At 33.6% G+C, this 288,358-nt stretch overlaps 7 protein-coding genes across 36 annotated transcripts in view; 2 read left to right on the top strand and 5 right to left on the bottom strand.

Annotated features, from left to right (window-relative positions):
- The window catches only part of LOC111053554 (GRIP and coiled-coil domain-containing protein 2), a 33,096-nt gene extending 12,788 nt beyond the window's left edge, over positions 1-20,308 (bottom strand). The window contains exons 1-5 of the mRNA XM_039437562.1: positions 19,796-20,308; positions 9,497-9,721; positions 6,630-6,767; positions 3,175-3,333; positions 1,582-1,782 (exon numbers count right to left, since the gene is read on the bottom strand). Coding sequence (XP_039293496.1) covers positions 1,582-1,782; positions 3,175-3,333; positions 6,630-6,767; positions 9,497-9,721; positions 19,796-20,065 — 993 coding nt within the window. The 5' untranslated portion in view covers positions 20,066-20,308. The remainder of the gene's footprint in view (positions 1-1,581; positions 1,783-3,174; positions 3,334-6,629; positions 6,768-9,496; positions 9,722-19,795) is intronic.
- LOC111055565 (Golgi-associated PDZ and coiled-coil motif-containing protein) overlaps positions 1-49,367 on the top strand; it is an 88,962-nt gene extending 39,595 nt beyond the window's left edge. The window contains exons 3-9 of the mRNA XM_039437563.1: positions 32,733-32,946; positions 35,318-35,474; positions 38,209-38,441; positions 40,451-40,703; positions 44,094-44,228; positions 46,096-46,344; positions 47,913-49,367. Of these exons, the coding sequence (XP_039293497.1) occupies positions 32,733-32,946; positions 35,318-35,474; positions 38,209-38,441; positions 40,451-40,703; positions 44,094-44,228; positions 46,096-46,344; positions 47,913-48,294 (1,623 nt within the window). The 3' untranslated portion in view covers positions 48,295-49,367. The remainder of the gene's footprint in view (positions 1-32,732; positions 32,947-35,317; positions 35,475-38,208; positions 38,442-40,450; positions 40,704-44,093; positions 44,229-46,095; positions 46,345-47,912) is intronic.
- A 1,226-nt stretch (positions 49,368-50,593) lies between these two features.
- LOC120353641 lies at positions 50,594-53,080 on the bottom strand. Its single transcript, XM_039438194.1, has one exon. The coding sequence runs from the start codon at positions 53,078-53,080 to the stop codon at positions 50,594-50,596; it is 2,487 nt and encodes an 828-aa protein (XP_039294128.1).
- Positions 53,081-81,547: 28,467 nt separating this feature from the next.
- LOC111053579 (PDZ and LIM domain protein Zasp-like) lies at positions 81,548-171,403 on the bottom strand. 20 transcript variants are annotated; one of them, XR_005572455.1, is made up of 10 exons: positions 161,085-161,216; positions 151,393-151,528; positions 136,102-136,250; positions 134,980-135,220; positions 96,718-96,873; positions 94,758-94,811; positions 91,507-91,595; positions 88,109-89,692; positions 85,912-85,947; positions 81,548-83,239 (listed from the first exon to the last, which is right to left on the bottom strand). XR_005572455.1 is itself a non-coding variant. In XM_039437542.1 (10 exons), exons 2-10 carry the CDS (start codon positions 151,510-151,512, stop codon positions 83,153-83,155), a joined length of 1,098 nt encoding a protein of 365 aa, XP_039293476.1. In that variant the 5' UTR covers positions 151,513-151,528; positions 161,085-161,216; the 3' UTR covers positions 81,548-83,152. The 20 variants fall into 20 exon arrangements, 18 of the variants coding, with proteins under 18 accessions (XP_039293476.1, XP_039293478.1, XP_039293477.1 ...); XM_039437542.1 differs by lacking the exon at positions 85,912-85,947 and adding an exon at positions 87,184-87,234 and having other exon boundaries at positions 88,109-88,259; XM_039437544.1 differs by having other exon boundaries at positions 88,109-88,259.
- A 6,211-nt stretch (positions 171,404-177,614) lies between these two features.
- Positions 177,615-198,853, bottom strand: LOC111060963 (cytochrome P450 302a1, mitochondrial). Its single transcript, XM_039437541.1, has 9 exons — positions 198,660-198,853; positions 194,359-194,592; positions 190,549-190,786; positions 189,010-189,188; positions 187,126-187,336; positions 183,399-183,573; positions 182,550-182,798; positions 180,518-180,751; positions 177,615-178,107 (listed from the first exon to the last, which is right to left on the bottom strand). Exons 1-9 carry the CDS (start codon positions 198,679-198,681, stop codon positions 177,958-177,960), a joined length of 1,692 nt encoding a protein of 563 aa, XP_039293475.1. The 5' UTR covers positions 198,682-198,853; the 3' UTR covers positions 177,615-177,957.
- A 5,673-nt stretch (positions 198,854-204,526) lies between these two features.
- Positions 204,527-275,823, top strand: LOC111047759 (calcium uptake protein 1 homolog, mitochondrial). 10 transcript variants are annotated; one of them, XM_039437532.1, is made up of 16 exons: positions 204,530-204,687; positions 205,314-205,472; positions 205,595-205,746; positions 206,893-207,031; positions 212,291-212,465; positions 215,418-215,455; positions 222,062-222,073; positions 224,511-224,625; positions 250,030-250,190; positions 259,210-259,326; positions 261,361-261,485; positions 264,405-264,532; positions 265,783-265,872; positions 268,528-268,660; positions 271,072-271,144; positions 274,051-275,823. In XM_039437532.1, exons 2-15 carry the CDS (start codon positions 205,353-205,355, stop codon positions 271,100-271,102), a joined length of 1,536 nt encoding a protein of 511 aa, XP_039293466.1. In that variant the 5' UTR covers positions 204,530-204,687; positions 205,314-205,352; the 3' UTR covers positions 271,103-271,144; positions 274,051-275,823. The 10 variants fall into 10 exon arrangements, 7 of the variants coding, with proteins under 7 accessions (XP_039293471.1, XP_039293466.1, XP_039293470.1 ...); XR_005572452.1 differs by lacking the exon at positions 271,072-271,144 and having other exon boundaries at positions 268,528-270,490; XM_039437536.1 differs by lacking the exon at positions 222,062-222,073.
- On the bottom strand, positions 226,154-241,470 carry LOC111047763 (carbohydrate sulfotransferase 10). 2 transcript variants are annotated; one of them, XM_039437539.1, is made up of 6 exons: positions 240,900-241,470; positions 235,972-236,227; positions 235,218-235,437; positions 231,445-231,659; positions 229,505-229,672; positions 226,154-228,280 (listed from the first exon to the last, which is right to left on the bottom strand). In XM_039437539.1, exons 2-6 carry the CDS (start codon positions 236,146-236,148, stop codon positions 228,035-228,037), a joined length of 1,026 nt encoding a protein of 341 aa, XP_039293473.1. In that variant the 5' UTR covers positions 236,149-236,227; positions 240,900-241,470; the 3' UTR covers positions 226,154-228,034. The 2 variants fall into 2 exon arrangements, with proteins under 2 accessions (XP_039293473.1, XP_039293474.1); XM_039437540.1 differs by lacking the exon at positions 235,218-235,437 and adding an exon at positions 233,967-234,186.
- Positions 275,824-288,358: the final 12,535 nt, after the last annotated feature.

Genomic DNA, 288,358 nt, shown 5'->3' with positions numbered 1-288,358 from the left:
GATTTCAAATTTGTCTCTGAAGGTAGGAGGATAGATGCTTCACATACTAGAACCGGAGAAAGTACTTTAAGGATACCCAATCATCGAACTACTATTTTCACAAAATCCTTCTTAGTCAGTGCCTGTCGTGCATGGAATGCACTTCCTGTTTCTATCAGGTCCATAGAGAGCCGAGCGAGCTTCATCCTGGCTTTAAAAAAAACATCTTCTGGAACAAATGACTGAAACTGTCCGGCCCTAGAACGATCACATGACAACCATCCCCCACCCATCCAACAAATACAAACCTTTAAACCTGTTATAGAATGAATTGTGTATATATATATTATATAAACTCATGTTTTTTAATTATCCACTGCATACTGCTGTATATTACTGAATGTTGATTACCCTTACTACTTTCAGCCTACTTCATTTTATTAATCAATAATTTGATCTTATCTACCTATATAATTATTTTAATCTATCAATTTTCTGTTTTTTTCTCTTAAATATTTATATTATATTAATTAAAACTTTTACAAAATTCCCATTAATAAATAAATCCTTAGCTTAATTAATTAAATTAACGTTTTGGTAGAGAGTTAGTGGGGAGGATATTTTTAATATTCTTTCCGAAGAATGGACATTGATATGTCCAAAGCTCCGCCAATTTATGTAGATGCATAACAATATAATTATCCATAGTTATTATATTACAAATTACTTTTTCATATAATATTTTTCAGTAATTATTTTCTTAGTCTATATTATGTAAATTCATCTATAATTTTGCTGTATTGTAAGCTATTGTATATAAGTGTATAAGCCAGTATATATTGTAATCTACATAAATAAAGTACTCAATCAATCAATCAATCTCTCTCTCTCTCCCCATCTCTCTTTATGTAGAGTGTTAATGGGAAGAATATTCTAGAGTATCATTTTCCAAGTGTGAACTCATTACCTGTACAGAGTGACCTATAAAGTTCTATTAATTCACATAATAATTATAATTACAAGTTGCGGATTTCAAAAACAGTACAATAGTTGATGAGCGAGTTCTTCAGCCTGAGCGTTTTAATTGCAGTATTTGATTAACATTGGTGTTGCTACCATGTCTAACATTCGACATAGCAGATAGCGCTATCCTTTTCTAGCCCTGCAACGTTGCCAGATCATGTGGCTAATTATTCAACAAATTTTAGGTAACTCTGTATCAAAAGTAAATTCGTATGGCTTTTGTTGGTGGGGAGTCCCTGCGGGCAGTCTCACCGCCTGAATGTATAATTTAAGCCGTCAATGGGCCTTACGACTGTCATCATAGCCACCTCTAATACAAGGCCCCGGCCTACGATATTGCAACGTCGCAGTGTAGGCCTAGAATCTAATACACGATTGGTGAAAAAGTTTTAAAAAAATACCAGCTGATCTTTTTCACCAATAATGTATTAGATTCTAGGCCTACGCTGCGACGTTGCAATATCGTAGGCCGGGGCCTTGTATTATAGGTGGCTATGCTGTCATACTTCAGCCGGGACCGACAATTAACGTTACTCTGTTACTCAGTTTAACGTAATGGATGATCAATAGTTAGACTACCTTATCCTCGATCCTCCTGCTCTCGAAGTTGATCTGCTGTCGTAAGTCTCGGTCGGTGTCTGCAGACAGTATGCGGACGTTTTCGTCGTCGCGGACCATCGCCGTCTGCGCAGTGTCGTTGAGTCTGCTGCCGATGTCCTTCACCGAGCTGGACAGCTCTTCCAACTGTTGGCGGCTGCCAGCTGACTCTGATTTTATTGCCTGCAAAACAAACAACAAATTGAATTATTTTTATTTATCCATTCATTGTACAAAACACTATAATCATAATATAGTTATGACATTGGAGGAAAAACTAGGCTGAGCCTGTTCTATTTCTCTAGAATTAGAACATGGTTGAGATTTTTCCAAGGGGGAAGAAAATTCATCAATAAATAAAGTGAAATTGATAACAGTGGGACGTCCAAAGTATTCGTATGAGGGTCGAGTTGAGGGGATAGGACGGAGAAAAGGAAAGACTGTTCCAGAGATGAAGAGAATGGCGATGTATGGGGAATTATGGAAGATAATAATATCTTGAGAATGTACTGAGGAAAGACAAAGAAGAAGGAGAAGAACAAGAAGAGGGTGAGGAAGAAGAAGAAGAAGATGAAGAAGAAGAAGAACAAGAAGAGGGTGAGGAAGAAGAAGAAGAAGAAGAACAAGAAGAGGGTGAGGAAGAGGAAGAAGAAGAAGAACAAGAAGAAGAAGAAGAAGAAGAAGAAGAAGAAGGTGAAGAAGAAGGAGAAGAACAAGAAGAGGGTGAGGAAGAAGAAGAAAAAGAAAAATAAGAAGAGGAAGAAGAAGAAGAAAAAAGAAAAATAAGAAAAATAAGAAAAATAAGAAGATGAAGAAGAAGAAAAAGAAAAATAAGAAGAAGAAGAAGAAGAAAAAGAAAAAGAGGAAAAGTAGAATAAGAAGAGGAAGAGGTGGAAGAAGAAGAAGATAGAAGAAAAGAAGGAAGACAAAGAAAGAAAAAATGGAAAGGAGGATGAGGAAATAGAAAGAGAAGAGGGAGCAGAGGATGAAGAAATAGAAGAAGAAAATAAATATAATAAATGAGTGAATTTGATAAAATATTACTAAAATGATACACCAGCTCTTGTTCTCGAGAGTTGTAATCTTTATGGTCAGGTTGGAAACTTTTCAAACTGCCTAGTGTGATACCACTAGGTTGATTATTATAATCTGTGCAAATTTACTTCAGACTTGGAGGAATATGCAGCGCAGAGAAATGGATGGAGATCAGCCAATTACATTGATTAATTGAGTAATAGGTGGAAGCGCAGTTGCCAATTTGTCAGTCGTCTGACCGCTCCCAGACAGGTAACTTCGCATGTGTAGCATGAGCACATGATCAGTCACTAGAAGTTGGAGATCGCTGGCCGCTTCAAAACGGCAACATCGCGCCTCTGTATCCCTCCCGGTGTGTGCTTTCTCTGCTGCGCATGTCCATCCCAAGTCTGAAGTAAATTTGCACGAACTATCTCATACTGAAGGGTGTAGCGCGTGGCTAACCTGGTAATTTAGAAAACTGTACAGGGTATGTCTAGTTGAAACGTTTGTTTGTTTTCAATTTTTTTAATTGAATAATGTTTTACTTAGTATTTCTACCTGCAACTGTTCCTTCATAGATCGTTGTGTGTTGTTATGCTTGTCATCTATGATGGTTGACAGTGACTTTATGTCGTCCAATGTATTGGACATATCACTTATGTCATTGTCTATGTCAGTCAGGCGAGACTCCACGCGAGTGATTGACGTTTCATAAACCTGCAACAAACAAAGTTCAAAAGCTGAATTATATTTTGTTATAATTCTCAAGTGCTCATTTTTAAATAGTCATTGTAAAAATATGCATGGTTGTCGTTATGTCAGTTATCCATTTTTTCAAATAGCAATCGTTGAAAAATACTGATTAGTATTCGTAGCCATGCCTGTGAACCGTACCATTCTGACTGATACTGTTATATTATTAGAATAATTCAAAGCAATTACAAAAACAAGTACTGTGCAAAACTTAATTCAATTTTATATTGGAGTTGATTTGCATCTTTTAGGGCCTGTTTCCGAGCTCGGGATTTGGCTAAGTTGTAGACTTTAAACAGCTGGAGTAAGAAAATTGGCTTTCCGAAACGGGGCGTAGTCGCAGTCATTGACAAAGTCACGTTTGCATAAAATTTCAAAAAATAGAAAATTAAACACAAAATAAAGAGAAAATAGTGTAAAGTTTCAGCTATTTTGAATTATTGACCGAGCGAAGTGAGGTCTAAGATTCAAGTCGACGGTTTGGCATTTCTCTTAATGTTTAAATGTTTATGTGTTTATATGTTTTTATGTTGCGCATTTACGGCGAAACGCGGTAATAGATTTTCATGAAATTTGACAGGTATGTTCCTTTATAAATTGCGCGTCGACGTATATACAAGGTTTTTGGAAATTTTGCATTTCAAGGATAATATAAAAGAAAAAAGGAGCCTCCTTCATACGCCAATATTACCGTAAAAATCAGACTATAGAATTATTAATCATAAATCAGCTGTCTAGTGGACTATAATACTACCCGTTCAAAAACATCGAACATCTTGAAAATTGTATCTTTCCATCAACGTTGTAGACAGTTGCAGCCAGACCTGATAACAGCGCTCACACTCACATTCCGGGACGACATTCACGGTACGATATAGGACAGAAAGATCTATGTTTATTTAGGATTTTTTCTAGACATTTTCAATTGATAAATTATTTATTAATTTTTGAGAAAACATAACAACAGGTCAATGTAACTCACTGAGCGCGAGGTCTACTGTTCACAGAACTACTAGTTTGGAAATGTTTAATTTCGTCAAGAAAAAACGTTTCCAATTATAGAAATGAGAAAATAAAAACTGCGATTACTGTTATAAAAACTGCGACTACGCCCCGTTTTGGAAAGCTAATTTTCTGATTCCAGCTGTTTAAAGTCTAGAACTTAGCTAAATCCCGAGCTCGGAAACCGGCCCTTTATTATTTTATTCGCATCAAGTAGTCTTCTATTACTCGGCTAACCACAATCAAACTCCATTTTAATCCGTCTTGTAAATTTTAGGTCAGTTAGGTAAATTCGGTTTCAGTCAACTAATATTAATTTATATTACAAAAATCTATATGTACATCTACAAGTGATATCAACAGCAATCATAACTTGAATCTTGAATTCGATATTTTTAATTATGAGGTTTCATTAATGTAACTATGGAAATCATAGACAGGAGGAGCATTAACTAGATTTTGTCCTATTTTGCTAGTTGTGTAGAATTTTCCTGCTGAGGGTTATGCCCACATGAGGTCCGTGCTTGTGTGTTATTAAAGGGACAGTTTTGGGCAATTGGGACAGATTTAGATGAACTAATCTAAAACACTTGAACATGTTCGTCAAGTTTTAAAGTCTAATCTTAGTCGTTGTGACAACATCTTGTATGTCTTCAAACAAACTTCACAACTTCCTGTACTGTTTGGTTTTATATTTATGTATTCAATATCGGGGAACCGAGCTTTGCTCTGGAATGTAAAATCATATAAAATTTGCAACGAAAGATTGAATTTATAGTTTATATTTATTTTTTTTCAGTCGTACAATATTATTTTTACAGTTATATGAGGAGGCAAAACAGGCTTATGTCCAAAACTGTCCCTTTTTCAAATTTATACTACAGTCCAAATCAAAATCTAGGTTAAGCTACTATCACTCATCAAAATAACAAAAAGTTATTCACACTTCAAAAAACAAACACATCATCAATTACAAATAGATATACTATGAATTCGATTTAGAATGATATACCATAGAGAAACAATAGCATAAGTAGATATCCCATGGCTTAGGGCGTTTATGTTGCAACTTTTACTGTTATCTCAAGCCGATAGTCCAGGTAGTTATTTCCCGTGAAGCTTTATGACACTGGTAGTCTCTCATATTGTGCCTTTCATACACTCTCACCCCAACAAAACAGTAAAATTCGACAATAATCGGCTTGAGATAACAGTAAAAGTTGCGACATAAACGCCCTATACCATGGGATATCTACTTACGCTATTGTTTCTCTATGGATATACTATGTACTATTCTACACTAACAGCATTCAGTTACTTTTTTGGAATTTCTGAAGTAAACAATCATGTTTTCTAAAAAAAAGAGAAATAAACAAAAATAAGTTTTTCTTGCTGGATTATTCTTCTCGTGAGATCAGCTGAGGAATAACCCACACATGCACTCGCTCACTCACTTCCATTACGGTATCGACAGACGACAAAATTTTCAGCTGTTTTTCCAAGGACGTATTTATCTTTTTAATGTCCTTCAGCGAGTTATCCCAGGGTTGAGACCCAGTGCAAACGAATTTTCAAATCATGAACCTACTTTGTTTTAAATTTTGTGAGAATCGTTAGAGCCGTTTTCTAGATCTGCTCACATACAGAAATATAAACATCTAAACATATAAACTGAAATTGCTCGTTTTATAGTATAAGATTTCTTATTTGACTGCAGCTTTTGATTTAATTTATAGAGAACTCAGCTTAGAACTGATTAAATATGTCTGGAATGTCTCAACTCGAATATTATTGAACAGCTTCAATTAATCATTGCCTTTAATGCACATAGCAACTCTTATCTCCTACTCCTAATAGTGCTCATTGGAATCTTTATCATGGCTTTAATTATTGATGTTTTGAACGTTTTATTGACTCAATATGGTATTAATTATTCATAATCTCCTACTGCTTTGTAGGGTATCATAATTATTATTAATTTTGAACTTCTTTATTGACTTAGGCCCGGTTGCACAACAGCCGGTTAAATTTTAACCGTGATTAATTTCACGAGAACCAATCAGAGAAGGCGTTTCTGAAAAGACTGCTTCTCTGATTGGTTCTCGTGGAATTAATCACGGTTAAAATTTAACCGGCTGTTGTGCAATCGGCACTATGAAGATTGTTTCAAATTAGTGTGCTAATCTTAACCTCTATGGATATTCCCAAAAATTAGAATTTTAGAAGGTAGAAAAAGTGTTTTATACTGACTTAACAACCTGCATTTTGCTGTTGATTGTGTCGAGCCGCTTCTCTGCAAATATCAATTTCTGTTTTATTCTCTCGTGATTCTCGTCCACTTTTTGAACAAGTCCATCCATGGCCAGCTCCTGTCTGATCCCTTTTGTATGGATTGTCTGGAAAAAATACAAAATTGAACTATTTCCTTCAAATAAGAGTTGCTGTGATGACTTTGCAGCATTGTCTTTATAGTGTAGTCACTTATCATACAAAATATTATAATTCATAGTGCCGGTTGTACAAAAGCCGGTTAAATTTTACCGTGGTTAATTCCACGAGAACCAATCAGTTGGTAGAGAGTTAGTGGGAAGGATACTTCGAATATTCTTTCCGAAGAATGGACATTGATTTGGACATGTCCAAAGCTCCGCCAATTTATGTAGATGCATAACAATATTATCTATTTTATCCATAGTTATCACAAATTGCTTTTTTCATATAATATACAGCTCAATAATTATTTTCTTAATTCATATTTTGTAAATTCATCTATAATATTGCTGTATTGTAAGCTATTGTATATAAGTGTATAAGCCAGTATATATTGTAATCTACATAAATAAAGTACTCAATCAGTCAGAGAAGCCGTCCTATCAAAATGGCCTTCTCTGATTGATTCTCGTGGAATTAATCACGGTTAAAATTTAACAGGCTTTTGTGCAACCGGGTCATAATCATTATTCTGTCAACATGTTTGGTGACATTCACTCTATCAAGATCTCAGTTGGTCAAGAATCAGACCGGGTTGGCAACTTAACTACGACCTTACGCCTTCAATTTGTCAAGTTGCTTTCAGTTTCTGTTGCTTTCAGAAAGTCCAGTGAATACAGTATCATTTTATTTTTATTTTATAATTTCTAATATTGTCAAATTAATAAAAACAATATGAAAAATTGAAGTTTTTCCTCCAATGTCATGATATTGTATTATGATTATAGTATTTATACAATAATGAAATAAATAAATGAAAAATTAAGTACTTTTATTATTAAAAACTTCAAAATAATAAAGGGTACTTCAAGTTTTCATATTGTTTTTATCAATTTGTACAAAAATAGCCTATATAAGTGAAGAGTTTTCAGCATATTGTCATTTAAAAGCAAAAACCCAACCTCCAACCCTGGGAACATTTGTCTCAACACTTTCATTGAAATGCGCCCTGTGTGGGCTGTGAGCTCCATCCTGCTAAAACAATATTTCTCCAAAGTCATGTTCCTCAGCAAGTTCTTTCAATTTGGGGCGCAGAAACGTTTCTAACATTGCCACATAACGTTGGGAGGTGACATTGACAGTGCTATTCTCAAAGAACTATCGCCAGGACGCCCATTTAAGCATATGCGATCTTTTTCTATCGGGTTACCTCAAAAATAAAGTTTTCAAAGATCGCCCACACACCTTGGAAGAACTAAAGGAGCGAATCACAGAAGAGATCCAGGCCTTACAAATCGCAGTTGTTTTAAAACTTCATGAATACGCTACATCAGTGTATTGCTGCCGCCATTTAACTGATATAATTTTCAAAAATTAACAATAAAAACTACATTTCAAACTGAATGAACCATTGAATAATTTTTCGCCCCACTTGGATGTAATGAGCTGGTTTGCGTGCGTCATATGGAGGCCGAAAGTGATTGTTTTCTTACCAGGACGGTAAAATTTTTACGGCCCTAGGGCTGTAAAATAACCTTGAAGTCAGCTGATTCTGATTTGATGTGAACGTGTTTACAAAATAGTTTATGAAACAGAATCAGTTTATGCTTCTAGAATTGAATAAAGTATTCTACAATAAGATACTACCATTTTAATTGGATGAATGAAATACAGATAAGATATATTATAAACTATTAAAATTCTATTTTCAGAGTAGGATAGAACTTCTAACCTAAACTTCCGCAGTTGACGACAACAAGCATTGTTGACGTTGACATTCAGATTGGTAAAATTTCAAGTGTGCTATAACAGCTGATCAATAAACTTCATTATTTGTGTTTCTTATTCAAGAATCAAAACATCTATGATAATATCATCTTATTGTCTTTTGAAAGAATAAAAGCGTATAAACTCAACCTCCCACATTAGAACATAATCTTTTAGGTGATTTAGACAAATCAGAATAAAAAATAAAAATACTTGGACAATTTCCTGATATTCAGATTACCTCAGATTTGCTAGAGCTATGACCTTCCAGTTTTGCTTACGGAAGTGCCTAATAAACAATTATTCTCATATATATTATATATATATATCGTTTTATTCTTCTGTGTGGCGAAAAATAGCGTTCGCACTACGGGCGAAAATGTGTTTCCGGCTCTCAATCATATCAGCTAGTCCTCGGCCTACGGCCTCGGATTTGAAAACCGATTTCGAGCCGGAAAAGTCTCATTTTCGGCCCTAGGTGCGAAATATACAATTTCTTCAAGTTGAACCAAATACCTTAAAGAGATATAGACCCACAATGCCTATGCCTTCCCAATGATTGAAATTGAAGGCCGCCATTGGGGTATTTTAGCACGAGATATTTTATATTATTTATTTGAAATACTATAGATCACAAAAGCATTGGTGGCATTGGTATGTAATAATCTTATGGGTTGCCCCCTCAATGGCGGATTTCAATTCCAAGTAAGACACTAGCGCTGCATGTGAGTCTATGCATCTTTGAGGTCTTTGAGTTGAACGGTTCATGACTTATAACCCTTCCAAACTCGTCAATCAGCTCTGCCCCACTCTGTACAATTGGAAAAATCGTAACTCTTCTGACGGACTCTGGTCCTTAACTTTGACACTTCTTCCTATAATTAAATTATTGAAAATCTCGAATAATATTGTAGGTTTCGGTACTCACCTTGGATAATTCTTCCAATCGATGCACATTGGATGCTTCAAGTCGGTTAACTTTGATATCGAGTGAGTCGATTTTGCGCACCACACTTTCAATGCCACTGTAATCGCAGCTGTGACGCGACATCTTCATGTCGATTGTGTCCACCTTTCGCATCAGCTGATTGATGTTCTCCTCGTAGGCGAACTTCAGGCTTCTGATCTGCTCGTAGACGTGACGCATCATTATCTGTGCAGAAATCAGAACAAAATATGCCATATTACCATAGAGAAACAATTGCGTAAGTAGATATCCCATGGTATAGGGAATTTATGTCGCAACTTTTACTGTTTTCTCAAGCCGATTAATGTCGATTATTGTCAATTTTTACTGTTTTGTTGTGGTGATAGTATATGAACGGCACAATTTGAGAGACTACCAGCGTCACACAGCTGCATAGGAAAGAACTATGTGAACTATCGGCTTGGGATAACAGTAAAAGTTACGACATAAACGCCCTATACCATGGGATATCTACTTATGCTATCGTTTCTCTATGATATATTACAAATATGATACAGATAGGAGTTTGAACTTGAGCGAGGTGAAGCGAACGAAGAAGAAGAAAAAGAGGAAGAGAAGAGGAGAAGAGTAATAATTGGAGGAAGTAGAAGTAGAAGAAGAGGAGGAGGAGGAAAAAGAAGGAGGAGAAGAAGAAAAATTAGTAGAAGAAAATTATGATGATGAAGAGAAGAGGACGTAGAAAGACGAAGAAGAATAAGAGAAATAAGAAAAGAAAGAGGTAGAAGAAGAAGAATCTGAGGATTTGAAGGTGTAATGATGGGAGATGAAGAAGTGATAGAATAAGGGGGGAAATGAATGAAGAGGGCGAGAAAGATCGGAGAAGGAGGAGCAGGAGATGAAGAACAAGATATCGATTGAGAAAGAAAGAAGTAGACAAAGAAGAAGAGAAAAATATTTTTGAAGGTACAATAGATGGGGATGAAGAACTGGCGAATAAGAGGGAAGGGGAAAAACAAAGGAGAAGGCGAGAAAGAACCGAGTTGGAGGAGCAGGAGAAGCTAAACATACATTAAAAAAGAAAGAAGTATACAAAGAAGAAGAAGGTGAGGAAAAAGAAGAAGGATGCGTGGAGTTGGTGTGAGGAGCAGGAGGAAAAGAATAAAAACAAGAAGTTGAAGAAAAAAATTGAATGAAGGATAAAAGTTTTCTTATATAGTAGGCTTCTGTATTGTAGTATGATCTGTGAAATATGAATAACTAGCCGTCAGGCTCGCTTCGCTTGCCATATCCGTCTAGCCAGGGGGCTCCGCCCCCTGGACCCCCGACTGGATCGTCCAAGAGTGAGATCGGCATTTCATTTGAGCATTTTTATCATATGTTAGGACAATCCAGTCGGGGAACCAGACTAAACGTCTGGCTAACGGATATGGCTAGCGAAGCGAGCCTGATGGCTAGTAATATAATATTCCCAGGATTGCAGTGCCCAATCAATTTTCCGCGATAAATGCATTTGAATCTTCAACTTCGTGCCAACCTAACAAAGTCAACTCAACTTAATGGCAAACTGACAAATTTATTAATTTAGTTGCCAGTTACAACTGTTCGAAGAGGTACTCTATCTAGATTATAGTTCTATAGTAAAATTGATATGGAAATTTCAATATAATTAAGGGATTGGTAGAAGAAGAATATACATGCTAAAAGACGAACTTTAAACCCTTAAAAACAACCCTTAGAGTTAAAATATTGCAAAAGATTTCTTAGTGCGCCTCTAAAGGGCCAACTGAACATACCTACCAAATTGAACGTTTTGGTTCGGTAGATTTTTAGTTCTGCGAGTGAGTGAGTGAGTGAGTGAGTGAGTCAGTCAGTCAGTCAGTCAGTCAGTGAGTGAGTGCCATTTCGCTTTTATATAATATAGATTATAATATAAAATAATGAAATGATCTGTGCATTTTTATTGATGAATATGTGTTATGTATGTACAGAACTTGCAACACTATACAGTACCCCAATACAATATGTTGATTATTGATATGCCTCTCCTCTAAACTAAAAGCAATTGAGTTGCATTCCTCCGATTTGCATTCCATTTGAATATAATATCATTGACTATCTCCAACTATACTTGATTTAAATTTATTGTCAACTCATCTCTCTGTCTCAACTTGAAATTGATTCGTAATTTAGCAAGAACTTACATGATGCATTTCATCCTACGTCATCAATAACATTCTTTGATTGGTCACTACCAGACTAAACAATCCCAAACTGCATATATTGACAATCATATACCAAACTGCATATATATTGCAGTTCAATTGAATACAATCATATTCGGACGGCTATCAACGTTGCTACAAATCAAACTCTGAAACGTTCAACCGATCTCTGACGCGTTGAACGAAATTTATTGCTACCATAAAATATTAAAAACTATTGACCCTTCTTATTGACTGACAATAATCACGCTTCGATAGCGTGTCAGCATTTGTTGAATGGAATCGTTGGTGTAGCTTATGAGGGATGCTGACAGTTTTAAGTGAAACTCACTGCTTTTGATGTAGACCGCATTGATGATACAACTTTTTCTATTTGTGAATGTGGTCATCAGACCAAGTCTTTTTTAAACTCCTGTATAGTGTTTTCATGGGTTTTTCATGTGTTTCATCTCACTTTTACTGTTTATGCATGTTTTCTCAAGTTGAGCTATCATCACAGATTTAACCACAGCTTATTATTTAGTCTATGCTATCATTAAAATTTTTCTTGTTGTGTATATTCATTTGAAATGCTTATTCAACTCTTCGTTTATCTTTGAGTCATCAGTATGTTATTTCAGCACTATCAATACATGCATTTTTCTCAAATATTTCATCTAACTTCTCTATTTATATATTTTTTATTATTTCATGAATATATTCAGGTTTAGCCACAGCTTATTCAGTTTATGCTATCATTAAACTTCTCTATTAATATTTATTTTTATTTATTTTCATGAATATTCAGGTTTAGCCACAGCTTATTTAGTTATGCTATCATTAAACTTCTCTATTAATATTTATTTTTATTTATTTTCATGAATATATTCAGGTTTAGCCGCAGCTTATTAGTTATGCTATCATTAAACTTCTCTATTAATATTTATTTTATTATTTTCATGAATATATTCAGGTTTAGCCACAGCTTATTTAGTTTATGCTATCATTAAACTTCTCTATAATATTATTTTATTTATTTTCATGAATATATTCGGTTTAGCCACAGCTTATTTAGTTTATGCTATCATTAAACTTCTCTATTAATATTTATTTTTATTTATTTTCATGAATATATTCAGGTTTAGCCACAGCTTATTTAGTTTATGCTATCATTAAACTTTTTACTTTCCTTGCCCTATTACCATAGGTAAGGAAAGTATTGCTTTCCGAAAAAAATTAAGGTACCACAATTTCTAAATTTCTATACGTTTCAAGGTCCCCTGAGTCCAAAAAAGTGATTTTTGGGTATTGGTCTGTATGTGTGTGTGTGTATGAGTGTATGTGCGTCTGTGTACACGATATCTCATCTCCCAATTAACGGAATGACTTGAAATTTGGAACTTAAGGACCTTACACTATAAGGATCCGACACGAACAATTTCGATCAAATGCAATTCAAGATGACGGCTAAAATGGCAAAAATGTTGTCAAAAACAGGGCTTTTCGCGATTTTCTCGAAAACGGCTCCAACGATTTTCATCAAATTCATACCTAGAAAAGTCATTGATAAGCTCAATCAACTGCATCAAGTCTCATATCTGTAAAAATTTCAGGAGCACTGCACCATCTATGCAAAGTTTGATTTAGATTCCCAATTATCAGGCTTCAGATACAATTTAAACAAAAAATTTCGAGTGGAAAAGATTGAGCATGAGAATCTTTACAATTAATGTTCAGTAACATTTTCACCTAAAATTAAAAATAAGCTCGAAATTCGAGAAAATGTTATTATTTCAATTGCAAACTGTTGGCAACTGTTGATTCTATTAAATCATTCACTATGAAGAGATAGCCTAGCAGACCTCGTGTGTTTCCAGCGTTATTGCCCTGTCACCAGCTGACTCAAATCTTTGAATAGTAGACTTGAGATGCGCGGGAACACTAGCGTCAGGTGATAAATTCTCATAACGGCAAGGAAAGTTGTGTGAGTGCGCCACACCAGATTTTTCTCAAATATTTCATCTAACCTTCTCCATTTATACAGGGTGTGATTCTCAATTATGGTAAAATAATTTAATACGTGATATAGTAGAGGTAAAAATAAGAAAAAAAGTTCTTATAAACATATAATTTATATCCTTAAACGCTTCATTAGCGAGCTATACAGGTTGAAAGATTTCGCCCGGAATTCAGTCCCTCTGGTGAAATACACCGATGCTGAATTGTTTGGGGACTAGTTTTTGAAAAACTTATGCTGAATTCATGTGGAAAATATCTGAAAAGTTGGATAAAACTAGTCTGGAAGCTGTAGTGTGAGTAGTTTTTGAGAAAAAAGTTGAAATATACAAAAAATCTAAGTAGAAAAACGCAGACTTCCACGTTTGATGTCCAATAACTTTCTTTAATGACCAGTAAACAAATAATTTTTCGCAATATAAATTGTAGGAAATTGATTCTGAAAAGAATTATGTAAGCTGTGTAAACTGAGACTAGTTTTATTCAATTTTTTAGATACTTTTCCATATGAATCCACCATAAGTTTTTCAAAAACTAGTCCCAAAACAATGGTGTATTTCACCAGAGGAACTGAATTCAGGACGAAATCTTTCACCCTGTATAGCTCGCTAATGAAGCGTTTTATGGTTATTGTTATAAGAACTTTTTTCTTATTTTTACCTCTATTATCACGTATTAAATTATTTTACCATAATCAAGAATCATTGTATTTTCATGAATATATAATCAGGTTTAACCACAGATTTATTTAGTCTATGCTGTCATCAAACTTTTTCTTGTTGTGTATTAATTTAAAACGCTTATTCAATACTTCTGTTTATCTATTGAGTCATAAGGCTATTTAAAGCACTATCAATAAATGCATTTTTTCTCAAATATATCATCTAACCTTCTCCATTTATAAATCTATTTTCATGAATATGTTCAGGTTTAATCAAACATTATTTTTCTTGTTGTGTATTCATTTAAAATGCTTATTCAACACATCTATTTATCTATTGAGTCATCATATTATGTTATTTAAAGCACTATCAATAAATGCATTTTTTCTCAAATATATCATCTAACCTTCTCTATTAATATTTATTTCATGAATATCTTTAATTGCATTATCAATGAATGCATTCTTTTCAAATGCATCATTTGCGACCTTTCTAATCACGTACTAATATTGCTAAACAGCTAATCAGCTCATAGTAAGATGTGGAATGTGGTAATTGGATCTGATTTATAATTATATAAGATTCATGCTGAGGGCGAGGTCCACTTGAGTCCCAGACTTGTACTTGTGTAAGTTGGAATAATAACGTGTGACTTATTTTTCAATACTAGATGAGCTAATTTAAATAAATAAATGTTAATTCCCCCCCCCACAAAAAAAAAAACTAAAACTACTAGATCAATTACAGAAAACATTAGATAAATATTACAATTACATACAATAGTTGGTTGAGAAAAAATTCTTATATAATGTGTCCTCTACATGTTTAGTTTTTTCTGTGTGGAAATTGACCTACTCCACTATGGCGTACCATGTTCCAGAGTAGGTTAGTAACACCTACTTTAACACCCTTTATTGTAGTTTATTAGTACCCTGTATTGATTGATTTTGTTATAGTGAGAATTCAATCTTCAAATTCAAACTTTCACTTTTAAACCTGTAAGAATTTAAGCTCTATTCCTGACTAGTGCTCTGCAAGGGCCTATTTAAAGCGCTCTACAAGCTGAAAACTTGACGTACTGATATCTTGAAGAACTGAAAATAGACCTATATCCACCTTCGGTTAATTAAGAATCTATTATGCAAAATTTCAAGTTAATCAGTCCAGTAGTTCAGACGTGATGATGCGTCAAACATAATTTTCCTATCTCGTGCATGGACCAATTCTCTCATTTATTATACTGTATTAGAGACTAGCCGGTAACCCGTGCTCCGCAAGGGTCCATATTAAAACTTTACAAACTGAAAACTTGAAGGGTTTAAAATCAGGCATATAACCATCCTTGGTAAATTATGAATCTATAAGTTTGATTCCAAGTTAATCAGTTCAGTAGTTCAGACGTGATGATGCATCAAACATAATTTTCCTATCCCGTACGTGTATAAGCCAGTTCTTTCCTTTATTATGTATAAAAAAAAATACTATAATCATAATACAATTATGACATTGGAGGAAAAACTAGGCTGAGCCTGTACTATCTCTCTCCAAAATTTTGATAAAATGTTAATATTGTCCAAAAGATAAGGTTATGTAATCTCACACTGCTTCGTCACTTGATTTTCGGTCCAGGAATGATGATTTAAAATTCTGAATTTTGAAGGTTTATACTCTGAATGAATCACAATAAATTAAAAACTTTAGAAATATTGCACTTATTTAAAAAATTTTATCATAGATTATAGATTAGCTGATTGACACTCTTTAGTGATCCTGTTATAGGGAGATTTCAAACTTTTAGAATATTCCTGATAAACAATATCTACACTTTCAATTCTTCATTCTACCAATGTTGATAGTCTAATTCGACTGAGTCATTGTCAATATTGTAGAACCGTTCCGTAATTGAATAAAAACACAGATATGTTGTCAAATTCTACACAGTTTTATTCAGTACACGACCATTGTTTCGTGACCACACCGGTCACATTTCCAATTTGATTCAGTCGAATCCATGGTTGTGTACTGAATAAAACTGTGTAGAATTTGACAACATATTTGTGTTTTCATTCAATTGATAGTCTAAATTTAATCTCACTGTAGTGCAGCACATAACTTAGAATACACATGATAATGTTTTTCTTATAAATGCATCTTACTGTAGCACTGTAGCACATAACTTCAAATGCACACCATTATGTTCCTTATAAATGAAAGTATGACTCTTTGAGATAGGAACGACACTTTACGATTATGCATGCAGCAATGGAATTTATTATTGTCATAACCAGGTTGGAGATAACGTTTGTTTGTAAACATCGTACTCCTGAATTATTTATTTTCTTGAAGGTTGACTGATAAGGATTTCTCATCTTATATTCATGTTGGTTAGGATCCACGCTGGTATAAACAGATTCAATCCAGGTTGACTGATAAGGGATTTCTCATATTATTTTAATGTTAGGATCCACGCTGGTAGGCCTACAATCCATCTGTCATCAGATAAAATATTTATGGTGAACAATATTGTTAGATTTACTTTTTTCTGTATGTTCTGTTAGGAAGCACTGGGTGTTACTTTAGGATGCTAACAGTTGAAAATTAATCTCCACTATCTAATTTGAATTAGTGTATTAGCCAGTATATAGTGTCACACACAAGTGACCCCAGGTATCGAACTTGACACAAGTCCCATATCTGTAAAAATTCCAGGAGCTTTGCCCCATCTATGCAAAGTTTGATTCAAGATTCCCAATTATCAAGCTTCAAATACAATTTAAACAAACAATTCCAAGTGGAAAAGATTGAGCATGAAAATCTCTACAATTAATGAATGTTCAGTAACATTTTCACCTAAAATTTAAAGTACATAAGCTCGAAATTCGAGAAAATGTTATTATTTCAATTGCAAACTGTTGATTCTATTGAATCATTCACTGTGAAGAGATAGAAGACTTCATGTGTCTCCAGTGTTATTGTCCTGTCACTAGCTGGATTGGATCTTTGAATAATAGACTTGACATGCGCGTGAACACTAGCGTCAGGTGGTAAATTTTCATAACGGCAAGGAAAGTTGTGTGAGTGCGCCACACCAGATTTTTTCTATACACTTTATTTATTTATTCAATCATTCAGGACAGAATCACCCAACTTGTAGAAAGGTACCACAGGCTAAAGCCCGGTTCCAATTATTACAATTCATAGAACAGTGAAATGTAGCTAGGTTATTTTACTAACTTGGTTATTCAATATTCCCTCCCCAACAAAGTTAATGAACTGAATAAACATGTTGGCCAAAGTTAATGTTTTCTTTACCTTCAATTGAGTCAATGTACTGAAAATATTGATATCATGCGATTTGGAATAGTCAATATTTTTCCATTACACAGTACTACATTTCAATGTGAATTTGAAGTATTATTGTTTGAACAAACTGTGGTTGGATGAATGAGATTGGATCAATGATATCAGGGGAGAGAATAGGTGATTATTTTTACATTAGTTAGGCTCACTGTATTATATTTTTCATATTTGTGGAAGGAAGTAGTGATTACATTTCAGTGGAAATGATTGTTGATTAAGAAGATAACCTGATTTAACGGTACTGATCATTGTAGTGAATATCAGTAACTACATTTTAGCGCTAGTTTTGTAATCAATTTTACATCACCATCTCAAACAAGTCTAGTACCTCGAGATGCAAATACTCAATTGGCATTGCATTTTATTTTGTAATAGTATTTCCCCATGCTGTGAAATTTGTATTGCTTTCATCATGTATTTATTTCTAAGATGTAATTTTATATTTCTGCCAATAAAAAATTTTCATTTCTTCATATTATCAGACAGTGAATGACATTATAAAAGTAAGGTTTTTAGAATTATTTCTCGATGATTGTAGTTTACAAATGTTTAATAAGATATTCAGAATTCTAGATGATTAATTATTGAATCATTCATGATGTACGATTTCTTGTATAGAGTGACCAGGTATCGAACTTGACAACGTATCTTGCAGTTTGCATCTTGTTAGATTATCAAAGAAGGAAATTCTCCGAAGGATAAAAAATGTAATTTTCCTCAAATTTCACAACTATATCACATAACCACAAATTGCTGATAGTATAAACTAGTTTCCCCATATTTTTTAGAGGATTCTACTTTCCCAATATTCTTCTCGCAAGCAGTCACCGTTTCAACGGGAGTTATTTCTGTAGAGAACATTGATAACTTCCTTAGAAAGGTTTCTTCCCTTCAAATACATCTTGAATATTTACTGATTATTGATTCTGAAAGCCAGTCCAGAAATATTATGATTATATTCACTGTTCTATTCTATTATATTTATTTACTGTTCTATTTCATTATATTATATTTACTGTTACTTGTCTCTGAAAGCCAGACCCTCAAACTTATCGTCCGATTTCAATCTTTCACCTAAATCTAAATAACGTGAAAATGACGGTAAATTAGTGATATTGTGATTCCAGATTCAAATTCTGGTTTCCAAGTTCCTGAATTCAAATCTGGAATAACAATCATGATAAATTATTCTTTTTATCTTTAAGAAGATTCAAGTCCTGGTTATAGTTCAAAATCCGACAGTAAAAACTAATGTTCTTCTTCTTCTTCAATGGCCCTACTGCCTAAATCGAGCCCTGACCCCCTCAATCCTGCCTCTCCAACCATCTCAATCCCTTGCCTCCGCCCTCCAATTTCTCACATGACGTTTGAAAACTAATGTAATTACTTGAAAATATATTTAGTTAGTAAATATCAGAGATTGACAACAATTATTTCATGTAGTTACAATAGTATGCATCCAATATACATATATCTACTATCCAATATTATACATATTTACCACAAATCAACCTTCACTACCATCCTATTATATTAAGCGAGCAATTTTGTATATCTGTTTATATTTTTATATCTGGTTATCTGGCTATTTATGTTCAACGGATCTCGAAAACGGCTCTAACGATTTTCACGTAATTTGTAACATAGTAGGTTTATGATATAAAAATTCGATTGCGCTAGGTCTCATCCTTGGGAAACTCGCTGAACGACATTAAAAGGATAATTCATCCTTGGCTGAAACAGCTGAGACTTTCGTCGTCTGTGGATAGTAAAAAGTGAGCGAGTGATTCTGTAGAAAATCAAAATATCGCATCCCCGAAATTCATAAGTTGACGTATATCCAGCTGTAAAATTATAAACACGATAATTTTAGAGAATTGTGTTCTGTTTATCAATAAATGAAAATATCGAGAAAAGCTCGGTGCCCCGATATCTACATATTATACTGTATACAAAAAATCGAACGATAAGTTTGAGCGTCTGGATCAGCCTCAATACAAATTTCTGAAAACTCTAAAACAAAATTTAGTTTCAAATGCAGATTACTGTAAATAACTAACCTGCTCAGTCAGTGACGTTCCCGTCCGTGTGGTCCAGGCGGGAGGATGTCCTCCGGATGATCCGGACGTCGCTCCGGATACTCCGGACAATGGATCCGCATTAACCGGACAATTACTCACGTGACAACTCACAAGAACAATAACCAAACCCCAATAATTAACCACCGCCCTTCCTTTGAAGTCTGTTGATGGGACCACTCCTACAATCTTCTTCCTGTCTGCGGTGCTATTTTCTTTCATCCTGGGTGTCCTTGTTTCGAATCCCTTCATGTGTTTGTCTTTTTGAAGTCATTCTCCACGATGTTTGAAAACTGTCCCTTCATCTTTGCCCTCCTCTAAACAGGACAAAGGCAAACACTGTGTGTGGATTTCGGCGCGGTTTTGAGAAAAACGATCAACATGTCTTGAGGGTGCGGTGACTGGATTCCTACTGAAGCGACCGGCTTATCAACTGTTTTTGAACTCTGTGCTATTTGCCGCTGAGCAGCTCTGTGGGCAGGAGCACGTGTGGATGTGTGTTGGGAGGAAGGTCTTGTGATACGGTGATACGGATGGGGGATGTTTGATACGCGAGGGGGAATTGGAGTTTGAAACTTTCTGAAGTTTTGAAACTTCAGATTTGAAGTTTGATACGATACTCAAGAGTTAGTGCCGGTTGCACAAAAGCCGGTTAAATTTTAATCGGGATTAATTCCAAGAGAACTAATCAGAGAAGACCTCTTATCAAAAATGCCATCTCAGATTGGCTCGTGTTGGATTAATCACGGTTAAAATTTAACCGGCTCTTGTGCAACCGGGCCTAAGAGTATCGTTTATTTTTGATATCTAAGTGGAAGTTTTCAGTACAGTCCGCCATTTTGTTCCACATTTTGTATCCGCCATTTCGTGTACATGCCAACGACAGCCAATCAGGTGTTGGGAATTCAGACCAATCACAGTTTGTTATACCTATGGCCAATCCCCCATAAAGAAACAAATCTCCTACAACTATCACAAACTTTATCATGAATACATACAACATGAACTCAACTCAATTCCTGTAATACATTTTTGTTAGAAATGTTATCTGACAAGCAAAAATATCACATTTTAAACTGATCTTGTTTTGCTGGCAGCGCCAAACATGTTATTTTGTTTTGACAAAGTTGTTTTTCGTGTATATTTGAATATTGATCAATATGTTTTTCAACTTTGTATTGAGGATTATTATTTTTGTTGTGGCAAAATAAAATTTTATTTGATTTGATTTGATCTAGACATGATTTCAAATCTCTTCGAATTCAGCTAATCATATTTCTGTTTTTTTTCATTTGAAGAAATTCCATAACTTCAAGCTCAATCAGAAAATAAATAAAAAAGATTGTACAGAATTTCGGATAATCAAGACAAGTTATTTGATCGGAAAATATACAAAGGAATTTGGTCAAATCTTACAGAATGTGAATCAATAGAAAAAGTTATCTTAATTACTTCCTGTTGAGTAAGTAGAATTTCTGCTAAAATGTCTTGAATTTCAAGTACAGTAAATCAAACAGTGTATTTTCCTTCAAAACTACAATACAAATAAATGTTATTTCCATTAATTTATAATTAAACAATCAATAAAATGTACATAATATTCAAAAATAAAATATATGTAATTTACTACAAATATAAATAAATAAATAGCATTTTTTCGGAAATTATCCTATTCAACTATGGGAAACCCATGTTCTAGAGCAGGTGTAGTAGTAATACAATCAAATTTCAGTTTCAGTTAAAATAAATCAGTATCATTAAAATAAAATGAACAAAATGAAAATTTAACTATACAAAAACAGAAACAAAATTATAAATTATACTAAATACTTAGGTACAAATACAAAATTATAAATTATACTAAATACTTAGGTACAAATTTAGAGTAGGGGTGCAAATACATTGGGTGAGTGAGCTCACATATTGTTCGAAATTATGTTTTCTATATTATGTCTTCCAGTTGTTGTGATCCAGTTTTTAACGGCGCATTTAAATTTTCTTGAGTTTCTATTATCTTGAAGTGTACAGGAAGTGAATTGTGGAGTTTTGGTGCTAGGTGGTTGAAGTGTCGTTGATATATTGCCTTCCTAGCCACGTTCGTGATAAGAAGGTTTCTGTTTCTTGTGTTATGTCTGTTTCTTGTGTTATGCCTGTTTCTTGTGTTATGTCTGTTTCTTGTGTTATGTCTGTTTCTTGTGTTATGTCTGTTTCTTGTGTTATGTCTGTTTCTTGTGTTATGTCTGTTTCTTGTGTTATGTCTGTTCTTGTGTATGACTTGTCCTATGTTGAAAGCTTTCCGGGTTTTTGTGTAGTCTGCAAATTATTTCCAAGGAGAGCTTTCTTATGTAAAATATAACTCAAACTAATGAAAAACTTATGAAAATAGATTCTGGGAGTTGAACTCATAGGAATAAATATGGCTCGATTTCTTGAATTCTCCATCAAAATACTTATAGAAATAGAGTTGGGAAAATACATATATACGAGATAAACTTATAGAAATGATTAAGGCTCAATTTCTTGAATTTCAAATAAACAGTATCGTTTTTGTCAAATCTCATCTAGAAATCACTCACCATCAGTTCCACATCCTGACTTAATAATAAATCTATCATTTCATCAGAAACACTTAGTCGAGTGCGTATTTCCGACAAGCAATGATTTATTTATCTCAGCAGCATTCCTTGCCGTCAAAAAGCCCGTCTCAGTGTGTGTGAGTGTGTGAGTGTGCGGGTTTGCCGATATGTGTTACAAAAACCTAAGACCTACCGACAGGAAGCCGAAGAAAAATGAAATAAGAAGAAAAAGAGAAGTGGAAAAAGAAGATGTATAGCAAGAAGACGAAGAAGAAGGGATAGAGAAAGAGAAGAGAAAGAAGTAGAGGATGATGAAGAAGAATAAGAAGAAGGAAAATGAGAAGAGGAAGAAGAAGAACAACCAAGAAAGAAAAAGGAGAATGAGAAGAGGGAGAAGAAGAACAACCAAGAGAGAAGAAGAAGAAGAGAATGAAGAAGATGGAGAAGTAGAAGTCGAAGAAGAATTAGAAGAAGAAGAATACAAAGAGGAAGAACGGAGAGCAAGAAGAAGAAGAAGAGGAGGAAGATGATGAAGAAGAAGTAAAATAAGAACAGGAAGTAGAAGAACCAAGAAAAAAAGAAGAGAATGAAGAAGAAGAAGAAGAAGAAGAAGAAAATGGAGAAGTACAAGAAGTAGAAGTCGAAGAAAAAGAAAAAGAAGAGGAAGATGAAGAAGAAGTAAGATAAGAACAGGAAGAAGAAGAACCAAGAAAAAAGGAGAGAATGAAGAAGATGGAGAAGTACAAGAAGTAGAAGTCGAAGAAAAAGATGAAGAAGAAGGTGGAGAAGTACAAGAAGTAGAAGTCGAAGAGGAAGAAGTAAAAGAAGAAGATGGAGAAGAGCAAGAAGTAGAAGAAGAAAATGGAGAAGAAGTAGATGAAGAAGAAGATGATGGTGAAGATGAAGAAAAAGAGAAAGAAGATGAAAAGGAAAAAGAAGATGAAAAAGAGAAAGAAGATGAAAAAGAGGAAGAGGTGGAAAAAGAAAATGAAGAAGAAGTAGTTTGAGAAGGAGAAGAAGAACAAGATGAGGAAGAAGAAGAAGAAGAAGAAGGAGAAGTAGAATTAGAAGAAGTAGAAGTCGAAGAAGGAGAAGTAGAATTAGAAGAAGTAGAAGTCGAAGAAGGAGAAGAAGTAGATGGAGGAGAGGAAGAGGAAGAAGAAGTAGTTGGCGAAGAAGAAGATGGAAAAGGAGAAGAAGAACAAGATGAGGAAGAAGAAGAAGAAGAGAAGAAGAAGAAGAAGAAGATGGAGAAGTAGAATAAGAAGAAGAAGTAGAAGTCGAAGAAATTTCATTACTACAATCTCAATCAGAAAAGAAATAAAAAAGATTGTACAGAATTTCGGATGATCAAAACAAACTACTTAATCGGAAAATATACAAAGGAATTTGGTCAAATCTTACAGAATGTGAATCAATAGAAAAAGTTATCTTAATTACTTCCTGTTGAGTAAGTAGAATTTCTGCTAAAATGTCTTGAATTTCAAGTACAGTAAATCAAACAGTGTATTTTCCTTCAAAACTCAAACTAATGAAATACTTATGAAAATAAATTTGGGAGTTGAACTTATAGAAATCAGTATGGCTCGATTTCTTGAATTTCCATCAACCTCGAACTAAAAAACTTATAGAATAGAGTTTGGGAAAATTCATATTATAAACCATTTATCGTATTTCTTTAGGGCTACTTTTAATATAAATAAAAATATAAAAGTGAAAATCACTTGAAAATGGCTTTAATGTCCGAAACATGTTGTGACAAAATAATTTAAAAGGGTGGGTACGGTCACTGAGATTTATATTTTTATTTATATAGAATACTACTTATAGAAATAATTATGGCTAATTTCTTGAATTTCAAATGAATCAAACAGTATCGTTTTTGACAAATCTCATCTAGGAATCACTCACCATCAGTTCCACATCCTGACTTAATAATAAATCCTATCATTTCATCAGAAACACTTAGCCGAGTGCGTATTTCCGACAAGCAATGATTTATTTATCTCAGCAGCATGCCTTGCCGTCAAAAAGCCGTCTCAGTGTGTGTGAGTGGTGGAGTGTGCGGGTTTGCCGAATGTGTTACAAAAACCTAAGACCTGCCGACAGGAAGCCGAAGAAAAATAAAAGAAGAAGAAAAAGAGGAGTGGAAGAAAAGATGTATGAGCAAGAAGACGAAAAGAAGAATAGAGAAAGAGAAGAGAAAGAAGTAGAGGATGATGAAGAAGAATAAGAAGAAGGAAAATGAGAATAGAAGAAGAAGAAAACCAAAAAGAAAAGGAGGATAAGAAGAGGGAGAAGAAGAACAACCAGAGAGAGAAGAAGAGAATGGAAGATGTAGAAGAAGAACAAGATGAGGAAGAAGAAGAAGAAAAAAAAGATTAAGAAACAGAGGAAAAAGTAGAAAAAGAAGAGAACGAGAAGCAGAAGAGGAAGAAGATGGAAAAGAGGAAGAGTTGGAAAAAGAAGATGAAGAAGAAGAAAAGGAGGAGTTGGAAGAGAGAAAGAAGATGGAGAACAGTTGAAAAAAGTGCTGTAGTATAAACAGGGTGGCCCAAAAATAAATATTTACACACGTCTATGTGTCTACTCATATGCAGGATGACTCAAGATATGGCTTATTATGATTACTATCATTATAGTTAATATTCAAGATGATTCAGCCACGCTCTCGATCATTCTGGAAATAGACTGACTGACATTCCACGTCTGCGCATGCGCGTCAGAGAGGGTTTGTCGAAATTAATGGTTGGATTTATCCTAATCTCAGATCAATCACTGCCAACCCTTGCCACCTACTCAGTGTGATAATCCTCTATGTTTTATAGTGCTATGGAGTATTTTATTGTAAGATTCACTTGAAAATGTCAGGATTAGTTGAATGCGAAACATTATTCATGTTAGACTAACAGGTAACCCGTACTTTTTATAAACTTGACAAGCTGAAAACTGGACCTACTGAAATCTTGGAGAGCTTAAAATAGGCCTATAAAGTTTTACTTTACATTTTTGAGAAAATTGTGAAAAACATGGTTTTTTAGTAAATATCCGCCATTTTTCTAAAGAATATTACGGAGCTCCTGAAATTTTCCCAGAAATGAGACTCATGTCAGTTGATAGGGCTTATGAATAGCTATCCATGGTATGAATTTGAAGAGAATCGTTAAAGCCATTTTCCAAAAAACCGTGAAAAACATGGGTTTTCAGTCATTATCCGCCATTTTTCTCAAGAATATTACGGAGCTCCTGCAATTTTCCCAGAAATGAGACTCATGTCAGTTGATAGGGGTAATAAATAGCTATACATGGTATAAATTTGAAGAAAATCGTTAGAGCCGTTTTCGAGAAAACCGTGAAAAACATGTTTTTCAGTAATTATCCGCCATCTTGAATTGAATTTTATTGAATTTCTTATTGTCGGATCCTCATGGTATAAGGACCTTAAGTTTAAAATTTCAAGTCAATTGGTTAATTAGGAATGGAGTTATTGTGTTCACAGACATACACACATATACACACACACATACACACACATAGACCAACACCAAAAATCATGATTTTGGGCTCAGGGGACCTTGAAACGTATAGAAAACTTGAAATTAGGGTACCTTAATTCCTCGAAAAGCAATACTTTCCTTACTATGGTAATAGGGCAAGGAAAGTAAAAACTACTTTAATCTACTATGACTTCAAAAATCTGGTCCGCTATCTTGGATCCGCCATTTTGAATGCGACTTTACTTTTTTAAATAGGAAGGTGGTCATACGATACATGATTTCGATACGGAATTTCAAGAATAAATGAATGGCAGAAACCGCATATCGATATATCTAACCGTTTTGATGATATTCACATTATTAATCAATACGATGAAAATGAGAAATGAAATACATGAGTGGTATTGATTAATAATTTATTCATTTATTGAAAACAAGAATATGTGGAAGCAACAGATCAATGATCCATTTTGCTTCCATTACATTAATCGTTTGAAAAACAAAGAAAATTTGAAGTACAACTAAACAAATTAATATTGGAAATAAGAAATTAAATGTAGAAACATTTATGATGATGATTATAAATATAATACATTAATATAAAATGCAATTACATGAAGTGATTATACAATCTTAAGTTCTGCACCAAATACTAAAATGAAAAATGAGTGAAATGAAATAATACTTGGAAATAAGATTAATTCTCCCAGACTCTATGGATGAACGACAGTTCAACTCTTCCATCCAGTAGGGCCTCTCTAACTTCACGACGAAACCTACTCCCAGAAAGGTGAAATAAGTCAATTCTGTCCGCAACCGTATTGAACAGCCTGGGCAGCCGATTCATTGGAGCAAAAAAACCACTCAATGATCTGCTATAATTTACTCTGAATGAGAATGTAGATCTCCGTGCTATTGGAGATACATAGATATTGATCTGGGCCAACAGTTCGGGTGTATCAACTGAACCATTCAACAACTTGTGCAAGAACACCAGATCAATCACAGAACGTCTTACACAGAGAGGATCAATATTGAAGATTCTGTATAGCTCTCTGCTAGGAAAAACAATAGGACACGGGACACTAAATCTCTTATAGAACAAGTGTCTCAAAAATCTCTTCTGTACCCTCTCCAAGTCCTGAATTAGACCCCCAGAGTATGGATTCCAAATAGGAGCTCCATACTCCAGCACACTTCTGACAAGTGACTTATACAGGCACAAAAGAGTCTCTTCACCTCTAAAGTCCCTGCAGGTTCTTAATAATATGAATATCTTCTAAACGGTTTGAGATATCGATGTGCGGTTTTTGCCATCCATTTTTTCTTGAAATTCCGTATTGAATTCATGTATAATTTGACCACCTTCCTATTTAAAAAAGTAAAGTCGCATTAAAAATGGCGGATCCAAGATGGCGGACCAGATTTTTGAAGTCATTTTTTTTAATTTGAGTAGGATCCCCAATCACACCCACTGTCAAATTACCTTTGTGTATGAGATATTAAGCCGTTCTCGGACTTTTCACCCATCCTGTATTATAAGCCAATTCCTCCTTTACTATAGATTATGTTCTATGAAGTAAATATGACTGTAAACACCGCAAGGGTCTAATTAAAAACTTGAAAAACTGAAAACTGGACCTACTGAAATCTTGGAGAGTTTAAAATAGACCTTTAACCATCCTCGGTAAATGAGGAACTTATATATGCTGTATGCAAAATTCAAGATAATCAGTTGAGTAGTTCAGAGGAGATGATGCGTCATTCGTGAACTTCCTATTTCGTACGTGTAAAAGCCGATTCTTTCCTTAATTTTATTATAGATTTGATCATTCCCCATGGCTGACCTCCAAATTTTCCCCTGTTTCCTGCTATTTCCTGTCTATAATATGTGGTAACATGTTGTGAAAATTCTTGGGAAAAATAACAAACTCAATCAATCTATGGATGAATGGTATTGTGAGATTGATTTTAAATTGTCAGCATTCCTTATGCTTACCAACAATGCATCCCCTTTGAATAATGCTGACAGCTTTTAGAATTAAGTTTGTTTTTTGGTCCTTCAATTTCTTTAATATGTGAATATTTCCTATTTTAGTAATAATAATGTAAAATATATATCTTTTATGTTTGGTTTTGAAGCATCTAAATTAAAAAATCTACTTTGTAAAAATAATTAAGGACTGAAAATTTTGTGAAGTGAACAAATACAAGACTTAACCTATTTGGTGGGACTATGTGTAATCTTTTATAAATTTGGGAGGGGAATAGCACAAGGTTACCTTATTTTTTCTCTCCCTATCATTTGGATGATGGTTTTATTGTATGAATCAATCAATCAATAAAGCTTGTCGAGACTCTCAACACATTAACATGTAGGATGAGTGAAAACGTTGTGGCAAAAAACTAGATTAGATCATCCTCTACAATATCTACATTTATGGTATTGCTGTTGTAGGTTTATTTATGGTTCCGTTTATGGCAATTTGTGTGTAGTGTAGCCACACGCACGCGTATTCTCACACAGGGGAGTTCACAGGTCACTCTGTATCTTTTAGCGGCTTGGTTTGCGTTATCTCATTTAGAGTTGAATTCACTTGAAACAGTCATAATTCCTTGTGCCAGTTGCAACATCGCTTCCCATTTGACATATGCTGACAGGTTTTTGTGAGAAACCTCGTTATAGCATCGAAAATAGATCAGACCGACTCTATGAATAATGAATATAATTGCGCATCTGACACTCGTTGTGGGGGGGGGGGTGTAGTGATGATGGTGAAGAAGACAGGGGGAGGGGGATTAGGCCTAGCTTGGTCATCTCTGAGACTGACTGACGTCCAGCTGTCTAGCTGGTGAACGATTTTGATGAGGATGATGCTCTCAAAATGCCTGGATTTGTGCCAGCTATTTTTGGACTACGGTAGTTGTGAATTTGTGATAAAGAGTACCACAACGTTCAAGGAATGTTCTGTGCCACAAATCATGATAGTCATAATTAAAAAAAAAACTGTTCTGTTTTTAGTTTATCAGAGATTGACAATGGTGTAATAACCGAAACCGGTAAATCTAAGTATCAATGGTTTTTTGACAATTTCTTAGTCTCTTTCATTTAATATGAATAATTACCACAATATCAACTTCTCAACTACACTTAAAAAATAAAAAAATGGGGAATCTAACTTTGCAGAACATTTGGTAACAAATAATCACAAGTTCACAGTATTGTTGAGGAGAATGTTGAGTTTCTATATGTTAATAACAAAGGCAGAACTTTGAATATTCTAGAGGCTTTAGAAATAACAAGAGTAATTAAGGAAAATTCTCAGTATAGTTTGAATGACCAGATTCATATAGAATATTCTATATCCTTTAGAATATTCTAGAGACTTTAGAAATAACAAGAGCAATTAAGGAAAATTCCCTTTTTTATGTAATTAAGGAAGATTCATTTCAACCAATACAACACTACGAATTTAGTTTTATCATAACATTGTAAGCATACATTAGTCAATAGTTTTTCCATTCACATATTTGTTTTATTATCTTTCACTTGTTTTCTTGGTTCTTATGTTGTACTGAAAGTAAATTTTGTTATCATGGCGAGTCTGTTGCTTAAGCCGCCATTTTGTGACACCTTTGAGTGGGAGGAGACTGTCTAGCTGGGCCGATGGCAGGCGTTCATGCTCTTGACCAATAGCAGTACTAGCCTACTAGTATAAATTCTGCTGCTCTTGTATTTAGTTTCAGTTTATCAGAGATTGACAATGGTGTAACAACCGAAACCGGTTAGTCTTTTTCATTCAATAATCTATCAATCTTGATTTATAAAAATTCTGGGTGGGATCATTTCTGGGTCAAGCCTGGTGGTTCTTAAAAAAAAGAATAAATGCCAAGTGACCTGGCTGGTTAAGGTCTGGTGTGAGAAGTTTCAGGTCGCGTCTGATCAATTTCAGGGCATCTGTCATGACTTAAATTCACCAATCATTTATAAATGATTGAATGTGTAATGTATCAATGTATGGATTACGCTAGTATGTTTGAATGCCATTATTGCAACATAACTGATATCAAAGTATAAAAAAATCTGTAGAATGCGAGTTAGAGAATTGATTGCATTTGTTGACGCGTTTGCTTGGTTTCAGAAGTGATCTCACTTTTTGGGAGTGTGCCGACTTCTGTCTCTCTCCTCTCTATAGCTCGAAACATTTATTTTCTTCGTCTTTCCATTGCTCATCCTATTATTTATGCATTTTTATTTTAATCTTCTTGATTCTTCTCTACTTCAAATAATGTTCTCACTTTGTCCATCTCTCATGACTGTCCCTCTTACTTCCTGTGTCTTTTACTGCTACTTTCTCTCTCTCTCTCTCTCTTTCTCTTCTTCCTGTCTCTTATACTCTCTAATACTCTCTGCTGCGCTCATCTCTCTCACTGTATCTCTTTTCTCTTCCGCTTGCATTCTTGTCATTCTCCGATCGGTCACTTCTTTTTTTCTCCGATCTTTGACATTTCCATTTTGCATTAGTGTGTGGTGTGTGGTACAAATCACAGATTGACGGATTGACGACCTGGCAGCGTATGGCAAAGTGGAGAGTATTCATGAACTAAATGAAGTATAAGAAGTAGTAGGAGAAATAGTAGAAGCAAAAGAAGAAGAAGAAGAATAACAACAACAAAACAATATGCAAATGAACACAGAAAGAAGTAGAATCGAGAAAGAATAATAAGGAGATCAAAGAAAGAAGAAAAAAGGAGAAAGGGAAAGAATAAAAAGATGAAGAAGACGTAGAAGATGATGAAGAAAACGACAAAGCAGAAAAAATAAGAAAAAGGTGGAAAAGAACCAATTATTTAGAAGAATAAGGAAAAGTTAAGAAGAAAAGATGAAAGAGAACCGATAAAGAAGTACGAGAAAGAAGAAGCAGAAGAGGAAGAAGAACAAAAATATGAAAATGAACACAGAAAGAAGTAGAATCAACAAAGAATAATAAGTAGAATCTAGAAAGAAAAAGAAGAAGAAGAAGAGAAGAAGAAGAAGAAGAAGAAGAAGAGTAGAAGTAGAAGAAGAGGAAGAAGAAGACGTAGCAGATGATGAAGAAAACGACAAAGCAGAAAAAATAAGAAAAAGGTGGAAAAGAACCAATAATTAGGAAGAGTAAGGAAAAGTTGAGAAGAAAAGAGGAAAAAGAACCGATAAAGAAGTACGAGAACAAGAAGAAGAAACATCCAAGACAGCAAGCAGAACTAGAAGAAGAAGAAGAAGAAGAAGAAGAAGAAGAAGAAGAAGAAGAAGAAGAAGAAGAAGAAGAAGAAGAAGAGTAGAAGTTGAAGAAGAAAAAGAAGGAAAATAAGAGGAGGAAGAAAATGAAAAGAAGATGAAGAACAAGAACAAAAAATAAGATGAAGAAAAACCTAGGTAAAGAAAGAAGAAGAACCAAGAAAGAGAATATAAAGAACCGAGAAAGAGAAGGAAGAAGAAGAACCAAGAAAGAGATCAAAGTAGAGAAAGGAGAACGAGGTGGAGAATAAGATTTAGAAGGCTGTGGCGGAGAAGAAGCTATGCTACAGTATGTTAGGAGTCAGTAGAAGAATATTTAGAAGGCTGTGCCGGAGAAGAAGCTATACCACAGTATGTTAGGAGTCAGTAGAAGAAGATCTAGATGGCTGTGGCGGAGGAGAAGCTATACCACAGTATGTTAGGAGTCAGTAGAAGAAGAAGAAGAATAAGAAGAAGAAGAAGAAGAAGAAGAAGGAAGAATCTAGAAGACTAGAAGAACCTAGAAAGAGAAAGAAGAAGAAAAAGGCGAACGAGGAGGATGAGGAGGATGGAGGAGAATGTGGTGGAGAAGAAGCAATACTAGGCCAGTAGCAGAAGCGAAGTAAGAGTATGATGAGTGAAAAGAAGATACGTAGGAGAAGGAGAAGAAAACGAAAAGTATGAGAAGTGAGAAGACTAGGAAGTTGTAAGAAAACAGAAAACAGTAGTTGAAGAAGATGCTGAAGTATAAAAACAACATGCCAGCGATTTGTTTAACGCCGACACGGGTCATTATTTTTCAGGGAGGTCGCTTTTGAAGTGTTGGTTACGCCCTGTCACATGGATATGGGGACCACTAGCCCCTCCACACACGTATCATAGAATTTAGAATATGTGTCGCAGGCCTATATGTTTATGTTACATTTCTGTGAAGCGCGCTCTCTCTCACTCTCATATGCATATGAAACTCTCAGTTTCATTCAAAATTTAGACTTTTTGAATAATTATTTAGTTACTGTTCTAGATTTTTTAATTCAGACTCTAATAGTATCTATTTGATTCAAAATTGCTCGTTTATCTGAGTATTGAAGAGCGTAAATTGTATTTTGAAAAGTGAAAGTGACATAACCAACATTTGATTTGGACAGTATAGTATAAATTGGAAATGGGACAGTTTTGGGCATGAACCTGTTCATCTACCATTATATACTTTACATATAATGATATTTACTACATCTATATACTAATATACTCACATAGTATATACTGCGGTTATATACTGAGACCCAGCTTGGCAAAACAGATGTTTACAAGCTTTAGTAGGCCTATTGGGTCAGCGAGTTTTCCCAGGGATGAGACCTAGTGCAATCGAATTTTTATATTATAAACCTACTATGTTCTGAATTTCGTGAGAATCGTTAGAGCCGTTTTCGAGATCCGGTGAAATACAAACATTTGAACATTTAAACATCTAAACATCTAAACTTATAAACATATGAACATATAAACAGAAATTGCTTGTTTTATTGTATAGGATATTTCGATTATTATTTCACCATTTTTCTAACAGAGTTGTGTTTTGTTTTCAGGCAGAATTGGTGCACATGCGCACAGAGGCGGTGGAGACAAAGACGCGCAGCCAGGCAGTGGAAGAGGAGCTGCATGCAGTGTTGGTATCGTTGCACACCACTCAGCTGCAGCAGCTGCCAGGTCATCACAATGCAAACGTCAATGCTAACATACAGGCCAAGCTGCAACAGGGATTGGTCGAGAGGTCGCCCACACACAAGGCTGTCATTTCAGGTAGAATATTCTCATAGATCAGTATTAGTATCAGATAAAGTCAAGATATTATTTCCACCTTCAGAGACTTATATCGGGGCACCGAGCTTCGCTCGTTATTTTTATTTATTGATAAACAGAACACATTCTCTAAAATGATCGTGTTTATATTCCACAGCTGGCTATACGTCAGCTTATGAATTTCGGGGATGCGGTATTTTGATTTTCCACAGAATCACTCGCTCAATTTTTACTATCCACAGAAGACGAAAGTCTCAGCTGTTTCAGCCAAGGATGAATTATCCTTTTAATGTCGTTCAGCGAGTTTTCCCAAGGATGAGACCTAGTGCAATCGAATTTTTATATCATAAACCTACTATGTTCCAAATTTCGTGAAAATCGTTACAGTAGTTTTCGAGATCCGTTGATCATAAATAACCAGATATAAAAATAACCAGATAACCAGATATAAAAATATAAACAGATATACAGAAATTACTCGCTTAATATAATACTATACAAGATGTCAAGATCAACATACAGGGTTAGCTGCAACAGGGACTAATAGAGAGGTCGCCCACTCGCAAGGTGGATCAAGTTTTCAGTTCGTCTAATTATCAGTTAATCAAGTTTTCAGTACGTTAAGTTTTCAGTTTATAACGTTTTCAGTAGGTGAAGTTTCAAGTTTGTCAAGGTTCCAGTGCGTAGTGTTTCTAGTATGTCATGTTTTCATTTTGTAAAGTTCTCAATCTGACAAGATTTCAGAAAGACGAAGGGGAAGCAGAAAAAGAAGTAGTAGTAGTAAAAGAAGAAGAAGTACGTTATAATGGTAGTATTCGATTAACATTGTTGTTGCTATCCTTGTCTATCATTCGACAAAACAGATAGAACTATTCTTTTCTAGCTCCGCATCGTCACCAATGATTACATAGAAGAATTCTTGAAGTTTTTATTGAAAATTTACAGATGTTCAATGTGTGCACCATTTGCAACACGACAGATATCAACACGGTAGTCAAATTCTGACCTCACACGACTAAGCATCTCACGGTTAACTGTAGCAAGAGCATTTGTGATTCGTTGTTTAAGATCATCGATATCAACAGGAAGCGGTGGTACGAAAACTCTGTCTTTTACATAGCCCCACAAGAAAAAGTCGCAGGGCGTTAGGTCCGGACTACGAGGTGGCCACGGCTGAAACACAACATTTTCCTCACTTGCACGGCCGATCCATCGTCTAGGAGATGTTCATCCAGATACCCTCTGACGTCTGAGTACCAGTGAGGCGGAGCTCCATCTTGTACAAAAATGAAGTTACAACTATCTTCATGGAGTTGAGGCATTAACCATTCGGTTAACATGTCCAGATAAATTCTTCCGGTTACTGATGGTTCTTGGAAGAAGAAAGGCCCGTAAACCTTTTCACAAGATAAAGCGCAAAACACGTTCACTTTAGGAGAATCGCGTATATGCTGTACAGTCTCCCTTGGGTTTTCTGTTCCCCATACTCGTACATTATGTCTGTTAACTTTTCCACTAATGTGAAAAGTGCATTCATCACTGAAAATTAGGCGATTAAACAATGTGTCGTCATTTTCAAGACAATGTTGCATCTCTTGAAAAAATGTTTACGTACAACTTTATCATTGTCATTTAAACTTTGTACTAACTGCAATTTATAAGGTGTCATTTTCAAACGTTTCCGCAGAATTTTCCACACAGTAGGTTGAGGAATTTGCAATTCTAAACTCGCTGATCTAGTCGATTTTTCTGGACTTCGTACAAAAACATCACGAGCACTATCAATTTTTTCTTCTGTAACAGAAGGTCTTCCAGTACTCTTCTTCTTACACACACATCCACTGCTTTCAAAACGTTCATACCAGTCATAAATTGATTGCCTTGTTGGTGGTGGTTTACCGTATTTTGTTCTGAAATGACGTTGCACAACAGTAACAGAGTTTGTTTTGGCTAATTCAAGAACACAATAAGCTTTCTCCACTTGAGTAGCGGCCATATTGCTAAACTAAACTGGCTGTTGTAACACGGAGCAGCCAACAATAGCCAGCAACAGTTCTACCAACATAAACTTTAAGAAATTCCCTACAAACCTATATCACTTACTATGTTGAAATACACCTGTTTAATTTTGTACAGGCTATTGAAGTTGTCTATTTCATTTGTAATCAGTTGTATTTGTCAAGTCATCTATTTTCCTAACTAACATTACTTAAAATAATTTTCCTCAATCTTATTGCAGGTGTAAACATGAACAATCAAGTAATGTCACTGGAATTCTCATAGTAATAATGTCTGATAATTGTCAAGTCATCATGTACTTTTCTCACTTTTAACATTACTTGAAATAATTTTTCTCATTATCTGATTGCAGGTGTGAACATGGATAACCTAGTGATGTCGCTGGAAAACTGGAAAGCTCAGCTGGAACTGGAGAATGAGTCTCTGAGGAACACAGTGGTCGGACTCCAGGCTGAAGTGTGCGGAGCAAGACTGGCTGCTAGGTACCTGGACAAGGAGTTGGCTGGAAGGTAATCACCTATTTTCTATTAACTAATATATATTTCCAGAAGGTTGACCAGCTATTATTATTCAATCAATGATTTCAGGGTTGATCGGTGAATGCACCCCATTCAATCAATAGACATTGTAATAGGGTAATTAATATTGGTAATTGGGGTTATATTAGGTATGGTATTGAGCTGGTATTATAGGGTTGTGAGAACAACACTAGACATTATGGTAACAATTTATAATGGGGGAATCGCTTGGCTTGCGAGAGGTTAAATTGATCTAACTCTATAACTCATGAGAAAGGAACTATATTTTAAAAGAATAACCAAAACAGATTATATTTTGGAGAACTAAGTAATCGATTTTTATTAAAATGAAACTCGAAAATTAAATAAAATAATATTAAGAAAACTTTTTAAACAAACAATAGAATAATAATTACGGGATTTGCCTTCAATAAAAAAATATGAATAATATATAATAATAAAAGAGACTAATATCGGGGCACTGAGCTTCGCTCGTTATTTTTATTCATTGATAAACAGAACGCATTCTCTAAAATGATCGTGTTTATATTTTACAGCTGGCTATACGTCAGCTTATGAATTTCGGGGATACGATATTTTGATTTTTCACATATTCACTCTCTCACTTTTTACTATCCACAGACGACGAAAGTCTCAGCTGTTTCAGCCAAGGATGAATTATCCTTTGATTTGCTTTCAATAAAAAGAGATGAATAATATATAATAATGAAATTGATAATATTGGTAACTCACTGAACCAGGAAAATGATGTCTCGAACAGAGGGGTAGAGCCGGGCCCTATTATCTGCTGTAGATAGTTCCAGGTCCCGTCCTCGTAACCGACTGCCAAGAAGCATACATTTTTCAGTCCAATTTTACTTGTCATGAATTTTCACCGTCGTCGACACTTTTAATTTTTAAACAATGGACGCTCTCGGATTGTGAAAATTCATGTCAAATAATCGGCCACATTACAACATGAACGACTATGTTGTATCAACTTAATCTATAGCGAGAGTGAGATTAAGGTTATCAAGTCAGAATCTAACTAACATGGACACTGGTTTGCATGGTTTGGTTTGGTTCATTTTTTTGTTTGGTTCTGGTTTGGTTCACATGGACACTGACTATCACAGACATTGGTTTGCTATCAGTGTCTGTCATAAGCCAAAAAAGATAGCTCTACCCTTATCTACCTCCGTACTGCTGCCAAATCGTTTCTTGACAATGAAGAAACATAATGTACTACCAAAGTACATTTATATTGTTTCTCAATTATGAGAATATATTGTCAGACCGAAATCAAGAGAAAATATATTTCCTTTGTGAATAAGAAATTGAATGTAAGAAAGTATGCAAATGTCCACTAGTCTATTTTGAAATTCTAGTGCTATTTAAAATATTTGAAGTATCTTGGTTATATTATATTACATTAAGTATATGATTTTTTTTTTATTTGTCTATCTGTATTGTACTGGTCTGGATTATTTTATAAAGAGCTGTATTAATTCTAAAATCATGTTTAAATATAGGTAAGGAATGTTTTGAACTCGTGGCTAGAGCACAAGGTTTCTTTTTCTAGCCACGCCAATTATTTAACTACAAATTATTTATTCATTCTCATGTAAAACTGTTGTTAATTGGTGAATAAAATTTGATTTGGTTTGAATAAAAACACACATATGTTGTCAAATTCTCTACACAGTTACTACAAAAACTGTGTAGGATTTGACAACATATGTGTGTTTTTATTCAATTATGGAACAGTTCTACAATATTGACAATGACTCAGTCGAATTTTCGAATAAGAAATATTTGATCATATTAACAAGAGCAATATTTACAGGAATAGAATTACATCAGATTTACCAGAATAACTCTGATCACATCAATCCTTTGAAGAAGGCGATAGTAAGATAGAATCGGCAAGTGTGTGGTTCGGTTGCACAAAATCTTGTTAAATTTAACCATGATTAATTGTCTTGAACCAATCAGAGAAGGCATCATAGAAGAGAAGTCACCTCTGGCTCTCGTGGTAATTGATCACGGTTAAAATTCAACAGGCTGTTGTGCAACTGGCCCATTCAATAATCAATAATTATTGCATTTGATTAAAATTTCATTGATTCTATCATTCCCACTAACTTTATAATATGATGATAAGATAATCATAATGATAATCACCAAGATCATAATCATCGGGATTTTTATCCACATGACCATAATGGTTGTAATCTTGACCATAATGATAATGAACATCATATCATTGATATGACCGATGTCTAATATTGAGCAGATTCATCAATAGATTCAGCAGATTCAACACTAACAGATAATCATTATGTGAAATTTTATTAATATAAGAAGTAAATGAATGTAATGTAGTCCCAACTCTCCTAGAATTCTACTACTAAAAGTCCTTAGTAATGAATTCTTTGGCCACTAAATAATTTTGAATTCATTTAATTCTATTCTCATAAATCAATGCATTTTAATGCTAAATATGTTATTTATATATTTGTAAACTTTCATTCTTAATCTCCCCTCCAGAATCCAACAACTGCACTGATAGATCGGTCCGATAAGACAGGAGACGCGAGAGACTGACTATGGAGTCAGCTGGAGGCTGAGATCCTTGTTCAGAGACAGAAGACAGTGAATTTTCATACTTGAATTTTCAATTAATTCCCATACTAAATCTTCTATTTATATTTTGTGTGGTCAGAATCCAGCAACTGCAACTACTAGGCCGGTCCGATATGACGGGAGACGCAAGGGATAGGCTGTGGAGTCAGCTGGAGGCTGAGATCCTGGTGCAAAGACAGAAGACAGTGATGCGAGCTGTCAGACAGAGGGAGACGCGCGTACCCCCACCACCTGCCTCGCTCGCCGGAGTCGTGCGTACGGTACGCCTAAACAGGCATCCGCACCAGGGCCTGGGCATATCGATCACTGGAGGTTAGTAGTTCATCTTGACACTATCAATATTGTATAAATGCAGTGATAAAGAACTATTTGATTCGATAGTTGTAGAATTGAGAAAAGATAGCATAAGAAGTAAGAACGGAAGTGAGAAAATTGTAGCAACATGAATAGCTTTGTATATTGTGAAGGTAGTGAAAGCATTGAGGCCCTTCAGGAACTGAAGGAACAATGCAAACAAAATAGTTTATTAAAATGTTGATAAAATAAATTTGAGGTCGGTTTTTTGTTTACTCAAGCCGATTACTGTCGATTACTAAATCTATCAGTGTTTTGTTGGGGTGAGAGTGTAAGAACGGCAAAGTATGAGATACTAACAGCGTCACATAGTTCCACTAAAATTAACTACTCGAACTATCGGCTTAAGTTAACAGTGAAATTTGGAACATAAACGCCCTATGTATCCGATATCTTCTTGTGGTATATTTTCTCTATAATTATAGTACTTGATACTTGATACGTGAGTAACTAATTACTGTAAGTTACTTGATCCTCCAAGGGCCGGTTTCCGAGCTCGGGATTTAGTCAAGTTCTAAACTTTAAACAGCTGGAGTCAGAAAATTGACGTAAAAACGGGAAAAAATTGAAAATTGAATTGGTAAAATTGAAGTAAAAACGGGGCATAGTTGCAGTAAATAGTTGCAGCAAAATAAATCTTTATTTTGTCATTTCTATAATTGGAAACGTTTTTCCTTGACGAAACATTCCTTAATAACTCAAAATAGCTGAAACTTTACACTATTTTCTATTTATTTCATTTTGTGTTCAATTTTTTGTTTTCCGAAATTTAATTTAAACGTGACTTTGACTACGACTACGTTTCGGAAAGTCAATTTTCTGACTCCAGCTGTTTAAAGTCTAGAACTTAGCTAAATCCCGAGCTCGGAAACCGGCCCTATATGATACCAGTAGTTACCGTACTTTTTGTGAGTAGTATTTTGTCCACTTGTAAACTTGTACTATATTTTTACTTTCCTTACCATAGGTAAGGAAAATATTGCTTTCCAAAAAAATTAAGGTACCCCAATTTCTAAATTTCTATACGTTTCAAGGTCCCTTGAGTCCAAAAAGTAGGTATTGGGTTGGGTATTGGTCGGTGTGTGTGTGTATGAGTGTATGTGCGTCTGTGTACACGATATCTCATCTTCCAATTAACGGAATGACTTGAAATTTGGAACTTAAGGTCCTTACAATATAAGGAGGACTCGACACGAACAATTTCGATCAAATGCAATTTAAGATGGCGGCTAAAAAAGAGAAAATGTTGTCAAAAACAGGGTTTTTCGCGATTTTCTCGAAAACGGCTCCAACGATTTTGATTTAATTACCTAGAATAGTCATTGATAAGCTTTATCAACTGTCACCAGTCCCATATCTGTAAAAATTTCAGGAGCTCCGCCCCATCAATGCAAAGTTTGATTTTAGATACCCAATTATCAGGATTCAGATATAATTTAAACAAAAAATTTCGAGTGGAAAAGATTGAGCATGAAAATCTCTACAATTAATATTCAGCAACATTTCCACCTAAAATTGAAAATGAGCTCAAAATTCGAGAAAATGTGTTTATCCAATTGCAAACTGTTGGCAACTGTTGATTCTATTAAATGATTCACTATGAAGAGATAGCAGACCTCGTGTGTCTCCAGCGTTATTGCCCTGTCACCAGCTGGCTCAAATCTTTGAATAGTAGACTTGAGATGCGCGGGACCACTAGCGTCAGATGATCAATTTTCATAACTGCAAGGAAAGTTGTGTGAGTGCGCCACACCAGATTTTTGTGAATATTTTGAGTGAATAAATTTAAATAGAGAATGCATTTATTCAAATGCTAATTAATATATAATTATTATTTAACGAATTTCCATCTAGCTGTTAACCCTGTTGTCAATGTCTGCAGTAGCAGAAGTCCTCGGGGTGATTTGCAGCATTTATTTAGGATTTTCGTTAAATAATAATTATGAATAAATTTGATTTGATTTCAGGTCGCGAACACGGCGTGCCAATCCTGATCTCCGAACTGGAGCCAGGTGGTTGTGGTAGCGAAGGTGGTAACAAGTTGTACGTGGGTGATGCAGTGCTGAGTGTGAACGGGGTCGACCTGAGGGTGGCCAGCCACCAGGAGGCGGTCACACTGCTTAGCAGCCAAGTGGGTGCGGTCACACTGCAGGTCCAGTATCTGGCCACCAATGACGGAGATCTTAGCGAGGACGATGATCACGATTTCAACAATCTCAGGTAGTTTCTATACTCTGTACAAAATTAATTCTTACTTTTGATGGACATGCGCAGCAGAGAAAGCAAGCATACAGCTGGAGGGATACAGAGGCACGATGTTGCCGTTTTGAAGCGGCCAGCGTTCTCCAACTTCTAGTGACTGTTCATGTGCTCATGCTACACATGCGAAGTTTCCTGTCTGAAAGCAGTCAGACGACTGACAAATTGGCAACTGTGCTTCTACCTTTGACTCTATTAATCACTGTAATTGGCTGTTCTCCCTCCATTTCTCTGCGTCGCATATTCCTCGTAATTTTGTACGAGGTAATACATAAGAAGTAATTTTGTACGGACTTAAATCTACTCATAATATGATAGATCATGAAACATATAAAGAAGAGCTATCATCAACATAAATTATATTATTTTATCCAGCTTTCCAGCAACTAACCTTCAGTAACGAATCACAGATAAACATTGAATCCCCCTCCATTTCTCTGCGCTGCATATTCCTCCAAGCCTGAAGTAAATTTGTACGGATTATAATTCAATTCCTTCATCTCAATTGCTTTCAAAAAGAAAGTTTGTTTTTCTTTACCGGTTCTAAGGGCCAGATCATACTAAAGCGTTTTTTAGAAGCCAACTCAATCAGCCAATCGGAGAGCTTCCTGTCATGCCGACTCTAAAAATGCCGTCTGAATTCGCCTGAAAAAGGCTTAATATTAAGTTTGTAGATTGGATACTGATGTTGTGTGTTAGTTTGTTTGTTTGTTCCGAACTTTTCCATAATTGAAGAGACTTGAGATATTTTTAAATAATAATTTTTATTAAAATAAATTTGATTTTTTGTCAATATTTTAAGTTTCTTCAATTAAAGCTTAATATGCTCTGGTCCTAATAGTTCTCAAATAAGTCAATATTGTTTTAGGCATAGCCTAATTGTTTTCTTATTTAAATCATTTGATAATATGGTTTGTACTTGTATGTTTTATTCAAGTGGAATAAATATTTTTCAATTTAGTGTTGATTCAGTTAAATATTTAAATTTGATTATTTGGTAGTTATTAGAAAATATTTGGTATTACATCTAAATTAAAATTTCTGGTAGTATCTTTTGACAGGAAATTAAACGAAAGTGAAGACCCAACCATTAAATTATAAAATTAAAACTATGAAAGTGAAGACGTTTAACATTTTATGTGAATTTGTGAGATAGATAGCTCAAGATTAACCTTTTCTCTTCTCTCTCAATCATTTTGATAATTATCATAAATGAAAGTGATATTAGACAAATTAAGAATGAATGAATATAATTTCAATAAGAAACATTGTAATATATACCGTACATATCAATTTCAACTGCAATTAAATGAAACTATTGAAGGTCTTTGTGGGGAATATTCACAATATTTGTAATCATTCCTGCAGATGTTTTTTTTCATTGTGAATTGAGATTTATTGATTTGATGACGTAATCGCGTTGTAATTTGATTCATTCATAGATTAGGTTGAATTATCCTAGTTGGTTTATATCCTTGTGAAAACGATAAACATGATTTCGATAATTAAAGATTGATTTGTTGTGAACTAGACAATGATTATCAAGATTTATATTATTTGTTTTTACATCCTAGAAGAATTGATAAAATCAGTTCATAATTATTATTTCCTGTGAAAAATGATTTAATCTAGTTTATGAGTTTTTATTATTTCAAGACAAGAAAATGGGAAATTAATTTGAATTCATAAGCCCTGTATAATGTATGAATATTTCTATTCTTTCACACTTCCAGCTCACAAAAATCTCTTTAAATAGCTCTTGAAATTCATTACAAATGCGTTGATGGTCTTGACAACATCATCGAAAAATGTTTAGTAGCCTAAAACAAAATCAACAATTCTATATGGAAATAATAACTCGAGTTATATCGACCACAATTTATCATTGGCATACTCAGAATTTTACTTCTGCATAGGTTTATAAATTTATTGCATACAGTACCGTGCAATATATTACAACAAACTTAGATTGACTGGTGTTACCTTATAAAGCGACCATAATTGGCTCTTATTTAAAATTCTCTCTTATAGTTGTCAATTAGTTACACATTTGTTTCATTCAAGGTGATAACATACCCCCTAATATAAGTTTGTACTGTATTCCTTATGTTGCTATTTTTCAACTGAAAGAAATAAATCAAAATAATTTGTAGGATTTAAAAATATCTATGGAATCATTGAACTGAACTTCATTCTTAAAGTGAATATCACTTCTTGAATGACCTTTTAATGAAATAAATGTAAATAATATTGACGTATAGCTGAAATGATTCCATCAGAATAATATTTTGGAATGTTGGAAATGAGAAAGGGGACGGTTATGATGTTAATAATATAGGGTAGGCCTAATCTTATCTTGAGAGCGTGTGGCAGAATTATTGAGTAGGGTACCATATTGGATTCCCAACCTCGCAAGAACTGGTTTCTTCCACTTACTCATGTATACTTGGGTTGATTTGTATACTGTACATTCGCTTTCTGAGCTGATAGTGGTTATGTTGAAGTGGAAAGGCTGTGCAAAGGCTAAATATAAACTTCCTACAGTTGATATTTTTCAAAGTTTTTTGATTTGTATATCATCAAGCTATCAAGATGAAAAAGTTTTATCAGGAAAACCTTTTTTTCGATCATTAATTTTTGAGATATGAGCGGCTAAAGTTTAAATTTTCGGGACAGAACATTTCAAATTCGGTAAGAGATGAATCCATGAGATTTGAAGGATAAATTCTTCATGGTATTGCTGATCTAGTAAAACAAAAATTTTTTTTAAAATATCAATTTTTGAGAAAGTTATTCAAATGACCAAAAATGACTAAAAATAACTCAACTCAAAGTTATTTTTGGTAAATTGAATAGCTTTCTCAAAAATTGTTATTTTAAGAAAATTTATGTTTTACTAGATCAAAAATACCATGAAGAATCTATCCTCTAAATCTCATGGATTTATCTCTCACCGAATTTGAAATGTTCTGTCCCGAAAATTTAAACTTTAGCCGCTCATATCTCAAAAAGTAATGATCGTAGAAAAAATGTTTTCTTGTGAAAACTTTTTCATTTTGATAGCTTGATGATAAAAAAATCGAAAAACTTTGAAAAATATCACCAGTAGAAAATTTATTTTTAGCCTTTGCACAGCCTTAAGACGACTTGTACACTGTAGTGTACATTGTCTGCTATCGTATAACAACAACTATACAGGTAGCAGTGGCCACAGTTCAGCTGAATAGTTCTTGAAAAGTTGTATTTTGAGAGAGAGGTTAGGACTGGATAGAGTGAAATCCAAATGTACACTATACCGCACACTGGGTCTGAGGAGGGAGGATAATGATTTATCAATTATTAATTTTGCAGGTACGGTTTCTTTGACGATGCAAGCGACGGTGTGGACTTCTATAGAACAAGAAACGGTTACTCGAAAAGTAATAGCAAAGATAGGCCTGCCACACCTACACCCACTGCGCCTAGGACACCGGACTCATTAATTAGGTATTCAAAATTTCAAAAACGTTATTATTAATTATTTATTTGAACAAATAATATCACTTACCATGAGAACTCAATGTCATTTTTGTGTTAATTCAATGTCAATTTCATTGGTTTTCTGTGATTTTCATTGACATTTTAAACTATTCACCCAAAGCCCTGAAGGATAACAGTCAAGAAAAGTTTGCTAGGGAAGTTAGAAAAATGCTCATTGAGGCTTGTCCTTACTCACTTGCTGACTGTTTTGAGGTATTCTGTTGAGCGGGTGTAGGCTGGAGAGTAGGCTCTCGAAACATTGTTTTTTTTAAATGTAAGATTATAAAATTCTGACGTATAACATGCTGTGCGAGCTCTGATCGACTATACAGCTTTATGTGACAAAAGTTAAACTGAACCAAACTAAACTACTGACTACTACTAAACTTCTGATACTGTTTTGGGGTTTAAAGTTAAATTAGTCTGTTTCTTACTGAGTTCAACTTATTTGTAAATTAAAATTAAAGTGCAGTATATTGTGAACCTATATTGTGAATAATTATTGCAAATACATAGTTAATGTGCCGTACCCGATTTTGGTACTTTGTTAAAACTGCACAACCCAGTATATTGTCCACAATAGTTATAGTATTGAAAGTATGTTTCACACTACTGCAGAACCTCTTCGTAGTAAGAATTATGAATGAGATTGATCATTAATCAACGATTATCAATAATTCCACAAATAGATTTTATTTGATGATTGTTGTTGTAGTAGCAACTGAGGACCCCGTTGTTTCATTCTTCCTCCGTATCAAGGCGCAGGAAGCGGGCCACCCCGCATGGGTCGGTCCAGAGGCTGGCGGTTGTTAAATTTGTCGGCTTCGTGGGGCAGCTAAAAAGATGGTCCGTGGTGTGGGATCCATTACCACAGTCGGGACAGATATCGGTCACATCCTCTGCGATTCTGGATGATTTGATCAAATTAATGTAATCTGTATGAATATAATGTGCATCAGACGATTTAGCCACATCGTCTGGACGGACGGTCCAGCACACCAAATAAATAAAAAAGCATACATTTGTAATTTTTGGAATATCAAGATTCACAAAGAGTTCTACCATAGAGATAGTATAAGAAGATATCCCATGGTATAGGTAGTTTATGGTCCAAGTTTCAAGCCGATTTGTTGTCAACTCAAGTCGATTACTGTGTATTATTACTGTTTTATTGAGGTGAGAGTGTAAGAACGGCAAAGTGTGAGAGACTACATAGTTTCAAAAAAAATACTACTTCTATCAGCTTGAGTTAACATGAGTTAAATATCAGCTTGAGTTAGTCAATTGGAACGTAATCGCCCTATATACCATGGGATAACTGATTGTGTTGCTATCAACATAACACAACCCTCTCTATATGTCATAGGTTGTAAAGGTAGGCGCATACAGATCGTCATCGGACGGACGGCACGTATCGAACGATTAGATTTGATGCATTGTTTTCAATCGGAGTACGCATACCTATCCTCATCGTATTGGTATGCGCACTCCAATTGAAAACAATGCATCAAATCTAATCGTCCGATGCCTGCCGTCCGTCCGATGACGATCTATGTGCGCCCACCTTAATAGAGCAATTACAGCATTGTATGATGTGATTTACAGCATTTAATTTGGATTCTCGTCCAATAATAATTATTCATAAATTAGAATAGTTTTATAAATGCAATTTCTCATCAATTTCCATCTGTAATAGAACAGTTTTATTCCGACGCTGCACGTAACTGTATTAATCTCAAGAAATTCCAAATAGAATTGTATTTGTATCTTGTATTGTATCTATTCTGTGTAGAATTGGTTAATGTATGTGACTAATTATGTTTGCCAAAAACAGGGGCGAATCAGAATGCAGTTATCCGACCAGTCCTATAGCAACACAACAGCAGCACAAAGATGTGACCACGGATGAAGTGACAGAGAGGACTACCCTGGAGCAGGATGACCCCACGGAAGCCCCCTCTGCAGAGAGGAGTGTGCACATCACCACAGCTGATCCTCCCTCCCCCGCGCCTACAACCGCCACGCCATCAAGCGTCGTCAGTCCCAAACACTTTGGGGTCACCACCTTGCAGAAGATATTCAGGTTAGCTGATAAATATGCGGTGCGGCTTAATAAATTCACCATCTGATTTCTTGTCCAACTTGAGGTTCAATGTTCCATATGTTGGATTCGAATGTGTGGTTTGTTGATGTTTGATCGAATGTTGCCGGACGAGTTGGACAAGTACCATTCACTATCCGATATCTTGTCCAACTCCAGGTCCAATATTCAATTTTGGATTCTAAGGGCCGTTTTCACAGTGACAATTTAAACTAAATTTCATTTTAAACTGGATTAAATCCGTATCAAGTCTAGTTTGTTAATGTGTTTCATTTTGAGTTTAAGCCACCAGCTGATTAAATCGAGTTTAAGCTTTGACTGTGCAAACGGCCCTAAGTCGGATTGTGAGTGGATTTGTTGATGTTTGGTCGAATGTTGCCATGCGAGTTGGATTGGTAAACTGAAGACCCGACTCGTCCAACTTCCCTATGTCAGCCACCTAGTCAAAGTCGAGTTGGAACGTAAATGGGAATGTTGGACTAACTCGTATACAGCCAAGAGGAGGTGTGAGTGGTGAAAGATAGTTGGAATATATATGTTGTCTCAACATAGTTAGACAATAAATGGATAATGATTGGTCCGCTTTAGAAGGCTACACACAGGGACAGTACTAGCGGCTACTAGCTGCTATGGGAACGCGGAATTGGGAATGACTGGAAGTCAAATGTACATGACATTTCCAGTTCAATGCTCCCGCAACAGATAGTGGACGATGGAATCGTCAAGTATGTGATTCTTGTTTTATCAGGTCTTTATTTTATTGGCCATTCATTAATTATACAAACATGATTCATATATTATTCTGGTACTGGCCAACACATTGATAATTACATTCTTAATAAATTTATAATACCTGGTATTAAAAACGTATTCTTTTTCTTCTTTCTCTAGCCTATTTTTTCTTCTTCCTTTTATATTTCTTCTTCTTTTTCATCTACTTCTACTTCTTTGTATAATACATAACAATTTAGTTATATATTTATTTTCAATATTTGTCAATTTCAGGTTAGTTGCTTGAAGTAGTAGTCCTAGTGAGAACTACCTATCTTATTAATTTAACTCTTTATTATATTATTAAAAATTATTCATTAGTCTTTTTAGAATAGTTTGCAATGTGTTGAAAAAAATCTTCAACTACTTATTCTTCAGCAGTCAGAAGGTCGGTAGTAACTGCCAATACAAAATTCCATCTTACCATTTATTGTAAATCTTTTATTCATGAACATAATGAATTTACAAAATGATACTTGAGAATAATCAAGAATAAAAGATTTTCAATCAATTTGTGACATTCAGATCTTGACAGTGATTCTTTAAAGTTTGAAGATTGATCCTTGCCTTGATAACTCATTAAATAATTTATTGTACTCACTATATTCATGATTATTCTTGTTTAAAATTACAAAATTATTCTGGTCTTGATAATCCATCAAATTTGTTGTACTTTCTTCATACATGATTGATTAATCTTGTTTCAAGTTTCTAATAATTTATAATTCTTCACTGATAAATTGCCCATGTATGAATGAATAAATTTTCTCTTGTGTTAGGTCACTGACCCCATCAGGGGTATGGAGCGACGGAACAGAAGAAGAGTCCAACGATAACAACGAGACGGGGGACGATGAAGACAAACCCCTCACTCCAGCTCCCCCCACCAAAGCGCCCTCACTAAACCGGTTCAAACCGGTTTCCTCGCCATCTGACAATGCTGCCAACATAAACGACAACATCGAGGAGATCATACTGCGACAAGGTGGCACCTCAATAGTCGCCCAGCGCATGGTTCCCAACCGTAAGAACCAAGATGGCGGAATTCCAAGATGGCGTGAGCAGCTGCAGAAAGAGTCGAGTCAGCTGTTTCATCCGGAAACGGAAGCGGTCAGTTTGGTGGATGGTCACGGTGACGCCACTTTTGGCACACCTGTATAAACTGTCAGCTGTAGTTTAGGTACAAATAATTGCAATATTCATAATTCTGAACGTTTTATTTTGTTTAAATAGATAATTATGTACATTTTTGGAATCATATGATCGTCGGTAGAATGAAAATCCAATTGAATTTGAACACAGTGCATAAACGTTCATTGATCAGTTAGGGCCAAGCCAAACGAAGTGTTTTTTCAGACGAGTCGGCAGGGCAGGAAGCTCTCTGATTGGCTGATTCCCGAACGTCAACCCAATCAGCCAATCGGAGATCTTCCTGCCCTGCCGACTCGTCTGAAAAAACACTTCGTTTGGCTTAGCCCTTGAGCTGGATTGAAATTAAATGAACATATTTATTAGGCGGATTTTGGACTTCCCTAGTGGATCCAAAATATCAGTATCAGTGTAATATTATTCTCATCAATAATATTATGATCATCAATTCTAACGGGGCTATTGAAATGTTAATTACCTTGTAAATTACTATTGAAATATTAAACTCGCTCGGGCTATTGAAATGTTATTGACTATATAAATTACTATTGAAATATTAAACTCGCTCGGCCGGGATGAGTGTGAATCCTCCAATTAGAACTAATGGAAATAATATTTTCACTTTACCGGATACATACACTGATTCTGATATGTTGGATTCCAGCTTCACGTTAGTCAACTTTGATTGGATTTTCGTTCAACCAAGTATGTGTAATTGCAATATTAATATCACGCTGACTATTTGATTCTGTCAACTTCAATAATCATGTATTTTTTCGGAATCATAGTGGTCAGAGCTATACGAGAATTCAGTTGAGTTTAACTATCTTACATAACATGATTTTACTGCGATATAATTGATTGTATTCTCATGTAACTGACTGTGAGCATGAGTATTACAATACCATTCATGCTGAATGATTGGTTTCCTTGGAATGATCAATCATAAGGTCAGTTGCACGTAAATGAAATTGAACTTGGCCCTTGTAAAATTAACGTCATAACATTTAGGACCGGTTTCCGAGCTCGTGATTTAGCTAAGTTCTAGACTTTGAACATCTGGAGTCAGAAAATTGGCTTTCCGAAACGGGGCGTAGTCGCAGTCCACGTTTAAATTAAATTTCGAAAAACTAGAACATTGAACACAAAATGAAACTAAGAGAAAATAGTGTAAAGTTTCAGCTATTTTGAATTATTTAGGAATGTCTCATTTCGTCAAGGAAAAACGTTCTCCAATTACGGAAATGAAAAAATAAAGATAATCATGGGAGCTGGGACTATGCCCCGTTTCGGAAAGCCAGTTTTCTGACTCCAGCTGTTGAAAGTCTAGAACGCAGCTAAATCCCGAGCTCGGAAACCGGCCCTCATATTGAATTCGTTGGGTTAGTTAACATCATTCTACGACAATCCAAATTGATTATATTTTCGTGAAACTGGACATAAGTTTAAGTAATTATTGTAATATTCGTGATTCTGAATGTTTCATCTATTTTACAAGAATGATTATTGAAATTTACGGAATCATTGTTGGTCAACGTTGTTTTTATTATCAAATTTACTAGTCAAAACCAGTGTGACTGGTTGAATTGATGCAGTAGGACGTTTAAAATAGGCAAATTAAGAAAAACTTATGGCGAATTACTAATTCAAATTACGTTTTCAAATTTATGACACCCAGATTGTCCTCCGATTGGCTAGCTCTCACCAACAGCTGATTCCAAGTTAATCAATACTATAAATATGTATTTTAAATATTATAAATGGATTGAAATAAATGAATTAAAGACCTTGAAGAGGTATGGACCCACAATGCCTATGCCTTCCCATTGCTAGCTCTAACTACCTCTGGTCTGCGCATGCTCTCTAGCTCATGCAGACCATTTTCATATTATTAATTGTGCTCAGTAGTAAGGGGGTCACTTGGGAGCAACAAACAAATGAAGGTTACCTACTACCATAAAATTCTTACTAATTTAAGGTCAATCACAACCATAAAAAATCAATCTAAATTATTTCAAATTACGGTTACCAGCTACCATAAACTATCCACCTAAATTATGGTCAATCACAACCATATAAAATCAATCTAAATTATTTTGTTACTCTAAATAAATTTTTCGAAACTACGGTTACCTACTACCATAAACTATCTACCTAAATTATGGTCTATTACAACCATATAAAATCAATCTAAATTATTTTGTTACTCTAGATAGATTTTTCGAAACTACGGTTACCTACTACCATAAATAAATCTCTATCATATTTTATGATTAAACTCAACCATAATAAATTGATCGGAATATTTATCTCAGTATCCCCAAGGTAATGTATCTATAACCCCATCTACCTCTCCTAACACTGCTCTCTTGTCATAATCCAGTTTGAAATCTTTTGTTACAAGCTTATTCACTAGCTTCTTTGTCTTCACATCGCGGCATATCTGGTCATAATCTATAGCCACTTTCTTAGTCTCCCCTTCAAGTATCTTCTTCATTGAGTTCATATTCAGCTTCTCTCCATTTTTGTGGTTCAGTGTGAAGCCTTTGATTTTACAGGCCCCTTTACCATTTACAGTCTGATAAGCATAGCTTTTTGGCCCAGTACTTATCCAATCATTTATGTGATCATTTTTGCCCAACTCATCTGTCCATTCACCCAACATGCAACCTGTCTGTACAGTATTCCTCCCATCATCTATATACACCACAGAATCAGTGTCATAATATACAACACTCTGGCCTAGCTGATCCAACATATCATACAATCTCAGTCTTGCATTAGCAGTTGTGTATGCAGCAACAAATACATTGATATTATTTGGGTTCTCCACAAAATGGTCCTTCTTGTTATAAGATATTTGTACTATATTATCATTAATAATACTGATGTTAGTCTTATCTAACCTGTCATCCAATAATATTTTATAGAACTCTTTTGCATCTGTCACATACTTTGTTTGTGTCATATTTGTTCTTTGACCAAATTTACCCCATAAACTATTCAAACATATCTTGGCAACAGCACGCTTTCCAGGGTTATCTTCAATCATTTGTGGGTCCAGCTCTATCCCAACACCATTCTCAACAGCAATGATATATTCCTCAACTGTTTTAAAGTCCTTTTGCCATGGTGAAGTTTCCAATTTGATCTTCATAAAGTCTCTAATGTAACCCTTAAACAAGTTATTTGATTTCTGTTTAAAATGCCAAACCTCATAGACCTTAATCACTCTGTATCCTTTCTCCAGAGCCTTGTTGATCTCGATGGTTGTCCATGTTCCATTAAATTCTCTCTGTTCATCAGTATGTATACAAACCTTGGTCTTCTCCTGAGCACACTTGATACAGAGAGGAAAAAGAAGTTTCCCTGATTTGACAGGCAACACAGGATGATATAAGCCTCTTGGAGCCAAGACCTTACATTTCACAAAACCAAACCATTCAGGATTATACTTCTTTGGATGTTTAAACTTTACTGGATGACCTACAGGATAGTAGTCATGAAACATAACAGTTGGGTACAGACTACATACATCAATGTACCTAAGTATCTTCCTAATCACCTTCAATTTACTAGCATTAGTTCTACCACCAAAAAAGGCATCTCTAGGCTCCAATGGTTCAATAAGTTTTGCTTTGGAGTCTTCATCCATCTTCTTATACTTGTTTACCCATTCACACTCCCACATCTCAACAACTGTATAGCCAGCCTTCTGTAACTGCTCGGTACGATGGCAAGTCTTGATGTACAAGTCTCCCATAGACTCTCTATTAACATTATTGATAGTGTCGGGTCTGTAACACCTTGAACAGCCATGCCAGAAACATCCATGATATTGATATACAGTTTTAGTTTGTTCACAATATCCATCAACTTTACTTCCACAAATCATTGCTTCTCCACAATTAAGGGCATGTCTCACTCCATCAAAGGTCTCCAACCATGTGATTGACTGTTTACTGTACTGGTCCTTTTGGTCTACATTGACAACTGCTATGGTATTTTGTCTCAAGTATTTTGACCTATATATTGCCATACAAACACTAGCTATAGTCAGATAGCAGAAAGGGTCAATATTGGCTATCTCTAGAAATTGCTTTCTCAACTCAAGGCAACCTCTCCTCAGAATATCCACATCTGAATCACAGTACTCTTCCAACTCTCTTCTCATGTCAAAAGTGTAGCCTTCAGCAACACGTTCTGTGTGCCACTTCAAAAATTCTTTTCTTGCATCTGGTTTCATAGTATCAGCTCTATAAAATGAGGTATCAGGCATAGGTCCTACATAGTTTTGATTGTCCTTTGTATTAAAGTAGTGTGGAAAGTAGCCTTTCTTCAACTCCTTGAGCCCAAAAGTCTTTGGAAAAGAAGACAGTGGTGAAGCCACAAAATTCACACTATCAATCACTCTTAGACGTAATGAATGTATTTCCAACATCATAAGTTTTGTGCCAGCATAGATTGTGTAGGGTTTGATTGTATTCTCAACACAGTGTCTAAGTATGAAATGAGAATCATAGGCCTTAGCATAGTGAGCTATGCATGTGTACCCCTTGTGCTCTTTTGTTATCAACCACTTACAAAAACTATCATTATCATTGAAGGTCCAACTATTGCCTTCAAAGTCATGTACCTTAACTAGATTGGCCTCATGTACACCAGTATCTTGCATAGCTTCATAGTCAAAGAACAAGTAGTTTTCAGTGTATGTACAGTCCTTTTCTCTCTTTTCACCCCCTTTACAACTACACTTCACATTTGGACAAAAACCACCTTTTGTCTTAGTCTGTTGCATGTAACACTTATGCTCATTATACTTAACCCATTCTCCACAGTTTCTGCACTTGTAATGAGTACAACTATGCACACCATTTTTATCTTCTTCTGATCGTTTACATACCTTATTACAAGTTGTACACTTGTATACCTCCTTACAAACTTCTTCATGGTTATCCAAACATTCCTGATTGTAACAGTACCTATTGCATTTGTTACAATAAATTTTAGGGAGGGTCTCAGCATGTTGAGCATTCATACACATATTACACACCTTCATACCTTTACACAAGTGCTTCCTATTTTTATTTTTGTATCCAGTATCACATGCTTCACAGTAATAAACACTGCCTAATAGAGCTTTCATACTATTAATAACATCAAAGTGATTTCCATTCTTGTACAAATAAAGAGTAGTTTCAGCTTCTTCACCTTTGTAGATAATAGCATTGAAATTTTCAGCACATACAACCTTAATCTGAACACTAAGTAGTCTCTCCACATTTTGGATATCCTCAAGGGTGAATCCTTCCTCATTATACTCTCCCAGTCGTTGGCACAACTCTACTGCTAGTTCCCTTTGTAACCTCCTCCCTTGTCTTATCAGCTTTTTTTCACTATCAGTTATGGGTTTATCTAGTATGTTATCAGTATGATATGTTAAAGCCGTTACTATCGCACGAGGACAGCACAAGTTATCAGTGTTTTTGATTTGAGTTATGCATCGTTTAGTTCTGGTATCTTTCTTCAAGTTGATCATTTTACTCCTTCCTTGTCCCTGTGGTATATTTATGATTTTTACAGTGAACTTAGTTTGTGTGATATCCATGTGTTCATTAGAAGTTAGAATATTACCAACATGCTCCATAAATGTTCTTGCTTTTACATCTTTTTGTACAATAGTTGATATAGGGTGATTAAACTCTGGGTGATCTGCAATTATTGTCATTTTATCTCCATTCTTATAATTACCTTTTTCCTTGGCCAATCTTATCATAGCATTGATAGCGTTCTCAATTTCCATAATTTTATTAATCTTAATAGTGTACTCAACTTCTGTTACTCCAAATTTTTTAATAAATCGTGACTTTTCCTCAGTTACTTCATAAGGTATTTGTCGTTCTTCTTTTGGTTTAGAAAACAGGTCATCATCAAAGCTAAAATTTTGTGCAGCATTCTTCTTGAATAAATAGTGTTGAGGTTTTAAGAGAGCATTAATTATTCCTGACTTATTTAGTGTGTATGGTGCTTTTATACTGTATTCATTGACTAGTTGTCTGAGCTCCTTAACTTTCAACTTTCTAAGTTTATTCTCATCCATTGACATGTTCTCAACTCTATAAATCTTCTCACTCAGTTCATCTTTTTTTATTCTTGAAATACCCCTTAAATTCATGTCTTTTGCGAGAGATCTGAGTTCTTTCACATTTGCTCCATTGTTTAATGGTTTGTTTTCAATTTCTGATATGTGGTTAGAATGTTTCTTGGTCTTGATGTGATGTGACCATTTTGAATGGGTAATATCAACATCACACTTTTCACAGTGTTTTGTTTTCACAGATATTCCCAAGCTCGTATCTGAGAGCTTCATAATATTATTACTTTTATTCAGAGTCATCTTTATTATATAGAAAATATATATTTTAATTTTCAATTTTTAGAAAATTCCTCAACTGCATGTATACTGTAGAAGCCAATATGCCTACCAGCGCTATCTATCAGAGAACAAGGAAAATTATGAACAAGGAAAACTTGACTACACCAGTTATCATTTAGAATTAAATTTGTTATCATTAATGCTCAAATAGCTCAGTGGTTAGCGTACTTGCTTATCAATCGTTAGACTCTGGTTCGAATCCACTTCCAACCGCTTTTTTTTTGAGGACACAGTAATGTCGTGAATTCACTGAACTGTTAACCATGGGCCCAACGGTTATCTTAAGTAGGTGATACTCACTAAAAGCTGTGTAGGCTCCTAGGGCCGTCCTCACATACTATACGGGAGTTACAAAAAAAAAACCAGTAGCTCTCAGTCATTATCATCATAACCATCATCATCATCAATAATCATCATCATAGTCATCATGAACAATGATGCTAATGTCTTCCCTTCTCCTCCTCTCCTACTCTACCCGATCTGTATGCCAAACTCTGTTTACTATTCTTGGCTTGAATAATGTGGCATGATAATAAATGTGTGTGCGCCTGTAAAAACAGTAATCACGGCTAGAAAAAAAAGCTGAATAAACTACTGTGATCCACGGCTATAGACGCCATGTTTGATCGTGTTGGGTGAATGGAAAAGCTGAAAAGTAACAAAAGTTGGAAAAATAGAATAGTAAACTGTAGACCAATGCATACAGATCAAAGACCGTTCTCACCTTTCCTTTTGTCAATAATGACTTCAATTTTAAAGTGGAAACTATCCTATTTCTCTCACTAATATTTTTAATGGACAATATCCATTAAAAATCGATTATTATTATTATTGAGTTAACTCTATGTCATATTTATATTTTCCACCAGGCAAGTCAATTTTGCCATTATAGACTAGATTTATTTCTGGACAAGCTTTATTTAGTATGCTCAAATCCTCCTCAGAAAATTTACCTTTCCAGCTTTCTGGGAGATAACAGTCAAAATCAGATGTATGAACTAATACAGACTCCCCGACTTTTGTTTTAACAATCTTTATATTTTCAATAGGGTACTTCTGACCAATTGACAAGTCAGAAATCTTTCTATAGGTTGTATTTTTCGTATTAATACGGTTCAATAAATTATTTAGTTCCATCACTTATTTATTATATAGGAAATTGAAAAAAAAAAAAAATACTTAGAACTTTCTACAATCTTGACTTTTGTAGCTCATTTTCATAGAAAGAGCCTTCTATCTCTTCATCTTCCAAGTCCTTTATTCCATAAGTAATTGGTACAGTATTCTTCACCTGTGTAACAACAAATATCTCTCTAGTCCAATTATTCCTGTACTTGTTTTCAAATGTTGTCTTTTTTACAGTTATTCTAACCCTATCACCGACTTTGTACCGTGGTACTTTGTGAGTCTTCTCAAACTGACAATACATTGCTCTCAAATCCTTTTCATGGACTGCCCTTACCTCTTCTGGAGCCATGCCAATTGTTCTATGATACTGGTTATTGTACTCTCTCAATAGACCTTGCAAGATATCTACCCATCTAAATGACTTCCTAAGCTCAAATTGAACCTTCATCGTATTATTTAGAGTCCTATTGAAACGTTCAACTATTGCACTCTTCTCCTCGTTCTCTGTGTGATAGAGCTTGATATCATATTTTTTCAACACCGCAGCAAAGTCCTTGTTCTTGAACTCTAAGCCTTTGTCAGTGTGCAGCAAGTTTGGTGATTTGTGACCTACTGATTGAGCTCTTTTTAAGATCACTTTGAATGCTTTAGCAACATCTGGCCCACTCTTTCTTGTTAATGGTTCTGCCCAAGCATATTTTGAAAATGTATCAATGACATTAAGCATGTACTTGTAGCCATCATTATCCACTGCATACTTATTCATGACAACTAAATCAGCAGCCCAAAGATCATCTATGCTGTGAGTTACAATTTTTCTTTTGGGAAATTTCTTAATTACTGGTCTATGCAGCTCATATGCTTCTATAGCTGACTCCTCGTTTGAAAGCACCTTCTCTTCCTTGACTACTGGAGCCTTGATAAACACACTCTTTGACTGTTTGCAAATGCTACACGTAGCCTTCATTCGCCATCTGTTGTTTGTGGTCTTGACCTCTTCCAAGTTTGTTGAGGATGTTTTCCTCTTACATTTCGAACAATAAATCTCCATTTTTATATACTACATAAAACTTTAATGAGAAAAAATTCCATTAAAGTTCAAAAAATATTTCTAATATTAGATCAATTCAACCAAATTCCTTGTAATATCATATTTCATATGAGCTTCAGACACTATTGTCACATAAGCTGTAGTACCAGTATTCGCGGTTGGTGCATCAATAGAATTTGCAAAGTCAAGTTCAACTATAATATCGCTTTTTGTTCTAATTTTATTTTGTGGGTGGAGTGAAGTATCAATCACAGCTATAGTATAACTGTTGACTAAATCATCATATTCCAAATAAGTTTCTTCGTCACCAAGAAGAGCCCTTCTGAAGTTTTGATACATATCATAGAAAACTCTAAATTTCCCATTTGAAACAGAACAATTCTGGAGTTCTTCTGGATATCTTACACCATCAATTTTCACAATTGCATTTTTAAGGTTGTTGTGATCAAATTTACTAGAATCCTGTTTCTGATTGTTTGATCTGTTTGTTTGCAAACAAATTATAACAAACATAGGGTTATAAATATTCCTAAATAATCCTGTTATATCCCAGCTGAAATTTGTGCCATAAACACCTTTCTTTTCAATACATTGCCACAATAGATAATTATAAATTAACTTTCCACTATCACTCAAAGATTTTAGTTCATCAAGCAGCTGGATTTTGCTTGTCTGTTCATATTCTACTAGTGGAACTCTAAGTACAAACGATTCAATAACAACCTTGCCATCTTCTGGCTCTGTTGCACCAGATCCAGAACCTTTCCAATGGAAAATTGCATCATCACTTTCAGCTCTTGTGAAACTTATTTCAAATCCTCCTTTAAAAATTGGATATCTCAAGTGATTGAAAAAACCAAAACCCAAGTGAGAAAGTGGACCTAAAACTTCAAATTTACCTCCACCAGTAAATTTTGACTCAAAACCTGACGATGTTAGTAAACCTTTCTGAGAGTGCTTGTAGCTTAGAAGACCTTTAACTGTACTAGCTACTCCACCGTGTTCGATTCTTTCAATTAAAACTCCGTTCTTCCTTAGTTCCATCATAGGAAACAAGTATGGCACAAAGTTATTGGTCAGCTTCACATTGGTACCTGCTGGATAATCCTTACCATCACTCTTCTGAACAACTTTGCCAATAATATGGTACTGAATTCTTCCATTATAGAAACAATCTCCATGATCTAGATTGAATAATGTAATATTGTTTGGTTTGTTGAAGTTTTGATCAGTAACAGGATTTACATTCCTGAACTCACTTCTTGTAATACTATGAGCGTATTTACTATATACTTTTTCCATTGCTATTTATTATATACAAAATTTAATGAAAAAATGTTTCATAATTTTTTTTCCTCTTCCTCACAAGACTCAGATAGATAATATTATTTGCATCAGGATTCATGAGTAGATTATTTTCTTGATTTTTGATTGTGATAACAATTTCTTGAATTTTATGTAAGTTCTTTTTCACCGGAATATATAATTTCTCTTCAGGCCTTTCTGATATTTTATCTCCATAATTTACATTTGGATAAAATGAGTACAGAATTTCTTGTTCATCGTGTTTATGCCATTGAGTTTCATGATTTGAAAAGCTACGTTCAATAATATTACAGTGAATTTCAATAATGTCCAAAGGTTTCAAATTTGACATTTTTTCACCTGTGCATCTTTCATTGTAAACCGTGCCTTCTTTAGTGAAACCTAATAATTTTTGTATAGATTTTGTAAATCCAACAAAATAGTAAGGTGATACAAGTACAACTTTATTTCCAATTTTCTCAAATTTTATGTCATACTCAGCTTCATGATGCCGATTGATTTTCTCTTGAATTTTTTCCAAGGTCCAGTAACCTTTTTCTAATGTTTCATAACCATAAACATCTTCAGACAATACGTCATTTCCATTTGTTTCCTCATTCGGTTCCTCTACAAGAATTTCACCATCTTCTGTCAAATTATAAATATTGTTTTCAGAATAAAAACCTACAAGTGCAAGTTCATATTCTGTATTTTCATCAAGCAGAATTGGTCTTTCTAAATGAAGTTTTAAGACACTCCCGTTTCCAGTTAGCTTGAATAATTTCATTATTAATAAATATGGATAATATAACTGTTTATTATAAACAAGAAAATAATAAAAAGCAATTCCCAAAGCCAATGAGAGCTCTTCTAATAGGTGGATCAGGGAGTGGTAAGACTAATTTACTTTTAAATTTAATTTTGAGGAAGGAAGGTCTACAGTTTAAAAACCTTTATATTTATGCAAAGGGTTACTCATTAGAGCAAAGAGAGTACAAAGATTTAAAGAAGCAGTATGAGGCTATAGAAGTAACAACTGGTAAGAAAATTGCCTCGTTCTTCTCAACTTGTGAGGAACTTATATCTGTGGATGAGTGTCAACCTAATAGTCTTGTTGTTTTTGACGATTGTATCACTGCAGAGCAGTCAAAAATTCAGGAGTATTTCATCAGATCTCGCCATAAAAACATTTCCTGTGTGTATTTAAGTCAAAACTATGGTAAAATCGATATGCAGCTCATAAGGGATAATGTCAACTATCTTTGTATATTCAAACAAAACAAGTACTATACACATAGAATTTATGATGATTTTGTAGGCTCTGATATGACATTCAATGAGTTCAAAAATATTTGTAAAAGATGCTGGGATATTGATTATGGCTTCATAACAATCAATATGACCAAAAAATCAAATGATGGACGTTATAAATGCTTATTAACAAAACAGTTGAATGTAAATGATAAACGTGAACGATAAACGTAAACGTTAAACGTTAACGATAAACGTAAACGATAAACATGAACGATAAACATGAACGATAAACGTAAACGTAAACGTAAACGTTAAACGTAAACAAAAACGTTAAACGTAAACGAAAACGTTAAACGTAAACGAAAACGTTAAACGTAAACAACGTTTATTATTGTTTCTTATTGCTTAGAGTTGAATATTTTTCAATTAATTTTAATTAATTAATAAAGAAGATGATGAGTGCTACAGAAGCTAAAAAATTAAGTAAACGTCAAAAAGAGTTGTACTTAAAATTTAGGGAAGCTGAGAAATTAGAAAAAAAGAAACATCTGGATGAAGATGAGCCAGAATGTTCAAATGATACAATTCTAATGAATAACCAACCAAAAGAATTATCTGTCAATGAAGCTAGAAGAATTCAAGATTTAGATAGAAAACTAACTGAAGAATTTTCCAGTTTTCATAGACAAATTATAGATGAAGATAAAGAAAGACAAAAACAGTATGAGCCTATAGTTAAGGCTTTAAAAGAACAGAAACAACCACTTGAGTCTAGTTCTAGTAAAGAAATTGTTCCAATTTTTAGACCTTTATCTGAAAGTACACCAAGAAAGGATCCAAGAATTAGATTTGACCTCAATAGAGAGGATGAGTATGAGGAAGAATCATCTTCATCTTTAGGTTTGCCTACTACTCCTGAGAAAGAATCTTTCCGACAGAATAAATCTCTTAAACAATTGATAGACACAAAAACAATAAATCTTGGAAGTATTGGTGCTAGATATTTTCCCAGAGCAAATGACGATAAGTTTGGCATCTGGTACAATGAAAAAACCGATCGACCTATGATTGGTTCTGAACCAATAACATTCAATTTTGATGATATAATTTTGCTGAATCTTAAGCTCAAGTACAAAGGCACAGAAGGTTTATGGAGACTTTTGACTAAGAACGATTTTTTTGAAAAAGAAGGAATGTATACAGATGAGGATTGGAATAACTATAGAGATATTCTTATAAAATCAAATTCTTTGTATCAAAATAATGATCCGACTAAGAATAGACCAAAATCTAGTCAATCTCGGAAGTGGAAAGGGATGATTAAAAAGATTTGGGTTGAACATTCTCAAAAAAAGACTCTAGAAGAGGAAAAAGAAGAGGAAAAAGAAGAAGAAAAAGTAGAGGATGGAGAAGAAGAGGAAAATATATCCGGTTCTGGTTTAATAGAGTTAAAAGACCAACCAATAGAATACAGATACATTAAAAAACTAAATGAACTAATGAAGAGATTGAACTATATTCACTCTCAAGAAGTTGCTGGAAATAATAGTTTTCACAATGAAAAAATGTCTTTAGTAGGATTTTTTAAAGATAGGTTAACTGAGCTTATTGATTCTCCAAATGGTACAAAATATCTACTGAGGTGTTTTTTGGCTCTTCCAGAAAAAGTTGTTGAGGGCTCTGGTCTTTTAAATGATATTATAAATAATCTTCCAGTCGAATTACACTGGCCAGGTTATCATTTTCTTGGTCCAGGAACAAAATTAGAGAGAAGATTAGCTAGACAAGATTCAGGTATAAACCCTTTAGATGCAGCGGCTAGAGATCATGATATTTGGTACTCAAAACACAAGAATACTGAAGATAGATGGGAAGCTGACAAAGTTCTACAGAAAAAGGCTTGGAATAGGGTTACTTCATCTTTAGATGATGCAGATTTGAACGAAAGAATTGCAGGTTTAGCTACTACAGGTGCTATGTGGGCAAAGAGGAAATTAGGTTGGGGATTAAGTACTTCTGCCTGTATGTATTGAATGATTTTTAGATTTTTTTATTATTTTAATAGTGAGATCACTATTAAAATAATTTCACATGTAATAAAGAACTATGGAGACATATTATGAACATAATATTAGCCTTTCTGAAGGGCAAAAGAAAAATTTAAGAATTGCTGTTAAAAAGCATAGAAATTTGACACTGGGCTTAACTCATGAACAATTATCATCTAATGGAGATGTCACTGTTAAGCTCACAAGTGCACAGAATAAATTATTCAATAAAACATTGAAAAATAGGAAAGGTATGAGGCTGACTTTGAATCATGATCAAGTTGGAAGTGGTCTTGTCAATAATCTTTTGGTGAAAGCTGAGGATAATTTACCTTTTGCTAAGAACATTACACCTCTTATCAGAAAGAATCTTGCGCCTCTATTGAAAGAGAAATTATTGCCTTGGTTGTACAATCTAATTGATGAAGAATTGGATGACGTTATTAAGAATGATACCAAAGGATCGGGACTAAAAAAACAGATAAATAAAAAGATTGATTCAATTATTGCAGAAGTAGTAAAAAAAAAAAAGTCGAGATGAAACCTCTTTCAATGAGTGATCTTGAATACTATGTTAGTCTGTTGGGAATAAAATATTTTAAAGGTGTTTTTATGAGAGATGCACTTCCCCCAGGTAAACCCAGAAAGAAGGAGTGTGGTATTATCAATTTGGATAGCATTTTTTCAACAGGTACCCATTGGACTTGTTACTTGAAAGATGGGGAAAATGTAGTTTATTTCGATAGTTATGGACAAGCACCACCACCTATAGAACTCCAAAACTACCTCAAAGGCTGCAATATCTATTATACTGAAGATAAAATCCAGAACAATAGTGATCCTCCTATTTGTGGTCATTTATGTCTAGATGTAATCAGGTTGTTCTCCAAAGCAGTTGACATGAGGATAATTTCACAAATAATCAAGAATAATAAGTATGGCTTCTGCAAATGGTTTGAAAACTGAATTGTATTCTTGTAATACACATTTTAATTTTTTTTTTTTTTTTAATTTCTATATAATAAATGATGATGAACAAATTAGATATATTATCTATGAAACCAATATACGACAGCGTTGAAGCTCACCTGAATACAGAGGATGTTATAAATTTCTGCATAGCAATTGGAACTTTGGATCACTTGCTGAAGAAAGCTATAAATCAGGAAGATATATTTCTGGTAGAAACAATACTGAATGATCATGCACAGGATCTATCTGCAGATACACTTTTGACACTAACTAAAGAGCAATGGAAGACTATAAGTATGAGTGAAGATATGGATGATAATGGTATTTTAGAAGAGGACTTTATCAGGAAATATTCAGATGAAGTAGACTGGAAAGAAATATCAAGAAATCAAAAACTATCAGAGGACTTTATAAAGGAATTTTGTCATAAAGTTGACTGGGAGAGCATATCATTGTATCAAGATCTATCGGAACCTTTTATAAGTGCATTTAAAGATAAAGTTGATTGGAGCTTGATTTCTGAACATCAAACTATTTCAGAAAGTTTCATACGAGAATTTGTTGACAAAGTTGATTGGTCGAGTGTATCATTTAGACAAAAGTTATCAGAAGAATTTATTAGAGAGTTTGCAGACAAACTTGATTGGGGTGGTCTATCAACTCAAAAAGAGCTGACAGAGGACTTTATGAGAGAGTTTGCAGACAAGTTGGACTGGTGGAGACTATCATACTTACAAAAAATGTCTGAAGAATTTATCACTGAATTTCAAGATAAGGTTGATTGGAGAAGTATATCACAGGCTCAAAAATTGTCAGAGGGATTCATGTGGGTATTTAGGGAAAAGGTTTATTGGAACTCACTCATGTATTCAAAACATCCACCATCCAAAAACTATGTTGGCCATCTACTGAACATGATTCTCCATAAAAGAGAGTAGTAAGAATACTTGTTGTATATTTCACTTTTAATTGGTTTTTTTAACTTATTAAAAGGGAGGTGGTTATTCATCACATCATCGTCTGCTAAAAAATGATTATTTTCTTACAAAAAAAGAAGTAATAAAAGAAATGGAAAACATTGAATTATCAGATTGTGAATACAATGATGCCGAAGGCATCATCTCAAATGTGTTGCTATGCGACACGTGTTACGAGCACATTAAAGACACTTTTTGGAATGGTCTATTTGGAGATTTCAAACTGGTCATAGATAAGGCTACCGGGTACTTTAACGCGACCAAGTTATGTGCTGAGGGTGGTAAGAATTACTTTCATTGGGCAAGATTAGAAAAATCTAAAAATATGGTTAAATACTACCAGAAAAATAGCCCTCCACATGTGGAGGGCAATTTCTTATACGAAATCAAAGATGCTAACAAAGATAAAATTGGAAAACAAATTACCGGTACGTATGTACCTAAAGAACTGATACTTGATATAGCCTCATGGATCTCCATAGAATTTTATGATAAATGTAATAAAATTATTATTGACTACTTTGTTAACGAATTTAAGAAAATGGATGATTCTAAGCTTGTAACAAAAGATTTCAAACTGGATTATGACAAGAGAGCAGTGTTAGGACAAGTTGATTGGTCGAGTGTATCATTTAGACAAAAGTTATCAGAAGAATTTATTAGAGAGTTTGCAGACAAACTTGATTGGGGTGGTCTATCAACTCAAAAAGAGCTGACAGAGGACTTTATGAGAGAGTTTGCAGACAAGTTGGACTGGTGGAGACTATCATACTTACAAAAAATGTCTGAAGAATTTATCACTGAATTTCAAGATAAGGTTGATTGGAGAAGTATATCACAGGCTCAAAAATTGTCAGAGGGATTCATGTGGGTATTTAGGGAAAAGGTTTATTGGAACTCACTCATGTATTCAAAACATCCACCATCCAAAAACTATGTTGGCCATCTACTGAACATGATTCTCCATAAAAGAGAGTAGTAAGAATACTTGTTGTATATTTCACTTTTAATTGGTTTTTTAACTTATTAAAAGGGAGGTGGTTATTCATCACATCATCGTCTGCTAAAAAATGATTATTTTCTTACAAAAAAAGAAGTAATAAAAGAAATGGAAAACATTGAATTATCAGATTGTGAATACAATGATGCCGAAGGCATCATCTCAAATGTGTTGCTATGCGACACGTGTTACGAGCACATTAAAGACACTTTTTGGAATGGTCTATTTGGAGATTTCAAACTGGTCATAGATAAGGCTACCGGGTACTTTAACGCGACCAAGTTATGTGCTGAGGGTGGTAAGAATTACTTTCATTGGGCAAGATTAGAAAAATCTAAAAATATGGTTAAATACTACCAGAAAAATAGCCCTCCACATGTGGAGGGCAATTTCTTATACGAAATCAAAGATGCTAACAAAGATAAAATTGGAAAACAAATTACCGGTACGTATGTACCTAAAGAACTGATACTTGATATAGCCTCATGGATCTCCATAGAATTTTATGATAAATGTAATAAAATTATTATTGACTACTTTGTTAACGAATTTAAGAAAATGGATGATTCTAAGCTTGTAACAAAAGATTTCAAACTGGATTATGACAAGAGAGCAGTGTTAGGAGAGGTAGATGGGGTTATAGATACATTACCTTGGGGATACTGAGATAAATATTTAGATTTATTTTTTATGGTTGTAATAGACCATAATTTAGGTGGATAGTTTATGGTAGTAGGTAACCGTAGTTTCGAAAATCTATCTAGAGTAACAAAATAATTTAGATTGATTTTATATGGTTGTAATAGACCATAATTTAGGTGGATAGTTTATGGTAGTAGGTAACCGTAGTTTCGAAAAATCTATCTAGAGTAACAAAATAATTTAGATTGATTTTATATGGTTGTAATAGACCATAATTTAGGTAGATAGTTTATGGTAGCTGGTAACCGTAGTTTCGAAAAATCTATCTAGAGTAACAAAATAATTTAGATTGATTTTATATGGTTGTAATAGACCATAATTTAGGTAGATAGTTTATGGTAGCTGGTAACCGTAATTTGAAATAATTTAGATTGATTTTTTATGGTTGTGATTGACCTTAAATTAGTAAGAATTTTATGGTAGTAGGTAACCTTCATTTGTTTGTTGCTCCCAAGTGACCCCCTTACTACTGTGCTCATTACCCTAAATATATGTTCTCATCGTTTTCCCTGAAACCTAAGCCACATTAAGATTTATATACTGTACTTAAATTTAAAAATTTTAATCAACACTTTCATTTCACACTTTTTCTATGTATTTTAACACGACATCATCATCAATGAAGAAATCATCACTTTCATTTCATTTTAGACACTTAAAAATTTATTTTTATTTATATACGGTAATTTAGGTTCTAGGATGATGTTGTAACACGATTTTTGTATTACAATGAATGAGCACAGTATGTTTTTTTTGTTAAATTAATTTTTTGAAATAAAGAGACTTTTGTCTGTCTGTCTGTCAACTTAAAATTGAAGACCCCATTGAGGTATTTTATTGCGAGATACAGTATTATATATATTTCTTTGTAATATTATAGATTACAAAGGCATTTGGTATGTATGATCTTCCAGGTTACCCCCTCAATGACCGATTTAATTCCAAATATAACACTAGCGCTGCATGTGAGTCTAGGTTTTTGAAATGAATATTTATTTAGCGTATGGCCCTACGACACAAATCTTTATGTTATCTAACATAAGTCACACATATAAATAATAAAGTCATCTTAGTCACAAGTTTGAAAAAAGGTGGAACACAAATTAAAAAATTAAATTTTAAAAGTTTTAAACATATATCTAGTCGATTTAGATATGCCACTGCATCTGGTGTAGCTACCAGGAAGTCATCCAGCCTGCCCTCATAAGCTGTTCTTGTGCACTCTTCTACAATGTGTCTTATGGTTTGCACAGCGCCACACTCACAAAAAGGTGTTGGAGCCTTTCCCCACTTGTACAATGCATAGGCACATCTTCCATGCTGAGTTCGGATCCTGTTAAGAGCCGACCATAGTTTGCGTGGCAAATCAAAACCTGGTGGCTTTTCGGTGATACATGGGGTAAGATCGATTTGCCTTGCATGCCATTCCTGTTGCCAGGCGTCTGTTGAACTGAAATCACCATCCAGAGCATATAATGCCGTTCTGGTGGGAGGCTTTCGAGACGCCAGGCGGATTTGGTTGGCATGTTCTATATCCCCATGTATTGGCAAGAAATGAATAATATGAAACATATCTGAGGATATCCTGGGTGTCGTGTCGGCGAAAAATCGGTGAATATGAAAACAGCCAATTAGGAATTACGAATTAAAAACTTTGGTTTAGCAACATCAGATGAACAACCTTCTCAAACTCTTTCAATGAAATTTTTCATCAATTCGAGTATAGTAAACATACCGTAGTTAGTGTAGAGATTCGGGGATATGGTTATCCCGATGACTGGATTAGAATCTTGAGGATTAGATAAGAGTCTTAGTTCTTTAGCACATAAAGATCTTGTTATTGGAAAGATATCAGCTTTAAAATCAAATCATGCACCGTACAACATTGTTAGCTAAAAATTATAACATCGGGAAATAATAATAAGTCAATCCCATTCTAAAATACTGTACCTAATACCATAGCCACCTCTAATACAAGACCCTGGCCTACGACATTGCAACGTCGCAGTGTAGGCCTAGAATCTAATACATAATTAATTGGTGAAAAAGATTTAAAAAAATACCAGCTGATCTTTATCACCAATCATGTATTAGATTCTAGGCCTACACTGCGACGTTGCAATATCGTTAGATTAAAAAGATCAACTGGTATTTTTTTAATTTTTTTTTTTCACCAATCAAGTATTAGATTCTAGGCCTACACTGCGACGTTGCAATATTGTTAGATTAAAAAGATCAGCTGGTATTTTTTTAATTTTTTTTCACCAATCAAGTATTAGATTCTAGGCCTACACTGCGACGTTGCAATATCGTAGGCCGGGGCCTTGTATTAGAGGTGGCTCTACTCATACTGTAGGTATAAGTTTATTGATCCTATATCATTCAATAGGCATGATAGACTCATATTTTTCACGTCCTACTGCATTATGAATCTAATATTATTGAAAGATCTGCATATTATTAGAACCTATTGACGGGGTCTGGTTTTCTATTCATATCATAATCAAGTTACCCATATAGTGTTAAGTAACTAACTCTATTATCACCATAAGCAATGTATCGAAAAAGCTTTGAATCATAATTTAGTTCACGAACTAGTGATGTTTGATGCATCTTTAATGAATTATAGTGTATGAATACAAAATATAATACGGACAATTGTGTTTTTTCGTGAAATAGTTTGAAGTTTTTGTTTTCTTATAAAAGGTTTTACTACTTATAAAGTTTTATTTATTTGTGTTGGAGTCAATCCAGTCGAATTCTGCCTTTCAGGTTGTTGATTGATATTTTATTAGATTTATGACGCTTTTGTCTTGTGATTATTTTTCGCCAATTTTTATTTTAACCAAAGAGATTTTGAGTAAAGATACAGATAGTAATTCTATTTAAAATTCTATACAAAGTCATCTTTTTAATGAATAAATGAATAATTCAGTTTTTAATTAACACTAGTGTAGGTTTTAGAAATGAGCATCCTTCATTAAAGTATTCTCTAAAATGATTACTAAAAATTTATTCTATTCCAATTTCTTCTAAAAATAAGAGAAAAATAGAAATCCTATTAAAAATAAGTAATTTCAATGGAAATAATTCTGAAATAACCTTTCAATATTATTTATACCGGAACGAGTAGGTCTAACTCATACGTGTAGGCTAACTGAAGCATGGATGAAGTCTAGGATGGTTATTTATCAACTTTGAAATGTCATTTCAGGTATTTAATTTGTGTTTCTCATACGGTAGTGTCTAAAAATTATTTCATTGTTTCAAAATACATTTTAAATCAATTATACGACTTGTGTACCAAAGTATTTTGATAGAATGAAGAAAAATGGCGGTTGAGAATTGTTTGTTTACTTCTGTACAGTCACTGTCAAAAGTAAAAATAAAATATTCTGGCAAACAGACAACATTTCAAAGCTAGAGAGAGATAGCGCTATCTGTTTTGTTGTATGATAGAAAAAGACAGCAATAGTATTGTCAACCTACACTGCCATTATAACGTGGACTTCACTATAGTGTAGCTTATAGAAATTAGCATCCTTCATTAAAGTATTCTCTAAAATGATTACTATAAATTTGAAGTGAACAAAAACGTTCATCTATCATGTTTGTTTTTCAAAAACTTCAAATTTTTCATAGGCTTTCATATTTGAATGCTATTGACAAATTTATTGGCTATGACTCCTTTAATAGTACGCCTTCTAATTTCAAATTGGCCACTCTTACTCTGCGAAATTGTCTCTTCCACAATCTCTTTAGTTTCAAAAATACCTTGACCTGAAAGTCAGAATTGACCGTGATGTTTTTTCTAGTATTTTCTTAGTTCAAACTATATCAAATTCGTATAGCTTACAATACTGTAAATAAGATTGATTTATAATAGTTTATTATACAGCTATTGCAAAATTAGCTAGTAGTAGCTACCTCGCAGGAGGTTTATAATTCTGGTATTTATTTTTGTATAGATTTTTTAGTCATTCCAATTGATTGTGTGGCCTTGAAAAGGTTAGGATTCGTTTTTCCGATTGTCTTTCTTGAATGAAAATTTACATTCCTGAAGATAATTTTCTACAGATCATCATCCATCCACTTTAGATGTATCATCTTATCTCTTTCTACTGTTAATTTGTATCATTCTCTTAAATATTTCTTCTTTCACTCTAATCTTTATTGACTATTTATTCAAAATCAATTTCATTTACGAATTACTCGAATATCAAAGAATCATTCAAATTTATTTTCCCTTTTCTCAATGTACAAGGCAGAGAATATCCATTTATAATATTTGAATCTTCAGAATACAAATCTAAATAAATTTGTTCCCAAAGTTATGTGGAATCACATGAGTCGTGCTCCAATCTGTTATCACCACTTTAAGTCAATTTTTTTTTAATCCTCAACGAAATTTGAGTTATTTTTTTCTGTAAATACTTTCAACTCATGGAAAATTAATGGACGGATAAGTGTGAATTCTATCATCGTTATTATACCACTACATTTACTTTTTCACATATTTAAAATCCATTGATCATTAATCATCTAAATCGTCATCATTCCCATATGCCATAAAATTAATTAATAATTTATTTTATTTTTCTGTTATCTAGCCTACCTAATAATGAGATTTGAAACGAGTTTGAAATGTGTTGGTCTATTATAAATCAAGACCGTGTGAGAAAATCGACATTATGATTAATTCATAATTAGTTTGAAAAATTCCTTCACGAAGCAATGCACTTCTAGAATATTTTATAAAAATTAGCACAGCTCCTGAACATTGAAGGTAATTTTCACTTTTCGAGAAGAGGTGCTGGATTTTTCGAAGGGAAAATGGTATTTATTTCGTAGTTTGAATAATATAATTGTAGTTTGTTCTCCTGTATTTTGATTTGATTTCTTGTTCTCTATGTAGTAGCTCTTGATTCCAAAAACATGCCATAATACCTTCTTTTAGAAACTTTTATTTGCTTTGTAGTTTTCTTAATTGCTTTTGAGCTGTAGTAGGCTATTTGCTGTATTATGTGATATCTTCATCACTGTATTTTTATTTAGTCAGTAATTCTCTTTGTAGTTTCTTGTATTGTAGTAAATTACACAATATCAGTTGACAATAATATCGTAGTTCGAAATATTTTAGTTTGAATTTCTTCTTTGTCTTTTCATAGATTTTAAACTGTAGTAATGCATCAAACTAGCCTCAAACCCTACAAAATTTCTTTTAGAAAGTAATTTTTGTAGAAAACTGAATCCTCTGTTCAACTTCAACCCATTTTAAGAGGCTATAAAATGGGTTGAAGTTGAACAGAGGATTCAGTTTTCTACAAAATTACTTTCTAAAAGAAATTTTGTAGGTTTGAGGCTAGTTTGATGCATTACTACAGTTTAAAATCTATGAAAAGACAAAGAAGAAATTCAAACTAAAATATTTCGAACTACGATATTATTGTCAACTGATATTGTGTAATTTACTACAATACAAGAAACTACAAAGAGAATTACTGACTAAATAAAATACAGTGATGAAGATATCACATAATACAGCAAATAGCCTACTACAGCTCAAAAACTACAAAGCAAATAAAATTTTCTAAAAATAGGTATAATGGCATGTTTTTAGAATCAAGAGCTACTACATAGAGAACAAGAAATCAAATCAAAATACAGGAGAACAAACTACAATTATATTATTCAAACTAGGGAATAAATACCATTTTCCCTTCGAAAAATCCCAGCACCTCTTCTCGAAAAGTGAAAATTACCTTCAATGTTCAGGAGCTGTGCTAATTTTTATAAAATATTCTATAAGTGCATTGCTTCGTGAAGGAATTTTTCAAACTAATTATGAATTAATCATAATGTCGATTTTCTCACACGGTCTCGATTTATAATAGACCAACACATTTCAAACTCGTTTCAAATCTCATTATTAGGTAGGCTAGATAACAGAAAATAAATAAATTATTAATTAATTATATGGCATATGGGAATGATGACGATTTAGATGATTAATGATCAATGGATTTTAAATATGTGAAAAAGTAAATGTAGTGGTATAATAACGATGATAGAATTCACACTTATCCGTCCATTAATTTTCCATGAGTTGAAAGTATTTACAGAAAAAATAACTCAAATTTCGTTGAGGATTAAAAAAAATTGACTTAAAGTGGTGATAACAGATTTGGAGCACGACTCATGTGATTCCACATAACTTTGGGAACAAATTTATTTAGATTTGTATTCTGAGGATTCAAATATTATAAATGGATATTCTCTGCCTTGTACATTGAGAAAAAGGAAAATAAATTTGAATGGATTCTTTGATATTCGAGTAATTCGTAAATGAAATTGATTTTGAATAAATAGTCAATAAAGATTAGAGTGAAAGAAGAAATATTTAAGAGAATGATACAAATTAACAGTAGAAAGAGATAAGATGATACATCTAAAGTGGATGGATGATGATCTGTAGAAAATTATCTTCAGGAATGTAAATTTTCATTCAAGAAAGACAATCGGAAAACGAATCCTAACCTTTTCAAGGCCACACAATCAATTGGAATGACTAAAAAATCTATACAAAATAATGCTCCCCCAATGACGTTCTTTAGTTTTAAACTTGACAACCCTAAGCAATAAAATATCCCAACAATATAATGACAATAAACCTCATATCCATACGTAACCCTGAAATGTTATAGTTTTATAAATCATTAATTTCGAATTTATATGAGTTTGAAGCAATACCAATTTGAATAATACAGTGAAGTAATATTGTGATAGTTATTTACTTTAAACTGTCTGAATTAATTATAAATAAAATCAATGTCTCTCGTTCAGCTAACGGTTTTAAGTGGATATCACTATGGATATTTGCTTGTCGAAGATTATAATGTAGCCTATTCAATCATAAAATAATTTTAAAAAATTCAAATGATTTTCTCCTCATTTTTCTGTAAGTGATTGTCCTATTCTGCCATATTTTCTATGTAAATATGTTGTTTTTATTTTTTCATAATCGTGTTTTTAAGTGTCAATTTAAATTACTATGCAGCTCGACTAGAATATAATAGATTTCTTGCGATTAAATAAACTGATCTTACTGACAATAATTCAAATCATATCTTGGCTAAAGAGTGAAACTAACAAATAATCATTTTGATAAGAATTTGTTCATTATTACAGTGTACTTTGAATAGTTTGTATACCTCCCTATCTTTATACTTGGTATCCCCAATTTGTTTTTATTTATTTTATTTAATCAGTCAGAATTACAATTACATTATACTCTTCATGTTTGATTCCATTACGAACTGCTTGTTAAATAATCACTTTTGAACAACTAATAACGACATAGCAGTCAGGTATTTATAAATAAAAGCTATTAGCTTCTACTCACATTAGTGGAGTAGCTTCTACTACTATCTTAGATTCTACTCACAGTGACTAGAAGCTAATAGATTTTATTTATAAATACCTGGCTGCTATGTCGTTATTTAGTTGTTCAAAAGTGATTGTTTTTATACTTAGCAATCCCTTTTCCATTTTAATACTTGTCAATAATATTGATCTGAGAGTAATAATGATATACTTTTGTCCTTTTTTGTTAGGGCTACTCTTGAATAGAAATAAGAATAAAAATCTGAGTACCTACCCTTTTTAAAAATTGTTTACAACATGTTGTGAGTTAACAATTTCAAAACGGGGTGCTTCGATTTTTATTTCTGATAGGTATACTTTTATATGATATCCATTTCATTTATTTTTATAATTAACTCATAAAGTCCACTTATAGATTGTCTGCGACACAATCAATACCAGTATTAATTCACAAGTTTAAAAAATATATGATAAACTATAATCCTGGCAGGTTATTTACTCAACTTTTAGATTGGAACTGGACCCTGTTCTCTATTAACTGCATATTATAACTCACCGCTTGTACCCTTGCACACACCATTGTATTCAGTAACGTATTACAGCCTTTTTAAAACTTTAGAAACGTGGCTTGGATCTACCGGTTTCAAAGTTTCTACTTCAAATTAGAATAATCAAAAATGGGTAGCCAGTCATTATTTTCACGTGTCATAAAGAGGATTGTAATAATATATTTGTCAATAAATTACTATGTGTAATGTTTCGAAGATGTTATTCAATTGTGGAATAAGTGGGAGTACCTTTATACAAATTGAACAGTTGTACAACATTGTTAGATACTAAGTAGAATTTCAAAAGTTATTCCAAAGAAAAACTCGCTTTTCCTTTTTTTTTAGTAAATTTTAAAATTCTACTGAAAATATTGTCATTTATTTCTATGCTTATACAGGGTGACACACAATAACGGGATCTTTTAAAAACTTCATAAAAAATTAGTGGAAAGGGCGAAAATTATCTTATTCAAACTAATGTAAAGTTCAAGACTTGCCATTTGAGAATATTATTAATAACATCCATCACTTTTTGGCAATTACTTCTTCAAGATGGCTTCCTCCTGCACGAATACACTCTTGAAATCTGTGTTGAGATTCCTTAACGATTGCTGCAACATTTCAGCTTAAGTTACTGTTCTAGATTTTTTGATTCTAGACTCTAATAGTATCTATTTGATTCAAAACTTGCTCTTTTTATCTGAGTATTGAAGAGCGTAAATTTTATTTTGAAAAGTGAAAGTGACATAATCAACATTTTGATTTGGACAGTATAGTATAAATTGGAAATGGGACAGTTTGGGCATGAGCCTGTTGTGCCTTTCCTCATGTTAAGTATTAAATTTGTTCACAATGTGATAAATAAATAAATATTGTTGATTTCATTTTGAATTGTCTGTTATGATTCAACCACAGTTATTGGTCGAAAGTAAAAACGTTTGATTTGAGATAGCTCCACAAACAGAAAATCGCAGGTGGACAGATCATGGGACCAGGAAACGCAGATGTTGCAGCGATCATTGAGGAATCGTCAACACAGATTTCAAGAGTGTATTCGTTCAGGAGGAAGTCATCTTAAAGAAGTAATTATTGTCAAAAAGTGATAGATGTTATTAATTCTCAAATGGCAAGTCTTGAACTTAACATTATTTTGAATAAAATCATTTTTGTCCTTCCCACTAATGTTTTATAGCGTTTTAAAAAGTTCCCGTTATTCTGTGTCACTCTGTACTTTGTCCTTAATTGTTGTCATTGCATTACGACTAAAATGCATGAAAACTATTAGGTTGGTTTATCAATGATCAATAAAAAATAATTGAATAATTAATGTCCAAAATTTAGATCTAGAATAAAGAATTAACCATATATTTCACTTATTCCACAATTGTAATAAATATTACAGTATATTGTTGTAGCTAGGATGTAAATAAACACAAACTACTATTTTAAGTACAATAATATTTTTTCTGCGCAATTGAAATATCAATACAATAATCTCTGCTTCTTCCAGTACTGTATTATCAATAGATATAAATGTATTCAATCGTATTAACTATTTACTATTGAAAGCTAAGAAGAAATATTCTACATAAGTTGTTGACATATGTATTGTTTTATATACATAAATATTGTGTCAGTAATTTGCATATTGTGATACATATTATTTAATGATATAATAAAAAGGTTATAGATTATAAATAATGTAGTTGTTGATTTCTCCTCAATTCTTAGTGAATTTTCTAATTCTGTTTAATTATTTTGAATTTAAGTTTTTTCTATGTGTTTCAGTGATGACCTTTCAACGGCTCCCAAAGGTCGTAATTCAAGTACGGTATTGAAAAGTGATCATTAACAAGCAGTTCGTAATGGAACGTGAAATTGAAGAGTTTAAATGTTGGTTGTGAAACACTTCCTCTAATTTCATGGATACTATTGAACAAAGATGGTAAATTCATTACTTTTTGAGATATGAGCGCCTGAAGTTTGAATATTTGGGACAGAACATTTCAAATTCGGTAAAATATAAAACCATGAGATTTAGAGGATGGATTCTTCATGGTATTGTTGATCTAGTAAAACAAAAATTTTCTGAAAGTATCAATTTTTGAAAAAGTTACCAAAATCAATTTACCAAAAATAACTCAACTAAAAGTTATTTTTGGTTAATTGAATAACTATCTTAAAAATTGATATTTTTGTTTTACTAGATCAACAATACCATGAATAATCTATCCTCTAAATCTCATGGATTTATCTCTTACCGAATTTGAAGTGTTCTGTCCCAAAAATTTAATCTTTAGGCGCTCATATCTCAAAAAGTAATGATCAGAAAAACAAATTTTCCTGAGAAAACTTTTTCATTTTGATAGCTCGATGATATAATATACAAATCGAAAAACTTTCAAAAATATTACGAGTAGAAAGTTTATTTTTAGCCTTTGCACAGCCTTAACAATATTACTAGTCTAACCAAATAACGAGTCTAACAAAAATGTTTCAACTCTTTAGAAGATTAGTTGAAAGTCGTTTCAGAAGATTTGAAATAGGTAGTTGAAATAACATAATTTAATTAATAAATTACAATTTTTGTAGCCCAAAACTTTATGAAATAGAATATTAAATTCTCACTTGTTTGTCTAGAACTCCAAAACGCTACAATTTCTAGAAACAGTTGAGGCAGATAAAGGTGGATTCGCACACTACATTGACAGGAACAGTGGAAATATATTGCTTACTAGCCGTCAGGCTCGCTTCGCTCGCCATATTCGTCTAGCCAGGGGGCTCTGCCCCCTGGACCCCCGACTGGATCGTCCAAAAATGAGATCAGCGGGCTCGCTTCGCTCGCCTGCATGTAGACCTCAGCGGAACCTCTGTACCGAATTTGAACGTATTATGTCAATTTGATCACGAAAAACACCTGTTACTATATCGGCGTATCTTTGGCGAACAAAACTCTTCCACCGCAGCTGAACCTGTGTACTGAATTTTTTTAAATATATTTCCATCAACTATTGAAAAAGGTTACGCAGAAAAGCTGAGAAAACGCGCTAATTGGATAAATTGGTATTTAGGAGGTCCTGGATAAATGGATTTCAATCTTCAACTTGGTGCCAACCTAACAAAGTCAACTCAACTTAATGCCAACCTGACAAAATTTTTAATTTAGTTACCGTACCAGAACAACTGTTTCGAAGAGGTACTCTCTTTAGATTATAGTTCTATATTAACATATGGTATGAACTTTTCAATTATAATAATTTTAAGATATTGGAATAAGAAGAATATACTTGCCAAAAGAACTTTAAACCCTTAAAAACCACCCTTAGAGTTAAAATATCGCCAAAAGATTTCTTAGTGCGCCTCTAAAGGGCCAACTGAACATACTTACCAAATTTGAACGTTTTTGGTCCGGTAGATTTTTAGTTCTGCGAGTGAGTGAGTGAGTCAGTCAGTCAGTCAGTGAGTGAGTGCCATTTCGCTTTTTTATATATATATATATAATATATATATATATATATATATATAGATAAGCTCTAATGGTATTATTCGTACTCACTCGACCGGGCTGAGCGGGTCTAATTAGAACTCCTGGCAATTATATTTCCACTCTCACTGTTTTGTGTGTGAATCCAACTTAATTCAGTATGAAAATAATAGAATATTCTTGTGTAGTTGAGAAGTTTATATTGTGGTAATTATTCATATTAAATAATAAATTTCTTAGTCTTTTTATTTAATAATAGAATCTAATCAATCAATTTGAAAATATTGCAATAGATTCAGAGGTGCCACAACAGAAACGATGAGGTGACTTATATGAAACACAGAAACAAATTTGACGGCGCAAATAGAAGCGAGGGTTGCTCCAAAGAGCAACTCTTTATAATATGACATATCATTAAAAATATAATTAAATAAACGTAATTGCTCATACATAAAATTGAATAAAATTAAAATAAAAAGTTTTATTAGTAAAAAGAGCGTCAATGAGTGGATTAAGAGGAAATATTTCTTTACCTTAAATATAGCAATTTGATTTTAATTCTTTTATTTTCATATTATAGTCTTTTCTCTGCACAATTTGTTTGATGTGTTATGATTCTGCTGTTATAAAGTTTCTATTGTAATAATTATTAATTGAATTCAACCTCAACTTTCTGCATTATTTCGAAATATTATGTTTTTCTTTTACTGTTTCTTGCAACTCTCACCAGCGGGAAAAGATTTTCTTTTTGCTGGTGATGCCTAGATTTTATATTTTATTTTAATTCTATTCAATTATATGTATGAGTAATGATGTTTATTTAATTATATTTTTAATTATATGTCATATTATTATAAAGAGTTTGTAATATGTTTTGAATATTCTAATTGGCAATAAATGAAAATTGAAAAAATTCATTACAAAAGTCACCTAAGCTACCGTACTATTTTAACCAAACCTCAGTTGTTAATATTTAGCCTCACTCAGGCCTAATGTTGGCGGCATATAATATGTACCTAGTCTACATAGTCCTTCTATATAGATCTACTTTGAATATTTGTCAATTCTCATCCATCTATTAATTAATTGAAATTCCTTTTTATGTAGTTGAGAAATTCATTCATTAGTAGTCTAAGGCTAGGCACACACCAGTTAGTCAAGACAAGACAAGATATGATCAGACACGTTTAGTCACAATACTTCACATAGCTGCTTGTGACGCAACTCACACTGATTAGTCATTTCAATTAGACATGTCTTCATAAGCAACTATGTGAAGTATTGTGACTAAACGTGACTAGTCTTGTCTTGACTAATCGGTGTGTGACCAGCCTAAGGCTAGGCGCACACCATTTAGTCAAGACAAGACATGATCAGACACGTTTAGTCACAATACTTCACATAGCTGCTTGTGACGCAACTCACATTGATTAGTCATTTCAATTAGACATGTCTTCATAAGCAACTATGTGAAGTATTGTGACTGATCGTGTCTGATCATGTCTTGTCTTGCCTTGACTAACTGTGCGCCAATCCTTATGATGAAATTATAGTGAGGTCCACGTTCTAATAGCAGTGGAGAAAGATAGAAGAGCAGCGTTGCTGACTCTCTGTCTTCTATAGAGGATATAACTGATACCGGTATATCAGATATAATAATAACTGGTCATTCTTGTTTAAAATAATCGATTATATTTTATTCTTCAAAAATATATATATTTTTAATTGAACAAATGTTATAATCGAGATTCAATATTTTGTTAATTAATTACATTTCTACATTGATAAAAACGTGGCATCGTTTCGGAGCTAGAAAAGGATAGCGTTATCTGCTTTGTCGAATGATAGACAAGGATAACAACACCAATGTTAATCAAATACTGCCATTATAACGTGGACCCCACTTAAGTAACTTGCCAGGTGATGGAAATAGCAAAATGGATAAAGCATTGTATTATCATAGAGAAACAATAGCTTGAGTAGATATCGATATCCATGGTATAGGGCGTTTATGTCGCAACTTTTACTGTTATCCCAAGTCGATTACTATCGACTATTGTAGATTTTTACTGTTTTGTTTGGGTGAGAGTGTATGAACGGCACAATAAGAGAGAATACTAGCGTCACACAGCTTTTTAGAAAGAAATACGTGGACTATCGGCTTGAGATTACAGTAAAAGTTGCGACATAAACGCCCTATACCATGGGATATCTACTCAAGCTATTGTTTCTGTATGGTATTATCTAACCATCATCATTTATATAAATAGTTTACTAACTTTAAAATTTAATTTACTAATTGCTATTTTCAAATAGTTCTCATTTATGACGTAGACCCTAATATAGTAACTAGCCAGGTGATGATATTACAAAGAGTGTAGCATTGTATTATCTAACCACCATCATAAATAAATAGTGTACTAACTTTCAAATTAATTTTACTAATTGATATTTTCAAATAGTTCTCATTTGGTTCAAATCTTATCTCAACAGAGGAATTTCAAGGGCAAAGCGTGTCAAATTGAGTTATTCCAATCGTCTTCCTGCAGCCTTTTCTACTAATGGTGAGTAGAAATTATTATTATTCCCTTATTATTGTCATCATACTCTTTCCATAGGTATAAGAATGGTCCATTTTGGATTGGTAATTCAGTAAATATGGAAAATTTTAAAATGGTCCCTCATCTAGAATAACCCTACAATAATTTCTAAAGAATGTTTACAACGTTATAGTTTTTATACATTTAGTAACGTTCACAAAATATCATAACACAACAGTATTCATTTATTGACCGAGCGAAGTGAGGTCTAAGATTCAAGTCGACGGTTTTTGCTTTTCTCTTTATGTTTATATGTTCCGCATTTACGGCGAAACACGTAAATATTTAATGAAATAGATTTTCATGAAATTTGACAGGTATGTTCCTTTCTAAATTACGCTTCGACGTATATACAAGGTTTTTGGAAATTTTGCATTTTAAGTATAATATAAAAGGAAAAAGGAGCCTCCTTCATACGCCAATATCAGAGTAAAAATCAGACTATAGAATTATTCATCATAAATAATCAGCTGTCGAGTGGATTATAAATTGCATGCAATGACGCATACAATTCAATTTCTCAATGTAACTTATTGAAAACACAGCTGTTGTGTTGACTATTAATTGCATGCAGCAGTGAGGCATGCAATTGATAACTTGAAGTAGCATATTATTTGCTCCCGACTTTTCTCTGCTTTCAACTCGGTAAGCTTTTGATGATACTGTAGTAGCGAAGTTGTTTACAACAAATTATTAGTATTCAAATGATAATAATCATAACTTATATTTATAATTATTGTCGATACAACATTTGAAACAGCCATTAGTTGTTTACACACCGACATCTCGTCGACACGTCAGGACAGGACATAATTCACTCCGATGGAGGCTGTAGTTTTTCAACTGCGCGAGGTCTACTGTTCACAGAACTACTAGTTTATTGTGGATGCATTGAGGAAATACTTTCTTCATTATTGGGGCAGTATGATTCTGCTACTTTGGAAGACATTGTTTGGATTTTAATCTTAATTGGGGACATAGAGCAGGAGTATCATAGAGTATTCTATTCATGTACTGTACTCTTATGGATTTTTAGTTAATATATTAGGTACTATCCACTATAAAATATATGAGCTACTCTATTACCTTATTTGCAAAAGTCATGTACCAGCAACAGATTGTATATTTTTATATTTAAAAAAATTATTGCTACAGTACAGTCTTGAGTCAGATTTTTTAAATAACATTTTTTTGAATAAGAATTGATATTGCGGAATTTCTCCATAATTGAAAAAACATAGGTTTTTGTCAAATCCCCCTGAATACAAGTCTAATGAATGTGGATCTGACAAAAATAAAATTTGGAAGTTGCATTTGTTCAAATGCTAATTAATGAATAATTATTATTAAACGAAAATCCCAATTAAATGCTGTAAATCACCCCAAATATTTCTGCTACTGCAAATATTGACATCACCCTGTTGTCAGCTAGTTGGAAATTCGATGAGTGCTTAAAAATTATTTGTTAGCCCAGGCTTAATGTATTTAAAATATGTATTGGTAGCCTATTCATAATAGTATGATTTCTTTTCTACAGTGGTATTCTGTGTCAGAGGAAGGCTTGTGCAAAGGCTAAAAATAAACTTTCCACTCGTGATATTTTTCAAAGTTTTTCGATTTGTATATCATCAAGCTATTAAAATGAAAAAGTTTTCTCAGTGAAACATTTTTTTTCCGATCATTACTTTTTGAGATATGAGCGCCTGAAGTTTGAATTTTTTGGGACAGACCATTTCAAATTCGGTAAGATATAATCCATGAGATTTAGAGGATTGATTTTTCATGGTATTGTTGATCTAGTAAAACAAATTGTTTATCAGAGATTGACAATGGTGTAATAACCGAAACCGGTCTTTCCAATTATCAATAAATCAGTGGTTTTTTGACAATTTCCTAGTCTTTTTCATTCAGTAAAACAAAAATTTTCTGAAAATATCAATTTTTGAAAAAGTTATTCAATTTACCAAAAATAACTCAACTAGAAGTTATTTTTAGTAAATTGAATAACTATCTTACAAATTGATATTTTCACAAAATTTTTGTTTTACTAGATCAACAATACCATGAAGAATTTATCCTCCAAATCTCATGGATTTATCTCTTACCGAATTTGAAATGTTCTGTTCCAAAAATGTAAACTTTAGGGGCTCATATCTCAAAAAGTAATGATCAGAAAAAAAAAATTTCTTGCGAATACTTTTTCATTTTAATAGCTTGATGATATACAAATCGAAAAACTTTGAAAAATATCACGAGTGGAAAGTTTATTTTCAGCCTTTGCACAGCCTATAACAACGATTTCCTCTATACAACCAATGGTGACAGTATGAAGTGAATCACAAGTAAATCACAGGCAAATAAATTGAAAACACAGAGATTGACAATAAATACATTAGTTTATTTATTTTCAAAATAGAAAGTACTGATAGATTACACAGTAGAAGCATACATTCTTGTGACTTGGCTTGTTTTGAGTGTAAAAATAATAGAAAAAGTAACAAAACACTCCAGTAAACTTTTTAAACTGAATTTGAGCTGCAAACCTTTTGCTGTGTTCAACCGCCTACGCAAAATACTTGGCTCACAGTTTGGATTTGAGTCATTCGAGAGAAAAAAAACATAATCTTTAAATAACTCGGGCTCGATTCAATTTTGAACTTAGTCTGTGTTAGAGATAACATTCTATCGAGAAATAGTAGAAGGTGTTGGATAAACAACATTTGATGACTCATTCTGATGGGTGATGATCGTTCAAAAGTCGATTTTTGTCACAATGTTTTGAAATATCCATCAAATTTAAATTAATAAGCACGTCTCACATTTAATATTTGTATCTCTTGAGAATCGTAATCCTTGTCATTAATTTCAGTTTATTAATTTAAAAATCATGCCACAAACAAATCTTTAGTTTCAATCAAAACCTTCACCTCTTGAAATTTCCAATGATAACGATGTTCAGTTTCATAATCACCCACCCCAGAAGAAAATTCTTTCATTAGTTATAAATAATTTACAGTACAATACCTATTGACATTATTTCTTCAATAGCTTTAAATAAATGTTTTTTGTTTTGTTCTACTCATCGATACAATAATTCTCAAAAGTCATTTCTATTTATGAATGACTTTGAAACTATTATACATAAATTAGATCCACTCTTCATTTATATTCGACTATTAGAATACTGTCTGATCAATACAATAAATAACATCACATTTATCAGCTAACTCTCTTAAATTAACAGCCTATCATACATCCAATTATCTATTCATGTTTTGTGTGCAGTTTACAAAGCATTTATGAGTAAATTTACATAAATTATGTGTGAATTTAAACACAATAACAACCTACAAGTATATAATAATATATGGTAGTGAATAAATAAATAAATTATGTATAAAGCAGCCCTTCACGAAGATTAATTTCGGTGAAAAGCATTTGACTAGATTTGACTCAGGGGTAACAGATTTCACACTGTACCAAGAAATGAATAAATTAAACAAAACTCGAACAGAAAATACTTTGAATAGCTAGTTATATATGAATAAGAAAAATACGTACAAAATACTCAGCTACAATTGCTAATGCATTTGATTGAGCTAGTATATAATTAATTATATTTTCAGGATAATACTATGTATAATACAAAGTACCGTAGCCTACATTATGATAAAGTATAATTTATTTTACTCAGTTGGTAATATAGTAGATATATATTTCTTTAATTACATTGATTGATGATCAGAGTTCATTCAAAATTGATTATCCATCACGTTAATGAATGAAAACTTTTGGACTAAAAATTTATTTTGTTCATAATTTGGGCTACATATAGGTTTTTGCTTATATTGATCTCATTAAGTACGTAATTAGCCATTCGTTTTTACAAGATTGAATCATTCGTTCCTTATTTATATTACAATACAACCGCCTATCCGTTTCCCCTTCTTACAGTTCGTTTTTCAACCATTTTTAGCACTTTTTATTCGTCATTCATGACCATGAACATCAGACGCTTGAAGCTGTTGCTTTGCTGAATTTCCTCGTTTGAAACACCAAGGGAGTTCAACTGAAAGTAGAGAATAAATCAAAATTGAATTAGTTTTTGTGAGAATAGAATATTATATAACTTAGAAAATATGTCATAGATAACATTTTGGGAGTCTGGTCTCATAAGATGGTTAAATATGTATGAATAAACTGGAAATTTTTAATGAATAAGATTAGTTTTGAGAAAATTAGGGTAGGAAAATGTTGAATGAAAATAATTCCTTCACACTCTAGAATTCATGGTTCAATTATTCGATAATTCGTAGTGCATTATATATTGAACAATCAAAGTTTGATATCCCATGAAATAAAACCTGTTCCTGAAATACATAATTTAATCCATAAACTTAATGGAGCTCAGTTTGGTTCAAGTTCAGGGTTCCAATTATTGGTAAACTGGATGGAATTGTTCAATTATTCAATAATCCGTAGTTCATTATATATTGAACGATCAAAGTTTGATATCCCATGAAATAAAACCTGTTCCTGAAATACATAATTAAATCTATAAACTCAATGGAGCTCAATTTGTTTCAAGTCCAGGGTTCCAATTGGTAAACTGGATGGAATTGCTTGTCCTATCCAATAAATAAATAAATTAAATTTAAAAGTTGCTCGATGTTAATTATTTCAAACTAACTTTGAAGGGTGATAAAATATACAATGATTATCTACCAATTCAAGGATGAATGATTATCAAATTAATTCTGTTATCTTGTTCAATTATAAAATCATATTAGGCCTAGGAGAGAAAATTAGAATTTGAAATGGTTATCAAACTTAGGTGTTGATGTTATAAAGGGGGTTAGAATACAGTACTGTCTAGGGAAGAATATTATTGGAGTAAAGGCGATGATAGGTTTACTCTTCAAAAGTATGTCTCAAATTGCTGAGTCACTACCAGAGATTCTCTAGGCAGTTTTGATCAGGGTAAATCTGTACTGTACTGGTTCCACCCAGTCTTCTCAACACAAGGTTACAAGGTACATAAAATAGTGTACCGTACGTTACTTGGACGTGAATGTATTTTGCAGTGCTCGAATGAAATTCTAGTCTCGGCTAACGCCTCGACTAGAAACATCGATCTCGCCTGCAAAAGGCCCCTTCCCGTCCTTGTGACATAAAATACTAGTTTGTTGTTATCATTTTTACTTTCCTTGCCCTATTACCATAGGTAAGGAAAGTATTGCTTTCCGAAAAAAATTAAGGTACCCCAATTTCTAAATTTCTATACGTTTCAAGGTCCCCTGAGTCCAAAAAAGTGGTTTTTGGGTATTGGTCTGTGTGTGTGTATGTATGTGTGTGTGTGTGTGGTGTGTGTGTGTGTGTGTGTGGTGTGTGTGTGTGTGGTGGTGTGTGTGTGTGTGTGTGGTGTGTGTGTGTGTGTGTGTGTGTGTGTGTGTGTGTGTGTGTGTGTGTGTGTGGTGTTGTGTGTGTGGTGTGTGTGTGTGTGGTGTGTGTGTGTGTGTGTGGTGTGTGTGGTGTGTGGTGTGTGTGTGTGTGTGTGTGTGGTGTGTGTGTGTGTGTGTGGTGTGTGTGGTGTGTGTGTTGTGTGGTGTGTGTGTGTGTGTGTGTGTGGTGTGTGTGTGTGTGTGGTGTGTGTGTTGTGTGTGTGTGTGTGGTGTGTGTTGTGTGTGTGTGTGTGTGTGTGTGTGTGTGTGTGTGTGGTGTGTGTGTGTGTGTGTTGTGTGGTGTGTGTGGTGTGTGTGGTGTGTGTGTGTGTTGTGGTGTGTGTGTGTGTGTGTGTGTTGTGTGTGTGGTGTGTGTGTGTGGTGTGTGGTGTGTGGTGTGTGTGTGTGTGTGTGTGTGTGTGTGTGTGTGTGTACACGATATCTCTTCTCCCAATTAACGGAATGACTTTAAATTTGGAACTTAAGGTCCTTACGATATAAGTATCCGACACGAACAATTTCGATCTGATGCAATTCAAAATGGCGGCTAAAATGGCGAAAATGTTGTCAAAAACAGGGTTTTTCGTGATTTTCTCGGAAACGGCTCCAACGATTTTGATCAAATTCATACCTAAAATAGTCTTTAAAAATAATGGTTAATTTATCACACAAATGACACAAATGGTCGATGCTTTTATAAGAAGGCTTTTTATAAGGTCAATTGAGGCTAATCAATATTATAGTACTGTTGCTAATGTAAGACTCATTTCGAACTGTTAGAACTGATTGAATGAGAAACATTATTGATGTTTTTTACATTGAATTAATTCCAAATTGTCAGCAATAGTTTAAAGGGAACCATTGAAACTATGTACAAGGAAGGCTGACAGTATGAAGTGAATCTCACACTATATTGTTGGGCCCGGTTGCACGAAAGCCGGTTACATTTTAATCGTGATTACTTTCACGAGTATCAATCAATGAATATGGCTTTTACGAAAAGAAGCGGTTAAATTTTAATCGTGATTAATTTAACGAAATCAATCAGAGAAGGCTTTTTAGAAAAGGAACTGGTTAGATATTAATCGTGATTAATTTCACGAGAACCATCAATTAGAGAAGGCTTTTTCGAATAGAAGCGGTTAAATTTTAATTGTGATTAATTCCACGATAAGCAATCAGAGAAGGCTTTCTCAAAAAAGAAGGCCTCTCTGATTGGTTCTTGTGGAATTAATCACGATTAAAATTTTACTGGCTTTTGTGCAATCGGCACTTAGTGTTGTAATGTAGGTGAACTCACATGCGTGTAAGGGCCGGGCACAGGGTGAGGTGATTTCTGAAAATGAGCAAAACTGAATTGAAAAATCTCAAACACATGCTTGAAAATACACAAACAGTGAACATATAGATGGAATAAAGGTGTAGTTGAGAAGTTGATATTGTGGTAATTATTCATATTGAATGAAAAAGACTAAGATATTGTCAAAAAACCACTGATTTATTGAAATTAGAAAGACCGGTTTCGGTTATTACACCATTGTCAATCTCTGATAAACAGAGTCACAATCAGTTTATCAGAGATTGACAATGGTGTAATAACCGAAACCGGTCTTTCTAATTTCAATAAATCAGTGGTTTTTTGACAATATCTTAGTCTTTTTCATTCAATAAGAATAAAGGTGCGTACAGATATACGCGCCGCGAACGTGATCAATTCACTTTTAATCAGCTGATTATATCTGTATTTTTTACAGAAACGGTAAGATACAAATATAAAAAGCTTGGCATCAGCTGATTAAAAGTGAATTTCACATGTTCGCGGCGCGTAAATCTGTACGCACCTTAAGAACATTCGCATTTACAAAATTGATGTAGGGCCTAGGTAATAAATGCATAACAATTGATATCATTGTAACTGGAAAATTGCGTTCATTTTTTACAAATCGGGGAGTCCGATCTCACTAGCGGTCAAATCTGCAAACCCGTAGAAATCAATCCGAAAAGACAAAATATTGAGTTTGAAAGTTATTAAAAAATCCATTACGGTATTGTATTTATTAGTTTGATTCTATCGTTCACAATGAACAAATCATCTTTTCATTACTATTTTTTTAATGTACTATTTCCATCTAGTCATGAGACTAATGAGCAAATTTTATCCAACTCAACCTACTAAATGAAAATGAAATACAGTGAAACTCTCACTAGAGAGTCCATCTTAGGATGGTCAAACACCGACTAGTCACGTTTAGTCACAATACTGCTAATGATAATATTATGTACTTAAATCAAATAACTGTAGGCCTACTTCATTACCGGTACTACTAACAAGAAAATAGTAGAAAAATAATAATTAATATTAATGTTCCTTTCCCAATCAGTCATAGTTGAGAATGATATTGTATCCATCAATGTATAAATAAATAAATTTAACTACATCATGCCTTGTGCAATGTGCAGTAGAGTCATGTTCAGCATTCCTCATAACAGTTTATAATAATAAACTTTATAATAATAATATATCTTTCAAATGATGCACATTCAATAACCGATACTCCTGGACCCAACTTACTGGTTTATTTTCTTTGGATTGTTTTGGTTGTTTTTTGGGTGGCTTCTTCAACTGTAAAATGTAAGAAAATTGCGAAAATTGATGCTTTTTATTCCTATTTTTGTTGCTTTTATTGTCTTTCTAGGATGTAATAATCACATGTCGATATAATTAGCCTAGGATATTTTTTATTCTTCATTCATTTTCTTTGATAAGTACATACATCATCGGAATGATAGGGAGAGGTAAAATAAGATTTTAGGATATTTTAAATTAGCTACCAGATATTTTCAGCTTATGATGCATTGAACTAGAACGATAATATACTATAGTTGAATGATATTCTTGTAATGTAATCCGGGCTTGCTAGATTACAAGGGCTTAGTACTTAGATACAAGTATAAGATGATTTAAAAAAATTGAATTGAAATATATCCTACTCGAACTAGGCTACTAGAATACAAACAAAATACTATATGTTTATCTCTTTTCTGTATATGGCTACATGTAATATAAATAGAAAGAAAAATAAAAATCTCAGTACCCTTTTTGAATTATTTTATCGCATGTTTCAACATTGATGCCATTTTCAAGTGATATGACTCCATGAAAATGGCATCAATGTTGAAACTTGTTGTGATAAAATAATTTAAAGAGGGTACTGAGATTTTTATTTTTCTTTCTATTTATACTATATTTTTATCCAATGTTGATTGGTCTTCAAATTGAAAAATCAAATTCAAATATGTAGGTTGCCAGAATACCTACAAAAAATAGTAATTTTGTTCAATGTTGACTGATATTAGGGTTGAAAGCCTTCAGGAAGACCATGGTCTGTATCAATACATCACATTTTATAAATAGAGTGATATCTAGATGAATATCAAAATATGCCTAGAAGTAATTGAATAAATCAAGGTTTTGTAGGGAATTAAATTAGACTGACCTTGGGGTTAACAGCCTTTGTAGGCGAGAAGACCTTGGGTTGTACGGGCACAGAGACCTCCTGTATGACGTCACCCAGTTCGTCCTCCTTCAACGCCTTGTATGTCTCCGACTTGGCCGGATCGTAGACGACTGTCTTCTTCAGGTTGCTGCTGATTGGCCAGCGGCCGGGGAAAGAGGAGGACCAATCAGAGTAGCGCATCGGGTCAGTATTGGTTTATTGAGTCAGAAGCCGGGCAAGGGTGGGCGGGGTCAAGCGGTCAAAGAAAACAGACAGATGAGCAGAGAAACAAAAACGTAGGAACCACATTTAAGTTATTTGAAAGTGATAAAACAATAAAACACAAAGGAGTGATTGATGAAGAGAATTAGTTGATAGAATGCATTGGTTTATGGAAAGAAATGGTTGATAAAAAGGAGTTGTTGATGGAAAGAGGTGGTTGATAGAAAGTAAAGTGGTTGATGAAAGGAATTAATTAGTTGATAAAAAGAATTGGTTTATGGATAGAAATGGTTGATAAAAAGGAGTTGTTGATGGAAAGAGGTGGTTGATGGAAGGAAGTGGTTGATAGAATGTATAGTGGTTGATAAAAAGGATTAATTAGTTGATAAAAAGAATTGGTTTATGGAAAGAAATGGTGGATAAAAAGGAGTTGTTGATGGAAAGAGGTGGTTGGTAGAAAGTATAGTTGTTGATAGAAGAAAAATGAAACATGAAAAATGATTGAGAAACATGAAACAAACGATTGCACAGTTATGAGGTGGCGTGTGAGGTGATTTTGAATTGATTTTTTTTCGATTTATGAGTGATAATTGGAAAAAATATATTAATGCATAAAATTGAATTATTGATGAAATTTGAAAATAATGATAATGTTGAAATTGAATGATTCAAATTATGAGTTGAATTGAGATATATTTATGAATGAAATTGTAAAATATTGATAGTATTGAAATTGAATGAGTCGCGATGGCGTTTATAAAATTGGAAAATATTGATTGAATTTAAAATGATTGTAGAATATGAGAAAGATGAATGAGAGATATATTATTATATTACATTATAATAGAGTGTTTCGTATTGAATATAGAAGACATGTATGTTAGTTATTGGATAATCACAATATAAGAATGTTTTTATAAATGAACAATAAATATTATTGAAATCATTCAAGTGTTTGAAAGAAGAAAACATAATAAATATATCACAAAAACCCATACATTCAAGTTTTTATATAATCATAGTTTTCATCCAATCAAAATTAGGTATAAATATTGAAATATATTAGTTTTTAACAATCCGTTAGGGAACGTTATATTTGATAAGTATAGGTATGTGGGGTAATAATTTATTCATTAAAATTTAATAAATACGGTAAAAACAAGGGAAGTTATCTCAATCAATTCAGAACCGTTAATTTAGTACAAATTGGGAAAATTATTAATTCAATAAATATATAGTTATAAAACGAGGGTTGTTACAAAATTAATTTAGAAATTTGGAAAAAGCATAATTTATTAATATCGGGGGTTTTTGGGGGGTGCATGGGTTTTTTGTTTGAGGAAGGACAGGTCAATGAAAATTCTGAAATTAGTTATGCAGTGTTTGTTCAATTCGAACTAGTTCTATGATAATCTAGATTCATTACCTAAAAGAGATATATTATCTATCAAAAAATGATTCAACAAGTATTGTGCAGTATTTAATTCCTGATAATGAATATTAATATTTCATATATTATAGGTTTCATATTATATTAGGTTTAAGAATAAACCTATGTTTTAGCAAAAATTCTAAAATAGTTTGATGTTTGACATGAGTTTTGTCTAATCTACTAAATATTTCCCTTATATTCTTTTTGTGCTGTCAAGATATAAAATGAGTGGCTCTTGATAAAATTACTATTTTGTCTAATCTACAAAATATTTCCCTTATATTCTTTTTGTCTAAAATGAGTGGCTTTTAATAAAATAACTTCGAAATTCAAGACCTATTTTGGGCCTATTCTGAAGGATTCTAGAAAACTTTATTTCATTGAAGAATAAAATTTTTGAATATTAATTAATGATTTATGATGATGCATGAATGTTATTCAATGCAATGAGTGAGAAATTGCACGTTTTTATGATCATTTTGGATGTAATAGAATGGTGAATGAATATAGATTCAATTAATAATTTATAATACATTTCAATTAATAATCATCTATAATCAACAATAATAATACATAAAAATAATTATTATTTTATTTACAGTCAAATCTCCAATTTGTAAAATAAAGTAGGTAACTTAATTCTCATTCTACATGCATCTCGTATTATATTCAAGACTTGATCCTTGAATAGCAATTTCACAAAATAACAGTTTACAATTGACAGTTCAAATTAATGTCCGTGGAACAAGAATATATTACAAAAGACATATAGCATTCATCGTGCTAATTTTATTCTTCTTGTATTCATTGCTAGCAATCCCCTATAACGTTTCCATAATGTCAGATTCCAGTATAACAGAATTCTTTCAAGACTCATTTTATTGATCTGTTTCATCCATATATTATAATCTATCACATTCATGTAAGCAGTAAATCAATTACATTATAGTCCATTCCAGCATTCAAATCATTGAAAGTTCAGAAACGATACCAGGCTATATTCAAAAATATTCATACAATTTAAGAAAAATTCTGTACAGTATTTTGAATTTGTGAATTAAGAATTGGTGCACCCTCTTCACATTTGAATGCATTATAACATAACAATGAATTACGAATGCTCATGACAATTCATTCCAAAGAACCTATGACTTGCCTTTTTAGAGCATTGGATATCCTCTGTGTATGCACTGTCAGGGTCCTATAATATAGTAAGCAATTTAAAAATAGGTAATTAATTGGATATTCTATTTATTTATTCCATTAATTGTTTATTTAAAAACCAACAATGTAAATGAATTGAAAAATGTTTTCCATTCAACGATGAAATCCATGTATACTTGGTTCAATCAATATTGAATTGTATTATTGTCACTTTCAATCAATGAGAAATTGAATTATGCCCTTCTTTTGGTTCTTTACAATATAATGAATTAATAGCCCAATAATATCCAATCACCTTCTATCAGGTTTAAAAGACTTGTCATATAAATTCAAATAGTAGACAACTTATTATTGAATCTTGAACTCTTGAGGTTGAAGTCACAGTGTCCCGATTTATAACAAGTCTATTTATAAATTTTTCTTATCAAATTCAATGTGTTCACTTTCAAACAAATATGCCTTAACATAAAGACGTTTAAATTATAGTTTTAAACTGCTTTTTAATTTGACACTGTTCAGATGTATTTTGTGCATTTTGATGAATAAAGAAATTTTCAATTCAATTGTAAATAATACTTACGGTGTGACGCCGGTCTGTGAATGGATTGTATCCTTGATGTTCTGATCTGAATATAATCCTATTGGTGAATTGAACTGTTTGTGGACAACCTGAAAATTATTTTGAAATATTGGTTGTTAGAATATAGATGGTAATATGATGATTAGCGAATGGTTTATGAAAATATAATAAATGTAAAATATGGCTTGATTGAAATAAGTAAACTGCTTAGCCTCCTATTGTAGGCGAGAGATTTTGAGACTTTCAAATTTAAAAAACTCAAACTTGGATAGAATGTCTTAAATCACAAATCCGATATTTTTACTCTTTATTCAAAATTCTGTAGAAATGAAGATTAATGAAAATCTATATTTTTCGTCACACTGCACAGAAAGCAGCTGTTTTCCAGTCCCTACGTAGATCTGAAAGACATTGTTTTCAGACGACTCTCGTCTGATGTCAGAACAGGTTTCTTTCCGGCTAAGTCCGGAAAGAGTACCCTTTCCGGCCGCTTAATTTTCAAGTGTGCTAAAACAGCTGATCAAAAAAAATTTTCATTATTTGAGTTTATGATTCAATAATTAAATCATTTATAATAATATCATCTTATTGTCATTTGAAATAATAAAAAGTACAAACTCAACCTCCCACATAATTGAACATAATTTTTTAGGTTATTTAGACAAATCAGAATAAAACATAAAAATACTTGGACAATTTCCTGATATTCAGATTACCTCAGGTTTGGTAGAGCTATGACCTTCCACTTTTGCTTTCGGAAGTGCTTAATAAACAATTATTCTCATTTATATATATTGTTTATTTTTCTGTGTGGCGAAAAATAGCGTTCGCACCACGGGCAAAAATTTTTTTCCGGCTCTCAATCTTTTCTAGTCCTCGGCCTACGGCCTCGGACTTGAAAACCGATTTCGAGCCGGAAAAGTTCCATTTTCAGCCCTAGGTGCGAAATATACTATTTCTGTACAGTCATGGCTCAATTTAAACTTATTCTAATTCAAGTATAGATTCATCAAGTAGTTTCTTTGACACCTCAAGACTGGAGATAATTTGATTAAGCTACCTGAATTTATAATTGCGGTTTGCAATCTATAACTACCACCACTCATACACTAAACGTCAATGATTTTACATAATTGATTCCTAAAATTAGAAATAATGAGATGACCATTCAAAGTTTCGACTCAAGTTGATGGAATTTATAAATCACCCTGAAAAATGGGATCATTATTAATGCTCACATGACAGCTAATTAGAGTTTTTAATTGAACTAATTACTGGGAAGCGATTGACAACAGATAAGCGCCAAATTTTGAATGAAATCTGATATTAATGGGTTGTAGAAAATAGATGTATAGAACTGCTGTAAGCTACAGAATGAAGGAAATTGCTCTTGGATCACCGCCATGAGAGGGACGGAGAGAGAAAGAAAATAGAAAGAGAGAGGATGAGTGAGAGTAAGCCTACATCTTCCTTGCCAGCACCATACTTTTCATCACACTTTCTAAAATTATATCTGTGCAAACTGAAGCTGTTAAGATAGGTTGAATGTTTCAGAAACTTCGAACATAACATTTTTCACGAATTATCCAAAATTATAATGTTTTTAGTAAGAGTTCAATATTTTCAGAGGAAACATTGAAAAATTCTGAAAATTAATAAACTGTGAATTTTTTGAATGTGGCTGAATGTTTGAAAAACTTGAAACTCATGAAATGAGTAAACGCTATCATTATCATCATTTTAAACTGAATATTTGAGGGGAATATTCAATAGGCCATTATTTTAGTAAGATATAAGAACATATTTTAACCATTGAGTTGACGCTATTAAAAAATGAGATGACACAAATAAAAATGAGAAATGTAGTCCTTATTCAGTCTTTCATTGTAATGATGTACCTATATGACTTTTTACAAAGAATTCCATCTCATTGCATAAAATAACAAAAAATGATCATTCTTATTCACTATCAACTTTCCTACACGAGTCAATTATAGCACAATTAGAATCGAAAATCAATCAGTGAATATCAACTTTTTCATCTTTCAGGGAAGGGAAGAATCATTTTAAACTATGTCTCCTTATGCTCCTTGAAGCGAGGAATTCGAATCTGCAGATTGGTGAAATGAGCTACCGTTGAAGAGCATTGATCGATAAATTCATGAAGTTCGCTGTTAGTAAAATATAATATTTATGTTGCTCACAAATATTATTAATACAGTACGTTAGAACTGTTGTTGAACTTTCAAAATGGATACTTATTCGTTTCACTCTTTTCAGTCAGCAATAATTATTACTAAAACACTAAAATATTTGTGTCCTAAATCATAAATTCAATTCAATTTTTCATACATTTGATTTGTGAGGCCCGGTTGTACAACAGCCGGTTAAATTTTAACCGTGATTTTTTCCACGAGAAGCCATCTTTTCAAAAACGCCTTCTCTGATTGGTTCTCATGAAATTAATCACGGTTAAAATTTAACCGACTGTTGTGCAACCGGGCCTAACAAATCAAATGTATAGAAAATTGAATTGAATTTATGATTTAGGACACTAATATTTTTAAATACCGTTCATTTGGTTAACTCAACTCAGATCATGCTAAAAAAGTCAGTCATTTCATCACCACACACCACACAGCTTTCAAAATTAATAAAAATCTCATGAATAAAAGGTTTTAAAGCGAGATTCTGTCCATGGATTCTATTAGTATTTTCCAAATAGTGTAAATTATCATACTTGTATTTGTACTATCATACTTGTTTATTGTATTTATTTTTTGTTTTGAATATTTTTCACCAAACACCCAAAGCGATATGTTTTCATGGAAGTGGAGTGAAGTTTAACTCTTTTAGACTAACTTTAGACTCTTTTAGACTAACTCTTTTAGTTCTCTAACTTTTTATTATCTAGTTATCAACTCTTTTTGTTCTTTAGACTAACTCTTTCTTTTTAGAAGGTCTATTTGTTGATAACTCTCCTCAGTCAGTGAACGAAGGAATGTAATGATTAGAGAGGGAATTTATCATTGATAAGTTAGTATTCATGTCTGTATTCGATATGTATTCTTTTGTTTGTAATTCAGTAAATTTCCATCTGTACGAGAATCTGACTTGAATGTTGGAGATAAGAGTTACAGTGATTATTCTGTTAATATCAAAATATCACACACAAATCATGATTGGGGTAGTTGAATGGTCAAAAAAGTGTCCAAAAATCAGAAAATCTCTGAAAATCATTTTTTAAAGACCTGTTTAGCTGCTGCGTCCTCTCCAACCACTTTTTGGATTACTGAATCGGCCACCTGTATTTTTCAAAATTTTAAACTTCAATATTTCTTTCAAAAAAGTTTCCCTCTGCATAAATTTAATCCATTGATGAATTGGAATAGAAGAAGAACTCAAGTTTCAAAATATTTCAAGCTGGTTTTCAATGTTGATGAGAATCAGATTAAAATTTAAATGGAAATCCTGATTTGATTTGATCCTTTAGGATAGTACTAAAAGCTTTCTCACGCACTTATTTAATTGTTTAATCATATTTTGGAATGAGTACTGCGATTATTACTACGTATTACTGATGGATTACAATATTTTGAACCCAAAACTTAAACAAAAATCCGTTTTTAAACTACTTTTAACGACACTATAGTCTAATTTCTTTGAATATTAAGTATTAAAACAAGTACTCAACTACTGGTACTTATGGATTTAAAAATCAGAAAGCGCTCCACAAGTGAGTACTAGTTTTAATGACTAATATTCAAAGAAATTAGACTGTAGTGTCATAGATAATAGTTCAAAAACGGATTATTATTTGCAGTTGGTCATGGATGGTGAAATAGATGAGCATTGAACAAAAACTCGTCTAATATTTGAACTAAAACTTAAATAATTTTTAAACTAAGTTAAATCTAATAATTGAAGTGGAACTGAACTATAAAATCTACTGAGAGCTTGAGTCATACTAATTCTAATTACTAATTATTAAAAAAAATGCAATAATCGTTATTCTACTAAATTAGTGAGACTACGAATTAGAACTTATTTATCAAACTAAATTTATACTAATAATACTAGAACTAGACCAATAATATTGACATGAACTAATAATAACCTACGAAAACTAAACTGAAATAACTCTCTAAAAATGTATTATTATTTATTAAAATATTGTACAAAATACTATAATCATAATAATTATATTTATGACAATGGAGGGAAAAACTAGGCTGAGCCTGTACAATTTTTCTCCCACATTTTGATAAAAAGTTTATCACTTTTTGCTTTTAGAAAAAACGACTAGCTGTCAGATATTTTGCAATAAATGAATTAATCGCTCACTGGACAACGAGATCTTTCGGCAGTTCCGCCATCTTCTTGGTTGTTTGAAGGTGGCGGAACTGCCGAAAGATCTCGTTGTCCAGTGAGTGATTAATTCATTTATTGTAAAATATCTGACTGCTAGTCGTTTTTTCTAAAAGCAAAAAGGGATTTAATAATAAGCAGTTCGTGATGGAAAACAACATTGAAGAAAAAAAAGTTGATGTTGTTCAAAGTATTATTAGGTTAATTAATCACACATCCATTGCTTCGCCACTTAATTTTCGGTCCAGGAATAGTTATTTGAATATGTTGAAGGTTGACATAACCACGTAAAAAATAGAATAAATGAATGTACCAAAGAAAACAATAAATTTTCATTGTATTAAACAATGACTTGACCTGTATTAAAGGTGAAATCATTTTCACCTCAAATTGTCAGTCTTGGAAGCAATTATAATATTCACTAGCAGGTAACCCGTGCTCCGCAAGGATCTGTTTTAAATCTTGACAAACTGAAAACTTGATAGAGTAGAATCTTGAAGAGTTGCAAATAGGCCTATAACCATTCTGGGTTAATTAAGAATCTATATGCAAAATTTCAAGTTAATCAGTCCAGTACTTCAGACGTGATAATGTGTCAAACATAATTTTCCTATCCCATACGTGTAGAAGTCAGTTCTTTTCTTTATTATAGTATAGATCATTCATAAGGGATGCTTAAGTTTCAAGTGAATTTTACTATAGTTCTGAACTATTAATTGTGCTGAGCCTAGACTAATAAACAAACTTTAAAAGAGTAAACTATTTTTTCTATCAAGAACTGGACTAATACTATAACTAGGTCTGAACTAACATAATATTATTTTATGTGGGTTCCGAACTGACCTTCTGCTTCATGAGCACGTCGTGGGGCAGATAGAGTTGGTGGTGGGGGGAAGCCCTCATGGCTGGGTTGGGGTGGTGACGGAGGTAGGACTCTGTGGGGGGTGCGTCTTTTTTCACCTTGGCACCAGGCAGCACCAGGGGGGTTGTTCTGTATGGCTGCAAAAATAAACAAAATTAATATTTCTAACCTCAAAAATATTTAGCTTGTCATTCAAAGTGTAGCGTGAATGTAGTAAGAATAACAAAAATCAAATTGCATTCATACTATTCAAAATGATATTCTAAAAAAAATTTTGCTTCATCTTTAATCGAAGTACCCAAATATATTTTAGTACCGCAATAAAAAACCCAAATCTATCATGAACAAAAAATAGTATGCAAACATCATGTAAGTTGTACATAGAACTCAGAATATAGAGGTCCGATATCAGTAAGATACAGATATAATAAGCATCAGCTGATAAAGAGTGAAATGCGTGTGTTCGTGGCGCTTAAGTCTGTACGCAGCTTAATAGAAATGTCAAAAATCTGGTGTGGCGCACTCACACAACTTTCCTTGCCGTTATGAAAATTGATCACCTGACGCTACGGTTGTGTTCCCGCGCATCTCAAGTCTACTATTCAAAGATTAGAGCCAGCTGGTGACAGGGTAATAACGCTGGAGACACACGAGGTCTGCTATCTCGTCGTAGTGAATCATTTTAATAGAATCAACAGCGGTGGCCAATAGTTTGCAATTGGATAATCACATTTTCTCGATTTTCGTGTTTATTTTTAATTTTAGGTGAAAATGATATTGAACATTAATTGTAGAGATTCTCATGCTCAATCTATTCCACTCGAAATTTTTTGTTTAAATTGTATCTGGAGCTTGATAATTTAGAATCTGAAATCAAACTTTGCATAGATGGGGCGGAACTCCAGAAATTTTTACAGATATGGGACTTGTAGCAGTTGATAGAGCTTATCGATGACTATTTCAGGTATAACTTTAATCAAAATCGTTGGAGCCGTTTTCGAGAAAATCGCGAAAAACCCTGTTTTTGACAACATTTTCTCTTTTTTAGCCGCCATCTTGAATTGCATTTGATCGAAATTGTTCGTGTCGAATCCTTATATTGTAAGGACCTTAAGTTCCAAATTTCAAGTCATTCCGTTAATTGGAAGATGAGATATCGTGTACACAGACGCACATACACTCATACACACACACACACACACACACACACACACACACACACACACATACAGACCAATACCCAAAAACCACTTTTTTGGACTCAGGGGACCTTGAAACGTATAGAAATTTAGAAATTGGGGTACCTTAATTTTTTCGGAAAGCAATACTTTCCTTACCTATGGTAATAGGGCAAGGAAAGTAATGAAACGTATAGAAAACATGAAATTAGGGTACCTTAAATTTTTTTGGAAAGCAATACTTTCCTTACCTATGGTAATAGGGCAAGGAAAGTAAAAATGAAATTGAATTTATTCTCATTGAAAATAATTGTATTTTTGAAAATAATGTTGTTTGTACGTTAATCAAAGTAGTCTATAGTAGGTTAATAATAAACTCCATTCTCTTTGAAAAATCATGTATATAGGCCTAGTTTATAACACAGAGTATAAGTAATCCAGAGAATACAATAATGCACAAAGCATGGAAGTGAGAATCACAAGAATCCAGAACAAGGCTTGTTAATCGAAGCCTACTTACTTATAGTAACTTTCTGCTTTGTTATAAAGGTTGTCTGCTAAATATCCATATTGGATAACAACTTGATATAGTCAAAACTATTGGTTCATTAAGAGAATTTGAGATTCCAGTTTCGGTTGTTACACCATTATCAATCTCTAGTAAAGTGAAAATTTAAACATTGAGCAGCAGAATATTATATAGAGAGGGTAAAACTCCACGATTGGCCATTAGCTTTCGACCAATAACGACTGAGCTCTACTGCCATTGGCCGAGATTGACATGCCTCACTCAGTATGGTCAAACAATAAAGAGAAACTTAGTACGGTAGGCCAACTTACAATACCAAGTAGATAATATGAGAAAGAATGAAAGAATATACTACGAACAAAAACACGAAAATATAAAAGCTACATAAAAAAGGTGGAAAAATTGATATAAGAGGAGAAACCAGAAACTGAACTAGTCTTATCTATTGGAGTAACAGTAATCTTCACAGATAGATAAAATCAACATAATTGTTTGTTTTGTTCTAATCTATATTCTCACATTGTGATTTGGTGTAGAAAATTGAAATGGACATAACCTATGCATAATATTTGGACAATTTGAAACTAAATTGGGAAATTGAAAAAGTTTTGGGCAATAGCCTGTTTTTTCTTTTCTGATCATTGTATTGTTTGTGCTAACCTAATAAATAAATAACCATCAAACCTCCCAACAACCAGCAAGTGCATCCAAAATTGAATCGATTGGACAAACTTTTGTCAGAGCTTTCCCTTAAAATTTTCAGTGTTTTCGAACCTAATTAGAATTATTTCAAAGTAGTTACATGATTGCAAAGTAATCAGTAAAAATAGAGTTGGTTACATTATGATTTCAAGCTACAATTTTTCAAAATACCAGTTGAAAATGTTGAGTGTTGTTGATGTATTATGTGAATGGAAGCGACCGGATTACAGAGAGCCCAAAATAGATGCTATCTGGATGTCGACCAATAATTTTATAAAGGCAAACGAAACGTTATCAGTTGCTAAATAGCTGATGCGTGCATGGCGCCCTCTCTCTCTTTTTCACAATCACCCTCTGTTTCTCTCTCATGTCAACAACACAATCATCAAAAGTCTCAATTTAATAGAATATCAGAATCAGTTTCAATAAGTGAGTTTCAACTGAAATGATGATAGTAAATCTGGAGAATAGAATAGAATGACTGCTTTTTTGACCTAGGAGGGCGAAATTAGGGCGCAGTCGGCCCTCTCTTATACTTAGCCCTCTGCGACTGAGTGAGAATAGTCCCATTAAAACTCATGGGAATTATATTTTCACTGTACCGGTCACTCCTTCTGATTCTGATGTGAAGCAAACCGTCTTTCGTCACGCATTTGATAACAGCAATGTATCTCATGATAAAGTTTTAAACTTAAGTTTTTATTAGTTATTCTTTCCAAATTATTGCTTCGTTTCGGGTCAATTAGATAGGACCATCTAGGAAACTTCACTTCCTTAGTGGTTTGAGAGTTTATTTTGTGAATTTATGGTCTTTTCGATAACATTTTATTGGTGCAAATGCTAGTATAAATTGATAGTAGAAACTGGGATAGCATTAATTAATTGTGCCGTGAAACTCTGTTGGAGGGCGACAACCTATTGTTCGAACTTTCAATTCCAACATCGTATCTATACATCATCATTACCCGCCCAATTACAAGCACAAGTCTTAGACTTATACGAGCACCATCCTGCGCAATATGTTATTAATTTGAAATATCAAAGAATTCGCCTATCATGTACTGAATAGTCGGGTAGTAGCCTATTTCAAAACACAAGTCTCATACTTATACGAGCACCATCCTCCGAAATATTCTATTAGAAATTTCAAAGGATTCGCCTATAATGTATTGGACTAGTCGGGTAGCAGCCTATTTCCAAGCACAAGTCTCATACTTATACGAGCACCATCCTCCGCAATATGTTATTAATTTAAAATATCAAAGGATTCGCCTATAATGTATTGGACTAGTCGGGTAGTAGCCTATTTCAAAACACAAGTCTCATACTTATACGAGCACCATCCTCCGAAATATTTTATTAGAAATTTCAACGGATTCGCCTATAATGTATTGGACTAATCGGGTAGTAGCCTATTTCGAAGCACAAGTCTCATTCTTATAGGAGCACCATCCTCCGAAATATTCTATTAGAAATTTCAAAGGATTCGCCTATAATGTATTGGACTAGTCGGGTAGCAGCCTATTTCCAAGCACAAGTCTCATACTTATACAAGCATCATGCTCCGTAAAATGTTATTAATTTGAAATTTCAAAGGATTCGCCTATCATGTACAGAATAGTCGGGTAGTAGCCTATTTCCAAGCACAAGTCTCATACTTATACGAGCACCATCCTCCGCAATATGTTATTAATTTGAAATTTCAAAGGATTCGCCTATCATGTATTGGACTAGTCGGGTAGTAGCCTATTTCCAAGCACAAGTCTCATACTTTTACAAGCATCATCATCCTTAGAATGTTACATATTTGAAATTCGAGAAGATTTTCCTCTCATGTACTGGACTAGTAACCTTAAGGCTTTGAACTTCAGTATGTTCTGTGAATTTTCAAAGCGAATCCGATATCAAAACAAACTCTGAAAACCAGACATTTTTGACTGTTGTTTACAAATACCTGCTGAGCAGTTGCAAAATAATGAAGCAACTATCCGTGCAACAAACAGGATTTCTAATTTTTTGGCAAACCCTACTCTCCAAATATCAACTCTGCAGTGAAATGCACTCGCCTGCTGGCAGAATGACGTAGAAAACACAAAAAATAGCGTGCGTTTCGCCAAGCCGAACGTATTTTTATTCTGAAAATAATGACTGTATACTTCAAATGAAAATGTACAAAAATAGATCTGTCGGGTTTTGTGATGACGTCACTTGGTTACAAAGAAATCTAGTTCCCTTGATTTTGAAATTTGCCTGTATTCGATTTTATCACCGGAAAGTACTAAAACTGAAAGCCAAAACTCTCGGTCACTGGTTGAAGTGTTCAATGTCAGAAGGACGAAGAGTTTTAGTGTATTTGTAATTTGTTTTTTAGTTTAGATTGTGAGACTAATGTATCTTCAATTAATTTTCTTCTAATTCACTCAGAAATAGAAAAGATGTAATGAAATTAAACTCAATGCATCTACAAAAGTAACTAGCAAACTAGAACTGTTTTGATTTTCGTCTGAAGATGATGGTGCCTACATGGGATCTGGGGTCCTAGGCTTGTGCTTATACCGTGATGACAGAAATTATAATGGGAGATTGACTGACCATCTGCCCTACATTAATTTTAGATGGGTTAGAAGCCACGGGAAAGCGATTTTCAAGTTCATGTTTATTTGAAGAGATACATGGTAACAATAATACATGGGCTAAGAAAGGAAGAAATGATGGAGAAAATAGAAATGAAATAAGAATATTAAAATAAATTACATTCAGAGAAAGTAAGGGTAACGTAACCGCTCGAAAGTTCGAGTGTTCACGTCGAATACTGAGTAAAATAATTGTCAAAACAAGAACTGATCACTATTCGCAATAATATTATTCCTCATTGACAATATTTGATCATTGGTTAAAACTAATGACTCCATAGATCAACTGTACTTCCACAATACGAGAACGAGATAAAGTTTTCAAACGATTGAATAAAACTGAATGAATAAAATTCATAGTGGATCAGACAGCATTTATTCTGTAAACTGCAATACAATATAGAACGTGCTTGATACTTGGGAATAATAATAATTATTATTTTTGAAAAAATGCTGATGGATATTGTACATACTATTTGCTACAATTCAAGGGCCAGTCTCAAGGTTTGACGAGGGCATTGAACGATGTACGTGAGCCCTGACTTTCCTTATTCCTTACTATAAATTGCGGTTCCGCATTCCAGGTGTTTCAGTTGAATCAAATATGGATTGAAAAGCTCTCTAAGGTCTACGTTTTCTCGATTTCAATGTAAACTACAGATGAATCCGAGAGAATGAAAGACTCGAGAAGAAAAGAGAAGTGAAAGACTCTATACTTGATCAACAGATCAAGTTCGGAGCTTCTTTAAGAGTTCCAAGCTACCAAGTATTGAGGCAAATAAACTTTCACTTGGCGATGGAATTATGAATTTGAATCGGGAATAGCATAGCTGATAAATTGAATACATAATATATCAATATCAGTAAATAACAAACATGAGATATAATCTACTTTGTGAAAGTTAAGGACTGAAAATTTTGTGAATTTTGTGAATCTTATCTAAATTTGGGAGAGGAATAGCACAAGGTTACCTTATTTTTTCTCTCTCTATCATTTTAATGATGTAGTTATTGTATGAATCAATAAAGAATACTTTTGTTCAAAGCTTACTGCACTTCAAGAATAATACAATATGGTAACACTACAATAATAATACTTTTTATAAGGCTCGTATAAACAGTACTACTACAAATTAGTCAAACTTGTATGAACCAATAAAGAATCAATAACCGATAACTTTTGAAAAATCTCTGATACTTTGAAGATTCAACTATAGAAATCTTATGATAAAGCATTAATTTAACCGCATACTTTATTTGGTGAACATGACCTTTTCTGATTCAGATTTTGAAAATTTCATCATTATTCGGAATATTATAATTCACATTCATCTACCTCAGACTTCATTGAAAAACATTAAAATTTGTCATTAGAATATTATTTAGTTTTGACCAGCAGTATAAGCTCTGAAATAATTACAAAGAGTTGACAAAGTCATCGGTCAAATTCATTGTGTTTATGTGAGTATTATCAGAAGAATAAATGAAAATATTTTTATTTACCTGTTAAAAGCGGATTTTCCAATCATAAAAAGGTTACTTTAAAACTAGATAAGCGCAAAACTTTCAAAAATCATTCACACTCAGATCGTTGAACTTTATACATTAGCGAGGAAATATTTCCGAAAAACTTTTACTGTAGGCTACGGTCCTAAAATTCACTAACTATTTACAAATAACACTCAGGTAATATTAAACTTCACATTTTCAAAACATATTACTTAAATAAATTAAATTGTACATATTTACATTAATAAACCAACCCCCCGAAATTTCGTTCACATCGTAAAATATTATTTCAAACACAAAATCTAAGAACTTTAACTCCTACAAGAGACCGTTTCCCTGAGCTTCCCAATTGCAAATGACAGTCGTGCTTCATAAGTTCATAAAACTGAGGATTTTGCACTTTTCGCCACATACAGGTCGAGACTTGACTGGAGGGAGAAAAGAGAGAAAGGGGGAACTGCAAGGATAAGCTATAGCCTGGGAATTTACTTATCAGTAAATTGTACTTCATTCGATGCTTCAAGCTCAGCTTTATTGAAAACTGCAATATCAGACAATGTCTCGACTGAGTGTCGCCATGTAAAAGATAATACATAAATGAAAATGATATGATGATCAAATAGACGTGATCTATTTTATGAATCAACAGTATGAGCACGAAGGTATCTATGCTTTGACGATGAAACCTATGTTATCAAAGTTTTCCCATACAATCGCGTGTGATAAATACTTGAAACAGACTCAATTCATTCAATATTTTATTTCATTACTGGATTGTAATAATGCTGATGTACTCCAAATTGAAGTCGGGAATTTATTTTCACATTCAAGGATTCAAGTAATTAGTTTTTCCAATCTTTAAAACTGGCAACTTTAATATACTTTTTGATAGCCACTATAGTGAGGTCCACGTTATAATGGCAGTGGAGAAAGATAGGAGAACATCGTTGCCGATTCTCTGCCTTGCTACTGTCTTCTTATACTGGTATATTTGATACATTTTTCATTTTTGTTAAAAATGATTAATTATATTTTTTCCTCAAGAAAATGTATTTATCAATGATTAAATGATGAATTTTTATGATGAGATTGAATATTTTGTTAATTAATTATATTTCTACATTCTTGGAAAACGATCTGGTAACGTTGCGGAGATAGAAAAGAATAGAGCTATTCTGCTTTGTCGAATGATGGACAAGGATAGCAACACCAATGCTTATCAAATTGCCATTATAACGTGGACCTCACTATAGAATCATCAAATAGGAAGCTTCAAGATTTAATATACACATTCTCTTTAAGAATTGTATAACATTATATTCATTAAAAAGTCATTGACTTTGTCAAAAAATCGTTGTCAAATATAAAGTACATTATTCATGAATTTTGAATCTGGCTAACTCAAAATGAACAAAATTGTTTCGCATTAATACATTTCGGTTGAATTTTCCAAGTCGGTACCGTATTTGCTGAACCATATCTGAAAGATGTTCACTTGTAGGCTACTCAACTGCATTGTTTGAAGTTAAGAATGAATGGGAGGAAGAAAATTCATTGCAAGGTCACCAAAGTCAACTTCGTTTTCAAAATTCAATGTCAAGTTAACGGAAGTTGAAACAATTCGGCCAAGAATTGACATTTATTTTCCCACTTTCTACTTGCCGCCAAATATCTTAGTGTGCTATTATTATTCTATTAGTGCTTCTACCTGCGAGATCGAATTTAAGTTATGTATCGAATTCAAATTGTGTTTCAAGCCAAATAGCTTACTGCTTTTATATTCTACTTGAGAAGAAATTTAAGTGAATTTGAAATCCCATCTCGATCTTTCTCTGCAACTCATTCATCATTATTCAGTGAAAGTTTGGGCAATGAAACGCCTAATGGAAATTATCGTTTACCGATTGAATACTGGAAAATACAATTTTTTATCATATACTGATAAACTATGTACTCCATATAAGTTGAAAATTTTTTCGGAAACAGAACAATAGAAAAGAAATGGGTCAGAATAAACTGCCGGCCGGGTTGAACTAGTGGTAACGAGCATTACAAATTAAAAACTTTGGTTTAGGTCTGATAGCACCGCCTGGTTCGTGGGTTCGATTCCCGCCGATAGCTTGTACGTTTCATTATCCCATCAATCCATCATCGCACTTTCTATTACCCACGCACAAGGAGAAAGGTCATGTGGACATCATCCGCGATAATTAATTAATTAGAAATGAGGCGCACTCCTTTAGCTCAAATATTGACAATCATTTATTGAGAAATTATGGCATTTTCCACAAACTGGAAAACGTTTTGCACTAAAGAGCTAAAACATAAAATTTCACATAGTAATTGGGGTGATACCGTATCTAATAGTCTCAGAATTTGGTAGAGAGTTAGTGGGAAGGATACTTCGAATATTCTTTCCGAAGAATGGACATTGATATGTCCAAAGCTCCGCCAATTTATGTACATGCATAACAATATTATCGTTAGTTATTACAAATTGCTTTTTTTCATATCATATACAGCTCAATAATTATTTTCTTAATTTATATCTTGTAAATTCATCAATAATTTTGCTGTATTGTAAGCTATTGTATATAAGTGTATAAGCCAGTATACATTGTAATCTACATAAATAAAGTACTCAATCAATCAATCAATAATACTAATTTAGGAAACTTCAGTCCAGTGAGATGAACATGTTTAAAAATAAAACTATTGAATAGGAGAATTTGATTGATAAGAACTGAGAAATAATTAATAGCTGAGTTGATAAATAATAGTAAAATTAATAGTCTACAAAATACATCAATATACATAGATTAATGGAGCTTGATGAAGATAACAACAAAACAACTCAAGAATAGGCGAGACTTTCGTAACTCATAACTTTTCTGGCTACCCTTCTGAAAAACAGTGACGAAAGAAGCTGCTAAGTTGGGGAGATGATCTAGAAAACTGGAGCATGTCTGTGAGTGAGTGAGAGAGAAAGAGTGTGTGTGAGAGAGAGAGTGTTGTGAGGTTCAGCTGAGTTTCAAATTCGACCTTGAGCTATTTGCAGTATTCCATCACACACATAAGAGTGAAAGAGTGAACCACTAATGAAATGGAGATATAGATTGAGAAGGAGCAAATATAGAAACTTAGAAGCAATGCATGAAGTTAGAATGAACTGAAAACATAGGCTAGAATTAGAAAACAGATTTTATAGCGGATGGATGTGAGATTGGAGCTGAACACTTGAAATTTCTATAGTGAGATTCACTTTACACTGTCAGTATTCCTTATGAATATTATCATTGCTTCCCATTCAATCAACACTGCCAGAGTGAATGGATGTAAACAGCAGGAGTTAAGCGACGTTAATGTGGAGCCTAAAAACAGAAGCAGATTTGCTAATAAACAAACTGGCTGTTTTGTAAAAATGGACAGAAAGAATGTAAATAAGTAGGGTATTGTAGGTAGAATGCGATGGGTAGGGTAGGTTAAATGGTAGGGTAAATAAAATGGACAGAAAGAATGTAAATAAGTAGGGTATTGTAGGTAAAATGCGATGGGTAGGGTAGGTAAAAAATGGTAGGTTAAATGGTAGGGTAGGTAAAATGGACAGAAAGAATGTAAATAAGTAGGGTATTAGTGGAGATTTGCTGAGAACCCTAGCTGGTAATTGGTATTTGAAGAACGTGAATTTTCCCCCAAATTACACCTTTATCAGTCGTAATTACATCAACATAACATCGTTCATGAATTTTCTTCATGTTTGCGAAATTTCATAGTTCGATTTTACTATGCGATTGGAACAATTCTAGGCTGAGCGATTGAATTGATGAGTGTAATGAAATAAAAACACAAATGTATTGTCAAATTCTACCGTTTTATTTTATTATGGAACGGTTCTACAACATTGACAGGGACTTAGTCGAATATTTGATGAGTGTAGTCAATCACTAGATATGTGACGGGCCTATAGTATTCTCCTTGAATGGGTGACCACTCAGTTGTCAGCAGCTACAACTTTATGTTAAGCCTATGAGCTTCCAATATCACAATCAATGTTTTGAGACTTGCACAATGAAAACTTCAATCATCATCTTCTCAGCTTAAATAAGTTACACAATCATATTTTCATTCTCTTTATAAATTCTCCAGAATAAATTAATCTGAACTTGAATTCTGTCTCTCATAACCAACGAACAACTGAAGTTTCTCTAAAGTTGCGTACAGATTTACGCGCCGCGAACATGAGCAATTCACTTTTAATCAGCTGACTATATCTGTATTTTTACAGAAACGGTAAGATACAGATATAAAAAGCTTGGCATCAGCTGATTGAAAGTGAATTGCTCATGTTCGCGGCGCGTGTATATCTGTACGCACCTTAATAGCAACATCATATCCTTACAAGAGATATCTTTACGCACCTTAAGAGCAACATCATATCCTTACAAGAAATTCATTAATCTTGTAATAGTGAATAAATTAGATCAATTTCAGATAGCGTAATTACTCGTATCAAATTGTTAATGTGGGGGATTGTTCGGCACAAGCTTGACGATTGCATGAGTTGCAAGCTTAGTTTTCTCTCCAGTATTCAATCAATCAACAATCCTTTATTCTCATAAAACACAAAGTGTTGTCACAAACGCTATATTGTAATGCTTGTTGAAATGGAGTACTACTTGATAGCATACTAGTGTGAAAATAATACTTAACTAGTTAATCCTTCACTTACTAGTAGTTCAGAGAACAGTAGAATTCGCTACATTCACTACTGACTATAAATGCAATAGGATCGGTGGAGGACGCTGAGAAATAGAAGTTCTTTACATTTTTGAGCTAGGATGCACGGTTAAAGAGATAAGAGTCTGAAACTTGGAATGTGGGTCTTGGTGGGGAGAAATGATTGGATTATGAAAAATTGTCAACATGTGATGTATGAAATAAGACCGCCTTGGAGCGCTGGAAAATAAAAGTGTCCTACACTATTGAGCTAGGATGCACGGGTAAAGAGATAAGAGTATGAAACTTGAAATTTGGGACTTTTGGAGAGGGGGGGGGGAATTATCGAATTCTAAATTTTTTAAATTTTGAACATGTGATATATGAAATAAGACCACCTTGGAGCGCTGAAGAATAAAGGTCTTCTACACTTTCCAGCTCGGAAGTACGGTTGAAAAGATAAAAAACCTAAAACTTGCATTGTGACTTTAAAAAAAAAATCGAATTCCAAAAATTAGAAAATTTTCAACATGTAATAAATTAAATAATACCGCTTTGAAGCGCTGAGAAGAATGAGCCCAATTTGATCTTGATCTGATAAAGTAGGTATAGAAAAGTTAGGTTGATTTTTAGGGTAAAATTTCCGAATAAAGGGCCGCCATCTTGAAACGGGGATGAATTTAAACAAATTTAAATACATACGTTTCTGCGCCTAGTTTCAAAGTACTTGTATATCAAATTTTATCCAAATCGGACCATAACTGCGGTACAAACAAACAAACAGACAAACGCCGATTGACTTGAAACATAGAATTCGCTTCGCTCATTCAATTAATTTTCCAAATTCAACATTTATCCACTGAATAGTATCTGTCTCTGATTCAATATTGAACGAGATACTCGGTCAGTTCCTATCTCAAATTCAACTATCAAATTCTCTCTTCAAATTCAACTCTCCACCATTCATACGTGTTCAGCTACAAAGTTTCCAATCCAGCCACTTCCCCCATTTACACTAATCTTGCTTTTCGATCTGATACTTGAAGTGGCCCATCGACTTCGGCCTTGAGCAGTTGAAACATTTCAAGAGGTAGACAGTAATGACCCGACCTGCCCACTCACCATCTCAGGCTGCCAAAATCCACACCGACTTAACGAGATCGGCGCTCACCTAAGAGCTCAGTAATTACTTCTATTTTCATTGCCAAGGGCTAGCTAAAAACCAAAGATACGAGTTTTAAATCAATCAGTTGGTAGGACTGATACACAAATTGTAGGAGTCTGTCGAAAATTGTTTGATAAAATTGAAAGGGGCCTTGGATGTACAAAAACGAAATGGCTGTTGAAAAAAGAATTATTTTTTCGTCAGCATACATCAACATCGTTGAAGTTTAAGTTTTCCAAATCTTAAGGTGCGAACGCGATCATGAGCAATTCACTTTTAATCAGCTGATTCTGTATTTTTACAGAAACGGTAAGATATAGATAAAAGCTTGGCATCAGCTGATTAAAAGTGAATTGCTCATGTTCGCGGTGCGTAAATCTGTACGCACGTATGAAACTTCAACTCAATACAAAACCTATAATCTTGGGTGCATATAGGAATAGAGAAGTAATAATATTGGGTAATAAGTCGAGGTAGAACATACGAAAAGATCTCTCTGCCAATTCAAGCCATTAGAATCTATTTAAACAGTATAAAAGCGAAATGGCACTCACTCACTGACTGACTGACTCACTCACTCACTCACTCGCAGAACTAAAAATCTACCCGACCAAAAACGTTCAAATTTGGTAGGTATGTTCAGTTGGCGCTTTAGAGGCGCACTAAGAAATCTTTTAGCAATATTTTAACTCTAAGGGTGGTTTTTAAGGGTTGAAAGTTCGTCTTTCAGCATGCATATTCTTCTTATTCTCTTAATTCTCGCTTCGCTCGCCATATCCGTTTAATAAAGGCAGCGATTCAATTCAATTGAAAAATGTCCATACCATATGTTAATATAGACTAGAACTTTATTCTAGAGAGCCTCTTCGAAACAGTTGTTAACTGGTAACTAAATTAATAATTTTGTTAGATTGGCATCAAGTTGAAGATTGAAATGCATTTATCGCGGAAAAATTGATTGGGCACTGCTACTTCAATCAGAGCTATTCCTGGGAATATTATATTACTAGCAGTCAGGCTCGCTTCGCTCGCCATATCCGTTTAGCCAGACGTATAGTCTGGACACCCGACTGGATCGTCCTATATAACATATGATAAAAATGCTCAAATGAAAAATGCAGGCGAGCGAAGCGAGCCTGCTGATCTCATTCTTGGACGACCCAGTCGGGGGTCCAGGGGGCGGAGCCCCCTGGCTAGACGGATATGGCGAGCGAAGCGAGCTTGACGGCTAGTACCAAATAAACTAATAGAGTAGCCTACATGAAATTTTCATCACGTTTTTAGGAATAGGCCTAATTGAAGTATAGAATCGAGAATAATATTGGAGTTCGTTTGCTTTTCCTCTCCTAATCAGACTAATCACTCGAAACTTAATTATACGTAGTACACGTGCTAATGAATGAATAAATTGAAGAAGTGATTTTTCTGCTAATCCTGATATGTGAATGAACTTAAGATTTGTGCAGGGTAATGAAAGCAATGATCGTACGATATGAATGGACCTGAAAAGTGAATTCTAAACAACCAAGAAGTGATCACAACTACCATTCTACTATTGTCAGTGGTGCTGGCATCAATAATCCAAATTTGAATCACCCTTCTAAGCGGATTACGGAAATCATGTCACTTAGCAAATCTGAGTGATTATATTACGGCTCTGAAGTCTTAGTTCTGGCTTAATCAATTCAATTCAAAAATTAATTTATTTCAAGATTTTAAAACTTAATAATTTCTTCAAAAGCTTGAAATGATAGTCCTCTTTCCTAAGCATCTCAAATATGAAATAAATTGACATATTCAATTAAATGAAAAATTGAAATCTACTCGTTTTATCATCATCTTGTTGCTGTAGTGTGTATTATAAGCCTCTTTATTATTAACGTATTAAGCCTCTGTTCTTTTTTAATCTTGAGTTTCCGTTAATATTCATCTCTGAAATTAGAATAAAATAGCGTAATACTGGAGTGCTTGAAAGCTTCAAAGAATGAAATTTATTACTCTTCAGCCATGTGTTCTATTTTATCATTGACTGAGGATTTTTCGAATCCTGTTTTGAATTTATTTTTATCTAGGTCGTACACGTGTTTTAGTTTTAGTTACAAAAAAAATTGCGCAAAAATTATGTGGAGCAGCGTCCTTCAATTTTGAGGCAACTAATCTTAGAAGACAACAACTGAATGAACCATTTTTCCAAACAATTCATTCAAATTGAAGTTCCAAAGCCTTTTTCTAAGAGTCAAATTATTTGTGCAGCGGATTTTCATTTCACGGTGCTTCAGTTTCCATTTAAATCTCAAACAAATTGAATACATTTTTTTCTTACGATTCAAACTCATTTAAGATGCATGAATTCCTCATCTTTTGAAAGATCCCAGAAATTGATAAATACAGTAAATCTTTATGGTGTCGGTGTCAGAGATACATTTGTCATAAAAATTAATATTGATGTTTGCATGTTTAGTTGGGTTCATCATATCATTGAAGTACTGAACACTCCATTCCAGATATTCCCATTACTCTCATACGTACAATTATTGGATTCTATTCTCAAAAATTCAGATTAACAAACTCTCTAAGAAAATACTTTACAAGAAATAATGCACAATACTCTCATATGAGAGAGACTGTCATTGTAAAACGATAATATTTATTTCTTATCCTTTCAAACCCATTTGAGAAAAATCATAGATGTATATTAATCAAATATTATGATTATCTAACAAGAAAAGAGTATATTGCATAATGGATTATTTATCATAATTGTATGTTGCTCTATTGTCAAAAATGACTTCCACATTCGATTGGCTTTGATTCTCAACAAGTAGGCTTGGCTTTAACGTTGAGTCCGCCCTCAATCAATAGCAGGCTTCCTATGTAGCCACAGCAATGCTCCCATTGGCTTACAACGACCAATCAGAGACTCACATACTCTCCATTCACAAGCCACTGGATAGGGGTGCTATGATTCTGAATTTCGTGATCTATTATTCTATTGAGGCAAAGGTTCTATTAGGTTTGTTTGCTAAGGGATTAACATATTTACAATAAAATTTTCAACTTGTTCATACTTTTTATGATATCTTGTGATTTTTATAATTGAGAGTGATACTTTTCTTGTTGTTATAGAGGTGATATTGTGATAGATATCGTAACTTTATCCGAATTTATTGTAGTCTCATGCTACTTCAAGTAGTTATTCTCAAGCTCTATGATTCAATTATACTCTTCTCATCAATCTCTTTGGAAAATTGATTTATACATAAGAAAAACTAGTGTAATGCTACTCAATTCACATGATTCAAATAAACATTTCTACCCCATTATAAATACCTTCCAAACAAATTATCATTTTTTGATTTCTGGGTCTATACCAAACAATTATATGATTTAAGATCCGTAAGAAGGGAATGAATAACATGGTCATGTTATGTAGAAATACTTGAAACTGATAAAAAACACAGTACAATGAAAACTAAAAGACAATTATTAAATCAAGTAGATCTTTATTAAAATCTGGTTTCGATTTTTATGATTACAATCAACCTCAGTATGGTATAGGAATTTTTGCGATTTAGGAAAGTGTGTTTTAAACAATAATAATTATTATTATCAAGTGTTTATAAATGCTAATATGTTTTGTAAAGTCTTGTAAAAATTACACGACCCGTCCTATTTTTAGCAGAGATTGTTGTGAAGTGGGCTTATGTGTTTGGAACGTGTGATAGGCTGAAGTTTGGCACCTCTCAGTGATAAGCGAGTGCTGTTCTGGACTTGGCATCCAAACTGACTTGAAGACTGGAAGATTTCCACTAATATGTCTGTTGAGGTTGAGATCCCATCCTTCCCCCCACCGCTCCCACATGAGCAGTGGCAAAACTCACACACACAATCCAGTCTGTGTTGTGCCCTGAGTGGAAAAGAGAAAACAAACTTCTCTTTAAAAAACACTCTCTCTCTTCAACTTTTCTATAATCCTTTTCTCTACTCCACCTTTTTCTCATTTTCCTATTCTTTCTTATTCGTGATCACTCTCTCTCCTTTTCTCCTTCTCACCCTACTGACCTACCCACTTCACTTTTCCTAAAACCGAAGAGATAGGAAATGAGTTCAATATATCATCCACTTTTTACCTCATATTACTCCTTACCTTATATTAAATTCTTACCTTATATTTATTTCTTCTCTTTGCTAAAACCTTCTCCTTATCATTCTCCATGTTTCTTCTTTTCCCACTTCTCAGTTATTATTTTAAACTTCTAGGCCGGGTTGCACAAAAGCCGGTTGAATTTTAACCGTGATTAATTTCACGAGAACCAATCAGTAAAGGCCTTTTTGAAAAGACGGCTTCTCTGATTGGTTCTCGTGGGATTAATCACGGTTAAAATTTAACCGGCTGTTGTGCAATCGGGCCTTAGTCGTTCCAATTTTTTTAATTTGTCCTCTTTTCCTCCTTCTACTTCATCTTCGCCTTCCTCTCTACTCCTCCCAATCCTTCTTCTTTCAACTCTTCTTACTCAGTGTCTGCCATTTTTTCTTCTCTATTTCTTTCCCTTTCGCTCGCTAACGCCCGTAATTTTTCTTCTTTTTTATAATTATACCCTTAGTTATATTTACTGTCACGTGTGATCTTGTTCCTTTCCTCCCAGTACTGCTCTCTTATTATTCTTCTTCTCAAGTTGAATTTTCCATTTTATTTCTTCTACGGTTTATTATATTTTTTCTTCGGTTTAATTTATTTTCCTGAAAAGTTTACTTTCTTCTCATTCTCCATGTAAGCTTCTTTCCTTTTCTATATCATTTTTCTTCTGTTGTCATACTCTAATTCTATATATTCTTCTGCTTCTTCTCTTTTCAAATTCAAATTCTTCATTTTCTGCATAAATACAATAACAAGAAATGTCTGTATATCGCAGTCGTCAAAGTACAAATATATATTCTTCACTCTGCTTTTCTCTTTTTCTATCTTCACATAGGTACTTATTATCTACACATACTCATTCTCCCCTTGAATACTTCCTTCTTTTTCTTCTCTCCTTCTCACATGCTATTTTCCCTTTCTCTTTCTCCATTCATCTGCGTTTCCTCTTCTGTTTCTTCTTCTCGTTCCTCTTCTCCTTCTTCAATCCATCCTCTTTCCGTTTCCCCTTTACCTCCACCTTTTTCTTTTCGTGTCATGGCTAAAGGCTGTCAGAAATCCACATTAAGATTAACTTGAATGTGTCGTTCAACCTGAGATGAGAATAACATGTGGGTTTGTGAGGGAGTGGAGAAAAGAATTCGCCTTGATCTCTAATTTTGTCACAGGTATTTTGGAATCAACATCTGTGGCAAAACGGATTTGATTGGCATGAAAAGCTTGGATCAAGTTCATGTGTGCTACGCATGTTTCTAATCAATGTCTTCCCTTAATCTCTAAGCTACGCGGGTATCTAAATCTAGACAAATGAACTCCAGCTAACCACTTCGAGGCATCATCAATAAAGCTGCGTTTACACCAAAGTTATTAAAAAAATGTTAATAATTTAATCCTTATAGATTCTACTAGATTGAACATAACTTATCATACACATGATGAGCATATGAGTTTGTCAAGTTCCGTTCAATCTGATGTTTCAACATTTTGTTAATAACTTTGGTGTAAACACAGCTTTAGAATATCGCAAATTCTTCGCTTTCGAATTCGTTTATTTATAATCTAAGATCACAGATCCAAGGTTAAAGATTGAGATTCATCTTTAATTGTTAATTTTCAATGATATCATTAATCTTTTGATCTTATTAAACAGGAGTACTGTACATTATGTAGGTCCAATGCAATACTAGGTCGAAATACTTCACTGTACTTGTAATGTATGATTATCATCATCAGTTATTATAATTAAACAATTTGATTAATTCTAGTCAAATTATTTATGTCGTTCATGTCAATAATTATCATTACAGTTTTCTAGTCAAATCATCATGTGAATTTGACATGATTCTTTCGATTTCTCAATTTCTCTGATCTGTAACATGTATATCTTATTGGTATTCATAAAAATGGTAGCCCTACAAATTCATATAAAAATAAATAATAAATAAAGCCCTATAAATAATAAATAAATATTCAATAAAACTCCTTGGATTTCTTTTCAGATTCAGAACTTCAGCATCATGCTTTTGCTTGGATCTTCCAAATCTTGACCTGATGAACAAACACTGTGTGCTGTCATTCCATCAGATCCACAAACTGCATCAACATCTATGTGAGTAATGCTGATTATCAACTTTATTTTATTTATGTTTCCTATTTTTTGATCAACGTGGATATCTGTACAAAATTATGTAGCTCAGTTCATATTTTGTAACATATTTTGTTCATATTTTTTTACATCCGAGCTGATTTCATTCTATTTCTCGTAATTTAATTTCCAATATTTTGAGGTGAAAAATCTGACTCACGAAAAAAACATTCACTTCATTCAAAACAAAAGCTGCTACTTTCAAATATTACTGTTCTCTGAAATGGTTCAGGATGATGGTTTAGGATGAATTTAATCCTGTTGATGGCTTGAGCAAAGCAGTGAGTATGGAATATAATATATTCTATAGTTACATTCTATACTCACTGAAGCAAAGTGAAGATAATAGCCTAAATTACAGAAACTATATTACCCAATATATCTACTGTAGCCTACATGTGCTTACTGCTGCATATAAATTTATCAAGATGGTGACAATTTTGATCCGGTGTCGTTTAAATGCAAACTTTGCAAGAATGTATATAACATAGATTTCAAATGTCACGGACTAGATTCATCTGAGAACAAATGCTGCATTTGTATTATTGAAACTGTAGTAGTATTGAATGGAACAAACGCAAGATTTTCTCAAGTGTAAGCGAAAAACAACAGATATTTTAAGATGTTGAAATATTGTAATCTGAATAATGATTTTAGTTTATTCAGAACGTGACTATTTCATGCATTGCCCAGAATAACTCAAAGCGTGGGAGATTCAGTTTTGTCTGGAGACACTGAGATAACATTTAACAATAAATCTACAACAATATTGTTTGTAGAAGCATTACTCCTTTGGTTCATAAAGCACTGAGAATATCATTATTTGGAAAAAAAACTACTAAATTGAGAAATGAAATATATTCGAATAAGTTTTGAAGAATAATGGAACAGAACTAACCCAATACTGTTGATTCAAAACTCGGTTTATGAGACATGCTGCAACAAACCTCGGTTTATGAAACACTGAGAATATTATTTGGGAAATACGAATTGATAGAGAAATGAAGTAAATATACTGCAATAAGTTTTGAAAACTAGAGGAACTGAACTAACCATCAGTACTGCTGATTCAATCCCCTGTTTATGAAACATGCTGCATATATTTAATACTAGCAGGTAACCCGTCCTCCGCAAGGGTCTATTTGATAACTTGACAAAATGAAAACTTGATCGAGTGGAATCTTGAAGAGTTTGAAATAGGTCTAGAACCATCCTCGGTTAATTAAGAATCTATATGCAAAATTTCAAGTTAATCAGTCCAGTAGTTCAGACGTAATGATGCGTCAAACATAATTTTCTATCCCGTAGGCCTACGTGTATGAGCCAGTTCTTTCATTTATTCTCGCTTCGCTCGCCATATCCGTCTAGCCCGACTGGATCGTCCAAGGATGAGATCAGCAGGCTCGCTTCGCTCGCCTGCATTTTTCATTTGAGCATTTTTATCATATGTTAGGACGATCCAGTCGGGGATACAGACTAAATGTCTGGCTAAACAGATATGGCGAGCGAAGCGAGCCGGACGGCTAGTAATATAATATTTCCAGTGATAGCTCTGATTGAAGTAGCAGTGCCCAATCAATTTTTCCGCGATAAATGCATTTCAATCTTCAACTTGGTGCCAACCTAACAAAGTCAACTCAACTTAATGCCAACCTGACAAAATTATTAATTTAGTTACCACTCAACAAGTCAGTCAGTGAATGAGTGAGTGCCATTTCGCTTTTATATAATATAGTATAGTATAGTATAATTCTTCAACTTGGTGCTAACCTAATAAAGTGACAGAACTCAAATGTTGTTTAGAAACCTTTCTCAACTTAATGCCAACCTGACGAAATTGGACTGGTTATTAATTTAGTTGCCAATTTTAACCATCTGTTTCAAAGAGGTAGTCTCTCTAGATTATAGTTCTATATTGGTATGTTGGTATGTATTCATGTCCCATGAATGAAATTTAAACATCTATTATGAAAAATCTAGAAGGAAAATTGAAATTTGGGTCTCGAAGTACACGAGATTGATATTTTTAGAATCTATATGCAAAATTTGGAGATCTAAATCATTCCCGTTTTTCCGGTAAGCAATCCACAAGTTGACATGATTTGATGCGAACAAACACAACCGTACTCTCTCTTATTATATAGATGGAATATAAATGAAATGAAATAAATTTGATTTGAAAAGTAGAGGAACTGAACTAACCCAAAGTACGGCTGATTCAGCATCACCTTCGGTGTAGTAGCGTTTCGGATGTGAGAAGTTTTCCATCATCATTTTGCGGCCGGCTGTTGATCAGCTTCCCTCTCAGCGAAATCGGAAAGTCGTTCGAAAAAAAATGTTTCACAAAAACTTGTCAACTTGAATGTTATTTGCAGAAAACTTAGTGGAACTTTACTGGAAAGCAAGCAGTGCGAGCTGAACTGAAGTCAAAAGTGAACTGTTGCCCGGTGGCCGAGTGTAAACGATTTTTAGATTGTGCGCCGCTTTTTCCAAAACAACCGAATGTCGGGACGCCCTCCAAAATCTAACCCCCCCTACCCATGAGGGGTCAACTCCCCACCCACCCTCCAACCCAATCCAATCACTGAACACCCACACTGAGTTTTGTACACTATACTGTTAAATCAACATTCACCACAATATTCCTAGCTTTGATTTTGAAAATTTTCTGTTCTTCTTCCTCTTCTTCTTCTTGTTTTCTTGTTCTTCTTCTTCTACTCCTTCTTCTTCCTTCTTCTCCTTCTATTTTTTGTCCTGTCTTCCTTATGCTCCCTTTTTTTCTTCCTTCTTCATCTTGTTGTATCATCATTGTTCTTCTTCTTCTTCTCTTCTTCTTCTTCTTCTTCTTTTTCTTCTTTTTCTTCTTCTTCTTTTTCTTCTTCTTCTTCTTCTTCTTCTTCTTCTTCTTCTTCTTTTTCTTCTTCTTCTCCTTCACCTACTTTTCTCCTGTCTATTCCTTATCCTCCCTCTTTTCTTCTCTCTTCATCTTCTTGTTGTATCATCATAGTTGTTTTTCTGTTTTGGAATTCTTTTTGAAAACGATTATAATATCCGAGTAGTAATTTATGTTATTCCGCCAATAGTTTAGATAGAAATAACATAGTCAAAGTGACATTGACCTGATGTGTCAACCTGTAAGATTTATAATCGAATATAACTAACCAGAGGAGATCAAGGATGTTTGAGAATTTTTCTTTGTTAATGACATTCTCCAATCTTTGATTATTTTCTTAGGCTTCCTGTTTTCAAAAAGTTCACTCCAATTTTCCAGTACTGTATGTCTTATGAAAACCCCATATCTGAACGAATTTCAAAGAATTTCACATCAAAATTCGGGATAGGAATAGTTCTGGGCTAAGGCTCTTGTTTCCTCCCAATAATATTGTGATTCATGAGTAATTATTAGAGAAATTAATAAATAAATGAAACAATAACTATACTTCTTTGATAGTCACACTTATAGCATTGTCTTGAAAAGTTGATTGAATTGATCAGATTTTAACATTCCTTATTACTAGAAAAGAGGTTATATATAATCATAACAAAATAGACGATTGATGATGTTCTAATAAACTATCGTAATCGCTTTCGTATGACATTCCTACACTCTTATTCCTGGTTAAGTAGTGGAGTTGACATTACTGTCCAAACTTCACCACCTCAACAAATAAAAAGTCATTCTATTCTATTCTATTGTTGGTTAGCTTGGCTGAATTATCTTATTCAACTCCCATTGACTGTCTCCATGACAATGAATTATTAATACTCTCTTTTCGGTTAACTTGTGACTGTTTGAAAAGTTGTATTCCAATCAATTCCCATTCTGTTGCCTGTTGCCATAATAACAAAATTGCTACTTTCTAATTGGTTAGCTTGTGATTGGTCGAATTATCTTTCACTCAATTACTATTGGCTGTCACCATGACAACAAGATTGGAAATTGGAATTGAGAAACCGTTCTTAGAATATACATGACTTATGCTACATAGACAGTAGAAAGAGGGGAATCCGAACTCGAATAATCTATTTGCTACTGAACTTTTCGAAACTATTTCAAAGAAAAGAAATATAATGGAGAAGTGTACTAATCAATCTCTATCTAGTAGTACAAGTGAAGAAATTGTGGAAATTTACCAGATGAATCAGTGTTAAACTTCCAGAATGAAAGATGGAGCAATCCATCACAAAATCGCTACAAAGAGACCGATTTCAGAATTCTGTTCATTTTTTGTTGATAATGCAACTCTCTAACCAACCATCAACACTTTTAATTACTTTCTAAAACATTCCCAACTTTGTCTGTAGTAAATGGAAGACTGTCTATTTATTTATATTCCAAGTTTTTAGTTTGTTGATAATATTTTGAAGCAAGGTCGGAATGAGTTTATGTTTTTTGTCGCTCAGATTTGTTTATTATATTGACAGAGATTTGGGAATGCTATTTGGGTCAGGGATGGCTCTAAATGAGGTGACAAAGACTTGTATCTTGGCGGTCTAAAAATTCTCACCAGTTATTTTTATTCGGACGATAATTTTATCAGCTATTTGATATTTTTGAAACATCCAAAAATATTTGTTGTAATGTCACAATGATCTATAGAAGGTATATCCTTGTGATTTTTTCCTTAAAGCACTTACTTTCTTCGTAATAGGTTGACAATCAAACTAGTTACTTCCAGTTTATGAAAAATTGGTTACGGTACTTCAAATCAATGACAGAACAATTTGAGAAATAATGCATGTGAAACTTATTCAAATTTCAATCCAGAAGTAGTTCGAATATTCGTTTTCATCAAAGTCTAATTTTGATAAAAAAATAAGATCCTAAAATAAATTTATCAAGTTCGACTTGAAAGCCTAGTCTGATTTTTACTCTAATACTGGCGTATGGAGGAGGCTCCTTTTTCCTTTTATATTATCCTTGAAATGCCAAATTTCCAAAAACCTTGTATATACGTCGACGCGCAATTTACCTGTCAAATTTCATGAAAATCTATTTTATCTATCTTTATCCGCGTTTCGCCGTAAACATATAAACATAAAGAGAAATGCCAAACCGTCGACTTGAATCTTAGACCTCACTTCGCTCGGTCAATTATTTTATATTATACAAGAAAGCACTGACAGGGAGAGAAAAACTAAGGATACTCCTTGTCCTATTTCACTCCCAAATCTAGATAACAGTTTAAAAGTCTGCAATAGGGTTATGATTTTACTTTTCTGTAAACGAATCCATTTTCACGCGAAAACAACAAAAACTGAGAATTTTAAATTTTGACGGTTGAAAACCTCGATGAATATAATAGTATAAAGTTTTATTATTCAGGAGACATAGATCAACATTTGTAATACTTTAAACACGACTAAACTAGCATTAGTCGTGTTTAATATGAAATGTTGTATTAATAAGCACAAGTTTTATCATAGAGAAACAATAGCATAAGTAGATATCCCATGGTATAGGGCGTTTATGTCGCAACTTTTACTGTTATCTCAAGCTGATAGTCCACGTAGTTCTTTCCTGTGAAGCTTTATGACGCTGGTAGTCTCTCATGTTGTGCCTGCCGTTCATACATTCTTACCCGGTCAAAACAGTAAAAATCGACAGTTATCGGCTTGAGATAACAGTAAAAGTTGCGACGTAAACGCCCTATACCATGGAATATCTACTTACGCTATTGTTTCTCTAAGGTATTATACAATAATTTTATCGGGAATAGAAAAATGTGTATTGAGTATGCTTGATATTTTGAATGAAAAAGACTAAGAAATTGTCAAAAAACCACAGATTTATTGATACTTAGAAAGACCGGTTTCGGTTATTACACCATGATTGTCAATCTCTGATAAACTAAAGAGAGATTGTTTCTCACATATTGTTCTCTTAGTTTATCAGAGATTGACATTGGTGTAATAACCGAAACCGGTCTTTCTAAGTATCAATAAATCTGTTGTTTTTTGACAATTTCTTAGACTTTTCCATTCAATATGAATAATTACCACAATATCAACTTCTCAACTACAAAAAAGTGCTTGATATATGAATAGCTCCACATTGAGATCACTCGTAAATTATTATTGTATCAATATTCTAGATTTAAGAAAATCGCAAATACAAATCTATGGATGGATAACCAAGTTGATACACCGAATATATTTTAGCTACTGAAGAATATTGAGAACATTAGACACTTTCTCGTAAATCGGACATAAATAAACCCGAATAATAACTTTTCTTCGAATATTATGCATAAATTCAAATCACAGGACGCTAATTACTTCGACTCCGTATCTGAAAATATGATCATAACATCTAATATTGTGTGGAAGTCTACGTTTGAAATTTACATCAAAATAACCATCAATTTCTCAGTAAGCTATGATTTACATGGTGATTAGAAACTCTTGTAGTGCTTTGGAACTGATCCAAATTGACTAAACACCAATAAACTTTCAGCAAAATAATGTTCTTGTTCAATTTTTACTTGTGTGTTTTTCAACACGTGTCAGATATTTATGGAAAGTGATATGGAAGTGTAACAGCAGATCCTTAGGGACTTTTAAATTTATCAATTTTGTTATAACTGGAAACTAAACATTATGGGTAATCCTATACTATTAAACGAGCAACTTCTGTTTATATGTTTAGATGTTTATATGTTTATATGTTTGTATTCCACCGGATCTCGAAAACGGCTCTAACGATTCTCACTAAATTCAGAACATAGTAGGTTCTATTATATTATAAATCTACATAGTAGGTTTATAATATAAAGATTCGATCGCACTAGGTCTCATCCCTGCGAAAACTCGCTGAAGGACATTGAAAGGATAATTATTATTCATCCTTGGAAAAACAGATGATAATAATTATTTCATCGTCTGTTGGTGATGGAAGTGAGTGAGCGAGTTCATGTGTGTGGGACTGTGTCAAAATTATGACTCAGCTGTTGAACTTTTGTAATCATTCAATCAGGTACTTAGTGGCGGTTGCAAAAAAGCCGGGTTATTTTCAATCCTGATTGATTCCAGTAGATCCATTTTTTTGAAATGGTCTTCTCTGATTTGGTTCACGTGAAGTTAATCAGGATTAAAATTTAACCAGCTTTTGTGCAACTGGGCCTTTATGAGGGAAATTTTTGCATTCTTCTGGGAATTAATCTCATTTTACTGTGATTAGATAAACATTTCTGTATGAATGTTATTATAATTTCTTCTTTCGTAATAAATTTGTTATGCTTTTGTACTCCAGAGAGAAGCTCGGTCCCCGATATTGTTTCTTTTTTATTTGAAAATGAAATAGAAACACACATATTTTTAACTAATTTTTTTACTAAATTTGAGTTGAATGGCAGTATAATATCCCGTATACTACTGTTATATTTATGATATCTGTGTAGGAGATGCACAAGGTGATAACTATTTGTTAGGCCTAAAGGTCTCAGAGGAATGTGTTCAGTTCTCCCTTGATCCTTGATGTCTTAGAACCTTCTTTTAGACTTCAAATTTTCACATTTAAGTCATACTGATAATTATTATTCTCATATGATGAAATCATTTCTCACGAATCTTCAGTTAAATTTCCCCTTCTCTACTTCTCTAAATTGGGCTATTTATTTTTATTGTATGGTCTATGTTTATTTATTTCATCATTCAGAATTACACAACTTACAGAAAAGTTCGACAGGCTTATAAGCCCAAAACGGTTCCAATTCTAATTTATACTACAGTCCAAATGTAGCTAGGTTATGTGTCACTTAACATTCATCAATTAAACAATCAATTTGCAATTCAAAACACACAAAATCATTTTTAAATTAAAAAATACTTCTGAATTAAATTAAATTAATCACAATTGATTAGAAAATTCCAAATTGATGGGAATTACAAAACACGTCTAATAATAAAGTATTCCTAGTGTTTTTGCAATGTGGAATAGGCTACCAAGCTGTTGTAGATACTATTCATCTATTTGAACTCCAAAACATATTGAGTCATATTCATGTATTAATTTACTGCATGTTTTTGTTTATTGTATGTTTTATGACTACTCTGTGATATTTATTGACTATTGACGTTGCTTCTTGATTGTTCTATGGCAATAACATTTATTTAAGTTAATAATTGAGAAGAAAATACGGTGAATTCGATATTATAGAGGCTATCTTATGATACTTCATCTCTGGATGGACATAATACGTGTCTACTTGCTTAAAAACAAGGAGAAGATAATTTGTTATTATATTGTAAGCTCGAATCAATTTCTCAAAATATAGGTCTATTACGGCGGACAATTCTTGACTTGATTGACAAACCAGTAATTAATAAAAAAAATTGAGATACTAGTTTCGCTTCGTCGGTTGTTACACACACCTTTATCTATCTATAGTTAACTGAAAGCTCGAACATTAAGGAACAGAATATAATATGGTGTGGTGGAAGCTCTACAATTGGTCTTCAGCTGTCGACCAATGAAGGCTGAGCTCTACTGTCATTGGCCAAGACTTGACACGCCCAATTATTCCAGATATTGATGTGTCCAGTCTCGGCCAGTGACAGTAGAGCTCATTCTTCATTGGTGAACAGCTAATGGCCAATCGTAGAGCTTCACCCATACTATATATTGTGCTGCTCAATGTTTAAGATTCTAGTTTAATGAAGATACTGTATCAGAGACATAATAGCCTACTGATAGGTCAATAATATGTATAGTTCAGATGAGAGCTTTATTTAAAAAAATTTACTTGTGGAGTTCTGATAAAAATATATAACTAGACTAAAATATAGATTAGACTCGCCCAATTATTCCAAATATAGCCATATTGATGTGTCCAAACCCGGCCAAGGAGTCTCATTTTATTTTATTTTCAACATCTCATGATAAAGGATAAATTTAGCTTATAATGTTCTACTTGTCCTAAAATCTTTACGGAATATATACAAACTATATTCATAAAAACGTTGATTCAATTATGATCACGAATATACCGTGCATTTCCCACTTAGCCAATACCATAGTGAAAAGATAGCAAATTATGAAATCTCTCCTCTTTGCTAGTATTAAATAGTAATTAATTTCGTTCAGCTTCTTCTCATAGCATTTCAAAAAATTCATTCTTGAGTTGAAACTGATGTGATTTGACTATAGATCAAGATGGTTCAGCTCTTCAATATTTGTGATTACTTTAATGATTCTTTATTGATTGATACAATAAGTAATCATCAAAATGATAGGGAGAGAAAAAAAAGGTAATCTTGTGCTATTCCTCTCCCAAATTTAGATAAGGTTACATATAGTCCGAAACAGGTTAAGTCTTGTAGTTGTTCACTTCATAAAATTGTCACTCCTTAGTTATTTTCACAAAGTAGAATATATTTTTAATGTTCTTCATATTATTGATAGTAATGTCGTTCACCCCAGCTTGCTAGACAAACTAGAAAATCTCAGTTTCAGCCTAAAATTACTTTCACTTTGAAAGTGGTGCCAGCTTCAATTTTACTTACAATTGCTCACAATAAATCAAAATAATGTGGCCTATTTGGAAATATTAATAGCATCAGATACTAAATTACAGAGCAAATCTTGATCTATGGTGGATTAGAGTTTAAGGGAGTAAGTAAAACTTTGAGAATTGTAGAAATAATTGTGACAAATGTCTATGCGTTGAGGTGCGCATTTCATTTTGCACTTTTCTATTATTTTTTAGTTGATGGTTATTTTATTTTATTTATCGAATGAAGTCATTTCTGTAATCATACATAAGATAAATTATGTAAACAAACAATTATTTCTTGTCATAATTTTTGTATTGATGTGCAAAATAAATAAATTTTGTATTGAATAGAATTCCAGATAGAGAAAGCAGTAGAGTTGTGGATTTTATCCACATCTTTGAAAGAAATAACAATAATTGAGTCTCGCTACAAACACCAGTTTTGCAGAAGTTGAAGAAGGATGGGTGATGAAGAGATGTGAGAGAAACAGAGGATATTCATGAAGAATCCATGGAGAAAGAGTGAGGAGGAGAAGAAGACTGTCTGGGGAAGATAGAGAGAAAGAAAGAAAGTAGGAGAGTGAGTTACAAACATGAACTATTATTAGAGACTGGTCGAAAATAGAATATCGGACATTGTGTAATGGACTACTTCCCTCTCTGTGGACCAATCCATTAAGAACTGCTTCAATTAGATTCTGTTGATGTTGATGAGAAATCATTACTGTATTTTATTGTGATTGATAATAATTGTTTATCAGTTGACTGATGAATTTCATTTTTCATGATTTTGAAACTGAAGATGTTGAAATAGAAAATTCATGCGATAGAGACTAGCACACTATCCATCATCTCAGAATTATAAACGAAAAGTCAATCATGAAGTAATTTAAGACTACCTGTCCCTATTAATATTATCATTACCTAAAGAACCGTACCATTAATTTGTCCTCTACCTCCACACCTATATCCCTGCTAAAAATGAGTATTTATTTATATTATTTTAAATCGATTTTTTAGCTCCGAAAAGTTCGTCAAAAAGGTGAGGCCAACTCCAATAAATGGGAGTCATGTAATTCAAAATCACATTTCAGGGGTTCGGATACCACCTAATGTTAATTAATTATTTCTAAACGAGAATCCAAATTGAATGCTGTAAATCACCCCAAAGACTTCTGCTACTGCAAATATTGACAACAAGGTGAACAGCTAGATGAAAATTCGATGAGCGCTACTATTCAAAAATTATTAGCCAGCCCGGCATTTGAATAAATGCAATCTCTCAATAATTTCCATCTGTATGTTTATTCTTGTTTTCATAACTCTCACTGCACAAGTTTATTGGTTTATTCTTGCTAATTATGATGAATTATATCTCGAATATATCATGTCCACCATGAAAATTTATCGTTCCATGATTTAATAATAAATTTTCATAATTCAATTTCAATTTCAATTCATTAAAAACACACAAAACAAGACAAAACAAAATTACAAAGATTTAAGGAACATATAAAACACAATAAAATGTTACAAATATAAAAAACCATGGGCTTAGTGTTTGGGTGTGTTGGAGAAGAGAAAAAAAAGAGAGGAAGATACCTAGCCAACTATGGTTTCCCATGCAATAGGCAGGCAAAGAAGAGAAGAGAAGTAATGAGGAAAAAAGGAAGGGAGAAACGGGGGGAAGGAAGAAAACAGAGGAATAGGTACTCAAAATAAAGGTAAGCGAGTCCACTGAAAAATGAAAAAACTAATGAAAAAAAAAATGCTGGAGCAGAAATCTCGAGTCATATATCTAAATGAAAGAAGAAATTACTGTATGTCCAGTTTTTTATATCCAGTTTAATTTTTCCGCTGATCTTATTGGCCATGAGAAAGTGATTTGGAATGAGGTTTATTATTTTAGTACCTATGTAAATTAATTGCCTCTTTATACATTCATTATTAGTGTTATAGGTTACATATTTGTTAGCAGTGGCCCTTGGATTATAATAATTAAGAGTAGAGTTTATTGTGAGAGGAAAATCGGATCTATATTTTATTAAGTACTCAATTACGGTTTTTATGTATAATTGACGTATAGTCATGACCTCAAAATCACTAAAAACCATATCCGTTGGATAGAGCCTGGGTTTGCTTAATATAGTGAATTAAGAATGAATATTCTGGTGTAAAGGAGGAAATATGATTTGTGACATTATGCTAATGAATTTCAAATAATTATTTAATATTCAGGTAGTTCATCATATCTTTTCATGGCCTACGCACGATTTGACAACGGTGCGGAGCTAGAAAACAATGAATAGAGCTATCTACGTTGTCTAATTATAAACAGGGATAGCAAACCAATGTTGATCAGGTGCTGAATTATAACGTGAATTTCAACTAAAGTAGTGAAAAAGAATGTTTTCAATTTTGTTCGGGTGAAGATAGGCAAACAAGAGTGAGTTCATCTACTAATAGTCGAAAATGTCCGGTAAAACGCTATTGACTGGCCATTCTTTACTTCCTTGGATTCTTTAAAGCCGTATACATTGATTCTAATATACATGAAGGTTGAAACAAACTATATAGTATGAGTATAGTAATAGTAATACTATGTAGTAATAGATAGATAGTAATAGATGGGATATAGTACTTCATACTATATAGTAATAGTATGAAGAGGGTAACAGAGATTTGACAATAGTGAAGAGCCCCGCTTATCAGTTCTAGCTGTACTTACTGAGTACTGTGAACTGATAAAATTTAACGGCGCAATGTATGCTACTTGTCAAACAGGAATTCTATAGTATGAATAGGAGACTAATATTTTTGTAGTATGGTTTATACTTTATAGTAGAGCACAGAAAATCCTAATAGAAGTTTGACTCATTTGTAGTCTTATAAACGAGTCTTATAAAAAGTATTGTTATTGTAGTGTTACCATATTGCATTATTCTTGAAGTGCATTAAGCTTTCAACTAAAGTAAGGTACTTTCTATATTAAAATATTATTTCTTATTACTAGTACTTTCTATATTATTGTGAGCTTTGAATATCAGTTCCGATAGAGAAATTATTGACCGAATGTAGTGAGGTCTATGTTTCAACTCGATTTGCTTTTGGCTGTTTGTATGTAACGCGATTACGGCCAAACGCGTTGATAGAATTCGATGAGATTTGGCAGGAATATTCCTTTTTCAACTGCGTGTCGATGTATACACAAGGTTTTTTGAACTTTTGCATTTTAAGGATAATATGAAAAGAAAAGGAATTCCTCCATACTCTGATATCACTATAAATATTGGTACTTTGAAGATACGATCAATCAGACTATAGAATTATTCATAATCAATCAGCTGACAAGTGGATAATTCATTATTCATAGCATGCATTACACAGATGTCTGGCCGTGTCTGACAACATAAGTGAGTTTTGGATCTTGGAGAAAACAAATAACATTTTTCAACTCTGAATTGTGATTCAACTGAATCAACTAGAACAGGTGACATCAGATGAGAAAACTGCGTGAAGTCTACTGTACACAGAACTACTAGTATTATTGATATTATTCTATTCGAAATAAAATAGGTATAAATATTAGATTTTTAACTGTAGTAGCCTATAGACTCGATCCATGCATCTTATTGGTTACTTGATATTCCCAAATTTTATTAATTCAAAATATACTTCCAAAAATCAGCATGGGAAGTTATCGAAGTGAAAATTTGTTATACTTCCACAAATGTCAATTTGTGATAGGCAACAAATCTGTGAATGAATAATGATAATGTGAATTGGTCTGCTCAATCCAGTAGTTTTTAGCAGGATAGACCATTGATAAACTAAAATCTCTAGTGGCGGTGCATCAAAGCTAAGTCAGTTCTCAGACTTGCTAAACGCAGTATCAGAAAAATTTGTTGGCACGCTTAGACGAAGTTTCTTTAAACCTCCACAGATGTCGTGAGCGTTCAGATCGTTCAAATTTGTTATCTCATTCAGCTCTGAATATTATCTATATTATATCACTATAAATATTGGTACTTTGAAGATACGATCAATCAGACTATAGAATTATTCATAATCAATCAGCTGACAAGTGGATAATTCATTATTCATAGCATGCATTACACAGATGTCTGGCCGTGTCTGACAACATAAGTGAGTTTTGGATCTTGGAGAAAACAAATAACATTTTTCAACTCTGAATTGTGATTCAACTGAATCAACTAGAACAGGTGACATCAGATGAGAAAACTGCGTGAAGTCTACTGTACACAGAACTACTAGTATTATTGATATTATTCTATTCGAAATAAAATAGGTATAAATATTAGATTTTTAACTGTAGTAGCCTATAGACTCGATCCATGCATCTTATTGGTTACTTGATATTCCCAAATTTTATTAATTCAAAATATACTTCCAAAATCAGCATGGGAAGTTATCGAAGTGAAAATTTGTTATACTTCCACAAATGTCAATTTGTGATAGGCAACAAATCTGTGAATGAATAATGATAATGTGAATTGGTCTGCTCAATCCAGTAGTTTTTAGCAGGATAGACCATTGATAAACTAAAATCTCTAGTGGCGGTGCATCAAAGCTAAGTCAGTTCTCAGACTTGCTAAACGCAGTATCAGAAAAATTTGTTGGCACGCTTAGACGAAGTTTCTTTAAACCTCCACAGATGTCGTGAGCGTTCAGATCGTTCAAATTTGTTATCTCATTCAGCTCTGAATATTATCTATATTATATAATTATATATATGGCACTCACTCACTGACTGACACACTCACTCACAGAACTAAAAATCTAGCGGACCAAAAATGTTCAAATTTGGTAGGTATGTTCAGTTGGCCCTTTAGAGGCGCACTAAGAACGAATTTGGAAAAATTTTCAAAGATACGCCCAAAATTAGCGTTTTTCCAGCGTTTTTTTTTTTTTTTTTGCTTTTTCTTAGATTTATCGAGAAAGATGAACAGAAAATGTTCAAATTTAGTACAGAAGCTAAGCTAAGGTGTAATAATGTTGTGTTAGAAGGAATTTTAAATAACGCCAAAGATACGCCCAAAGTCTGCGTTTTCCAGCGTTTTTTTGCGCTTTCTCAGCTTTATCGAGAGCAAATGAACAGAAAATGTTCAAATTTACTACAGAAGCTCAGCTGGGGTGTAATAATGTTGTGTTAGAAGGAATTTGGAATAACACCAAAGATACGCCCAAAATTAGTGTTTTCTCAGTTCTTTCATAAAGTAATAGACAGAAAATGTACAAATTTGGTACAAAGGTTTAGCTAGGGTCTAAACATTTTGTGATGAGGTGAATTTAATATTTCATCAAAGATACGCCCAAAATTAGCGTTTTTCTCAGCTTTTCTGCGTTAACTCAGTACTTTGACTTTCTGGTGGAATGAAGCATGCTCAAATGAAAAATGCAGGCGAGCGAAGCGAGCCCCTGATCTCATTTTTGGACGATCCAGTAGGGGGTCCAGGAAGCGGAGCCCCCTGGCTAGGCGGATATGGCGAGCGAAGCGAGCCAGACGGTTAGTTTTACAAAACATTTCTCTCGATAGAATTCCGTAAGTGGAAATTATGAAGTTGGAAAATGAAGATTGGTGTACTGCTAGTACCTTCTTATTACTGATTACACTACGGTTATGATTGGTTGAAATTCACAATAAAGCCACTGTTTTCTGGTTACTGAAGCATGATTTTAACCAAGGTATCTAGAATGGTACTCTAGGTACATTAATTTGAATTGTAGATCGATTACAAAGTTAGTCTACCTTACTACTCTTTCTTCCAACGCTCAATCATTATGATTATTGCTTATCTTATGTAGTTCTTGTAAGATATTGTTTTTTTCGTGGAACCTTATAATTTCTGCTATGAAAGTGTAATTCATCATCTTAGCTCTCAAGCTTACCAAATTGTTATTTGAGTGTTATCAATCACGTGCAATATGTTATTGAAGCTAATTCACTACGCATATTTCACAATAATTGTCTCGATTCAGTGATGTACCTTTATAGAAAATGCGATATTGTTATCAACGTTCAGTCATGTGCTAGTGTAAGGCTAGGCGCACACCAGTTAGTCAAGACAAGACAAGACATGATCAGACACGTTCAGTCACAATACTTTACATTGTTGCTTATGACGCAACACACACTGATTAGTCATTGCAATTAGACATGTCTTCATAAGCAACTATGTGACGTATTGTGACTAAACGTGTCCGATCATGTCTTGTCTTGTCTTGACTAACTGGTGTGTCTAGCCTAAGTATAATACTGATTCAAATCATTTCAATTAAAACCATTCTCTTTCTACTAACCACACTGTATTTAGAAGTTTCAATGTAGGCCTATAATAGTTGAATTATCAGCACCCTTTATTTTAAAAAATAAGTTTTAAAATAGTTTTAAAACAATAGTAAAAAACACTTATTGACATGGGCCACTTTTTAAATTAATAAAACAATATAAAATCTTATAGCACCCTTTATTTTTAAAACTTTAAAATAGTTTAACAACTAGTTTCGGTGATATAACACCATAGACAGGTTATAAAATAACCTGATGGTGTAATATCACCAAAACTAGTTGTTAAACTATTTTAAAGTTTTAAAAATAAAGGGTGCTATAAGATTTTATATTGTTTTATTAATTTAAAAAGTGGCCCATGTCAATGAGTGTTTTTCGAATTATCACATATATTCTGCAAAACCTACTACTTGTCAACATCATTTGACGTTTTCTAGTTCGAATAAAAATACCAATTCATCCGATTATCACATTTAGAAACAAAGTCTGAATCTTGAATCCAACGCAAGTCTATATCAAAGGTAATCTTGGCAACCATATTCCATACGTAACTCGTACATAAAATTCAAAATTAGTAGACGAATAAGATGTGTAGAATAATGCCAAAAGTAATAATTAACAGTACACGACGTATGACATGATGAGATATTAGATTTCGTGGTAAGTGTTGCAATTTGGGTGACTTTTCTTTTTGAAAGGAGGGAGTTGACGGGGGTGTACGGTCATTGTGTCAGGAGATGGTCACGTGACTCATTTTCAAGGTCACACGAAACCCGAGTTGCCAAAACAAAAGCCAATAAACAGGCGGCGAAGATGCATTCTGCCAACTAGGTGCAACGATGCACAAAATGCAATTGATAAAGTGCAGTATTTATGCGTTGAGATAGAAACGCTGACCCAAACATTTTGGTTACAGTCACAACAGTTTTGAGAGATTCTGTGAAGTATAAACAATCCCAACAAATGTAATGATAAAAATTAGTAAATTGTTGAAATCGTCGAGTTTTAATTGAATACTGAAGAAAGAATATTGTAGTAGTACTACTTTCTTTTGGAAAATCTTACTTTTTATCTTCAAAGGAGTTCTAAGAGGCTACAAATGCTGGAATCGAACATAAGGCAGTTAGCTTTGGAGGAACTGCCAGTTTTCTATACATGAAAACTATCACTCAGACTCAATGAAAACCATACATCAAAGCTCATTTTGATAGAATCAGCAATGGCAACAGTATGCTCCTATTCGCGTTAAAAAACAACAAGAGAATATAGAATGTCATTTTTATACAATACATTCTATATTCCCTTGAAATAACTTTGGCCATAGACCCCGTGCTGCAAACTAACTGGACAATACTAGACTAGTAGTTCTGCAAACAGTAGACCTCCCTCATGAATAGCCTACAACTTTCAAACTAATGAGAAGGGCCATTAAGAAAGTACAGTATATTGTGAAGATTTATCCATGTCATATATTATTTTCTCCATTGAAAGTGCTAATGACATTGCTTCCAGGGACACCGGACTTATAAATGTCTCTCAGGGAGGTACCTTCATATTGTCCCCATATTTACAATATTACAACTTTTCTTACAATCAATTATAAGAAATCGGTCAACTGATAGAAAAATGGGATATGCAATAGGCAATTTAGACGATGAATCGTCTCACAGACGATAGTGAGACGGAAAATGATTCTAAATAAGATGGGTTTGATGGTGACAATGACAGGAGGTTGCTAATAATGTTTTTCATGAAAAGTGGATTCAATGTTATGGCGGCTTGTTATGCCTATGTAGAATGTTTATGCTCACAAGTCGGTTTCTGATCTCATTTCCGAAACGAAAACAAGAGCTAAAGCTGTGATGTCTCCGGCCGGTTCGGTAGGTCTAGAAACTATTCATCTATGAAACTGGGAAATATCGTGTTGAAAAGGGAAGAAATGGTGCAAGTGAGAAGTTTTCTTCAATTAATAAATACAGTATGGTTTGGAGCGGCTCAGACGTTTCAAGGTTTACCGCTGACAACTCTTTTCCTCTATCGATAGCATTCCAACGATACCATTCATTCAATACAGCACATTTTAGAGCGGCAAAATTCATATTCAATTTATATTGAAACTGAAGGTCTTATCAAAAATTGTTACACATACGTTTCTGCGCCTTGTTTCGAAGAACTTGTATACCAAATTTCATCCAAATCGGACAATAACTGCGACTGTAACTGCGGTACAAACAAACAAACAAACAGACAAAAGCCGATCGAGTCGAAACTAAGACCTCAGTTTCGCTTCGGTCAAATATACTAGACTCGTATATTAAACTTTAAACTCTACAGATGAGTAGGAGAGATGAGGCGTGAGGGAGTATAATCAGTACCAGATTAGGTTAGACAGAAGCCATTAGCCTGCCTCTGCTCTGAATAATGAGAAAAATATAGAACTTTTTGCCAGAAGCGAAGCTGAGGTCTTAGTTCCGACTCGATCGGCTTTCGCCTTTCTGTTTGTTGATTGTACCGCAGTTACAGTCGCAGTTATTGTCCGATTTGGATGAAATTGGTATGCAAGCTCTTTGAAACAAGGCGCAGAAACGTATGTATTCAAAAATTTTAAATTCATTCCCGTTTCAAGATGGCGGCCCTTTATTCGGAAATTTTACCCTAAAAATCTACCTAACTTTTCAATAATTTATCAGATCAGGTTAAAATTGGGCTCATTCTTCTCAGCTCTTCAAAGCGGTATTATTTCATGTATTACATGTTGAAAATTTTCTAATTTTTGGCATTTAGATTTTTTTACAAGTCCCAATTCAAGTTTCAGATTTTTTATCTTTTAAACCGTGCTTCCGAGCTCAAAAGTGTAGAGGACCTTTATTCTTCAGCTCTCCAAGGTGGTCTGATTTCATATATCACATGTTCAAAATTTTAAGAATTTAGAATTCGATAATCCCCCCTCCCAAAGTCACAAATTTCAAGTTTCAGATTTTTTATCTCTTAAACCGTGCAACCTAGCTCAAAAGTGTAGGAGACTTTTATTTTCCAGAGCTCGAAGGCAGTCTCATTTCATACATTACATGTTGAAATTTTTGAATTTTTTGTAATTCAATTATTTACCCCCCCCCCCCAAAGACCCACATTTCAAGTTTCAGATTTTTTATCTTTTTAACCGTGCATCCTAGCTCAAAAATATAAAGAACTTCTATTTCTCAGCGACCACTACCGATCCTATTGCATTTATATAATTATACTCTAAATCCAATTTGTATGTGTGTTTGTGTGTGAATAGGCGGACGTGTGTCAGTAGTGATTGTAGTGAGTGTAGCGAATTCTACTGTTCTCTGAACTACTAGTAACTGCGACTGTAACTGCGGTACAAACAAACAAACAAACAGACAAAAGCCGATCGAGTCGAAACTAAGACCTCAGTTTCGCTTCGGTCAAATATACTAGACTCGTATATTAAACTTTAAACTCTACAGATGAGTAGGAGAGATGAGGCGTGAGGGAGTATAATCAGTACCAGATTAGGTTAGACAGAAGCCATTAGCCTGCCTCTGCTCTGAATAATGAAAAAATATAGAACTTTTTACTGACTTTAAGATAGCTTGACCGGAACTCACCCCTACACACGAATTTATAGTCTTCGTAGGAGTATTTCAATCCATTTTTCAATATTTATTGTAACAACGATTTTTGTGGGATGGAGAATATTTAAATTTGAGTTTGACTGACCTGTTCGGTGACAGTATACTGTTCCTCCTGGACTTCCTGGAGATGCGGTGAGCTGAGCCCGGAGAAGGGGCGCGGGTGGTGGGTGTGGGGGGTGTCCAGAAGGGCCGAGTTGAGGGGGGCCATGATGTAGGGTGGGTAGGACTCGTGGGGGGCCGAGGGCAGAGCAGAGGGCAAAGCAGAGGGGCCAACACTTGAAGCCCTGCTTGTGCGTCCGCTCGCTGCAGGTGTGGCTAGTGAATCTCTGAAAATTAGAGAAATATACTATATTAAAACTTAAAATATACATTAAATCAAATTAAATATAAATATTAGTATATGCTTTTGCAGGTATTTATGCCTCACCTACTTTACTCATGCATGTGAGCATACATTAAATCCTCATTTAATAATTATTATCTATAATATCATGAATAAGGATATCATTTCGTTATTATTTCTAATCAAATAAATCAACATTACATTAATTTTTTGTTCAATTAATTAATTAATTAGTGCAGTAGCAATTATACATTTTTTCCGTAAACCTTTTTTGTATTTTGTTTTTTGGCAAATGAAATTATTCATTGATTCGAAAATTCAAATATACTCATCAGATTCGAGCATTTTCACAATTTTCACGTTTCGGAAGGCCAATTTTCTGACTCCAGCTGTTTAATGTCTAGAACTTAGCTAAATCCCGAGCTCGGAAACCAGCCCTTATTGGTTCTGGATTATAGTCCTAATGTCAGATTAATGTCAATATTCCTTTCTTCATAGACGAAAATATGTGAGTGAAGATAGCGTTTGTTGCTTCCAAAATGCTTTGTACTATGATTGTCTATTGTTTTTGAAGGGACGGATTCAAGGATCCAAAGGTTCAAAGAACCCAAGCTTATTGTGTTCCCAAGTAGTATGTTAGTTAGGCAAACCAATACCTATGTCATTTACAAGAACCAGGAGTTCTAACATTCCATTCATCACTTCTTGGTTGCAGTCCTTGTCGCAATCCAGTGTGATATGCTTGGCAGTCTCTTCAGACTGATTAGTATTATGATAAGATAATATAACAAATAAGTAATTGAAATAATAGTGCTTCATGGCTTTCTAAGTAATGTGAGAAGATACGAAAAATATTCAACTTACCTCTGTACAACAAGTTTGATAGAGTTTCCGGCATTCTTGAACAAATTTTGTGCATCCTTGTGACGGAGATCTCTGGAATCGTAGTCACCAATTTTTCGAATTTTGTCTCCAACTTTCAGCTCACCGTCGCTTGGTGTGCCGGCCTGACACTGAAATTGAACAAAAACATATTATTCCCCATCATAATTTTAGAATTTGAATAACGAAAAATTTATTTCAAAGTATACTATTCGTTAATAATAATAATACAATAATTTGACTGTGACTTAGTCGAATTTTTACAATAATTTTCATTGAATAAGAATGATGAGCTACATTCATTTACCATCTTTATCCCATTTATCTATTCATTTGTGTAATAATTACAAATCTATTTAATATAATGATCAGTTGAGAATAGCAGCCTCATCCTGAAACTAACTGTTCATCTCCCAATTTTGATAGTACCATTTGTATGTAAGTCGAAAAATAGAAGGGTTTTATTGGTTTTTGTCTCCACTTTTGTCACTACTGTACAGTTATTGTAGTACTATATTTTCCCTCCAAAAATATGAAAACATGATATATGTTGAATACAGGTGATCAAAGATTGAATGATATTAGGATAGTTTTTCAATGATACACAGAATGATTGTGGAAGGACTAACAGGCAGAGCCCAAAACTGTTCCTTCCCCGAATTTCGATTCATACACGAGTCAAAAAATCTGGTGTGGTACACTCACACACCTTTCCTTGTCCATTGGATTGTAAGCCTCATTCTTAAACGAGAATAATTTATGGGGAATAACATAATGACGATTGGTGGCAACATATTTGAAACTACGATCAGACTACTGTATTAATGTGTATATATAATTGTTTTCAGAGTACTTTTTCCTTTGTGTAAATTTATTGTGAAATTCGATGATTTTTTTAAAAGTCGTCAAAACAGCTGTTCTACAGATGAAATATCTGAACTATGTGTTTTTTTATAAACTGCTCTACCTACCTACTTCATGCACGAGAAGGAGTTCAATAAGTCAATTTCTCAAGGATGGGGTGGACCCCATTAGTTTCCCAGGGAAAAGACTCATGCCAGTTGATGGAGCTGATAAATAACTATACAGGGTATGAATTTGAAATAAATCGGTCAAGTCATTTTTGAGAAAATCGTGGAAAACATGGTTTTTTAGTATATATTTATCTACCATTTTTCTCAAGAATATCACGGAGCTTCTGCAATTTTCCCAGAAATGAGACTCAAGTCAGTTGATAGGGCTTATGAATTTATTTATCCATGGTATAAGTTTGAAGGGAATCGTTAAAGCCGTTTTCGAGAAAACCGTGAAAAACATGATTTTTTTGTCATTATCCGCCATTTTTCTCAAGAATATTACGGAGCTCCTGAAATTTTCCCAGAAATGAGACTCATGCCAATAGATAAGGCCTATAAATTCATAGTATAAATTTAAAGAAAATCGTTAGAGCCGTTTTCGAGAAAAACGTGAAAAACATGGTTTTTATAGTAATTATCCGCCATTTTTTCCGCCATCTTGAATTGAATTTATTATTGTCGGATCCTCGTGGTATAAGGACCTTAACTTTGGAATTTCAAATCAATCGGTTAATTAGGAATGGAGTTATCGTGTTCACAGACATACACACATACACACACACAGACCAACACCCGAAAACAACTTTTTTTGGACTCAGGGGACCTTAAAACGTATAGAAAACTTGAAATTGGGGTACCTTAATTTTTTTTGGAAAGCAATACTTTCTTTACCTATGGTAGTACGGCAAGGAAAGTAAAAATATTCATAGAATATTCGATAACCGCTACGAATTCGAGCAATATTGTTATAATACTCGTATTAAAATCAGAGTTTAGCTGTATAAGGAAGAATGTGAATGATACTCTTATAAATGAATTCATGTTTATTCTCTCTCTCATGTCTATCTCCAATTCGTCACCTTCTTTCTCTCTTCAAACCATTCTCATCCTAGTCCTACGTACCATGATATTTCTACTATTCCTTCTCTTTTCCATTTTCTCTTTAACTCTGTTTAAATTCATGTGACACCTGTCACCTAGAACCTAGAACATCCTAGAACCTACTAACATACATTTGTTGGTATATTTGTTTCTGGCGCAATAAACAAAGAGCAGACAGTGAACATAGAATGAGAATGAGAATAAGGAGAGAGGAGTGAGAGAAACTTCAGGATAAAAGATATTTAGTACAGCCAGTTGTATCCCTTCGCCACCTTCTTTATTTTTCTCTCACTCTGGTGTTCTGTCGTATCCTATCTCTTTTTCAAATGTTCTCATTATATTCCTTGTCATTTCTTTCCTATTTTTGATTCTTTTTTCATTTCACGTTCCTTTTACGTTCTTCTCCTTTACAACCAACGTTTTCACTATCTCTACATCTAATTTTTTATTATTCCTTTTCATATTTTTTCAATAATAAATTATTCCTCCAACTTTATGTAATCTTTTCCACATTCTCTTTTTATTCTCTTCATTCTTTCCCACCCTCATATCATATTCTGTTTCTCATCTCTACTCCCCTATCCTGTTTTTTCCTCTATACCTCTTCTTCTTTTTTTCAATCTATCTTATTGAATCATGACTTCTTTACAACATGTATATTTTTGATCTTCGTTTTTCTTTAAATGTTTTGATTCTTTCTTCTATCCATCTTTTTTCCAATCTATTCACTTTTCCGTCCTCCATGTATCCTACTCCCTTGTTTCATTGGTAACTCTTCCTTCATTCTCTTTTTCTAATCTCTTCTCAATTCTCCATCTCCAATTCTCAATTCTTTATTGTAACATACATAAATAATAATGAACTCTAATCTAATCTTCTTCTTCTTCTTCTTCTTCTTCTTCTTCTCCTCCTCCTTCTTCTTCTTCTTCTTCTTCTTCTTCTTCTTCTTCTTCTTCTTCTTCTTCTTCTTCTTCTCCTTCTTCTCCCCTCCCTTCTATTTGTTTATTGATCTACATTCTTTCGATCCAACTTTCATCTAACTCTACTGTTATTTCTTCTTGTATTGTATATTTATATGTTTTTTATATTATTTTTCTAACTCTATTAATCTTTTCAAAGTCCATTCCACGTCTACTTCTCTTTATTCTTTATACGCTTATTCTTTATTCATCATTCTTTTTTGTTCTCAAATCATATTCTGTTTCTAATCTTCACCTCCGAACCTCCCTGTCCTGTTATTTTCCCCTCTATTTCGTTACCTCCTCCATCGCTCTTATTCTTCTATATTTTTTAATGAATCTACTCTCATCAATGTTTTTTCAATACATATTTTATTGGTTTTCATTTTTTCTAAATGTCTTGTTTCTCCCTTCCATCTCTCTATATTCTTCTATAATTTTCGGCTTTTCCCTCCTTCACATACTTTCGTGTTTCATTGGAAATCATGGGATACGAAATCAAATATTTCATTAGAGAGCTCATCGTCTTTCTTCATTCTCTTTTCCAAATATTTTCTCAATTCTCTCCATACTCCTTCTCCATATTCATCTTGTTTTCTCCTCATTCTTTCTTTGTCTCCCTCAATATTCCCCTTCCCCAGTAAAAAAAACTTTGAACGGTAGCCAAAATATTTCAAAATAAAAACTAGACACACTCAAAGCAAAGTTAAAAATCGAGAATTAGTTACACTTTTTTCGAAACCAGTGTGTCTCCTGGGACAATACGTGTGCTCTAATCGCAGGTCTAGGATGAATCTGTATCTTCTTTTTCGGATATTTTTGTAGGACATCTATTTGAGGGTCGGAATTGGAGCATGAAGCTGAGGAATTGTGAAGATCAATCACTTTTCTCAGCCCGCTGAATGCACAAGATAAGTCGAGAGCTCAGGCGGAGTTCAGGAGAGTTATTCATCTAATAAATGTTGCATCAGGTCCGATCCTAGCCAAGATTTTAATAGTGTTTTGCAACCTACCAGAGCTTATTACGCAGGAGTTCACACTAGTAAAAGTTTTATAACCTGTATAATATTCTATAGCTACCCTAACGTTTCTATTTTAATTTCTTGCCACGGCTGCACAAGAACCTGTAGAATTTTGATCGTGATTAAATGCGAAGAAAACCAATCAGAGAAGCTTTCTCTTCAAAAACCTCTCCTGTGATTGGTTCTTGTGATATTTAATTGTAAATAAAAATTTACAAGCTTTGGTGCAACCGAGCTTGAAGCTTATAATAGTTCTGAAGCTATTATAATAGTTCTGTAGTTCTGTTATACGAGTTCACTTTTATTATAGGCTCAAATCATTTGACAGTCCATATTCTATGTAATTTAATGCATAGTAATGATATATTTCATACAGTAAATTACACTAGTATACCTTGGTTATAATCAAATCACAAGATTGGAATGCCGTCATCGAAATCTCAAAATTGAGATACTATAGTAGAAGAAATTGGAGAAGATACTGAACTATAGTAGAAGAAAATGGAGAAGATACTGAATTATAGTGGAAGAAATTGGAGAAGATACTGAATTATAGTAGAATAAATTGGAGAAGATTGTAAATTATAGTAGAAGAGATTGGAGAAGATACTGAATTATAGTAGAAGAGATAATTGGAGAAGATAAAGAATAAAGAATAAAGAATATTTTATTTGCCAATGTACAATACAAATAATGAGATGAAATACATTTTTACACATACTTGGCACAGCCATCAAAGTAAACTTGAGCGATGGCTGTGAGTTCATACAGGAAATTAAATTATATAAATAAAGAAATTAAAAGTAACAAAAATCCAATAGGTAGTACAGTGACAAAAAAAAAGAAACCTCATTCAACACATAACCAAAATGGAGCTGGTAACGAAATTATGAAACTATTAGAATTTAGGTAGTCTATAAAAAATATACTTAATTATAGTAGAATATACTGAATGAAGAAATTGGATTTGAATCAGACTACTCGGCTTTATAGATTCACCTAAAATATTATAGTTTCCTCATATAAACACAAGTCGATGAAATTCATACAATTTACAATTTGGGCTTCTCACAATCCAAGAGATATCATATAGATCTCGATTGTATCATTAGATATCTGGGTGTTGCTCTACTGTTCCTCTATTTAATTTTGAACAATATGTTGTAACTTAGAGTTAGTATTAAGTGTGAAAGCAGAATATTCAATATGTGTCAGCCAACACATTACACATATTTGCAAATTTTGAGCGAAAATCCCCTTAAAAATGGATACATTTATTTATTTTGATAGATTGTCAATTTACTTGTTCCCTGGAATTTTTCATAATTAATAATTGACGGTGGATTCAATCTTTCACAGCCGTAGACAAGTCGCTCCAAAAACGCGTCTATTTTTCACTTCCACGGTGGCCGGGTGTGAGCGTGCGTGCGTGTGTCTAGGCCTACATGCGTGTTGTCAGGTGGTGTTAGTGCGTCTCTGTTTAATTGTGTCATCAACCTAAATACCGACTCGAAATTTGGCTGCTTACGTCTAGAGAAGGCCGGCTAGTTGAGACTCAACACCTCTAAAAAGAGCTCATTACTAGCTTATTATGAACTATAACTAACTTAGTCAAAATATTGTTCTTGATGTTTTTGAATAGGTATTGATGGTTACATATTGATGGAATCTCCTCATAATTGTAAAAGCCTTTTTTTTGTTATCTGGATAAATCCAGTTTTATCAATGTAACTTGCAGGACTGTAGTTTCAGTTTTTGTGTTGGTTTCAATATGATTAAAAAAACAGATTTGACTCCAAAAAAGGGAAGCACCCCTGCATTCAAAGTTTCATTGTGCATTCAGTTGTTTTGTATTCTATTCCACAACAGTATTCATAGTAATTATGTTCCAAAATTCAAGCCAATTTTTTGTTAACTCAAGCCGATTGCTGTCGACAACTGTCTATTATACTATTTATGTTTTGTTGAGGTGAGAGTGTAAGTAAAATCAGCACAGATCAGCACAGAGACTACCAGCGTCACATAGCTCCACCACAGTATACATACAGTATGGAAACTTGGCTAGTACCCTGCCGCAAAAATCCGCCATCTTGTTAGGAAGCGCCACATTGTAATAGTATTGATGGTAGGTTCGGATCACTTTAATGATATGGATCTCGTTCACTGCTACGAGTCAATCAGAAGACCAGGATTGGAACTTCTCAAGGTCACGTGACGTGTCTAGTATTTGCGACATGTAAAAAGCATTGGTTAGATAGGCGTTTTATTGACAGTTTCCATTCTATACCTATTCTGTGGCTCCACGAAGCACAACGACTAGGACTATCAGCTTGAGTTGACATTATTTATTTTATTTATTATTTATTCATTTATATTTTTTTCATAGAAGCACTGATTGAGAGAGAAAAACTAAGGATACTCCTTTTACTATTTCTTTCCCAAATTTAGATAACATTGCAGATTAGAACATAAACACTCTGTATCATGGGACATCTTTAGCTATCTTTCATCTATGGTACCACCCAACCGAAGCTTATCATCAAGATAAAAGTCCGGTTGCACAGCAGGCGCTTAAATTTTAACCGTGATTAATTCCAAGAGAACCAATCAGAGAAGCCGTCTTTTCAAAGACGCCTTCTCTGATTGGTTCTCATGATAATAATCACGGTTAAAATTTAACCGGCTGTTGTGCAACCGGCACTTAGATTGATATTTCAACTTGGCCAAATGCTATTGCTAAGTGATATTCCCACATATTTCCAAAATAATATTGAATGTTATCAGAAGTTGATCTTCAATGATACACAATAGTATTTCTGTGATGTGTGGCTCATTATCAGCATTATTATTTCCTGATTTCTACGTAATCCCACGACTCAAGTGATCAAATTGGTAACCGCAGTGCTGTGAACAGGTCTGTGACCACACATGTAGAGGTGTGAGATGTTTGTACGTGTTGTGAATCGGCCTGGGAACTGCGCCAACTTCAGTTGGGTATCGAATCAAAGTGGTGACACACTGATAGCTTCATTCAAACTCAATCAAGTTCACTTACTCCTTTTTTATCTCTCCTTTTTTCTTGTCTCTTCTTCTTCTCTAAGCGCTACAGTCCTGGGTGGACCTTGGCTTTCTCAATTATTTGCCTCCATTCACCTCGCACCACTGCTTTTCGTCTCCAGCCTCTCACTGACATCGACGTCAGATCGTTCTCAACATCTTCCAGCCATCGTCTCCTCGGTCTACCTCTCTTCCTTGTGCCCAGCATCCTGCCTTCAAGCATAAGTTTCTGTATTCTATTGTCGCTCATTCTGTATACATGTCCAAGCCAGCTGATTCTCTTGGACAAGACATTCTTGTTTCTTCACTAATTCAATTATTTTATTCTCCATCTCTTATCTATTATCTCATCTATTATCCTTATGGTTCATGACTTCTATCATATAGAGATGTTCTTCGTGAATCAGGATCTCCTTCTTCGAAACACAATATACGTTATCAAGTATCCTTTAATTTTATCATGAGTATCATAACACAACTATGATAGTTTCAACTCTTCAAGAGCTACTCCATAACTTTATTTGTGTTTCAATAATTTCAATAGAACCAAAAAGGAAAGTGAGTACCGTATCTTCTTCCTTGTATGATACGGCTGTTCGTCGTGTTACGAGTGATGCTTCAATATATATTTTGTATGCTGTCATTGTTCATTCACCATTGCCACGAGAATGGTGGATTTTCATGATTAAGATACATTTGGAATCAACTCAACAAAGATAATACGAAATGTCACTTTATAAAAACATCACAAACACAAAACTATATCATCTCAACTCAACACAATTTATCTTAATAAGATCTTCAACAAACTCAATCAACACCTATTCAATAACTATTAGTTATACTGAATCGTGAATATTTTATGAAGTGCGATATTATTTTCTTTTGTTTTTTTTTTGTATGTTAATTGTAATGTTATACTATCATATGTCATTAAGGCTCGTACTGGAGTTTGTCTGCAAGCCTTTCTATGTTCTCTTGGAATAAATAAATAAATCAACAACAGAATACAACAAACGTTACTCAACTCAACCAACATCTACTCCGCTCAATGCAACTGATGCATCACAAATTGATTATAAATCTAAATTTGACTTGTCAAAATTTGTAATGTGTCGATTACAATATCATTGAAGGCATTTCTAATTCCCTTTTCAGAAAGTTGATCAAAAAATTTATCTATAATTTTATATAGGAATAGTTCTCGGCAAATTGGGAAGTGATCTGCAATCTGTAGTTTTCTTAGTGGCCGAGCCCTAAAAATATATAGGCAATATTTTTCGATTAACTTTCTGAAATGGGAATCAAACAAGTTAATATTAGTAAATTTAAGTGAATTTACTACTTTTGGCTAAAAGTAACCCCAGTGCACTCCTAACTCTGAAACCTAACACGGCCATGATAAAAAAACATTAGATGTTTTGTCGTTTAGAATTTTAACATGAGTATAATTTTTGTGGATTTAACTGGAATTTTTAATATTTTTTTGTGATTGTGAAGGAAGATTTTTGTTTGGATTTGTATGTTTAAATTAATTAATCTGTTAAATTCAAAATTATTGTAGTACATACATTTTTTGGATTCAAAATAGTATGTGAATTAAGTTATCATTTACATAACCTCTAGACTGTGTATTCCAAATTAAGGTTTAAAGCAGTTTTGGGTGAATCCCTGTTGTTTTTACCTGTATTGTATCTATTGTCTATGAATAAATAAATGATTGGTTGAAATTGTCATCTCCCACAAAATGAAGGCGCTTATGACGATAATAAGTCATCGACCAATGGGAGTGAAGGGGAGTGTTCCACACAGAACTAGTCGCTTCTGATTGGCTGTTCAAGTTCATAATTCAACTTAGTAATTTGTTTCACCGTTAGATCGCAGTGGTCGTCTTGAAAGTGATACTATTCCATCCATGAGGTTTTTGAGAATATTTTACTGGTTCAATTTTCTCAGATTGTCTCATGTTGTCAAAATGGAGCAATTTGAGAGGATTTTTTCTATGTTTTAAGATTGCTCATTGAGATATGAGCGCCCAAGCCATTTCACAGTGTTGATGGCAGATGAATTTCAGAAACTTTGAGGATACATTCTTCAAGGTATTGTTTATCAAACGACGCTGCGAGATATTCATTTTGTCTCCTTTCTTCATTCATTTGATATTCTTGTCCTTTTCATGTGTACGTTTCTTTCCACCTTACCCAACTCATCCCATCCACTGTCGGGTTTCCTTCCCACACTTATAATTCAAATTAAATCTATCTCAATTTCATTATATTCCTCCTTCACGGTTCCTCCTTTTCATTTCGATTCTCATTTTTTGATCTTCTTACCCCTTCATCAGTCGATCTTCATCAAATTATGGTTCTCTTTTATGTATTTTCCTCTTTTCCTTTCTCCTTTTTCATTTATTCCTTCACCAATTTATCTGTGGGTTCATATTCATCAATCAGCTATCTACTCTAATTTTCTTTTTTATACATTTCTTCACGTTTTTCCATGTTTTCTTCCCACTCTTTTCCTTCTCCTTCTTTGCTCTACTTTCCTCCTTCTCTATGAATCTAGTCTGGTCTGCAGAGCTACTTGACACTCGGGAATCTAGCGAGCTGATTCATGGCTCTTGGAGAGCATCCAACTCCACTAGGCCTATTTCTCTTCTCTCTCTTACTCTTCCTCACTCCATCCCACTCACTCTTTCTCTCCCCACACTCAAGCACCCTCACTTTCCTCTCAATCTTTTTCTCTCACTCTCTCTCATTCTTTCTCTCACTCCATCTCTCGCCCTCTTTCACTCTCACTCACTCTCTCTCTCTCGTTCACTAGATTGGCCAGGCCTATTAGCTCTCTATAAGCAAGCTAGCCCATCTTACTTGAAATGGGGAAATAGCCAACGTGTCAGATGGCTTACTTCACTTCAACTGTGTCTGTCTGGTTGCATGCTCTGCTCACATTCTGATGATAGGCCCACCAGCAACTAACAAAATAACTCAACTTTTCTTCCTGAAGAAAGGAAACTCATAGTTTGCTTGCATGCCATTTGTGTAGTTTGTTGCATCAACTTGTTGTATTTTACTACAGAGTATCATTGAGTGAGTGCAGAGCACCACACAGTATATCACACAGGGCGTGAAAAGAAGCATTGAAATTTGAAATTATTTTTCGATTACATGAATGTGTAATAATTCCATCATAATAGGGATAGGAAAGGAGTGGGGAAATGAAGAGTGGGAGAATAAAAATTGGAAACTTCAAAAATATTTATCAAATTGAAGTTGTCGAAGAAGAAGAGAAGTGGGCCTACAATTATTGATCTAAAAAAAATCTAGTGTGGCGCACTCACACAACTTTCCTTGCCGTTATGAAAATTGATCAACTGACGCTAGTGTTCCCGCGCATATCAAATCTACTATTCTAAGATCTGAGACAGCTGGTGACAGGACAATAACGCTGGAGACACACGAGGTCTGCTCTCTCTTCATAGTGAATGATTTAATAGAATCAACAGTTTGCAATTGAATAGTTACATTTTCTCAAATTTCAAGCTTATTTTCAATTTCAGGTGAAAATGTTAATCGACATTAATTGAAGAGATTTTCAAGCTCAATCTTTCCCACTCAAAATTCTTCGTTTAAATTAAATCCGAGACCTGATAATTGGAAATCTAAAATCAAACTTTGCATAGATGGGGCGGAGCTCCTGAAATTTTTACAGATATGGGACTTGTGGCAGTTGATAGAGCTTATCAATGAATATATTAAGTATAAATTTGATCAAAATCGTTGAAGCCGTTTTTGAGAAAATCGCGAAAGAGCTTATCAATGAATATATTAAGTATAAATTTGATCAAAATCGTTGAAGATATCAAAATCAAGAAATAAGAGATCAAATCTTCAAATTCCAAGAAACTAAGGAAATGAGAAGACAGATAGAAAGTAGATAATTTATAAAAATATGTAAGCTGAAAAGTGACGGTTAGTGGGTGTTCGCGTGGGTAGTAGGCTAAGAATGTGCAAGAGCACAAAGAGTTTTGATAAATAGCGGAGATAAGATGAAAAACAGAAGCTGAAGGAAGCGTTGATCAGTGGGCTTAGATTGTATTTTGGTCGCCGCGGCGCAACATTTCATGAAAGAGTTCAATATCCTTCCGCTATTCGAAATCTTGTAAACGCATCTTTTATGAGTTGAGAATGACTGACGTTTCTAGCAACTCTGTGGATCTGTGTTACGGTATGATATGAAGCATTGACGGATTGGTAACCTACATTCATCATCTTATTAGAAGAACAGGAGGGTAAAGTTCTTGGTTATATGAAATTGAGTATTCCATATTTTCGTACCATATTCCTTATTGGTATTGTCCTGGTAATATGAAATTGAGTATTCCATATTTATTGGTATTGTCCTGGTAATATGAAATTGAAAGAGTATTCCATATTTTCGTTCACGTATGAATAACATTCATGTTTCGTTTACATCACATTATTATGAATAGAAGACTTTCAAATCTAGAATTGTTAGTGAAAGCATAGGTTATATTTTTCTTATATTGCATGAACATTTTGTGTGATGAATACAACTTATCCAAACATTAATTTGACATCTATTATTATTTGACCATATTGGTGATATCCTGGTAATATGAAATTGAGTATTCCATATTTTATTGGTATTGTCCTGGTAATATGAAATTGAGTATTCCATAGTCTATTTTCGTACTATATTCCTTATTGGTATTGTCCTGGTAATATGAAATTGAGTAGCCAATTCAATATTTTCGTACTATATTCATTATTGATATTGTCCTGGAATATGAAATTGAAAGAGTATTCCATATTTTTGTTCACGTTTGAATAAATTTGTTCAACTTATCTAAACATTAATTTGACATCTATTATTTCAGAAAAAAACTTCATCATAAGTTGTTATTCCAATCCAATAACATTCTTGTTTCGTTTACATCACATTATTATGAATAGAAAACACATTACATCACATTATTATATTTTTCTTATATTGCATGAACATTTCGTGTGATGAATTCAACTCATCTGAACATTGAATTGACATCTAGTCTCTTAGGAAATAATGTCATTATAAGTTGGTAATCCACTCCAGAAAATTTGGAAGTAATATTTGCTTGTATTGAGCAATCTCACGAGCTAGATAGAGTTTCCATTATAGAATAATTAGTTCAACTAATGTCATTAGAGCATAATATATAATTATATCATAACTAGTGGGCCTATTGTGCGTTTTTCGGTCTAATTCAGGGTCCATTTGAAGAGATAAATGGTACTAGAATCAATTTGTAGTTTAAAATGTCTAGTGCATGAAAAATTCGCACAATTGACAAAATTTTTAGTGCAGGAAAAATACGCATGATTGGTGAATTGTTTATAGTAAAAAAAGGAAAATACGCACGATTGGGAATGGTAGCGACATATATTACTTCGGAAACTATGAGTTTGTTGCAGTGAATATTGTCGGAAATTATAGCAACTGTATTCAGTAAATCAGTGAAATTTCAATAGAATTACTTGGAGTAGGCTTACCACGATTAATAAAATTCTTAGTACTAGAGAAATACGCACAATAATTGAAAATGGTAGCGAGAGATATACTAATGTCGAAAACGACAACTTTGTTGTAGTGAATACTTCCAGAAATTATAGTAACAGTATTCAGTAAATCAGTGAAATTGCAATACAAGTGCTTGAAACAGTGGCACACAATAACGTGGCAGTATTTAGTAAGGCAGTAAAATACAGAAGTACTACAAATAGAGCCAGACTTTTGAGGTTTAGGCCTTGTTTCGTCTGGCATGATTTAAGTGTTTTACGCAGCAGACACTTCGCAAGCAGTGATTGGCAGCCATTCATTATTCCAGTGCAGTATTATTTTAGTCTTAAACAGTGTTTATTTAGGACAGGAAAACAAGTGCATGGATATGGAAACTGGGGCATATGGCTACTGAGTCAAAAATATTCCATCTTATCCAACAGTAGGCCTATTCATGGTGATATATAGTGAGGTCCACGTTATAATGACAGTATTTGATCAAATTTGGTTTTGCCATCCTTGTCTATCATTCGACAAAGCCGGTGGTATTATCCTTTTCTAGGTACGCAGCGATGCCAATTATGTTTTTGACAGTGTAGAAATATAATTAATAATTGAAGAGAATCGGCATCGCTATTCTTCTATCTTTATCCACTGCCATTATAACGTGGACCTCACTATAGATGACGTTATTTCATATTTATGCAGAATTGTTTCAACCTGGTACGAAGAATCATCTTGATGCACAATAGGAAATTAGAATATAATTATCTTGAAATACGTTTGAAATGAGTCTTCCAAACACATTCTCAAAAGCTAGCGTACTTCATCTTTGTCCCCGCGCACAGGCATGGCCCATGCGGGGACCGACCGCCTATTTAACAGCTATTAGTTATTAACAGCAATAATAGTTATTAATGCTTATTAATTTAACAGTCATAGTTTATAATCATGATCATTTATTTTTTAGAAGTATTTTATAAACATTATACTATCAACATAACCTACTAGGTTCATAGTCGGTCATGTTAAAATGCCTTGAATATTTTAAGTTTTATTGCTGTTTATAACATGTATTGCGTTTTTGTTTTGTTTTTTGAGGAATAAACAGTTTGATTCGATTTTATTGGAAAATTGCCATTTCAGAATTTTTTTCTAATACATCCTGAGAAATGAATCTTCTTTCTAGAGTATCTCCTGGTCAATAGCTTGCTTCAAATCACCTTAGCACTTCGGCTTTCTACTGTCAATTTTTGTTACTCATATCATAATTCAATTGAACTAGATAATAGCGTTCTTGAAGTTTCAAAGCAGATAACTTATGAATTTTTCTTGTTGCAGGCTCATTATTCTTCTCAATAATACCTAACGATGGAACAACGCGTAACAGCAAACATCAGCTATACACTCGTGAGTAAATATTTCACTTTTCACTTGTCAATAGGCCTACAGTCAGGCCTATATCGATTAAGGTTAGGATGATTTTCCGATTTCGTATAATATATTTTGATCGATCAAACAAAATGTTAATGCGGTACTTCGTTAATTGGCTTCGATCAAAGTGTAATATGAAATGCATGATAGAACAGCTCACGCTTTTTTCTATAGACTTCTAGTTCTGATGCAAGTATACATGAAGTAAGATAAGAGAATGTTTGCCTACTCAAAATCGGGTAGAATTTCGAATCAAATCAGTAAAATTGTATGAAAGTTTTTGGAACAAAGTCCCTGAAATCAATAGTCAATCCAGACAATAACGTCGCAGTTTCCCACTGAAGATTACAATTTTTTTCTTAAAACCTTGATTATCTCAAAGGCGTTTTGTACATCCTATTCCTATGAACACTTTAGGTGAACTTTCACTATATACTATAATTATGCAGGCCTAATATCGACAATAGGATATTGGGTATTACCAAATAAATAGATAATGTAATAGAATGATGTAATTGGATATTACAATATAAATAGGTTATTGTCAATAAGACAACACTAAACATCCATCCAGCTACATTGAGCATATAGCTTAAGTTTCTCATTATAAAAAGTTTATCTAGAAGAAAATGTTGTGATTTAGTATAAAAACAAATAATAAAACTTTTTGTGACCTTCCGTCGATATTATGCTGGATTTTCAAAAGCCAGGTTAATTAATGTGACAACATAACTAAAATGTGAAAAAAAATCACTTGTAGCAGTGACATCACACAGTAATAACAAATAAAATCGAAGCGTATTTTAATCTAATGCTCCACTGGAATTTATAAATACGAAATTGTTAGTCAAAATGGTTCAAATGAGCATCACACTGTCGACTCAAAACAAAACTATATCTAGACCCGGTTGTACAAAAGTTGTAAAATTTTTATCATAATAAGATGCTTCAACCACTTTTTTTGTTAAAGTAACCTTTCTTGAGAAGATGACGTTTCTGATTGGTTCTCGTGACATTCCTCGATCAATATAGGGACTTGAATAAATAGAGGGGGGATAAATAAATACTCAAAGATCGGTAAGATCACGGTTAAAATTCAACATGTTTTTGTGCAACCGAGCTGTATTTTGGTTACAATTCTAAGCTAAATTTGATCTCCTCACATGAAAAATTGTGATGGCAATATTAAATATTCTGAAGTAAAAAATGTTAAAAATCAACATCAATTTACAAATTTATACCTAGGAAATGGTGACGATCGATGAAAATGTTGAGAATAATTACCCTTGTGACGAGCAGAGGCGCACCCAGGTCACATCCCCCGGTGAGACGAAGTCCCCACGGCTGGGACAAGCCATCCCTCTGCAGATTTACTGTGAAGGTTTTCGAAACCAGCTCTGCCATAGCAGGGCACTCTCACCTGAATAATATTCGACGCCATTTTGTAACTCATAGTAACGTAGAAAGTTACTACCAGTTACCCTCTTGTCTGTGCTAACCCACTCTCCTGGCGAATATTGGGAAATTTGGGCCAGAATGCGAAAATCTTCATGGATATTGTTTGTTTCTGTTATCAGTTACGAAAGATAAGATTATTAAAATAAGAACTTATGAAGTGATAAACATAACCTATTTTCGGACTTATCAGTTACGAAAGATAAAATATATTAGTGATTAAAATAAAAACTTATGAAGTGATAAACATAACCTATTTTTGGACAATTTCTATCCAAATTTGGGAAAGGAACAGTTTTGGGCTTCAAGCCTGTTGTTCCTTTGCCAATCATTCATAGTTAAGAATGATATTGTATTCATCAATGTATAAATAAATAAAATTCTAGTTACTCAAGGAAAGAACTTTCAGAGAGTTGGGCTCTTATAAGTATAGATTATATTCTTTTCTGTCATAAGGCATAAGTGAAGAAAACTCTTGCTAACTCTAGGAAGTTTCTTATCAGTTTCAACTCACGAAAAACACAAAACTGCTCACTGTCATCTTGAGCAAAGCAAGAGCATGTCTTAACAAGTGGTATACAACTAAAAGTGAAGCTAACTGTGATGAAACTAATCCAAAATTTTAGTGAGAGTAATTCTTGGTGAGTGTCTTGATTATCAATAAAGGCATAACACTATCTCTTTTCTAAACCCTTTTGAAGTTTTCAAAGCATAATATTTAAAATACGAATATATCTAAATTTTGTCCATACATAGAGTACCTTACCACATGCGCCCAGTAGTGGAAGAGCATATGCCGAAATGCTGAATAAAGGTATAATTGTACCGTCAAACAGTCCTTGGAGTGCACTGATTGCATGTATATGTATTAAGCATACAAAATTTAAGTGAAAACGTTTACTTGTAAGATTTCCCTCTTTGAATATTGGACTGGAAAATCAATATGAAGTTTTCCATTGAAGACTTCAGCAAATCAAGAACAAACATGAAGAAGAAGGAATATCATTGGAAACGAATAAGGTAATATTATCGTCCATTATTCTCAAATTATTCACCATCATACATGTAACATAATATCATAAAATCACTTCACTTGTATAGACTACATTATATTGGCATTTAAACTTGAAAATTGCCAAAGTAGGCCGAAACTAGTTTTTGAAATGTTTTAAAGTTTTAAAATGTTTTAAATAGAAAGGGTACTTCATGTTTCCATTTATTATATCACTATGCTGATACCGGTACGTCGGTTTCACTACGGCTCTACTAACACTGAACATTGAAAATAAATCGGTACTAGTTCGCTTGTTTTGAGAAGTCTACAAATGAGTGTGATTTGTAGAATGATCACCTCAAAATCTGTTTCATATAAGGAAAGTTATCAAAGCTTCAGTACGTGGTCTTGTTTTTGATTTCCTTCCTTCTATTATAAGATTGAACGTTTGTGGCTTTTATAACTGATAGCAAGGATAAGCAATAAGCTGCCTCGTGGCTTGAAATTAGAGGTTCGAATTATTGTGATATTACAAGATCATTATTTCAATAGGAATTTGTATACCTTGTGATTACTTCTATTATCAGGAAACTGTAGTTGTACTAAAGGTTTTGATATTCAAATTCAAAGTGTACATTTTAAGGTGCGTACAGATATACGCGCCGCGAACATGAGCAATTCACTTTTAACCAGATGACTATATCTGTATTTTTACAGAAACGGTAAGATACAGATATAAAAAGCTTGGCGTCAGCTGATTAAAAGTGAATTGCTCATGTTCGCGGCGCGTATATCTGTATGCACATATAAGTTACATTCCCTGAAAACTTGCAATGAAATCTTGAAGAATTGAAAATAGACCAATAACCATCCTCGGTTATCCTCAGATAACTTTCATAATTGTATCAAAAGTGCATTGGAACCTTAATATTCATATTAATTCATTTCTGGCTCTAAATTTTTCTTAATAACTCAATATTTTCAAGTTCTGAGAGTTTATTGAATGTAATCACTCTATTATATTCGGTTTTAAATCAAATAAAATTCAAAATTTTTGGCCTATTCATTTATGGACTGAAAAGTGGACTCAAATCAATTCAAGTGGATAGCATAACCTATAATTTTTATTCATTCATAGCTCTACCTTCATTGTATTATCATTCATCCCATCATCATCACCTAGGCTTAAAATACTTCTAGAAAGTCGCCTTTTGTAAAATAATAAATGAATAGAATTGGAAATTTATTTGAAAGTTTGAATATTAATTGCAAAGTTCTATTATCGTTCCTATTTGATTCAAAAATATTTTTAAACCCTAAACAAAGTTCTAGACTTAAGATAGATTTCCAAATGATAGTTTTTCATAGATTCTGACAGCGCTCCAGTTACTAGACTACCTTATGTTGCCCTTGAGATAATTTGGGATTCAGGTTCTTAATGATTGATGCACTCAATACGATAATGGAGTGTTAGATGTGATATGGAATTAATGTGCTTTTAGAATTATGAATGATCACGGGCAGGATAATTAATGAAGACAATGAAATGTAGGCCAACACTTCAACTCCCTAGCCCACTGAATTCATGATTAGCAACTTGAAAACTATTATTGACTATGAATTTTCTACGTTAATTTGAAAATGTTCTACAAGAAATACAAATATAATGCATGGAAACCTATGAAAAACATTGGATATCATAGAATTCCCCAAGATTGTTAATACTATAGTTGTTTCAGTCCAAAATATTTCGAGTTCTAGGGATACATTTCTCCTCCGCAATTTAGAATTCGCGTGGAATTTGAGATTCATTCTCTAGATGTACAATCAACATCAATTTGTCTCTAAGTGAGAAAATTCGATCCCATATATGAAATAATAATTTAGATTGTAGATGGTACAGAATGCAGTTATCTGCAACTTCGATTCAAGTTCATTTCCATCAATTTATCTTCCATTAAAATCTAATGAGTTGCGGATGACACCATCGTGTTTGCTGATAGCCCACAAGCACTGCAACTTATAAACAAAATAGCAAGAGTTAGTGAGGAATATGGATTGGACATGAACATACAAAAGACCAAAATCATGGTTATCAGCAAAAACAAGATTGAAAACATCCAGCTATTCATCAACGATCAGCCAATAGAGAGAGTTAAACACACCACATATCTGGGAACATGCATAAATGAGAACTGGGATACAACTCAAGAAATCAAATCACGAATTGCCAAAGCCACAGCCGCCTTTAACAAAATGAGTAAACTCTTCAGAAGCCATGATCTTACTCTTGAAACAAAGGTGAGACTTCTGAGATGTTACATCTTTTCTGTTTTCTTGTAAGGAGCAGAATCTTGGACACCCAATGAAAACATAGCCAATAGAATAGAAGCCTTTGAAATGCGACTTAATCGAAGAATGCGAAGGATATCATGGACTGAATATGTCAAATGAAGAGGTACTTAGAAGAATTAATAAACAAAGGGAAATTATGAACACTATCAAGATCCGGAAACTGCAATATCTGGGCCACATCATGAGGAACGACTCCAGGTACTTTTTACTCCAGACAATCGTCCAAGGAAAAATCGATGGAAAAAGAGGTCCTGGAAGGAGAAGAATATCTTGGCTGCATAACAATAGGAAGTGGACGGGAAAAACATCAGCTGAACTCTTCCGCATGGCTGTGGACAAAATTAGGCTTGCCATGCTGGTTGCCAACATCCGAAACGGATAGGAATCACAACAAGAAGAAACTCTAATATTAATTTTCGTTTTGGAACTAAAATAATATCGACCAATAAAATACTAGACAATCACAGTTGATAGTTGAGTTTCAATCGATAGGAGAGCAACCAATAAGAAGGCAGGAATCTGAGAAACTAGCCAATTGGAGACGAACCAATAGCGACTCAGATAAGTTGCAGCCAACCAATAGAGAGCCTCAAAGAGGAAACTGAATCTTGACCAATGGGAGTCAACCAATATGAATCCAGGATGTTGAATTACGATCAATAGAAGTCTAATGCATCAATCATCTCGGTTTAAACGGAGATAGATCAGCTGTTGGATTGAACCGGTATATGAAACGCGTATTTTAATGCGACCATGCCTATATGTCATCTTAGATCATCGTTGAACCACAGATCTAGTAGTTAGTCTATGACTTATCGTAGATCTCTAGCTAAGGAGCTGAGATTCTACACATAGGTCAACTTAGAACTTGGGAGAGTATGATAGGGGAATTTCAAGCGCATTTGACATTTTAAATATTGTGGATTAGGTACTTTTTCTCTTACAGTAATAATAATTTATACGAATGCAATGAATCGCAACCAATTCGAATCAATTAACATAAATTATGATTTAGTTATTTATTGTATATCTTCCCACCTTCCTTAGTTGTAAAAACACCAAACCTACAAAATGTAATATTCCAGATTACTGAATGCTATCAATGACCCAAGATTTGATCTAATTGAGATTGATGTCCCAAGTGATTCTTTCAAATCACTCAATCAGTGTAGCTTAAACTCTGATTGTTCAAGCTGTAAGGTTTTGAGATCTTTCTATTTTTTGAGTAACATGATGACAGGGTGCTTGTGATTGTAACTTTCATGAATATTTGCAGCTATTATCAGTGAAAAATTGAAACTTGTTTATACAACCCCACTTTTTTAATGTCACAAAATAGGCATTTATTCATATTTTTTTTATTTTCCACAGTTTTCAGGAACTTCTTGAATTAGTCTACCTCACAACCCATCCACCTGTTGCATTATCCTATTAAGCGAGCAATTTCTGTATTTATATATCTGGTTATTTTTATATCTGGTTATTTATGTTTAACGGATCTCGAAAACGGCTCTAACGATGTTCACGAAATTTGGAACATAGTAGGTTTATGATATAAAGATCCGATTGCACTAGGTCTCATCCTTGGGAAAACTTGCTGAATGACATTAAAAGGATAATTCATCCTTGGCTGAAACAGCTGTGGATAGTAAAAAAGTGAGTATGTGAAAAATCAAAATATAACATCCCCGAAATTCATAAAATGACATATAGCCAGCTGTGAAATATAAACATGATCTCAGTACCATTTTTGAATTATTTTATCACATGTGATAATCATGTTTCAACATTAATGCCATTTTCAAGTGATATGAAGTAAAATGGCATCAATGTTGAAACATGTTGTGATAAAATAATTCAAAAACGGTACTCTACTGAGATTTTTATTTTTCTTTCTATTTATATTAGAAGTAGACCTATACAGAAAAGAGATAAATAAATACGATCATTTTAGAGAATTGTGTTCTGTTTATCAATAAATAAAAATAACGAGCGAAGCTGGGTGCCCCGATACTATTGTTTTGGAGAGAGTAATTTTCAAATTGAAATTTCAATCAACATAGCTTTATCAATAATTGCTTCATAGCACAATGCAGCATAATTTTTATCAATATTCTCTTAGAGGTTGAACCTCCCAAGATCTAGTGGGACGTTTTTACTCATGACAGTTTAATTCTAATCATGACACCACTCTTGTACTGTGTGTTTTTATGCTGCCACGTTGCTATTCACAACTACTGTACTTCTTCTGATCTCGGGATCTCCCGACATTTGATTAGCAATGCTTTCCATTTCAAACACTTATTCAACATGATATTTTTTCAAGTTACACGATTCTAGTAATAATCCAATTCAATAATATTATTGATGAAGTACTACGTTGACAACCAATCTGATTAGCTAAAACTTCTATAAATTTAATCCGTTCAAGTTTCCAACTGTATAAGAAAATGTTCAAGGTTTCAATGATCTTGCTCACCAAATTATCAATGTGTGCTACCTAGTAGCTTATAACACTGCATTGAAGGACCACTGGTTGTGGGCAGTGAGTATAGAATGTAAGTGTAGAATGCATATGTGAGTATAGAATGTATTCTATACAATACATTTTAATATTTTAGAATACATTTAATATTTCCTCCTTCTTCTTATTCTAAAGAATACTTTCTATACTCTCTGGTTTTGGGTTTTATAGGAAGAAGTTTCATCACGTTTATTTCGGATAGTTTTACACAATAATTATTGCGAGACTAGCAAGTACATCTATAAAGACGTTGGCTTCCTAGCTCAAGTTTCCCTGCAGTCGTTTTTAGTTGGATCCTGTCCAAAAATTTGCCTCACGTTACAGTTTACGAAAAATTCTTTCGATTGTGTATGAGATTTCTATTTCGGATATTACATACCACAGTCACTGCCCAACTTAACTATTACCGCTGAGTTTTAATCCTCGGCTTGTTTAAATTCAACTATAATAAATAATAGCGATTTTCAAGCTATCCTCATCTTTCTATTTCCTCCTTCTTCTATCTCATAACTCAAATCCACTCTTTCATTTCATCACGATTCTAAAATCATCGACATCTAACTATCATCTCTATTTCGGGCTCATTTTTATAATGGATATTCCTATAATTTTCTCATGACTTTTCAAAGTTTCCTGATCTTCATCATTTCGTTATAGTTAGCCGACTATAATAATGATAACCCCTGGCTATCATTTAAAAAAAAATATTAAAAGCATGAGCCATCTCGTGGAGCGTCAACTATATATCCTCATTCTACTAATTCACAGGTATATATATTATTCTATACGATGACTATGATATTAAATAGAATATAGTAAATCTTTTATGAATCGTATTCTTCAGAACTGGAACTCTGACGTATAAAATATGACAGAGGTGTCACTACAGTGTAGGCTATGTACTGAAGGTAAAATGTAGATTTTTGTACAGTGTTTATGAATACTGTGAGTTTGATATTATTCCGGATGTGGATAATGTAAAAAATAATAAATGTAAATGATAATGTAAAAGATAATGTAACTAAAATAAATAATGTGAATGTCAAAAATTTTCAAGTACCCTTTATTAGTATCGTGTTTTTATAATCACTAGTCCTGAAATAGAAGAGTGGACCGTGTAATATTGTTCAGTAAGGTTACTGTAAATATGCTATTTTATTTATTATTTTACAAAGGCGACTTTCTAGAAGTATTTTAAACCTAGGTGATGATGATGGGATGAATGATAATACAATTAAGGTAGTGTTATGAATGAATGAAAATTATAGGTTATGCTATCCACTTGAATTGATTTGAGTCCACTTTTCAGTCCAGAAATAAATAAACTAGAAACAACTATACATAAATATGTAACGAAGTATTTCAATATCAGAGAGAATTATAGGAATATGACGAGTATCATAATCTAGGTTCTCTTTAAGAAAGATCCTTGGTTATTCCTACGTATAAGGCGCCATATTTGGCTGAAAGTTTGACTTTGTAAATAGTGAAAATTCTTGAATTGTGATCGGCTACCATTCATCCAACTGTCAATCAATCATTTCTTGTTTCTTTGGCTAGCAGAGCTCAGAGCTTAGAGGCAATAGCACAATGGGAAAAACCCATCCAACATTTTTTGTATCTTAGCCAACATGTTTACTGAAATGAATCACTCGCTGTATACGCAATGAGAGTGTGTCATTGATTTGTTCTAGTGAATTTTGCCAAAATTTAGGATTATAGAAAACTCTTGAGATATTACCAATGTGTGAGAATGGTAATATTATTATTATCCCTTACACCTCTGAGTATTTTTGGTTGTTTTATTAGGAGTAGTACACCCTAATCGGGCTTATGCCTAGTGTTGTCCACTTTTATTCCACATTTGTATATCTTCATTTGATATTTTGTATTATGTTTGTTTGTGAAATAAAAATAAATAAAATGTGTTTGTTTTTGGTAGGAGTTCGCATATTGGTTCTAATATCTAACTATTTTGTTTTCTGTCAATCGAGATCAATGATTGATATACATGTATAGAATGATATGAATGCAGAATAAGGAACTTATAGAGCTCAATATTGCTCCAGTAGTATTTTTGAATTAAGGTATTCCGTATCTTAAGGTATTCCGGAACTTAATAGTTTAGATTGTCTTATCTTTCAATTCACTAATGAAGTAGATTCAATGTGAGACAGTATTATTTGTGTTTGAAGAAGGTATATCTATGAGAAATTAGAAGTATATGTTAAGAGTTTAAGTTTGGTCTAAGTTCAGTTAGGTTGTGAAGTTTAGTTTAAGTTCAGACTTCAATATAATGCTCTCACTTACTCCTAGCTCATATGACTCTGATACTTTCAACACCTTAAAAAACTTGTTTTCGATGAAGATGTATTGAATTGTGTTTAAAATGTATTCTTGATAACATTCCTTGATTACATTCCTACGTGCTTACATTCTTCATTATTTCATTGTATAACATGATACGGTATACATATTGAGTATAGCATAAGCAAACAATTGGTTTGTTATAGTTTAACCATAGAGAAGCAATATCATAAGTAGATATCCCATGGTATAGGGCGTTTATGTCGCAATGTTTACTGTTATCTCAAGCCGATAGTCCACGTAGTTCTTTCCCGTGAAGCTGTGTGACGCTGGTAGTCTCTCATATTGTGCCGTTCATACACTTTCACCTCAACAAATCATATAAAATCGGCTTGAGTTAACAGTGAAAGTTGCGACATAAAAGTCCTATACTATGGGACATCTAATTACGCTATTATTTCTCTATGGTTTAACATAGCAATTCAGTTCAATTCCATTAACCATTGATTTACTTGAATTTCTTGACCCTGCTTCTAGTAACACATTCAGGTAAAAACCTATCTTATAATATTGTTGACAGAAGAACTAAGCTATGAGGAGCATCAATTCCATACCTGAAACCTTCCCAAAACTTTGCTATAAACAGTGGAGACGTTTTAAATACTAAGCATGTCAGATCCCACTCCGATCTTAACCACCTATTCAACCGTACCCTCGAAATAAAACCCCTCGATCTCCATTCTGAACAAAATATATATATATCACGTAGCTCATAATATATTCATAGAAGTGAACTAAGCAACTAAACGTCACTTGATGCGGTAATTATTTGAAAAATATAGCCCTATTCTCAACATTTGACTCAATTGCAACCCAGTGCAAGATCATAGTAGACAGTGGCAACCCTCAAGATTGTTAAGGGCATAAAGCTTATTAGCTAACGAGACCTTATACAACCTCAGTAGCAACTAGGAACTCCACCATCTTTTATAAATAGAACAAAATCTAACTCTAGCATCTATTTTCAATCACACAATATTCATAATATTACACTGATATTACTGATACCTTATACCATCAACTGAATAATTTATATTAGTCACTAAGATAATCCAATAGTTTTCCCTATGCTTATAGCCTACTAACCAACAATTTGACCCCATTTCCAAATAAAACCCTAACCTACAATTTTGACACAGTAGCTGATAACAGAACACATTAACACCCCTAAGCACTGATAAAACAGACCCCGTACCGCCAGTAGATAGGAGAGTTAGGCACAGACAAGATTTTCGGAAATGTTCGTTTCACAATTAATTTTCACCCGCAAAGGTCACTTACGGTTGGTTTTTCTAGCCGCCGTACGGTTTGAATGAAAACTAGATTAAGAACAACCACACAGTTGAGACAGGAGCACTAACTGATAACAGAATACACCGAGCTTGGCGCTCACTGATTCTAAACAGAGACAAAAATAAAACGCTCGAATCTCTTCTTCTTTCTCTCTTTTATCACTCGTCTCTTTTTCAGTCTTTTCTACACCCTTTCTGTCTCGCTCTCTCACTTACGAGATCACTCTATTTTCAGTTATGCATCTCTTTCTCTTGTCTTATCATCCATCTGATTGGTATGCTTTATTCTCTTGGTTCCCCTTTTTAATTGATTTTTGGAGATTTTGTTTTCCAAACTTCCGTGTGGATGACATTTTGGAAGATTTTTCAGGATCGATATTAATTCTTTCATCATGTTTCCTTTTTGATCGAGGTTTGCTTTATTCTCATGGTTCTCCTTTTTGATTGATTTTTGGCGAGTCTGCTTTCCGAACTTCCGTGTCGATGAAATTTTGAAAAAAAATTAGAATCTATATTTCTTTCATTGGGTTTCCTTTTTTGATCGTGGGTTTTTGATTTTGAAATTTTCGTCTCAAAGGCGTTTTGGGAGATTCTCAGGGTTGATTTTTCAATTTTATTCATTTCAATACACATCTTAATAAATACAATTCATTAATTTATATTTTTATCTCTCCAGCTATTAGCTATTTGAGGGATTTTAAATCCACATGAATTTGATTGAGAATGATCGTTTTAGGGTCGTTTTCTCCAAAGTTGGCTCAACTATAAAACTTGTTTAATCAATGTATGGTCGCATTTATTGTAATGTGTTTTAATTGATTCAGTTGATGGTTTAAACTGGAATAAGTCTAGTTCAATTTTTTTTTTAAGAAAGCGACCCTAAATATTTTATTTAGCCAATTGGATGTAGAGAAGATTCTTTCGCGTTTTTCGATGTAATGTCTTGTGGTATCCAACTTACCAAATATAACGGAAAAATAATTAATCGATAAGGAATCTATTGCAATCTATTCAGCTCATCCAAAGTATAACAAAGTGTCTCAATATCTTCAAGGTTCTCGAATTTATAGTATATTAGTCCTATTAACTGATGAACAAATAATCCAAAATCAATCATCTAGTCAAATACAAATCACAAATTCAATGCTACTGTTATGAAGTTGAACTTCATATCATTAATATAACTTCATAACGTTAATATTAAATATAACGTTAATCAACTTGAGAAACAATCAGGTCTTTTCACGAAATTCCCGTTTCAATGCTATTGGTGACAGCCTATTTTAACGTTAATTGAAAGATCTACTATATCACACAGCGTCGACCAATCACAAGCGAGCTCACTTAGGCTCTCAGTAGAAGTACACGCCCACATCGAGCTCTCATTGGCTAACGGATTGACTCTAGAGACTCCATTTTGTTGAGCAATGTGAGTCTACTATTCAATTCAACTGATTCTAATCAATTGAATGTGGAATTCGTGAACAAAGCTACTACTTCAATCATCATGACCTTTATTATCTTTAAGCATTATTTCACTCAGATTTTATAGAATACTTGGATGAACTAAAACTGAGAAATATTTTGATGATATTTTAGGTTTCACAGTTGATATTATTGAGGAATCATTATTCAATATCGGGGGACCGAGCTTCGCTCTTGAGTGTAAAAGCATAGAAAATTTGTAACGAAAGATTGAATTTATAGTCTATATTTATTTATTCATTTTCTCAGTCGTACAATTATTTTTACAGTTATATGAGGAGGCACAACAGGCTGATGCCCAAAACTGTCCCTTTTCAATTATACTACAGTCCAAATCAAAATCTTGGTTAAGCGACTATCACTCATCAAAATAACAATATCTACTCACACTTCAAAAAACAAACACATCATCAATATTACAAATAGATATAGCCTAGCCTACTATGAATTCGATTTAGAATAATATACTATGTTTGCTACAATATTTGTTAATATACTATGTAGTATTCTACACTAACAGCATCTAGTTACTATTTTGGAATTTCTGAAGTAAATATGTTTTTCAAAAAAAAGATAAATTAACGAAAATAAGTTTTTCTTGCTGAATTATTATTCCTCTCGTGAGATCAGCTGAGGAATATCCCACACATGCACTCGCTCACTCACTTCCATTAAGGTATCGACAGACGACAAAATTTCCAGCTGTTTTTCCAAGGACGTATTTATCCTTTTAATGTCCTTCAGCGAGTTATCCAGGGTTGAGACCTAGTGCAATCGAATTTTCATACCATAAACCTACTTTGTTCCAAATTTCGTGAGAATCGTTAGAGCCGTTTTCGACATCCGGTCACATACAGATAGATGTATATATCACATAATGATGATATACATCAGTATTTATAAACATAAAAATATATAAACAGAAATTGCTCATTTAATAGTGTAGGATGTCCGTTTTAACAGCATTACTTCAACTAACTTCGTCATTCCATAGAGAAAAGATAGCGTTAGAAGATACCAATATTATTCGTCTATGGTCAAACATTCATGGTTTACACAAATGATTTTATAAATTTATTTTGTGTGTTCTAGAGAAGATTCCATCATATGAATACTTCAGATCAAGTACATTTAGTTCATTTTAGTTGGACAAACCTCAATGATTATAATTTAAAGCAACAAATTAATATTTAATATGGTCTTCTCTCTTCTGCTATTAATTTAAAGGAATATGTCATTTTGAAGAAAAGCTTGATCTAAAGATAGATTTAGTAATTGGTTACCGTACTATGGTGAAGTCCACGTTATAATGACAGTGGAGAAAGATAGGAGAAAAGCATTGCCTGATTCTCTGCTTTGTCACTGCCTTCTATAGAGGCTGATACCAGTATATTAGTTGTAATAATTAACTGTTCATTCTTTTCGAACAATATTCAATTATATTCTATTCGCCAAGGATGATAATTCAATAATTTCTATTCAATAAACAATTGTTATATATTTGAGATTGAATATTTTTCGAATTAATTACAATCTATTTTAAATTGTTGATAAACGATCTGGCAAAATTGATGAGCTAGTAAAAGATAGCGATCAACTTTGTTGAATGGTAGACAAGAATAGCAACAACAATGTTAATCAAATACTGGCATTATAACGTGGACCTCACTATAGAGCAATTTGCATGCAGAGAGTATGAATGAAATAATTACTTTCTATACTCTGATTACATGTATGTATGTATATCAATGACATAATGTGGAAGTAATATACTTTTTCCAAAATTTCAATACTAATTTTGAGTTTTTTTGGTTCATCATAACTTTTAATAAATTCCAATAAAATTCATAAAATACAATAATATTAGGTCAATTGCATCTTGTCTGGCTTCAAACTGGAATGCGATTACTGACGAAATGACTGATCTTGAGACTGAGTAATTGCAAACAAGTGTTTTGAGTTTTGAGAGTTGCGTCTTCAGAATTCAGGACAGGATTTGGGTCAGAGTGAGTTATTCTCTTGGACGGTACAGGCAGCTGTTGGATAATAATTTTGAATGCCCCAAGTAATTTTCGAGCAGGATTTGAAACAGAGCGGGTAGTTGAATGAGATAGATTCGTTTCCAATTTCCTCGGTCACATTGATCTAGTTCGATGTCATAGAGTTTGTTGAAGTCAAAACTACGCTTTATGATTGACATTATTTTAGATATTGATGCATTTTGGTGAGGAGATTCAACTAATCAATGAAAGATTAATTAAATTAAAGTTTTAAATGAGATTCAAATTTCTAATTGGAATTCAGAAATCAAATTTCCAATAATATTTAATGTGATTCAAATTTCCAATTGGAATTCAGCAATCGAATTTCCAATAATATTCATTTCATCTGCTTAAAAAGCAGTCGTTAGGTCATGTCAGAGGCCCTGAAATTGATCAGTTGCGACCTGGAAACTCTGACACCATACCTGAGCCAGCCAGGTCACATGATATTTTTATTATTATCTTCCTAAATCCTTATATATAGTATATATAAAATATACTGTATAAAAATAATGTATAAATATACATAAATATAATGTATACAAAATATACAGTATATTTTGACTCGGACTTATTCACGATAATTCTTAGTAATCTATCCCAGTTCATGAATGATTCTTATTTATGCCATATCTGACCTTTCTGATTCCTTAATACTTTCATTATATTAGAGAAGGGTGTAACTCTTTTTGGTCGTCAAATCTCTGACTATTATATCCTGTTTGTTGTCTCAAATTAATTTGAAATTTTTAGTTATCTTAAATTCCACGTTGAACTAACTATACACAACGACTCTTCGAAATCTTCAATTGAAATTCTTCGATTGAAAAATACATTATTCTTGATTGAAACTATTCTTCGATCGGAATCGCCTCACTCATAGTCAAGTCGAAATTCTTCGATTAAATTTCATCGGAATCGCCAGATCCATAGTCAAGTCGGAATTCTTCGATTAAATACATATACATATACATCAGTATATTCTTGATTGTAACCATTCATGGATAGTAAAGTCAAAAAAAAAAAAAAAATCATTAACTTCTAGAAAATTATTCTGAGAGTGGCTTCCAAAAGTTAGTAAGGTGATAAAATTAAGTATAAAGGTGCGTACAGATTTACGCGCCGCGAACATGAGCAATTCACTTTTAATCAGCTGATGCCAAGCTTTTTATATCTATATCTTATACCGTTTCTGTAAAAATACAGATAATAATAATAATAATATCGAGTGACCTGGCTGGCTCAGGTCTGGTGTCAGAGTTTTCAGGTCGCAACTGATCAATTTCAGGGTCTCTAACATGACTAACGACTGCTTTTTAGGCAGCCGGGACCGACGGATTTAACGTGTCCATCCGAAACACGGGAGTGGCCCGAGATAAATATCTTGCCCGGGCCGGGATTTGAACCCGGGCCTCTGAATCATAAAACCAGCATCTGATCCACTCGACTACGGCCACTCAAAATACAGATATAGTCAGCTGATTAAAAGTGAATTGCTCATGTTCGCGTATATCTGTAAGCACTTTAATGTCATTCATATTTCAATGACTGTTACATACAGATTTAGAAGTCTAGTAAAACGGAAACAGTAATTTGTGCACATTTTTCAAGCTCCATTTTACACCATTTTATTACATGAACATGATTTTGGCTTGTCTGGTTCGTCTGCATATAATAATAATCAGTTTATACTTGATAGAACAGCTCGTATGTAACGGAATAGGATATTTACAACATTGTGAACCAATATTTATGTCAGTTGTTTCCGTTTTGCAAGACATCTAAATTTCTATTAGAAATTTGAATGGGTACTCAGATTTATATTTGTATTTTTAAACTTGTAAACACTTATCAGCTAGTATCTCCATTGCAGTACGAATAAATAATAAATAAATTGAGCAGATAATGAGAGATTTTCATTGATTATATGTAACAGGCTCCAGAGTAGAAAACTTCACTTCTAGAAAATAATGAACACTATGTAAATAACATCATTGGCTAATTTCAAGCTTAAATCCAAATATCTTCGTGAGATCATACAAACCACTCACTCCCACTCTCTCTCTCGTTTTCAAATCTGCCACATCGCTCCCTAACTCTCCACTTCCCAATGCCAATTCCAAATTATTTCCTTTACTCTGTTTTCTATGTTAATCTCTCCCACTTTTCCCCACTCTCTCTCTCGCTCACTAGAAATTATCCCTTTTTTAATGATCTCTCTCTTTCAGTTTCACTCTCTCTCATTTTAATTCTCTCTCAACATCTCTCTCTCACTTACTCTCTCCCTCTCCACCTGTATCTCTCTTTATATATTTCACCGTCTCTCTGTCACCTACTTCTTTCTATCTACAGCAGTATTCATTTTTTGTTTATTTCTGAGTTTCTCAGTTTCTCACTTCCCCCTTGTTCCTTTCTTTCCTTCTCTTTTCTCTCTTTCCCTCTCTCTTCTTCACTCTCTCTCTTAAACTCTCTCCTATGTCTTGTGTCTTACTCTCTCTCTATTTCTCTTCCTGTTTCTTCTTCTTTCTCTTCTTCTCTCTTCCGCTTTTTCTTCTTCTCCCTTGTCCTTTCTCTTCCTCTTTCTTTCTCGCTCATCCAATCTGTCTCTCCATCTCTTTTCTTTCCCTTCCTCTCTCTTCTTCTACACTCCTCCTAAGTCTTGTGTCTTCCTCTCTCTTTATCTCACTTCCTATTATTCTCCTTAATTCTTTCTGGTTCTTCTTCTGTCTTTCTCTCTCTTCTTCTGTCTTCCTCTCTTTTTCTATCTCCCTCACTCTTCCACTCTTTCCCTCTCTCTTCCCTCCCTTTTTCTCACTCTAACTCTTCTCAATTTAATTCTCCCCACCACCATTTCTTCCCTTTCTCTATTTCTCTCCACTTTGTTGGCTTCCAAATTCCAAGCAACTAATTTGTATAAATCCTAATTACGCCCACATCTCTCAATCCCAACTCAAATAATTGGCCAGTCCCGTTTTGTGCTATAAGTTTGCTTGTCTGTTACAATTTGAGAAAGTTAAATTGTGCAACACTAATATTGTGATTTTGGCTTTGAAATTCATGTATGCAGTATGTTAGGAAACAACAGGCCTTTGTATTCCATAGTCTTTGAATTACAGTAGTTTATCTGGGAGTGTGATAAATTTCATTCATTCCACTATGAATAACTTTGGCTGCTGTTACTGTGAAAGTGATTGGAATAATAGAAAACCTTCGAGCTACTAGTAAGAGATGATCAAAACTGACTGAAAAAAATGTTTAAAAATCAAGAAATTCAAGAAAAACAAAAAACTTTTATCAAGTAATCAGCGTTTGAAAATCACTCAAACTAGAGTGTCATTGGAAAGCATAATAATTTATGAATTGTAACTCAGTGTGAAAATAATGAATAATTATTAATTATATAAAATAGGTGAAATAATTATTATGAGAAATAATGAGTCAATAATTTTTTATTTATGAAGCTCTAAAAAATTGTCTACTTTTTTCAATTAATTTAGTCACCTTAGCGTCTCAAGATCCAACATCCTAGAGTACTTAATAATGAATATCGATCAATATTTATAAAATCTAATTACAAATATAAACCATCTTTGTCATGAATCTCTAGGGACAATATTTCTCAAGAAAATCTCTAATTTTTGTGTAGTTGAGAAGTTGATGTTGTGGTAATTATTCATATTGAATGAAAAAGACTAAGAAATTATCAAAAACCACAGATTTATTGATACTTAGAAAAATCGGTTTCGGTTATTACACCATTGTCAATCTCTGATGAACTGAGATTAGTTTATCAGAGATTGACAATGGTATAATAACCGAAATCGGTCTTTCTAAGTATCAATAAATCTGTGGTTTTTGACAACTTCTTAGTCTTTTTCATTCAAAATCTGTTATCCCATTTTCACAAATTTTGAATCATCGGATAGCCTATATGAAAATCACGTAAAATAGTGTCATACGAAATTATAGAATACATCTTTATCAGACCATTAGTGTTTGAAAACTCCTTTAATGTAATACATAATATTTAATGAATGTTCTGTCAACTCTGTGTTGAATTAACTTTTTTGTATCCAGTTCACAAAAGTAAGCACATTCCCACAATCTAACTAGGAGTAATTAAAATAAAGAGACTAGTTATTATCTAACCACAAATTGATTAAAAATTGAGATGCCGGTTTCGGTAGTTACACCATTATATCAATCTCTAGTAAAATAAAACTGAAAATCAGTATTATTTATACTGAAAGCCGAGCACTGTGATAGGTGAAAGCCGTGACCTGTCAAGGTGAACGTCTGCTATTGGCCTGGACAAGCCCCTCCCCAACTAGCGGTTCAGACATAACAAGATGGCAAGCCAAACAATAAACATCGCTAAGAGAAGAATCAATATGAAAAATTATTATTATTAAACGAAAATCCAAATTAAATGCTGTAAGATGTACCCTGTTGTCAAAATTTGCAGTAGCAGAAGTCTTCGGGGTGTATTACAGCATTTAATTTGGATTTTCGTTTAATAATAATAATTAATTCATTAACATTTTAATGATTGCAATATCTCAGTAATTTCCATCTGTAATATGAAAAATTCAAGTTGATCAGTCTTGTAGATCTGACATGATGATGCGTCATTCGTGAATTTCCTATCCCGTACGTGTATAAATACCAATTCTTTCCTTTAGAGTACACGAGTACATAGTACATAGTCCATAGAGTACATGACGTGACACTTACGTTTTATTAAACTTCATTTCAACTCCATGATATATTTTGAATTTTAAATAATCAAATTGGTATCAAGAATGCTGAACCTCATTATATAAAATACATTAACCTCTTCTGAACATCTCTACCATAGAGAAACAATTGCGTAAGTAGATATCCTATGGTATAGGGCGTTTAGTCGCAACTTTACTGTTATCTCAAGCCGATTACTGTTGATTATCGTCGATTTTTACTGTTTTGTTGGGGTGAGAGTGTATGAACGGCACAATATGAGAGACTACCAGTGTCACACAGCTTCACGGGAAAGAATTACATGAACTATCGGCTTGAGATAACAGTAAAAGTTGCGACATAAACGCCCTATACCATGGGATATCTACTTATGCTATTGTTTCTCTATGGTATTGATGAACTCCATATCAAACTCATGATACATTTTAATTTCTAAGTAATCTAATTGGGAATAAACAGTTCTGTAGCTCATTAGATAAAATAAATGAACCCTTTAAAACAACGTGATAAACCCCTTATTTAAGTCACGTCAATGAAAATCCTTCATGTCGAAGAAAAATGAAAAACCTTGACCTCATTGGTCCCAGGTCAGAGGCCCGCCTTGAACTCTAATTTCCCTTTCACTCCACATACTCTCTCTCTCTCATCAATCAATCTCCCTACCGTTCTCTCTCCTCCCCTCTCCTCTTCCTCTATCTCTCTATCATTATTGTAAAGTGTAAATAAAAGTGATTTATCTATCTATCTTACACACACACTCTCTCTCAAGAACAAAATTACATGTAAAAAAAGAACTTCTACAGCATGAACATTTTCATAAATAATTAATTAATTGACCGAGTAAAGTGAGGTCTAAGATTCAAATCGACGGTTTGGCATTTCTCTTGATGTTTAAATGTTTATATGTTGGGCATTTACGGCGAAACGCGGTAATAGATTTTCATGAAATTTGACAGGTATGTTCCTTTTTTAATTGCGCGTCGACGTATATACAAGGTTTTTTGGAAATTTTGCATTTCAAGGATAATATAAAAGGAAAAAAAAGCCTCCTTAATAAAAATCAGACTATAGATAGATTCAACATAAATCAGCTGACAAGTGATTACACAGATGTGTGGAGAAGCGAGTCTATTGCTATATTTCCATAAGGTCTATAGTTTCAATCAGGTACTTGTGGATGAGAATACTGCGTGAGGTCTACTGTTCACAGAACTACTGGTTAATTAATATTAATGAATAACAAATAAATAAATAAATATGACACAGTCACCACATCATCAATATCAAAAACCCATCAGAAAAAAACATATAAATCTCAGTGAATGAACCTTTCTCACACAATTTTAAAACTCATCAAATCGACGAGATACCATTTATAATAATTACCATAATTGAAACATTTTGGGCATGAGCCTGTTGTGCCTTTCCTCATGTCAAGTATTTGTACACAGTATGATAAATAAATAAATATGAATGAAACTATGAATGTATTATTAAATTAATTTAACATAGATTGAACTCACCAAATCATCGACCTGATGTTCCCTTATGTAATTGGGTACTCTCCAGAAGGCCGGACGTTCCATATCTAATCTTTGAGGTTAGGTTAGCGTTTCGCAACCGATAAGACTCTATTCTTTACCGCACTGGCACTGTGAGCCAGAGAACAACACAGAGGGAATAGACCAGGCGAGGAGCGGGTCTTGATGACGGAGATTATACAAAGATAATTAAGCTGATAATATTTTTAGTAGTCTCGAACTGAGTGAGAGAGAGGATGAAAATAGAGAGAGAGAGACAAATGTACTAGATGTTGATGATGATATATGTATATAAACAGAGACACAAAGATATATAGTATATGGATACACACATATATATACACAGAGACACGAGGAGATATATGGATAGAGACACAGAGATATAAATTGTTCAAAAGCGAAACAATTCAAACACGCTATGAAGCGGAGTTGAATTTTGGCAGGGGTGCCGAGCTAGGTTTGCTCTACAGTAGACGAATATTAGAAGTCAAGCCGCTTCTGTTAGACTAGAAGTTGGCAGATTATAAGCGGAAAAAAAGAAGTACAGTTGATAGTAGAAGGAAGGGAGGATCTATATAAAATTCTCGGGTTTTGTTGTTTGCTGTTGCAGCTTTGGTGTTAGCTTAAAACTCGTGCTGGTCTGTTGTACTACTAATGGATGAGCTAAGTTTAGATTTAAGTATTCACTTGAAACTATCAGTATTCGGTGAAAGTGGCAACAATGCTTCCCATTCAATCAATGCCCACTGGCAGTGAATCTGCTCACTATAGCATAAAATGGGATCGTTAGTTTTTGAGCGTTATGGACGCCGGTTGTCCAGCGATCATTTAGGGCCGCGGTTTCCGAGCTCGAGATCTAGCCAAGTTCATCATAGATTCGATCAATTCTGTAGTATCTAGTTCGATTTTAATTCTGATCCCAATCAGAGAGATCAATTCCAACTTCACCCATGCCTAAAGACTGTTAGGGCCGGTTTCCGAGTTCGGGATTCAGCTAAGTTCTAGACTTTAAACAGCTGGAGTCAGAAAATTGGCTTTCCGAAACGGGACGTAGTCGCAGTCCACGTTTAAATTAAATTTCGAAAAACTAGAAAATTGAACACAAAATAAAATAGTGTAAAGTTTCAGCTATTTTGAATCATTTAGGAATGTTCCATTTCGTCAAGGAAAAACGTTTTCAATATTATAGAAATGAGAAAATAAAGATTATCATAAAAACTGCGACTACGCCCCGTTTTGGAATAGTTATTTGTGCAACTAGTGCGCAAAGTGACAGTTTGCTGCACCGAAAGAAACGTTTATGCCCGAGCCGTAGGCGAGGGCGGAATGGTTTCTTGAGTGCAGCAAACGAACTTTGCGCACGTATTTCACATTAAATTTTTCCTACAGTATCCATTGAATATGAGAAGTGGGTAATTATGGGTAAAATCCCTGAAATCCATCAAAGGTTTTCTGTGTAATTTTATTATTAATAGAAACCTTAATTTATTAAAATTGAATAATAATAACTTAATTATAATGATTAGTAATTCAATGAGAATTATGTGACTGCTTGAAGGGGGTTATGTATGTAAGCATTGAAATGACTATAATGAAGGACATAATGGCAAGGCAACGCTGTTCTCCACTGCCATTATAACGTGGGCCTCACTATGAGTGCAGTTACCAACTTAATTTTGATTTTGCTGCACTGGTGCTCCATCAACCTACTAACTATTTTGCGTTGTCATGCTGCAAATCTGGAGTACGCAAAGTACTCCACTAGTGCGCACTAGTGCGGAAAAGTGATTCTTTGCGGCCTGCAATCAGTGCAGAAATGGTCACTTTTCAAGGTATCTCTAGGAAAAACCAATTTTCTGAATCCAGCTGTTTAAAGTCTAGAACTTAGCTAAATCCCGAGCTCGGAAACCGGCCATAACAGTCTTTAGACATGGGTGAAGTTGGGATTGATCTTTCTGATTGGGTATAGTGAGGTCCACTTTATAATGGCAGTGAAGAAAGATAGCTGAACAGTGTTGCAGTTTCTCTGCCTTGCCACTGTTTTGTATAGAGAATAGCTGATACCGGTATATTTGTTTAAGATACATATGAGAGCACAAGGATGATATCCCATAATTGCTCTTTAACACATAATATAATAAAATATCATATATCTGATGTGATATTAACTGTTCATCCTGGTTTGAAATAATCAATTATATCTTATTCGTTAATTTTAGTATTATGAACTGCCAAAGCAAGTTTTGAAGATCTTTTAAGATCTTTGAAGATCTATTTTATTCGTCAAGAGAATATTTTTTAATGATTGAATAATAAATTTTCATAACTCAGATAAAATATTTTGTTAGTTGAATTTCTAGATTGTTGAAAAGTTATCAGGAACGTTAAGGAGCTGGAAAAAGATAGCGCTATCTGCTTTGTTGAATGATAGACAAGGATAGCAACACAAGGATTAGAGTTAATCAAATTCTGCCATTATAACGTGTACGTCACTATAGTTGTTTTTGTATTACGTTCGATTTGGAAGAGAGGAGGGGAAAAGGCGAGTGAAAGGGTTGAGGAAAGGAGTAGGAAGGGGGTGTGAGAGGAAAATTCTTGGGAAATATTGCTTTCGAGTGAGATTGGATTCGATTTTGTTATTTGACATTAACAAACAAGTGGAGAGAGGAACAAGTGAGAGAGAGATTGGTTGTTTGATTATATGCCTTTATAACTAAATACAAAAAACATGTTACCTATGTGTATATATTTGTACTTATGACGACTGCGATATACAGACATTTCTTGTTATTGTAGAAAATAAAGAATTTGAAATTTGAATTATTAGAACTGAGTTGGGACTCCTTTCTGCCACATAACCCAGAGAGAGAAAGAGAGAGTGATTGAGCTTTGAGAATGGGTTTGAATTTGAACTCTGAATTAAAATTGAACTGGATAGTGAAGAATTAATCGATCGATTTCTGAATTCAATATTCTTTATTGATTCATACAAAGTGCATCATAAAATTATAGGGAGAGAAAAAATAAGGCAACCTTGTGATATTCCTCTCCCAAATTTAGATAAGGTTACACATAGTCCGAAATAGGTTGAGTCTTGTAGTTGTTCACTTCACAAAATTTTCAGTCCTCAATTATTTTCACAGAGTAGATTTTTGAATTTAGATTCTTCAATACCATTCATTCTACTATATATCAACCGTACAGATATTGAGGTGGATAGGAGAATAGAATAAGTTAGCAAATCAAAAGTTTGGGTATAGGAATCATATATTTAATTAAAATGACAAACATTGAAATTTAGTTTTAGGAACTCTAAAAAAGTCAATTACAATAATTCAATCAGATACACTTAACGATACATAACTAGCTAAAATAGACGTTTTACACTTAAAACAATATGAATGAACAGTAAGCAATTCGAATACTGTATTCAAAAATATGAAGATAATGCTACAAAATTGTATTTAAAAATATTAGGAATATAAAAACATAATAACCTATCTAAACTACGATATTCATGTTAGTACAATTTATTTATTTTGAATGTCTTTCAAATTGAGGGATCAACTAGACTACTATATTTTACTGAATTGTATCTTATTACCTGTATTGTATCTATTGTCTATGAATAAATGAAAATGAAATGGCTGAAATGTATAATATTATGAATAATATTGATTTATCTAAAAGATATACCAATCCATTATAGTGCATTTATTCTACAGAAGAATTTTCTTGTCTAGTTCCAATTTCAGGAAAACACTCGATTGATCTGAAAATATCTCAAATTTGTATGAACTTCATTTCCTAAAAAACACGTAATCATTTTTCTATACCTAGTTCGAATCATAGAGGATGAGCTCGATTCATCTGAAAGTAATTTGTAATACGGTATCAACTTATTTTTCTTGTAGAAAAATACTTTTAGAAAATACTTGCCAGGTTGTATCTTAAGACAATCTTATTAATTTTATACTATATTGCTTGTTCCATTAATATTCCTGTTATTCAATTCCATTCCAGATTCAAGTTTAATTCCATTTCATAAGTTCTATATTGCTAGATTCCATTTTATAAAGGTTTGCCTGTCAAAGCCCAATTATGAAAATCCTGGTTCATCTGAAGGTATTTCTTATGTTTTATCTCAATCTTCTTGGAAAATAATATAATAAGTTGCGTAGCTCTGATATCAGATGAATATCATTCTAAAAGTATTCAAAATTGTTCATAAACTTCCTTCACGTCTAGTAAAATAGCGTGATATCCTGATCTCATGGAAACATTGATTCATCTAAAAATCATTTCAAATTCAATATCGAGTCAATTCTTAATATGGAAAAATATTATTTTGCCTAAGTTTTATGTCAGGGCTCAACCTCGATTTATCTAAGAATATTTCAAAAATCTGTTTCAACCGATACTATTTCGTTTACTAGATCGTTTCGACGATCTTGTCAGTTTCAATACATAGTCTAGTCTAACCTTGAATTATTTAAAATTATTTCCTACATCGTAATCAACCTAAGTTTCTAGAAAAATAATTGAATACCTAGCCTAGTTCTAATCTTCTACCTTATTGATCAATATTAATTATTCTCTAATATGTTATCAACCTGAGATTTGAGAGTATTGAGTCCCTTGCTCTAACCTCAGGAAGTAGCATCTTAAAGCTGCGTTTACACAATAGTTATTAACAAAATATTTATTTCTCCGTCCTTATAGATTCTATTAGATTGAACCTAACTTATACACATGATGAACATATGTGTTTGTCAAAATCCGTCCAATCTAATAGAATCTATAAGGACGGAAAAATTAACATTTTGTTAATAACTTTGGTGTAAACGCAGCTTCAACCATAAAAATGTTGAACTTAATATCCTAGTAAAATAGATAGATACTTGAAATAGATAAATAAACTTGTAAATAACCTATAAATTGTAATAATTTTCATCTTGAAACACTCAAAGAAGTCAACTTAATCTGCTAGTAGAATTATCCTAATTTTATATAACATCTATATATCTGAAAACATTTTCTAATCCATTATAAACATGAATGTCCAGTGTGAAACATATTACCTAGTACCATAAAACAATGAATTATGTCATCTCTACTAGTGCTAATAAATATTTGGAGTTGCAAGTTATGCACTCTCAGAGTTTTCATTGGTGTTGGTCAACTTTCACTTCCTTCATCTGTGTATAATTATTGGATTTTTTGATCAAGAGTTTTTGCTCTATTTTTATTTTTTCTTGTCTTCTTAGTTTTTGAATCGCGTGTCTGTGGAACGAGAGACTCGTAGTAAATGAGAGTTTGTTTGGAAAAATAACTTTTTCTCGTTTTTTTCCGAAGCGAGAGGAAGCTCGCTTCCAATCGAAAAATCCTGTAGTATTCGGCCCCCAAAATCAAAACTCCGGCCCCAAAAATTACAGGCGTACCAAGAGAAAAAGTGCGGTTGGATACGTATCTTGCATCTGGATTCCACCTTTCAACCAATCTCTCGTTTACTACGAGTCTCTCGTTCCAGACACGTGATTCAAAAACTAAGAAGACAAGAAAAAATAAAAATCGAACAAAAACTCTGGATCAAAATATCCAATTGTGCACAGATAAAGGAAGTGAAAGTTTAACAACACCACGAAAATACCTAGTACTAATTTTAGGGAAAAACGTTGATTAATTTAGGAATATTTCAAAAGTCTTCAGCTTCTATTAAAATATGAAAGGACCTGTACTTTGCCTAGCTCTTATCTCAAGGAATGATATCAATTTATTCAGAAGAATTTACTTCATTGTTACAGCCTAGATTCTAGAAAAGTCCCCTATTTCTACTCTTACGAAACTACCTTAATTGATCAAAAAATGATTCTCTAATATGTTATCAACCTGAGATTCAAGAGAAGAATTGAGTTTCCAGCTCTAATCTCAGGAAGTAACATCAAAGCTTTCCAATGTGCTGAGTTTAATATCCTATTAAAATAGATAGATAAACCAATTAACCTAAAACTTCATTAAACCTAAAATTGTAATAAACCTATAAATTCCTAATCCTGTATGTACATGTTATCAGCCTCTGGATCCTTGAGAAGAATGAACCTAGCTCTAATCTCAGGGTGTAACAATTTAAAACTTTTTTTCATCGAAGTAGTGAACTTAATCTCCTACTAAAATTTATACATTTATACCCTAATCTTATGTAGCCTATAGCATTTACCTATATAAAATATTCTCCTATCCATTATAAACTTACATATCTAGTATAAAATGTATTTTACAGTTCTTATTCTAAGGAATAGCGTTGATTAGGCTAAAAAAATTTCCAAATTCTTCTTCAACTTACTTATCTAACAGAATAATTGAATACCATACGAAATAAAATTCTGGAGATACACTACAAGCATAGCTACATAGCCACCTCTAATACAAGGCCCCGGCCTACGATATTGCAACGTCGCAGTGTAGGCCTAGAATTTAATACATGATTGGTGAAAAAGATTTTAAAAAATACCAGCTGATCTTTCTCACCAATCATGTATTAGATTCTAGGCCTACGCTGCGACGTAACAATATCATAGGCCGTGGCCTTGTATTAGAGGTGGCTATGATAGCTACCACCTCTAATACAAGGCCGCGGCCTACGATATTGCAACGTCGCAGTGTAGGCCTAGAATCTAATACATGATTGGTGAAAAAGATCAGCTGATATTTTGAAAATCTTTTTCACCAATCATGTATTAGATTCTAGGCCTACACTGCGACGTTGCAACATCGTAGGCCGGGGCCTTGTATTAGAGGTGGCTATGCTACAAGTCAAATGATACCATGAAGGACCGATACAAATTAGCAACCAGATTTATCCTATCAAATCCCTTATCAACGTGTTTCTCTACTAATCAATCATGCCTAGGATTAAAATAATTACTCTACTCTTAAAGAATAACATGGATAATTCTAAAACATTTCTCGATTACTTATGAACTAAGTTATCTCGTAAAATTATGATTCCTAACTGTAATGTTCAAATATAGCAGAAGTTGACCTCCTGTGTTTTTCCTTAGGTTCTCGGTGATGGAGTTGATGAGTCAGCAAGTGACTTGCGCTCAGTAAACTCGATTCTGATTGGTGTGTCCGGTTGATGAACGAGCACAGTTCTCATGCCGACTTTGGGAGCACCCGCCCATCTCATTGTATAACGGCGGCAGAGCTGGAAAACGAGACGAAAGTTTCAATAGAGTACCATTTACGAAATCACCTAGTATGGAAAATTCAATGAGGTAATAGAATAATGGTAAATTATTGTTAGGAAAGAAACAATGGCATCATTTTATGATTGAGTAGAAACCATTTATTCATCAGCATTTGGAAAATAAAATTTCTCATTAATTTCAAACTGCATTTGTGATTCGATGCTATAGTTATAATTTATAATATTAATCTTAAATTCAATCTAAGTTCAATCCACGGTTAGAGCTTTTTTGGACAGATTTGACAAGTTGTTAAGATATCACAACAGATTTCACACACAAAATGTTATGAGGTCGAAGAGATTTTAGAATAATTATAAAAACACTACAGTTAACAGTTATAAAAACACTGCAGTTAATAGACTATTGGATGAGTGAGAGATTTCCTCACTGAGGCCCGGTTGCACAACAGCCGGTTAAATTTTAACCGTGATTAATTTCACGAGAACCAATCAGATACGTTTTGGAAAGACGGCTTCTCTGATTGGTTCTCGTGGAATTAATCACGGTTAAAATTCAACCGGCTGTTGTGCAACCGGCTCTTAGATTTCATCATTTTGAGCCATCATTATTCAAGTTACTCTATGGCATGGAAGCATGGACTTTGAAAAAGTCAAACCTCAAAAGCATCGAGGCATTTGAAATTTGGTGTTCACAGGAGGATGTGGAGGATACCATGGTCGGCAGAGGTGACTAATAGAAATGTATTCCTACTGATGACAAAGGAATGTGAAGACATCTCAACAATTGAAAGAAGAAAAGTAGAATATTTAGGACATGTAATGAGAGATGACAAGTATGAACTGTTGAGGCTTATCATGCATTGCAAGATCACGGGGAAGAAGAAGAAAACATTTTTTCCTACAGATACCCTGAAAAGTGACCATTTGTGCACTGATTGCAGGCTGCAAAGAATCACTTTTCCGCACTAGTGCACAAAGTGAGTACTTTGCGTACTCCAGATTTGCAGCATGACAACGCAAAATAGTTAGTAGGTTATATGGAGCACCAGTGCAGCAAAATCAAAATTAAGTTGGCAACAGTGAGTGGGCTGCTATAGTGAGCAGAGGTGCAACGAAGCACAACGCGCTAATTATTAAGTAGATATTATAACCAAGGACAACGACAGCACAGTGCCACCACAGCACACACCACACAGCTGCCCCCCGGCCATTCAAACACTACTACATTATTCAGGCAATTTTACCCATAATTACCCACTTTTCATATTCAATGGTAACTGTAGGAAAAATTTAATGTGAAATACGTGCGCCAAGTTCGTTTGCTGCACTCAAGAAACCATTCCGCCCTCGCCTACGGCTCGGGCGTAAACGTTTCTTTCGGTGCAGCAAACTGTCACTTTGCGCACTAGTTGCACAAATAACTATTTTCTACAACTGCGCGTAAAAAAAGAATTTACACACTCAATTCTCCTCGTAAAACAGCTTATTTCTGAGGAGAATCTACTTTTTCGCTCGCTAACCATTCGCGCATGCGCAGAAGAGTTTCTTTACGCTTCCTAATCAGCTGATTGTAAGCAGCTCGCCAAAAAGTCAGATCTTAACCTAAAAAGTCGGTAATTGTAAATCCGCCGATATGAGTAATTTAACAGGTTTGGGCAGTTGTAGAAAAAATTTTGTATGCAAATTCGCGCGTAATGCTTCTTTATCGCTCTTGCAAACTGTTTTGCGCGAGCGGTAAAGTCGCGCATTACGCTCTTAATACATAAATAGCTATTTAGGTATTTTCAACAATTTCATACTTTCAAGAGCCAATATCCCGAAAAGTGTTGGAAATATCACAAAACTCAGTTGAACAAAAATTGTAGTAGAGAATTTATCAAGCTTCATATTTTGTCATGTCGGTTGAACGCATTTTTCAAGAAGAAGAAGAAGAAGAAGAAGAAGAAGAAGAAGAAGGACGAAGAAGAAGAAGAGAAGAAGAAGAAGGAAGAGAAGAAGGAGAAGAAGAAGAAGAAGAAGAAGAAGAAGAAGAAGAAGAAGAAGAAGAAGAAGAAGAAGAAGACGAAGGAAGAAGAAGGAAGAAGAAGAAGAAGAAGAAGAAGACGAAGAAGAAGAAGAAGACGAAGAAGAAGAGAAGAAGAAGAAGAGAAGAAGAGAAGAAGAGAAGAAGAAGAAAGAAGAGAAGAAGAGAAGAAAGAAGAAGAAGAGAAGAAGAAGAAGAAGAAGAAGAAGGAGAAGAAGAAGAAGAAGAAGAAGAAGAAGAAGAAGAAGAAGAAGAGAAGAAGAAGAAGAAGAAGAAGAAGAAGAAGAGAAGAAGAAGGAAGAAGAAGAAGAAGAAGAAGAAGAAGAAGAAGAAGAAGAAGAAGAAGAAGAAAGATAAGAAGAAGAAGAATCCATTTAAACTGACCTTGAGCAGCAGCACAATCATATCCAACTCGGCGACCTTTTTGGCAATGCAGACACGTGACCCGTGACTGAAGGGAATGGACAGACACTTTTCGCTGACGAGGCGCTCCTCCTGGAGGTGGTCCTCTCCCCGGATGTAGCGACGCCTCTCCCAGCGCTCGGGACGGAACTCTAGAGGATCGTCGAAGTATTGCGGCAGTCTGCAGGCCACTTGGTTCTGCGATACTATGTGTGTCTGACAAATCACATCAAAATTAATCAATTTTATAAGAAGTCAAAACAGGCGTTACCTAATCATTTTTTAGTTCTGTATTTCAATAAAGATGTTTTAATGATGTTCTGATTGTATGAATAATAATTTCAAGTTGCTGATGCTATTCTTATTATATCTGTATCTTACTGTTTCTGTACAAATACAGATATAATAACCTGATGAGAAGCAAACTGCGGGTGTTCGTGGCGTATAAGTCTGTAAATGAGACTAGGAAATGAAAAAAATTATGTAAAACAATAAGTATTATTGTGTATTGTGACAATATTCAATGTACTTGTACATTTGATGAATAAATATTATTGATTGATTGATTGATTGATTGATTCCTAGTGGCACAAAAATGTTGGGTATTTATATCAATATTACTTTCCTTGCCCTATTACCATAGGTAAGGAAAGTATTGCTTTCCGAAAAAAATTAAGGTACCCCAATTTCTACATTTCTATACGTTTCAAGGTCCCCTGAGTCCGAAAAAGTGGTTTTTGGGTATTGGTCTGTATGTGTGTGTGTGTGTGTGTGTGTGTGTGTGTGTGTGTGTGTGTATGAGTGTATGTGCGACTGAGTACACGATATCTCATCTCTCAATTAACGGAATGACTTGAAATTTGGAACTTAAGGTCCTTACAATATAAGGATCCGACACGAACAATTTCGATCAAATGCAATTCAATATGGCGGCTAAAATGGCGAAAATGTTGTCAAAAACAGGGTTTTTCGCGATTTTCTCAAAAACGGCTCCAACGATTTTGATTAAATTCATACCTGGAATAGTCATTGATAAGCTCTATCAATTGTCACAAGTCCCATATCTGTAAAAATTTCAGGAGCTCCGCCCCATCTATGCAAAGTTGGATTTCAGATTCTCAATTATCAGGCTTCAGATACAATTTAAACAAAAAAAATCGAGTGGTGAAGATTGAGCATAAAAATCTCTACAATTAATGTTGAGTAACATTTCCACCTAAAATTGAAATCAAGCTCGAAATTCGATAAAATGTGATTATCCAATTGCAAACTGTTGATTCTATTAAATCATTCACTATGAAGAGATATCAGACTTCGTATGTCTCTAGCGTTATTGTCCTGTCACCAGCTGGCTTAGATCTTTGTTTATATGTAGACTTGTGATGCGCGTGAACACTAGCGTCAGGTGATCAATTCTAATAACGGCAAGGAAAGTTGTGTAAGTGCGCCACACCAGATTTTTTGATTAAGCTATCATGTTTTATCGAGCAATTCTATTAATCAATCATTTACAGTCGATCAATCAATCATTTACCTATCAATGCAAATTACAATAATCGATTATACTGTAATAGATATCATAAAAAATATGGATTGACCTGGCTAGTCCAGTCTGGTGTAAGAGTTTTCAGGTCACAACTGATCAATTTCAGGGCCTCTGACATGACCTGACGGCTGCTTTTTAGGCAGCCGGGACCGACAAGTAACGTGTCCATCATCCCAAACACGGGAGTGACCCGAAAAAAATATCTCTCCCGGGCTTGGATTCGAACCTGGGCGGCCTTTGGATTGCAAAGCCAGCATCTAATCCACTCGACTACAGCCACTACAGCCACTACTGCCTGTACCATGCCTCTTCCAAAGGAATTTCCATACCTCTTTCATTTACCTATTTAATGATAATGAAATCCAAAAGGTAATGTGTAGCCTATGTCACGCACTTCACATATTTCTGGATCTAGAATACCTTGTAAGTAATTGACAAAAGTGACAAATTGAGCATATCTGTACTCACAAATTTGGGGACATGATATCCGCTCATGACAACGTCGACGGGCAGTACTCTCCCTATGCCGATGGCAACAGGGTTGATCCTGAGGGACTCCCTGATCACCTGACTGGTGTAGGTCGCCTTCTGAGCGACATCCTGGGGCAGTCGCCCGTTGTCGTCCGGCTGGATGCGCAGGCACTCTTCGTAGATCTTCTCTTGCACTGCCGGGTGTCTGGACAGGTTGTGCAGCAGATAGCTCATGCTGGACGTGATCTGAACATTAATTAAATTTTTGTAAATAATGTAGACAAAATTGCAAATATAAAAGTAGGCCTAATACAATTTGGTAATAATCTACAATCACTTTAAGCAGAGACAGCCGATTTTCTGACTCCAGCTGTTTAAAGTCTAGAACTTAGCTAAATCCCGAGCTCGGAAACCTGCCCTATTATACTTGAATTATCTTTAGTAGTAGTAAAAATGTTGATAATATCCAGTGACCAGGCTGGCTCTGACCTGGTGTCTGAAGTTTTTAGGACGCACCTGATCAATTTCATGGCTTTTGACATGACCTAACGACTGTGTTTAAGCAGCAGGGACCGATAACTTAACGTGTCCATCCGAAAAACGGGATTGTCCGAGAAGAATATCTTGTCCAGGTCGGGATTCGAACAATTTTGATAGTAGAACTAGTCTATAGTAGATATGACCCTTATTCTTTTGAAAGATTGCCTACTCATTAAATAAAATTCTCTCATATTCTTAATTATTTAGAGCTTCATTAATATTGAATATTTAGATTCTCTCATATGCTGAATTATTTTGAGTTCAATTTTTTATATCTCTGAAGTGTAAAAAACGTAGAGGACTCACAGTGTCTGATCCACCCAATAGGAGATCGACAATCATGCCGGTGATGTCGCGGATATCAGTGTCCTTCAGCCTCAGGTAACTCTCCAGCGTGGAGGTCGGAGCTCTGTTCTCCGGTCGCGTCGCGTCGATCTCTTTTATGTACGCCATTTTCTTCGCTATTTGTTCTAGAGCAACCCTGAAAACAAAAGAAAGAAAGAATCTTATCACAATTCACAATTATTATTACAATTATACTTTACAAAATACTTATTCATATTACTCATTTACTACAAATATCAGAATTTTTATAATTTCACTCCACAACTAATAACTCATATTTATGTATTCTAAAATAGTTCAATTTTTATTGAACTCTTTTGCGACTTTATTCTAATCTTCCTTGCCATTTACAATTATTCTTATCAATTTAATATCAGAATTTCTACTATTTCACTTCTCATTAATAACTTATAATGCTCTATTCTAGAATAATTCAATTTTATTGTATGTTATTTTCTCTTGTCATTTCAATTTTGATTTCAATCTTCCTTGTCATCATCAACAGGCAATCTTAAGCTGCGTACATATATACGCGCCTCCAACCCGCACCGAGCATGCTCCGCCCTCGTACCGCCCTCCATCGCACCGCAGTCGCTCCGCCCCCGCTCTGCAGTCGCACTGATCATGAACGTTACGGAAGATGTTAGCTCTTCTCGCGTTCCCCGGTCGAACGACTCTTGCTCCCCGGTCGATCATCATTCGCTCTGCTGGAGTGACGTTCGGTTGCGGAGCAGAGCGAAAGTCTGTACGCACCATTAGGGCTTATTGTGAGCATCATCCCTTACCATAGTGAGGTCCACGTTATAACGGCAGTGTTTGCTCAGCAATGGTATTGCTATCCTTGTCTATCATTCAGAGAAGCAGATAGCGCTATCTCTCTCTCGTTTTTCTCGGTTGCCAGATCGGCTTTTCACAATGTAGAATTAATAATTAATTAACAAAATATTACATCTTGATTATGAAAATTTATTATGGAATTATTGAAAAATAAAATGTTTTGCTTAATAAAATATAATTCATTATTTTAAACGATAACGACCCGGTTATATTATATTAATAAACTTGTATCAGCTACCGTCTATAGATGGTATTGACAAGAGAGAGAATCGGCAACGTTTTTCTCCTATCTTTCTCCACTGCCATTATAACGTGGACCTCACTGTAGAATAAAACGTCTCAAGAATAGGTGCACATAGAATAGGATGATCGCCTTTTTCACCTTACAGGCGGACCCTGTTCTTCGGTTGACATTCTATGAATAAAATGGAAACCCTTCTAATTGGATCTCTCAAGTGAAGAAAAATAGGTTCTATTATCAAAGAGAGAGATATAGTACCTGTAGCTTGAGTATCAATTTAAAGATATGATAAGAATCTCTCTCTTGAATTGACTCAACATTTGATATTTTACCGAGCTACTGAGCGATACTTTACCGAACAAAGTGAGGTGTAAGATTCAAGTAGACGGTTTTGCATTTCTCTTTATGTTTATAATTATGTTACGTATTTACAGCGAAACGCGGCAATAGATTTTCATTAAATTTGACAGGTATGTTCCTTTTTGAATTTCGCGTCGACGTATATATAAGTTTTATGAAATTATGCATTTTAAGGATAATACAAAAGGAAAAGGAGTCTCCTCCCAACGCCAATATCACCTTAAAAATCAGACTATAGAAAATAATGCATCATAAATCAGTTGTCGTGTGGATTATGAATCGCATGCAATGACGCATGCAATTAATATTTCAATCTAACTTGGTGAAAAATCAACTGTCGTGTGGGCTATTAATTGCATGCGTAATCGCATGCAATTTTCATGTACAATTTAATGCACTATTAATTGCATGCAATTAATAACAAAAATAAAATAGTATTGTCTCTCGACCTTTCTCTGCTTTCAACTCGAGCTGACCTCTAGGGCGATTCCTCCATGTAGGAAGTGAGGAAGTTTCTACACTTTGATACAGAATAATAATAATGTCTTCATAGTGTATCTATAGGTTATAGGAGCATGCGAATCCCTATCAAAATATTATAGAAAATACGGAATTGAAAGATACGGAGCAGTTTTGCAACATAAGAAGGCTTGTAGCGTTGTAGGAAGTCTAATTTATTCCTACAATTCGACACTAGCGCTGCGCTACATGCTAAGTGGACGCGGAAGGAACTACTCGTATATGAATGATTGAATAAGGTCCTTCGTAAGTAGCTCCTCAACCACATGGATTATCGAAACGAAATAATCGATATTTGATCCAATCGATTGACTTGCCGACAATGTTTCTGCTTTCTGCAAGACCTAATGAAGTCTCCATACGGACACGGACAATATTTCAATGTAAATAGTTTGGAGGCTGTGTTGTCGTAATTTACTCCTCTTCTTCCTTCATTAACTGCATTTCTAAATTGAATGCCTATTTAGTGGAAAATTATTTAACAGGGGCATTCATTGAAAAAGCAGGAGTGATCCGTGGTCTAGTGATTAGAGTGCTTGCGTAGCAGCACAGAGATCCCGGGTTCAATCCCTCTCATAACCAAAAGTTTTTTAACCAGATCACTCCCGTGTTATCGGATGGGTACGTTAAGTGTCGGTCCCGGCTGAAGTATGACAGTCGTAAGGCCCATTGACGGCTTAAATTATATATTCAGGCGGTGGGACCTTCCAGAAAGGGACTCCCCACCAACAAAAGCCATACGAATTTACTTTTTTTTATTGAAAAAGCAAACTATGTAATTCATCTAGTGCTCACTATCCCAGCTACAAAGTGCTTCTGCCGAACGCACCTTTTCGGTTCTTAAACGCATAAAAAAACACTACGAATTCAACCATCAAAATCGACTCAATGGACTAGCTTCCCTGTGTATTGAAGAACAGTATTTCAAGAAATTGATGACAGAAGCAGAATTCTACGACTCTGTCACCAAAATGTTTGCTTCAAAGAAGGATCGACGAATCGAATAAAATTAAAAGTAGACCATGATGTGAGTAGCTTATCATTTTGAGTCGTGAACTTGCATGTTGTGTTTATATAGGCCTAAAGGTGCGTACAGATATACGCGCCGCGAACATGAGCAATAGCAATTCACTTTTAATCAGCTGATGCCAAGCTTTTTATAACTATATCTCACCGTTTCTTCAAAAATACAGATATAATCAGCTGATTAAAAGTGAATTGCTCATGTTCGCGGCGCGTATATCTGTACGCACCTTTATATGCCAGCATCCATACAACATTTGAATTTGTCTATGGCAGAAAAAGTCAATGTGATCTTTTCCATTGCGACTATAATGGGGAGGGGGGTTGTAGCCCTACTTATGTTTTTGACTCCTACAAGTTCAAAAATCCACGAAGCGCCACTGGCTGACCTGTTGCTAGTATGTCTTGAAGGAGATTAGCTTTTGATGTTTGCATTTTTGAAACACCAACCCCATCAGCCATTAGCCGTTTTCACACCGATATCTCGCCGACACGACATACAGACAGGATTTACTCTGATGGACAGTATGGTTTATAACTACGCGAGGTCTACTGTTCACAGACCTACAAGTACATAAGATATACTGGTCTCAGCTATCTTCTTTAGAAGGCGGTGGCAAGGCAGAGGATCGGCAACGTTGCTCTCCTAAGTTTCATTATTAACGTGGACCTCACTTAGGTGTAAAATAAACTATTGTGGCTACTAACTCTTCGACATAAGCATGAGCGACGACCAGATCCCGCCAGGCTTTGGAGAGCTGCGGGAAGAGACGCCACAGAATGTGATTCAGGTTGGTCTTCATGATAGAGCAGTTTATAACTGAGGCAGACCCCATTAGTCGACTCGACCGCGAATCCGGCCGCATCTCGGCCTCGCTGAACGCGTGGAAACGCTCGTCAAATGCGACCAATGACGTCACTGCAAACAAAACACAAATACAAATCACTGATTAAAACACAATTAATAAATCGTTATCCATAATATTTTCAGATACCTACATTAGGAACAGTATCAATATACATAAATAAACATAACATAAAAAGTCGTAAATCTCCAATAAGAAGTGTTGTAAACAATGTCAATACCTATCCTATTATATTAAGCGAGCAATTTCTGTATATCTGTTTATATTTTTACTTTCCTTGCCCTATTACCATAGGTAAGGAAAGTATTGCTTTCCGAAAAAAATTAAGGTACCCCAATTTCTATACGTTTCAAGGTCCCCTAAGTCCAAAAAAGTGGTTTTTGGGTATTGGTCTGTATGTGTGTGTGTGTGTATGAGTGTATGTGCGTCTGTGTACACGATATCTCATCTCCCAATTAACGGAATGACTTGAAATTTTTAACGTGAGCTCCTTACAATAGAAGGATCCTACACGATCAATTTCGATCAAATGCGATTCAAGATGGCGGCTAAAATGGAGGAAATGTTGTCAAAAACAGGGTTTTTCGCGATTTTCTCGAAAACGGCTCCAACGATTTTGATTAAAGTTATACCTAGAATAGTCATCGATAAGCTCTATCAACTGCCACAAGTCCCATATCTGTAAAAATTTCAGGAGCTCCGCCCCATCTATGCAAAGTTTGATTTTAGATTCTCAATTATCAGGCTTCAGATACAATTTAAACAAAAAATTTTGAGTGGAGTAGATTGATAATGAGCATCTCTACAATTAATGTCCAGTAACATTTTCACCTAAAATTAAAAATAAGCTCGAAATTCGAGAAAATGTGATTATCCAATTATTGCAAACTGTTGGCAACTGGATTCTATTAAATGATTCACTATGAAGAGATAGCAGACCTCGTATGTCTCCAACGTTATTGTCCTATCACCAGCTGGCTTGGATCTTTGTTTATAAGTAGACTTGATATGCGCGAGAACACTAGCGTCAGGTGATCAAATCATAACGGCAAGGAAAGTTGTGTGAGTGCGCCACACCAGATTTTCATATGTGGTTATCTGGTTATCTGGTTATCTGGCTATTTATGTTCAACGGATCTCGAAAACGGCTCTAACGATTCTCACGAAACTCAGAACATAGTAGGTTTATAATATAAAGCACTAGGTTTCATCCTTGGAAAAACTCGCTGAAGGACATTAAAAGGATATAATTATCATTCATCCTTGGAAAAACAGCTGATAATAATTATTTCGTCGTCTGTTGGTGATGGAAGTGAGTGAGCGAGTTCATGTGTGTGGGACTGTGTCAAAATTATGACTCAGCTGTTGATCTTTTGTAATCATTCAATCAGGTACTTAGTGCCGGTTGCAAAAAAGCCGGGTTATTTCAAATCCTGATTAATTCTAGTAGATACATCTTCTTGAAATGGCCTTCTCTGATTTGGTTCGCGTGAAGTTAATCAGGATTGAAATTTAACCGGCTTTTGTGCAACCGGGTCTTTGTGAGGGAAATTTTTGCATTCCTCTGGGAATTAATCTCAATTTACTGTGGTTAGATAGAACATTTCTGTATGAATGTTATTATCATTTCTTCTTTCGTAATAGATTTTTTATGCTTTTGTACTCCAGAGCGAAGCTCGGTCCCCGATATTAATAAATAGTAAGATTAATGAATAATGAGACTCACATTCCATGAATAGCCGAGCTACTTCTTGGGAACAGTCCTCAATTATGCCGGGCTGAATCCGAGCTTCCAGAAACTCATCTGTGATCTCCTCCACTCGTCCGACGTACTTCTCCACCTCCCTGTAGTCCTGCAGACTTTTCTGGAACTTTTTACGCAGGGCGTACCACGCTGGCCCGTTTCTGTTAGATTCAAATAGTACCAAATAAAATTATGTAGTTCTATAGTAGTAATATATCGTATATAGAATGGAATAGAATAGAATGACTTTTCTATTTTTTGACGTGGCGGAGTTTGCACAGTAATGTCAACTCTACCACTTAAGCACGTCGTTAGCAGAAAATACATATACAATACAAAATATGAAGAGATAATCAGATCAAATCAAATAAATGTTTGTTCATCAAAAACAATAATTACAATACAAATTTGAATACTATAGCATTTATTACAGATAAAATAAAGAAGTTCTATGCATTGAATAATTTCTTAATAGGCATAGATAATTTAATGAATAAATATACTATACACTATAAATGATATGTGTTGGGGTATAAGTTATTAGTTGCTTGTTGCGTATTATCCTATTATATTAAGCGAGCAATCTCTGTATTTTTATATCTGGTTATTATTATGTTCAACGGATCTCGAAAACGGCTCTAACGGTTTTTACGAAATTTGGAACATAGTAGGTTTATGATATGAAAATTCGATTGCACTAGGTCTCATCCTTGGGAAAACTCGCTGAACTACATTAAAAGGATAATTCATCCTTGGCTGAAACAGCTGAGACTTTCGTCGTCTGTGGATAGTAAAAAAGTGAGTAAGCGAGTATGTGAAAAATCAAAATATCGCATCCCCGAAATTCATAAGATGACATATAGCAAGCTGTGAAATATAAACACGATCATTTTAGAGAATTGTGTTTTGTTTATCAATAAATAAAAATAACGAGCGAAGCTCGGTGCCCCGATATTAATTACTATTCACAAACTTCATTCAGTGACATAGTATTAGAGTTTTTCTATATTGAAAAAAAGTAAAAATTGATAATCAAACAAAATTATGAAATTAGTAAAAATAATATTAATGTTCTATAAAATATAATAGAATAAATAAATAGAAACAAAAATTACAATGGAATAATAAATAATTATATTATTTATAATAAAAATAATAATAACTCTCTTATATTATGAGAGTTCAATATCAGAAAATAAAAGTCTCAGGAAATAAGTGTTTTTCAATAAACTAAATCACTCGACTGCTGAAAGAGAAGGCCAAAAATGAATGAATAGACATGCTACAGAAGAAAATGAATGATTCAGATCAGTAGTCCATTACACTGTATTGAAAAAATGAAACAGTATGTTTTATCCTGTCCTACTAGAAGGAAAATTACACTTTGAACAATTTTTTTTGTTAGTATCTTTGTCAGTGTCTTTTGGTTAGTGAATAAATCAATAAAATGATAATTAACAAGTTTCAATGTATAATCATTACTTGTATCAAACCTTACTGAATTAATATGTTTTCACTTACGATGGCAGAATACCTCCGCTAGCATAGACTTCAGGTTTTTCTAGGCGGTATTTCTCGAGCACCATGTGACTGTATCTCATCGGATAGGTTCCCTCATAGATGAACATCGTCTGCATATCTGCAGGGTTGTAGATGTGAACCAGGGGGTGTTTAGGATGCACATCTTCTCTCACTATCTCTCCGAACTCTTTGTAGAATTTGTAATAGGTCTCCATGTGTTGGTCTTTGTCATATTTTCCTGAAAATTTGTTTTGGATTGACAGGGATTATAGTTATAATGACAGATAGTTGTATTCATAGATATCAGTTGAAATTTAAATAATATACATAATAGTTGATTAGGAATTATATTTACAGTATTTACAATTATCAGTATTAGATTCAACACTGTGAAACTGATTCAAAAACTTTAGAAACTTGACTTGAAGATAAATTATAATATATAGTTAAACCAGGATGTTTGAAATGTTCAATGAGAAAAGATAGTTTCTTATTTATTAGATTTAGAATTGGAATTTCAATTTCAATGCTGTTTTGGAATAAATGTTAAGCTGCGTTTACACCAAAGCTATTAACAAAATGTTAATAACTTAATCCTTAAAGATTCTATTAGATTGGTGATTATGATGATCATATGTGTTTGTCAAGTTTCGTTCAATCTAATAGAATCTATATCGATTAAGTTATTAACATTTTGTTAATAACTTTGGTGTAAACGCGGCTTTAGATTGATTCAGTGCACTATATTGAATAGGCTATAAATATTCCCTATTTTATTTCGATGAAAAGATTGATCTTATTACACTAGCTATTTATGAATATAGCTGAAACTACTATTTTTGAGTATTATTTGAATATAAAATTCATCAGATTAAAAATATAGGATGACAAAATGTTATGGATGAAGTACGGTAAGGTTTTTTCAATAATTTCCTACCTCTATAATTAACACACATAAAGAACTAATTTTCAGATTAATAATTAATATTATTCAACATATTTCGTATGAATACATTTCAAAATCTCTCTTTCTTATTAAATGAGAACGTCAGCTCCATTAAAAATAATTCTTTAGTGACTTAAATATGATGAATAATAACGTAGAAGAATAAAAAATAAATAAAAATATAAATCTGAGTTAGGCTACTAACAGCCGAAACACGTCGTGACGAAATGATTCAAAAGGGTAATCAAATTTATATATTTTTATTTATATTAAAAGTAGCCCTAAAGAAAAAAAACAAGTATAAGAAAGTACGAAGTAGTCCTAATATATGAGAATAATTACAGTAAGGTACCGTTTCAGTTATGATAAATAATAAATATAATAATATTATATAATAGGTAAAATGAAAGTACCTAACAATAGAAATAACGACTCCACGTATGAAGAACTTCATAAACAGATCCAATGAAATTTTACATGTACAGAAAATCGAAAAATCGCCAAACGTGAATCACTCCACGAGTACCATGATTAGAGTCTTTCAAAATTACCGTACTCAACCATAATAACTTTGGTATTTTTTCATTCGTATTCTCATTATCTCAACGACAATTATTTACTGAGAGATCGAAAATTCGCACAAACTGATAAACGCTCAACGATTTTATGAATTGAGTCTTTTTTAATATAAACTTAATATTTTCATTCGAATACGGTACCACTCATGTTATATTTCTCTTGCTTACAAATTTACAGAGTGATCGTAAAGTCACACAAACTGAACAATACTGATTTGAGTATTTTTGAACATATTTTCATTCGTTTAAGTACTCATTTACAGAAAGATTCAAAAGAAAAGTCGTGATTCAACCCAAATCATTCAACGATTATGAGTAATTAGTATTTTCAAGTGTATTTGACTGGAATATTTCTAATTAATCAATTAATTATGTGACGTGCTCTATTTTTTGTAAGCTCCTGCTATTCTATTTATTTATTTTATGTATTTTTCAATACCTAAAATACCTGGATGGATGAACTGGAGAAAAATGAGTGGTGTTCTTTTGATAAGAGAGTGAATTGTCAAAAGAGGGAAAAGTGTATAGATCAGTTGTGAGGCCAGCTATGCTGTATGGAACAGAAACATGGCCCATTTCAAAGAAACAGGAACGAAAGATGGAGGTGGCTGAGATGAGAATGCTAAGATGGATGTGTGGGGTTACAAGAAGAGATAAAATAAGAAATGAATTGATCAGAGGCACTGTAAAAGTTGGACCACTGGGAAAGAAAATGCAGGAGACAAGGATGAGGTGGTTTGGGCATGTACAGCGACGGGAGGAGGATTATGTTGGACGAAGAGTGCAGGATTTGGTTTTGGATGGTGTGAGAGGACGAGGTAGGGAGATAGAATAGCGGCTGACTTGCGGGAGAGTGGTTGGAGGAGAGAGCAAGCATTGGATAGGGCTTTGTGGAGAGGCAGAATAATAGGAAGGAATGCCGACCCCATTCAAATGGGATAAGGCACAGTCAAAGAAGAAGATTTTTCAATACCTGTTGACATATCCAGTTGTGAAGTGTCTTGGCTTAATAAAATTGAATTTTGAATCTGAAATTCAAGCCATCTAAATTCAAAATTTATAGTTTTCATGTTTATTATGGACTAAAATTTTATAAAAATTGTACACGTGAAATTCTAAACTTATCTTGGACTTTGTCTCCTACAAATTTGGAAGAAAAATAGCACAAGGACTACCTTATTATTTGATCTACCAATATTATTACATTAGTGGCATTTGCTTTGTAAATAAATAAATATTTATTTTAATAAATATCAATAAAGCCAAACACTCACCACCCCCGTGCACTCAGCTACAATACTCGACCACTAATTACAAATCAATTTATAATTCGATTTTCCAGACTCTCAGTAAGCAGAAGGCAATTTGATCACAACTGCAATATTCTCATAAATAAAATTCCTATAAATTTGTTAACACATAAAATAAATAAAAACTTTATTACTCTAATTGATGACTGGGTTAAATCTAACATTTTTTTTTTCAAAATATTGTTTTAATTTTGTGATTAAGTAATGCACACAAAAAAATTTTAGCATTTCAAATGAAATTGTTCATAGAAAACTAATATAATAAAGATGAAATCCGTAAATTTTTAATTTCTCATTTGTGGTCCAGGGTTTTTAAAAATTAATATGAAAGCTCCATATTAAATGTTGCAAAGTGTGAGAACATCATTATTTATTATTTTTCTGAATATATTACTGTATTATTATTATTAAATCACTTTTTGCTTTTGGAAAAAACGACTAGCAGTCAAATATTTTACAATAAATCACTCACTGGACAACTAGTTGTCCAACTTGTCAAATATTTTACAATAAATGAATAAGAACTAGTTGTCCAATTAGTTGTCCAGTGAGTGATTTATTCATTTATTTTAAAATATTTGACTGCTAGTCGTTTTTTCCAAAAGCAAAAAGTGATTTAATAATAAGCAGTTCGTGATGGAAAACAACATTGAAGAATATTATTATTAATTACTATTCAATCTCAACTCATTGCTAGCGAACAGACTAATTGTCTATGCTAGCAATGCCATTAAAAATATATAATTGAAAATTGAATAAATTAACATTTATGTATTTTAGTTAAGTGCAGTAGCATGTGCTTGTTTTTTCTTTTATAAGTTTTTTGTATTTTGTTTTTTGGCAAATAAATGATTCATTTTAACAAAAAAGTACATTTAAATTTGAGTAGGCTATTTTTTAAACAAACATATTTCCATTTATTATTATAGACTAAATAAACAATCTCAAATTTGTGATTGAATAATATTACACTCACCGACAATCTTCCAGAAGAGCGGTTTAGTGCCGAGGAATGAGAACGACCTGGGTCCAGGAATGGTGTTGAAAGGCTTGACTGTGCCCTCCTCCAGTTGCTGTGCGATTCGCACGTTGTCCGTTCCCCATTTCTTCATCAGCTTCTGCTCGGGGGTGCTGCTGGGGTCTGTGTTGGCTTGCGGCCCATTGCTGCTCGCTGTCCGAATCACCACGCTTCTCCATGTTCGCACGAAACCTGTTCAATTCATCGCCAAAATCAATTTTATTAACAACATTGTTATCAAAAGATCAAAACTAAAGATACAGTTACTATAGCGTCTACTGGAAACTTGTAACTCAATTTATTATTATTCAATTTTCTATTAAAAAAAAATACAATATTGTTTCCTAATTTCTAATATATGTGTTCCTTTTAGGCTACCCTGTGTGGGGACACTAGAATATATATAATAAAATATTAATATATAAATTTTAATCTATATATATATATATATATATATATATATATATTATATATATATATATATATATATATAATCGATATGGCACTCACTCACTGACTGACTGACTGACTGGCTCACTCACTCGCAGAACTAAAAATCTACCGGACCAAAAACGTTCAAATTTGGTAGGTATGTTCAGTTGGCCCTTCAGAGGCGCACTAAGAAATCTTTTGGCGATATTTTAACTCTAAGGGTGGTTTTTAAGGGTTTAAAGTTCTTTTAGCATGTATATTCTTCTTATTCCAATATCTTAAAATTATAATAATTGAAATGTCCATACCATATGTTAATATAGAACTATAATCTAGAGAGAGTACCTCTTCGAAACAGTTGTTCTGGTAATTAAATAAAAAATTTTGTCAGGTTGGCATTAAGTTGAGTTGACTTTGTTAGGTTGGCACCAAGTTGAAGATTGAAATGCATTTATCCAGGACCTCCAAAATACCAATTTATCCAATTAGCCGAAATTAGCGTTTTCTCAGCTTTTCTTCGTTTCCTCACCTTTTTCAATAATTGATGGAAATATATTTTAAAAAATTCAGTACACAGGTTTAACTGAGGTGGAAGAATTTTGTTCGCCAAAGATACGCCGATAAAGTAACAGGTGTTTTTCGAGATCAAATTGATATAATACGTTCAAATTCGGTACAGAGGTACCGTTGAGGTCGACATGCAGGCGAGCGAAGCGAGCCCGCTGATCTCATTTTTGGACAATCCAGTCGGGGGTCCAGAATTCGGTACAGAGGTTCCGCTGAAGTCTACATGCAGGCGAGCGAAGCGAGCCCGCTGATCTCATTTTTGGACGATCCAGTCGGGAGTCTAGGGGGTGGAGCCCCCTGGCTAGACGGATATGGCGAGCGAAGCGAGCCTGACGGCTAGTATTATATTATAATGAAAAACTCAAACTTAATCTAATCAGATGGTGGCTTAAAAACTCAAAAATCATGAAAATGTATCACCTGACGCTAGTGTTCACGCGCATCTCAAGTCTACTATTCAAAGATCCAAGCCAGCTGGTGACAGGACAATAACGCTGGAGACACCCGAAGTCTGCTATCTCTTCATAGTGAATGATTTAATAGAATCAACAGGTTCCAACAGTTTCCAATTGAAATAATATTTTCTCGAATTTCGAGCTTATTCTGAATTTTAGGTGAAAATGTTACTGAACATTAATTGTAGAGATTTTCATGCTGAATCTTTTCCACTTGAATTTTTTTTGTTCAAATCGTATCTGAAGCCTGATAATTGGGAATCTAAAATCAAATTTGCATAGATGAGGCGGATTTCCTGGAATTTCTACAGATATGGGACTTGTGGCAGTTGATAGAGCTTATCAATGACTATTTTATGTATAAATTTGATCAAAATCGTTGGATCTGTTTTCGAGAAAATCGCGAAAACCCCTGTTTTTGACAACATTTTCGCCATTTTATCCGCCATCTTGAATTGCATTAGATCGAAATTGTTCGTGTCGGATCCTTATATTGTAAGGACCTAAAGTTCCAAATTTCCAATCATTCCGTGAATTGGGAGATGAGATATCGTGTACACAGACGCACATACACTCATACACACACACACATACAGACCAATACCCAAAAACAACTTTTTTGGACTCAGGGGACCTTGAAACGTATAGAAATTTAGAAATTGGGGTACCTTAATTTTTTTCGGAAAGCAATACTTTCTTTACCTATGGTAATAGGGCAAGGAAAGTGATAATGATTTAGCATCTATGATTTACTTCTTACCCAAGTGAAAACCAAATTTTTTCTCAAAAATCTATAGGAGGCTGATTCCAATAAATTTTAAAGTTTCATTTGAAAAAAATGATCTCTATAAGGGCCTTTTGCTTTGTCAAAACTCAAACTTAATCTAATTAGATGGAGGCTTAAATTAAACTCAAAATGATCTAGGTACTTTATAACAAACAAGACTCGATATATGGATTTAATCCAGTTTAAACTGACACTGATGTGCAAACTGCACTAAATGAGATAAAAATCCCTTTAAATTGTAACAAATACACATTAACATGAAAAAGCTCAACATGTAAGCATGTTATTTTTTCATAACATGGAAAACTCAAAAACTAACATGAAAGCTCAAGTTTCGTTCTTTATAGAACTTGAAGAATTCAAATCTTATCTAAAATATCTTGTGATTTATTGGTGATGGTGTGGAGCGCGATTTGTATCAACTACAGCTTCTGAATTATTCATAAGATTCAGGATTTTTTCTCCATAGGAAATGGAGACGCAGTTCATACGCAAAACAAAAAACAACATTGGAAGGACAAGAGGTTCATGACCTGTCATTTTTAGCAGTAACTTTTATTCATTTGATCATTTCTATAATTTTTCTTAATATTTCCAAGACTTTAAAATTTTCTAGAATTAACTGAAAAATCAAAAAGCTTGCGTTAAAAATATAATATAGATATTGAAACAAAACATAAATTATCAAGTAGGTACCCTTCATTTTATTATGATCGACAATTTATAATGTATTCTAATAATTATCAGTACCTATTTGAAAATGTCATCATATAGCCGAAACATGTTGTGAGTATAAACCATTTTGAAAAGGGTACTTGGATTTATATTTTTATTTATATTCAAGAGTAGCCCTAAAAAAAACTTCAGTACCCCTATAAAGTGAATGATATAGATAGGTACTATAATATCCAAGGAACATGTTGGTAGAACAATCTTGGATTTTCAAGGCAGGAACCTGTATACTCATGCAATCGTGTTTTTAAAAAGATATTCGTGAACATAAATTTATAAAACAAATTATGTAGTACAAAGTAAAGTAACTGTATGATTTCTCGAAAATTTTGTACCCTCCAACATCAATATTTCAAAAATAATTTGATATTTTGAAATATGAAACCTTAAGAAATAATGATGTTAGAGGATACAACATTTTTGAGAAATCATACAGTTGCCTTACTTTGTACTACACATACCATTTTTTTAATAGTCTTTTTTTCTTTAGGGCTACTTTTAATATAAATAAAATAAAATGAAAATGGCATTAGTAGCCGAAACATGTCGTGACAAAATAATTTAAAAGCCTACTCAGATTTATATTTACATTTTTTTATATTTTCACGAATCTCTTTTTAAAATACGTTTACATGAGTATACAGGATCCTGCCTGGAAAATTCAAGATTGTTCTACCAAAATGTTCCTTGGCTATTCTATATTATTCACTTTCAACTTGGTCAATTCCTTTTGGTGTCATCAAATAAAAAAATACTTGAAATATAGTCTCATAGAATAACAGTCTTATAGCTTAGAACACTCTTCCCTATTCTGTGATTGATTGGAAAAAATTAAATTTCAAACAAATACAGGTCTACACATGATATATCAGGTAGTCTTAAGTTGGGTTTACACCAAAGTTATTAACAAAATGTTAATAACTTAATCCTTATAGATTCTATTTGATTGAACGGAACTTGACAAACACATATGTTCATCATATGTATGATAAGTTATGTTCAATCTGATAGAATCTATAAGGATTAAGTTAAAACAAAATGTTAATAACTTTGGTGTAAATCCAGCTTAAATAACATCCTAGCTTTTGAATTTCACATAAAATATAATTATTTATCTGAGATGAATATTTGTTTCAAGGATAAAATATCTCACATCTTGTATTAAGAGTATAATATATCTCACATCAAATAATTGTTTTTTATGAATCACATTTTTATCCAAGATGAAAAATTTGATCTATCTATGAAAAATCAGAGTTCTATCAAAAATGAATTTCAATACTCACATGAAGCTTTCAGCAGACTCATTCTTGAAAAGTGAATGAATTAATCGATGATATCACCCAGTTCCCAGCTAATCCACGATTTTTGAACAGGCCAGCAGTCAATTTTACTGGGAACTCAGATTTTTAAAAAATGTCGCAGTCAACGACATTATGCTGGCCTGGCCTGCCTGCGACTGGACAGCTTCTCACGAATAAAATTAATCAGTTTTGTTTCGAACAAATTATTGCAAAGACCAGCATGTCACTAGCCGTATCTAATCTCTTGTTTTTCTGGACAATCTTACCAAAAACTTAGTGGGAATAAACAAGATATTGTTGAGATGACTTACACCGGTACTAGCTCGATTGATAGCAAACTACAACATCAGAAAAATATCCTTGTACCGTTGAAAACTTTTTTGAATCTTATTGACTCGAATTATTTTATTTCCCCAACAGCAATTACAATTTTATATTTATTTATTTATATTTTTCACAAAGAAGCACTGATTGGGAGAGAAAAACTAAGGATACTCCTTGTACTATTTCTCTCCCAAATTCAGATAACATTTAAAAAGATATAATTTTGAAGTTAAAATAAGAAAGGTTTTGGTTGCGCTTTGTTTAACAATTGAAATGAACTTTTAATTTACAGATGGAAATTACTAAGATATTGTAGTTATTTAAATGCTAATGAATTAATAATAATTATTATTAAACGATTCATTTCTTTTAATTTAGCTACCTATCTCAGAAAACAAGATAAATGCTCAAATTGATAGTATATTGTCTAGAAAACTACTAGTACGTTTAAAAAACTAAGATTATGAAAATCTTCAGAGTTTAATGACAACAAAAAATAATTTACTCTATTAATCGTTGCCGATTGATAAATATATACTGATAGAACAAAAAAGATCCAAAATTGAACTGGTAATCATTCATTTGAATGCATTGGGTTTTCCTCGAAGATTAAATAATACAATAAGTGTTCATTAAGCAGAGTTTCACTAGATAGGTATAGTTTATTTTCCTTGAATATAATAATACTATCATTTTTGATGATTTACTTGTTGTATGAATCAATAAAGAATATAGAATCATTATTATATAGATTATTATTATAATAGATTTATTATATAGATTACCTAGATAGAATATAGAATTATTATTTTATAATATTCTTTTAATAACTCGCAGACTAGACTTGTCTCTATACATTTCTAAATCCAACCCTTTTTCATCATGACTGAGCATCTAAGCAATGTTTTTCTGTATGCAAAAAGTTGAAAATACAAAACTGAAAAATTCATTTGTTAGAAAAACGTTTCCTATAAAAGTTAGTAACTGAGTTTACAGCCTGCCGTACTTCTAAAACAATTTTTCAAGCTCAACCAATTTTGTATGTCTCCGATTCAAATGTAACAGTGAACACTTTTGAAATAAATGTATTATACATTCAGAAAAATAACTATTTCAAGATTAATAATAATAATTCACTGATGAACAGTTTATTCGTATGAGTTCAGCCAAATTCTGAATAGGCTTACATTTATTTCAAGTATTATATTATTATTTAATCCTAATCTTCATAACATTTTTGTAAACAACGATTGTTCGGCAGTTGCAAGTAAAAATAAAAATAATGAAGTGTAAGTTGATAATGTTAATTACATTAAAACAATGAACAATTAAATTTTTCCAGTTCACCAGAGACTGATAATGGTGTAACAATCAAAACCGGTATCTCGATTTTTAATAAATCTATGGTTGGACAATATAGGCGGGTTTTTTGGGGGGAAGGAGGCTTTTCTGATTGGTCCTCGTGAAATTTAATCACAATTGAAATTTAACAGGCTTTTGTGCAACCGGCACTTAGTCTTTTTATTAAGATTGAAATGTTCAATATTTGTACAATAAAGTATTCCAGTAGGGCTACTTGAATCGTTACTCTATATGAAAATAATAGTTCATACCCTTTTTTCAAAACTTTTTTAATATTTGTCTACTGTAAATAATATAGTTCATACCCTTTTTTCAAAACTTTTTTCATATTGTCTTCTGAGAATAATAGTTCATACCCTTTTTTCAAAACTTTTTTCATATTTGTCTACTGAAAATTATAGTTCATACCCTTTTTCCAAAACTTTTTTCATATTTGCCTACTGAAAATGATAGTTCATACTGGTACCCTTTTTTCAAAAAATTTTTTTCTATTTGTCTACAGTACTGAAAATACCCTTTTTACATTTGTCTACTGAAAATAATATTTAATTTGGAAAAAACCTAGTTGTGTTTTATGTAAAGTGTTTTTGGAAAAAAGTTTTTTAAAAAGGGTACTTTAAAATTAATTCTTCATTATACGGTATAGTATGAATATTTTCGTGAATTCAATCAAATTTCATATATCTTTGTTATTTTTTAATAGGTACATATTTCAAACTCACCTAATCTCCTAGAAAGCATGTTTTGCTCGGTTCATGTATGCAGTGGGTAGCTATCGCGGCTAACCGGCGTCTACATTCAAACTGATCGGCTGCTATTGCTATACTAGTCAAGGTCATTTGCTTGTATCGTTGATGTCAAGCCTCCTATAAATAATAAAAAAGAGCGCATAAAAAGCACGCGTCCATTCTTCCTCGTCTATGTAGTGAGATTTACTTCATGGTGTCAGAGTTGATTGAATTTTTGACCGAGCGAAGTGAGGTCTAAGATACCAAGTCGACGGTTTGGCATTTCTCTTAATGTTTAAATGTTTTTATGTTGCGCATTTACGGCGAAACGCGGTAATAGATTTTCATGAAATTTGACAGGTATGTTCCTTTTTAAATTGCGCGTCGACGTATATACAAGGTTTTTGGAAATTTTGCATTTCAAGGATAATATAAAAGGTAAAAGGAGCCTCCTTCATACGCCAATATTACCGTAAAAATCAGACTATAAAATTATTCATCATAAATCAGCTGACTAGTGATTACACAGATGTGTGGCGAAGCCAGTCTATTGCTGTATTTCCATAAGGTCTATAGTTTCAATCAGGTACTTGTGGATGAGAATACTGCGTGAGGTCTATACTATTCACAGAACTACTAGTGAGTTTTGGTGTTTATTATGAGGTATGCTGACAGTCAATACTTGGGCTAGGCGCACACCGATTAGTCAAAACAAGACTAGTCACGTTTAGTCACAATACTTCACATAGTTGCTTATGAAGTCATGTCTAATTGCAATGTCTAATCAGTTTGTGTTGCGTCATAGGCAGCAATGTGAAGTATTGTGACTAAACGTGACTAGTCTTGTTTTGACTAATCGGTGTGTGACCAGCCTAAGGCTAGGCGCACACCAGTTAGTCACGACATGACAAGACATGATCAGACACATTTAGTCACAATACTTTACATAATTGCTTAAGAAGCAACACACACTGATTAGTCATTGCAATTAGACATGTGAAGTATTGTGACTAAACGTGTCTGATTACGTCTTGTCTTGACTAACTGATGTGCGCCTAGCCTTACTCATAAGTTGAAATCATTCACCCTATAATCAGGGTGAGTATCCCACCGTGATCAGACACATTTAGTCACAATATTTCACATTATTGCTTATGACGCCATTCGCACTGATTAGTCATTGCAATTAGACATGTGAACAATGTGAAGTATTGTGACTAAACGTGTATGATTATGTTTTATTTTGCCTTGACTAACTGATGTGCGCCTAGCCTACTTTACTCATAAGCTTGAATCATTCACCCTATGATCAGGTATTTCAGTTCAATGTAATTGTTCAACGAAATTCTTTATGCTTTTGATAGAATACGCGATAATACCATAGATAAAAAATAGCATAAGTAGATATCCCATGGCTTAGGGCGTTTATGTCGCAACTTTTACTGTTATCTCAAGCCGATAGCCCACGTAGTTCTTTCCCGTGAAGCTTTATGACGCTGGTAGCCTCTCATATTGTGCTGTTCATACACTCTTATCCGGCCAAAACAGTAAAAATCAACAATAATCGACAGTAATCGGCTTGGGATAACAGTAAAAGTTGCGACATAAACGCCCTATACCATGGGATATCTACTTACACTATTGTTTCTCCATGATAATACGTAAAAGGAGCCAATTAAATGAGAAATATTTCTTTGTATTTTTACATTGTTATATTTTTGAGCCATAGCATTTTATAAATTTGGATAATAACTTAATATATCTTTGTTTTATATTTTCTTGTGATATTGTACTGTTGTTTATGAGAAACAATAATTTTTCTATTGTATTTTTACATAAGTTTTGATTTTCATTAAAAAGCTAAGGCTGGGCACACACCAGATAGTCAAGACAAGACAAGACATGATCAGCCACGTTTAGTCACAATACTTCACATTGTCGCTCATGACTCACACTGATTAGTCATTGCAATTTGACATGTCTTCATAAGCAACTATGTGAAGTATTGTGACTGAACGTGTCTGATCATGTCTTGTCTTGTCTTGACTAACTAGTGTGCGCCTAGCCTTTTAGTTTTGATCACAGTAAAATAAAAAGTAAGTTTAGTCAACCTAATCCTCCAACATCAATACATTTTTTTATCTGTTCAATAAAATTAATCCCTTTATTCTTCAAAAGTGAAGTTTCTGAAATTTGAATAATATACAGTACTCTATTGTTAAATAATTGTTTGTGAGTTGTGTATCGGAAAGTAATACAGAGCAACATGGAGCTTTTATCATTAGAAAGTTATGTCAAGTACCGTAGGTAACAAAAAAAGTTATGTGTCAATTATTATATTATAGCGTTATTATACAAGTCTATTATATCTCCGTGCTATCACTGCAATGATATTTTTGATATTGAATCGTAGTTGATAACATCATGATTGAAATTTTTTGAGTGCATGCTCTTTTGATATTGATGATGGCTTATTTGTCTTGGAAATAATTATGCATGCTACTTGGAGCCTACCCTTTTCTACCCTTCAGTTATTGCATTTTTTCAAGATATTTCGTTGTCTTATTCACTCTACATAGTTTTCTTTGATTTTAATACTTCTCTCTGTAATTATTTTTCATTTTCCATTTATCACTTCTCAAATTCATGTCGGTCATTCATAAAAATCATTCACTTCAACTAAATTTTATTCTCTTTCACAAAAACATAAAAATAGCCTACTACTTATTTGAGATCAACCAGGACCTCCTACATAGTCTATAGGAGGTCCTGCGTCTATACTTTTCAAAAGAATATTATTTTTAACTCTAATAAAAGAGATGAGATTAAGAATTTTTGATTTAAAAGTTTGATTGTGTATTGATCAAACAATAGATTGACGAATATTGTTTGATATTAATAAATGAGTGTTAAAATAGAGTATTTTAATAGGACTATCAAATTGCTCAATCAAATAGGAATAGCTACATAACTTAGTACGGTACCCTCTTTAAACTCTTTCACATAAACACATACTTTCAGCATTCATTCCATTTTCAAGTGTCCTTTTTTATGTAAAAAATTGAAAAGTATACTATTTAGCTATTTCTGTATCAATTAACTTAGTGGAAATAATTTTGTAGACTAATAAAACAGTGATAACTTGTCAAGGATTCTAATAACCAACTAATTTTTCAATATTATATTTATGCTTTTGATTGGACAGAATTGATTGTTAATTCCTACTAATATCAAAATATTATCATGTTGTAGTTTTTGTATAATTTTAAAGAATGATCAGCTACTTATTTTGCTCATCAAAACACCCATTCCCGGGTGGCTAATGTCTCCTTTAGTTTTCAATTTCAAACTTCCCTCCTTCTAGCCTTTTCAAAGATGGCTTCGTTCGCAAAAGTAGGTTACCAGCTGATCACACTGAATTTATTACATTACAGATCGCATCAGCATTGAATGCAGAAGAATTGAAAGGAAGGAACGAGGAAGGCTATGTTTGTATTTTTTACTCGCTCGCTTTTGATAGTTTTTTGAACGTAGTTCTGTCAGGTTTCAAGGTAATTTTGTTTACTTTGAATAGTTTCAAATTGGATATGAAGGAGGTGAGTACAAACTATTAAAACTGCATTTCATTCTTGATTATAACACCTTTTTGAACTAGGTGCTGAACTTACTTTGCCAATGTGCTGGAGATTAATCAATTATTCAGTCAGATATTTTTGAAAAATTACCAACATTTTTGACATTTGTTTCCAATATTGATTGAACACATGAACAGCTCTTCTTTAAATGATAATGCAGCATTTTGAGTCCTAGAAGCTTGAATTGAAGAATCAAGTGAATGAGTTTGTTTCATGTTGTGATGTTTCCGAATGACTTATTTCAAATTTTCTGATAACGTTATTAGGCCAAATTTGATATGGCAGTTGTCAAATTGTTCATTAATTTGTTGCTCGGTTCACGAGGTTGAACTTGCTGTTTGAAAAATACTCGTGTCACGTTTCATCATCAACTTATTGATTGAATTTAACAAGCTTGAGTTCATTGAACACTTGTGTGTGTGCTGTGAGTAATGATCTAATTGTATTACTTTCATTCGTATTTATTGTATCCATATGCTGAATATTATAGTTGTCTTTAATTCAACTTCTACCTGACTTGAAAAAGTATTGCCTTTTGCATTAAATCGTTTGATCTTAGTCATTAATCATTTCTTTTTGTTTTTCAGTGGGAGATAGCAAGATAATTCATTCAGTAAAATCTCAAGATGTGGCTCGCCATAAGTCGTCAACCTCAAAAGGGTGCTATTTTATTTAAATTTCTTCAGCACCCTCAGTTGAAGGAAAACGACCTCAGCCGCTCTTACTCTGTTTTGAGTAAATTAAAGGTTAGTTGCTCACAGTATAGAATTTTTGAAGTATAGAATGTTAAAATTACCTACTCACTTATGATATATTATTAATAGTTAAAATCTTCAACTTATTTTTATTCTATCTTCATTTTTCACAGCCAAAGCGACGAATCTGTCAAAATGCAGAGTCAGCATATTTCAAGAAAGAAATCAACACCACCGGTCTACCACATTATGCTCCCAAGCCGGCATATCAGTGTGTATCCACATACATTGCGGCTGGTGTCATCATCTATGGAATATGGAAAGTGTGAGTATAATATTTCCAGTGGTTAAGAACCCTGCTAAAACTGTGAATTGAATAATTTCTGATCATGATTCTTCACATTACTCACGCAAAAGAGTGCCCCCCCCCTACCTACCTTCCCTGAAATTGGAAAAACCCAAAGAATAATTCCAAGGATGCAGTTGCGTCCAAGCCCATTCAAAGGAATGATTCGTAAAACTTCAATCAGCCGCCATCTTGGATACAATTATCATAGTAAATTTGTATTGTTGTCATCATCTTTCTTGTTTTAAAAATGATGTACCACACAATGGGTGCTTACGTTTAAAATATTTAAGTTACAACCCCTCATTTCTTTAAAAACTGAAACTTCAATCAGCCGCCATTTTGGATACAAGTATCATAGAGCATTTCCATTAATGCCATCTTTCTTGTTTTATAAAGACCTTAAAAATGATGTACCACACAATGGGTGTTTGTTTACATTTAAAATATTCGAGTTACAACCCCTAAGTCACCCCCTTATGAGGGGTTCAAATCCAGTTGTACGTCTAAATGTAGAGTATTCGACCAATAACTTATCCTGAAAGTTACAGTATTATATCCACAACAGTCTCCAACTTATTGAAGGGTTCCCATACATATGACTCACTCTGTATAATTTAATGAGTTAATAAATCATAATTTTATTCAATAGATGGCGATCAAGTGGTAGCCTAATCTAATAAATATTGCACTCATTACAGACAAATGATCATATTAAATCTGTATTCATTTTAAAATAGATCTTTTCATTTTAAAAGATCCTTACCGCATTGTTGAATAAACGTTTTTCTGATAAATGTTTGTTCTGCTGTTATAGTTTTAAACAATTGTCCGTTAAAACTTCATATAATACATTCAGTTTCTTGATTTTTGAATCGCCATAGCCTACTTTCATAATGATCTAGAGTTGTCCTGCTTATTTAGCCTTGAGAAATTGTTTACGGATATTCTGTTCGCTAATTGCTTTTTGAATTGAGTGTTCAATCTTACTGTAGGTTTGCTCTTACGGATTGAAATAACTCCTCCCTACCTACATAATTATTATTTTGAGGGAAACGTGAAACATTGAATATCCAGCTTTTAATGTGACGGTAATGAAAAGGGATACAATATTATTGTTTTCAGAAAGAAGCAACTCGTATCTGTAAAGGCCGATTCTTCTATTCAAGAACATAATATAGAACATGATAAATTACTAGACGAAGATGACATCGGGAAGAAAAAGAGAAGAAGCAAGGAGAAAGTAGGATTTCGTGATAGAAAGGTGTGTATTATTCTTGAATTTTTAGAGTATTTTATCAACTAATTTCGTTTTGAATCTGTTATAATAGATAGAGATTGAAATAATCCCCCTTTGTATGAATTGATCAGTTATTGAGAGTGAAAGTTGATTAGTTAAATGAAATCGGAGCATTAGAAAATTAATATTTGCTTTATTTGAATTTACTATCATTATTTATTCTACTTTTATCAGCTCAAACATTCAAACTAAACTACTTCTTATTAATAGGCTACATTTTGAAGAGTCTTGTGGAATACAGTGCTCTCATGCTTTAACACTGCCCTCAGCAGTTGATTGAAAAATTCTGATTCATCAGTGATGATAGAGTGCTGAAAAGATTGAAAAGATAATGTGAAAAATGATGATAAAGTTCACTTGATTAAAAAGATAATAAGAGCTGATATGATAATCATCATTATTATCCAAATGATTGAAAATTGGATTCACTATCTATTCAGTATTCTATTACAATATTCCAAGAGAACTTGGAAAATCAGGAGTTTGCTCTTAAATCAGATATATTTAGTAAAACAAATATTTGAACCAGATAGTGAATTTTTAGCTTGAGGATACCAAATCAGGTTTTATTTTTTTCCAATAGAACATTGTTTGCCAGTGGTTTTCAAGGAAAAGTTACCGGTATTTATGATCTGAATAGAATACTTTCAAAGGAAATAGTGGTTACAATAGATTACTAAAGGAAATCATAGAAGGAATGTATTCAATACAGATTGCTATTAAATGATCAAATCAACAATTTTTCCATTTGAAACCTGGAGAAATATTGATAGTCGGACAATAATGTTTTTCAATAGTCCTGTTTTCCAATGAACGTCTGCGCTGCATAGCAGAAGATGATCACTATTGATTGTTATGGAAGTGTTCACACATGGCAGACTGCAAACGTCTAAACGCTCCCATAACAACCAATGATATTCTATTTCTGTTTAGCAGAGCAGAAATTCTTTTGAAAGCAGGGCTTCCTATGTACTCCATGGCAGAAAATTTTCGAAGTAGATGAGTCCTTACATTAACTCTGGTGTTGTAATTTATTGGAACCAAGTATATTTTTAGGTGTCTTTTGTCTTGAGTTTTTAGGTGCATATTTTTACAGATGGAAACTACTGTGATATTGCAATTATTCAAATGCTAATGAATTAATTATTATTATTAAACGAAAATCCAAATTAAATGCTGTAATTCACCCCGAAGACTTCTGCTACTGCAAATAATGACAACAGGGTAAACAGCTAGATGGAAATTCGATGAGCGCTACTATTCAAAAATTATTTGTCAGTCCAGCTTAGCTGTTTACCCTGTTGTCAATATTTGCAGTAGCAGAAGTCTTCGGGGTGAATTACTGCATTTAATTTGGATTTTCGTTTAATAATGATGCTTGATTTATTTTTACTGTTATCTTTGTAAGAATTTGAAATTCAAATAACATGCCAACATGTGATTTGACTTGTGAACTCATGGAAATTTTGATATTTGTGCTCTATCAAGATTAAATTTATAAAATTGGTAAATTCTATTGAAATATTACTGTAGTTCTGGTAAAAATACCCATAACTCATTAGACTGTAAATGTTTTGGTAGCTGCAGATGTTATACAAAGAATATTGGATTTCAAGCTTAAATTTAGTATTTTTTTTTTTTTTAGTTTTCTAAAAGATACCTTTTCATAGTAGCCTACCCATTTCATTCTCATTGCACAGATTTCATCCATTTCTTTAGTTTCTTCTCAATTTTTTCCTGCTTAAACTTCCTTTTCATTTTTATTCATTAAAGTTCTATTCATTCATTGATCACAAGTCATGTCAATAGTTGAAGAAGAAACAAGCTTTCAGCCCAAAACTGTTTCTAATTCTAATTTTCAAATAAGGTAACTGTCCAGAATAATGGTATTGATAAATTGAAATGTTAATTCCAATCTATTTTCTGAGGGTTTCAATATCTATTTCGCTTTCAATAGAATACGGAATTCACTATTCTAAGTTCAACGTATTTCTTTCAAAACTGTAATACAAAATAAGTTTTGATTCTCATATTGAAATTCCACTCACAATCTACTTTTCCTGATCATATTTATAAATGATTTGTAATATATCAACAAATGAATGAATAAATAGCGTTCCTCTAAAAACTAGCACTCCACTGCTCTTATCAACACTTCAGCCCCCTTTTTATTTTTGTTTTTAGATTTTGTTTTTATTCTATTTTTCTATAATATTTTTATAGATAATAGAATATGAAAACCGTCTGAGGATGTATGCCACACCAGACAAGATATTTCGTTACTTTGCCACTGTAAAAGTGACCACATCTGAAGGCTGGGACATTTATATGACACCTGGAGATCTTATGCGAGCCATAACTCCCAATGTTAAACAGCCTGACGGTAAACATTTTGTTTTTGAATTTTGTTTGCATTTTGTTTGTTTTTGTTTTTTGTTTGGTGAGCGCTCACTGTTTTATGCTTCTTATGATGCTTTTGCACTGATTACATTCTCACAAAAAGTTTTTTCGATTTTGTTTCGGGAATTTTGGTTTGATTCTTCTATATTTGTTTGAGAATTCATGTCTTAAAAGTAACTTTTCGTTGGTTCAATGGTTATTTGTATGGTCGTCCTCTTTTCTGTACTTTTTCCGAGTGATCTTATGAATTTTTGACAGTAGTGGGTTTGAAATTTGGATCTTCCATAAAGAAAAGCTGTTTCATCGTATCTTCATCTTATAGTCATACCACATAAAAAACTCTACTCTTTCATTGAAATTCATAGTTGTATCATTTTGAAAACTTACTCATTTGTCGTTTATCTTTAGGGCTACTTTTTCAATATAAATAAAAATATAAATCTGAGTACCCTTTTGAATTATTTTGTTACATGTTTCGGCTACTATTGCCATTTACTCATTTATACGTTTCTCAAGATTGCATTTTCATTACATCAACACTTGAAACCCCCCATTAATTCTCCAGAAATTTTCAAGTAAACAGAAAGATAGATGGATAGATGCCTTTATTTTCACACTTCAAAACATTGCATGTGTTTTGGGAGAAGTTGAAGCAACAAGAGCCCCCTCTTCCGCATAACTGACAGATGGGGTGTTCCAATCATTTTAAACAGTGAGTTATATACTATAGTGAAGTCCACGTAATAATGGGGCAGTGGAGGAAGATAAGAGAACAGCGTTGCAGATTCTCTGCCTTGCCACTGCCTTCTATAGACGGTAGCTGATACAAATATATCCGATGTAATATCAACTTTTCATTCGTGTTCAAAATAATAATCTATATTTTATCTTTCAATCAATAAATAATAAATTACCATCGTATTTCATAAAACTTTAAAGTGAAAAAACACTCACATTCTTTGATGTGGCTGGTATTGCACATTTTCAAGCCAAACAGAAACTGAAGTATGTAAGGTTATGACGGTGAGATTTGGTCAGAGTGGGGGTGGAGGGGAGTTTTGGCGGTTAATGGAGGAGGATTTAAATGAGTTTGTCAAACAGAGTGTGGGAGGGAAAGTTGATTTGGTCATTTAGAATATTGTTTGGGTTTGGTGTACTTGTATATTTCAAACTGTTCTAGTATATTTAATTTTCTGTTTTTGTGGGAATAGTGGAGTATTTCGAGGTTGTTGTCTATGTCAGGGTGTGTGTGGTCAGTGGAGATAATGTGTTCTGCAAAGGTGGAATGGAGGAAGGATGGGTAAATGGCTCTAGTGTGTTCTTTGAATCCTCCGATTCCACCTTTGCAGAATACATTATCTCCACTGACCACACACACCCTGACATAAACAACAATTTCGAAATACTCCACTATTCCCACAAAAACAGAAAATTAAATATACTAGAACAGTTTGAAATATACAAGAACACCAAACAACAACCAAACAATATTCTAAATAACCAAATCAACTTTTCCTCCCACACCCTTGGTAGAGAGTTAGTGGGGAAGGATATTTTTAATATTCTTTCCGAAGAATGGACATTGATATGTCCAAAGCTCCGCCAATTTATGTAGATGCATAACAATATAATTATTATCTATAGTTATTATATTACAAATTGCTTTTTCATATCATATACAGTTCAATAATTATTTTCTTAGTCTATATTATGTAAATTCATCTATAATTTTGCTGTATTGTAAGCTATTGTATATAAGTGTATAAGCCAGTATATATTGTAATCTACATAAATAAAGTACTCAATCAAACCCTGTTTGACAAACCCATTTAAATCCTCCTCCATTAACCGCCAAAACTCCCCTCCACCCCCAATCTGACCAAATCTCACCCTCATAACCCTAAATACGCCAGCTTCTGTTTGGCTTGAAAATGTGCAATACCAGCCACATCAAAGAATGTGAGTGTTTTTTCACTTTAAAGTTTTATGAAATACGATAGTAATGATAATAGTGAAAACAAGATGGATAACCAATAAGGAAATAATAAATTTTGATGATTGATATAAAATATTTTATTTATTAATTACATTTCTATCTGCTTTATCGAATGAAAGAAAAGGATAGCAACACCAATGTTGATTGAATACTGCCATAATAACGTGGACTTCACTAAAGATTTTAAACTAAAGTTAACCCAAGATTTTTCAACTAGGCTTATGAACAGTAACTCAATATATAAAGTTGAAAGAATTCCTCTGCTCCATAAACGTCCATATTCCCTATCTAGACCATATTTTTTATGCTAAAAAATAGTTTGTAACATGATTTTACTTGATAAATCGAATAAAACCTGAATAACAACATTATTGGCAAGCGTTAAAAATATTGATAGATAATGCTTTCTCTTCGATTTAACGTTCCATATTAAACCAAGATTAATAGAAGATAGGATCTATTAATAGAAGCTTGGTCTTTATTTATACGAATTTGCTCCACCAGTGTATAAAATTAAAAATATAATGATATAAACAATATGAATATATGAATTTGCTCGCATGTAAAATTGCCTGCTACTCTTTATATCTTTCTCTCTCCCCTTGGCTGTCTCTCTCTGTATCTCTGTTGGAACTCGTCGATCTCCTGTACCGTCTGGGAACTCTCCTTCTCTGTCGCACGTGTTGGAACTCGTCTCGCACGTGCAAAACTGTGTCACACGTGTTGGCGGAACCTACCTCATACCTGTTGGAATGCTAAACCACGTGTTGCAACCTACCTCGCACGTGTTGGGACACGTGTTGTAACCTACCTCGCACACGTGTCAGATTATCGAATACGAGAACCGCATACGACACTTCTCGACTCCAGACAAGGTGTTCCGCTACTTCGCCACTCTACAAGTGACGCACATCCACGCGTCAGGAACGGAAACCCACGAAGTTTTCATGACGCCTGACGACTTTCTACGATCTATGACACCCGGCCTCAAACAGCCTGATGGTAACCTAACCTACACTAACCTATCCTACACTAACGCTTCTTTTTAAATCTCAGCTCAACCTTAATTTTTGTTAATTGTAACTCAGCCACGGTGCCCCATCACCCAATAATATGTATGGTCATAGAAATAATGATTCTATTTATCAGAAAAACTCATAATACAGTTTTTGTAATAATACAATACACAAATAAACAATTAAAAATTAATATTAATGAATCCTTCTGATTAAATTACACATTTGCAAAGCTTTAAAGCTTGTCCGCATATGGGAGTATCTACAATAAAATACAAAAATATATATTCCTTTTGATTACAGTTCATTACCATTAAAAAAATAAATAAATAAAAGATGTTACATAGTTATTTGACTTTCTATTATCTTCGATTTAAAGACCATAAACGATCATAAATAGTCTTGAATTTCTTTATCCATTCCGAACTGCTATATGTTTCATCAAGTTTTAACACTATATAGTGAGGTCCACATTATAATGGCATTGTTTGATTAGAATTAGAAATAATATTGCTATCCTTGTCTATCATTCAACAAAGCGGATAGAGCTATCTCTTTCTCGCTTTGCTCTGTTGCCGGATCGTCTTTTAACAATGTAGAATTATAAATTAACTAGCAAAATATTTCATCTTAATCATGAAAATTCATTATAAAATTATTGAAAAATATACAATTTTGAACTTTTTTCAACGACACTACTGTCTAATTGACTGTAATGTCGTTGAATTTAATTAGACTGTAGAATGAATTAGAATTTCATAATGAATTTCCTTAATTAATATGAAATATTTTGTTAATTATGAATTCTACATTGTTAAAAGACGATTTAGCAACAGAGCAAAGCGAGAAAGAGATAGAGAAGAAGGAGAAGAAGAAGAAGAATCACCACACATGATACAGTATCAAATCAATATGATACAGTATCATATCAATTTTGATACACAACACAATGATTTTATACATTCAAATTCTGTTTATCTTATTTTCTATATATCTTATTCTGTTTTTCTATTTTTGCTATCTGTTTTGTTGAATTAGGATATCAATACCATTGCTAATCAAATACTGTCATTATAACGTGGACCTCGCTATAGAAAGGTACACTACGTTTGAACGTAAGGACCGGTCTATAGATTGTCCTTTTTTAACTGAAAAATATTTAACATTCACCTCTAGATTTTTAATGCATTGTATATAACCTAAATCACATTGCATTGGTGGATGGTTTGGCATCTTAACACAAGCATGGATTGTGTGATACCATGTGGTTTTCTAACCTGACCTCACTTGAGCTTTGGTTGCATTAATATTCGAAATCCTAACCTACCCCACAAAGTCTGGTATCAGTTGAGTGAAGCTGCGTTTACACCAAAGTCATTAACAAAATGTTTATTTTTCCGTCCTTATAGATTCTATTAGATTGAACGAAACTTGACAAACACATATATTCATCATGTGTATGATAAGTTATGTTCAATCTAATAGAATCTATAAGGATTAAGTTATTAACATTTTGTTAATAACTTTGGTGTAAACGCAGCTGTACTGTATCTATCATAATATGGGACTGGAACTGTTTGCCATACTAAAACAATGTATACGATTAATAAATCATAACCAAGTGCATTGAGATGATAGAATGTATTTTGTACCATGTTAAATTTTGTTTTGTTTATAATTTAATATTAGCTTAGTTTTGTTGCTTTTTATCTCTTGCGTTTACATCATGCAGTTATTATCAACCTCTGTTCAGTGTAATAGTTTTCTTTTGTCTTGGTTGCTGATTTTTTTCTCGAAATACGTTCATTGTTGTAAATTACCGTAATCACTTTCTTCTGTCATGTAATGGATGCTATTTTTACAAGTATTGAAAATGTATTTTTTTATTTTATTCCACAATACCAACCTAATTTCTTCGATTGTTCACTTTAGAAAGGTTATGTTTGTTTTGTCAATTTGAGCTGCGTTTACACCAAAGTTATTAACAAAATGATAATAACTTAATCCTTATAGGTTCTATTAGATTGGATATAACTTATCATATACATGATGACCATATATGTGTTTATCAAGTCCCGTTAAATCTAATATAATCTATAAGGATTAAGTTATTAACAATTTGTTTATAACTTTGGTGTAAACACGGCTTTAGAATCTTAATTAATTCTTGATTAGACTAGTGTATGCTTGCTTGTCTTGTAACGGAGTGTTGTTGAAGTGATATCTTGTTTTGATGTAGTTTATATTTCTTTTTACTATTTTGTAATGAGATTTCTTGATAATAGAAGATGAATAATTTGTATGTAGGCAATTCTTCGAAATTTAAATGGATTTTCCTAAAAGTTTTATATTATGCTGATTTTCAGCTTCATTATCTTTCCAAATTCATTATTATTTGTAAATTGAAGATTTCTACTGAAAATTCAATGAACAGTCATTCATCTAAATTTAAAATCTTGAAGGTTAAAAAACTATATTTAGGTAAATTATTATATCAAGTGCAGTTACTTTCCTGTATTTAGTAGGTTTAGTTCTATATCTCTTTTTCCTAAAAACTCTTCATGATAGTAAGTGGAAATTAAGGAGATGAAATACTTCACTTTTACCAAGTTTAGGAATCAGGTTCATGAATGTCTAATTTAATAAGAATTATTATTATTAAACGAAAATCCAAACCAAATGCTGTAAATCACTTCGAAGACTTCTGCTACTGCAAATATTAACAACAGGGTAAACAGCTCGATGGAAATTTTTTAATTTAAATCTATCTAAAAAAGAAAGTATTTAAATTAGTAATGACCTCTCTTCAAAAATTTTCGTTATTCAATTGACTTGGCAACATCATGCTCTTTAATTGCTTTCTCTGTTTGCATGATCTAATTATGGCAAAAAAGTTTTCTCCAAATTCATAATTAATACATTTATGTTCCTATTTCAGGTCTTGGACTTGATCAGTACAAACGATACGACCCGAAGGTAAGAAGCATCCACTCAAATTCAATATCCTTCCATCTCTCACTACATATTTACATAATCTGACTAACACTAATGTACATTGACCCCACACATATACATAATCGGCTTACATGTAAATTACATTTTTTCATAATTTCCAGGTGAGTTAAAACTGAGTTCTAAACAGAATATATTTTACAGAAATCCTTAAAAGACCGATTCATATTCATATTGGGGGTTTCAACAGTACATTTTATTACATACAGCATTTCACATGTTGCACAAGAGAGATACAAATAATGACTTCTTCAAATGAAGATTGATATTTCTGTATTCGAAGAAGGTACGAGGGTAAGCTGATAAGTAATGCACATATGCTTGTAGAGTAAAAACCAAATAACCTCCAGAAGCGAGCCTGGTGACATTTGGTCGTAGACAGACGGTTTGTGTTAATGGTGTCTTCTCTCATCCAAGATATGTGAAATATGGCGTTCCACAGGGATCGAATCTGGGGCCATTGCTTTTTATAATCATGACAAATGATATTACAGTGAGTGTGGACAGTAGGATAGTGAGCTATGCTGATGACACATCATTACTTTCATGTGATGCAAATCAGGATATTTTAAAGGAAAGGATGGCTGGTGCTCAAAACGACATTTCTTCTTGGTTTCAGGCAAACTACTTCTTATTGAATCGAGAAAAAACCAAGTCAATTTGAAAAATATAAAAGATGAAATCACCTCAGCTAAGTTACTTGCTATTGTTCTCGATACAAAATTAACATGGACATGCCACATTGACCGGTTATGTGGTTGACTCAGTAGAGTGGTTTTTCTTATGAGACGTCTGAGAACTCTTGTTCCTCAGCAATATTTGAGGACGTCCTACTTCTAGTTTGATTCAATATGGGCTTGTTCTATGGGGCGGAGCAGCCAATAGTAGTAGGGTGCTGCTTCTTCAGAAAAAAGTAGTAAGGCTTATGGCCAATGCTGACTACCTTGCTCATTGTCGTCCAATATTTGTCTGGATGGAGGTTATGACTGTGTTCAGCCTGTACGTCATGCAACTCCTGGTCATGGTCAGGGACGAGTTGGATGTTCTTGAATGTAGGTCTGAGATACACAGGCATTTCACTAGACAAGCATGTCATCTGAATGTTCCTTTTGTCAGGCTAAAAAAACTTCAAGGCAATAATTATAGAATATTATCAACCAAGGCATTTATTAAGCTGCCTGTTAGTGTGAGAAATATGAATCAAGCCCGTTCAAAACATAAGTTAAAAAGCTGCTAACAGAGAACCCATTATATAATGTAGAAGAATTCTTCAATTTGCCCGTGGATGTAATAAATACTTATTTTCAGTGATGATAAGATGTGTATGAATTGGCTCAGTTTTATAAGATGTTATTCTTGACGACACCTAATGTACATTAAATTGTATTTATTGGTGGATTAACATATTCTATTCTATGAAGTCGTTTTCTTCCTCACGGCAGCGCTTAAAAAATTGTTCACCGCATTCCAATCGCCGCTGTTTATTGTAAACAGCCTTTGAACGATGATAAATCTCACTAGGATTCTTTTTCTCAGCAGCTATAAATCCAATAACCGCGCGTTGTTTAATTCGCGTTCACATAACACCAGAACATGACACCATTACCAAAAATAACCAAACCAAACTGGATGAACGCAACGCCTTCAAACTACGCAGCCGTGTAGAGGATAAATATAACTTCCACATGCCACCAGACTCGCTTCTGTGGGTTACTTGATTTATGCTCTACAAACGTTTGTGCATTACTTATCAGCCTACCCTCGTACATTTCTCATTAATACAAAATGCTACTACCAAAATATATGTTATTTAAAGTTTCTCTACAGTAAAGTCACTACAAGTCTTCTCATTCTAATTTTTGATGTGATTAGAGTACACAAATTTATTTGAAACCCTAAAATTATTTTTCGAATGTTTGGTTGTATCTATGTTGCTGTATGTGTGTGTGAATTTGTCTGGTATGTGGTGTTTAATGATAAAATATGATCGCTTCTCTTGTATGAGAAAACCATGAGAAAGATTATGTCATTTTTATAAATTTTGTGATTTATAATAGTTATCTCACAGTTTTCACATAATAGTTGAAATACCAATAACATTGCAATTTTTCAAAATGAATAAATAAATATAATATCAATTAAATTATATTATCAATATTCAAAATGTTTTTGGATTGACCAATAAATTTGATTTGATCTTCCAAGAAAACCGTTTTCAGTTGCATTCTTCCACTTCTAACAAGGTTTCTCTTTTTTCATTCCTCATGATTTTCTAATGTAAAGAATGAAGCTAGATCATCATGTTTAATTATATATGTATTTGATGTTGTAATCTGTGTTATAGTTTCGATATATGTCATAAATGTGTGTTTGCTATTTTATGTGTACTATATTCTTTAATGAGAACTCTCTCTCTCTCTCTCTCTATTTTAATGAATTTCATATAATATTATCCTTTCACGACCAATATACCACAAATCGTTGAGACTTGAGTCCAGTATCTTGTAAATATATATAAAAAATAGGCTACTTGAAGTTCATACCTTATCTTCATTCTATGATCTAGGGTCATTGTTATGCAAAACGTTTTCCAACCATCTTGTCTATATTTATACACTAGCCTTATTTGTTATATTTATACTACCCTTTGAGAATCTGAATCTCTATTTCTGATATTTTATCTCAATCTCTAATTTTTTAACACTATCTCTTTCCTCTAAATGTTTCTCAATTGAGCACAAATGATAACCACCAACAGCACATTGCTTCTAATTGTTTCTACAAAGTCATTCATCTTTTTTCTCAACCATTATTGAGGCATGCCTAGTGTTATGAACAATCTTTTAAGAATTCTTATCTACCCCTTCTTGGTATCTGATACTAGTATTTTGCTCAGAGGGATAAACTTGAGATAAATAATCAAACTCTTTAAATCTTGAGTAAAAAAAAACTTTAAATCATTAATAAAATTTGTGAATGACTTTAAATTATTTAACGTTAATTTTTCTAAAATTATATCATAATAATATTGCTATAAATATTGAGGATGATTAATTTAATTTATAAAAGTTTATATAACCTGTTCTACATTACGGAGGGGATGATATACAAGCGTCTAATTATATTTTTTCAACTATCCTAACTTCCTAATCAACTGGAGAATTATAATCCACTTGAAATGATGTAAAAATAGGGTATGTTTACACTAAGTTACTCCTGTTTTTAAATCACCGATTACACCCCAATTATAGTTATAATTAATAATAATGAATCAAATTATAATATAAAAATATTCTTCTTTTATGAAGTCAATATTGGGGACCGAGCTTCGCTCTGGAGTACAAAAACATAAAAAATGTATTACGAAAGAAGAAATTATAATAACATTCATAGTTCATACAGAAATGTTCTATCTAATCACAGTAAATTGAGATTAATTCCCAGAGGAATGCGAAAAATTCCCTCACAAAGGCCCGGTTGCACAAAAGCCGGTTAAATTTTAATCCTGATTAATTTCAAGTGAACCAAATCAGAGAAGACCATTTCAAAAAGATGGATCTACTGGAATTAATTAGGATTGAAAATAACCCGGTTTTTTTGCAACCGGCACTGAGTACCTGATTGAATGATTACAAAAGTTCAACAGCTGAGTCATAATTTTAACACAGTCCCACACACATGAACTTTCTCACTCACTTCCATCATCAACAGACGACAAAATAATTAATATCAGCTGTTTTTCTAAGGATGAATAATAATTATCCTTTTAATGTCCTTCAGCGAGTTTTCCCAGGGATGAGACCTAGTGCAATCGAAATTTTATATTATAAACTTACACGTTGAGAATAACACAACACAGCCTCGGATTGGATAGGATAAAAACGGAAACAAAAGAAAAGGAAAATGCACCAAAAGGAAAAAGGATATGGATTTGATTTTAGCAACATGGAACGTTAGAACACTTAAAAGACCAGGAGCACTACATGCATTGAAACGACAGTTAGAATTTTACAGGGTTGAAATAGCTGCAATTCAGGAGATGAGATGGCCAGGGAACTGAATTTTGGAGAGTGGAGACTGGACCGTGTTCTTTAGTGGTAGTAATGATGGAAGAGGAATGGCTGGTAATGGATTTCTGGACATGTTTGTACAGAGGATGCATGCTCTAATCAATGAAATATGGTTAGAAGAAAAAATGCCAGAAGATTGGAGCATTGGTATAATTTGCCCAGTTCATAAAAAGGGGGACAAAATGGAGTGCCGAAACTACAGAGGAATCACCCTACTGGGTATTCTGTACAAAGTCTTTGCCAAAATTCTAGCAAAAAGGATGACGCCATTGATAGAATGTAATATTGGAGAGTATCAATGTGGTTACCGGCCAGGAAGATCAACAGTCGACCATATCTTCACAATCAGGTAAATTCTGGAAAAATGTTATGAGTTTGATGTCAACGTGCAACATTTATATATTGATTTCCAACAGGCATATGACACTATCAGTAGGGTGAAAGTATATGAGGCACTTAGGGAGTTAAATGTCCCCACAAAGCTGATCCGTCTTATAAGTATGACGATTAAAGGAAGCAGAGCTGTGGTCAAGATTGATGGAAGTGTTACAGATGATTTTGAGGTAAGAAGGGGACTGAGGCAAGGAGATGTGCTGTCAACCATGTTATTCAATGCAGTGCTGGAAAATATTATCAGAAAGGTGACCACCAACAACCCCGGGGGCACACTCTTCAACCGGATGTACCAAATAATGGCTTATGCAGATGACGTGACCATACTAGCAAAAAACAGGAGGGAACTGACAGAGATCTATGAAAAGCTGGAACATGAGGCAAGAGAAGTAGGCCTGGAAATTAATATGCAGAAAACTAAAGTGATGGTTATGTCCAGGAGGCCAGTGAATGATTGAACACAGATACAGTTATCGGGTAGAACCTTTGAGAAAGTGAAGTCATTCAATATTTAGGCACCCTAATAACGGAAGAGAATAATGTAGCGGAAGAAGTGGATGCTAGGATAATGTCCGGAAATAGGGTGTATTTCGCCCTGCAGAATATCCTGAAGTCCAAGAATGTGTCAAAAAAAGGCAAAATAAAAATTTACACAACAATTTTAAGACCAATAGTGACATATGGGGCCGAAGCTTGGACTTTGACTACACGAGAAGAAGGTCTGCTTCAGAGATGGGAAAGAAAGATTTTAAGAAGAATTTTTGGAGCAATCAAGGAAAATGAAATATGGAGGATAAGAACAAACGAGGAACTAGGAAGATTGTTCGAAGAGACCAGTATTTTATCTGTTGTGAAAAATATGAGGCTGAGATGGGCTGGTCATGTGTGCAGAATGCCGAAAGGGAGGGTACCAAGAATGGTGCTGGAAGGCAAACCCGGAGGAAGAAGACTACAAGGAAGACCAAGAAAGCGGTGGGTTGACGATGTGGAAGAGGATTTGCGAAGACTGGGTGTAAGAAGATGGAGAAGAACAGCAGAATGTCGAGAGGGGTGGAAGGATGTGGTTGTGAAGGCTAAGGCTCTACATGGGCTGTAGTGCCAATAATGATGATGATGAACTTACTATGTTCTGAATTTCTTGAGAATCTTATAGAAACATATCCTATCCTATTATATTAAGCGAGCAATTTCTGTATGTGTGTTTATATTTTTATATCTGGTTATTTATGTTCGACAGATCTCAAAAACGGCTCTAACGATTTTCACGAAATTTGGAACATAATTGGTTTATGATATAAAATTCGATTGCACTAGGTCTCATCCTTGGGAAAACTCGCTGAACGACATTAAAAGGATAATTCATCCTTGGCTGAAACAGCTGAGACTTTCATCGTCTATGGATAGTGAAAAGTGAGCGAGTGATTCTGTGGAAGATCAAAATATCGCATCCCCGAAATTCATAAGCTGACGTATAGCCAGCTGTAAAATATAAACACGATCATTTTAGAGAATTGTGTTCTGTTTATTAATAAATAAAAATAACAAGCGAAACTCGCTGCCCCGATATTAAACATATCAACAGAAATTGCTCGTTTAATAGTATAGGATTGGGCTGTAGCTTAAAATATTGACTATTCAAAAAATTAAAAAGTTAATGAAATCATGAAAATGAATAATTATTGAGAAAATTTCAAGTATTAAAATATGTTGGCGGTGATAATTTAAACTGTTTTATTTAATAATATTCATTTAAACATTGTTTCTAACATACTACATTGTAGCCTAAGCCAAAAATTTAAATTTTCCCCATACTTATTTCATCATAGAAAACGTCCATCATTAGTTCAAATTTAAAATAAGCTTTCCCCATGTTTTTCAAACGTTAATTTGTTGTCAAGCCTGATATTCTCAAATAAAACACTTGACTCTATCAATCACGTTTATTCCTATTAATAAAGATTCCTACTTATTTAACTAATTAACCATAACCATTGCTTAAAATAATAAGAGAGACCTCATACTGTAATACTGTAATTCACCACCTGTCTTCTGTCTTATTCTTACTACACCATTTTTGTATTTTTCCTCTTCGTTTCTCTTGTTCCAGAACCATGCAGAGGTATTACTCTATCTTTTTCCTTCTCTAACTTTCTCTCTTTCTTCAAATTAATACCTTCCGCTTTCTAAAACATATTCATATAGTTTGTTTGAACATTCTTCTATTAGTAAATACATGCTTTTTGTTGATCGTGTGATTTTTTTCTGTGTGATAAATATACTGCGAATGTTGATTGGCTTTCGAATGGTTTATTGCTGTGTTTAGCATGAATGATTAACTAAAATCCACTTCATTCTGCTATTAGTAATAATTATATTACTTGAAAGAGTTATCAATACTAACAGAATGGCAAGATGTAAAAAATACACGAATTTTTTAATACTTGTTTCAAGAATTTGATGAATTAGCTCTCTTATTATGAACAATCTTTTAGGGCCAGTTTCCGAGCTCGGGATTTGACTAAGTCTTAGACTTTAAACAGCTGGAGTCAGAAAATAGGCTTTCCGAAACGGGGCGTAGTCGTAGTCACGTTTGAATTGAATTTCAAAAAACTAGAAAATTAAACACAAAATAAAATAAAGAGAGAATGATGTAAAGTTTCAGCTGTTTTGAATTATTTAGTAATGTTTAATTTCGTCAAGGAAAAACGTTTCCAATTACAGAAATGAGAAAATAAATACTGCGACTACTGTTATAAAAACTGCGACTACGCCCCGTTTTGGAAAGCTAATTTCCTCACTCCAGCTGTTTAAAGTCTAGAACTTAGCTAAATCCCGAGCTGGGAAACTGGCCCTTAGTATCAAAATCTCAATCTTTCGCTTGTAACTCATTCTTGCTTAGATCTATAGCAAACTATTTCTATACATAGTTAGAATGCATACATGCTTAATAGAGGAGTCTGATGGAAAAAGGGCACTAAGAACTTCAGACCCTTTTTCCGTTAAAGTGCTTAATAGGTTCGCCGCCATTTTCTCTATATGTCTACAAATTTTCATACCTCTATGTTTTTTCTGAACGATGCGACGACGATTTTAAGAAGGCAGTGTCAATGTCAAGCGTTTGAGCGCTGATAGGTCCATCTTTCACAGCGTTTTTCTCAAAACATGGTTTTTGCATATGGGCCCTTCCTCCATCAAACTCTTATACTTCTAGATGTAGTGACATACCTAGTGATGTTTGATCAATTTTATTCTATTACTGCGACTATTTTGTTAAATTTATGCTTTAATTTATGCTCAATAGTGCTTAAGCTGCATGGGATTTCCAGTCTTGGCTTCAAAATGTGTGTCCTTATGAAGTAGTAGCCTATAATGGCTATCCATTATTCAAATTATATCCATAATTTATTAAGAAAAATTATTATTGAATTTAGATAAACAAAAAGGTTCAAATTAATAATGAATGATACTTGAAGTAGGAATTTAGATTAATGCCACTGTAAAACTTTTTTCAAAAAAACGAATGAATTCCTCTGAAGTAGTGTTTTATCAATTGTGTTTCTGAAAGTCGAATTAAGTGTGATTTTATTACAGTAACCATAAAAATTATATTAGATTATCGATAAAAATAACTCCACTCATTTTTGTTTTTAACTGGCAAATAACTGGAATTGCAAAGCTATTTTCAAAATTCTACATGAAATTAAAACTATTTTGAAGTACCTAGTCAGGCTGTATCCTGATACTGTAGATCGAATACCTTCATGTAGGTAGAATAATGACTGCCCTTTGGATTTTCATTCCACTAATTCATTCAGTTCTCCATTATATGTGTATAATATTAAAGCATCAGTATCTGAAAAGTAGAGTATGAATCAGGAAATAAGTTCAATGAATATGAACGTTTGTTGAATGCATCTTTGAATTCTTATACATTTCAATAATATTATTAATGAATTGTCATTTTAATTCAATCAAATAGTGTATTTCTATAATAATTATAGATCCGGTTTCTGGGACAATTACCGAATCTAATTGACCATCAAATCTATAGGTTTAATGATCTTTTCGATTTAATAAGGGTCTTGGAAACCGGGCCCTAGTGTGATAACAGTAATTGAAAAACGCCGAATACGAAGCTCATAATATTTTCTCTACATTACCCTACACTTTCTTAGAACTACACTTTTCATTGGTTCTTAATTAATAAGAGACTTTCATAATTCATAGGCCCGGTTGCACAAAAGCCTGTTAAATTTTAATTAAATGCCACGACGACCAATCAGAGAAGGCTTTTCCGTAGAGATGACTTCTCTGATTGGTTCTCGAAGCATTTAATCACGATTAAAATTTAACAGGCTCTTGTGAAACCGGAGCATTAACTTCGAAAATACACTTCCATAGACCAATCTGAATCTATAAAACTGCTAGTGGATATCAGGAAAATAATAGAAAAAATATGGTTTTCTCCAGATTTCTAGAACATTTTTGGTCTTGAATCAGATTTGAGAATTTATGTTGAACCTAATTTATTTATAATTCTATATTTCTTTGCATAGAACGTGCATATGAAGCTGGAATTGGCTCTCGATGAAGACAGCATCTTCTATAAGCTGGGCAGTTCCGGACTCATCACATTTTCTGACTACATTTTTCTGCTCACCGTTCTATCAAGTAAGAAACATGAATACTTCTTCGCTTATTATCACTTCTCTCATAATTTATTCCATAGGTACATTCCCAAAAGTATGGGTTTATTTGAGGAGTTAGGATCAACTCACACTTACGCGACTCAGGTCGAGAAGAGACTCGACTCTAGTCGAGAGCATGTGTTTTCAAATGGTGACGTCGCGGAGACTAGAATCTTCTGGTCTGGTCACCATTTCACATGCTGTCGACTAGAGTCGAGTCTCTTCTCGGCCTGAGTCGCGTAAGTGTGAGTTGAGCCTGTCAGTGAACAAGTTAAAAGTTAATAAAACTGCTCATCTATTTCACTGTCCATGACGAACTGCTAGTTGTGGTTAAGGAGTGGCCGTAGTCGAGTGGATCAGATGCTGGCTTTATGATTCAGAGGCCCGGGTTCGAATCCCGGCCCGGGCAAGATATCTCGGGCCACTCCCGTGTTTCGGAAGGATACGTCAAGTCGTCGGTCCCGGCTGCCTAAAAATCAGTCGTTAGGTCATGTTAGAGGGCCTGAAATTGATCAGTAGCGACCTGAAAACTCTGACACCAGACCTGAGCCAGCCAGGTCACTCGATATAATTATATACTGCTTGTTAATAAATCTCTTTTAAATTATTTTTGACAACATTAGTTTTATAGTTAAGATTGTTACATCCTTTTTCAACACTGCTGTCTTCATATTGTTGTCATTGCCCGATCGTTGTCATAGGAAGCGGTCAATTGGTCCGACTACCTGCCAATTACAACGAGATCAAGACAGCAGTGTTGAAAATTGATGTAAAAATCCGAACTATTATTAAAAAACTACACTGTAGTGTCGTAAAAAATAATTCAAAAAAGAATATTTGAAGTTGTTATAAACACTCATTTATTCAATTTACGATAAACTAGATTCTGTTCTCACCCATAGTAAGCCAAACGTTGAGTATCGTGCAGCAACCAGTGCAAAAACCGAATGTAGTTCCTCGATCATGTAAATTGGAAACTTGAATTAGTTTTAGGGCCAAGCCACACGAAGTGGTTTTTCAGGCGTTTTCAAACGAGTCGGCAGGGCAGGAATGTAGAGCTTCCTGAGAGTACACTTTTTAACTTATGTAGCTCATGATCCACAAAGGGGCTCTTAAAAAAACATAGAGAGGATATATATAGATAGACCCATCATATCTGGCTAGATTCTCATCTCAGGAATAGACATTCCCACACAAGGTAGGCTTAGCTTGTTGGCTCATTTTTCCCCGTAAATGCGTTTTGCTATCCTTTATGAAAAAAAACCCATAATTTCTTCACGATCTTAATACTTATATCAATATATTGAATGGAGTAATTCTTGCTCTAGAGATCTAGAGAATATAGTGCTTGCGTAGCTCAGCCTAGAGATCCCGGGTTCAATCCCGCTCACCACCAAACTTTTTAACCCGGTCACTCCCGGATAGGCACGTTGAACAGTCAATACCTGCTGAAGTATGACTTGACACCTATCTTGGATAGGTGTTGGAAAATGAAACGAATCACACATGTTGGAGTGAATTCAATTTATTTAATAAAGTGCAATGTTTATAAGCTAAATTATTTTTAATTTAAGCTCATTACTTATTAGCTTAAATGAGGTGCGTAGATGTTTCCTCAACGAGTTGTGCTTAAATCTAATTAGCTTTATAGCTTATTGCAATTGATTATTGCTCCCATGATAAAAATATTATATTATTTATGATAAAGCTATTTGTAGTAATTTTAGAAGTATGTTCAAAATTATTGATTTTAATAGAAGATTTTCACAGAATGTGTTAGGAGTAATAATGAAGTATTAATATTGGGGTATCAACGGAAATGCGGTTAGAAGGTTATTACAAGCAGTATTGAAATATGGTATTCGAGAAAATTATGTCTGGTTTTATCCTTATTAATTTTGTGGCTATAAAAATATTTCATAGATTGATTTTGGGAATTATTGTCTTAGTTTGAAGTTGTGCCTGGTTAATGAGATATTAGTTAGCTTTATACGTTTTTATTAATAACTTACATTCAATTAATCTAGTATTTGAAATAATTAAAAACTCAAAATTTGTGAAAAATGATAATTTGAAACTATAAATTTATCTCTGGACGTTTGAATCATCGTGAAATATTGTGTATGACTCCCTAAGAGTCTATACGATTCTTATCTGCAATGAATATTGGTGGGTTTCATTCAAACTTAATAATCAATCTGCACTTTGATTCTCATTTGCAGCAGAACAGTGTTTTATATGTTTGGAATTTAATCAGGATTCGTATTATCAAATATTATGTTATTACTGTCTCTGTGTTCGACAGTTTAGTTTTTATGAAAATATTTCAATTTTTTGATGTCAATTATTGGTTCTGGTTGTTTTTAGTCATTACGTTATTGTGTCCACTTATTTTCTTCACTACTGTTACTTTATAAACTAATTAACCGAATTTACCCTGGTACAAAAAATAATTTTCTGTTGATGGCTTGATTATTGTTGAATGGAACTGACATTCATCGACCAATAAGTTTTCTACTTCTTACAAAATATTCATTTGCATTCCCTCTTGATGGACTAAATAATGTTTTATTGAAGGCTTTGAATATAATTGAGCTCCACCAATACCCCCGCTACTGTTTTATAAAAATGTTAAGCTTTTTTCTCCTGTTGCACTAAATAATATTGTTGAAAGATCAGTTTATAATTTACTACAGGTCTAATTTACTCTGTATAAAATTTTACATTTGATTTTCCTGGGTGTGCTAGATAATTTTGTTGAAGGCTTTGAGAGGAATTGAACTATAGTGATGTTCACGTTATAATGACAGTGGAGAAACATCGTTGCCGATTCTCTGCCTTGCCAATGTCTTTTATAGCAGATAGCTGATAAAGGTATATCTGATGTGATATCAACTGTTCATTCTTGTTCAAAATAACCAACTATATTTATTTGTGAAGAGAATATATTTTTCAATGATTAAATAATAAATATTCATAATTGAGATTAATATTTTGTTTATTAGTTATATTAGTTAACGATCTGGGAACGTTGTGGAGCTAGATAAGGATAGGGCTATCTGCTTTGTCGAATGATAGACAATGTTAGCTACAGGAATGTTTCATTTATTTATTTAATTCATTTTACAATCACAACATCAAATTGATGATTGGGAGAGAATCAGCAAGATGAACCCAAATATGTTGATCAAATACTGTCATTACAACGTGGACTTCACAATATTAATCTATCAAGAAGTTTTCTACTGTAAAAAATGTACCCTTGCTGCACTTATTAGTTCCTGAAATTCTAGTTTCTCATCCACTACAGTTCTATTTATAAATTGTTCGTTTACTTGGTTGCACTAGGTAATGAAGGCTTGCTATGGGATTGAAATAGAGGCATCTCGGTATTAAGGCTTGATTAGATCGTAGTACTTTTGGGCGTTATAGTCGAACAGTTGGAAATCGATCCGGTAGATGTCGACCAGTCTGTCGAGAAGGGCTCGACTCAGCTTTGAGTAGTACTTTTTGATGAGATCTTTGGTGTGGAGGCCGCCCTGCGAGCGGTTTTGCACCTGGAGCCGGTTCGGCGTCAGTATTCGCTCCAGCTTTTGTCGGTGTATTATGTAGTTTTGGTCGCGGTTCAGGGTTTCTAGCTGAAATTCGAAGACAAGAATGAACACATTTATAAGAATTTTATTTTTGTCATTGACATATACATACAAGGTTTGATTTAAAATATTACCTTAATGATAAATCTTCCTCAGATAAATCAATAGGTGGATTAAACAAAAAAACAATAAAAATAAATGAAAAGTCATTGGTCGATACCGCTCATGACTTCAAAAAATAAAGGGTATTAGTGATTCTACAAAATAGCTATTTATGTATTAAGAGCGTAATGCGCGACTACATTATTATCATTGAAACTTTGTCCATCATTAGAATATACTATGTATTTTTATAAAGAAATGGGTTATGACCATTATGTTTTTTTATCGAATAAATTTTCATAAGTTTACAATAATCTGTCAAATTATGATCATTATTAACCATGTATGTATATGGTACATTGTACATACAAGCATTGTATACAGAGTGAGTCATTTGTATGGGATCTCTTCAATAAGTTGGAGACTGTTGTACGTACGTCAAAAGGTGGAGTATTCTATCAATAACTTATAATACTGTAATTTTCAGGATAAGTTATTGGTCGAATACTCCACCTTTTGACGTACAACTGAGTTTCAACTTCTCATAAGGGGGTGACTTAGGGGTTGTAACTCGAATATTTCAAATGTAAACACCGATTGTGTGGTACATCATTTCAAAAACCTTTTTAAAACAAGAAATATAACATAAATTAAAATGTTCCATGATACTTGTATCCAAAATGGCGGCCGATTGAAGTTTCAAGTAAAAACTAAAACTTCAATCAGTAGTTGAAGTTCAATATTACTTGAATACAAATAGACTATCATAGAACATTTTCATCGATGAAATTTTTCTTGTTTTGAAAAAGGCCATAAGGCCTTCTAAATGATGCACCACACAATGGGTGTTTACATTTAAAATATTTCAGTTACGATCCCTCATTTCTTTAAAAACTAAAACTTCGACCAATAACTTATCCTGAAAGTTACAGTATTATATCTGCAACAGTCTCCAATTTATTGAAGGGTTCTCATACATATGACTCACTCTGTATATCAACGAATGGAATAGAATAAATTTTATTGTTACCGTTTTTGAGGCCCTTAGATTTTATTCTAATAACAGAGAATAGACTTGAAAAATTCTGACCTTGACAATAACAATACTATTCTAATAATGATTATATTTTATTCTAATAACTGAGAATAGGTTTGAAAAATGCAGACCTTAGCAATAACGGTGAAGTTGACGGCGCAAGGCGTGCAGAACTTGTAGAACGGCGCCCAGTGTTCGTCAGGTCTCTTTCGGCTGTCGGCCACATAACTGGCGAACTCGGCGAATGTCGGACCACCCTTGTATCGGCTGCTTTTCGCTCGGTAGCGGGCCACTATCACCTTGAATAAAGCAATACAATAGATTAGGAGCTTATCTTATTATTAATAAAGAAAGGAATTGTTGATGTTGCTTTCCATGACGAAACACTATATATAATACTATATTATCATTTAAGTTACGTAAGTAGCATAACCTTTAGACTGTGTATTCCAAATTAAGGTTTGAAGCAGTTTTGGGCAAATGCCTGTTGTTTTTACCTGAATTGTATTTGCTTATGAATAGATAAATAAATAAATAGATAATAACTTTGTTGTAGTTCAGACTTTTAATAACTTTTGTTGTATTTCAGTAACTGTGTTACTTGTAAATAATTGAAAAAAAATACTCACTTTTCTTGGAGTATTGAGGAATGCATTTCACTCCTGAAGAGGAGTTTCATCAGCCTGACACCAGGGGCGCATGCTTTTATGGGTTGGACTGAGTGGCCAAAGCCAAGGCTTTCCACAGATTTTGGCCACTCAGTCCAACCCATAAAAGCATGCGCCCCTGGTGTCAGGCTGATGAAGCTCCTCTTCAGGAGTGAAATGCATTCCTCAATACTCCAAGAAAAGTAAGTGTTTTTTTTTCAAATATTTACAAGTAACACAGTGTCAGAACTACAACAAAGTTAAAGGAATTGTCTTATACTTAATGAACGGGATAGGAAATACACGAATGAAGCATCAACACTTATAAACCAATGAACTGATTAACTCGCAATTTTAACTTGAGATTCCCAATTTACCGAGAATGGTTATAGGCCTGTTTTCATTCTTATTATTCAATAAATTTCAATATAATAATTAGAACAAATTCATTCAATTTGTGATTGAATGAAAAAGACTAAGAAATTGTCAAAAAAAACACTGATTTATTGATAATTAGAAAGACCGGTTTCGGTTATTACACCATTGTCAATCTCTGATAAACTGGTATACACCATTTCTCTGATATACACCATTGTTTATAAGAGATTGACAATGGTGTAATAACCGAAACCGGTCTTTCTAATTATCAATAAATCAGTGGTTTTTTGACAATTTCTTAGTCTTTTTCATTCAATATGAATAATTACCACAATATCAACTTCTCAACTACACAAAAAGCAATTTGTGATTCAAAATTAGGCTCAACTCACACTTAGGCGACTCAGGTCGAGAAGAGACTCGACTTTAGTCGAGAGCATGTGTTTCCAAATGGTGACACTCAGACCAGTCGATTCTAGTCTCCGCGACGTCACCATTTGAAAACACATGCTCTCGACTAGACTCGAGAGTCGAGTCTCTTCTCGACCTGAGTCGCGTGAGTGTGAGTTGAGCCTTAAGGCTGTGCAAAGGCTAAAAGTAAACTTTCTACTGGTGATATTTTTCAAAGTTTTTCGATTTGTATATCATCAAGCTATCAAAATGAAAAAGTTTTCTCAGGAAAACATTTTTTTCCGATCATTAATTTTTGAGATATGAGCGCCCAAAGTTTTAAATTTTTGGGACAGAACATTTCAAATTCGGTAAGAGATAAATCGATGAGATTCAGAGGATAGATTCTTCATAGTATTGTTGATCTAGTAAACCAAAAATTTCCTGAAAATAACCATTTTTGAGAAAGTTATTCAATTTACCAAAAATAACCCAAAAAAGTTATTTTTCAAATACCGATCAAACAGATCTTCTCCAAGTGAATCTTTAGCTATTGGTAGTGCGCGTGACTCATGAATGAGAGTTTGCCGGTTCGAGACCCATCCAAACTCATTTTGTTTTATAGCTAAGATAAGTAGGATGCAGTGAAATATTACCTTGGCCAACTGACGGTAGTAGGGCGAATGTACAGTTTCCAGTTTGTCGCGATAGGCAGATAGGAGGCGGTGAAAGGGGTCGCGAACTATTAAGAAAGAGAGAGAGGATGGGAGGGAAGTCTCCAGCTGGTGGACGGTTGGGCGAGGGAAGCGAGCTCGCAGCAGGGTGATCGGGTTCTTCTTTACCATGCGGAGGTAGGCGTCAGGGTAGCCACCTACACAAAATATCATTACAAAACGTTAATGAAAATTTAATATGAAAAGATAATATGATAATAGGCTTGACCCATCAAAAACAGTGGGCTATATGAATAAAGTTGAGCATTTGCTTATACTTCTAAAGTATTGAGCATATGCTTCATTCTCTATGAATAAACGTGAGCAAAATGTTGCTTTTGCTCAAAATTGTATGAATAAACTAGAGCATTTGTTCAACTTTTGAAGCAAATGCTTCAAAAAAGGTGAGTCTAGTCTAGAGCAGCTTTTCACCTTTTGCTCATAGTAAAATGGCTCAACTAATTCGTATGAGGAAGAGGAAACTATACCAGATACGATCACAACCAATAGTTGAGAACTATAAAACTCTTTTTAGATTCAACCATGATTATATCAACATTATTCCTACAAAAGAATAAATACAAAAGATATAAAGATATAAAGATAGCCATCACAAAATAGGAAATAGGCATTTAAGAAGATGAGAGTGTAGACTATTAGAAGAAGGCTATTGATGTTATAAGAATATGCTGAAGATTATTATGGAGATGACATTTTTCATGCTATTATTTCAAAATTCTAAACTCAACTAACCCAAAACTCAATTCATAAATAGAAAACAAAGCAGACGACGCAAACACAAGCGGGTGTCTATACTTGCATAATTATTCAGCGCTTACGTGAGCTATAAAAACAAGGCCACAAAGGCGAATTAGCTGATGAAAAATCTTTAAAATTCGTGAGCATTTGTTCCAGAGTTCAGGAGCAGAAGGTATGAGTATAAGGTAAAGCTGATTTATATAAAAATGAGCAAATGCTTATGCTTCTACCTAAAGGTAGGCGCACACAGATCGTCATCGGACGGACGGCACGCATCGGACGGATCGGAGGATTAGATTTGATGCATTGTTTTCAATTGGAGTGCGCATACCTATACGATGCGGATAGGTATGCGCTCTCCAATTGAATACAATGCATCAAATCTAATCCTCCGATCAGTCCGATGCGTGCCGTCCGTCCGATGACGATCTGTGTGCGCCTACCTTAATGCTCATGAGAATAACCTTATGCTCCATGCTCATGCTCATGAGCATATGCTTTGGTTTTATTCATATGGCCCATTATGATATAGGCTTGACCCATCAACAACATGTACAGTGAGATCCACTTCAATCTGTCAGCATTCCTTGTGTATTACGTCAATGCCTCCCATTCAGCCAATACTGACAAACCATTAAATTTTGCTTTGATAATAGCATCTTAACTGGGTTCAGTAAAACATTTAGTATCACTATACAGAAAAAATTGTATTAGAAGATATCCCATGGTTTGTAGAATTCATTCAACGTTTGGAAGTTCTGTATCAAATTATGGTGTTGTGTATGAAGTTGAGATGATACTGTAACATATTGTGGTGATACTGTATCCTATTGAGTTGAAACTGTATCAGGTGTGGTGATACTGTATCCTATTGAGTTGAAACTGTATCAGGTGTGGTGATACTGTATCATATTGTGGTGATACTGTATCAGGTGTGGTGATACTGTATAATGTTGTGTAAAACTTTATCATGTGAGGTGATACTGTATCATATTGTGTAGAGAAAAGAATGATAGCATAAGAAGATATCCCATGGTATAAGTCGTTAATGTTCCAAATTTCAAGCCTTTTTTTGTCAACTCAAGCCGATTATTGTCAACTACTTTCTAATATTACAAGCAGTTTTGGGCGAATGTCTGTTATATTCACAAACATTGTAAGTAAATGAATATTAATAAATAAATAATTATTACTGTTTTGGCTGGATGTGAGTGTAAGAACGGAACAGTATGAGAGACTACCAGTGTCACATAGCTTCACGAAAATGAACTACTAGGACTATCTTTTGAGTTGACAGTGAAATTTGGAATATAATAAACGTCCTATACCATAGAATATCTCCTCATGCTATTTTCTCTGTGGTATTAACATAAATGATACAGTATCACCACACATGATACAGTATCACCACCCATGATACAGTATCATCTCAACTATATACACAACACCATAATTTGATACAGAACTTTCAAACGTTGAATAACTTGTCATCAGTTTTGTTATATTTTCTTGAATACATCTAATGTATGAAACTAAATTTTAGAAATTAGTCAAAATTAGAAAATTAGAAAATCAAGGTTTATTCCCACGTTTTTGACATTTAATTTCCCATTAATCTTAAAATCGTGATAACCAATTTTAATTGCAGCTTTGTTTAGATTTTATTTATCGTCTACACGAAAAATTAACTTTCTAAGAAATTTTACCTAGTAAGTTGAAATTATACATCCAGGAGGAGCTAGCCGCCTTGAATATGTTGCACCATATGAGCTCATGTTTGGCATCGATGACAAATTCCCATGCATTCGGTTTGAGGTCTGGCACAACTCCACTTGTGCAGATGTTTTGTAATCTGTCCTTTCGTTCAGATAGTTTCATTTCCACCTCTGTCCAGTCGTAGGCTTGTTCTGTCGTATGGTGTATTATCTGTTGCAACAAAATAGTCCAGTATTGTTTTAGATGGAAAGAAATGAGGGATTGCATTTGAATATAAATATCAATTATTAAACGTGAATACAAATTAAATTTTCTTCTAGCTGTTCATTCGGTTGTCAATATTTGAAGAAATCTTTGGGTTGGTTAACGGCATTCATTTGGGTTTTCGTGTTATAACTTTATCGAGTTGAAACTGTATCAGGTGTGGTGATACTGTATCATATTGTGGTGATACTGTATCAGGTGTGGTGATACTGTATCAGGTGTGGTGATACTGTATCAGGTGTGGTGATACTGTATCATGTTGTGTTAAACTTTATCATGTGAGGTGATACTGTATCATATTGTGTAGAGAAAAGAATGATAGCATAAGAAGATATCCCATGGTATAAGTCGTTAATGTTCCAAATTTCAAGCCTTTTTTTGTCAACTCAAGGATTATTGTCAACTACTTTCTAATATTACAAGCAGTTTTGGGCGAATGTGTGTTATATTCACAAACATTGTAAATAAATGAATAGAAATAAATAATTATTACTGTTTTGGCCGGATGTGAGTGTAAGAACGGCACAGTATGAGAGACTACCAGCGTCACATTGCTTCACGAAAAAGAACTACTAGGAATATCGTTTGAGTTAATAAAATTTGGAATATAAACGTCCTATACCATAGAATATCTTCTTGTGCTATATTTTGTCTATGGTATCAACATAAATGATACAGTATCACCACACATGATACAGTATCACCACCCATGATACAGTATCATCTCAACTTGATACATCTCACCATAATTTGATACAGAACTTCCAAACGTTGAATAACTTTGTCATCAGTTTTGTTATATTTTCTTGAATACATCTAATGTATGAAACCAAATTTTAGAAATTAGTAATCAAGGTTTATTCCGACGTTGTTGACATTTGATTTCTTATTAATCTTGAAATCCAATTTTTATTTGCTGCTTTGTTTAGATTTTATTTATCGTCTACACTAAAAAACAACTTTCTAAGAAATTTTACCTAATAAGTTGAAATTATACATCCAGGAGGAGCTAGCCGCCTTAAATATGTTGCACCATATGAGCTCATGTTTGGCGTCGATGACGAATTCCCATGCATTCGGTTTCAGATCTGGCACAACTCCACTTGTGCAGATGTTTTGCAATCTGTCTTTCCGTTCAGATAGTTTCATTTCCACCTCTGTCCAGTCGTAGGCTTGCTCTGTCGTATGGTGTATTATCTGTTGCAACAAAATAATTCAGTATTGGTTTAGGTGGAAAGAAATGGGGGATTGCATTTGAATATAAATATCAATTATTAAACGTAAATACAAATTAAATTTTCTTCTAGCTGTTCATTCTGTTGTCAATATTTGAAGAAGTCTTTGGTTGGTTAACGGCATTTCATTTGGGTTTTCGTGTAATAACTTTATCTAGTTGATTCTTTATTGATTCATACAATCGAAAGACATTCGATTCCAAAGGTAAAAGGGTAGACTGTGAAGGGTTGAAATGTTTCAAAGGTAACCTACAGCTAAAACGTAAACGATACATTCATTCGTTTATTCATTTATTTGTGGATACAATTACAAATCATATAAATATGATTGGGAAGGAACAACACGCTTGGCCCAAAACTATTCCATTCCCAAGTTTTGTCCAAAAAAATAGTTTATTTTAAAACTGTACATGCGCATTACGATGCTTTATCACTCGTGGATAGCCTTTTGCACAACTCATTTTATTCAGACTAATATATATAATGATATAATTACTGTTTTGGTGGTACGATTGGCGCGTGAGGTGGCTCGGTGGGAGGGGGTGGAGGTCACCCTGCTAGGCATGGAGAGGTAGGAGAGATAGCAGTAGGCGCCCGTCAGTAGGACAAAGAGGGTGAACTTGGCCAACGAGCTGGACCGCGCGCATCGGCCTGTCGAGAAGGTGGGCCTCATCGTCAACCTCAGGGTTGACTTCTAGCAGGCTGCAGTCCCATGAGAAAGGTGGTGGGTGTGGGCGGTGTCTAAACATAGTCTGAAATGAAACAAATCAATATAAATGAAAATATAAATCTGAGAATAAATTATTTCGTCACTTGAAAATGGCATTAGTAGTCGGAACTGTGGTGACGAAATAATTTTAAAAGGGTACGCAGGTTTATATTTTCAATATCGGGGCACCGAGCTTCGATCTTTATTTATTTATTGACTATTGATGAACCGAACAAAATTCTTTAAAATGATTGGGGAAGGATTAACAGGCACAGCCCGAAAGTGTTTGTTCTCCAAATTTTGATTTATACACTATAAATAGTCCAGAAAGTAGGTTATGTTCCATACACTTGAATTCAGGTTCAATTTTCAGTTCAAACATTTGAAAAAAAAGTTTAATTTAGATTATTTACAAACCAAATTGAATAACAAAATAACACTCACTAATCACTTAAAATTGTTATATAATGATCAACTTTGAAAATTATTATATACTCTAGTTTAGAAGGATTATCATGTCATGTCAACAAATCAGATTATTCTGATCAAGTCGATTAAATTGTCTAGCTAGATAATATTTCTCGCTGATTGATAACACAGCTGGAAATAAATCTGTTTCTCTCCCACACTCGCATCTTCAGTTTCGACAGACGACGAAATTATCATCTGTTTTTCCAAGGATGAATATTTTTTATCCTTTTCATGTCCTTCAGCGAGTTTCCCCAGGGATGAGACCTAGTGCAATCGATTTTTTATATCATAAACCTACTATGTTCCAAATTTCGTGAAAATCGTTAGAGCCGTTTTCGAGATCCGTTGAACATAAATAACCAGATATAAAATTATAAATATATAAACAGATATACAGAAATTGCTCGCTTAATATAATAGGATTTATATTAAAATGTACCCCTAAAGAAAAAAATACAACAAAAAATGTCTAAAATAGAAAAACAATAGTCCGAAATAGAAGGAAATATTTATTAGGGTAAAACATATCCTAAGGCTCACGTTGAGTTCAAGTGTGGATAAAAGATTGAATTCAAGGTTAAGGTCAGTTTGCACACCAATTAGAGAGGTTGTGGCTGGAGGCAGTGTCTAAACATAGTCTGAAATGGGAATAAACTTTAGTCTGAAATGGAGAAAAAAATATTTATTGCGTATAACATATCTTCAGTTTCACTTTAAGGTCAATGATATCAGGTTAAATTCAAGGTCAAGGTTAACTCCAAGGTCAAAGTCAGGCTGCGGTCCCTTGAGAAAGGTGGTGGTTGATGACAGTGTCTAAACATAGTTTGAAATGGAAGAAAAATTGTTCTATTGTCTTTAAATATGTCCTAAAGCTTACTTCGAGGTCAAGACTTGTGTGAATATAAGGTTGAAATCAAAGTTTAGGTCAAGATGGACTTCTAAGTGAATCTCGTTGGTGGTGATTTCTAAACATAGGCTGAAACAGAGCATTTTTGTCTCATACATCTGAAACAGAAAGTGTTTTGAAGGTTATATAGTGTCTAGAGTTTTGAAGATTATATAATATTGTTGTCAAGGGTTTTGAAGATTATATATTGTCTAGGGGTTTGAAGATTATATATTGTCAAGGGTTTTTAAGATTATATTTTGCCTAGAGTTTTGAAGATTATATAATATTGTTGTCAAGGGTTTTGAAGATTATATATTGTCTAGGGTTTCGAAGATTATATATTATCTAGAGTTTTGAAGATTATATATTGTCTAGAGTTTTGAAGATTATATATTGTCTCATAAGATCAACGAGGTCACTTCTCTCAAGGTTTTACCTTAAGATTGAGAGGATTTAACCTCAAGATTGAATTTTAGAAAATTTGAGTTTGTAGATAAATAAATAAGATCACAAACAAGTTGTGAATATAAGGTTGAAATCAAAGTTTAGGTCAAGATGGTCTTCTAAGTGGTTGCAGTACCATGAGAAATCTCGTTGGAGGTGTTTTATAAACATAATCTGAAACAGAATATTTTGTGTCTCATACAGTAGTCTGAAACATACAGTGTTTTGAAAATTATATATTGTCTAGAGTTTTGAAGATTATATATTGTCTAGAGTTTTGAAGATTATATATTGTCTAGAGTTTTGAAGATTATATATTGTCTAGAGTTTTGAAGATTATATATTGTCTAGAGTTCTGAAGATTATATATTGTCTAGAGTTTTGAAGATTATATATTGTCTCAAAAGTTCAACATCATGTCACTTCTCTCAAGGTTTCACCTCAATATTGAGAGGATTCGACCTCAAGATTGAATTTTAGAAAATTTGAGATTGTAGATAAATAAATAAGATCACAAACAAGTTGAAATGTTTCCAGTTCACAGAATACGCAGTATGTTAAAAAGGTAGTTTGAGATAGCGGAAAATATTGTATTTCAGTAGGGTGAAACGTTCATTTCAAAGTTGAGGTTGAATTCAAGTTGAGTCTTTTAAGTGGTTGCATCCTTATGAGAAAAGTTTTTTGTGACTTGATTGAAACAAAATCTGAAGAATTGGATTGTACTTGCTGGTAGAATTTTTTCATTGCTTGGATTAAGATAAGTGCTGTGATATGATTATTAACATTTGTACGGTGTCTACTTGATTACAAACAAGTTGAAATGTTTCCAGTTCACAGAATACGTAGTGTGTTATAAAGAAAGTTTGAGATAATGGAAAATACTCAATTTTTGTTTGGGAGAAACATAACCTTCATTTCAAAGTTGAGGTTGAATTCAAGTTGAGTCTTTTAAGTGGTTGCATCCTTATGAGAAAAGTTTTTTGTGACTTGATTGAAACAAAATCTGAAGAATGGGATTGTACTTGCTGGTAGAATTGTTTCATTGAAATAAGTGCTGTGATATGAATAATTATTACTAAACGAAAATCCCACTTAAATGCTGTAAATCACCCCGAAGACTTCTGCTACTGCAAATATTGACAACAGGGTAAACAGCTAGTTGGAAATTCCCGGGCTGACAAATAATTTTTGTATAGTAGCGCTCATCGAATTTCCATCTATAGTGAGGTCCACGTTATAATGACAGTGAATAAAGATAGAAGAATAGCGATGCCGATTCTCTGCATTAATTAATCATATTTCTACACTGTCAAAAACATAATTAGCACCGTTGTGGTCCTAGAAAAGGATAGTACCACCGGCTTTGTCGAAAGATAGACAAGGATAGCAAAACCAAAGTTGATCGAATACTGCCATTTTAACGTGGACCTCACTATAGCTGTTTACCTTGTTGTCAATATTTGCAGTAGCAGAAGTCTTCGGGGTGATTTATAGCATTTAAGTGGGATTTTCGTTTAACAATAATTAGCCTATTCATTAATTATCATTTGAAAAAATGCAACTTCCAATTTATTTACATCTGTAGGCTGTGATATGATTATTAACATTGGTCTACTTGATTTCATACCAGTGGTATAATATATTTCCAACAAAATTATTTTAATAATTGTTGTGGAAATATTGTTTGTATTTCTAGTGATATCGGCTCTACCCAATTTATTCTAAAGCAAGAGGAAAACTGTATGCTTTTGAATGTTTTTGAAAAATTAGAATATTGTAAAAAGTTGAACTAAACCATGAAATGACATAACTCATTGTAATCATTGTACATAATATTGTATCCCTAGATTGAAATCTTTTGAAACATCCAATTTCAAGCTAAGAATTCATATACTTCTTTTTGCTTATGCTTATTTTCGAATAAAAAATCTACTGTTATTAAAATAAGCAATTAGCTTTAGTGTAGGTATTGGGAAGGATTTTTATCATATAGCCTATAATATATTATAAATAAAAATAGAAATTTAAGTAGGTACCTTTTTTTAAATTATTTATTCACAACATGTTTCGGCTATATGATGCCATTATCAAGTGATAGGAAAATAAATATTTATTTATTTCTTATTTTATTTCCTTTTCCTTTTTGATTATTTATTTTCTCATCACTTGATAATGGCATCATATAGCCGAAACATGTTGTGACTGAATAATTTTAAAAAGGGTACTTAGAATTCTAATTTATATTCAAAAATCCTAGAGCAAAAAATGACAGCCTATTTATAATTGTACAAAACTCTTTAATTATGATATATTTCTTTAAAAATTCATTTTCGTTGAAAAAACGCAGTTTTTTGTCACATCCACATTATGGATGTGTCAAAAATATGTGTTTTTTTCAATTATGGAGAAATTTCACAATATCAATTCTTATTCAACAAGTTTAATCCCACTTCAGTTCTCAAGTACCTCCTACACATAAATTTAAGTAATTCCTTTAAATCAAAACAACACTGATCATTATTCTATTTCCATTTATAATTTGATTTTAAAATTAATTCAGAACAATAGCTTACCGGAATGCGAAATAGATTTCATGGATTATCTCCTTCACTCTAAATAAACAATTTGTGCTTCTTTCCTTGAGAAGTATTTGGATACTTTGCTAGTTATGATATCAAACCATGCTAGTTACTATACCTTGATATCAAATAGGTCTTTGAAAGAATAAGATGTTGATGTTGTCAAAACCTCATGTTTTATTTTAGGGCAAATAAAGATCTTTCAATCCACTATATTTGACAAAATCAACGTCTTTATTCTTCCAATTATGGAGAAATAATACAACATCTCTTTACAATCAAATTATCAAATAGATCTACTTGAGAATACAGTATAAACAGTTTTCACTCACCTCGCTTTGGCTTTTCAAAATAGAACTTGTGCTGGTATTCTCTCACATACTCACTGGCCATTTTCATGATCTTCTTCACCACTTGATGAAATATCTGCTTGGAATTCATTGTGACAATCGCTGTCAGAAATATCAATTATTGTCACACCACTAACTCAGATTTCAATCACTCTCCCGCTTACAATCTGATTTGTTTGATCGTTTCATGTTGGTATGATAGGTTAGCTACGTTGTGGTTCACATGGGGGTTTGGGTTAGTTTTTATTTGTGTCTAAAGTCAAGATTTTCAGTGGAATATTTAAAGGAGTTGGAGTTGTTTATCAGAGGTTAAATCACTGGTTTAAAATAGCGACGTGCCGTGGTTTGTTGGTTAGAATGCGTGATATTTTGTGCGAAATGTGTTAGATTTGAAGGTTTCAACACGAAACTCGTATCTGATTTAGTAATTGAGAAATTTATAGCGGAACTAGCTGTGTTGATTGTTATTTTCCCTAAAGGCTTACATCTCGACCGTATTCTGGTGAGGACTACATTATTTAGACTGAGGAACAGCTGGGTTGGGGAGAGGGATTTGTTGGTGCAGGGATTGAGGGAAAAGGGAAAAATGGAGGGAAATTTAGGGTGAAACGTAGGGGTTGGAATAAAGACTGGAGGATGGGGTACTGGAGTGAGGGATGGAAAGATAAGATTTCTGAGCGCATTAAATGATGTGGAAAAGGGAAGAAAGATAGAGAAGGGAGTATGAAAAGGGTGAGATTTTTGAGAACAGAGAGAGAGAGAGAGAGAGAGAGAGAGAGAGAGAGAGAGAGTAAGAGGAGCGTGGGTAAATAGAACTGTAGAACAGATGCTTGATTTCCCGAGTTGTCAATTTTTGGAATTGAAAGAGAGATTTGATAGTGCAGAGGGAAGGAAAAGAAAATAAAAAGGAGAGAAAAGATGAAAAAGAGGACAGAAAAGGGGAGAGAAAACGCAATAAAAATTATCAAATATCCTCTATCAAAATAAAAAATATAAATCACTTTTTGCTTTTAGAAAAAACGGCTAGCAGTCAGATATTTTACAATAAATAATGAATTAATCACTCACTGTGACAACGTGATAGTCGTCTAGTCGTTTTTCTAAAAGCAAAAAGTGATTTAATAATAAGCAGTTCGTGATGGAAAACAACATTGATGAAAAAATATAAATTGAAATGGACATAACCTACATAATAGCCTATTTGGACAATTTGAAACTAATATTTGGAAATTGAAGAAGTTTTGGGCAATAGACTGTTTTTTTCTTTTCCGATCATTGTATTGTATGTTCTATCTAATAAATAATAGAATAAATACAACACAACTTGAAACTATAGTGAGGTTCACGTTATAATGGCAGTGTGGCAGTGTTTGATTAGCAATGTTATCGCCATCCTTGTCTATTATTCAACAAAGCGGATAGCACTATCTCTCTCGCTTAGCTGTGTTGCCAGATCGTCTTTTAACAATGTAGAATTAATAATATTAATTAACAAAATATTTCATCTTAATTGTGAAAATTCATTAAAAGATTATTAAAAAATATAATTTCTTGCTTAATAAAATCATCAATAAACCTATATCAGCTGCCGTCTATAGAAGCCATTGACAAGACAGAGGATCGGCAATGCTGTTCTCGTATCTTTCTCCACTGCCATTATAACGTGCACCTCACTATAGATGTGTTTGATATAATAAAGGATACTTGATAATTTTTATTGGGTTTCTGTAGCCCCAAATATAAAAGAGAATAATGATAGAAGACAATGAAAAAAGAGGGAGAAATTTATTGAGAAATAAATGAGGTAAGATGATGTGAAGAAATGTAAGACATGAGGAGGAGTAAGATAATTATAAAGAAATTGGAGAGAAAGATAATAAGAGAAAATATAATTGATTAGAATGGAGAGAGAAGAAATGGGACACTGATTGAGAGAGATAGTGTGATTGTAAAGGGAAATATTGAGTTTTGGATGTGAGGGGAATGTTGGGGTGGAGTGAGAGAGCTAAAAGAGAGAACATAAAGAAAAATAAGAACTTGAGCAAAGGAAAACTGTAAGGGTTGTTGGATATTTGTGACAGAAGGGAGGATATGAGTGTAAAAGGACGGGGGGAAAACTGTACAATGTTGTTCCACTCTGAAACACTTGATTCCATTGCAGTGTTGCAAAGTTTAGGGAAACTCTCATCTCTAAATTTCCCTTTTCACTTCTTGAGGGGTGAAAATTTCCCGCTGTTGTTGATACGCGTATCGCTAATTTAATCCCACTGAATTTTCTCTTGCTAATTTTGAGAGGTGTAAATTTCCCTCACCTGTTTTGCAGAGTGTGAATTTCCCCTACCTGATTTTGAGGCGTGTACATTTTCCTCCTCTGTTGATTTACGTGAATCAAGGGAGTCCCAACTTATCATGTATTTTCCTCATTAATATTCATATAATTCTATCATGTCGGTCCATCCATGAAATTAGATTCATGATTATTCATGATATTTTTGTGTTCCTGTACAACTGTTGAAACATGAATGTTTTTCAAATGTTGGGTTCAAGGATGAAGTATGAATCTTTTAATTAGTCAATTTCTTATTTGCCTAATTCTGGTGTTTTCACCACGGTCCAAGGATCAAGGAATATTGTCCAGTTCTAATTGAACCTAGAATCTAGACTATAATATGCAGTAACATATCATTCCCAACTAGGCCTATGTTTGTACACTATGAAGTGTTTGAGAACATATATTGAAAATTATGAATTCAATAAAGCACTGCATTTTCAATTCAGTATTCTTCAAACTGTTCGCAAGCTGTAATATAAAGCTGAGAAGTTTTTCTATATAAATAAAAATCGAGCCTCAAATTTTGACATTCAATAACTTTTTTATGAGTGCACCGAATTTGATGATTTTTTTTAGTTATGTTCAGGACCAGGTTTATGGACTATCAAATTTATTATCCGACTTCTGGACTCTGTCCTTCAAATTTTACTTGCAATCCTTATGGGAGAAGATTTGTGAGCTGGCCCACTACCTCCGTAAACAGAGCCGTAGTGTGACGTCAGCACAGGTAGGGCCTCTACACCAATAAAAATTCGTTGATTTCAGCTGATCTATATCAGCAAGTGTTTTGATTGTTTACGGAGGTAGTGGCTGGCCACACCCAGAAATGAAAATCAGCTGTTTTAATCATTGCGTCATCCAACAGTCGTCGGTAGAATCTGTTTTTCAATTTTCTTTCCAATGATTCACAAAATTTAAATTCTTTATTCTTGAAGCCGCGGTATGAACGACGTCCAAACTTGGGTCGTAGAACTCAAAATTCTGTAAATTTAGAATATGCACGGGAATATCAGCAGCAAGGAGATATACCATTAAATTCCCAGAAAGCTGCATTCAACTATAACTAAAAAAAATCTGGTGTGGCGCACTCTCACAACTTTCCTTGCCGTTATGAAAATTTATCACCTGACGCTAGTGTACACGCGCATCTCAAGTCTACTATTCAAAGATCTGCCAGCTGGTGGCAGAACAATAACGCTGGAGACACACGAAGTCTGCTATCTCTTCATAGTGAATGATTTAATAGAATCAACAGTTTGCATTATTGAATAAACACATTTTCTCGAATTTCGAGCTTATTTCCAATTTTAGGTGAAAATGCCACTGAACATTAATTGTAGAGAATTTTATGCTCAATCTCTTCCACTTGAAATTTTTTGTTCAAATTGTATCTGAAGCCTGATAATTGGGAATATAAAATCAGACTTTGCATTGATGGGGCGGAGCTCCTGAAATTTTTACAGATATGGGACTTATGGCAGTTGATAGAGCTTATCAATGACTATTTTAGGTATAAATTTGATCAAAATCGTTGGAGCCGTTTTTGAGAAAATCGCGAAAAACCCGGTTTTTGACAACATTTTCACCATTTTAGCCGCCATCTTGAATTGGATTAGGGCCTTGAGTTCCAAATTTCAAGTCATTCCGTTAATTGGGAGATGAGATATCGTGTACACAGACGCACATACGCTCATATGCACACACACACACACACATACAGATCAATACCCAAAAACCACTTTTTTGGACTCAGGAGACCTTGAAACGTATAGAAATTTAGAAATTGGGGTACCTTAATTTTTTTCGGAAAGCAATACTTTCCTTACCTATGGTAATAGGGCAAGGAAAGTAATAATATAACTGCTGCACAACTAACTAAGCACATAGGAAGTCCATATTAAGATATAAATGTAAATACTGATTGTTGAATAATTTCCATAAAAATATACCGTAGTGCATCAGATTAAGCTAAGGCTAAGCACACCTGAGGAGGCGCGGCTTGGTGATACAAAGTGTTGATCTTATGGAGATTGCCTTATCACACCGTTCCACGCCATGCCCGATTCAATGTGTGTGAGTTCTTCCATTCAAACCAATAGCAAGAAGCACCTGAATGCAAAATGCCGCATCGCGCCTCCTCAGGTGTGCATCCAGCTAAAGTTTGTCATGAGATGCATTAAGAATTTGGTGATACGAAGTTCGCCGGGCCAGCTAGTTGATAATATTAATGACCGGTTTTTGAGCTCGGGATTCAGCTGTGTTCCAGACTTTAAACAGCTGGAGTCAGAAAATTGGCTTTCCGAAACAGATTTTTCGCCACACTGCACAGAAAGCAGCAGTTTTCCAGTCCCTACGTAGATCTGAAAGACATTGTTTGCAGACGAGTCTCGTCTGACGTCAGAACAGGTTTCTTTCCGGCCTAGGCCGGAAAGAGTACCCTTTCCAGCCGCTAACATGGAACTAAGAAAGGTGATCAAAAAACAGCTGATCAAAAAACTTTTCAATATTTGTGTTCATTATTCAATAATTAAAACATTTATAATAATATCATCTTATTGTCATTTGAAAGAATAAAAAAGTATAAACTCAACCTCCCACATAATTGAACATCATCTTTTAGGTTATTTAGACAAATCAGAATAAAAAATAAAAATACTTGGACAATTCCTGATATTCAGATTACCTCAGATTTGCTAGAGCTATCACCTTCCACTTCTGCTTTCGGAAGTGCTTAGTAAACAACTATTCTCATATATATAATATATTGTTTATTTTTGTGTATGGCGAAAAATAGCGTTCGCACCATGGGCAAAAATGTTTTTCCGGCTCTCAATCTTTTCTTTTGAAAACCGATTTCGAGCCGGAAAAATCTCATTTTCTGCTCTAGGTGCGAAATATACTATTACGGAGGTAGTTTAAATTGAAGTTCGAAAAACTAGAAAATAGAACACAAAATAAAATAAAGAGAAAATAGTGTAAATTTTCAACTACAGTATTTTGAATTATTTATGAATGTTCCATTTCGTCAAAGAAAAACGTTTCCAATTATAGAAATGAGAAAATAAAGATTATCATAAAACGACGTCTATAACTACGTCTAATCCCGAGCTCGGAAACCGGCCCTAAAACGGAGTATATAGGAAAAGATTATGAAAAAGAACATGATTATTAACTATTATCATTTATGGTTGAAAATTACTGAGATATTGCAATTATTATTCAAATGCTAATGAATCAATTATTATTTAATTATATAATGAATTTCCATCTAGCTGTTTACCCTGTTGTCAATATTTGCAGTAGCAGAAGTCTTCAGGGTGAATTACAGCATTTAATTTGGATTTATATTTAATAATAATTATTATATTATTATTATTTATCTGTGATTTGTATTGTAAATCACGAGTGAATTTGTTTGGTAATACAGCGAAGTGAAGTGGGTGACCAAAGATTCAAATCTTTTATAGTGAGATCCACGTTATAATGACAGTAATTGATAAACTTTGATGTTGCTATCCTTGTCTATCAATCGACAAAGCAGGTAGTACCATCTTTTTCTAGCTCCGCAACGATGCCAAATCTGTTTTTGACAATGTATAAATATAATTAAGGCAGAGAACAGGCAACGCTGTTCTTCTATCTTTATCCACTGACATTATAACGTGGACCTCACTATAGATTAGTTGACAGACAGAAATGCTCTCGATATTCCGCTGAAAGTTAGACTTCTCTAGTTCTCTTGCATTTGCAAGAACCCCGAATTCCCTCATACAACATTTAGGGAAGAAAATGTATGACATTGTATTTTATTGAATATACAAAACAGTCTGTCCAATATATTATATTGTTTCATACTTGAGAAGTTGACCTCGAAAGGGAGGGGAGGGATAATAGTGAATTGTGGCGAATTTACAACCGTAGATAGACTTGAGAAGACGGCGGCTTTATTTATTGACATCATTTTATTCGGAAGCAATATTGTGTTGTTGTCTGTCTTTGTCATATTTAGTGCCTGGTGTAGTTAGCTCTCCGACCTCTCCCTCTTCTTCTTCTTCTTCTTCTTATTATTATTATTCTCTTGTCTTCTTCTTTTTCTTCTCTTTCTTCTTCTTCTTTTTTTAATTCTTTTTTTATTCTTCTTCTTCTACTTCTTTTGATAGCAACGAAATCAATTTCTGGTTTGCCATAATGCGGGAGACAATAAAAAGAAGGAAGAAACGAATAGAAGAAGTGGGAGGGGATGAAGTGGAAGGAAGAGAAGAACAGGAAAGGGAAAGACGGTGAAGAAGAAGGGGAGGAGAAGAATCTGGAGTAGGCGAAGAAGAGGATGAATGGAGAAGGAGAAGGTTGATAAAGTAGAATTCGAAGAGAAGAAGAAGAGAAGGGAGAAGAAGAAGAAGACGAAGAAGTCAGAAGAAGAAGAAGTAGTAGTAGAAGAAGAAAAAGAAAAAGAAGAAGAAGAGGGAGGAGAAGAAGAAGAATAAGAAGGCTAAGAAAAAAAAGAAGAAGAAGAAGAGAAGAAGAAGAAGAAGAAGAAGGAGGAGGAGGAGAAGAAGAAGAAGAGGGAGAAGAAGAAGAAGAAGAAGAATGATAAGAAAAAGAAGAAGAATCACTACACATGTTACAGTATCATATCAATTTGATGCACAACACAATGATTTTATACATTCGCCATCTGCTTTGTCGAATGATAGACAAGGATAGCAACACCAGTCTCAATCAAATACTGTCATTATAACGTGGACCTTACTAAACTGTAATGGTCTGGTGGCAATTGGCAAAGCATAAAGCAGTGCACTGCCTCCCAGATCAATAACATAACAAATAGTCACGCCACCTCACCCCACTAGCAAGCTCAGTCAAAATTCACTTTTATCGGTCAGCATTCCTTATGTAAAACACACCGATGCTACCCATTTAATGAATACTGACAGTTTATAACCTCTAGCCACTAAAGTAATGTATTAAACTGTCAGCAACCCTGATACATAACATCAATGCTTCCCATTCAAACAATGCTGACAGTTTAAATTGAATCACACTAAATCGAACCCTAAATTTTCAACGCTCAAATAAAAAAATCTGGTGTGGCGCACTCACACAACTTTCCTCGCTCATTGAACTGTAAGCCCCATTTTTAAAGGTGAATAATTCAGGGGAATAACATAGAGACGATTGACAACAACATTTGAAACTACGATCAGACTACTGTATATGTGTATATATAATTGTTTTCAGAGTACTTTTTCCTTTGTGTAAATTATTGTGAAATCCGATGATTTTTTAAAAGTCGTCAAAACAGCTGTTCTACAGATGAAATATCTCGACTATGTGTTTTTTTTTCATGAACTGTTCTACCTAGTCTACCTACCTCATGCACGAGAAGGAGGTTACAAAGTCCATTTCTCAAGGATGGGGTGGACCCCCCATTAGTTTCCCAGAAAGGAGACTCATGCCAGTTAATAGAGCTGATAACTATAATAACTATACAGGGTATGAATTTGAAAAAAATCGGTCAAGTTATTTTTGAGAAAATCGTGAAAAACATGGTTTTTTAGTAATTATCCGCCATTTTTCTCAAGAATATTACGGAGCTCACTAAAGCAGTAAACTACAGCAAACGTTTTCGGATCAAATAAATTATTGTCGCATTGTTTTCAACCATTTGTTCGACAACTTACAATTGTTTTCTTAGTCCTAAAGCTATTACGCGCAACTTGATTCATCTTTGTCAGTCAAGTTTACTTATTTGGTTCAAGTTTGTCTAATTTTTTGCTGACACTTGACTTTCTTCTTTAGTGAGATTCAAGGTATGAAGTCAGTGGAAATGATAGGACTACAGAGTTGTCAATTTTCTGTTATCACCGCCTTCTATATTAGATACCTGTGATTCAAGTCATTCCGGGATATCTGATGTAATATTAATTATGATCAACTCTAACTGAAATATATTTTATTCGTCAATAAAATATATTTTTTCAAATATATATTGATTTGAAGAGCTAATATCTCAAACACTGTTGGAAATATCACAAAACTCCGTTGAATAAGAATTTTAGAAAATCTTTCAATCTTCATTTTTGAATAGTTAGTCATGTTAGAAAAATGAATTGAACAGAATACGTTATAATTAACGTTGAATACGTTGATTAACATTGCTGTTGCTATCCTTGTCTATTCGACAAAGCAGATTGGGCTATCCTTTTCATGTCGGTTGAACGCATTTATCCCAAGATATTGAAGGAGAAGAAGGAGAAAACGAAGGAGAAGAAGAAGAAAGGAAGATTGTAGGAAGTGGGAGAAATTGTAGCCGCAGTCACTTCACTTTGACTGTTACCCCTCCTTTCATTTTCCCTGAATTCGCGCATGTCGGCATTTGAAAACATGTTAACAGTGGTACCAACCTAATCACGTTTTCCTCCCTTTTTAAATGTTCTAATATGTGGCTCCAAGATGGAAATTTCCCTTGCGATCCACCTTTCTATCTAGAAAAATGAAAACTATAGTGAACCACTATTATTATTCTCTAATACTTGATTACTCAATGTAGATACTCGTTTATCCCATTCTTGTATAGTATGTTGTATCTTTGAATGTCGAGATAATTAGAACGGTTTGAGATATCTATGTGTGGGTTTCGCCATTAATTTTCTTTTGAAACTTTATATCGAAATCCTGTCATGTATCACATGACCGCGTTCCCATTTGAAAAAATGAAATTCTCTAGTTTAATTAATTTTCAACTGTAAGTAATTTCAAACGTCCGGTTGTGTTTTTCAGCATCCCGTCGCCATTTTGAAATCGCGTTCAGAATGTTCGACCTGAATGGTGATGGAGATGTGGACTGTGAGGAATTTGAAAAGGTGGCAACCCTGATTCGCCAACAGACCAGCATTGGCAGCAGGCACCGTGATCATGCTAACACTGGAAACACATTCAAAGTAAGAACAAATTCATCTAAAATACCGTAATTGAAATTTAAAAAAATAAAATGATCATTAAATAAATAATCATCATTAATAAATAAATGAATAAATCATCATTTTTCAAATTCAATTACAAAGAATATTTACTATAGTGATGTCCACGTTATAATGGACAAAAATAGGAGAACAGCATTTTCGATTCTCTGCCTTGCCACTGCCTTCTATAGAATATAATATACCTTATACAGGGTTGTTCAGAGGAAACGCATGTTTTTTCGAACAGCCATTATGATTCGTGGCAGGTGCAGAAGTACTGTACAGTCCGGTTGAACCGATGTGCTGATGATATTTTCCGGTAAAGAGATGTCACTTCCGTGGAGTGTAGTCCGGTTAAACCGATGTCCGGTTAAAAGGTGTCCGGTTAAGAGAGAGGCTACTGTATACAGAAATTGCTCGCTTAATATAATAGGATGTTGTACGTTCCAATGCTCATAAAAACTGAAATGGCATAGTATGGGTCGTCTGCCAACATTCGTTCCAGGGCAATACCATCTCCCGTTAACGAGTACTGGCTGTTCGAAAAACATGCGTTTCCTCTGCACAACTCTGTACAAGAAGTATATCCATTGTAATATTAACTTTTCATTAGTGTTGAAAATAACCAATTATATTTTATTGTCAAGAAAATATATTTTTTAATGATTTAATAATTATTATTACTGAACGAAAATCTTATTTTCAATGTTGTAAACCACCCGAAGATTTCTTCTACTGCAAATATTGACAACAGGGTTAACAGCTAGATAGAAATTCGATGAGAGCTACAATTCAAAAATTATTTAATAACAATTATTCATTGATCAGCATTTGAATAAAAGCAATTTCTCATCAATTTCCAATGATTTAATAATAAATTTCCATAATTTGAGATTAAATATTTGGTTAATAATATTTCTACATTGTTGAAGAACGATCTGGCAACGTTGCAGAGGTAGGAAAGGTTAGTGATATGAGCTTGTTGAATGATAGACAAGGATAGCAACACCAATGTTAATTAAATATTGTCATTATAATATTGACTGTATTATCTTATTTCAGACAAGACTGAAATAAGTGATAGACAAGGATTGCAACACCAATCTTAATCAAATATTGCCATTATAATATTGACTATATTAACTTATTTCAGACTGTAGTTTCGGCTAAGCTTACAACTATCAATAATATTGTATAGTATAAATTGTAATAATAAGATACAGTATCAAATCAATATGATACAGTATCATATCAACTTGATACACAAAACAATGATTTGATACATTCGCTATCTGCTTTGTGGAATGATAGACAAGGATAGCAAAACCAATGTTAATCAAATACTGCCATTATAACGTGGACCTCACTATAGTAGCCTTTGGCCTATATTATCTTATTTCAGACAAGACTGTAGTTTCGGCTAAACTTTTCATTATCAAGTGTCAAAATTAAAAATGGTATATAATGCAGAACAATTGAAATTAAATCATTCATAATATAAAGTAATGAAAATTAATAAACACTGGAAAGGAGAGAAAAATATAGATGAAGTAAGATCAATTTTTCAATAGGCCTAAATGAAAAAAAAAAATCACCTACAAATATATTGATTCAGTAATGATTATAGGCTATAGTTACCTGAGACTTTTTCTTATAAAGGACGTCAAAATGAATTTACGCACAAATAATAGCTTATCAAGCTGAACCACTACCTCCGTAAACAAAGCTGTAGTGCATTCGTGTAACGTCAGCATAGGTAGGGCTCGTACACCAATAAAAATTCGTTGATTCCAACTGATCTATATCAGCTAGTGTTTTTATTGGTGTAGGAGCCCTACCTGTACTGACGTCATCAGAATGCACTATGGCTTTGTTTACGGAGATAGTGGCTGAACCCAGTTGGTGTGGAACTGACTATCCCTGAGTTGAGAGCGCAATAATGTAAAATGTCCTTCACATTGTTGTGAGAATAGAGAAGCAGAGACCAGGGTTCGAATCCTGGCCCGGACAAGATTTTTTCTCGTGCCATTCCCGTCTTTCGGATGGACACGTTATCGCGTCGGTCCCAGCTGCCTAAAAAGCAGTCGTCACTTCAGAGGCCCTGAATTTGATCAAGTGAAAACTCTGAAACCAGACCTATCCTTAGTTTTTCTCTTCCGATCTGTGATATTTTTTAAAGATGAAATTAATAAAGTTTAATAAGGTAGTATAAATACATACATTTTGAAAATTTTTACAATAGAACGTTGAAATAATCTTTTATAAAGTTTAAAACAGTTTCACTCCTACCTCAAATCAAAAATTCTTTATTGGTTCTTCAACAACAATAAATATACAAAAAAAAACTTTCAGTAAAAATAAAAGAAACCAATCACCTGCAAGAAAATCCTGTGCGCAGGTGAGAGTTGCTAATACAAATTCATTAGAGTCATTAAAAACTTACAAAAGATGAAATAGAATCTATATAATATAATATTTAATAAAAGAGATTATGAATAAGTGGAATAAGGGTGAAAGAAAGAAGGAGAAGAGAAAAAATGATGAAAAGAAGAGAGATGGCAAACGTACGGTACTATTGAAAAATAAGAGTCACTCAAAAAGTATGTCCTCGATTTCACTGGTAATTATCCATTCAATAGTTCTTTTTTAAGCAATGTAACAGTTTTTATTTATTATTATTATGGCTTTTATCGGCCAGAGAGATCCTTTCGGATGTTCTGCCTCGCCGTATTACCCAATGTCATCTCCTATCAACACTCAAGTTTATAGGTTATCTTGGGTTCTTCATGTTTTCCTCACTAAATGTAACAGTTTTAGATTAATATGCCCCATAAGGTAATCTGGAATTTTGTTGAAATCTGAAATCCGGTAATCTGAAATGAACCTATTTATACATAGTACATATTCAATTTTCCCACTATAAGTCTCATTTGTTTGATATTCCCTTAGAGTTTTCATCAACTCCTTAGTTTTTATCCTATTCTTATATCTATATCTTAGCACTTAATATGTTAGCCTATTCATTTATGTATCAGTTGTGTTGTGTCTTTGTATGTAGAAATTGAAGTATTAATTGTGATATTTTATTTGTATTGTACTAATTGAAATATTTAGCTAGTGTAATTGAATAGATCTTCCAATGTGTATATCCTCATAGATTGTTACTACACCTATATTTTATGTGTGAATGTCATAAAAGTATTTATTAGTAACTTGTAATAATTTAATGTATCAGATTGAAGTATTTATTGGAAGTAATTGCTGGTTTAGGAATAATTTGGCTGGCTCACAGTTCTTTATTGAATATCTCAGAATTTGAGCATGTTCTACATATTTTAAATCTATAGATTATTATTCATTACAATATTACTAAATTATCACAGAGTATATTTATTCTGCTTCTTCAGTTTCAATGCGACATAGTTTTCGTTAAGTATTGCAAGTAAATTTGAAAGCGTTTTTGAGAATTATTACTTTAAATTAATGGCTCGTTGCTAAGTGAAATTATAAAATAATGCTTTGTTATCCAATTCATAGAGTTCGTGTTATAAATTTTGGACGCGGTTGTGATACTTCTAATATATATTGTTCAATTCCTGAGGCTGATTTAAGCTATACTTATCAATAAATTATGCTTTAAGTTTGTATTATTGCTGATTGGGAATCTTTTTTAAGGATTAAGCATGCAATCAAAAATCTTGGCAATCAAATAATCTAAATTGTAGAATTTTTCTCTTCTTATAAGAACTGTGTGCCTTCCAAACTATTTCTACTCCTTTGTAAAAACGTTTCTCTTCTAAATTTGTCTACTTTTATTTTACCCCATTTTTCCTCCTGTCTGACATCTTTATCAGAATCGTCCCGAGGTATTATGTCGCATTTATTTCTCTTCTTTCTATCTCTTTCTTTCCTCTTCTCTTTGTCCGCTTCCTTTTCTTCTCTTAGCTGTTTCCAGTGCTAATCGAGCTACAATAGCTTTTGTTGGCTAATATTTTCATTGCTCAAAACTATGTGATGTAGTTATGCTAAATTATGCTAGTAAAAAAATGTGAAATCTTCAAATATCTGAAATATTAGATCTGTTCAGAGTAATTGAGAATCACTTACAGCTTCACTTATGATAGACTATTCAAGAAAACATATAACTTCTAACATATTTATTATCTATTAGAATAAGAACTATTTGAATTCATGAATTGTATGTGGGCCCACAGTGCTCTTAAGTAGATCATTCAAGAAAATAGACTATTTCTAACATATAAATTCAAATTCTTTATTTTCTGCATAAATACAATATAAATTCTGCATAAATATATTATTCATTAGAATAAGATCTATTTGAATTAATCAATTCAAAAATTCCAGGAAAAATTAGGCCTACAGTGCTCTCAATTATAGCAATGTCTTGGAACCATTATTAAGTATACCATAGAGAAACAATAGCGTAAGTAGATATCCCATGGTATAGGGCGTTTATGTCGCAACTTTTACTGTAGTTATCTCAAGCCGATTACTGTTGATTATTGTCGAATTTTACTGTTTTGTTGGGGTGAGAGTGCATGAACGGCACAATATGAGAGACTACCAGTGTCATACAACTTCACGGGAAAGAATTACATGAACTAGCTGCTTTAGATAAGTTGCGACATAAACGCCCTATACCATGGGATATCTACTTATGCTATTGTTTCTCTATGGTTATACAAATCGAATCAAATAAATTACTCTGAATGTATACAGTAGCAGACAACCAAATAGCAATGTTAATTAATCTATTATTGATTCAATACCCGTTTAAAACAAATTTTCCCTCAATTTCACTTAAGTCTATGTGTTTATACATTTAGATTGACAAAAATAATCATACAAGTGCAATCTGAATAAAATATAATCAGTTGGATTCAATAATATTCATATAAATTATGAATAAGAAAACAAAGATATTGTAAAATTTCACTAAAAATTTCGTTTTTAATCTCACTAAAAAAAGTTTTTAGTAAAATTTGACAATATCTTTGTTTTCTTATTATGGAGAGATTTCACATCATCATCAATTCTACTAATTTTATTAAATTATGAATAATTAACCAGGAAATTTTCAATACAAGTAGCATTCGATGATCATATTCATTATAATCATAATAATCATGAATCGTCATTATCTTAATTATTATAATCAAAAGCCACTTGGTTTTATGAAAAAAACAATGAAAATTTTACATGATATTACAATAATTCAACCTAATGTATACGATAAAATACCACTTGAGAAAACACTACAGACTTTGAGTCTCAAATAGTTTAATAAAAACACACAAATGTTGTCAAATTCTACACAGTTTTATTCGGTACACGACCATGGTTTCGTGACCACACCGGTCACATTTTCAAGTTGAGTCTCAAATACCATTTATTCGAAATAATTGTTTTAGTAATCCTATGTCGAAGTAGCTGCATGTACGTAGATTATAATAGTAGTAATCAACAATCAAGAAATAAATCAATTATTTAAATCATTTGGCACATTTGCTAACAATAGTTTGTAAATTAGTATTAATTGTTCAAAAGGTTTATAGATTTGTAGCAATAAGGCTGCATGCTCGAACATGATTTATGCTCTAGAATGACATGAGCTAGAAAAAATCTAGATAGCCTGCTTTTTAGATGATAGAACAGGTTATAACGCCTCAAGCTAGTACTAGCTAGCTATTATTAGATATTTTAACTTATGCCAAAAATGTGTAAATTCAAAGATAATAGTAGGCCTATAGAATTTTAGATTCATTGTTGTAGTTTCGTATTGCATTGATTCGTCCTCATTCTAGAATCAAGATTGCTCCAATTATTCGAAAAGGGATTGTAAAATATAAATAACTTGATAAAACTCAATGTAACTAAATAACTTGATGGAACAATAATAATTATTAATACAATAACAATAGAACAATTGATGAGATGAAAATCAAATAAAGACAGCTTTGGAAAGATTTATTATATTATTTAGTCTTTCTTCTATTATAACGAGCATTATCCATAACTCAAAATACGACCCATGGTGATGTTGATTATAATAAATAATATATTTTCCCCTTTTTGTGTAGTTGAGAAGTTGATATTTTGGTAATTATTCATATTAAATAAAAATACTAAGAAATTGTCGAAAACCACAGATTTTATTGATAGAAAGACCGGTTTTGGTTGTTACACCATTGTCAATCTCTGATAAACTAAAACTAAATACAAGAGCAGCAGAATTTATACTAGTAGGCGAGTACTGCTATTGGTCAAGGGCATGAACGCCTGCCATTGGCCCAGCTAGACAGTTTCCTCCCACTCAACAGTGGCGGCTTGAGCAACAGACTCGCCATGATAACAAAATTTACTTTCAGTGCAAAATAAGAACCAAGAAACAAGTGAAAGCTCATAATAGCTCATGCCGCCATTTTGTGACACTGTTGAGTGGGAGGAAACTGTCTAGCTGGGCCAATGGCAGGCGTTCATGCCCTTGACCAATAGCAGTACTCGCCTACTAGTATAAATTCTGCTACTCTTGTATTTAGTTTTAGTTTATCAGACATTGAGAATGGTGTAATAACCGAAACCGGTCTTTCTAAATATCAATAAATCTGTGGTTTTTGACAATTTCTTAGTCTTTTTCATTTAAAATAATGTATTATCAATAACATGATATTACATAGTTAATTTCGAATGCATTATGCAAATATAATGCATAGAATATTATATTAATAGACAAATTTCTCAGATAGGATAATTTTATATTATTAATTTTATTGAAAACTAGAGAAAACCTACACAATTTATTGAAAACTAGCAGGTCCCTTGCGGAGCACGGGTTAAAACCAACCCTTGCGGAGCACGGGTTAAAAACTTGACGTACTGATGTCTTCATGAATTTAAAATAGACTTATAACTATTCTCGGTAAATTAGGAATCTATATACAAAATTCCAAGTTAATCAGTTGAGTAGTTCAGACGTGATGATGCGACATTCATGAATTTTCTATCTCGTTCGTGTATACGCCGATTCTTTCCTTTATTATATTACAGATTTCTGTTGTGCCGTTTGCACAGTGACAGTTTAAACAAAAAATTCATTTTAAACTGGATTAAATCCGTATCTAGTGTAGTTTGTTATATTGAGTTTAAGCCACCAGCTGATTAAATCGAGTTTAAGCTTCGACTACTGTATGCAAACGGCCCTAATAAGAACACGAACCATTGTTTAGAAGTATAAATTGTAGAATTCCGACTGAATCCCCTTAACTTCTTTCATGTTGTGTCACTTGGCAAACTTCTTTTATTTATAACGATTGTCTAGCAGAAACAAATGCCATTAAGTGGTCTTCTTGCAGTAAACGACATTGTTCAGACAACTCAATTATATTCAAATAGAGAAAAACTTTAGATGATCACGCCATATAAAACAGCAACCACTGCAATAGATTCATGTTGTCTGCCCATTTATAATTTTTATAGATTAAAGATGAACTTTATTTGTTGTCTCTCTCTTCTTTGAAGGTTGTCTATTCTGGGAATTGATTTCGGTGCAGTATTTTATTCTATCTTCTTTTGTCAAGTTCCCTTTATCCCTTTTATTGTTCCCTTTCACAATATGGAAAGGATGCAATAAAGTACAGTAGTTTGAAGATACCTGACAGAATAAACTTACATCTAAATTTGTCATTGGTTTTTTTATAGAGTGATCCGTGGTCTAGTGGATAGAGTTCTTTCCTATGCAGCTGTGTGACGCTGGTAGTCTCTCATATTGTGCCGTCATACACTATCACTCCAACAAAACAGTGAAAATTGACAATAATCGACAGTAATCGGCTTGAAATAACAGTAAAAGTTGCGACATAAATTCCCTATACCATGGGATATCTACTTACGCTATTGTTTCTCTACGGTAAAACTATGATTATTCATTAAAATTATGAATCATGCCTATAATTGCCTAGTTAATCGTGGAATTACTCGAAATTCGTTGACTTTTCTTGACTTTTCAATGATGTATCAAAATTTTACTAGGGTTGAATGTACCGTATCAAAATTTGAATGATAGGGTTTAATAAATAGGGTTTCAATAGATTGGAAGTAATTCTATTGATTTATTAAACAATAATAAAAACACATAATCATAAAATGAATAGTTATAGACGGTAAAATGAATTCGATAACTCTATTGTCATTTTCATGTATTTACGACGTTTCATAGATATATGTGAAGTACTGTTTAATATTGGAGCATGTACAACCTTATAGAACCATGTAAAGTATAATAAAACTTGAAAAGTATAATAGAATTTTGTAATAGAACCATGGAGAATACAGTAGAACTGCTAGGTAGTTTTATGGAACTGTATGAAGTATATTAATAGAATTTCAAAAAATTTAATAATAATAAAAAATTTTAATAATAATGCAAATTTTAATTCTATAGAATCATTGAGAATAGATTAGAACAATAGAGGAAATATAGTATAAGAAGATATCCCGTAGTATATGTTCCAATTTTCAAGCCGATCTCTTGTTACTCAAGCCGATTATTGTGGTTTACTGTCTATTATTACTGTTTGGCCAGGTGAGAGTGTAAGAACGACTCAGTTTGAGAGACTACCAGCGTCACATAGCTTTACACTTCACGATAAAGAACTACTAGGACTATCAGTTTGAGTTAACTTTGAAAATTGGAACTTAAACGCCCTATACCGTGGCTTATCACCATAAATGATACACAGTATCACCACACATGATACTGTATCATATTAACTTGATACACCATGGGATATCTTCTTATGCTTTCCTTTCTCCATGGAAGAATTTGGTAGATTTTCATGGAACTGTATGAAATATAATGAAAGACATGATAGACTTCAATAAAATTATTGTTGCAGTTGGCTATACTTCTTTTCTCTATGAAAATTTCTAATAAGTGAGGAATTTATGATGGTAATTCGAGTGTTGTGAATTTTTGTAGGGAGTCAACTCAGCTCTAACCACATACTTTTTTGGGCCAAGCATGAACCAGAAGTTGACTATTGAGAAATTTCTGGAGTTCCAACAACAACTGCAAAGGGAGATTCTAAGTCTTGAGGTTGGTGGTTCCATTATTAATTTTGAAAATTAGTCAAAAATTTGTATTTTATTGTAATACTTTAAGGTGCTTGCACACAGAGAGTGGTCAGGCTTGACTTGTTCTAGTTTTTTGGAAAGTGAATTCATCTGAAACTAGAGTTGATTATTGAATGAATAGATTGATTTATTTGCCAAAAACAAAATATAAAATAGCTTTACAAAAATAAAAATATGCTACTACATTAAACTGAAGCACAGATCTATTGAATTAGTACCAAATATAGAATAGAATGACTTTTTTATTTATGTTGACGTGGCGAAGTTTGGACAATATTGTCCATTCTACCACTTAACCACGTCGTTAGCAAACAATACAATACAAAATATGCAGAGATGACAAAAAAATTGAAGCAAGAAATGACAATAAAATGTAATAAATATGAGAGATCAATATTGAATAATAAAAGTCGTAAAAAAATAAGTGTTTTTGAATAAACTCAATCATTTCACTGCTGAAAGAAAAAGCAAAAAATAAATTAAAACGAAATAATAGACAAGCTACTGAAGAGAATTAATACAGTAAGAATTGGAATCAAAGATGAAATTTGTTTATTTTATGTATTGTGGATATGGATATGAGGAAAAAGAACCTGTGTAGGCCTAACAGTATTCAATACCTGGGAAATAGAATAAAGAAAAGTGGGGAAAACCCGATCGCAAATAAGAAGATTTAAATAGGAAAAATTTTGAAAAGAAAGAGGATAAGATGTAGTTACCTAATCAATACATATTTTTGAGCATTGTAATAGATACAGAATTGCAATGCAATACGTTTTGCAGAATAACATTTTTTATATACAAGGTAAAAACTGCAAAGCGAAAATAATAGAAATTTAAAGGACAAGCACACACCAGACATTCAACATTCACACTCGTAAGCATCCTATGAGGATACTGATAACTTTAATGATAGCAAGATGAAGCCCCGTCTACCGACTCAAACAAGCCCACCGCCACCCAACAGCTAGATAGATAAATGTCTTTTATTTTCACTTTATAACATTACAAAAAGCGATGTGGGCATAGAGAGATAGATTATATTAAATTGATACTGTAGCTACAGATAACAGCTCTCTGTCTGATAGTTTCTTGTTTTTCTTCAATTCATCTTCAACTGAAAAAATCTACTAGAATCAATGAACTAGTATTATAGAATCGATTTTTCACACTAGTTTTTACTATATGAATTTATTACAAGATAAAATACCATACCTGAGTCAGTTTGCGAATCATAACCATACATATATCCAAGTATGAAACGATTAAAATTTCAAATCAACTCGTTTTGAACATTTTTTTAAAGAAATGGTTCATCTGTAGTGAATTGTATTTGTATACAGTATATCCACTGTGGATAGCTAGCTGGGAGATCAGACTAAGTGACAGTCCAGCTCCAAAATTGTTGCTAATTATAACAAATAACGCAAAGCCTTTACCAGAAAGATCAATTCGCGAGCAACAACACTTTTTCTTTTTGCATGGGCAATGCCAATATACATATGCAAATCTCCAACAATTATCAAAACCCCGAGAGAGTCAGAGACTCTGACAGGCGACAGATGTTGTTGGCTGTTGTTATTGCCAGTCCGCTATGACTAGTATTCGATTTTGCTTTCCCAATTCAGGTCTCCATCCTGAAAAGGGATAACCAGGCGTACCGCAGGGAGGCGCTTTCAGCATTCATAAAAGATGTCAGTTGTGTTAATTTTGAGAGTAAGTTCAAAGCTGAAACGTATACACTGCGCCTCAATTATTAACTAATATGGGAAGTGAAATTGAAGATTCAAATTATTATATGATGTCACTAATGTACAAGTATATAAAATTCAAAATATTATTTGTATAATTCTCTGTATTTACAATCTGTATTCTCTTTATGTGATACATTAGTGTATCTTTCCTGTAAAAATATTATTATTTTTATCGATAAATAATGAAATATTTTTAATCGATCATTCCTATCTTGTATTAAAACTAGTGTATTATTTATTAGTTTCAGCGCAAAAACCCTGACGATAATGGCAAAATATCGGAGGCAGATTTCACTGAACTATTGCTGGCTTATGCCGGGTATGCTCCTAAGAAGAAAGCCCGTATGTTGAAACACGTTAAAAAAGTGTAAGTTTCAAACCTCTTTTCAATTTGTTTACAATCTGCATGAACATCGTTAATTAATTAGTAATTATTTATGAAAATTATCAATTATTAGTGCCGTTCTCGCGGTTCTTCTATTCGATTGATTGATTGAGTACTTTATTTATGTAGATTACAATTTTATACTGGCTTATACACTTATATACAATAGCTTACAATACAGCAAAATTATAGATGAATTTACATAATATAGACTAAGAAAATAATTATTGAACTGTATATGATATGAGAAAGCAATTTGTAATATAATAACTATAGATAATAACTATATTGTTATGCATCTACATAAATTGGCGGAGCTTTGGACATATCAATGTCCATTCTTCGGAAAGAATATTAAAAATATCCTTCCCACTAACTCTCTACCAAAACGTTAATTTCATTATTTAAACTAAGGATTTATTTATTAATGGAAATATTGTAAAAGTTTTAATGGGAGACTGTTTGAGGGCAGCTCCAGTAATATCGAATTATAATCGATGGAACATGTGAATTGGAACAGCTAAAGAAGGACTAATCTCTTATGCTGTTTCGATGAACAATTTTCTTCAATTCGAGTATATCTTCAAATGTGAATTGAGCCCCATCAGACTCATCATCGTACTATTGATGGTCCATTCTTCTCAGATTATCACATGCACTGATTCCCTCTGCTCATGCATGGCTCAGAACATATGTTTGATTTGGTTATGAGGATGTGTTCATCAGATCACAAATAAAATTATTCACCATCTACTTTTAACACTAATCTACGTTTACTACAAGATATAGTCGCATTTGCTGTTCGTTTCTTTAAACTAGCTATTGAATTGTTTTAAGCTCTCTTCAAGATTTCTAACGGTAGCCTAGTTGAAGTGAACTCTCTTCGCTATGGTCAAGATTCAAGATTTTTTTATTACAGAAAACATTTGTACAAATGCATAGCATCGTCATAAATCAAACATGATAAATACAAAGTATTTACATTCAAAAAAATAAGAAAATTAAACAAGCATACAAACAGCAACTACAGTGTACCGTTCTTGGTTCAGGGAGTCAAACAGGGTGATGGACTCTCTCCAATTCTATTCAACTTGGCCATAGAAGAAGCGCTTCAAAAAGTAGCACAGCAAGATGTCGGTGTAGACAGACGTTGGATCGGAAATTAATGTGTGAGCTTTTGCAGATGATGTGACATAGAAGAAGCGCTTCAAAAAGTAGCACAGCAAGATGTCGGTGTAGACGTTGGATCGGAAATTAATGTGTGTGCTTTTGCAGATGATGTGACATAGAAGAAGCGCTTCAAAAAGTAGCACAGCAAGATGTCGGTGTAGACGTTGGATCGGAAATTAATGTGTGTGCTTTTGCAGATGATGTGACATAGAAGAAGCGCTTCAAAAAGTAGCACAGCAAGATGTCGGTGTAGACGTTGGATCGGAAATTAATGTGTGTGCTTTTGCAGATGATGTGACATAGAAGAAGCGCTTCAAAAAGTAGCACAGCAAGATGTCGGTGTAGACGTTGGATCGGAAATTAATGTGTGTGCTTTTGCAGATGATGTGACATAGAAGAAGCGCTTCAAAAAGTAGCACAGCAAGATGTCGGTATAGACGTTGGATCGGAAATTAATGTGTTGGCTTTTGCAGATGATGTGGCAATTATCTCAGAAAATATAGAGGACATGAAAACTCTCACCAAATTGCTAATAGAAGAAGCCGAGAAAATGGGCCTAATAATAAATGACTCCAAACTAAATTTATACATTTTACAAGAAACCAGGGGGAAAGGATGGGCAGCCTGAAACTATATGAACATAAATTCAAACAAGTGCAGCAATTCAAATATCTCTGAGTAACAATCTCAAGTAAAAATTTGGATAGTGTAGAGATACAAAATAGGGTAAACTCAGCAAACAGGTGTATGTATGCCTGAAAAAACTACTTTCTTCAAAGTCCCTATCTCACAGAACAAAGCTCAGACTATACAAGACAATTATAAGTCCAGTGTTACTCTATGGGTCTGAAACTTGGAAAACATATCAAGAAAGAAGAACAAAAGCTCATAGTCTTTGAAAATAAAGTGCTGCGAAAGATATATGGGCCCACGTACGAGCAAGGAGAATGGAGGAGGAAACATAATAAGGAAATCAGAGACATCTTCAATAAACCAGACATTGTAAGTGAAATAAAATGTAGGAGATTACAATGGGCTGGGCACATACTCACAAGAGGAAAAGAGCCCAAGCTTAAAACAGTTTCAACACCCAACCCTCTAGGAAGAAGACCCCGTGGGAGACCCAGACAGAGATCGTGACAACAGGTCAAGACTGACATGGAGAGACTTGGAGCAACAGAAAGAGATGCTGAGGAGCGAACTACGTGGAAACAGTTTGTTGGTGCGGCCAAATATCAACTTAGATATAGATGGCCCTGGGAGTAAGTATACAAACAGCAAACAAAATACCCTCAAATTAGAAACTCCTCTTTACTATAAGGATATATTTCTATTAAAACGTTTTTTATGGCTCTCTTAAAATTAGTCATTTTGTCGCTTACAAAACACTATAATCACCATGACCATGGAGGTAAAACTAGGCTGAGCCTGTATAATTTCTCTCCCAAACTTTGATTTTAAGTTAATGTTGTCCAAAGTATTATTAGGTTATAAAATTACACACCACTGCTTCAAGTGATAATTTATTTATTTATTAGGTTAGCACAAACAATACAACGATCGGAAATGAAAAAAAAAACAGGCTATTGCCCAAAACTTCTTCAATTTCCTTATTTAATTTCAAATTTTCCAAATATTATGCATAGGTTATGTCCATTTAAATTTCTACACCAAATCACAATCTGAAAATGTGAGTCTTGTCTCAGAAATAATTTTTTGTTTTGTTGGCAGATTCAGAGAAAATCCGCAAGGTATCAGTAGAGACGATTATCTCAAGTTTTTCCACTTTTTGAATAACATCAACGACGTTGACACAGCACTCACTTTCTATCATATCGCTGGAGCTTCTATTGACCAAGGTGAGTCTTTAGAATTATGAGAAAAACCAACTCAAATTAAATGATATTTCCAAAATCTAAATACTCAGAAACATAACCTATATTAAGATGGTAGAAGATTATATCATTCTCTATAAGTTTATTGTTTTATAACTTTTTTGTGGCTGAATTTAAGTGACTATGAGGCTACTATGCTTATAATGTAATTATTATATTATTATATAGTTTCTATATGGTATATAGTATAGTATATAGTTTCTATAGTATAGTATTGAGTTTTGCTGAGAAATCAGTTAGAACCATTGGTTTGTTATAGTAGTCTGTCAAGTACTGATAGTCATAGCACATTTAATAGTGATCTATAATGATATTGTGGTAATGTTTCTCCAACCTTAAATGGTGTTTATTAGTGTATTGAACATTATTATGTTTAATTAATTAAAATATTCTGATAGGGAAATCTCCACTCAACAAGTAGCCTAGAACGCACTCATCCTTATAGATCAGGGTTTAATAGAACGAATCTCTCAGACCCATCAAATAAGCTAATTCTATCAAATTTCTCTTCACTTATCCTTATTCCTCACCTTTAATCATCATTTAAACATTACTGAACTGTTATTCATGACAGCATGTTCCTATTTTGCAATTTGAATGTGATAAATGGATTTGAATTTGGTTAGACCAGAAAATATTGGTATCTTCTTCTTCTTCTTCTTTGGCTGTGTCTTATCCCATTTAAATAGGGTCGGCATTTCTTTCTCTTAGTCTGCCTCTCCACAAAGCCCTATCGAATGCTTCCTCTCTCCTCCAACCACTATCCCGCAAGTCTATCTCCCCACCTCATCCTAGGTCTACCTCGTCCTCTCACACCATCCAAAACCAAATTCTGCACTCTTCGTCCAACATAATCCTCCTCCCGTCGCTGTACATGCCCAAACCACCTCATCCTTGTCTCCTGCATTTTCTTTCCCAGTGGTCCAACTTTTACAGTGCCTCTGATCAATTCATTTCTTATTTTATCTCTTCTTGTAACCCCACACATCCATCTTAACATTCTCATCTCAGTCACTTCCATCTTTCGGTCCTATTCCTTTGAAATGGGCCATGATTCTGTTCCATACAGCATAGCTGGCCTCACAACTGATCTATTCACTTTCCCCTTCATTTTTCACCAGGAAATATTGGTATAAATTATGCAAAATACTTTGTTTAGTAGTTTCAAGAGAGTCAATTTTGAAACAAATAACCACAATATTTTCTTATTTCAGGAACCTTGAAACACGTGGCCAAGACAGTTGCTCATGTGGATCTGAGTGATCATGTAATAAACGTCGTTTTCACAATATTCGATGAAAATCGTGAGTATTCTCTTCATTTTTCTGTTAAATCATTCCAATTATATCCATGCACTTTTTTATTGATGACAATACTCGATGCAATGCAGAAGGATTGGGAAGGATTTAATAATGTAGTTCCGTGATATTATTACATATAATTTTGTGAAAAATATAAATGCCTTATCAGTATATAAAGGGAATGAACTACATTAGTCCATTCAACAAACCTACACAAAATTGTGTTGGTAACACTTGTGAGAGAGTGTGGAATGAATGTCAATTTATTGACCGAGCGAAGTGAGGTCCAAGATTCAAGTCGACGGTTTGGCATTTCTCTTAATGTTTATATGTTGCGCATTTACGGTGAAACGCGGTAATAGATTTTCATGAAATTTTATTCCTTTCTTAATTGCGCGTCGACGTATATACAAGGTTTTTGGAAATTTTGCATTTCAAGGATAATATAAAAGGAAAAAGGAGCCTCCTTCATACGCGAATATTAGAGTAAAAATCAGACTATAGAATAATTCATCATAAATCAGCTGACAAGTGATTACACAGATGTGTGGAGAAGCCAGTCTATTGCTGTATTTTCATAAGTTCTATAGTTTCAATCAGGTACTTGTGGATGAGAATACTGCGTGAGGTCTACTGTTCACAGAACTACTAGTAGTTTATATTATCAATATAAAGACACTTGAAGCTATTGATTTATTTATTAATCAATACACTGGCTATTGAACTCCAGTTAATCTTCTATGCAGGTGTAACGGAGTCCTTAGTCAATGTTTCCTGAATTCAGTTTTTTTTGTCAAGTCTTGTCACGTTTTGCTATCTTCTCTTTTTATTATCTTTTTTTTGTAATTTTAAACGTTACTTCATTTTTGTCACATCCACATTAATTGGATTTGTACACTGAACTGCAGTTTCTTGTTGAAATCAATACAAAATCTTTTTATCTAAATTTGGAAGAGGAATAGCACAAGGTTACCTTATTTTATCTCTCCCTATCATTTTGATGATGTACTTTCTGTAGGAATCAATAAAGAATAAAGCTGTAGTGACACATCACAGCTGTAATTTATTTTTCGCCCCACTTGGATGTAATGAGCTGGTTTTCGTGCGTCATATGGAGGCCGAAAGTGATTGTTTTCTGACCAGGCCGGTAAAATTTTTACGGCCCTAGGGCTGTAAAATAACCTTGAAGTCAGCTGATTCTGATTTGATGTGAACGTGTTTACAAAATAGTTTATGAAACGGAATCAGTTTATGCTTCTAGAATTGAATAAAGTATTCTGCAATAATATACTATCATTTTATTTGGATGAATGAAATACAGATAAGATATAAATATTATAAACTATTCAAATTCGATTTTCAGAGTAGGATAGAACTTGTAACCTAAACTTCCGAAGTCGATGACAACAAGCATTGTTGACGTTGACATTCAGATTGGCCAAATTTCAAGTGTGCTAAAACAGCTGATCAAAAACTTTTCATTATTTGTGTTTATTATTCAATAATTAAAACATTTATAATAATATCATCTTATTGTCATTTGAAAGAATAAAAAAGTATAAACTCAACCTCCCACATAATTGAACATAATCTTCTAGTTTATTTAGACAAATCAGAATAAAAAATAAAAATACTTGGGCAATTTCCTGATATTCAGATAACCTCAGATTTGCTAGAGTCATGACCTTCCAGTTTTGCTTTCGGAAGTGCCTAATAAACAATTATTCTCATATATGTATATTGTTTTATTTTTCGGTGTGGCGAAAAATAGCGTTCGCACCATGGGCAAAAATCTGTTATCCGGCTCTCAATCTTTCCCGATTTCGAGCTGGAACTGTCTCATTTTCGGCCCTAGGTGCGAAATATACTATTCTTCCACCTCCTCTAAAGAGCTTACTTTACTCCCTGGAACATAATACTAAAGTGTCACTTTTTCGCTCTCGGGAGGAAAAACAGGAAAACTCCCTAGAGCGTAAAAGTAACTCCATTTAAATAACATGGGAAGCATCTCTATTTTAAAAACGTACATTTGAAAATAATAGGTCAGAAGGTCTAAGCTCAGATGAGGAAGAATATAGAGTAGTCATTAAACCAACTAAATTCAATACCTCAACCAGACATTTGATCAATATATGAAATGTATGTTTGTATGCTAAAATTATTACAAACTTCATATCACTATAGGCTACTAAAAAAATGTACAATTTTTTTTATTCCATGTTATTCAACATACCAGCCAACGAATATTCCTCATTAACTAATCAAATTTGAAACTGGAACTTCATCATAGTTGTAGTTGTGGCGGCCATTGTTGTTACAACTTTTGCCGACAGATAGCGCATAGCGCTGTTGGCGGAGAACTGTGATTACAAGCCAGCCCAGCTGTTTACTTTTTAGATTATGTTCTAACACATTGTTTGGTCACGTACGTTTTTAAAAATTATTTTATTTACAGTTTTTATAAAAATGTAGGTGGAGGATAAATGTTGTGTATATCATGAGTGAAAAATGTTTTTTCTCCCTCAGGAAAATTGTTGCCCTCGGCTTCGCCTCGGGCTTCAAACTTTTCCCTCAGGGAGAAAAAACAGTACTTTTCACTATAGATATACAAATAACTATTATTCTTTGTGATTTTAAACGTTTTTTCATTCATTTCAGTTGACGGGCAACTGAGCAACAGAGAGTTTGTGGCAGTGATGAAGAATCGCCTGCTTCGTGGTCTGGAAAAGCCCAAAGACACCGGTTTCGTCAAATTCATCCAGTCTGTTCTCAAGTGCGCCAAAGAAACGAGGCCAGTTATTTTCGACATTTAAACACTAATACACCACATTAATAATGTATCTCCGTGATATTATTACATATAATTTTGTGAAAAATATATGCCTTATCAGTGTATAAATGGAATGGACTACCATCAGTCCATTCAACAAACCTACACAAAATTGTGTTGGTAACACTTGTGAGAGAGTGTGGAATGAATGTCAATTTATAGTTTATATTATCAATATAAAGACCCTTAAAACAACCCAAATATGAACAAGCATGATGAGATTACATACAATTTCTAAATTTGAAGCATCTAAATTCGAATATCTACTTTGTGAAAATACTTGAGGACTGAAAATTTTGTGAATTGAAGAACTACAAGACTTAACCTATTTCGGACTATGTGTTATCTAAATTTGGGAGAGGAATAGCACAAGGTTACCTTATTTTTCCTCTCCCTATGATTTTGATAATGTACTTATCGTATAAATGAATGAATGAATTTCGTGTTGATTGTTATATGTAAATATAAATACAATTTCATAGTCAGTCAGTTTCAACTCCCAAGAGTTGATTTGATAAGTTTTTACTTGTGATGAAAGTGTATGATTAATTTCCTGATGGGGTCTATGAGACATTTTTAACATAAGATATATTAATCTATTTCAAATTCGCATACATATTTCACGTTTGTAATGGGGTCCAAGGTATTTCCCCTATGTAGTTTGATTAAGCATATATTTCACACAAAAATATTTGTAATCTCATCATATTTTGATCGTTGTTAGGGTCTTTATATTGATCATATAAAATTATGTATTGACATTTGTTCTAGACAAAACAACAATGCTGTAATAATTAAAACACTTCCCTCTCACAAGTGATACAAAGATAATTTCGTTTAGGTTTGTTGAAATCACTGATGGAATGTAATGTATCTCCCTTTCATTGATCACGCATATATTTCACACAAAATTATGTGTTCAATATCACGGAAATACATTATTAATCTGCTAATTCGACTCCTTCTAATTCGACATCTCCTTACTGGAACTATATTCCAGTAAGTTAAATGGTAAATTGCATACGATGCTGACAATGAGTTGAAAATATTTAGTTGGGAGATATTTTTATCAAACCAGTTTTGTATACAATTTATTCAACTAATTCATGAATAATTGCTGGCTTAAGTATCTGAATACCCAAAAACCTCGAAAACAAATTTTAATATCTAATGAATCAAGAAAAACATCAACGAATAAGAAAACATAAAATTTTTAATGTAAAAATAGCTGTTTCTGTATTAATACATTTCAATAATATTTATTCATTTCTTGGTGTTTAATTATGTGTCAAGTTTAGTAACCACAGGCTTATTTACATTGAACCTTTGTTCAGATCGTTCCTAATTCGGTAAATCTTTGACCATCAACATACTTATATCTATATATTTTTATAATTTATATTATTGGCCGAGAAGGCTGTAAAAACCCACGTATAAGGTATTATTGGTAAGGTATATTATTGTACAAGAATTATTAAGTATCGGTAAGGTATATTATTGTACAAGAAAAGAAAACACTTTTTGATATGTTCAATGCGTAGCACCGTTTTATTCTGTACAAAGGATGTAAATTAAACAATTTGTCTTCAAAAATATACTAAGCAAAATCATAAATAGAAGAATATTCTAGAAAAAGAATCATATTTCATTGATAGGATTTCATAAAAATAATGTAAACTATAAATAATATTGCAGTTCCTTTCTTCATACTACTTATTTAATTGTTTTTAATCTCTCTTCAAGATTTCTAACGGTACCCTAGTTGAAGTGACCTGTCCACAAATTATTCTTGTAAGTTGTTTATTCAATTTTCCAGTGACTAAATTTCCAGTATTAATTCTGTCGTTGCTGAATTTTCACTAACAATATTTTATAATCTTTGTAAATAATACCCTTGTAAATAATTCAACCTTGAAGGGCTACAAGAACCTTGCTAACATTCATTGTATAAATAATAGCTTGTTGGATTCTTAGGGAATTTATCACTTTTATATATTCTTTTTTACTCAATTTTTTAGACAATACACATTTTTGTGTAGTTGAGAAGTTGATATTGTGGTAATTATTCATATTGAATGAAAAATACTAAGAAATTGTCAAAAACCACAGATTTATTGATACTTAAAACCGGTCATTCTAAGTATCAATAAATCTGTGGTTTTTGACAATTTCTTAGTCTTTTTCATTCAACATTTATTATTATTTCAAAAATGTAATTTCAAGTCAATTATGAAAAAATGGTATGGGATATCGATTTTGCTATTTTCAAATTGAATTTTGGTAAGCTGCCATTGCTATTCAATTCATCTTTAATCCAACTAGATTCTTTAATTTATTTTTCTAATACTAAATTAACGTTTCATCTATTACAGTGTTGTCACCTTTAATCCTATCCATGATTGAACTTCCTCCAATTTTATTCTCATAAACTATTTAAACCTCAAGGTATTTCAACTTTTTCTAAAAATTTCGCTCATTATCGACGCTTGCTGCAATTTGCGGAGTTAGAAGCTTGGCGCTATATCGTGACTATAATTATTATCATTCTTATTTAGCAGTAAAAATAAAACTAAATATAATTTTAATCGACTATTATTTATCATAAATCGTTAAAACAAGTTGGATAGTACTTTCTACGAAATACACTTTTCTGTAGTCGTGCCTCCTTGTCATAAAATTGTCCATCCTTTTTAATCTAAGTAATTAAGTCGAAACAGGACATTTTGTCCTAGTTACAGTGTATTGAAATTTAAATTCATTTAAATTTTGAAAATTGCATTTTTTCTAATCATTTATTGAATTATTTTAAGGAAATCGATTTTCAATGCATGACTAAAATAATAATTATTGGCGCTACACGAGATAATGATGGCCTTATTAATAATTGTGCTATACAGTAGGCTTGTTAGGTGGTATTTTAGTAATTGAACAAAAATACTAGTAGTAATTCCATAGTATCCTGGTATCCAATAAATCATTCCAATCACTTGAACCAAAAACAATATTACCAAAAATTGATATCTGTTTTCTTTCAAAATTATTCAATGTTCAATCACATCCACAGTTTTGTACAATTTTCCAAATAAAAGTTAGTGCAAAGTTTAGTTTAGTTTTATTCTAAGTCATTGACCAGCGCTGCTGGATAGACTGTGTCAAGAGTTTATAAAACATGTCACAAGAAAGTTTCAAAATGTCATCTCACTATCAAGAAATTCACTCAGCCTTTAAAATGGATGCTCCACCAAGAGTGATTTCAAAACTGCTCGGAATTGTCTGTCACTTCCACTATCCTTGACCCACTCTGGCAGCTTATTAAACATCTTGAAGGCAATGAAAGGATAACACCTCTGAGTCCTTGCTAAACGGCATCTTGGCATGTTGATGAGGTGAGTCTGACTGGTTCCATAGCCATGTATCAGCACTCCTAGCTCTGTCTCTGATGCGAACCAGACATTCAACAATGTACTGATTTACAACAGTAAGCATTTTAGCCTCTTGAAGAGTGGTCTGCAATGAGCCATGTAGTCACTGCCCGTCAGCACTCGAACAGCCTTTTTCTGCTGAAGCAGCACATCATCAAGTCGTCCAGAGTGATCCCACAGGTGAAGTCCATAACAGACATGGCTGTGAAACATGGCTTAGTAGACAGTAAGCAGGTATCCGGCACCAATTTCCGATTTCAACTTTCACAGAAGATAGAGCGCACTGGACAGCCTGGAGCAAACATTGACAATATGACTTGTCCAGCTTATTCTGGTATTCAAGGAAAACCCAGCAACTTCACATCAGTTTCAACCACTCGCCCAACCTGTCCCAAGGAGCAGAGAAGCTTCTGTGTCTTGTCCTTGTTCAGCAGCAAATTGTTTTGGTTGAACCAGCTCTCAGCAGACCTCAAAGAACTATCAGCAGCTTGCCCCAGCAACTGCACATCACGTCCTCTATTGATCAGTGTAGTGTCGTCAGCATATACCAAAGCATTTGTTTTCAGACCAGTGTCATTAATTGCAATGATAAAGAGGAGAGGGCCAAGAACCGATCCCTGAGGTACTCCATACTTTACCAAACTTGTACAATAACGAGTGTTGTAAGCAATATTATATTCACCAGGCTAAACTAAATTTTGTTTATGTGATTTGTCTTCTAGTATAGATTTTTAAATCTTTCAATGCATGTTGTTGATTTTCATACATTTAATTTAATAATATAATCCATTTTTTAAGAGGAAATTATTGAAACCGTTTCAAACTCTAGGCGCAAGTTATTAAAATAATTTTCAGTCTTGCTTGAGTCTTACGACTTTTCTCTGTTTCCATTCTAGGCAGATCTTTGATTAATGGTTTTTCATTAGTATCAAATTTTTAGTCTCGATATTACAGTGTAGTTTCACATTAGAATTTCGTTGAAATTTCAGACACTAAAAATTTAGTAGAACTCACTCTAATAGTAACTAGTTTTAGCTAAACAATTTAGTGAGAGATATTATTTTTTGTTGTATTTTTTAATACCCTAGTTGATTTTCTATGAGGTTACTTTTCGTTGCTCTCCTGTACAAAGATATTGACTGATGATAGAAAAATCTGTTGAAAATTTTATTCTGAACTTGAATATCATTATCTGAGTTCTGATCAACAGAATACGTAAAACGTGTCGAAATATTCTGAAGATAAGATGATAAGAGTATCCAATATAATGTACTATAGAGTGTCAAATATGTAATTGGAAATCTATTGAAAACAAAATAACTTTCTTTAAAACATTTACCAAATTAGGCTACTATATTTAACCATCTTTAAACCTTTTGGTGTCCCCTTCTATAATAATTTCCTAGTTGATTTTTGACTAAACTGGGACGTTATCAAAAATCAAAAATTTGAAAAACTAAAACTGGAAATGTTTTAAATGCTTCTCAATTTGCTATATTTATCTTTCACTGCAGTAGTAATAACTGTGTGAAGTGCACTCCCCTATATAAATTTAATGCATTTTGGAGAATGTCAGAATATTTCAGGTAAGTTTCATTGTAAATATGGTTCGTGTTCACATTATTTATGCCCTCGCTGTATGTTGAGTTCCATTTTACTTTCTGAGCACTCAACTATCATATAAATAATATTCACAAGACATGGATAATACCATGGAGATAATCTAGCATAAGATTTCGTCAATATGATACGGTGAGCTATTGATTGAGCTATGTAATAATTTCATTGTCTCATGTGTGAGAGCCTTTTCCCTGTTCTATGTGACTTCTAAATTCTTCTGGAACCGGCTGCTACATTTGGGATTTAGAAAATTTTCCTAAATATTCTCAGTCTGAAATTTTTTCTCATTGAAATTTTCTGAAATTTCAGATCTCATCCTTCACCATTTCCAACGTCGTCAACGTAGGATTGATCTGCAATATATATTTTATTCAACTTCGACACAATTTTTCATCCATCTAAAGACTATGCTACAATCATCGTCTATAATATTATACAGTGAGACATTTAAATTATTACAGTAATGATCAAAGATCCATTTTTCTCTCATTGCCATTTCTTACAGGGTGTTACTTAGAAAGTATCTTTGTCATCTTGTCTATTATTTGTTTCTCTTATCTCTTTCCATTTTTATTGTAGTTTGTTTCAAATAACATTTTAAACAATCTATGTCAATTCTAGATGTATATTGGTATGTATTTATTATCATTATTATGTTTTACACGGGTACAAACAGTTTTAGTCTATCCTGTTTGAAAATGTTATTATTCTCCAAGATGATTAATTTTGTAAGTATTATTGGTTATCATCACATGTAGTTTTGTGGTATTCTAATTTTATGCATTGTAAAATCGTATGACTGTTACCATTTTTGATTGATTTTTTGATTTGAAATTTCAAAGCATATTGAATTTGAGAACTTTTTCAACATTGTAAAGTTACCCTCTATTTCTCATGTCAATTTTTCAGACTAGTTTGAAAGAGACAGTCTATTTCTATGCATTCATGGAATTAAATGTATCATTCTAATCAACTTCTCTATAATATTCATCAATCTTCATGCCTGTTCTTAGTTACTAATGTTGATGAAGATTTATTAAAATCATTTTAAAATCAAACCCAAAAGGTGTTATCAGTGATGGTTACAAATGTGAATCTATAGTCTGTTCTCGGAGCTGAGAGATGATGTAACATGAAAATGAGAATACTCATTATTATACTCTGTGCAGAATTACTTCTTACTTGGGATGGGCATGCGCAACAGAGAAAGCATACAGCGGGAAGGATACAGAGGTTGCCAAAGTTGCCATCGTTCTCCAACTTCTAGTGACTGTTCATGTGCTCATGCTACACATACGACGTTTCCTGTCTGGAAGCAGTCAGACTACTGACAAATTGGCAACTGTGCTTCTACCTATGACTATTAATCACTGTAATTGGCTGATCTCCCTCCATTTCTCTGCGCTGCATATTCCTCCAAGACTGAAGTAAATTTGTACGGACTATAGGTGATGTTGAAACCCTGCAACATTGAGTGCTGTTTGCACAGTATCAGTTTAAACTAAATTTAGTTTCAAACTGGATTAATAATAATAATAATCGCCTTTATTGATCAAATATACAACAATTTGTTACAAAAATATTTCTATATAAGTATTACATTACTGGCATTCGCCCCATGGATAAGATCCGTCCGGGGGGAGAGGAGAAAGATAATTTTTTCCCTTTTTCAAGTTGCAAAAAGTTTACAATGCTACATTAATTATATTTAAACGATATGGCAGAGAGGTTTTTTTATTATTATTATTATTATTACTACAAAAGAAGATACGTTTTCAGAAAGCTTTAAAAATTGAACTCCTGGATCAATGAATACCTGTACTTCAAACTGGATTAAATCCACATCAAGTCTCGTTCCTTATATTGTGGTTCATTTTGAGTTGAAGCCACCAACTGATTACAGTAAATTCAGCTTTGACTGTGCAAACGGCACTCAAACATGCTTGTGTGAGAGAATATCTTTAAGAAGCAAGACCAATTCACAGTAGCCACCTGACATCTTTGTCATGAATTGAACTGAATAATATTGCAGTACATGATTCAGTATTAATGAGAGCATTGTGAACTGGTATTATACGAGTTCAGCAATATTATAGTGGATATGAACTTTGAATAAAAAACACTCACTTTTCAACTATGAAACGTGGTCACTGCTAAAATGTAAGTCTTTTCACTTCAAAGATGTTTTTATTCAAAGTTTGAAATAATATAGTGAAAAAGAATGGATTCACAACTTTTCTTCAACAATGGATTACTTTTATATATGCACAATCGCAAATCATATTGTTTTGGCTCTCCTTTCGATGAGTTGTAAGAGGTATTATATGCCATTGTTCAACATTGAAGGTTTCAAACGTTATTTCATTGATATACTGTAGCCTATCCTTATCTCCTATATTCTATTATCACATGGAATTAACTACTTACCTACGTATCTATGTAAGTACTATGTACAGACGAGCCTGTTATAATAAAGTAATATGTTCAATCAATCAATCAATTTATTTAGCCTGGCGATACAGTAGTACATAAGGCTACGTCACAAAATATTTTATAAAATTACGATACATAATAAAATCATACTTAGGTCAAAATACATAATAAAAAATCCTTAAAATGAGTAAAGACAACAAATATCAATTAATAGCATTCAATAGTTCACCCTTAATAGGGCCACGTTATAATTAACTATTTCATGTAATAGTTGACATTAATAATTTATTCTACCTTCCACTGTCCTGAATTCCTCTAAAGAGTAGAATGGATTTTCTATTAGCCATTTTCTTAAATGTCTGAGGAATACAGGCAGGGGAAGGGTACGGAAGGAGGCTGGTAAAAGGTTGAAAAATTTTTATCCCCACTATTGGAAAACTCGAAAGAGATTTGCTGAGTCTGCACCTAGGTACATGCAGATCTCCACTGGCCCTAGTCGGATAATTGTGAATATCACTGGCAACCGTCAGTACATTTTCCCTCAATTTTATCTCTTTCAAGCACTGATACAAAAATTCATTGAAAACTGTTAATATTGAATTTTCGCCACACTGCACAGAAAGCAGCTGTTTTCCAGTCCCTAAGTAGATCTGAAAGACCTTGTTTGCAGACGACGTCAGAAAAGGGTTTCTTTTCCGGTCTAGGCCAGAAAGTGTCTCTTTCCAGCCGCTTATGGCTGGAAACAACGCGCTAATTATTATTAATAAGTCATCCGCTAGATCGGGCGAGTGTCCACTTTCATAATAAGCTGAAGTCGCCATGATTTAGTTCCAGTTTCGAATCAAACTAATCGCTTCGCAACCAGTTTTATTCAATTATTTATTGTTGTTAGTGCATTCCGAATTTTCAAAAATGCTTGAAGATGACTGTGGTATTCCAAGTGAAATTTTAAAAGAATCTGAAATCCTGACTGCAAATCTTCTACCACTAAAATCAAGAGGTACGATAGCTTAACGAGTATTCTTTATTTTGTATTCTTTATTTATTTTGTCAGCAATACCTGTAGTGTGGCGAAAAATATCGTTCGCACCACGGGCAAAAATGTTTTTCTGCTCTAGGTGCGAAATATACTATTTCCGGATCTTTTCCGTTATGTGCCAAGAAATGTACTCCGTCCAATTTCTACTTTGGTGTAGTTCTAGTAGTTCTTATTTTCGCTACTAGGCTGCGTTACTATCGCACCTCCATCGTTTAGCGGGTAATGAGAATTCAATTAGAAATCTGTAAAATTTATATAAATTGGAAGGAAACTTGAAAGGTTCAACCACTACAACCATTTCTTCTTTTTCTTCTTTTCTTGTTCTTCTTCTTTTTCTTATGTTATTGTTATTGTTACAGTATAATCACTCTGTCATCTAGGGGATGATATGGAATTTAAATTGTTTATCAGGGCATCAGGGGTGATTTCTACTACGGTACCATTGATACGAGAACGAGTCTCAAGTTGAATTTCAAAGTTTTCTATTCATAAAATCCCGAAATTCATGAAATCCAGACATTGCTATTAATTAAAGTACCAACAACATAAATGCTAATCCATCTCATTATGAAGCAAGGGTGTAATATTAACAATATAAAGACATTCAATTTTTTGAAAAAAATTCATGCAAGTTGTAAAAATATTTGATAGTTGATAATACAGGTAAAGTATAACTTACCAATATATTTCACAATCCATATTTTGTGGGCTCCACTCAGTATGATGACTTTTGGAGTGTAGGCCTATGTCTGTCACTGAATGCACTTTTAAACCAATAAATATAACTGACTTTTACCAATATATTTCACAATCCATATTTTGCGGGCTCCACTCAGTATGATGTCTTTTGGAGTGTAGGCCTATGTCTGTCACTAAATGCACTGTTAAACCTATAAATATAACTGACTTTTAATCTATATTGTTAATTATTATCTTATTTCTATATTGTTAAAAACGATCTGGCAACGTTGAAAATGTAAAAAGGGATAGCGCTATATGTCTTTTCGAATAATAGACAAGGATTCCATCACCAATGTTAATCAATACTTTCATCATAACATGGAACTCACTCAAGTACCCTTGTTATTATTCTATAAATCACAACTAGTTTCGTATACTTTTATGACATTCTCTAGTGTCAAAAAAATGGGTTAATCTATGGGTAAGTTAGTCTACGTCTATTGTAATTATATTCTACCTAATCAAGATACAGATCGAGAAATAAAAAGAATATTAATGATACTGTGTATTAATAATACTGTTGTATAGATCAACTGTTAACTTCATAAGAAAGAGCATTTTAAAAAGAATTCAATCTGAAAATCTATCAGTATAGGAAAAGTTTTTCTATGAGCTTGTCGTCTATGCTATATTCATCCATATCATGCTTCGCTTCACTATTCATTCTACAATATTGAAAAATTCAAAATGAGGGTTATTGAGAATTCCAAAATGAGGGTTGCGATTGTCTCCTTCACTAAGCTTAGAAGACATTATTATCTTGTTGGTTGCAGACTAATGATCTACGTGGAACCGACTTTAAAAATAACTATGAATCCGTTACCTTCCCAACTGAAATACAATGGACCACCACCTTTCGCCAGGTCAATTACCCTCTCCCACAACCATCCCTTAACGACACCAAAATGACAAGGAAGCTTATGTATGTGTATTCATGAGTCTCCGGAAGGGTGAATACAGTCAGTTGCCAGTTGCCATGGAGTAGCACTAGCAAGTGGATAAAGTATTTTTATTGCAATAGAAACGGGTGTTTGAACAAGCTTTGAAAGTTTCATAAGTTTTTAAGTTAAGAGTGCTGTGTGCAATCTATTTTTTAGTTAAGTAATTTAGTTTCATTCTTCTGTAAATATGAACTTCATTAATCTAGTAGAGAGAATTCCGAGTGAGTAACATGCAGTAAATTTTCTTCAAGAGAAGGGCGTTCTGCATCCTCAAAGAAAATGTCAACGCGGTCTTCATGACATGAGACTCGGACAGCGCGATCGGTGGACATGCACAAAAGACGGGTGTCAAGAACAAAAATCAATTAGAAAAGGAACTTTTTTGGAAGGCACCAAGCTGAACTTCAGAAAAATTGTATTTTTCATCTATTGGTGGTCGAAAGAGATGGCCAGTGTGAAGTTCTGTGAGGATGAACTGGACATTAACCACAACACGAGGGTTGAATGGTGCATTCTTATGAGAGAGGTTGTACTGTAAACCTTATGCGGAATCCTCTCCAAATAGGTAGTCCTGGGTCTACAGTTGAAATTGACGAAAGTCTTTTTTCTTGAAGAAAAAATCATGTTGGGCGTGTGTTGCCTCAGCAGTGGGTGTTTGGTGGGCTGTGTCGGGAGACAGGGGAGTGCTTCCTAGTTCCGGTGGCAGATAGAAGTGCGCAAACACTTCCACCGATAATACAACACGTGAGGGCAGGATCCACAATAATTAGTGATGAGTGGAGAGCCTATCGTGGTATTCAAGGGCTTCCAGAACAATACAACCACGAAACTGTGAATCACAGCTTACATTTTGTGAACCCACAGACTGGAGCACACACACAGGGGATAGAGATTACTTGGCGGCTAGCGAAGCATCGTAATAAGATTCAATGCGGTACGAATTGTAATATGCTGGAATCGTACCTAGCAGAATTCATGTGACGAAGATAGTTTGCTGGCCATGATCTTTTTCAGCAAATTTTGAATCACATCAGTATGCAATGGCCTCCTCAATAAACATTCATATTAAAGTATATAGATTCAATTTAGATTAGATGACAGTTATATTATTATAGGTTCAAAAGTGCATTTAGTGACAGACTAATAGGCCTACACTCCAAAAGACATCATACTGAGTGGAGCCCGGTTTAATAGGTTTAATTTAGATTAAAGTCAGTTATATTTATAGGTTTAACAGTGCATTTAGTGACAGACATAGGCCTACACTCCAAAAGACATCATACTGAGTGGAGCCCGCAAAATATGATTGTGAAATATATTGGTAAGTTATAATTACCTGTATTATCAACTATCAAATATTTTCACAACTTGCATGAATTTTTCAAAAAATTGAATGTCTTTATTTTGTTAATATTACACCCTTGCTTCATTAATGAGATGGATTAGCATTTATGTTGTTGGTACTTCATAGCAATGTCTGAATTTCATGAATTTCGGGATTTTATGAATAGAAAACTTTGAAATTCAACTTGGGACTCGTTCTCGTATCAATGGTACCGTAGTAGAAATCACCCCTGATGCCCTGATAAACACCTTTCAAGTTTCCTTCCAATTTATATACATTATACAGATTTCAAATTGAATTCTCATTACCCGCTAAACGATGGAAGTGCGATAGTAACGCAGCCTAGTAGCGAAAATAAGAACTACTAGAACTACACCAAAGTAGAAATTGGACGGAGTACATTTCTTGGCACATAACGGAAAAGATCCAATTTTCCTTGAATAGAGGTTTACAATGATCTAGGTAATCTGCATTGCTTATTATTCTGACTGCTTTCTTCTGTAAAACTAATATTTTTTTTACACCTGAGGAATGGCCCCATAATCTGATACCATAAGACAGGATTGAATGGAAAAAAGCATAATAAGCTTGTTTAACATAATTATCAGGCAACTCACATTTTAGTCTCCTCAATAGAAATATATTTCTGCTTAGCTTAGAGCAAATCATTTCAACATGATGTTCCCATAATAGTTTAGAATCCAGCATGAAACCCAGTAGTTTAACTGGGTTGTCTGTCCCGTTAGCATTGTTTAATGAAAATGTTATTTCCTGTGTTTTAGTTTCATTTAAAACAAGTTTGTTAATAGAGAACCATTTTTCAGCTTTATTGTAATGATCAAGAACTGAGTTTCTTGCAAGGTCTATTGTGGAACTGGATGCATAAATAGTGGTATCGTCGGCAAACATCAAAGCCCTGATACAAAAATTCATTGAAGCCTGTTAATATTGAATTTTCCTTGAATAGAGGTTTACAATGATCTAGGTAATCCTCATTGCTTATTATTCTGACTGCTTTCTTCTGTAAAACTAATATTTTTTTACACCTGAGGAATGTCCCCATAACCTGATACCATAAGACAGGATTGAATGGAAAAAAGCATGATAAGCTTGTTTAACATAATTATCAGACAACTCACATTTTATAACAGTTTATAACTAGAAGAGTAAAAATTTTGAAAAACTATTTTGCAATCTCCTTTTCACTTCTGTATGAATAGAAACTGTATTTGTGATGTAAAAGCCGGATACACACCTGTTCGGATGACACAGGGACTAGAATAGTGCATGCCACACATGTCCGTCATGTGGTCCGTATCACCAACTCTCTACGACATACAAATATATCGGACATGAGTAGGCTCGGAACGCTGCATGGCTTTCTATATGGCAAACCACTGAAGAATCAGTTCTGGCTTGAAAATGAAGTTTAGTTTTCATGTTGGGTGCTGAATGAAATTTTTGAAGCATTTGACAGGGAAGAATTGAAATCTTATAGCAACTAAGTGTGAGACTCACTTCCATTAAGTCAGTAGAAATTATAAGCAGGGAAAAATTGTTGCTGTAGTGAGGTCCACGTTATGATTGATTAACATTTGTGTTGCTATCCTTGTCTATCATTCGACAAAGCAGATAGCGCTATCCTTTTCTACCTCTACCAACGTTGCCAGATTGTTTCTTAATAAAGTAGAACTGTAATCAATCAAAATATTCAATCTGAATTATGAAAATTTATTATTTGACCATTAAAAAATAGATTTTCTCAAGAAATGAAAAATAAACTTAATTGATAAACTTCAATAAATCTTACTTTATAATATCTGCTTAAATTAAATTAATATTGGACCTTTCTAGATCAGATAGATATTATCACTGTACAGTTGGAAGTGAATTCGATTCAATTCAACAAAAATCTGGTGTGGCGCACTCACAACTTTCCTTGCCGTTATGAAAATTATTGATCACCTGACGCTAGTGTTCCCGCGCATCTCAAGTCTACTACTATTCAAAGAGCCAGCTGGAGGCAGGACAATAACGCTATAGACACACGAGATCTGCTATCTCTTCATAGTGAATGATTTAATAAAATCAACAGTTGTCAACAGTTTGCAATTGAAATAATCACATTTTCTCGAATTTCGAGCTTATTTTCAATTTTAGGTGAAAATGTTACTCAACATTAATTGTAGAGAGATTTTCATGTTCAATCTTTTCCACTTGAATTTTTTTGTTTAAATTATATCTGAAGCCTGATAATTGGGAATCTAAAATCAAACTTTGCCTAGATGGGGCGGAGCTCCTGAAATTTTTACAGATATGGGACTTGTGGCAGTTGATAGAACCTATCAATGACTAATTGAGGTATGAGCTATCAGCTATCAGCCACGGCAGTGAACGGATGATTTTTGTTTTGAGCTCTGTTATCTGATTTTTCTACTGTGAATTGAGTTGAATCTTGAATCTAACCTTACTATTAATTCTATTCTCTCCCATGTCTTGCTGAATATTCTGTTCATCTATCCGGCCGCTATTACACTCGTGAGATTGTCTGTGATAAAGTCAAATTTCGCATTACTTTGTCGATCAGTTTGTTTTGGCACAAATAATGAGTACGTGCAGTGTTTGTAATCTATCGGTGAATAGAAACGCGAAGGAGAAGATTGTCTGTGAACAGTGCAAGTGCTTATTCCATGGTAAATGTGTCGGATTGGGGGGAAGCAGAAATTGAGGAACTCGCTAACCGTGCATGGTATTGTACTAAATGTACAACTAAATTGCGTATACAACGAAGTAATTCGGACTCAACACCAGTGAGAGTGAATCCATCTTCAAGTGCAACAAAATCGTTCATTGATCTTGAAACTTTTAATAGATCGATAGAGGAGCTTAAGAAATTAATATCTGATAGTCAAACTAAGCTGAATGAGGACTTATCCAATGCTATACGCGTTTGTACAGAAAAAATTGACAGAACCTGTGAGACGCTGGCGAAGCAAGCTGATATGATTAGTGAACAACAGTCCACAATAAAAAAACTTTCTAATGAAAATAGGGAACTGCTTCAAAGGGTAGAGGACATTTCTTATCAGATGGATGATCTGGAGCAGTACTCTAGACGTAATACTGTTGAGATCTACGGAGTTCCATCGGTAGCTGATGAGGATGTTGCTGAAGTTGTTCTTCAGGTGTGTAAAACACTGAATATGGACGTCAACAAGGACTCTATTGATGCGTGTCATCGTCTCCGAAAAAGAGAGAATCGACCAACTGCAGGAATCGCGGTCCGTTTTGTGCGCAGGAGCGATGTTGAAACCCTTCTTCAGAGAAGAAAAATGAAAGGTGATCTGAACACTCAACATATGGGCTTCATCGGTGACGCTAAGCCGGTGTATATTAACAGGTCCTTGACAGCCAAAAGGAGGTTACTGTTTGCTAGGGCGAAAAAGGTACAGCGAGCAAAAGGGTTTAAATTCGTCTGGATCGATATGACAGGTAATGTGAAGATGAAGTTTAGTGAGGGTGATAAGGTGATTAAGATTTACTCTGAGAAAGACTTACAGGACATTATGGATGAATAATAGGTAATAAATGGAATACTGATGAATTAGTTTATGAATTATGAACTCACTTCAATATGAACTTCTTTTTTATCTTTATTGACTATATACACTGTTATTCTGTTTTAAAAGCAGTGTTATCTTTTCAACTGATAGTCCTATAGCTTTCTGAATTCCGCAACCGATCCATTTGTTTATTATGCTTTCTTCTTTCATTTCTGCCAAGCCCAATCAAGTAAGTGAAATCTCTCACTAAAATAATATCTCACTAAATAAATGATAATTTAAAGAAGTCTACATTGCTTTATGTGGAATCATATAATTAGTTGTTATCACCCAATTACCATGCATGCTGATATGATGGTTGGCTGGTATGTATAAATTAAATACTGTTACGATTATTTTTCAAGCTTATCATGTCTAAGATTAGAGAAAACTGATATTATGTACTTAATTCCTGACTGTAACTGAATTATTCTATTTGATGAGCGGCTGGTAAGATGATCTTACGATTCTCAATTTCTCAATGAACTATTGCATTAATTCCTTGAAAGTTTATTATCAAAATGTAAGGGGTCTCAGAACGAAGACTCATGGTTTCCTTCAATCGGTGCTTGCCTGTGATTATGATATGATTTTGATAACGGAAACTTGGCTTAATTCTAGTTTTGTTGATTCTGAACTTTTTGATGAGAGATACACTGTTTATCGTAGAGACAGACCTGGTAGCGACTCTTGTCGTGGTGGAGGTGTGCTGATTGCCGTTCGTAGGGACATACCCTCGGAGGAATGTTTTGATATTAATTCGTCTCATAATCTCAGAAATTCAGAGAATCTGATGATTCGTATTCTATTACCCACTTGTCCTATATAATATTAACATTGTCTACTTTTGTAATAATGCTCTCATAGGTGACTTTGAATCATATTTTGATCACATCGAATCATACTCTCATATAATTAAAGATAAATTGTTCATAGCTGGTGATTTCAACTTACCTGAAATAACTGACAAGGATTTTGATTTAATGAATGGTACTATGTGTGCAAAAAAGTTAAACAATTTCTCAGGATTTTTTGATCTTCAATCTTATAATAATGTTAAAAATGCCAATGGCCGTACACTTGATTTGGTAATGTCTAGTATGCAGATTGAAGGGCTCAAACATGAGTCTTTGCCTTTGGTCCATGAAGATGTTGAACATCACCCAGCTCTGAGCATGGAATTGCTGACGGGTGTCCAGTTGAGTCGGGGGAGTCATCAGCATCAATCTGATGGGGAGTTGAAGTATGATTTCAGGAGAGCGGACTATCTTTCTCTTTACAATATCCTTAGAGATTATAATTGGCAGGTTCTTTATAGTATTAAAGATGTTGATTCAGCGGTAGATCTTTTTTATTCAATCATTTATTCATGTTTTGATCTCACCATCCCAAAAAAACGTGTCAATGCAATCAACTCGAAGTATCCTCCTTGGTTTAATCGGAATATCATACAGATGATTAAGAGGAAAAACAAACTCGCACGGAAGAAAAATTTTTTGGCCTATCATAGAAATCGGTTCAACGATATTAGAAGAGAGCTGAAAAATCTTATATCCCGTTCTCATGATGAGTATATGACTAGGGTACAGAGGAATATCAAGGGTGAGTCGAAGGAGTTCTGGAAGTTTGTGAATAGTAAGCGTGAGGCTAAGGGGATCTGTCAGAGAATGGAGCTCGGTGATAGGGCCTTGTGGGATCTGAATTGCCCGATGGTTTTGCTGAGTACTTCAAGTCGGTTTATACTCCAATTACTTGCACCTTTAGTGATAACGTGAATCAGATTAGTGAGGAAAATGGAATTAGAAGGGATTTGGCTTCCAGTTCATTAGCTGTTTCATCAGTTCCTGTTGAGAGCATAAGGAGGGCAATTAACAGAATGAAGCCACTCACTACTCCTGGTGAGGATGAGGTTCCTGCATTCATAGTGAAGGGTTGCAGAGATGTGTTGGTTGACCCATTGAAATATATATTCGATTTATCTTTGGCGAAAGGTTTATTTCCTACAAGGTGGAAGATTTCCAAGGTAATACCCATTTTCAAGTCTGGCAGAAAGGATCTAATTGATAACTATCGTCCGATCTCCCTGCTTTCAGTCTTCGCAAAGGTTTTTGAGCGTGTTTTGTATGGTAAGATTTTGTGTTACTCCCGTCCTCTGATATCGGACTGTCAACATGGGTTTCTCCCTGGAAGGTCTGTGGTCACCAATTTGATGGAGTTCACTATGGATGTTTCGAGGGTAATGGATTCTGGAGGTGAGGTTGATGTCATTTACACAGACTATGCAAAAGCATTTGATCGTGTTGATCAGGGAGCACTGTTGAGGAGACTTGATGATTTGGGTTTTTGTGTGCAACTTGTGAATCTTTTCAGAAGTTACTTATTCCATCGTACCAATTATGTTATGGTCAGGTGTTCTAGATCAACTCCCTTTTTCAGCACTTCAGGAGTTCCACAGGGGAGTGTATTCGGTCCTCTTTTATTCCTTCTATTGATCAATGAACTGCCTCTCCAGTTAAAGAAAGCAAAATGTTTGATCTTTGCTGATGACCTAAAGCTCTACATGGAGATTACTAACTCCGATGATTGTAATTTGTTGCAGCAAGATCTTGACAGATTGGCGAGATGGTCTTCTATCAATGGACTTGACTTGAATGTTAGGAAGTGTAAGTGTATCTCATTCTCTAGAAAAAATTTGAAGATGAACTTTTCTTATGAAGTACATGGTATGAATCTGGAAAGAGTCGATACATGTAAGGATTTGGGTGTAATCTTTGATAGCTGTCTCAGGTTCTCAGTGCACATGGACTATAGCATAGCTAGAGCCAATAAAATGCTAGGTTTTGTTATGAGGAATACAGCTAACTTCAATAACCTTGATGCAATATGTACTGTTTATGTGTCATTGGTCCGGAGTGTGTTGGAATATTGCTCTGTGATTTGGAACCCTTATACTGATTTGTGTACTCATGGTCTTGAGGTAGTTTAGAATAAGTTTTTGAGGTTTCTCTATTACAAGCGCTTAGGCCAATCCTGTCCTTTGGGTTTTCCTACAGACCGTTTGAGAAGTACCTTTCACTTTGTATCATTGAGATGACGACGGGAGAGAGACTCATTGATTTTCGTGCATGGTCTGTTAAGGGGTCGATTTTCTTCTCCTTCGCTGCTCTCATTGATCAGGTTCCATGTTCCTGCGTTCAATTCCAGAGATCATCCCACCTTTGATATTATCAGATGTAGAACGGTCAGTGGTTACAATGCTCCCCTGTTTAGGTCTCTTCGATTATACAATAGGCTTAATAATGCATTAGATTTTTTTGATTCAGACAGTGTGTTCAGGCGGGACTTGAATAAGATTTATGTTTGTTGAGTTTTGTCTTTTTCCTTTCCTATGTATTACATAATTTATTATTGTTTTTATTTATAAGTTTCATATTTGCAAAGTTTCCATAATTCTCTTTTCTTTATTTCTTTTTTCTTTCTTCTTGAATTTTTCAGTATTAGTTACATACTTAGTTCTTCTTCTTTTATCTGTTATACTATAAGTTTCATATTTGCAAGGTTTTCTATTATTTTTTGTTGTATTTTGTTTTTTCTAAAACTCAATAGTATATTAGTTAAGTTATTCTATTTTCATTTTAATGTATGGTATTTTCAAATTGTATTATGCTCAATGTGTGTTATGAGGGCAATAATGGGATTCAGTTCCTGGTGCCCTCAAATATGTAAATTTTCAAATAAATAAATAAATAAATGAATTTGATCAAAATCGTTGGAGCCGTTTTCGAAAAAATCTCGAAAAACCCTGTTTTTGACAACATTTCCGCCATTTTTTAGCCGCCATCTTTCATTGAATTTGATCGAAATTGTTCGTGTCGGATCCTTATATTGTAAGGACCTTAAGTTCCAAATTTCAAGTCATTCCGTTAATTGGGAGATGAGATATCATGTACACAGACGCACATACACACACACACTCACATACAGACCAATACCCAAAAACCACTTTTTTGGACTCAGGGGACCTTGAAACGTATAGAAATTTACAAATTAGGGTACCTTTTTTTTCGGAAAGCAATACTTTCCTTACCTAGGCAAAGAAAGTAAAAATACATAATGATAAAATATTATTAATACATGTTCAGATCAACTTATCACTGTCTAATCTTTATTCGAGCAATTTCAAATGTTGTTGCATTTAAAGTTTGTATCACTTTTTAGCTTAGACCAGTTATGGACTGCCATATCTCCAAGTCGTGACGTCAGCATGGATAGAAAACTTTCCTGTAGACCTTATTTACATTGTTTTCCATAGCAGATTGTGTCTATTTCAGCGAGAGCGCAGCTGGAGTTTACCATTTTAATGAATAATTATCCACATCCTTCTGATATAGACACAATCTGAAAGTTTTCTATCCGATGATGACGTCACGATTTGGAGATTTGGCAGTAGATGTTGGGTTCAGAGGCTAGACTTAGGCGTGTCTATTCTATGACTGGTTTAAGCTTTCCAGATCAG

The sequence above is a fragment of the Nilaparvata lugens genome, chromosome 11 (assembly GCF_014356525.2).
Source record: "Nilaparvata lugens isolate BPH chromosome 11, ASM1435652v1, whole genome shotgun sequence".
Taxonomy (NCBI): domain Eukaryota; kingdom Metazoa; phylum Arthropoda; class Insecta; order Hemiptera; family Delphacidae; genus Nilaparvata; species Nilaparvata lugens.
Note: the sequence above shows the minus strand (reverse complement) of the source record. Positions and strands in the feature narration are given on the sequence as shown.

Coding starts and splice junctions, on each gene's coding strand:
- LOC120353641 (XM_039438194.1), bottom strand. CDS start 53,080: ATGCAACAGACTAAGACAAAAGGTGGTTTTTGTCCAAATGTGAAGTGT.
- LOC111053579 (XM_039437542.1), bottom strand. CDS start 151,512: ATGGCAGAGCTGGTTTCGAAAACCTTCACAGTAAATCTGCAGAGGGAT. Junction 88,260..91,506: donor TCACAGACCGGCGTCACACC/GTAAGTATTATT, acceptor CTGGCCAATCAG/CAGCAACCTGAAGAAGACAG. Junction 83,240..87,183: donor AATCCAAAGAAAATAAACCA/GTAAGTTGGGTC, acceptor CTCTACTTTCAG/TTGAACTCCCTTGGTGTTTC.
- LOC111060963 (XM_039437541.1), bottom strand. CDS start 198,681: ATGAGTCTGCTGAAAGCTTCAT. Junction 190,787..194,358: donor GCTCTTCTGGAAGATTGTCG/GTGAGTGTAATA, acceptor ACAAATTTTCAG/GAAAATATGACAAAGACCAA. Junction 180,752..182,549: donor GATATCATGTCCCCAAATTT/GTGAGTACAGAT, acceptor GTGATTTGTCAG/ACACACATAGTATCGCAGAA.
- LOC111047759 (XM_039437531.1), top strand. CDS start 205,353: ATGTGGCTCGCCATAAGTCGTCAACCTCAAAAGGGTGCTATTTTATTT. Junction 205,473..205,594: donor CTGTTTTGAGTAAATTAAAG/GTTAGTTGCTCA, acceptor CATTTTTCACAG/CCAAAGCGACGAATCTGTCA. Junction 207,032..212,290: donor TAGGATTTCGTGATAGAAAG/GTGTGTATTATT, acceptor CACACGTGTCAG/ATTATCGAATACGAGAACCG.
- LOC111047763 (XM_039437539.1), bottom strand. CDS start 236,148: ATGAGGCCCACCTTCTCGACAGGCCGATGCGCGCGGTCCAGCTCGTTG. Junction 231,660..235,217: donor GTATAATTTCAACTTATTAG/GTAAAATTTCTT, acceptor TATTTTGTGTAG/GTGGCTACCCTGACGCCTAC. Junction 229,673..231,444: donor ACTACCGTCAGTTGGCCAAG/GTAATATTTCAC, acceptor GCTTTATTCAAG/GTGATAGTGGCCCGCTACCG.